At 39.0% G+C, this 288,358-nt stretch overlaps 9 protein-coding genes and 1 non-coding gene across 21 annotated transcripts; 6 read left to right on the forward strand and 4 right to left on the reverse strand.

Moving 5' to 3' along the window:
• Positions 1-4,377: 4,377 nt before the first annotated feature.
• Positions 4,378-53,591, forward strand: huwe1 (HECT, UBA and WWE domain containing E3 ubiquitin protein ligase 1). 10 transcript variants are annotated; one of them, XM_038282994.1, is made up of 82 exons: positions 4,378-4,433; positions 6,848-6,913; positions 14,714-14,763; positions 14,926-14,995; positions 16,229-16,327; positions 16,677-16,883; positions 16,995-17,147; positions 17,243-17,305; positions 17,465-17,542; positions 17,643-17,690; positions 17,785-17,953; positions 18,030-18,130; positions 18,323-18,473; positions 18,929-19,056; positions 19,141-19,281; positions 19,371-19,476; positions 20,220-20,324; positions 20,402-20,503; positions 20,627-20,707; positions 20,868-20,974; positions 21,224-21,401; positions 21,494-21,585; positions 21,667-21,887; positions 22,003-22,060; positions 22,353-22,529; positions 22,619-22,864; positions 22,961-23,094; positions 23,176-23,297; positions 23,383-23,562; positions 23,662-23,878; positions 23,953-24,075; positions 26,837-27,074; positions 27,686-28,033; positions 29,047-29,169; positions 29,278-29,373; positions 29,448-29,717; positions 29,816-29,983; positions 30,085-30,212; positions 30,318-30,399; positions 30,832-31,008; positions 31,096-31,632; positions 31,735-31,930; positions 32,076-32,243; positions 32,362-32,510; positions 32,603-32,669; positions 32,980-33,203; positions 33,288-33,499; positions 33,615-33,797; positions 35,788-35,960; positions 36,041-36,180; positions 36,288-36,363; positions 36,568-36,666; positions 36,938-37,062; positions 37,144-37,303; positions 37,471-37,699; positions 37,804-37,982; positions 38,826-38,915; positions 39,490-39,650; positions 40,093-40,135; positions 41,167-41,535; positions 41,672-41,882; positions 42,049-42,173; positions 42,694-42,914; positions 43,015-43,406; positions 43,573-44,209; positions 44,303-44,993; positions 45,099-45,187; positions 45,839-45,995; positions 46,101-46,233; positions 46,376-46,578; positions 46,669-46,895; positions 47,508-47,610; positions 48,678-48,827; positions 48,929-49,174; positions 49,270-49,387; positions 49,493-49,633; positions 49,709-49,996; positions 50,638-50,743; positions 50,842-50,959; positions 51,734-51,915; positions 52,496-52,686; positions 52,777-53,591. In XM_038282994.1, the coding sequence occupies exons 4-82, from the start codon at positions 14,951-14,953 to the stop codon at positions 52,877-52,879; spliced, it is 13,674 nt and encodes a 4,557-aa protein (XP_038138922.1). In that variant the 5' UTR covers positions 4,378-4,433; positions 6,848-6,913; positions 14,714-14,763; positions 14,926-14,950; the 3' UTR covers positions 52,880-53,591. The 10 variants fall into 10 exon arrangements, with proteins under 10 accessions (XP_038138922.1, XP_038138930.1, XP_038138929.1 ...); XM_038283002.1 differs by having other exon boundaries at positions 46,669-46,751; XM_038283001.1 differs by having other exon boundaries at positions 41,167-41,481.
• A 13,890-nt stretch (positions 53,592-67,481) lies between these two features.
• l1cama (L1 cell adhesion molecule, paralog a) lies at positions 67,482-120,630 on the forward strand. 2 transcript variants are annotated; one of them, XM_038283107.1, is made up of 29 exons: positions 67,482-67,633; positions 98,418-98,741; positions 102,937-102,942; positions 105,481-105,583; positions 106,544-106,749; positions 107,767-107,889; positions 108,226-108,396; positions 109,954-110,068; positions 110,367-110,551; positions 111,066-111,197; positions 111,283-111,426; positions 112,284-112,395; positions 112,678-112,835; positions 112,954-113,113; positions 114,117-114,241; positions 114,382-114,483; positions 114,761-114,958; positions 115,051-115,121; positions 115,216-115,441; positions 115,576-115,691; positions 115,837-116,053; positions 116,203-116,325; positions 116,511-116,687; positions 117,385-117,498; positions 117,589-117,738; positions 118,127-118,258; positions 118,692-118,764; positions 118,894-118,905; positions 119,175-120,630. In XM_038283107.1, exons 2-29 carry the CDS (start codon positions 98,612-98,614, stop codon positions 119,431-119,433), a joined length of 3,840 nt encoding a protein of 1,279 aa, XP_038139035.1. In that variant the 5' UTR covers positions 67,482-67,633; positions 98,418-98,611; the 3' UTR covers positions 119,434-120,630. The 2 variants fall into 2 exon arrangements, with proteins under 2 accessions (XP_038139035.1, XP_038139033.1); XM_038283105.1 differs by lacking the exons at positions 118,127-118,258; positions 118,692-118,764; positions 118,894-118,905; positions 119,175-120,630 and adding an exon at positions 77,827-77,938 and having other exon boundaries at positions 67,495-67,633; positions 117,589-118,040.
• A 4,051-nt stretch (positions 120,631-124,681) lies between these two features.
• ribc1 (RIB43A domain with coiled-coils 1) lies at positions 124,682-130,370 on the reverse strand. The gene is made up of 8 exons (XM_038283108.1): positions 130,151-130,370; positions 128,157-128,377; positions 127,860-128,065; positions 127,652-127,760; positions 127,315-127,433; positions 126,032-126,268; positions 125,210-125,376; positions 124,682-125,082 (listed from the first exon to the last, which is right to left on the reverse strand). The coding sequence occupies exons 2-8, from the start codon at positions 128,353-128,355 to the stop codon at positions 125,001-125,003; spliced, it is 1,119 nt and encodes a 372-aa protein (XP_038139036.1). The 5' UTR covers positions 128,356-128,377; positions 130,151-130,370; the 3' UTR covers positions 124,682-125,000.
• Positions 130,371-130,452: 82 nt separating this feature from the next.
• smc1a (structural maintenance of chromosomes 1A) lies at positions 130,453-146,920 on the forward strand. The gene is made up of 26 exons (XM_038283104.1): positions 130,453-130,863; positions 131,549-131,737; positions 131,861-131,973; positions 132,222-132,425; positions 133,111-133,349; positions 133,441-133,699; positions 134,704-134,844; positions 134,950-135,032; positions 135,130-135,229; positions 141,725-141,832; positions 141,960-142,145; positions 142,374-142,553; positions 142,638-142,784; positions 142,871-143,008; positions 143,102-143,218; positions 143,301-143,407; positions 143,496-143,637; positions 143,728-143,873; positions 143,949-144,102; positions 144,191-144,298; positions 144,424-144,580; positions 144,699-144,853; positions 145,004-145,155; positions 145,354-145,423; positions 145,502-145,612; positions 146,144-146,920. The coding sequence occupies exons 1-26, from the start codon at positions 130,755-130,757 to the stop codon at positions 146,222-146,224; spliced, it is 3,696 nt and encodes a 1,231-aa protein (XP_038139032.1). The 5' UTR covers positions 130,453-130,754; the 3' UTR covers positions 146,225-146,920.
• Positions 146,921-148,014: 1,094 nt separating this feature from the next.
• Positions 148,015-184,538, reverse strand: LOC119782227 (dihydropyridine-sensitive L-type skeletal muscle calcium channel subunit alpha-1-like). Its single transcript, XM_038283103.1, has 45 exons — positions 184,354-184,538; positions 183,038-183,143; positions 176,924-177,063; positions 176,610-176,743; positions 175,465-175,617; positions 175,173-175,378; positions 174,954-175,057; positions 174,723-174,868; positions 174,278-174,359; positions 174,025-174,185; positions 173,711-173,936; positions 173,420-173,627; positions 173,218-173,338; positions 173,004-173,118; positions 172,408-172,507; positions 172,264-172,333; positions 171,278-171,410; positions 171,038-171,167; positions 170,878-170,937; positions 170,475-170,581; positions 170,242-170,329; positions 169,242-169,349; positions 169,066-169,118; positions 168,836-168,982; positions 168,488-168,689; positions 167,108-167,266; positions 166,085-166,195; positions 165,920-166,003; positions 164,113-164,160; positions 161,367-161,393; positions 161,158-161,283; positions 161,001-161,066; positions 160,799-160,890; positions 160,552-160,711; positions 160,326-160,453; positions 160,142-160,238; positions 151,729-151,831; positions 151,553-151,654; positions 151,344-151,477; positions 151,135-151,260; positions 150,733-150,935; positions 150,586-150,650; positions 149,416-149,462; positions 149,252-149,326; positions 148,015-148,314 (listed from the first exon to the last, which is right to left on the reverse strand). The coding sequence occupies exons 1-45, from the start codon at positions 184,536-184,538 to the stop codon at positions 148,015-148,017; spliced, it is 5,538 nt and encodes a 1,845-aa protein (XP_038139031.1).
• A 2,494-nt stretch (positions 184,539-187,032) lies between these two features.
• tmem9 (transmembrane protein 9) lies at positions 187,033-191,091 on the reverse strand. The gene is made up of 5 exons (XM_038283158.1): positions 190,716-191,091; positions 190,118-190,209; positions 188,586-188,694; positions 188,250-188,381; positions 187,033-188,142 (listed from the first exon to the last, which is right to left on the reverse strand). The coding sequence occupies exons 1-5, from the start codon at positions 190,794-190,796 to the stop codon at positions 188,002-188,004; spliced, it is 555 nt and encodes a 184-aa protein (XP_038139086.1). The 5' UTR covers positions 190,797-191,091; the 3' UTR covers positions 187,033-188,001.
• A 42,150-nt stretch (positions 191,092-233,241) lies between these two features.
• On the forward strand, positions 233,242-249,533 carry c1ql4a (complement component 1, q subcomponent-like 4). The gene is made up of 2 exons (XM_038282984.1): positions 233,242-234,226; positions 247,513-249,533. Exons 1-2 carry the CDS (start codon positions 233,681-233,683, stop codon positions 247,690-247,692), a joined length of 726 nt encoding a protein of 241 aa, XP_038138912.1. The 5' UTR covers positions 233,242-233,680; the 3' UTR covers positions 247,693-249,533.
• Positions 249,534-253,537: 4,004 nt separating this feature from the next.
• On the reverse strand, positions 253,538-261,758 carry zgc:153867 (uncharacterized protein LOC337226 homolog). 2 transcript variants are annotated; one of them, XM_038283070.1, is made up of 7 exons: positions 261,631-261,758; positions 261,266-261,293; positions 257,390-257,533; positions 256,006-256,179; positions 255,808-255,885; positions 254,951-254,985; positions 253,538-253,982 (listed from the first exon to the last, which is right to left on the reverse strand). In XM_038283070.1, exons 1-6 carry the CDS (start codon positions 261,631-261,633, stop codon positions 254,957-254,959), a joined length of 456 nt encoding a protein of 151 aa, XP_038138998.1. In that variant the 5' UTR covers positions 261,634-261,758; the 3' UTR covers positions 253,538-253,982; positions 254,951-254,956. The 2 variants fall into 2 exon arrangements, with proteins under 2 accessions (XP_038138998.1, XP_038138999.1); XM_038283071.1 differs by lacking the exon at positions 254,951-254,985.
• A 7,177-nt stretch (positions 261,759-268,935) lies between these two features.
• On the forward strand, positions 268,936-269,007 carry trnaq-cug. The gene has a single exon. It is a non-coding gene; the product is annotated as a tRNA-Gln (tRNA).
• Positions 269,008-283,543: 14,536 nt separating this feature from the next.
• On the forward strand, positions 283,544-287,832 carry neurod4 (neuronal differentiation 4). Its single transcript, XM_038283145.1, has 2 exons — positions 283,544-283,706; positions 286,148-287,832. The coding sequence occupies exon 2, from the start codon at positions 286,154-286,156 to the stop codon at positions 287,222-287,224; it is 1,071 nt and encodes a 356-aa protein (XP_038139073.1). The 5' UTR covers positions 283,544-283,706; positions 286,148-286,153; the 3' UTR covers positions 287,225-287,832.
• The last annotated feature ends 526 nt before the right edge of the window (positions 287,833-288,358 follow it).

Below are 288,358 nucleotides of genomic sequence, written 5' to 3' on the forward strand. Positions count from 1 at the left end.
TACTGGATGGGCTTGAATCTGTGTAGCTTGTCAAAGGAGACTGCTTGAGTAGATCTCTAAATGTGAGGTTAGGGGAGCTCTGCAGTTTCTGCAAAGCAGCTGGCATACCAGACTACAACAGGTCAGGACAGGAGAGTGGTACAAGAACCATGTGTTATACTTCAATATTGAATTAAAATACAAACTTTTTGTTATTAAAGCATTAAGAGGTATTATTCTATATATTTTAAATCTGCTGCTGTCCAACTTTTTTTTGTTTTTCACAAAAATATGCAAAAGAAAAAAAGTTTGATAATTCTGAATGAAAATATTTGAATGAGTCGACTGATAACTGGTCAGGGTGCCACAATATAAACAAATAGATCATTTTAAGAGAAAACAAAACTTTTAAGTTCCCAAAAATCTGTTATGAGGTAAAAGATATTTCTATACAATAATCTATTGAAAACATTATGTAGAGTATTTGGACTATGCTGACAAAAGTTACTCCTAATATTATTAGGTCAACAAATTTTACCTTCTACCTGTATGTCTAAAGTTCAGGGAAAGCAGCATTTGGAGCGATTCAAAGAGGACCTGCAGCCTTAAGTCTACAAGCCTTGTTCTAATAACATAGAAGGTCCACATATCAGTCCATGATGAAGGATCTGTTGTAATGAGATCTCAATCAGGAAGGTCCTAGAGATACCCCTTTGGCTCACCTGAGTGGGCACACAAACAGATATTGGAACATCCTGCCTTTTTCTTAACCCTGTGAAGTTAAAAACATTATCGGCATGTTTTAATGACCCACTGTAATCTAGAGAAAAACATGAGGATCATGTAGTCTGCCTTCTTTGATATGTTCAACACAATTCTGCTTCATTCGCTAACAGGTGGGTGCCACCTAAATCAGATTTTGAGACAGAGAGGCTAACCAGGGCAGCATCACCACAGATGACTGTGCTCTCCTCATTTACAGGTGCTGGTCATAAAATTAGAATATCATGAAAAAGTAGATTGATTTCAGTAATTCCATTTAAAAAGTGAAACTTGTATATTATATTCATACATTACATACAAACTCATATATTTCAGATGTTTATTTTGTTTAATTTTGATGATTACAAATGACAACAAATGAAAATCTCAAATTCATCATATCAGAAAATTAGAATATTGTGAAAAGGTTCAAAATTGATGGCCCCTGGTGCCACACTCTAATCAGCTAATTAACTCAAACCACCTGCAAAAGCCTTTAAATGGTCTTTCAGTCTAGTTCTATAGGCTACACAATCATGGGGAAGACTGCTGACTTGACAGTTGTCCAAAAGACGACCATCGACACCTTGCACAAGGAGGGCAAGACACAAAAGGTCATCGCTAAAGAGGCTGGCTGTTCACAGAGCTCAGTGTCCAAGCACATTAATAGAGAGGCGAAGGGAAGGAAAAGATGTGGTCGAAAAAAGTGTACAAGCAAGAGAGATAACCGCACCCTGGAGAGGATTGTGAAACAAAACCCCTTCAAAAATGTGGGGGAGATTCACAAAGAGTGGACTGCAGCTGGAGTGAGTGCTTCAAGAACCACCACACACAGACGTATGAAAGACATGGGTTTCTGCTGTCGCATTCCTTGTGTCAAGCCACTCTTGAACCACAGACAGCGTCAGAAGCGTCTTGCCTGGGCTAAAGAGAAACAGGACTGGACTGCTGGTGAGTGGTCCAAAGTCATGTTCTCTGATGAAAGTAAATTTTGCATTTCCTTTGGAAATCAAGGTCCCAGAGTCTGGAGGAAAAGAAGAGAGGCACTTCATCCACGTTGCTTGAAGTCCAGTGTAAAGTTTCCACAGTCAGTGATGGTTTGGGGTGCCATGTCATCTGCTGGTGTTGGTCCATTGTGTTTTCTGAGGTCCAGGGTCAACGCAGCCACATACCAGGAAGTTTTAGAGCACTTCATGCTTCCTGCAGCTGACCAACTTTTTGGAGATGCAGATTTCATTTTCCAACAGGACTTGGCACCTGCACACAGTGCCAAAGCTACCAGTACCTGGTTGAAGGACCATGGTATCCCTGTTCTTAATTGGCCAGCAAACTCTCCTGACCTTAACCCCATAGAAAATCTATGGGGTATTGTGAAGAAGAAGATGCAATACACCAGACCCAACAATTCAGAAGAGCTAAAAGCCACTATTAGAGCAACCTGGGCTATCATAACACCTGAGCAGTGCCACAGACTGATCGACTCCATGCCACGCCGCATTGCTGCAGTAATACAGGCCAAAGGAGGCCCAACTAAATACTGAGTGCTGTACATGCTCATACTTTTCATGTTCATACTTTTCAGTTGGCCAACATTTCTATAAATCCTTTGTTTTTATTGGTCTTCAGTAATATTCTAATTTTCTGATATGATGAATTTGAGATTTTCATTTGTTGTCATTTGTAATCATCAAAATTAAACAAAATAAACATCTGAAATATATGAGTTTGTATGTAATGTATGAATATAATATACAAGTTTCACTTTTTAAATGGAATTACTGAAATCAATCTACTTTTTCATGATATTCTAATTTTATGACCAGCACCTGTATATACATTTAAGACTTCCTGTACAAGACAGCCCTTTCTTATAAATGCTAGGGCTACTTTTCTGCTTTTAGTTGTATCAGACACAGACAAGAAACTAAGCGGTGGTTCACCAAGATAATGATTTTAGAAGGCACAGGAATATGCCAAATATTTCCATAATTGGAAAGGAAGTTGATGTGGCAGAGAACTAAACAACTGTGTTCATCTAGACCTAGACTGGAAAAACCACAGCAGTGAAGCTGTATACCAGAAGAGATAGGCAATCTGTACCTTTTTTAGTAAGCTTAGATTCGACAGCTTTTTAGGGAAATGTTGATATTGAGCCAGCAGAATCAAAGCCAGTGACTTGAAAAGCCAACAAAGTGAACACTAAGGCTGGTTCTGTTTTGGATTTTGGAGAGAAGGATGCTTCATAAATGAGAAAGATACTGTAATATCTGTGCAACCCTTTCATTAGACTGTATCTCAGATTTGGATAGTACTAGTGTCATTTCCTCAGTTACATTTACTTGTGTAACTTAAAAAAAAACAACACCTTATTTTTACAGCATTGTACATTATACTTTCACTTGGGTAAAAATATAAAATCTCAACTCCTATTTGAGTAAAATTTCTGGCTACTTCATCCATTATGAGTAACTTTACTTAAGGAAAACAAACTTGTTTAAAAAAAAACAATGGACCACTGAGAGACACACTTTTTTTTGTGGTCAAGGTTATTTTCCATCCACTGAGTCTCCTGAGTTATTTGGAGGCTGAGTAAAAATACAGTTAACATTATACTGTAATTTCAGTAACTATTGATTTTGTATTTTTTTTTATCTACATCAATGTTTTATTGTGTAAATACTGTATGTTCTATACTTATTTTTACCTTATTATTTGAAATGCCAACATTTTTATATTAAACTGGGTTCATTTTTACAAAATTTTGTAAAAAAAAAAAAAAAAAAACATTAAATCAGTTGTGATCATGAGAAGTTAGTATAGTATCAGTTTGTATATCATACTTCACAGTATGCCCTCTGGGAAGAGACTTGGCAGCATCCGATTCAAGTCCAGCAGATTCCAGTTTCTTCCCCACTGCCATTAGACTGCTGAATGTTGTATAAAATGGGGTTATTAAAAAAAAAAAAAAAAAAAAAGAAAATATTTTGTAACTTGTATACAGTCGTATGTGTACATTTATCACTGCTGCACTTTAAAAAAATGTAAATGTCTTTAGAGCTGTACTGAACAAATTTTCTTTTTGTATACACTCTGTGTACAAATTGACAATAAAGTCTAAGTCTAATAAAAAGTTACTCACTGCTTAATGAGACTTTTTACCATTACTTTTTTACTCTTACTTAAGTAATTTCTTGGGCAACTCTTACAATTTTTGGGTACCGTACTCTACCCACCTCTTATCCCAATAACTTATTCAGTCTGGGGTGTCTTCCAATCACTTCAAGGTATGCCGTTCTCTACCCACAGCCATTGCACAATAACTATTCAAAGAAATCTAAACTATAATATCTAATTTTCATTTAGGATGATATAGTATTTTTGTACAGAATTGATTGACTTTCCTGATTTTGGTAGATTGAAGATTGATTCACATGTAATATATTTCTTTTTACTTAATTTCTCTTTTTTTTTCCTTTTTTTTTTACTGTACTTTCGGTTTTACAGATCTTGATTAGACTGTGACAGGTGGTAAATTAGTAACCCATTTCCTTCATCCCAATGAAAGATTGCCTTGTAACAACAATCACAAGGGAGTTCCCTGGTTTGCCAGCAGCAGGTATTCTCGCGAGAATCTAACTATCCTACCACATTCTAGTGCAAGATGGAGAAGTAGATGTAACACCGCATTTGAGGTAAGCAGAAAGGCTTATTCTGTGCTACCAGTGCCAGTCTGGGTTTCTGCTATGTTTAGGGACACATTTCTTCCAGTCTCTAGCAACAGTTGTTAATGAAACCCACTGCAGAAACTAGCATGTGCTAATGGGTAGAGTATAAATCATTAGCTATGTATACCGCCATGATCTGACGGATGGAGCATTCTGCGCAGCTCTTGGTGCTAGCCTGTTAGCTTTCCGACGCTCCCAAACATATACCCGTCGCACCAGCACTGGAGTTTACTCTCTATAGGTATGTGAGGGGCGGTAAAAGTCAACGACTGGACAATACTTTGGCCTAAACCTTCGCCTGTGTAGTTGGTTTGTGTGAAAATTAGTATATGTCCCGGTGTAACGTCCCGGAACTTGACTTTTCGCTATTGGCTAACGTTAGCTTTCAACGTTGAATGAAGCCAAAGGAACGTCGCGAGCCATTAACGTTAGCGCAAACATTGCTTGAACTGTATAGATAGCAGCCCTAAAAATGAGTAATTTTGTGAAAAAAATCGACTAAGGCAACTTGAATTGTTGTCATGTTGTTAATATTCTATATGTTTTCTCAACTTTTTAAGTTTTTGTTCTCATGAAGGACTTCTCTGACCTGGTCTGTGACGTATTGCTAATAACAAATTGTGCAACGGTTGTTGTTTTGAAATATTTACATTGAGAAGCGGAGGCCCACTATGTAAGATTTAGATCAGGTCGCGATAATCGTAAATGAGAGTAGTCAGACCCATTATAATGTAGCCTAGACAAACTTAGTTTAGTTACACCTGTTCACCTGCATGAAAAGGAAATATCTCACCGACCAATGACGTGACGGTGGCTGAGGGTTTGAGGCACGTGATAACAAGAGGAGATGCTGAATGACTAAACATATCGTTTGCATTGATTTTGAATGTTTTCCTCTTGTTTCGGTGTTTGCTATGCTAGGCGAAGCTGACAACTCGGGTTGCAAACATATGCCAAAATGAAACTCTTAATTTAAAATATCAAACTACACCACCTGCTCCTTGGATCTATTGACCAAAATTGACTGATCAATGTGTATAACTTTCAGGTGTAAGTCAGCAGATAGATGTAAAAGCATGACTCCAGTCTCCATTCCAGCCTAGTAGTTGACAACATTGATGTTTTTGACCCAATTTCTAATTTATTTTTGTTCCCTGAATGTTGCATTTCTACCAAGGCACATCTCACTAAAGTTGGTAAAAGTAGATTACCTAGATAAGATGTAATTGCAGATCTTGTGTAAAAAGTTCCCCAAAAATCTGACTGTCTCCAGTTGCATCCCTCATTGCATCTGTGTCAAAAATCTTCCTTAATTAGTAACTCAAGCTTACTTTAAATGTACTTCATTCATATTTCAGTTACGGTCATGAGAACTTTACCAGGTGGAAACCCATTTGTTAAATAGTTTACTCCTTTAGTCTTGTGTTTCTTCTTTGTTATAAAATCTTACATAATACATTTTAATTTAATTCCAGAAACATGCATATTTGGATTGAATTTTCACTTAAAGGTATTTATTGTAGTCACATAGGATTTTATGGGACTAGGTCGTGCAACAGTTGTTAGCTCTGTTGCATTGCATCTAGGAGGTGCTAGAATCAAATCTAAATTATGCCTTTCTGTCTGAATTGCATTTCTCCTTTACATTAGTGGGTTCCTTCTGAATACCTTGCACTGTCTGGGGAGAAAAAAAAATGCATAATTGGTTGATGGGCCAATATAAATTGCCCTTAGATGCAAGATGGTGCATTCAAGGTACATTTGGAATGTTTACACTAACTTTGACAATCAGCAGTCACCCAAGCAGCACAACATTTATTACATTTTTTTTTTATTCTGGTTTGCTGACCACATACGTTAAACTAGACCTGAAACCATTAATTCGATTAATTGTGATAAATCGATTAATTAAATTATCATGACCTAATATAGTAGTCAGTTAATCCTTAACTGGAGTATAAAGACTCTAAAACATGTATTTAGCTGACAAAGCATCCAATTATAGAAGTAACTATATCAAAATTCTAAAAAAAAAAAAGTATATTTTGCATTTATGTTAAAATCTTTTTCATCCCTTTATATGCTCTATCCAGAACTCCACAAGTCTAAAAGTTTTAGTTTTACCTGTTTTAATTCTGTAAAAATATTCTTTAAGGAACCTTTTGCTGTCTGATTATTTGATTAATCAAATAAATAATCAATATATCAGCTGATTAGCAAAATAATCTTTAGCTGCATCCGGTGCAGTTAACCGGGGCAATATTGCTTTAATTCATTTTGTGTTTTTTTTTTTTGTATATGCTTATTTCACTATATTATGCTTTGAGTTTATGTATCAGTGAGGGATTTGTTATCTGATTTACAAACATGTTATTTTTCAGATTGTGTTAAGAAACTTAAAAGCAGTCCAGTGGAATGTTGAAGCGGTTGAACCAAAGTGTTTTCTGGTGAGTACCTCAAACAGGCTTTTAGTTAGGAATATTTCATAGGGTATATACCTTGGCGTAACTTGACTTTAGGCTTATCTTATCGTAGGGGGGTCCGGGGGTATCCCTGAGTCTAAAATTTTGAAATTTAGACTCCCTGAAATGCAATTTCCTACATTTTAAGGTGGAATACAGTTAGCTTTTTGTCTTTGTTACAGAACTTCTTTTTTCCTGATTATGGGAAGTGGGTGTTCTTGACTAGAGGTGAAATTTCAGAAGGAAGACGTGAAATAATTTTTAGGTACAATATTATGTTTCATAGGTTTATTCAAACATTCAGAAGGTGCAATGCTATGTTCGCACTGCACGCCATTAAAAAAAGCATCTGCTACTTCATGTTTGATGCTGTACAAAGTTCAGATGTGTACAGATGCATCTGATGCTTATGCTACTCTTGTGTTCAATGGCAAAGAGTGGCTTTGCTATATTTGCTGTGATCCGTGGGTAAAAAGAAGGTTTATATATATATATATATATATATATATATATACACTCACCGGCCACTTTATTAGGTACACCTGTCCAACTGCTCGTTAACACTTAATTTCTAAGCAGCCAATCACATGGCGGCAACTCAGTGCATTTAGGCATGTAGACATGGTCAAGACAATCTCCTGCAGTTCAAAGCGAGCATCAGTATGGGGAAGAAAGGTGATTTGAGTGACTTTGAACGTGGCATGATTGTTGGTGCCAGAAGGGCTGGTCTGAGTATTTCAGAAACTGCTGATCTACTGGGATTTACACGCACAACCATCTCTAGGGTTTATAGAGAATGGTCCGAAAAAGAAAAAACATCCAGTGAGCGGCAGTTCTGTGGGCGGAAATGCCTTGTTGATACCAGAGGTCAGAGGAGAATGGCCAGACTGGTTTGAGCTGATAGAAGGGCAACAGTGACTCAAATAACCACCAGTTACAACCAAGGTGGGCAGAAGAGCATCTCTGAACGCACAGTACGTCGAACTTTGAGGCAGATGGGCTACAGCAGCAGAAGACCACACCGGGTGCCACTCCTTTCAGCTAAGAACAGAAAACTGAGGCTACAATTTGCACAAGCTCATCGAAATTGGACAATAGAAGATTGGAAAAACGTTGCCTGGTTTGATGAGTCTCGATTTCTGCTGCGACATTCGGATGGTAGGGTCAGAATTTGGCGTCTACAACATGAAAGCATGGATCCATCCTGCCTTGTATCAACGGTTCAGGCTGGTAGTGGTGGTGTCATGGTGTGGGGAATATTTTCTTGGCACTCTTTGGGCCCCTTGGTACCAATTGAGCATCGTTACAACGCCAAAGCCTACCTGAGTATTGTTGCTGACCATGTCCATCCCTTTATGACCACAATGTACCCAACTTCTGATGGCTACTTTCAGCAGGATAATGCGCCATGTCATAAAGCTGGAATCATCTCAGACTGGTTTCTTGAACATGACAATGAGTTCACTGTACTCAAATGGCCTCCACAGTCACCAGATCTCAATCCAATAGAGCATCTTTGGGATGTGGTGGAACGGGAGATTCGCATCATGGATGTGCAGCCGACAAATCTGCAGCAACTGTGTGATGCCATCATGTCAATATGGACCAAACTCCCTGAGGAATGCTTCCAGCACCTTGTTGAATCTATGCCACCAAGAATTGAGGCAGTTCTGAAGACAAAAGGGGGTGCAACCCGTTACTAGCATGGGGTACCTAGTAAAGTGGCCGGTGAGTGTATATATGTATATATATATATAATTTTTTTTTTTTTTTTTGAGTTCTTACTTCACCAGTGGGTCGTTTTATGAACAGTAGGCTCACAGGAAAGGGGGTATGAGAGAGGGGGAGAGACATGCGGGAAAGGACCACAGCGCGGATTCGAACTCTGTTCGCCCGCATCGAGGACTGAGGCCTACATACATGGGTTGTGCACGCTAACCACTGCACCACCAAATCACACCCAGGTTCAATATATTTTGATTTGAGAAATTCCACCTCAAAACATTGTCTGTGCAGTCTGGTCATCAAGTTTACAATTCTGCTTTAAATTATTTTGCTATTGGAGCTCCTCTGACCCCAAGATACGGAGGGTTTGCTATCATTGGGAAACCAGCCAACCGCTGCCTCAGGCCCCGTCACCTCTTGGGGGATTTTCCTCTACTGTTTGTGGCGGCTGGAAGTAGATGTTAAGAGTTTTTTTTTTTTTTTTAGGTATTTGGTACAAACTCCAGGCAGAAATCTTGTAGAATCAGATATCATGGTCTGAACACAGTCAGCAATAATATGCACTAATTATTTAGTAAATGTTATGACTAATATTTCAGAATAAACTCGTCGTCATCTTCATCTTTATCCGGGACCAGATCACAGGGGCAGCAGTTTCAGCAGACTTAACTCTCCCCAGTCACCTCCAGGTCTGCTTGGGGAAGCCCTGAGGCACTCCCAGACCAGCTGAGAGGCATAATCTCTCCAGCTTGTCCTGGTTCGTCCTTGAGGCCTCCTCCCGAGGCAGGCCTCGAGAGGGCATCTGAATAAGATGTCTGAACGTCCTCAGCTGACTTCTCTCGATGTGGAGAAGAAGTAGACCTACTCTGAGCTTCTCCCGAATGACAGAGCTCCTCACCCTATCTCTAAGGGAGAGCCCAGTCCCCCCTATGCCGAGAAAGCTCATTTTAGCCGCTTGTATCAGCATCTCGATCTTTTGGTCCTGATCCAGATCTCATGATCATAGGTGAGGGTAGGAACGTTGACCGACGTGTAAATCGAGAGCTTTGCCTGTTCACTCAGCTCTCTCTTTACCACGCAAGACCACTGCAGCGTCTCCATACCAGCAGCAGCCTCACCGATCCACCTGTCAGTCTCCCGCTTCGTTCTCCCCTTACTCGCGAACAGGACCCCAATATACAGGTGCTGGTCATAAAATTAGAATATCATGAAAAAGTAGATTGATTTCAGTAATTCCATTTAAAAAGTGAAACTTGTATATTATATTCATACATTACATACAAACTCATATATTTCAGATGTTTATTTTGTTTAATTTTGATGATTACAAATGACAACAAATGAAAATCTCAAATTCATCATATCAGAAAATTAGAATATTGTGAAAAGGTTCAAAATTGATGGCCCCTGGTGCCACACTCTAATCAGCTAATTAACTCAAACCACCCGCAAAAGCCTTTAAATGGTCTTTCAGTCTAGTTCTATAGGCTACACAATCATGGGGAAGACTGCTGACTTGACAGTTGTCCAAAAGACGACCATCGACACCTTGCACAAGGAGGGCAAGACACAAAAGGTCATCGCTAAAGAGGCTGGCTGTTCACAGAGCTCAGTGTCCAAGCACATTAATAGAGAGGCGAAGGGAAGGAAAAGATGTGGTCGAAAAAAGTGTACAAGCAAGAGAGATAACCGCACCCTGGAGAGGATTGTGAAACAAAACCCCTTCAAAAATGTGGGGGAGATTCACAAAGAGTGGACTGCAGCTGGAGTGAGTGCTTCAAGAACCACCACACACAGACGTATGAAAGACATGGGTTTCTGCTGTCGCATTCCTTGTGTCAAGCCACTCTTGAACCACAGACAGCGTCAGAAGCGTCTTGCCTGGGCTAAAGAGAAACAGGACTGGACTGCTGGTGAGTGGTCCAAAGTCATGTTCTCTGATGAAAGTAAATTTTGCATTTCCTTTGGAAATCAAGGTCCCAGAGTCTGGAGGAAAAGAAGAGAGGCACTTCATCCACGTTGCTTGAAGTCCAGTGTAAAGTTTCCACAGTCAGTGATGGTTTGGGGTGCCATGTCATCTGCTGGTGTTGGTCCATTGTGTTTTCTGAGGTCCAGGGTCAACGCAGCCACATACCAGGAAGTTTTAGAGCACTTCATGCTTCCTGCAGCTGACCAACTTTTTGGAGATGCAGATTTCATTTTCCAACAGGACTTGGCACCTGCACACAGTGCCAAAGCTACCAGTACCTGGTTGAAGGACCATGGTATCCCTGTTCTTAATTGGCCAGCAAACTCTCCTGACCTTAACCCCATAGAAAATCTATGGGGTATTGTGAAGAAGAAGATGCAATACACCAGACCCAACAATTCAGAAGAGCTAAAAGCCACTATTAGAGCAACCTGGGCTATCATAACACCTGAGCAGTGCCACAGACTGATCGACTCCATGCCACGCCGCATTGCTGCAGTAATACAGGCCAAAGGAGGCCCAACTAAATACTGAGTGCTGTACATGCTCATACTTTTCATGTTCATACTTTTCAGTTGGCCAACATTTCTATAAATCCTTTGTTTTTATTGGTCTTCAGTAATATTCTAATTTTCTGATATGATGAATTTGAGATTTTCATTTGTTGTCATTTGTAATCATCAAAATTAAACAAAATAAACATCTGAAATATATGAGTTTGTATGTAATGTATGAATATAATATACAAGTTTCACTTTTTAAATGGAATTACTGAAATCAATCTACTTTTTCATGATATTCTAATTTTATGACCAGCACCTGTACTTGAACTCATTTGAGGCAGGAGCTCTCCTCCAACCTGAAGGAGACAGGCCACCATTTTTTGGTCGAGAACCTTAGACTTGGACGAGCTGATTCTCATCCTGGCTACTTCACACTCAGCTGTGAACCTCCCCACTGGATGCTGTAGGTCTTGGCAGGAGGGAGCCAGTAGAACTAGTAGACATTGACCAGTCACGACTGCCCTGTCGAAGTTAAACACGCACTGGAAAAGAGTCTGACTTAATGCAAGCAACTCTTACTCCACTTTTACTGAGAGCATATGGTGCCTAGTAAAGGTCCCCAACTCTGTACTCCTGAACCCTCCCCACTAGGCACCATTATGGACACTGTTGAATGTCTTCTTCTGCAATAGGCTGCTGTTGAATGGGATTCCTGATGACAGCACACCGCCGGTATGTGGGTGTCTGAGCGGCTCCGACAGAAATAATATTGGAAGGCAGGATGGTAATCTGGATGAACTGACTGCACAGATTAAGTTTTCAGGTGGATTTTCCCACTTAAAAACATATTAAAACTACTTTATTCCTACTGATCAAAGCAAATATAGCTGCCAGGCAAATGAAGGATAGAGACGCGCAGCCAGAGCAGCAAAGCTGCTTCAGCCGCGCGTCAGAACTAAACTGGTACACTCTATTAAAATCCATCTCCCTACACAAATTTAATTCTATTAATTTAAGTTGTAGGAAATAGCCTTTTCACTTTAATACTGTTAATTTTTTACTCATTGTAAAGTAAGTGGAGCAAAAAATATTAGCAACGTTTAGAAAAAAAATTAATCTCACAAAACTGTTTAGTACCCATTAATTCCAGGTTCAAATGCATTTACTTTCTTGAATATTTTGTGGGGCAGAAATAGAAGTATCTTTGTTATTCTCGGTAAGTCCACTATTCGTTTTTTTTTTTTTGCTGCAGCGGCTAGGTCTGTGATTATACTACCAGACATGTGGCCCACATTAAAAACAGTTACGTGTTGGTAATTTAAGACTCGTTTTGTGGCCTTTCTGATTTGCAACAGTGTTCTGACTTGATGGTTAAATTGTCCTATTTCACATGAAGTTATATGATATTTTTGCCTAATATGGAAGGTTAATTGTATACTTCCTAACGACAGCTGATTGAATTTTTTTAACCCCCTGCTTTTTCTTTTATTTCTTTTTTTTTTTTTTTTTACCAATTTCCATAAAGGTTGAAACATAAATTACTGGCCTCAAAAAATAGTATTTTGAGGCCAACATACTTGGTTTTGATGTTTATGTAGACGCATTTGTGTTTTTTTTTTTTTTTTTTTTATATCAAAACCTTATCGATATACAATTCACATTTAGATAGCATCTCTTAGATTTATTTTCAGTGATTTGAAAATAATAAACAGCCTTGCACCTGACTTTAGAAGTTTGTCACTAAAATGTAAATGTGGATAAATTCTGAAGAGCAGTTCAATGGAGTTTTCATCTATACCATCCTACTCTGACCCACAAAGCTTTATTACTGAATGAGGCATTCCAGTTTTAATTGACATGCTATTAATATGTAGACATATAAATTGTAATATTTTTTTAGATCTAATTGTGTTTTTTTATTTATTTATTTATTTTTTTGAGCGGTCTTTAAAGGTAGTGGGATAAAACGCATTCTTGTAAAGGAGAGAGACATGGTGTTCTTGTTTATGTAGTTTAATGGGGCCAAATGAAAATGACACTGCTTATGTTTATTTAAATATTTAATTGTACTTATTTTCTCGTTTTTTGAATTCACTCTACATGTTGTTACTGGGACGCGTTATAAAGAGGGATGCTGGACCATATTCTTATGTGCTGGACCCAAAAAAAAAAAAAGCAGCGGCTACACACTCACAGCAGTGGTACCGTTATTCACTTTTTGCACACTACCCCGTCATGACAGTGCCAAGAGCTAATGGCTTTGAACTATGGAAACAGGCGCGGACACAGTAACCTACTGGACGGGTGAATATACTTTTTGTCAGTCTTAGTTTTCAGCCATCAGTTTGTTCGATCGCAAATAAAAATAAAAAACGCAGTGTCATCAGTCCCACAGTGATTCAGCGACTCATTTTGCATTTCGGGTCGGTGCTACTCCAACTGTCGCTAGCGTGCTAGCTGTAGCGCGTGCCGCGACGTTATAGCTGGTGAAAACCAGACAAACCGAATCCTAACGACGATTGTTCGAGCTGTTCAGGTATTTCACACATTACCGCGACAGTGTCGCGGTCTACAGAGGGGTTTTTGTTTCTCGGTTTCTTGCATGAGCCGGAACAGCCTAGCAGTGTGTACTAATGGGTCTTTTGTGGCCTGCAGATCCCCGATCTGTATTAGTGAGGAGTCCGGTCTTGAGAGCTTGGTGAACCTGTGTCATGCTATTTGACAGCTTTGGCTCCAAATGTCAAAACCGATCGAGTCCTGTTCCGATCATTTGGAATAGTTGGTAGTTTATTACAAAAAGGTATTAATGCGTGGTTTGTTTAGATTGTACGGCTAAAACGTTGGGATTTAAACAAGATAACGTTTAATAGTTTAACCGGTAGCTTGCTGTTAGCTTGTCAGTGGTTAACATAACCGTAGAAATGTTAATAGGGTTGGCCACTAACTAGCTCATATTTGGGTAGTTTTGCAAGAGTTGATGCTCGCTAATCGACTAACAAAATCTGTTTTGATTAATTGTTAATTTTTTACTGTTCAACACTGCATTTATAAGATTGGGCGAAGAACATTATGGCATGCTATGGTGAGGTTAGCTTGTTAGCAAGGAGGCTATAACTTTGAACAGCGTAATGTCGGAGTGTTAATGATGGTCAAATACGCAGTCGAGTTTATGTTTGTGGTATTTCACTCTGGTCTTTTAACGTTTTTAATATGTATTTGTTTAAACGATGGAACCCAATTTAATTTGATTAACTCTGTGTCGCATGATGGTTATTAGCTAACTGCTAATGTTCTGCATTGGTCTGCTTTGTGATGACCAGACGTCTCAATCTCGGATCAATTTTGCAATGATACCTTCATTGACTTAAATTAAGGAGCAATTTTGCAAAAATAAAAATTTGGCTAAGACACATTTTCACTTCCTTTAATTGTTCTTTATAGATTTTGAATCTAGAGCTAGTATTAAATCTTTTTTTTTTATTTGCTGGAAATGATGTCCCTTTAAAATAAATTAGACCATGTCAGTAGATTTTCATGACAACCTTTATCTGCTTTGGTTTCTGATTTGAGGCATAATGTTGTTTACAGGTAACCTGACTGGAACATGCTCTGAATTGGGTATTGCCAATTAACTTTCTGTAAGTATGTTTAACTTCTTACTCCAACAGTTCAGTTGAACTGTCCATATCCTATTCATTTTGTTCTTTTAAATAAGTGAATACTGTAATCTTCTTTATTTATAAGTCCTAAAACTTTTGTTGGATAAAGATCTTCTTCTTATATACTTAAATTCTTTATAGGAGCAGCAGGCAGAAAATCTCTACAATGAAGGTTGACAGAAGCAAGTTAAAGAAAACACCTACAGAAGCTGTGAGTATGCATAATATTATCTAAGATGGTCCTCCCAATGTTGTGCCCACCTGAATTGATCCCTAAAGATGAACAGTTGACTCTAGGGAGCTTTTTTTAGTCAAAATTGTTGCTTGCCATGTTTTGGGAAAGGCATGCATTGGCTTTTAGCTGTATTTCTTTCCCACTGTTCTTCATTCTTTAACAATGAAGAACTGAGGTAAATGAATAGATAATCAATGAATACTGCAGTGTCTTTTATGTTAGTTTTTAAATTGTTTCAATTTTTATACTCATCTGTGTAATTCATATTAATAACTTTGTAATGACAATGTTTTTTTTTTTTTTCAACAATTACTTTGGACTATTGTGGTTAGATTGGCTGGTGGGGTAAAATAATTAGGCCTTAGTTTGATCTTGTTCTGTTAATCAGAACTAACTCTTTGATGGTCAGCTGCAAAACAGAAAGAAGTTAATTGTGCTGAACACTGGTATTTCTTCTATTACATATGTTACTAAGTCCTTTAAATAGTTCTGAATAGGGTTGGGCAATTAAATGCTTTTGCAATTTATTCACAATTTAGCAAAACACAATTTTCAAATCTCAGAGGCACTCAATTTCAGTCACATTACATTTAAAAAGATTAAGATAAATTAGTTAAATAAATTTCTCCCTCCACCATTTAAGGTGGTGCTAATATGCTTAAAATTGTTTTTCCACTACACAGAATGGAAGAGACAGTTTCAGGAAGTATGAACTTTTTCACACAAAGTTTACAGTAAAGACCTGAAACAAGGTCATAAATAAACTGAAGCCCTAAAGTTAAACATCTACACGTTGTGCTCCGTGTAAAGGGGAATTACAATGAAATCGCTATATTGGTTGAAATTAATTTAGATTTTTGGCAAAATCGTTCAACTCTAGTTTTGAAGTGTATTTGGGGATTTTATCTTGTATTTGTAGGGGAGCCCATCATTTATTACTCTTAAGGAATAGTTGGAATAATGACCTTTGCTAAAGCATCTGACCTTTACTTAACATTCATATGTTTATTTATTACAAACAATTTTCTTCTATCATATTTGACTTTTAATGACTAAATATGGTAACATATTCTGTAGCTTAAAACATAAGAATCGTGATGTTATGTTTACTTATGTCTACTTTTAACGAGATACAGATTTGTAGAGCTATTCAAAAGTGTTTGATTCATTTCAAAGACTTTCCTTTTATTTTCTATTCGGAAACTACAGCCAGCTGACTGCAGGATCCTTATAGAGAAGCTAAAAGCATGTCATGATGAGCAGCTTCTGGTTGAACTGCAGCAAATCAAGACTTGGAACATTGGCAAGGTACTTTCAATCAAAACTGAAAATGAAGGAATCTTTTCATGTTTTCTGTCACGCATGCCTTTTTGACAACTGTCTTGTGGTTCTTGTGTGCCTACATTACAGTTTGATTTAAAATGCATATCTAGCTGTATCTACTTTTTTATATTTCTGTTGGTGTGTTTTTGTCTCTATTTTAAAAGCGAACATATTGTTACTGTATCATTTCTGTTTACTCTTGAGCATCCTTTCTAAAAATAAATCTAGTTTAAACCAGTTGTTTAAACAACTCTGCTCTCAGCAATAAAAAAAAAAAAAACATTTAGGCCAATGTTTTAAGGTTTTTTTGATCTGTTTTTGTTTTGGTCAACAGTGTGAGCTTTACCATTGGGTGGATCTGCTGGATCGTTTTGATGGCATTCTTTGCGATGCAGGCCAGACAGTGGAGAATATGTCATGGCTGCTGGTGTGTGACCGTCCAGACAATGGACAGCTCAAAGCTTTGCTTTTGGCAGTGCTCAACTTCACAGCTCTGCTCATTGAGTATAGCTTTTCTAGGCATCTCTACAGTTCCATAGAGGTGAGCTCATATTTTTTTTTCTACCGTTATGTTTTATTTATTTCTCATCTCAAAAGAAAAATTTAAAACATAGTATAACCATCTTTTATATCGGCTGTCACTCATTTGCAGCACTTAACCACCTTGTTAGCATCATGCGACATGCAAGTGGTCCTGTCTGTGCTGAACCTACTGTACGTGTTCAGCAAACGCTCCAATTATATCACAAGGCTTGGATCTGATAAAAGAACACCTCTCCTGGCTCGTCTACAACACCTGGCTGAGGTTAATTGAAGGCTACTCTTTTACTCTTCAGCACAAATCTAATTGTCATTTTCATGAAAACATTGTTTTAATTGGTCTTCTTCTGTTTTGCACAGAGTTGGGGTGGGAAGGAAAATGGCTTTGGTCTGGCTGAATGCTGCAGGGATTTGACCATGACGGTGGGAATTTTACTCTGGCATTTTTATACCCTGTTTTTTTTACTTATTTGCACTACTTCTATAATTCTGCTTGACCATTTGTATGTGTCTGTTTTTATTTTAACTTTAACAAATTTGCTTTTATTTTTATTTCCCCACTGTGTGTTGCTTTATGAACAGAAGTATCCTCCAAGTGCCACCACTCTGCACTTTGAGTTTTATGCTGAACCAGGCCCAGAGGTCAAAGTGGACAGAAAGGTAAAGGTCAAGCAATCATAGTTTGAATCATCAGACTTTTTATTTATTATAATGGTTCAGGTTTTACATAATTGTTTTTCAATTTTTATTCTTTTAACAGACATGTAGTAACACACTACACTATATTCACATCGAGCAGCTTGACAAGGTGATGTTCTAAGAGAATCAATGCTGGCTCTAATAGTTTTTGGGATTATACAGGACCTTGCATTTTAACCTAGCCCTTACTCTATGCCTGTTAGATCTCAGAAAGCCCATCTGAAATCATGGAGTCGCTGACCGTAATGTACAACATCCCTAAAGACAAGCAGACCCTTCTGTTCACGCACATTCGTCTGGCCCATGGCTTCTCAAATCACAAAAAAAGGTTGCAAGCAGTGCAGGCCCGACTACATGCCATCTCTATTCTTGGTGAGTAGAAGTGTTATTTTAGAGAAAGTGCTCATTTTTTCCTATTATGCTCTTATATTTTCCTGTTTGTTTTCAGTGTATTCAAATGCTCTGCAAGAGTCTGCCAACAGTATTCTGTATAATGGCTTGATAGAGGAGCTGGTGGATGTCTTGCAGATCACAGACAAACAGCTTGTGGTAAGAAAGGAGTTACTTGTTCTGCCAACTGCACAAAGTTTTGTTCCCCTCATAAATTGTATTTTTTAATCAGGAAGAGGTACCCAGGTTTTTTTTTGTTTTCAGATAATTTGATGTTTGTTAGTGGATTTTCTTATGCAATATTCTAAATGATAGTCTTTATCTTATGCATTATTGGCTTTTGCTTTTCAGGACATCAAAGCAGCATCTCTGCGCACATTGACATCAATAGTCCACCTGGAAAGGACACCCAAGCTTTCAAACATTATCGACTGCACTGGCACAGCGTCCTATCACGGCTTCTTGCCTGTATTGGTGCGCAACTGCATACAAGCAATGATTGGTGAGGCTCTCTGGTATTTTAAAATCTACTGACTTTAACAAATTCAACAAATAAGGTTGAATTAAATTTAACCAAATTGTTAAAAGCTATTTTAAATCTTATTCAGTTTATTCTTTTCATAAAACAAAAATTAGTCAATGTGTTATTTGAGTGTGTGGCCGCTCCCCTACTTTACCTGCCTTGTGTGTTGCAGCAGCAGATTGACCAATTCCACAATACTCCATCTTGAATTGAAGTTTGATTATCAAATTGTGTTTTCTGTACTATAGAAATGGTTTAAATTCATTTTTTTTTCTCTTTACCTTAGACATGGCTAATTTGTGCTTGGTTGTTTTAGAACTTAAATTTAATCCCTTTGGTTTTTTGCATCAGTTTACAGAAAAAGTGCAAACTGAAGGAAATGAGATGATTCCGATGAACATTTGGTTCTGAATTTTTCAACCTTTTTTTCTCAGATCCTTCTATGGAACCCTACCCACACCAATTTGCCACAGCGCTCTTCTCTTTCCTATACCACCTGGCTAGCTATGATGCTGGAGGGGAAGCCCTTGTTTCCTGTGGTATGATGGAAGCCCTTCTAAAGGTACATGTTGATCATCATAGTAGTATTCACAAATTAAAGTTTTTATTTTAAGAAAGTTGATCACTTATTTTCTATTATACCCAGGTGATTAAGTTCTTGGGCGATGAGCAGGACCAGATCACTTTTGTGACACGAGCAGTGCGGGTTGTGGACCTCATCACCAATCTCGACATGGCTGCCTTTCAGTCCCACAGCGGCCTTTCTATTTTCATTTGCAGACTAGAGGTGAGTTCTACAAATGGGGTTTTACTTCTGTTCTAATCCAGCTACACTTACGTTCAGTCATCACACACTTAGTTACTGTCTTTTCTTAGCACGAGGTGGACTTGTCGCGGAAAGAGTGCCCTTTTGTCATCAAGCCAAAGATACAGAGGCCGAGTGCAACTGTGGAGTCTGAGGATATGGACACAGACATGGAGAGTAAGTCGGAACACATGGACCTACCACATTTGCGCTTTCACAGTAGAATCTGAATCCTCTGAGCTATGTTCATCTGGCAGTGCGGCTGCAGTTAGATAGCCTGTCTGTTGAGCAAATAATAGAATGGAACCCACAGAAACATCCAAGTTACAGATGGTAAGGCAAATTGCGAAAGTACGGCTCAATCTGTTTTTTAGTTGTTTTTTCCAAATTTTGCATCACCAGCAGGCATTGATGAGCCCAGTATGTCCTGTGTAAATAGTACAAGCTTTACTCCCATTTTTTTATTAAAGAATTCATTTATTTTTTTATTTTTTTAGTTAGTTCGAACTTTTTCTTGGCTTGCAATGTGGAACTTAATATAAATCAGTCAAGTTTTTAGTCACTGCCTAGCAATATATTTTTTCGTCATGATGGCTACTTTTAGTGTTTTGGTTTGTTAAAAAACAGATATTGTTGCGAGAGTACTTTCATAAAAAGAAAGGCAGGGTTTGTGACCTTTACTTGCCTCCTTAATCACAAAATCTGAATCCATTGAAACACTTTTTATATAGGGATGACTAGCAGGACATCTGCAGTAATCATGAAATGCAGGCATGTTGATGCAAACTTAAGCATCACAGGAGCTTTTGACTGATGTGAAAAAGCTGCGTCGTTTTTATTGGAGATACATTTTCATGTCTTTTTTTTGTTTCGTTTTCTTTTAATGTCAGTATTTGATGTGAAATTATCTATTCTTGTAGTGTCAGAAGTTGCCATGGAAAGTAGCCCTGGACCATCAACATCTACTGGTTCTAGGCCAGAGGTCGACCACCGAGCGCAGAGCAGTTCTAACACGCCTCGTACAGGTATGGAGCATTAGCATAAAATGTTGTAAAACATAACTGTGGCTACCGTTTTCACCACAGTGATGATATTTCTGTAGGCATGCAGTGTATCCCCCAGAGGGCTGCTCTTTTGAAGTCGATGCTGAATTTCTTAAAGAAAGCCATCCAAGATCCTGCCTTTTCTGATGGCATTCGTCATGGTAAGTTACAGACATCATCTCATATGGCTTTTAAAGAAGTGTGCTTCATTTATTTGCCTTTTCAAAAGGTCTGTGGATTTTCATACACTACTACTATTAGTATTTGTTTTTCTCGTAATTTAGTAATGGACGGCTCCTTGCCTACCTCACTTAAACACATCATCAGTAATGCGGAGTACTATGGACCATCACTGTTTCTCTTGGGTAAGTGCACAGCAGCCTCTGAGTTGTGATCCTCCTTCATTACAGATGCATCTCCTATTTAGATTTATATGCAAGGAAATGTTATATTTTGGCTTACATATGATAAAGTTTTTGATGCCGATGTGAATAATGTTTTCTTTTTTCTCCCATGTGCCCTTAGCGACAGAGGTGGTGACGGTTTTTGTGTTCCAGGAGCCATCCCTGCTCTCCTCTCTGCAGGATAATGGTCTCACTGACGTCATGCTGCATGCCCTTCTTATCAAAGACGTGAGTTTCCATTCTCCTGCATATTTTCCACGATGGATTGATTTTATCCAGCTGTTGGTACTATTCCACTCCTTGATCTGCTTATTTTGTGTTGATATTAGGACAAAATAAATTGAGAAAAAATTTTTTAAGCTCTTCAGCAGATTTCATATAAATGTATCACCTTGTTCTTTAAAATAAACAGATAAAATAGCTTTGTTTAAAAACTGATGAAAAACAAAAGTTGACTATATCATACTGTTTACTCAGGTTCCTGCTACCCGTGAGGTGCTGGGTTCTCTCCCTAATGTGTTCAGTGCTCTCTGCCTGAATGCCAGAGGTCTGCACTCTTTTGTTCAGTGCCAGCCTTTTGAGCGCCTCTTCAAAGTGCTTTTGTCCCCAGACTACCTGCCTGCCATGCGACGGCGGCGTAGCTCTGACCCTTTGGGTGAGTTTCCTGACTCTGCTGTTTTTCACGTTCTCTTTTGGAAGACATTTGAATTCGTTAAATACTACCTTCTTTTTTTTTTTTTACTTTAGGTGACACTGCATCTAACCTGGGCAGTGCTGTGGATGAGCTCATGAGGCACCAGCCCACTTTAAAGACCGATGCCACCACTGCCATTATTAAGGTAGTTATTATTTTCATCTAAACACTTTAAGGTTACCAAATGAAATGGTGCACCGTTATTAAATCTGAATTACTGTTGCAGTTGCTGGAGGAGATCTGCAACTTGGGTCGAGCCCCTGAGTACATCTGTCAGAAACCATCTATCCAAAAAGCAGATGGCACTGTGGCGGTGCCACCTGCACGCTCCAGTCATGCTGCTGAGGAAGCATCTAGTGAAGATGAGGAGGAAGAAGAGGCCCTCCACACATTTAGCCAACAGCAGGGGGAACCAGAGAGCAACAGACAGTCAGTGCCACTTGAACTGTATGACTGACTTCATAACTAGATAGAGCAAAATGACTCTTTAAAGATGTTTGTCTGTATCTATTTTACTGAATTTTATTTGAGTGAAATTTTAATTGTGTGATGTTGTTTGTAGGGTTGTAGGGACTGAAGAACGGATACCCATTCCTCTTATGGACTATATTCTTAATGTGGTGAGTTTGTTGATTAAATTTGTTAGACTTTCTCCCTGCTAAAAGGCTTGGGCATTAGCTAGAATCTGTATAACTGGTAGTGATAACAATTTTACAGATATTCCTTCATTGTTAAGAAATTCAACTGAATAAAATACTTGAAATGCATAAAAATGTTGCAATTAAAAAAGAGGTATTGTTGCATAACTTAACCAAAATTTAAATATTTTTAAATGTAACATTTAGTTGGTTTAATTAATTTAGTTGGTTTCACTCCAGTAATTTCTTTACTGTGCACTTTCTGTTTTTTTAGATGAAGTTTGTGGAATCCATACTGAGCAACAACACCACAGATGACCATTGTCAAGAGTTTGTCAACCAGAAGGGGTTGCTGCCTTTAGTCTCCATTTTGGGCCTTCCCAACTTGCCCATAGATTTTCCGACCTCTGCAGCCTGCCAAGCTGTGGCTGGTGTCTGCAAGTCTATATTGGTGAGCTAATAAACAGTTATGATATATTGATCCATATGGGTTGTTCAAGGTGTAAAATAAGAAAATCCTCCTAATTTTTTAACCTCCAGACTCTCTCACATGAGCCGAAGGTCCTCCAGGAGGGCTTGTGCCAACTGGACAGTATTCTGACATCTCTAGAGCCACTTCATCGTCCAATAGAGATGCCTGGTGGGTCTGTGCTTCTGAGAGAATTGGCTAACGCAGGCCATGTTACTGATGCCACATTGTCAGCACGGGCTACACCACTCCTGCACGCCCTAACCGCAGCCCACGCCTACATCCTAATGTTTGTCCACACATGCAGAGTTGGACAGGTACATTTTAATTATATTATTTTTGGGTAAAATGTCTTTGGGGAATGTCTTGATTAAAGTCATTCAGTATTTCTAAGTGCGTTTGTTCTCCCTCAGAGTGAAATCCGAGCAATCTCAGTGAACCAGTGGGGCTCCCAGCTGGGGTTAAGTGTACTGAACAAGCTGAGTCAGCTCTACTGCTCCTTGGTTTGGGAAAGCACTGTTCTGTTGTCCCTTTGCACTCCAAATAGGTAAGTGGCACATTCATTAAATTCTTTATTTTACTCTTACTTGTTCTGTCAATTGCATCGCTTTGTATGTTTCCTCAACAGCCTGCCTCCAGGATGTGAGTTTGGCCAGGCTGACATGCAGAAACTGGTGCCCAAAGAGGAGAAGCCATCCGGTATGACAACAACAACAACAACAGCAGCAGCCTCAGGATCCAGGAGAACTGGTAATGTCACCCTTAATATATGTTTTTGTATTGCTGACATCTTCCCAAATCCTCTTTATCAGTCTTTTCTACCCTGATTAAACAGAAACAGACGCTGTGTCTGTAGATTCAGCTGCCGGTGGTCTACTGGAGGGCATGTGTCTAGATGGAGACACCCTGGCTCCTATGGAGACTGATGAACCCTCTGCCACAGATCCAAAGTCAAAGTCCAAACTTACTCCAGCCATGGCCACTCGCATCAAACAAATCAAACCTCTGCTCTCTGGTAAATCAACTGCTACTTATATTCCATGCTCATGTCATTAATCTAACCTTTCCTAAATGTCTCTTTAATGGTTGCGTAACTGTTTAACTTTGTTTGCAGCATCATCCAGGTTAGGCAGGGCTCTGGCTGAACTCTTCGGCCTGTTGGTGAAACTGTGTGTAGGCTCCCCGGTGCGTCAGAGACGTTCCCACCACGCCACAAGTACAGGCACCACTCCTACGCCTGCAGCACGAGCAACTGCCTCAGCCCTCACCAAGCTTCTCACCAAAGGCCTGAGCTGGCTGCCCCCTCCATACACGCCCACACCACGGTTCAGGCAAGAACCAACTAATGCTGCTACTTCGTTTGCCATTAACAGAAGGAGACTAACTCTTATGTTTATCTTTGCAGGCTGACCTTCTTCATCTGCTCCGTGGGTTTCACGTCTCCAATGCTGTTTGATGAAAGGAAATACCCCTACCATCTCATGCTGCAAAAGTTCTTTTGCTCTGGAGGACATGATGCTTTATTTGAGTAAGTCGTGTTAAATTACATATTTATGTAGGGATGCACGATATAATCGGCCACCTATCGGTACCGGCCTTAAAACTGATTATCGGACATCGGCCACCCCACCGATATTTAAGCTGATATTTGATCAGCTTCTGAGTTTTTAAAGTAAAAAAAAAAATAAATAAATAATACTTCTTCTTCTTCTTCCTAAAAAACTTATTTTTTACAGACCTAAAAACTTCTAAAGACGAGGGAAAAAATATTGATACATTAAAATATCACAATATCTTCATATGCTGATATATTGCCATTTAAAAACAACATATCAATCTCTTTTACTGATGAAATATTACTATATGTCATTGTTATGCTACGAAATCCCCCGAAAATTCACAAAATTTTGCCATATTTTCATAGGTTGATATATTGACGTGGTATTGATCTATTTTACTAACAAAATCTCACAAGAATTCGCAAAATATCACGAGAGTTTGTAACAGAACGATGAAATTTCATGAGATTTTGAAAGTAAAATAGATCGATACCGCGTTTTTAAAAATCAATTTGATATCAGCATATGAAAATATATCTGAGTATATTATTTTTCAAAGTGTCAGAAATGGATAACAAAACTGCTATTTTCAATGACTACTTATTTTTGTCCAGCTTTAACATCGGTATCGGTTATCGGCTACATGAGTTTTAAAATATCGGATATCGGCCAAAATCCCAATATTGTGCATCCCTATATTTATGTATATGTTGGTAAAGACAAGAGCAAATTGGGGCTTAGTGTACATGTACATTGTTTTCGTTGTCATTAAAAGTTGATGTATTTCAGTAACTTGATTCATTTGGCAAAATATAGATTAGTAGGTTAATATTTTCAAAATGAACATTTAATTTGACAAATGAGTTTCATTTGAACACTTTTTCCAATGAATGTGGCTGTAAGGCCGCGGTTCTCAAAGTGTGTGGCGCGACCCACTGGTGGGGAATTGAGACGTGACAGGTGGGGCGCGCCAAGTTCCGGTGTGTGTGTGTGTGTGTGTGTGTGTGTGTGTGACTATAAATGTAGAATGTGTGAGAGCAAACTGTCCTTATAGCTGTATGTTGCCGCTTTTTAGACCAATCAAACCCACAAAGTAATCATTACTAGCCTACATGCAGTCTAATTAAAAGAACATTAGATATGAGAAAAATTTCCCCTGGAACTGAAGTGCCAAAATAATGATTGACGTGACGTCGGCATATTATTTGTAACAGAATAAACTTTCGCGCCCCAGTGTTGCCAACTCAGCGACTTTGTCGCTATATTTCAGACCCCTCCAGCGACTCTTTTTCAAAAAAACAAATCTAGCGCCTTTTGGAGACTCTTACGTGAAAGCACGTATCGTTCCTTTTCTTGTCCTCCAGCGGCAGGTGCTGCCGTGGGGCGCCTCCCCCGTCCCAACCCCGTTCTCCCCCGCTATTGCAGGAGTCCCTATCAGCGCTGCAGTCAGAGCAGAGACACAGTATGTTTAACTTTTGCGTCCAGACTGCAAATAAAGCGCACATGCGCCGGGATTGACGGCGCAGGTTGATCATAAATAACTGAATTTGAAATATTTTATCTTAAATAAATAACGGCGTTTGATTCACACAGCCACATGTTCATGTTTCTGGTTAGGAGTGGAGAGCGAGTATCCACTCATCGGGCAGAGAGCTGTGTGCATTCTTCTTCCCTTTGCCACATCATATCTCTGTGAGATGGGCTTTTCAGCTGCTGCTTCAATGAAAACAAAATACAGATCTCAGCAGAACATTGAGCATGACTTGAGAGTGGCAGTATCAAGCCTGCAACCCCGTTTTGAGAAACTGTGCAATGCAAAACAGGCTCATTGCAGCCACTAATGCAGGGATAAATAGACCTGTATTGCCAGATGGATTTCACTTCTTTTCTTTTATTAACAGATTGCAGAGTGGCACTTTAATTTTTTCTATCTTTGAGCTTGATACAAATTTTGACACAGCTGCATTTTTATTTTCTTTATTTTTGAGCTTGCTGTTATTTGATGTAGATTTGTATTTAGATACTACTTGTTACTTCAATAAAATTGGAACATTTTAAGATTGTTGAATATTTCATTAGCATTGTGTTGGGGCGATGGGGACAGGCGGGGCTTGAAAATTCCCCCTTGTCCAAAGTGGGGAATGACAGAAAAAGTTTGAGAACCACTGCTGTAAGGGATCTTTAAAATTCACCCGAAAGAAGACTTTATGACGGCATCAGTATTACCTTGAAACAAGCACACAACCGACATAGTTACTGTCATCAGTAGAAAATAATTTTTAAGAAAGTGCTAATGGTTGGAAACTGTTAATCATATACCAGTATTATGTTTTAGATTTGATCACCATGTTTACATTTTATCACTTCTGCACTTTAGAAATAGGAATGTCATGAGAGCTGTTCTGAACAAAATTTCTTTTTCTATACACTCTATGTACAAAATGACAAAGTCTAAGTCTAAAAAAGGAGCAGCTGAAAGAGAGTGAACTGCAAGGAGCTTTTTTCTGTGCTACTGTACAGGCATAGATTTTATGCAACTCTGTTGTTAATATTTAATGTTACAGTGGCAGAGGAAATTCCTCGATCTGATTCCTCTTTCTAAGCACAGTTCAGCTGCACAGTTAACGAATTTTCAGACATTTATAACTTGGAGCTGAACTGAATGTAAGAGTTGTGACACAGTGAAAATATTTAACCATTTTGTTTTTCTGAATCGCCTCATAACTGCAGGACATTTAACTGGGCCCTGTCAATGGGTGGGAAAGTCCCTGTGGCCGAGGGGTTGGAACATGCAGATCTTCCAGATGGGACGGGGGAGTTCCTGGATGCCTGGTTGATGCTGGTGGAGAAGATGGTTAATCCAAGTACTGTGTTGGACTCGCCCCACTCCCTGCCTGCTAAAATGCCAGGAATCACTCCCACTATGCCCCAGTTTAGTGCCCTTCGCTTCCTCATAGTCACCCAGAAGGTCAGTATTTGAACACGAGCCACTTTTAATCAGTTTCTTTTTCATTTTTGGACATCAAGAATAATATTGTGCTGATCCCTCAAAATAATGATTCTCAAACATATTTTTCTTTTTTTTTTCTCAAAGAAAGCCACATTGGTGGTGCTAGGAAACTTAAAAATTAAATTCCTTCTCTACCATTTTCAGTTGAATGATCTTTGTGTTTTTCTTTGGATCAGTTAGAAAACAAGTTCCTCACACTTTGCTGTTTATAATTAAAAAATGTCCTTCCTAGACTGTTTTACGATTTGAGAGTTTTTTTTTCTCCTTTAAAAGTTGAACCATCAGTCACTTTTTCCTCAGTGTTGATTCAACAAGAGGAACTCTTGGAAAAACGGACTCCATAAGCACAACATTTTATTAGATTATTACATAAGGTCGATTAGATACATGCATTATGTACTATGTTTGCTCAAAATATCATCCTTTAAGCATAGATATACGTCTTATTATTTTTTTAATCCAATTAGAACAGGTCCTGAGTGCTGAAGTTGACTGCTTCATTTAAGTAGTTTGTTTCCCATTAACAGGAATTTCTCTAACCAAGTTCTTGTTTTGTTTTTTAAATTAAGGCTGCATTCAGCTGTATCCGCAGTCTGTGGAATAGGAAGCCTCTAAAGGTGTATGGAGGCAGAATGGCTGAATCTATGCTGGCCATTCTTTGCCACATACTGAGAGGGGAGCCTGTGATCCAGGAGCGTCTCGCTAAGGAAAGAGAGGGAACGACTCGCCCAGATGAAGAAGGGACATCTAGTAGCTCTTTGGCACCCAGTGTGGCTCCAGGAGGCTCCTCAACAACAGCAGAAACATCAGTAGCTATTGGAACAACGTCTGGAGCTCCAGCTGTAGGATCAGCTGATGATTCCACTAATTCCACTCCTCGACATGAGCCTCAAGTCAATCAGGCTCAACTAACACAGGTATTCCGTCTCAATCTTTTTTTTTTCTCATCTTGACTGAAGGTTTGTGCCATTTTAATGGATTTTAGTTAGATTTACCAGAAATTAGTGACAAGTTTCTATTTTTCATGAAGGCTCCCAGCTTTTGCTGTCATCACAAAACCTACTTTTCACAAAACAGTGTGAGCATTGTGAGTCATTGTAAAACAGGATTCTTCTCATAAAAAAAAAAGCATTTTGAGTTTACAGTTCAGCTTTAACTGTAGCCATCACCTTATTTATAGAAATTATCCACCATAGAATGTTGAGGGCTAAAGGTTTCTCCAGATTCACAGTATTCCAGGTTGAAAAGAGTCATATAATAAACTTGGTTTTCCTGATAGATTGAAATTATGTCCTGTAGTAGACAACATAACTGACAGAGTAAAAGGTCCCGCAGCCACTGAAGTATACAACTCTGTGGTAGGCAAGGCAGGTTTATTTTTGTAGCACATTTCAACAAACAAGATCATTTTAAATGACTGAACATACGGAAAGACAAACAAGAGTTGCACTTGCAATGATAAAGGACAAAGTTGGTTTATAAAATTAAGCTAAAAATGTCCTAGTTACCCTTTTAAATTGACCTAAGGTAACTCTAAACAATGGTTTCATAACCTTTATTCAAAGCATACAATGTTTTAAGCCTGGAATTTGTTCCAGATTATTGGAGAAAAAACTGAAAGCTACTTCGCAATGTTTAGTTCTTTGTATGTAGTGACTTGAGCCAGAAAACTTTAGAGGTCCAATTGATTTATACACTGATAACAGGTCAGGGTCAGGGTAGGGTAATTAAATCATTGGCTCACATTTTTTCCACATCAGAGACATTCACAGGTCATACCTGTGAAGCAGAGGATGACCCCTATACCAGAAGGTATAGGGGCCATCATCTACTTTCTGCTGTTTTTTTTATTTAATGGTTAATGGTACATTTTTTTTTTTATTACTTCTTTGTTGTATGAAAGTTAAATAACTAATATGTTGGGTTTTAGCTCATGGACATGGGTTTTTCAAGAGAGCATGCCATGGAGGCTCTACTCAACACCAGCACTATGGAGCAAGCCACAGAGTATCTGCTAACCCATCCTCCTCCACTTCTTGGTGGAGCGGTGAGGGTAAGGTTTCAGAAACCAAAAACGGGATACATTGAATTTTATTTTATTTTTTTCCTTATCTTCGTTTTAGATGATAAGATTTCTGATATGTGGCTTTCATTTCATTAGGATTTGACCATGTCTGAGGAGGATCAGATGATGAGGGCCATTGCCATGTCACTTGGGCAAGAGGTCAGCATGGAGCAGCGTTCTGACTCCCCTGAGGTTTGTCACTTTAACTGCTTAAAGCTGATGGGGAAAAAAATCAGTGTGGCCTCAAACACTTATTTGTTTTTCAGGAAGCGGCACGCAGGCGAGAGGAGGAGGACAGGCGAGCAAGGGAACGTGCAGAGGAAGAAGAGGCACGCTGTTTGGAGCGCTTCATGGAAGCAGAGCCTCTGGACCCACAGGAGCTTCACACCTTCACAGACTCCATGCTTCCTGGTTGCTTCCATCTTTTGGATGAGTTGCCTGACACAGTTTACCGACTCTGTGACCTCCTGATGACTGCAATCAAGCGGAGTGGACCCGAATACAGAGACCTCATTCTAGGTCAAGTAGTGCACCAGGTCAGTGAATCAATTTATGGTTCAGACATTTAAATAAATCCTGTTTTGATCTTGATAAAGCAGCTATGTACATCCTACTGATCTTATTACTATTATAGGTGTGGGAGGCTGCAGATGTGCTTATCAAGGCTGCTGAACCACTGACGACTAGTGACACAAAGACCGTGTCTGAGTGGACGCGGCAGATGGCAACACTCCCCCAGGCCTCGAAGCTGGCAACACGAATTCTCCTGCTCACGTTGCTCTTTGAGGTGCCAGAATTGAAGGTTTTAGTCATAAAATGTTATAAAGGGTCAAATTTTCATCTAATATTAGTTTATATCTGGCAACATTTTCCTTTATACCTTCCACATGTTTTTCTCTGTAGGAACTGAAATTGTTAGGAGCCAGAGTGGTGGAAAAAAGCGGCATTCTTGATTTGCTGATCAAACTCCTTGAGGTTGTGCAGCCCTGTCTGCAAGCAGCTAAAGAGCACAAAGAGATTCAGACACCCAAGTAGGTTTCTTTATTTTTTGTGGTGGGGTTGTGGATCTTTAAATGAAAGGACTATATTTTATAAACCATAAACATGCTCAAAAACCCAGTGTTTATTTTTCACAGATGGATTACGCCAGTGCTGCTGCTTATCGATTTTTATGAGAAGATGGCAGTATCCTCAAAACGAAGGGAGCAAATGAACAAGGTGGAAAACACTACATAAATGTATTAAATGTGAATGTTTAAATGGTTACTTTATTAGGGAATACACCTTAGCTCTAAATAATAACTTAGATTATTTAGAATCATCAAAGATAAAATGATTGCTGTAAGTTTATTTAAAGGTGAAACCCACATATGATAGACTCACTACACGCAGTTAGAATTCTCAGTTTCTACAAATTGTTACAATTATGAAAAGCAACTAATAAAAAGCCCAATCGCTGTTGCTCAAAAAGGTAAATATCCAATATCAATTATTGATAAAAAAAAATAACGTTTTGTTCTTGAAATGCTTCGATCTGACATGTTATGGCGTTTGACTGCTACTTCAATTGCAGTGAAAAGCTGAACAAAAACACTTGATAGATCATGTTGCAGTTCTTAAGTATTTGGCTGATTTTCTTTCCATCTTTAGTATATGCAGCCCAATGGAAATAACTGGCGATGGTTTGATGATCGCTCAGGACGTTGGTGCAGTTACAGTGCATCCAACAACAGCACCATCGACTCTGCATGGAGGGCTGGTGAGAGCAGTGTCCGCTTCACAGCTGGGCGGCGGAGATACACTGTGCAGTTTAACACTATGGTGCAGGTATGTATCTCTATTACTCTGTCTTTATAAAAAATTGATTGGTTGGTTGACCAGATTTAGCTGATTATAAACTCTCTAATCTGACAGGTAAATGAAGAGACTGGTAATAGAAGGCCAGTGATGTTGACTGTCCAGAAAGTGCCTCGCATTACCAAGCCGTCCAAGACTGGTAATGTTCCAGATTCTGAGAGAGAGGAGGGTGACAAGCCCAAAGTGGAGGAAAGCCAAACCAATGTAGACTCAGGAGTGGCTGTGGAGATGAGTGCTCCTAAAGAGGACTCCAGCCAGCTGAAGGAGACGCCACCTCTGGAGTCGGACTATGCTCAGGGAACTGACATTGTTGTTAAAGGCCTGTCTGATGATATGACCACTGTTCTTATCCGGGCCTGTGTGAGCATGATCAGCGTTCCTGTTGACCCTGACACCCTTCATGCCACTCTTCGTCTCTGTTTGCGCCTCACACGTAACCATCACTATGCAATGATGTTTGCTGAGCTAAAGAGTACGCGGATGATTCTGGGACTGACGCAGGGTTCCGGCTTCAATGGCTTCACTCCGCTGGTGACTCTGCTGTTCAGGCACATCATAGAAGATCCGGCTACGCTGCGGCACACCATGGAGAAGGTTGGTTTCCTTCCTCAGTATAATTTTAAGAATACTCCCAAAAATTCTATTTATTTTTTCTTTTAAATAACACTTTTATGCTTTTCACTTCCAATCTTCAAGGTGGTGAGGTCAGCTGTGACCAGTGGCGCAGGTAGCACCACATCAGGTGTGGTTTCTGGCAGCCTAGGTTCCAGAGAAATCAATTACATCCTCCGCGTCCTTGGCCCCGCTGCTTGTCGTAACCCTGAATGCTTCATTGAAACAGCCAGTAACTGCATCCGTATTGCTCTTCCTGCACCCCGTGGAGCTGGGACCAGTAAGTCATCAAACCTTTCAGTTGTCTAATCAAAAGCGTTTTCAATTTTGAAGTTAAATACTCATTTAATCTCCATGTATGTAAAAAAAAAAAATTTTCCCACACATTAGCTTTTACTGTTTCCAATTCATTTTTTCTTTTACAGCATCTGATGATGAATTTGAGAACCTTCGAATTAAGGGACCTAATGCTGTGCAGCTAGTGAAGACCACTCCTCTGAAGCTGTCTCCTTTGCCCCCTATCCCTGATACAATCAAGGAAGTCATCTATGACATGCTCAACGCCTTGGCCGCCTACCACGCTCCTGAAGAACGTAAGACATTTCCCTCACAGTAATTATTCTGGATGATCTGATATCAAGTGTTGATGGATTACCTGAATGTCTCACTCATGAACATTTGAATCAAGTGGCCTGTTTGTTTGCGTTTCAGCCGAGCGTCCAGAGGAACGTGCTGCAGCTGCACCTAGCACCCAAGATCTTTGCCAGATTTTACAGGATGTGGGGGATGATGTTTACCAGCAGTACCGGCTTACCCGACAGGGGAGTGACTTTGACTCCCAATCAGCATTCCATATCAATGTAAGGCTTGTAAAGAAGAAACAAAACACCTGCATAGTTTGGGCATTGCCATTTACATTAGACATTAACTGCTCTGCATCTCCTCCTTTCAGGCGCAAGTCTTTGCTGCTGACGGTGGTGCGGCAGAGTCTTCTCAGTCTGGGACCCCACAAGGTGAAGGTAATAATTTTGTTTTTCTTTTTGGGGGTAAAGATGTAAAATTTAGCTGCAAAGAGCACAAAGTAGATAGAACTAAACGATACAGCAAATACAGATCGTCTTATCAAAAGCTTTGAAATGCTCAGTCCTGTATTTATGAAAATCTAAAACAAATTGCATCTTGTTTTATACCACTAGCTTAAACAACTTGTATATATCTTTGTAAAGGTTACTGTCAGTAGGTTTTTTTTTTTTTTTTTTTTTTAGCTAATATATTTGTAAAATCGGGCCTTTTATTATTTCTGTTTCTTTGCGTTTAAAACTTTCTCAGCCTCCACCCCAGAGGAAATGCGGGAGGAAAAGAAGGAACAGGAAGGTGAGAAAGGTGTCAACTCGGATGAGAGCAAAGCTGCTAAAGTAAAGGCAAGCAAGCCTCTCATGCCAACCTCTACCATCCTGAGACTGCTAGCTGAACTTGTGCGCTCCTATGTGGGCATCGCCACTCTAATCGCCTCTTACTCGTACACCGCTGGACAATCTGAGCTCATAAAGGAGGTAAATAATTGAGCAGGATTAGATGAACTTCTGAAGATATATTTTTGTTTTACGTTTCTTGTTGATTTACTTTTCTCTTTACAGGATTGCAGTGTTCTAGCTTTTGTGCTCGACCATTTACTGCCTCACACACAGAATTCAGAGGACAAAGACACCCCAGCATTGGCACGCCTCTTTCTGGCCAGCTTAGCAGCGGCTGGGACGGGCACTGATGCCCAGGTGGCCTTGGTGAATGAAGTAAAAGCTGCTCTTAGTAGAGCGCTAGCAATGACAGAAGGTGCTGAAAAACATGCCAGGTAAATAAATATTAAATATTTCCCACAGCACGGTCAGCCGATTGTGTTGAATACGAGTTATACCTTGGATCTTTTTTAACATGATTGTTCTTGTCCTACTGTTTCTTTTTCATAGGCTCCAGGCAGTCATGTGCATCATCAGCACCATCATGGAGTCCTGTCCCTCCACATCCACTTTCTACAGCACAGCAGCTGCCAAGACTCAACATAATGGCATGAACAACATTATAAGACTCTTTCTCAAGAAAGGACTGGTCAATGACTTGGCACGTGTGCCTCACAGCTTGGATTTGTCCAGGTGAACCATTGACCTATTTTTATTTGATGAGAAAATGTAATTAGTCTAATAAAAAATAGATTTCTGTTGAAGTTTCAGGCTAATCTTAGCCTTTTTTTTTTTTTTTTTTTTTTTATAAAACTAAATTTACTAGTGTGATTTTTTTCTTTTTTACTTTGTGTTAATTGACATTGAAAACTTGACTTGAAACCTTCATCCTGATGCTCGGTCGTAGGCATCAAAATGTAGACTTCCAATTTTGCGACTATGATGACTGTGAACTTAAAGCAGAGATAACGGAAGTGGTTATGCAGAATATAGTTTCTAAAATCTGATTACCATTATACAGGTGCTGGTCATAAAATTAGAATATCATGAAAAAGTAGATTGATTTCAGTAATTCCATTTAAAAAGTGAAACTTGTATATTATATTCATACATTACATACAAACTCATATATTTCAGATGTTTATTTTGTTTAATTTTGATGATTACAAATGACAACAAATGAAAATCTCAAATTCATCATATCAGAAAATTAGAATATTGTGAAAAGGTTCAAAATTGATGGCCCCTGGTGCCACACTCTAATCAGCTAATTAACTCAAACCACCTGCAAAAGCCTTTAAATGGTCTTTCAGTCTAGTTCTATAGGCTACACAATCATGGGGAAGACTGCTGACTTGACAGTTGTCCAAAAGACGACCATCGACACCTTGCACAAGGAGGGCAAGACACAAAAGGTCATCGCTAAAGAGGCTGGCTGTTCACAGAGCTCAGTGTCCAAGCACATTAATAGAGAGGCGAAGGGAAGGAAAAGATGTGGTCGAAAAAAGTGTACAAGCTAGAGAGATAACCGCACCCTGGAGAGGATTGTGAAACAAAACCCATTCAAAAATGTGGGGGAGATTCACAAAGAGTGGACTGCAGCTGGAGTGAGTGCTTCAAGAACCACCACACACAGACGTATGAAAGACATGGGTTTCTGCTGTCGCATTCCTTGTGTCAAGCCACTCTTGAACCACAGACAGCGTCAGAAGCGTCTTGCCTGGGCTAAAGAGAAACAGGACTGGACTGCTGGTGAGTGGTCCAAAGTCATGTTCTCTGATGAAAGTAAATTTTGCATTTCCTTTGGAAATCAAGGTCCCAGAGTCTGGAGGAAAAGAAGAGAGGCACTTCATCCACGTTGCTTGAAGTCCAGTGTAAAGTTTCCACAGTCAGTGATGGTTTGGGGTGCCATGTCATCTGCTGGTGTTGGTCCATTGTGTTTTCTGAGGTCCAGGGTCAACGCAGCCACATACCAGGAAGTTTTAGAGCACTTCATGCTTCCTGCAGCTGACCAACTTTTTGGAGATGCAGATTTCATTTTCCAACAGGACTTGGCACCTGCACACAGTGCCAAAGCTACCAGTACCTGGTTGAAGGACCATGGTATCCCTGTTCTTAATTGGCCAGCAAACTCTCCTGACCTTAACCCCATAGAAAATCTATGGGGTATTGTGAAGAAGAAGATGCAATACACCAGACCCAACAATTCAGAAGAGCTAAAAGCCACTATTAGAGCAACCTGGGCTATCATAACACCTGAGCAGTGCCACAGACTGATCGACTCCATGCCACGCCGCATTGCTGCAGTAATACAGGCCAAAGGAGGCCCAACTAAATACTGAGTGCTGTACATGCTCATACTTTTCATGTTCATACTTTTCAGTTGGCCAACATTTCTATAAATCCTTTGTTTTTATTGGTCTTCAGTAATATTCTAATTTTCTGATATGATGAATTTGAGATTTTCATTTGTTGTCATTTGTAATCATCAAAATTAAACAAAATAAACATCTGAAATATATGAGTTTGTATGTAATGTATGAATATAATATACAAGTTTCACTTTTTAAATGGAATTACTGAAATCAATCTACTTTTTCATGATATTCTAATTTTATGACCAGCACCTGTATACCATTATAGAACGTCACTTAAATCCATTCTTTTATTTATTTATTTTTAGTCCTAACATGGCCAACACGGTGAATGCGGCTCTAAAACCTCTGGAGACTCTGTCACGCATTGTTAACCAACCCAGCAGTCTATTTGGAGGCAAAGGTGGATCCAGCAAGAGCAAGACGGAACATGAGACTGCTGGCACAACCAGGGATAGCAACAGCAACACGCAAGACCAAGGTACTACCTGAAAGTAATGATGTTGTCACCAGATGATTACCATGCACATGCTCAGTGTTCATGAGTAATATCTAATCCAGGAGAGTCTGGAGAAACTGAGCCAGTGGATGGCAGCCACAGGGTTCAGGGAGCAGACGCTGACCTCATGGATGGAGAAACAGAAGGGGACACGGTGGTCATTGCTGGGCAACCAGAGGTTCTGAGTACACAAGCCATGCAGGTAACCATGACAGCATCATGTGGTAATATGTTCAGTGTTTTACATATAGTCATGATTATTTCTTTTCTCTGTTAACTTGCTTTTTGTTGATCATTTTTGTTCATTAGGTTGAGAATGAGTTGGTGGACCTTATTGATGAGCTGCTGGAGAGAGATGTCAGTACTGCAAACAGTACAATTATAGGTAAACCAATCAGAAGAAAGCGACTCATTTTAAAGTTTCAAATTAATTGTAGTTTGGTAATGTTGCACTCCCCACGCTCCAGTAAGAAATGTTCTGGACAATATCATTTAATTAGGAATTCATAGTTAACATTTCATGATTTGAGATGTCTGGTATTATTTAATGGTTATGGAATCATCTCACATTGTCTTTAAACTTAATTAGTTGGCCGTAGTGGTGGGGACGAATCACAAGAGGATGTGCTGATGGATGAGGTCCCATCTAATATTAGCCAGGCATCTACACTTCAGGCTAACCGTGAAGGTATGTCATGGGCACATAAAGCTGTCTGATCATCAATTTGTCGTTCTACATTATAAGAAACCAAGCGTACAGATAAAAAATGCAACCTTTTGCATTTGCCAAAATAAAAAGGTTGAATAGCTTATCAATTTCTTTAAATTTGTTGGGTAAAAGCACTAGCACTTTAGATCATAATGTCCTGTGTTTACTGGAAAACTGATCATCAGAAGGATTTATGTGACTGTGGATGCCTTTGTCGATAAACAAACTTTGTGTATAATTTCCTTAATAGACTCCATGAACATCCTCGAACCGGAGGATGAGGAGCATACACAAGAGGAGGACTCGAGTGGCAGTAATGATGATGAGGACAGTCAGGATGAGGAAGAAGAGGAGGAGGAAGAAGAGGAGGACCAGGTATGCATCAATGTAGGAGAGTTTGTTTCCGTCTTACTGATGGATATGGCACATGTTCATCACTCCTGCTGTTTCTTTAAGGATGATGAAGAAGGAGATGAAGATGATGACGACGAAGGCTCTGAAATGGAGCTGGATGAAGATTTCCCTGATATCAACGCTGCACCCCACATCCGCTTCGAAAGGTTTGACAGGGATGATGACCTCATCATAGAGTTCGACAACATGTTTTCCAACAACGGTAGGTAGAAATATTGTTAAAAAAAAAGTTTGTTTTTCAAAGAGTTTATTTTTTTATGCAAAGCTTGGGATGCAATGTGCCATGTATTTTTTTAATAGATTTTTTCCAAATATTTAATGGGTGCTTTCCCCCTAATGCTTGCCTTTTGTATTCTGTTTCTCCAACAGCTGACATCCCTTCCTCCCCAGGGAACATCCCCAGTTCCCATCCTCTAATGGTGCGCCATGCTGATCACGGTTCACTCACCTTAGGCGTGGGCAGCTCCAGCAGCCGCCTGGCACAGGGCATGGGTCGCAGCCAGCGGACACTCCGTCAACTCACTGCCAACAGCGGGCACACCATCCATGTCCACTACCCTCATAACCGGCAGCCCAATCCTCCACTCATTTTGCAAAGGTAACACTACACTCTTGGAACTATTTAAGGCCTCTGGGTTCTGGGACCTTCTTTTCTTGTGTTTTATTACTAATTGGAATATTTGACCTCTTGTCCCTTTTCAGATTGCTGGGCCCAAGTGCTGCAGCAGACATTTTACAGCTGTCCAGCTCTCTGCCTCTGCAGTCCCGTGGTCGTGCCCGGCTTCTGGTTGGAAATGAGGATGTCCATATTATTGCTCGTTCTGATGACGAATTGCTGGATGATTTCTTTCATGAGCAAAGCAGCACAGGTGGACAAGCGGGTAAGGATTACAACACACTCCAGTCAATGTGTTTGTTTCCCTTTGCAAGTCCAGGAACCAAGCAGTTTTCATGAAAATAGTAAGGTTAAAAACTTGGTGCAGAAAAAGCTTTTGCTAACAAGTTAAGCATTTTGATTTGGTACTTTAGCTCTTTTAGTAGAAGGAGGGAGTAAATCCTCCAGGCAAATTCGGGCTTGAAGATTTTTCAAAATCTTATGTCCTGAATCACAAATTAAATGACAATCCACATTTTGTTATTTTACTTTGTTAAATCATCACAGCACTTAAGTGTGAAGGGGTCTATTCTCCTCTGTGACGTTTCTGTACTCAACTAGTCTACTAAAATCTGAGAATGAGTTTAGTTTATTTGGTTAAGTGTCAACCTGAGGTTTCAAAAGTTAGTTTGGTTGTTTCATGGAAAAACAGTTGCTAACAGAGCACTAAATTGCTACTGTTCTAGAGACTGTACCTTATTCGGAGCTAGAAGCATATTCTATCTTTCAAACGATCTCTACTGACTTAGTCCTCAGGCGGTGAAAAAAACCAACTAGTTCTTCTGCAGAACCAGTTGAGAATGGCATTGGCTCCCATCCTGATTATGAATTAGAACCCTTTTTGTCACATGCCTCATAACCAGCTGGATATGTCTGTTGACAATCCTGCTTTAGGAGTTGTTGCTCAGGAAAGTAGTTTTTTTGTGGAATGTTTAGAAACTCCAAAGGGTAAAAATGTAAATGTAAAAAGAGAAGGATCAGTAAATATAAGTCAAAGCAAGCCATATGTCAATATTTTATGTTTTTTTTTTTCCTGAAGTACTAATATGCGTGTGTTTTATCTCTTTAGGTACTCTGTCGAGTATTCCCACTGCCTTAACGAGATGGACAGACGAGTGCAAAGTGCTGGATGCTGAGAGTATGCACGACTGTGTAGCAGGTGAACTGATTTTAAACTTTTTCCAAAGCAGTTCCTGTTTATAATAGTCCCTTGAATAAGGAAATGTCTGATCCATTGTTAAATTATTTTTCTGTAGTTTGCAGGTCTGTTTTAAAAAATGGTTTGTTTAGGCAAAATAAACTTGAAATTCATTTTACATGTTTTGCACTACCTGCTACCTTTTTTAAGCTATTTTGACAGGGGTTCACTTACCTTGCTTTTGCTATTAAGGGAGGCAAATAGGATCTTATTAAACTTTGTGTTTCATCAAAATTGTTTTAATACTTGGATCCAAGTAGTGGAAACTCACCTGTTCTGTTCTGTACAAGTTGAGCCTCAGCCTTTTTATGACACTGTCCAACAGTTCAGGTTTTTTGTTTTACACTAAAAAGCAGTAAGTATTAATATCTAAATTTCATCAATATTCTAATATCCTTTTTCTGACTGAAACTGCCAGTGTGGATTAGTTTGCAGATTTATGGTCCAGTGAAAACGACACTGAGTTTCAATAAGAACAGAATTTGTATACCAACTTCTCTTTTTGGTCTGATTTATAATTTTTTTTTTATTTCAGTGGTTAAAGTTCCGATACTGCAGCATCTGGAGAGTCTAAGAGATGAGGAACTGGAAGAACGCAGGGAGAAGAGAAGAAGGCAGCTGGCTGAGGAGGAGGAGTCAAAACAGAATGAAAGGAGGGCATCTGGAGCAGAGCAAGTGAGGGAACAGAACCTACAGGTTTGCAGGACATTTTTCTCAGAGCACACTGATAAGTTTTTCTTCACCATAGCTTGAGTTACTAGATACAACTTTCTCAAACTTGTTCAGATGATTCGAGCTGTCATTTATTTTTTTGAATCCTTGTTTGAAAATTCCACCTTATAGTTACATTTTATTGCACTCTTAAGGACTGCTTGAAAGTGCTTTGAAAACCATTTGGAACTGCACAAATTCAAAATGCAGAAGAATGAGAGTCGACCAAGATTTAGCAATGATTAAACATTTTGAAAATAACAAAGATGGATGGATTTCTTCTTTCCTTTTGACTAATTTGTGACCAAACATTGAAAAGATGCCCACAACTAGGGATTAATGAAATTTAGTTTTTACACATTGGTGTTTAAAACAGTCTGTCAGTAGCAGGTAGTGACATTTTGTGTTGGATATTTTTTGTCCTCAGGGTTCTGGATTGGGAACAGTTAATGGTGCAGAGAACACTGCAGGTACTGATATTTATAATACTAAAAACATTTGTTTGTTGTTTTTTTTTGTTTTTTACAATTTCATAAGGACTACCAAGAAGCAAGCATCCAGCTTGCATTGCGTGCTGTGGGATGAGGTAGTAGTTTGTATAGTTTTAGGATCACACCAGATCTGGGAGATAACTATACAGTCTACTGTCTTTCTTATGGCCACGCTGTATCATCTGGACATCTTCGACATTAGTATTGTCTTCCTCCTTTTAATGCTCCTTGTTAAACATGTTTATCATGCTTACAAAATAAAATAAAAGATTTTGCACTGACAATAAGAGGATCTTTAGTTTCTATAATTCCTTAAAGAAATGTAAAGATGTTTTTTATCCATCCTTCTTCTTGAATGAAGGTCACTCCCAGTCATAAGGCTGATCTGGGAGATAATTTTAATCCTTTAATAAAATATTTTGATCCTGATTGTTTTAATTCTCTATTGGAAAGAATATTCCATCCTAAATGGTTCATCTGTGATTGAAAGTGTTGTAAACCATTAAAACTATGTTAATTTCATCAGACTTAGCTGTATGATTTATAGCCAACAGTTCATCTAAATCTCTAGATAAGGCTGCTGATCGACAACAACCATGGTTTATGCGATTGTTTTATTTTGTAGTCAATCATACATGTTTTCCTGCGACTGCCTACACTGTGGTGAGGTAGTAAGTTGTGTTGTTGGAGGGGATCAGGATTGTGCACCCCATATAGGAGATAACTATACAACTTACTTCCTTCCTTAGTAGAGGCTGATGACATCTAATGGGTGGCTTGGGCTTAGTGAGAAGACTAGATGCTTTATCTGAAAATTATGGCTTTGATTCTTCTCAGTATGTCTATTTATGTGGTTGAGGACTTAACCCCAGTTTGCCTGCCTATCTGCATATAGGTGTATGAATGTTTCGTAGATGTGCTTGTGCTCAGTCCACCAGCTGAAAGACTTTAATAAGTGTGTACAGTAACTCTGGACCTCGGTTTTAACACTCTCTCCAACTGGATCACAGAAGGTGAGCAGGCTCAGGAGGGTCAGATGGCATGCCTGGATGCACCCAGGGTCTCAGAGGGCTTCCTCACCGCTCCCCCATCTGGAGAGGTCACTCCCACCACCCCTGCTCCACACGAACAGGCCCTGGTCTCCCTGGAGACCGCCATTAGTCAGCAAGTCCACCAGCCAATTGCTGACCTGCTCCTGGCGGAATCGCATGCCAGCTCACTGGCTGCTCTGGCTGGGGCGGGCCTACCCACCCTGTCAGAAACCCAGAGACCAAACACGGAAGCAGAAGCATCCCAGATGGAAATGTCCCCGGCTCCCACAACTGGTGAGAGAGTTGGAGGAGGTGGTGGAGGAGGAGCATTGGATGAAGTCAGGGAAGGTAGACTAACTTTAAACAGACTATTTATACAGACGCCAACAACTAGGGCTCATAATGCATTTTTATTTGGAAAAAACACTTATTTGTTCTAAATCCAGTAATGGAGAATTTATCAGTACCCCCTATCTCTCCTCAGCCTCCCTAAGCCCGGATATTGTAGAAAACACTGAGCCTGCAGCGGCTGGTGTGTCTCAGTTGGAAGGATCCCCCATGGATACCAGCAGCCCTGCATCTGCTACTCAGGAAGAAGCTGCTCCCAATCCTCCTCAGACCACCCAGCTGTCCCAGGAGCTGTCTGGCAGCAGGGAGAGTGGGCTGACTGACAGGCAGACTGATGCTGAGACTGGGTGGGTAACATTTTCTGTGAGAAGAAATTGATTCATTCTTGGAATTGGAGCTGCTGATTTGCAGTCTTTATTTATTTATAGTATAACATTCAGTTTCATCATACAAGCTGGTTTTAATATGATTTAAGATATTAACATCAGCCAGTGGCTGTTTTCTTTCCATCAGGTCCACATCTGTTTCATCTCCCGGAGAGACGATGCCTCGGAGCGACAGCGCTGATAGCCAGTCCCAGGCCATCCAGGAGGAGCCTCTTCCATCCACCAGCAATGAGGACGAGGATCCGCTTGCTGGTAAAAAAAAAAAAAAAACATTTTATTATCCCTCTAGTGCAAGTTTTTTTTTGTTTGTAAAGTCTAAATTAAACATCAGGTTAAACATAAAATTAATGCAGTCGGGGTTTAGAATTAGAATACCATTTATTTGAAATTAATTGAAAGTTTTTCATTTTTTCAGTTAAAAATAAATTAATATACAGGTATACCCAACAATTTAAAAAAGATTTTTGTTGGGTCCAAAAACTGTGTTATGAGACGCAGCCATGCTGTATTTAACATTTCCCTTCTGGATCGATGAAAGATAATTGAATTATGTTTCAAAACATATTCAGTCATTTTGTATTATTCACTAGCTTAATTAACATTCCTGTATGCAACTCTTTTAGAGAAGCACAATATTTACTATTGGGTTTTATTTTTTCTCAAACTCTGGTTGTATGCAATTTTTTAATCATTGTTTTAATAAATTTCCACTATATCTCAACCTTCTCAGTTCACCTTTACAACTCGTTTTTTTTGTTTTTATCTTTTGCAGGTATAAGTTTGCCAGAGGGTGTGGATCCATCTTTTCTTGCAGCTCTTCCAGAAGACATCCGCAGAGAGGTTCTTCAAAATCAGCTTGGTATCAGACCACCTTCACGTCCTCCCGCTACCACAACCTTGCCCTCCTCTAATGCGCCTGTGCTTAGAGGACAAGGGGTTACAGAGGTCAGCCCTGAGTTCCTGGCGGCTTTGCCACCTACTATTCAGGAGGAGGTGAGGAAAATTACAATCTTTTATAACAGGAGATTAGATATTTACTTTATTAAGATGCATGGTTTTCCTGCCAATACAAGAGTCGGATTTGTCTTCTTAGGTTCTTGCCCAGCAAAGAGCTGAGCAGCAGAGAAGAGAGCTAGCGCAGCAGCCTCCAACGGGAGACACTCCCCTGGATCCAGTCACTTTCATCCAGACATTACCATCAGAGCTGCGGCGTAGTGTTCTTGAAGACATGGAAGATAGCGTGTTGGCTGTCATGCCTCCAGACATTGCTGCTGAGGCAGCTGCATTGCGAAGAGAGCAAGAGGCCCGTCAGAGACAGCTAATGCACGAGAGGTTGTTCGGCCATAGCTCATCTTCTGCACTTTCAGCCATCCTGCGCTCGCCTGCCTTTACCAGCCGGTTAGGAAGTAACCGAGGGGTCCAATACACCCGACTGGCTGTCCAGAGAGGAGGACCGTTTCAGATGGGTGGAGGAACAAACCATAGGTATGAAAATATGCCATATAGTAGTTTTGATTTTATTTCTTTGATCTTGGAGTAGCATAGTATATTTTTTTTAATACTTAGTTTTTGCACTTTTTAAAATGTCGAAGAAACAACGTGGTTATTCTATCATTTCAAATTCTATGATTATTTAATTTTATTCTCTCAGACCATCCAGCTCCAGTGTAGACTCATTGTTGCGTCTCCGTGGACGACTACTACTGGACCACGAGGCGTTGTCCTGCCTGTTGGTTTTGCTGTTTGTGGACGAACCGAAACTCAACACCAGTCGTCTGCACCGTGTGCTCAGGAACCTCTGCTACCACTCTCAGACTCGCGGGTGGGTCATTCGCAGCCTGTTGTCCATACTCCAACGCAGCAGTGAGAGCGAGGTCTGTGTGGAGACGTCACGTCTAGAAGATTGCAGGGGGAAACGAGGCAGCCAGGGGGGATGTGGAGGAAAAGGTTCAGCCGCCTCTTCCTTCTCCTCCTCATCGTCGTCATCCTTAGAGCTGCTAAACAGGGTGGAGTCACGAAGCTCCAGCCAGCTGTCTTGGCTCTCAGTCTCTATGGATGCTGCTTTGGGCTGCCGGACAAACATTTTTCAAATCCAGCGAGCGTCGGGTAGGAAACATGCTGATCGGCACGCAGCTGGCAGCTCCACAGGATCTGGAACACTAGGAGTATCGGGTGGAGCGACAGGAGTCTCGTGTGCTGGAGGCGGAGGCTCCACAGTTCACATCCACCCACAGGCTGCCCCAGTGGTCTGCCGTCATGTCTTGGACACACTTATCCAGCTAGCTAAGGTTAGATTTCCACTACTATATTAATAGTGCAAATATTAAACATAGCGGTTTACTGTGTAGTACTTATTTCTTCATGGTTGTCTGATTCTGCAGGTTTTCCCAAGTCACTTCACCCAGCAGCGATGCAAGGATGTGTCAGCAGCTGCTTCTGAGTTGGATTCCCGTCTTTGTTCAGGGTCCTCTGGAGGGGGAACTGGAGTTGGAAGCTCTAGGTCAGGGTCTAACCCCAATACTCAGAACTCCTTGGGCTCCTCTGTAGCTACTCCTCAGTCTTTAGGAATCTCAACAGATTTCTGGGATCTGCTTGTCAAACTCGACAACATGAACGTCAGCCGCAAGGGAAAAGCCTCTATGAAGACTGTGCCCCTTGGTGGCGGAGCAGAGGCTGAGGGAGCACAGTTCAGCTTAGAGACATCCCCCCTTGGCCAACTGATGAACATGCTATCTCATCCTGTAATCAGGCGAAGCTCCTTGCTCACTGAAAAACTGCTCCGCCTTCTCTCCCTCATATCTATTGCCCTGCCGGACAACAAGGCAACAGAGGTGCCTGCTGGACACCCGACCCCACAGGCTGCCAACCCTAACGCGGCTAGTTCAGGGCCCACAGTGTCGATCACAACACAGGGTGCAGCTTTGATGGTCTCTGCCCAGCCCACTGTGACGATACCGGGGGCCTCTGGAGGAGCTGCAACCCAGAGTACTGCCTCAGGAACAAACATAACGGTCTCACAGGCTTCTTCTACTACGATCTCAATACCCACGTCCACTGGAATAACCTCAGCAGGTAATTCATCAATTACTCAAGTTTGTTCACATGTGACTTTACAAACTGTTTGATCACATATTTATCTTGAGCACATTTGCTGTGATTCATATTTTTTCTACATAGGAAAACAGAGGGGTCAAATTTTAAGTACGGAGATCGACAAGATGGTGTCTACGGGACTCACTGAGAAACAGCTTCAACTTTCTGTGGAGGTATGCTGAGCTTATGGATTCACCAGGCTGTTGGTATTATGCCTTTTTAAGAAAACATACCGTGGACAATTTCTAACACTTTTACAGCAAAAATACTAATGAATGTACAGTTCTTAATAAAACCCTGACAGCCTTTAATTACTGTAATAACTTTGTTATAAATTCACATTAATTTAAAATACCATAAAAATCTAAATTTTACCTCATTCATACTCGTATATCAGATTAATGGATTGTGAACCAAAAAGATGTGGTAGATATTGGTTAAAATGAACAGAATGTATTTTAATTCTTATCAACTATTAATGCTCCAATACACTTTGAATTTTACAAATTTTGTAATTAATAATAATAAACTGTTTTAAAAAACTTGGGCCCATCAATGCCAAACACAAACGTTTCATTTTTATTCTTCTCTGATTCTAAGGTCAGCTTAAGCAAGGCAAAAATGGATTGGCTCTATTTATTACTTTCACAAAATCAGGGTTGAAGGAGGAAAATAAAAAAGAAAGACATGGAATTTAATTAAAAGCAGTCGCCAGCATGGCCTCCTAATAAGTTAGACCTGACAGTAGAGATACGTGGGTTCCTTTACTTCACTAATCTGTAAACTCTTTTCTTATCTGTTTAATAATGTTTCTTCTCTCCAAGGTGCTGACATCTCACTCATGTTCAGAGGAGGGTCTAGAGGATGCTGCTAACATTCTGCTGCAGTTATCTAGAGGCGACGGCTCCACCAGAGACACAGTGCTCAGGCTACTGCTTAGCGGAGCCAGGCATCTTGGATACACGCTATGCAAGCAGATTGGTGGGTTGTCAGAGGTTGTTCAGACGGGGTTTATCCTGTTCTCCTATACGAGCACTTTGTGTTTCTTCAAGACTTCTAACATTCAGGTTTTTTTTTTTCTTTCAGGCACATTGCTGGCAGAACTAAGAGAGTACAACTTAGAGCAGCAGAGGCAGGCACAGGCTGACTCCCATTCTCCAGATGGACCTCCAGAGGATCCCTCCCTATCTGCCAGGTTGAAGGGCAAGATGACCAGCAGGTGAGCAACTGATGTGTGTGAGCTGGTTGTCAATAGGCCAGGCGACTGTTTTAAAAGTCGAATTAAAAAAGCCCAGGTTATGTATATTTGTCAGCCACTGCTTTGCTGTTGGTAATCTGCCTTGTTGTTGGTTGCTTCACAGGTTTGACGGGTCAGAGAGTGTGGTGATTGTGGCTGCACAAAAACGCACACTTGGGGGGCGTGAGTTGCAGCTTCCATGCATGAGCTCCCTGACATCCAAAACATCAACACAGAAGTTTTTCCTGCGAGTGCTGCAAGTGATTATTCAGCTCCGTGAGGACACACGACGTGCCAACAAAAAAGCCAAACAAACGGGCCGGTTGGGTAAGACGATTTAACAAATAAGATCCTCCCAATGTGCGTAAATAATATTTTGTTAATGTGAAATAAAACTTGTCCTTTCTCAAACGCTAGGCTCCAGCAGCCTTGGCTCTGCCAGCAGCATCCAGGCTGCAGTGCGACAGCTTGAAGCTGAGGCCGACGCCATCATTCAGATGGTGAGAGAGGGGCAGCGTGCACGTCGGCTCCAACAGGCCCCCCCTCCTACCGCTCCTTCTGCATCCGCCGCCGGATCGTCAGTGGCTGCCCCCCATGCTCCCACTGGTGCTGCTCCCACTACTGGCACGGCTGCTGCTGCCACGGTTAGCATGGCTGCACTGACAGCAGGCATATTCCTACATGCATAACAGTACAGCAAAAGAAGCCTTTATGAAATAATATTCATTGGGTACATAGTGTGGCAGTATGATCATTGTAACAATCATTATCAAGGTAGATGCTTTAGAATGAAACTGGTGAAAAGTTTTCATTGCACTTAACTGACCACAGCTTTATCGACTGAAAGTTTTCTAAAATTATGTGAAACCATTTGATTTTCTCTCAGATCCTTATTTTATCTGCAGACATGTCATATGTTTTGATCCAATCGCCTTCATCTCTTTTGGTTTAGACATCATCTTAGAGGCATGGTGACATTGACAGCCTCATCAGTCAGTCAGATATGCTCGTTATTCGTTGCATTGTGTCTCGCCATTTTGGATGGACAGCTTTTTGTTTTGTAAATGATGAATGTTTTGCTTGCTCCACTGCTCATGTCTGTAGGCCGGCAAGTGGCTTAATGCTTTTTCCTCAACCTTCCCGCAAACCATGGAAATGTAATTTTGCATGGCAGCCTTTTAGAAGTTGCATATCTGTGTTTTAAAGAAAAGCTCTAGACGTTCCTGCTGCTGATCATTCATCTTTGTTGTCTTTAGTCTGAAGTGCAGTCGGCGCCGGAAGCTCAGTCAGCACAGAGGGATGAATCTCCAATGGATGTTGACCAACCGTCTCCTCTGGAGCAGGATGCTGCACCTCTGGGTATGATTTGAATGGAGCCATCTTATGACTTATGACAACACAATATTAATGTCACAGCTAGCGTTTTTACTTTTTTTTATTTAGATATTACCTAGTTTGTTACACATGTTAAGAAATGCAAAATAAATCAGCTATAAAATATGAATTTGTTTTTATTTTATTTTCACTATCACAGAAAATACAGTTTATTTGCTTTAACTGTAATTTGTATAAAAGGAAACCACATAATTATTTTTAAATATCGAAATAAATAAAAGAAAGGAAAAACTTGTAGACACTTGTTGATAAAAAATGATTTATTCGCAAACCTGACCCTCTGTAATCCAAAGGAAATCTTTGAGGTGAAAGTTGAGATGCATTAATTTACAATAAGTGACAAATTAGCTATTTAGCAGTAGGTTTGCACTATGTTTTTTCATATGATGTTTACTGTATAAACGCAAAGTATAATGCAGAAGGCATATTTTCTTGGACATCTTTCTGGTTTCAGTTTCCATTTTTCAGGATTTTAGATTATTTATTTTTTTTAACCTTAAATTCTATAATTTTCTCCATGGCTTTAAATGCCCTCTGATCACTTTTTGAATCAAATTATACTGTTTTCTAAGCTATTTCAGGAACCTGTTTAGAAAACCTTATATACAGTTTAAAGTCCAAAATGTAACCATATCTAAGAGTTAAGTCTTCTTATATATCTTATATTATATATCGTTTTTTTTTTTTTTTTCCTCCCTGTTAGTAGCTTTGGCGAACATGTCAATAATAATGTCTTTGTTGAACAATCAAAAAAATTGTTTCCAAACGTACTCGGGCTACCATCTAAAATTGTAGTCATTTAATTTAATAATTTGTTACCAAATGGCACAAATTTTAAATCAACAATAAATCGGTACAGTTAGTTGCACTATAGATGTGAAATGTACACATTTATGAACTTGTACACCATGTGTTTTAACAAACCAAAACCTGTTGACTGGAAAAACTCATCTTCACTCAAAGTTTTCAGTATCCAGGAACCAGAAAAGCAAAAAAAGAAGTCCATATTTATTTTATCTTGTTCCTTTCAGATGAAGAGGGGGCCGCTCAGTCAGAGAGTGAGGAGAAACTTCCAGACCTACCTCTGCTCAGTGAGCAGCTGCTGTTGGATGAACTGTGGGATATGCTTGGGGAGTGTCTGAAAGAGCTGGAGGAGTCTCATGACCAGCATGCTGTGCTCGGTAGGTGGAATAATTAATAAGAAAACACATTTATAGGTACTGTTATGTTAAAGAAGCTGTTTTTGTGATATCTTAGCATAACTGATGATTTGTTACTCCAGTGCTCCAGCCTGCGGTGGAGGCCTTCTTTCTGGTTCACGCTACAGAGCGAGAGAGCAAACCTCCTGTTAGGGACACGCGAGAGAGCCAGCTTTCACACATTAAAGATGAGCCGCCTCCACTCTCCCCGGCTCCCCTAACACCTGCCACACCTTCATCCTTGGACCCGTTCTTTTCCAGAGAGCCATCTTCCATGCACATCTCCTCTAACCTCCCACCAGACACCCAGAAATTCCTCCGCTTTGCTGGTGAGACTAGTTTTTATTTGTTTTCTATTAAAATGCCGCTTTTTTCATGTGTGGTGTAGTTCCTAACCATTGTTTGGGATTTTTTTTCCTTTTAGAAACTCACCGCACAGTACTTAATCAGATTCTACGACAGTCAACCACTCACCTGGCTGATGGGCCTTTTGCAGTATTAGTTGACTACATCCGAATCCTGGACTTTGATGTAAAGAGAAAGTAAGAGGCATTTCTCTCAAAGTTGTCATCTCTTGTTGTCGCTAGTGATGTCCTCACTTGAAAATGAGATACAATATAATTTATTCATTTTTTCTTCATTTGCAGGTACTTCCGCCAGGAGCTGGAAAGACTTGATGAAGGCCTGAGGAAGGAGGACATGGCTGTGCATGTGAGACGAGATCATGTGTTTGAAGACTCGTACAGGGAACTGCACCGCAAGAGCCCTGAAGATATGAAGAACAGACTGTAAGCTTTATTTTTCTTCTGTTTCATTCGCCCTAATTCAGAAGAGCTTAACCCAACCTTTACATTTTGTTACAGATACATTGTGTTTGAAGGGGAGGAAGGTCAGGATGCAGGTGGCCTGCTCAGGGAGTGGTACATGATTATTTCCCGGGAGATGTTTAACCCCATGTATGCCCTATTCCGGACATCCCCGGGCGACCGCGTCACCTACACCATAAACCCCTCCTCTCACTGCAACCCTAACCACCTAAGTTACTTCAAGTTTGTGGGTCGCGTTGTGGCCAAGGCGGTGTACGACAACCGGCTGCTGGAATGCTACTTCACCCGCAGCTTCTATAAACACATCCTTGGCAAGAGTGTCAGGTACCTGAGCCAGCTCCACTTTACTGCAAGCCTGTCTGTTACTGTGGTTCTTAAGATCCGTCTGTATAAAAAAAAATATTCTTAATTTTTTTTAATTTTTCCTTAAATACCAATTCTGAAGCCAGTCTTTTGTATGTTATCAACATAAAAATCAGTCATGGGGTAAATCTTAAGTAATTATTATTTATAAATGCCATCATTACTGTCAGTTCTCACCTAAGATATTCAGTATTCACAAACGTTATGTTAGGTTAATATCAGATCTAGTTAATAAAGGCTCTTTATGAAACAGTTGTTTTCTTTTTGGCAGTTGTACATTTTAATGACAAATTATCTTAGCCTGAGTTGTCAGAAACTAGGGTTCAGACTGTTAAACCTTTATTCACAGTCCAGAGTTGTTGACTTTTCAGAAAGTCAAGTTTTCTTTTACTTTTTAAATTCTATATATTACATTAGATGAAAGATATTTTAAATTTAGGAAAACAGATTTCTTTTCTTGGTTTAAAATCCATATATGAAGAGAAATTTTATACAATTTGCTCACACATAACCACAAATGAAATGTCAGTGGATCCAAGGATTTGATAGATTATGAAGACTCAGCCATGTTTACTCCACTCATCTGACTCTTGTTTCCACAGGTACACTGACATGGAGAGTGAGGACTACCCATTCTTCCAGGGTTTGGTGTACTTGTTGGAGAATGACGTGTCCACGCTGGGCTATGAGCTGACGTTCAGCACAGAGGTCTGATATTTTGAATTGCCTCCTGTATATCATAATATAGATATACTCTTATGTTTAAATTCTCCTAAAAGCTGTAATTTTTAACCATCTCTTTTTAGGTTCAAGAGTTTGGTGTGTGTGAAGTAAGAGACCTCAAGCCAAACGGGGCAAACATTCTTGTCACAGAGGAAAACAAAAAGGAGTATGTTCATTTGGTGTGCCAGATGAAGATGACAGGTGAGCTTCTGAATATTTCAAGACTTATTTAGCCAAACAATGTTTTTAGTCTCATCAGGGTCTGCGACACACTCAAATGTTTGAGTTTCATGTTAGGAAATATCTCCGCATGCTATTTGAATAGATGATGTAAAAAGGAAGCCAATAGGTGGCATCACAGTACCAGAGTTCTGGAACAAGACATCTACACCCTCTTTACACTTAGGATTGTTACACTCCAATTATTCAAACCTAATAGTTAAGTAATATTCTGTATAGAGCATCTTTGCCTGTTTGGCTCCAAGACCAGAATGTATCGAAAGAAGAGTTGAGACCAAACCCAGCGCCCACATGTCACAATAAAATATGAAGCCTGATCCTAAGTCCTTATTAAGATAAATATAAAATATCCAAATCAAAACATTAAGATTTAATTCTTACTACTGACATCTTCAGTTTTGTCCAGCTTTTATAAAATAATAAAATCTTCACAAATCAACAACAATCCTTGAAAAAAAAAATTGTAGCATTTCAAAAGCACGTTGCTTGATTGTGTAAAATGAAAAAAAATATAAAATCACTTAACTGAATCGTTGCATTTACATAAAAAATTCAAGAATATTTAGAAATAAATGTTTTAACAGCTTTGGTTTTTACCTGTCTTTAATAAAATCCAGGGACATGTCTGAGTTTTAGTCTGAGTCGAGACAGTGACTATGCTGTGACTACTAAGACAGGTTTCTAATACTACAACACTGGTTTTGACAAATATATTTCTTATTTTTTTTTATGTAGGTGCAATCCGCAAACAGCTTGCAGCATTCCTGGAGGGATTCTATGAGATTATCCCCAAGAGACTGATCTCCATCTTCACAGAGCAGGAGCTGGAGCTGCTAATCTCTGGCCTGCCTACCATTGACATCGATGACCTGAAGGCCAACACTGAATATCATAAATACCAATCCAGCTCTATTCAGGTATACTTGAGCGAAATGTCCCTGATTTGAAATATTGTTAAACAAAGGGGAAAGCTGTCAGATTTGGGATACAGGTAAATTGCACCAAACCCTAAATAAATCTTATAATGTGAAATATTAGTCATGAAGCTTGTTTTTTAGAACAGTGATTGTAAAATTTATCTTCAGTTGATTTCTTTTTACCTTGTAAAACACAAGGCCTGAGACCAGATGGTACATTGGAAAGGTTGTAAATATACCCTTTGTTTTCCCTCATTACTGCAACAAAGTGGGTAGATGTGACATAAAAGTAAAGGATGCATTTCTTTGGGGATCCTACCTGCTTTATGGATCTAGATATTCCTGTTTACCAACTCCTTCATCTTTACCAAATTTGTGGGAGAGCATCTCTAAAACCTAAAACAAAGTTATTTTTCTAAGGCTCATGCAAGTACTGAATTAAACCATGAGGGTCTTTAAAATAAGTCTCTAAATGTCTTAGATTTAATAAATAAAAAAAACTCCTGCTTTACAACATACAGGATGATTCAAAGTATAATAAATAAGTAAACACATGACTTCTCTATCTTTTACATTCTAGATCCAGTGGTTCTGGAGAGCCTTGCGATCCTTTGATCAGGCAGACCGGGCCAAGTTCCTGCAGTTTGTCACAGGCACATCCAAGGTTCCTCTTCAGGGTTTTGCTGCTCTAGAAGGCATGAACGGCATCCAGAAGTTCCAGATTCACCGTGATGATCGATCAACTGACCGTCTGCCATCTGCTCATACCTGGTAAGGAGCAAGCTACCTTATATTGCATCACTTGATAAACATCTGAATTAAAATGACTTATTTTTTTCTTTTTCTGCTGTGTATCCTCAGCTTTAACCAGCTAGACCTTCCAGCCTATGAGAGCTATGAGAAGCTGAGACACATGCTGCTGTTGGCCATTCAGGAATGCTCAGAGGGATTCGGACTGGCATGAGACCCAGAGACATGCATACACCTAATTAGTTTGCCTACTCCTGACACATTCACACTGATAACCTCTGAATGCACGCACACACTATCATAGACATTACTGGATTTCTCGTTGAATGGCTTAGTCTTGCTGGTTTCTATTCCATATAAAACAGGTAAAACCAGCAAGTAAAATAGACTGATATTGAGTACAACACAGAGAGCCTCATTCAGACACGCTTGTGTCTCCCTTCCCAATTTATCGCAAATACAAGCGAGGATCCATGGACTAATAAGAGATGTTTTCTTCATTTAGTTTGATTTTCCTGTACAAAAGGTTTGGGAGTTTATGTTCATTTTTTGTTCTCTGGCTGTGTAAAAAGAAAAAAAAAAGAATTGTTTGAATAGGATGGTTATAAAACCTTTGGGGAAAAAAAATGTTGTTGGTTTCCTGTTGCTAATTTGTGACATCACAAGCCTTGACAATGGGGAACATTTTTATGGGTGGGGGTGTATGAACAACACAAAGTTTTGGAGATATTCACCAAAATGCACTTTTCAAAGTTTTGTGGCATTTTTAAGGAAGGATGGTACAAACAATGAAGAGAAAACCTTAAAGTGATTTAAAAAATATTAACCATAAAATCTAGAGTATTTTTGGCTATTAAACCGCTGACCCAGCCTTGAGCCTTTGAACCAGAGTGGAATAACTACATGAATAAATGCATAAAATTTCATTCGTTGTGTCTTAAAAGTGTTTTAGCCATTATTTGCAGGTTTATATCTTTGGACTACTAAACTGCAGTCTTAGCTTGACTCTTCTCAGCAGAGTCTAAAGAGAGTGCTCTCAGTGAATTACTGAGGCTTAAAACTTTTCATAAAACTTTTTCAAACTCCCCCCCCCCCCCTCTTCTGAAAATGGAAATGGCCAATAGCCAAATCACTACATGACTAACTAACCAGAATATTTAGCAGCATCAAACTGTCCTGTTAAAGAGCAGCTAATCTGAAGAACTTGCTCAAACTCACACAAACGGTGCGTTTCCACTGTTTCTGATCATATCCAAACATCAGATATGTTGCTTTTTGCACTAGGGATTGTCACATGATGGATTATTTATAAGCTAAGCTAATGAGTAAAATATTAATTCAGAATTAGGATTAAACACTTGAAAATTATCCAATAAGCAGTTGAGTTCAGAGCAAGTGTAGTAATACGTGTAGTGGAAGTTTGAAATCCATGCTAATGAAAGAGCTTTAAGCAAAAGCTTCTCTGGAGATGTAGATCCCCTTTTCTTGCAGTTTTTGCCCACTCTGCGAGAAGTGACTGATATCCCTGCTGATTGGTTGGAAAATGGTCTGATGAAGCTAACAACGATTCAGATGAGCCAAAGACCACCGTTGACGCAGCAGATCTACAGGTTGATCTCCAGGTTGCAAAGTGCTGATGCAGTAATTTTTGTAAAAATGACATTCATCAAGTATCTAAACCTGTATTTAAGGTGTCTACCTCTTCAGCTGGAATGCAATTCATAGTCTTTAAAGACCAACTAAAAGCTTAGTCATTTTCAACAACGGATGATGCTTTTAGTCTGTTTAGTTTGTTGACCCATTCAAGATAATTTTAAGAACTTAATTTAGATCAAGGTTTACCACCTGTTATTTAAAGTTGACAGCACAACAGCAGGATCTCTGTTGTTCAGGGAGAAATCTTATTTTAGCAGGAGGGGGGAGGTTTTTCTAACCTGTTAAACCAAAGCATTGTTTTTCCTGCTTGGGGTTTCCTTCCACCTCAGCTCTTGCATGCCTGCACCTGTCGTTCCCGCTTTTCCTCTTGGTTGTCCCCTGTGTATTCACCTTCCTTTAACCGCTCTTGCGTGCTTATTTAGTTACGCTTGAGGAGCCCCTATAACTTAGGGAATCGAACATAGCCCACCCACCGACATTTCATAGCTGCTTATTGAACCCTCCCCCACCTCAGCTCCCTATGAAAACCCTGCACACTACCAGTGGTGGAATACGCAGCGTCCATGTCTGATTTGTTGCGTGCTGAGGCGTGATGAATTAAATTACAGTGCTGTCAAGCAGGACTTTCTTTTCAGCGATTCAGCCTGCCGCCTTACCTTATTTATGAAGTACTCATGGCTTCAATTGATCTCGGTTTTCTACAAACATCTGTTGCCGTCTTTGGGGTTTGATTTGAAAACAGGCAAATCCAGGCGCAGATTTCGAGATGAATTTCATGGCATCCCTTCTTTGAAATTCAACAACAATAATAACTAATTTCCTATCACAATTTCATTAGAAGGGCATAGAAAACTTTACTAACTGCATTAATTTCAGCCGATTCCACAGAGTATACTCACAATGAAAGACTACCGTTAAGGTCTATAATCAGTCATATATTGGCAGTGCCTAGATAATAGATATATGGTATAGATGTCTCAATCCCTGTGGCTAACATTGTTTAGCAAATCAATTAGTTTTGTGGATCAAGAGATTGAATGTGATTCATCTTCTATAGCCTCTGACCTGCTTACCAGACGAGAAGTATCCCCACAGCATACTGCAGCCACCATCATGTTTCATCCTGTGGTATTTCTTGTAAGTTATGGTTTACTGAATGTCTTTCAGATTGAAAAAATGATCAGCACAGCTTCCTGGGGTTCCAGATTTTCTTCCATAAGGAGCTTTCCACTTTTCTTCCATGTTTGTTAGGATTCCAATAGGTAGAGTGCACTTCACTTACCATAGGCCTGCTGACTTCGGATTAATTATCTTTATCTGGACTCTAACTAATTAGATGACTAGAAAGTGATTAAAGGCTCCGATATCCAAAGTTGAGGATGTGAGTAAAAAGAAAAAATATATTTCTTTGATACAACATTTTAAAGTTTAACAAATAGCCTTTTTGGCTTTTCCTTTTTAGGCAGAGCTCAGTTCAAACGTCAGTGTTTACCAACTTAGCTAATAAGAAATTCAAGTCTGGTTGAGGTAATGAGTAGACTACTTTGTATGTGAGCCAGGAATATGTTGGTCTAATATATTTTGCTGCTGTAGCTTTCAGTGACTGGGATAAATCACATGCTAGAGCAATCACTCAGTGAAATATTTTATAGTGTAGGACAGAAAATCTCTTCAGAAGACTAAATGCTTTCATTTTTTAAATCCACATCAGACACATTTATATTGAAACTGATTATATTGCTTTGACTTTTCAACCACTTCTCCAATCAGGTATTTCAGTATACAGCAAGCAAGTCCTGATGCAGACGAAATATCTGACTTTGGCTTAATTGCATTATGTTACATGAATAGTTATCTTGGATTTTTTAAAAGTATCCCAGGGGCCATTTAAAAATCTGACCAGGATTTCTCACATTTTTCTTCTTTTGTGAGCTTTTCCCTCCCAGCGACTGGATGAAGGGGAAGCCTGATATATCAAGGTGGATGGGAGCAGCCCCAGTTTTGACAGCAGTGTGACAACTTGGGGAGGGTGTTATGTTGTGTTGACGATGTGTCTGAATTGTCATCACCTCCTGCCATCTTTGCTCTGCCTGAGAGGAGGTCAAAGGAGGAGAGCGACAAAACAAAATCCAGTATCCAGCTTTTTCCTGGGGTAGACTGATTTGTTAGATTAGTGCGTATGGCCTTTGCTCTCAGACACGAGGACAGAAGCTGCACAGCCCATACTAAACTAGAGCCGACAGTGCTACCTACATTAAAGGTCATTGTCTTTATTACCTCCATGCCTGTGCGGTTCCTACCCATCTACCTCTTTGCATCAGCAGCCCCCCCTCCTCTGGCGGCCTTTAGTTCACCTCCCCTTAGGGGCACAGCGGTGGGCACCTTGTGGCATTTTAGAGAAGACAAGCCACTGCATGAAGCTCAGCCCTGTAACATTAGAGATCATATAATATGGTCAGCTCCTGAAGGCTGTCATTTAGAGACTAATAATTAGACACTGAGGGAGATATAGCTGTTGTAAAGTCAGTGTTTTCATAGCTCCATCATAAATATGCTGCCCATTTATCTGCAGATATAGCAAGATCATTGTGCAAAACAGATCCTCGGAGCATATCATCTAAAAACGAAAGGTATGCAGATACCACAGGCAGTGAGGTAAAAAAAAAAAATCAGTCAGTTGTTGATTGTTCAAGTTGTCCAAGGTCTGCAACTCATCAAAGATGCACCTCAACTATGTGTCAAAAAAAAAAACAAAGATCCATGAAATTACATTGTAGCATTTAAAAAAAATCTTTATGTAAAATATGTTGGAAAAATAAGTATTTTGTACCATTAAAAAAAACAAAAAATACGCTGTCCGGACAGCTTTAGGTGAGCTCACGTTTCATTTGCTTCTTGTTATCTTGATCTACTCAACGGTAAAACATGAAATGATCAAAAATCAGCAAAATTACAGATTGTTTAACGAAACTGTATTACTATCTTTGCAAGACATGCATCCTCTGTTGATCCCCATTTGGAAAGGCTAGTTTTCTGTGTGACTGGATAGCCTAACTAGGGATAGTGTCCTTTGGGATGCTCTGTGGTTCCAGGCTCTGCTATGTTATCCCTGTAAACTCGGAGGGAAATCTTGCAGAAAGTCTGTTTTGTAGAATCTGGTTCTGAGATATGCCACCAGATCCACTTAGTGCATGACAGTCTTTGGAGTCTGCTCATTCAGGAGAATGGGGTTCTGTAAGCAGAACTGTGGTGGGGGCAGCATTGGGTGTCCCTTTGATGTGTTTCTGGGAGTGTTTCGAGAGGGAGTAGTGAAGCTTCTATAGTTTTCAAAGGAAACTAGTGTGGACGTTGGTCCTGATTTCCAAAATTGATATCATGGTTACAGTAGCATAATATTTGTTGCAGTGACAGAGGTCAAACATTTCCTCCAAGTCTTCACTGGCTTTCAACACACTCGAGAAGTTAATAAACAAACCACTAGGCTTTGTTTCCAAGTTTGAAGATGTTTCAGCTCCCATCCTGGAAGCTTTTTCAATTCAAATGTCAGAAATAGCATTGAGTTGACATGCAAATTGAAACTGACGAACGAGTCCACCCCTTTGGAATTGGGGTCGTTTGATCCAATGAGAAACCAAACAACCTCTTCACAGAGACCAGAATGTTCAAATTTTTGATGAAGAAAATAGGTGGTTTGATAGCAGCATTAAGGAAGTCATCTATGTTAAGAATTAAAAACCAACCTTAAACAGGGGAACTGGACTCGGATTTCAGCTTTCAAAAACCTACAATGCAGCAATAGAGTTAATCCCTTCCCGCTATCATCACAACCCCAACCCCTTTACAGGGGAATAGAAGACCCCACTTATTCACCCAGGCCAACAATTCCCTTTAATGACCCCCCTTTTAGAGACATAGACGTGTATGGGGCATTGCAGGCTAACAAAAGAAGCCAAACAACCCCCATTCCAATGGGGTGGACCCTTTCGTCCTTTTCAATTTGCATGTTTAAGCAAAAACAAGACCTTGTTGGGCCACTGTATAAAACAACTCGCTATTTCTGACATTTTAAATAGAAAAAGCTTCCAGGATTGGAAGCAAAACATCTTCAAACTTGGAAACAAAGTCCAGCAGGTTTTTTTTTTTTCTTCTATTTTTTAACTTTTTTTGGAATGACTCAGAACTGGATGACTGAGAATCTTCACCAGCACCTTGAATACACCGTAGGTATTTTGGGCCATTACTCCATGCGGTAATGTTTTGGGTCTGTATCTGGGCAATGTTTACCTTTAATTCCCCCCACACATTTTTACCTTCTATCTTTAATGCTTTCACTAATGAAAGCAGGTTTAAAGTCTCTCTTTAATCTGACCATATTATATTTTTCCAGTCCTCCTCTGGATCATCCTTATGCTCTTTAGCAAACTTCAGACAGGCCTGGACGAGCACTGGCTTAAGCAGCGGGGTACATCAATGGTCTTGTATCTCTTCCATTTTCTTACAGTTACTCTAGAGTAACTAATTTCTTCACACCTGCCTTCTTGCCTATTGTAGATTTAGTTTAGAGTTTGGAGTCAGACTGATACAAATGGCATTAGTACAGTTAACGAGTGGAGGACAGAAGAGGTTATTGAAGAAGTCACAGGTCTGTTAGAGCCAGATATCTGGTGTTTTTGTGAATATATAGTCTCTAATACTTATTTTCCGTTTTGGCTCACAAATAGATTCTTTAAAAGTCCCACAATGTGATTTTCTGTCCCCCCCCTGGTTTTGTCAGTTAGACTTTACATGTACCTATAATGAAAGATGCTCTAATATATCTAAGTAGGAGAACTTGCACAATCAGTGGCCCAACTTGATTTATGCATAATTTAAAATATGAACATACGGGTAAAGGAGGGCATATTGTGTAGAGTACATAGAGTTTATGTTTGTTCATTGCTTTACATTACTTGTGGTTGTTTTGGCTGAAAAAGAACTCATAATTAAGTATTAAACACAAAAATGATGAAAGACCAATAATTAATTTTTCTTACAGAAAAGTACTGCTGAAGCAGCTGGCTGAAAGTTGAAAGTAACGTAGAAAAAGCAGCAGAAATGGCAGCGACCACCAACTCTGTCCATCTCAGTTGTCTCATTATCTTTTACCTTCAGCTTTATTTTAGTTGTGGAAAGCTGAAATAAAATGTTCAAAAAAGCCTCAGAGCTCAGATGCTTGACTTATTTTTTATTGAATTAGTTTATTATTAGTTTATAATCATCCTTTTATTACAGGACTCTCTCCTCTTGAAGGATAAGAAATGTATTTCCCTTGTTGGTTGTGTCTTTGATCTGATATCCTTATTACGACCACCTGTCTTAATCTTTTGATATTGCATGTGTCTGCTACTCCTCATTTCTTCTTCAATAGTGCTAAATATGAACTGAAGGCAATAATTAGGTTATCAGTTATTAAATATAAACCTTATTTTGCTAATTAAAATAAGAAACACTTATTGTACACTTGAATTAACATATAATTGAACACAGTCATGCCTGAAGGAATGTATTCTGTTTTCTGTTCTGATGATTAACTCATAGTTGAACTTTGAAATATTTTTTAGTTGATTACATTTTGTTTGGCTATTTGTTCTGGGGCTAACATAATTACCCAGTGTGAGGAAAGCTGTTTAAATTGAACATGCCTCAAGAAGCTCTATGCAGAAGCTCTATTTAAATATCAGTTGTAAAAATATATAACATACATTGATTCGCTCCGAGTAAAAAGAAATAGAAGAAAAATGCATACAGAGCAGAATATCTATGAAATCTGTATACATGTAGATCAAATGCATTGTGATGTGTGCTGCCCATGTTAAGCAGTAAGGCCACTGGAAGGATGGCAGGAAACTAAATCAAAGTCATTTCCCTTCAATTAGCAAGTGATTAACTCCAGGTCAGAAACGGCTGGCTGACCCTGTGCACACATAATGACTTTAAGCAGATCAATGCATCTCCAAAAGCCAGAGCCACATCAGCTACCAGGTAATCTAAAAGAAAAGGAGCTAATTTTACTATCTGTTTGTCCTTTTTATGACTCCTTTTCCATTTCAGATCAAAATGCTGTACTACTTTCCACTTTCCAAAAATGTATCTGGCTCACAGCTTTATTTTATTTTAAACCTGTGAACTACCAGACATAAGTTAAAATAAAATAACCACCTATTATCATTTTCAATACAATATTTTAATAGAATTTTGAGGACTCTGTAACTGGATATCTTAATGTCATCTCATGTACCTAAAACTCATATTTTGGGATTGCTATATAACTTATGCATGCACAAGACGAACATGCATACTGCCCATAGCTTAGCATGGATGGGCTGTTTTTGATACAAAAAAAAAAAAAATCTATTAAAGGTTGAATTTTTTCTTTACTTGATGTGATATATTTTTGTATTTTTACAAAACCTTAAAAAATGACTTAATGCATGACATAAAGACAGAAATTTTCAAATTCTTGATCTTCTCACTTAAAAATGATAAATACAAAATGCATGATTACATTTTCAGGCAATTTCACCAATATATGGACCTGTTGATATTTGGACCCAGGAGCTTCTTGCTTTGAAGTCTTGATGCAAACCAGGGAAAAGCACCTCTTATAAATATCACTAAATATTTAGAGTGAAATCAACATAAGCAGCACCTCTTCTTTCCTCAAAGCTATATGGACTCTCTCCTCACTTTTTAACAGGGCCACAGTGGAAACATCCTGGCTTCCATCACATTACAGGGTGGTACGGGAGCTGCACGACATAGGAAAGGAATGACTTTGTATGGATGAAGCCAGCAGAGTACTGTAGGATGCCATCTGCCAGATCTGGACTCGGTTTATGGTGCAGGGCTTCAGGTAGGACCAGACAGGTGGCCACAGATCCCACCCAACTAATTCAGGTTCATTACATCCAGAACAAATGGGCTGAGAAACAGATTCTCACCCAGAGCTGCTCGAAAATCAGCTACTCTTTTGTAAAAGCATTATTCTACATCCATTTTCGTACTTTTCATCAAGGAAGATTTTCAGGTGGTTTAATTGATCCACTTTTCTTCATGACGTGCCTTATAATTTCAATATTTCATTGAGGGTCCATAACTGAAATAAAATGTTTGATTATTGGTAATGTTTTAGCCAGGTGTGTTTTCTAACATTCTACACCTGTTAAATCATTCAAGTAGGACATTTCCCCTCTGATAGACTAATTTATTCACATTTAACCATTGAAAACATTAACTGAATAACCTAAGCTTTGACTTTGGAGTCTTTTCTTCTGTGCCAATTGTGAGCAATGTTGCATCTGGTTGCAGTGAAGGTGATTCACTGAAGCTTAGAACTAAAATCAGAAAGGCTGAGGAAGAAAAGGCAATTTAAGTTACTTTGCTCCTGGCATGGTCTTTAGTGCAAAACAGGCTTGTGTGAGTATTTCAAAAATCTGATTTCCACAAAAAAAAAAAAACTCCATAAAAGAAAAAACTCAGTGAATATCAGTAGCGTAAATGAAAATGCCCTATAGATGTTAGATTACAGAAGACACACTCATCCAGTATGGTAGAAAGGTTGCAATCGCTCAATTTCAATTCAGTTTATTCAGTAGCACCAAGTCACATGACATCATCTCAAGGCACTTTACAGAGATAATCCAATTGAGACTTGCAGACAGATTGGTTATAAGTTTTCTATCTGAAAATGTGGTCACAGGTAAGAAGACACTTTCAACTTAGCCAGTGTTAAATTCTAACAACACTAACTTATAACATGCACATAAGCTTTTGTCAGGAACGTTGTTTCTACAACATGACCTTAAAGGCGAACACTCAATTAAAGATTTCTATATTAATAATATATTTCCAAAATTTTGACAATTAAAGCATGGGTATAATATTGTCAATAAGGACTTAAAATATCTGCAAATTAGTGACTTTGTGAAGTCAGCACTTCCCTCTTTTCCCAGTCAACCATCTTCCTACATTTTGAACAATGTACTTTAAAATGAGCCAATCAAAAACAGGGTCCATTACCAGAGTGTTCAAAAACCTTGCGCAGATAGAACGTACAGCTACACTGGATCATCTAAGAAAACCAGTGGATTAAAGCTCAAGAACAGGTTAATTCCTCTAAAGTTTGGATTAGACATGGACTATTACAATTTAAAATTCTTCACTCTTTACGCCTGTCCAAACATAGACTGTCCAGGATGTTCTCGGGAGCAGACTTGCCTTGTGAACGTTGTGGTTATGTTCCTGCAACACTCTCACATACATTCTGTAACTGTCCCAATATCACCCTAAAGTTGACCAAAAGCATTTATTTATCTAACTTTATCTAAACTTTTTTTTAAATCAGTCTCACTATGGACCCGCTTATGTCATTATTCATTGTTTCCCCTCTAACACACATCTTAACAGTCTGCAAATCAATCTGTTATGTTTTATTTGTTTTCTATTAATAGCAAGACACATAATTTTGCTTAATTCGAAAAAGTCCTCCTACACGCCATAACTTTCTAAAATAGGTTATGCAGCCCTTACCATTGGAAAAGCATAAATATTCTCTAAAAGAGTAGAAACATATATGTTTTACTCTGCTTGGAAACCCTTAACTGACTACTATCATGAAAAGGATACTTAAAAAATAATTTTACTTGCACATCCCTCCTCCTAAATACTGTATAGTTTTGCATTTTGTTTTCTTTTATTGTAGTAAAGATTATTTATTACGATTTTTTATTTACATTTTTGGGTGGAGTCTTTACAGATGAATTATTTCTGTATGCTTTTGTTGGTTTATACATATACATATATGTGTGTGTGTATACATGCATATGTATGTGCACATTTATGTATTTATTGTTTTCCCCTTTAATAATTGCTATAACTTGACATCTATGTAAAATACACATGTTAAAATGATGGCTGTTAAAAAATGGGAAAACCTAATAAACAGTGTCACAGCCAAAAACAAGTGTCAGGCCACACAAAGCTACTATGATGAGAGAATAGTAAAAGTTAGTTAGTTTGAAGGTGATCAAACAAATCAAGCACAATTGCAGAGTAGACATAGAGTGAAGCACATTGATTAAAAGTGGTCCCTATGTCCTCCTGCAGTCTAACACTATAGCAGCATGATGATAGAGATAGATCAGGATAACCTGAGCCACTTTAACTATAAGCTATATCAAATAGGAACGTTTTAAGCCTACCCTTAAAAGTAAGCTAAAATATGTTTCCCATTCTACTTTTAGAAATTCTTGGAACAACTACTAAACATGCAGATAGACAGTCAAGTGCTCTCTTAGGAAAATAAGGAACAACTGGATCCTTGTTATTACTGGCTTAGTTAATGAGAAGCAGTCTTTAAAAATATTCTGGATTTAACTGAAACCAAATGACAGGAGCTAAAATAGGAGAGATGTGACTCTCTTGTTAATTTCCATCAGAACTCTGGAAAAATAAGAGTCTGCAGAGCTGCAGCATTTGAATCAGCTAAAAGCTTTTAACTCCACTAAGTGGACTTCTTGATAGTAAATAATTACAAATAACCACTTTTTAAAACAAACAAAATATATCGAGATCTGAACCACATTGGCTGCAGCAACAGAAGACCACGCCTGGCGCCAATGCAGTTAGCTAAGAACAGGAACATTTTACAGTACCCTCAGTCCCCTTACTGTATCAACATTTGAAAAGAACAAGTGGGATTCAGTGTTGATGAATCTGTTTCAGTGGCAACGTTTAGACAATGCAGTCAGAATCTGGTAAAACCAACATGAAGAAAGAGATCCATCCTTTGTTTCAACCCTTAACGCTAGTGGTGGTGTGCTGTCCAAAGTCCACAGCAATCTTAAGTATTGGACCTTACCATGTCTGTCCCCTTATGATTGTAACGTACCCAACATCTAATTGTTCCAGAAAATAATAATATACCAGAGCACAAAGTTTAAATCCTCTTGAACTGGTTAATTGAACATGGCAGTGAGTTTTCTATCCTCCAATGACCTTCACAGTTGGCAGATCTTAATTCAATAGAGTATTTCAGAGATGTGATGGATCAGGAGTCACAGCATGGATGTGCAGCTTATATATCTACAGGAACTATGTGATGTGATCATGATAACATGGACTAGAATTCATAAAGGTTTGAAACACCTTGTTGAGTCTATGCCATAAGGAATTTAAGCTTTAAGCAAACAGGCTCCGCTGCCCAACCTGGTAAAAGTGAAATAAACCTAATGAAGCAGACATGGAGCACGCTTTGTTACCAGTGCATTTAGTTTAATGATACCTTACTCTTTTTCTTTAATGAGTTGTGCTTTCCATCTCAGTTCTGATTCCTCTAGCTCTAAGCATCCCCATCCTCACTGCAGCCATTTGCTATATTGCTTTAGGCTTTTTAAGCTGATGGAACCACCTTCCCAATTGTCTCTTACATCTTTTGCTGACTGTATCTGTTTTCCCTCCATCTCCAGGCTTTCAGGTGGATCACTCATAGACTCTCTGCTGCTCTCATTTTGCACCTCTTTTACCGCTTCTCATATACATCCTCCTATATACATCCTTCCACTGCTCCTGTTAGTCTGCCATTGGGATGACAGTTCAAACCGCAGGAGGAAGTAGGATAGGTAGAGATCCTTTATTATGAGCAGGTAAAAGTCTTTCACAGATGAGTATCTGTGTAAAGTGGCAGGCTAAAGGTCTACTTATTAAGCCCTTGCCATAAGGAGATAAAACGCTCCAAGTGCTTTCACAACAGATCGATATGAGAGAGTAATTTTTCCCTTGATGAAAATGTCTCTCCGTTATAAACCTGACTACTGACTCAATTTTTGGTATTTTTGTTGAATATTTCTTAATATTCCTTAAGATAAATAAATATTTTACCTCATAGTCCCCCTTTTGTTTTTTCATCTCCTGGCAGCCAAGCAGAGACAGATTTGACCCTCCTTCCCCAGCTTCCCTTCAGCCACCAACCCTCTGCTGGGAACAACAGAGGAGGGTCTCACCTACCTCCCGCCATCCATCATTATTCCCATGCTGTCTACTGCTGTGCTAGATTTTGTCCAAATGCCTAGCAGCTCCTTGGACACCAAGGGCAGATGATCCTGCTGGCAAACCTCAGGCCGAGGAAACACAATGGAAAACCTGTAGCAGCTCAGCAGGAATAGGGAGCATTTCTAAATGGACATGGTTAATGTCCTAATTTCCGAGTTTTATTTTTAGGAGTAAATGTGGTTCATATGTGTGTGACTGGGCTAATTGTCTTTTTTTTTACTGCTCTCATTTAGAAAGTAAAGATAAAAGCGTTTCACTTAAATGCATCTCTATGTGTTGTTGTACTGGAAATATTTGGTCTGGATTACACAAAGGGATGTCTCATACTGAACATGTCACACGTCATACCCATCCTGAGGACATCCAATAACTGCTTTGAACAACAAAATAAAATAAATTGCTTGTAATTTTTGGGGGTGGCTCAAGGTGTATAATCAGAGTTCTACAAACGGGCATCAGAACCGTAGCTCATTGATACTGATGTTAATATAAATTATTTATACGGTTGTGTCTGCATAATCCTTTAAAAATATACCACCTAGGTAAATAAAATGTTGTGCAGATGGTTATGAACCGGTAGGTTTATGCGTTGGAAATGTAAGAAATGAGGAATAAAGAAACTTAAGAAGAGATAAGTTAACCTGCAGCCATTTAATGTCAGACTCCACTCTCATTATATGGAAAAAAGGTAGTAAGTCTGGTTGATTTCATCATGTAGCCCTTACACAATCTAAAGGCTCAGTTTCAGCATTCGGTCCAGAGAGCGACCCATTTTCCACAAATGTTAGCAGTCTCCATGCCAAGGAGTTCGATTTTAATTTGGTGCTTTCACCTGGAGTCTCCATCAAACATAATTTATAATTTTTTAGCTTAATCCGTCAAGGTGTTAATCCCACAAAGTTATTCCAAAAACAAAAAGCCACAGCTGTGTCCAGGCCAATAAACACGCCATGTGGATGTGGGTTTGTTCTTTCTGTGCCTGGTAAATTTCACAGTTTACTCACAGACATGCTCTAAGGGCTCAGACTAAAGTAATAAAACAACGAATCAAATCTAAAGTTGTCATAGGAGTAATCTCAGAAAAGAGAGGGGTAAACAGGTCAGCAGTCTGCAGGCAACAAATTAAACATTTCCTGGTAGCTTTGAGTTGAAGAAGTGTGAAATTGAGCAGGACAATTGTTTATTGGATATTGAAAGGGGGGGTACAGACATCAAGCACCTGTTTATACAGCTCGTTCAAAGGAAATGAAAGACCAACGAAAATATCAGACTCGCGGATAAGCTGCAGGGGATGCAGAGACACATGACTGAAACATAAATTAGTATTAATCAGGGAGCGGCAGATAAAAGCATGTTAAACAAAAGATCTTTATCAGTGTGCGCGCTGGATTAAAGCCACCCAATGACATTTAACAACTGTGTTATCTTCTTTCAGCAAGAATGAATAGAGCCAGGCGATCCCTGGACTGCATGGCTCTTTATTAGCTTGAAATCTGTGCATCAGCAGCCCTCAAACAGAAAGCAAAACTGATTTCTGAAGCATTTTTATTAATTCTCGTTATATAAAATTCACCCAAGAAATGGTTACAACCAGACTATTATGAAATGAAGCCTAGCTTAAGTTATAAATCCATTCAATTAAAAGTTAGGGCCAAGCATACTGTAGAGAGGAAATGTTTTAAACAACCATGTTGTTGCAGAACACAGGATCCTGGAATGAAGCAGCAGGAGAACAGATGAGAAATTAAAAGGGCCACAGGCAATGTTCTCAGTATGCATTATCATATCTGGTGGTGCTTGAACCAAAATACGGGAAGCTGTTGGATGTAATAACCCTGAACATGTTGAGAGAAACGGGTGCACAGGGGACAGGCGGGAGGAGAGAAGAGGAGCACAATAAAGGAATGGCTTTAGAGGCTGAGGTGAGGAGAGAGAGAGGTAAGCAGGGAGGGGATGGAGGAGGAGAAAGGCAGGCAGCAGGCAGAGAAGAAGGGTGATGTCACCCCTAACAGGCAACCAATGAGAGTCAGGGAGGAGAGGGAGAGAGTGAGTGCGGCCAAAGGAGGGTGTGTTTTTCTACCACTGCAGCATCAGCAGAGAGGAGAGAGGGGGCACACTCACTTCCATAGCAAGGAGGAAGAAAAGGCTCAAGCAGATCAGGAAGAGAGGGAGGGGAAAAAAAGGGCGCAAAGAACCACCAGCAGACAGGAGCATCACTCTGAGGGTAAGAGGATCTTCTTTAGATTGGAGGGAATAGATTGTCATTAAGGATACTCAGCAATGGGGACGTGTGGCGACAGGAGGAATGAGGTTGTCAGGTGGAGGTTGCTTGTGACATCTCACCTTTACCTCATCTTCTGTGGCTAACCTCCACCTGCTTCATGGAAATAACTCTAACAGCCTTTTCCTTTCGTTGTCACTGAAATTTTTACATTTTATGTGATTTAAAAGAGAACATTTTCATGTATGTTCATTAAAACTCAGTTAATTCAAATTTTATTTACTTGTAAATTTTTTTTTATAAAACTCTAACGGAAAAATCTACTTATGTCTGGAGCCACATTTTACTTTTATTTTGAATAAGCTGTATTGCAGTGTCTAAACATTGCATTCAAAATATCGCATGCAACAGGGTCTCATCTGACATTAATATTTAGCACTTTGCTGTGTTGTAAACTGTTGTAACAACAAGATAATATCTGTCTGTTTGTAATTTCTGTTTAAAGCCATCTCATATTCACTTCCTTGTCCACAATATGCTGAAAGTTAAGAAACGTGATAGTCAGAAAACTAGATGCAACATGATGCTGACAGGTTTCTGTATTGTTTGATGCATTGATCTGTTTCTAATCTGGTTCTATCAGTGTTGATTTATAACAGCATACAAGCTGTAAAAATATAAACATTTAGGATACTTGGAAAACTGGAAGTAATTCTTGAATTCTTAAAAAAATCCTTCTTTTTTTTGCAGTTTTAATGTAAATCAGTTTTTCTTCTCCCCTCCCCCAGCTAATAGCTGCATGGCTCAATGTTAAGTACAGCCCTTGATTGCAATGCGCTGTGAGGAATTTCACTGATGCAGAGGATAGTACTCTGCTATAAGCACAGCTGAATGTACATCCTATCTTCTGTGTAGGACCTAATTGTCAGGGCAACATTTCCTTAACGACAAGGTAGGGAGGCAACAGAAAAGCATAAACTAAAATCACTAAAAGGAAGCAAGAAAAGATTGAGATATCAACAGGAGAGGGTAAATAAGAGAGACATTCAGTCTGACAGAGCTACAGAAGGAAAAAAGGGTGGGGCACGGCACGCAGCAGACGGTGGAGGTGTTCCACAGCAAAAAGAGGAAGTCACCTGGCTGTATCCTTCATAGATACCTGCTGTCAGTTGCTACATCCCGTCAGATTTCTTTTTCACAGACATAAAAGAAGAATTACACCTGTTTTGTTAATAATGCAGATAGCTGTTTTGTCTGAAGCACTTGTTTTAAGCTGTGTGGGTTCATACCATGATAGCAGTTATCTCTCTGGTGTTTGGTGGGTAAATTGAGCACAAACTTGTCTAATTGTGTGATAATTAAAAAAACAGCAAACATCATGCCACTGCATGTTTGAGCTTGTGAGGAGCTCTTCCGCTCCCTGCATATGACGGTTGCCTGCAGCTTGTCCCAGATGAACCCCCCTCCAAAGGACTGGAGGAAACGGGAATGCCCTAAACCCGACAATGACTTGTTACCATCTGGGCAACATCCATAAACATGCAGGACACAATAGATGAAGATGCAGCTGCTCCTGCTGCTAAATGGCGCCTTATAGTCAGTGAGTCAGTTTTTATGGAGCCTCTGTGATGCCCCTGAGACCCGCTGCTGGTCACATTATCATACCATTTAATGCTGAGGTTTGTGTGGCAGTGGCAGCTAAATCTTTAGGCCGTCATGGGAAATGCTGGAGAAGCAGCGATTCTGTTGTTGGCACAGCGTGGTTTGGAGTGTATGATCACCCATGCTACAGTATGATGCAGAATGTAATCTCCACTCTGACACTGAAGTGTTCCATCAAAGAGATGGATGGAAACCAGGATTTATGTGAAGACAGAAAGAGAGGAGGAATTCAGCAAAGAACAGAATGAGGAGGAGGGCAAGGAATCATAAAAAAAAGATGGACAGCAATCGGCTTTATCAGTAAGCTAAACAAGCTGCTCTTTTAAAATGCTTGTAACAGAGATGTACAAATCAGAATATTGTGGCTGAGTACTAATCTTGGGTTTTTGCATTGCATTCACCTGCTAATAGGCTTAAAAACTGTTTCTTTCCCAGACATTCGACAGCAGGTCAGTTTCATGACCAATCATTGGCTGTTCTCTATGTAGCTGCATCATGCCACATCCCCATCCACATATATCTTTTAACAGCTATAAGTGATCCACTTTTTCCCATGACATGCTTTACAATTATTATTATTTTTTTTTTTTATCTATTCTGTCTGTGTTACATTTATATTCTGGGTCTAGACAAAATGTCATTATGGGTCTATAATCAAAATAAATATTCTTAACTCTAATACTGAATTTAGCCAGTTTAAATTTTTTATGAAGAGATGTATAATTTAATAATATATATGAAACAAGAATTTGTATAGTTATCCTACTGTTAGAGTCTGCGATAGTGCAGAAGACTCTACATTCTGACCGTAAATCTGAGATTTCCAAAAGGATGTCCTGAAATCTAGGAAATACAAAAGTTTAAAGCTTTAAAGGATACAATATTCCTTTATCTGTTTCTATTAATTCCATTATCTGCTTAAAGTCTCTGTTTCTCTCTCTCTTCCTGTCTCTCTTTTTTCTCTCTCACAGAATTAGGAGTGGACAGTAAACAAGCAGCCTGAAAAGAGTAAAACCTCTAAAAATATGCTGCAAATAAATAGTTATCTTACTAAAAGACCCAAACAAGGACTTCTCTTCTTCTTAAAATAAATGAAAAATATATATTCATGATAACCCCATGCAATGCTTGGATAAATCTTTGTATTTCTGCCTGAAACTGAAACTGGTTGTGAGAGTTGGTGTTACACTGGCAAATCTGGACCAATCTACTTCTAAAAGGTGCAGTTTGGGGTCAGGGCAGGTCAGGGAAGCGCTGGCTTCTCTGCCACCTGCTATAACTACGGGACATCTGTGTTAGCCATCCTGCTCATCAAACGCTTATACATGAAAACACACAGAAACAGAGCCAAGGCACACGATGTCAGCAACACAAACAAAAAACTCTCCAGAGATCCAGTGCACCAAATTATACATTCTGTGATATTTCTTCTCTGCCCTGATTACTTAGGCGTCTGTGAATGATCAAACCACACATTCAGCAGTAACAGGGGCATTCTGCTATTAAAGCAATAGTTGCATAACACAGGGTTATAGATGGAGAGCTTTCTCTGTCAACAATAATACTCTCATTACTATTTTTACTTTCTTCTTGATTTCCCTTTGAGGATGATAGCTGCAATTTCAAACTCTAAAGTGATGGCTCTGAAGTTAACTTTTTTCTGGAACCTGTCATTGTAATTAATCTCTAGGATCCATATGCATCTACAGGATGCTTTCAAACTAAGGACATAGCCCCCCCTCTGCACCTTGCAGCTAGGCTTTTTGATATAGATTTGTGCAGAAGGTAGTCAGCCCCTGGATGTCAAGCATGGGATCATGTCGACATGCTGTCAGGGTTTGGTGCAGAATACATTGTGGTGATTTAGGGAGCTAAGGGTCAGGTGGATTGACAGGCAAGCCTCAGTAAATGATTAGAGGGAATACAGGAGGAAGGAAGCCAGAAGGAGGGGTGATCGAAATGTGCAACAGTGACATGAGGAAATCCCTTAAAAAGAACATTTTAAACCTTAATAAAAAGCTGTTACAGCCTTATACTAATTTTAAATCCTAAATACCCTGATTTACATTTAGTTTATTCTAAAAAATAGATCAGTATTTATGCAGTGAGGAAAACATTGAGATCTTAATCAAAACAGTGACTCATATTAGCCAAACTAGAAGCAGGGCTGCAGACAAAGACTCATAAATTAAATCCTGTTTAACCTGTGATAGGATCCTCAAATAGAGGCATCATGTATGGAAACACATTTAATTAATCAGAGTGAACTACCTCATCAGCTTTAAAATTAGAAAACTGCAGCTGAGACATAGACACTGCTTAAAACCAGCTAAAAGATTAATTAATGTCAAATTATTAACAAAACCAGAGGCTTAAGACATTGGGAATGATTCTCAATGAAGGACTCTTTTGCAAAAATGCAGTTTCTTAAAAAAAGAAATTCATGCTGGGATGCAACAAAACAATAAAACTGCACATTCAATATAAATTTATGGATGACAGGGAATTCCATATGTGACATTCTGTTTCCCGCTTTGACAACAACCTCATTCTTTTTTCTGTGTCTGACAAAATTACATCTTTGTTTCAGTCACAGAGAGAATTCCCCTCAGTGTCATTTTCTCTGGTCAACCACAGTCAACTTTATCAAAGAGGCTTCATTGTCCAAAACAGTGACTATAATTAGACTGAACAGATTCTGTGTCTCCTAAGTGACTACGTCTGTTGTTGATAGTCATTTTATTTTCTGTATACAGTATTTGTCTAGAAAGGATCAATAACCATTCATACAGGCCAACAGCTGACTGAATGAAATATGCATCAATTAAAGCTTTTAGTTTGTGGAGTTCCTTTATAAATAATTGCTTCTGATGACTAAATAACATGAGCTAAATGGCCTTTGGATAGATTTGCTATTAAACTAGAGTTTTTAAACAAGTGTCACAGAGAATCATTAATTCTCCCTCTTCAACATCTGGGCATTAAAGTTTCTATCAAGTCACCAAAGCAGATTTATGAACCGAGTAAAAACTTATTATACTTTTGCATTAATAAAACCTTAAAATTACCACAGGCACATTTAAAACAACCAGTTGTTCACAATCTGCCAAAACACAAGTTAGAAGGCATGGCGTTTCATCCAGTTAAAAATATAAACTTTGTTCCTTGACTGAAGCTTCCAGAATGCTAATAAATCCTAAAACCAGCTTTTAAGTATACAAAATATTTATCATTGGTTTGAGAGACTAATTTGGAAATCTTATCTTTTTGGAAAAAAAGAAAAGAAAAAGAAAAACAAAATTGAATACCCCAATTAATTTAGAGCATAGGTTGGCTTTAGTAATACTCAGAAAAAAAATTGTTGGTGTCAACCACTAACAGGGAAGATTAACAGATCTAAAATATGAGTTTTCTAAATGCCATTGCTTGAAAAATACAGGAGAGAGAAGAGCCAGAGTTCCAATGTTGGGAACTTAAAACAGAAACTAAAGGTGCTGTGAGAGTCCAATGTTATAAGTTAATAGGGATTCTCTGATACCACTTTTTCATTTCAAATGCAATATCACTGTTGAAGATATAAGTATTGATAGATGCCCACACTGAATGATTTGAAGCAGTATCAGTGCAAATAATATATAGTTTTATACTTTTCATTTCTCAAAAAGAACTATAGACAAAAAATATTTTTGAAAGATTATGACCCATTTATTATCAACCAGTACAGGAGGTTACATTAATAGATAGAAGTATGGGTAAAAGTGCCTCTTTAACCATGTTGATATTGGAGATTTTAAATGCAGACTAAAATATACCAAGATTAGCTTTTTGCCTGATCTTACATCAATTTCCCATATCTATATCGGATATTGGCTAACATCTTCTGTGGTTTTAGTGTAGTGTTCTTTACTAAACAGAAAAAGGCTAAAAAACTGTGTGAAAATAAGTGTGTGGAAGTAAGTGTGTGAAAATTGAAGTGAAAAAATTGTTTATCATTGCATTTGTCAGTATGGTAAGGTATATTTGATTTGAAGTATTCTACGTTATTTTGAATGTTGAAAATATTGTGTTCATTCAGAAAATTGACATTCAACTTTTGTGTGTTATGAAACAAAACCTGACCAACTGAAACTCATCCACCTACCAACAAGCAATCTTTGTGGTTAAAGATAAAATATAACAGAAAATAAGTGCAAGCCATACCTTGATTATAAAGGTCTTTTTCTGTTTGGTCTTATTGGCAAACATTAAGGTTTTAGTTGTTGAAAAAGTTAGAGAATGGCTGTATAATCTTAAAGCACCTCTATGGAGAAGTAGGTTTATGGCTAATCCTGTTTGATCAGCCTTTATCCAAACCACATAGAATTGTAATCTTCTTCAAGGCAAAAAAAAAAATAATTTGAAAAAAATGTGTGTCTTAATATTTAATTTGTAATCAACAGTAGTATCAGGAAAAAGCTAATATATCATAATCTAATTTCATAGATCTATTAAACAGCATTGACAGAATCTTTGACACCATTGGGACTCCCTTGGGAAGTTACCTGTTATTACTCAGCTCTGATTTCCATCACTTTTCACAGGGTGTTTCATTATAGGGACATTGGTTTACTAATTTATTGATTTGTTTCTGAGAGCAGCTGCATTTTTAATGAAACCAAGGGTTTACTATATCACTGCAGCAGTGGTGCGTTGCTCTATGTTTTACAACACTGGTGAGATTTTGAGAAGGGCTTTCAGTTCTTTTGTAAGTCCTTATCTATCTGTATATAACAGTATATATAACAATATAACAGTATTATATAACAATATAAATCCTCCTTTGTGTCCTTGGAGACTTTTATGGCTCACTTTTTTGTGCCGAGTCTTAGATGTAAAAAACGGTTTTATTGGGACTATCGGCTAGCCTCCATCCAATAAAGTGCAGCAGCATTATGTGCAAATAAATGTGCTGATCACACACCATGGGTCATCGTGGAACATTTTAATGAAAAAGTGGAGAGCTGTTTCTGATCAAAGCTGATGGTGTTTATCTTAAAAATCCATTTATATTTTGGAATTAAACTCTTAGAGTCATAATATCTGGACGTGTTTTTTTTTTTATGTTCCCTTAAGGAATAAACTGGATTACTTAACGAAAGTATTTACAAAGTTGGGAAATTAGAATTTCAAAGAGTGAACTAGGCTGATCCAATCCCAGCCATGCAATAAACAACAAAAAAATAATCCAATATAATTCTGAAAACTACAGCACATTCTTCATGAGTAAAAACAACAGAAAACCTGTGTCCCCTGAGTGTTATGTATCCACCTTAATGGCTTTCTTATTAAGTGTGTTTGCATAGAAATGTATTGATTGTGGTTTTTCTTGGCACTTCCCCACTCTAGAATTAGACCAGCCATAACAAAAACAGATGGGGCACAATACTCACAGCCACAGTTACACTGACACAGCATCCTCTAGTTGGAGCTGTAAGAAAACAAGCTGTCTGGTTCTGTCTCCTTTCTGTGTCTCGATGTGCTGTTGTGACTGGAGGTTCTTGCCGGCAGTTTTTATCTGCTGTGTCAGCCATGATGTATTCATTAGCGATGGGATTATGGAGCGTGGGAATGGATCACGTTTGGAGTGGGTTGTAATCCCCATACACTAGCTTAATTTAATCTCACCTACTGTGCCATCCTATTATACAGTGCACCCACCACAGGCATGCATGTGCTGGCTAAGGGACTGCAGACTAGGGGGCAGACAAGGTTAAAACGAGGTAATGTCAGAGATGAGGACTGCAGGCAAAGATAGGAGTCAGCGAGGAAAGAACTTTAAACAAAACAATAAAAACTGCATTAGAATTAGAAACTCCATTAGTTTTATATGAAGGAGGACATACTGTATCTAGCCTGCATCTTAATGTAACTGCATCACATGATATGAATGCAGAACAATTGTATAAAAGCTTAGAAGATATCAAGCACTATCTTACTATCCCCACTTAGTCTAGCCTTAGTGCCTTTAACACTTTTTAATTTTTTCAACATTCACAAGCTTCTGTGTATTGCATAAATTTAAAAGAGAACATGATTGCTGAGAAGAGGAAAAATGATACATGATCCTCAAAAAGTGGGATGCAAATACTAACTTACAGGCATTGGAAGTTACTAAATCATTCAGATGTTACATGAAGTTTAAAAGTGTATGGGAGTGTCTGCATAGTGTTACTTCTGCAGTGTAATTTCTAAATGTTTTTTAAAGATGATCTATCATCCAGTCTTACATTCTAGAAGCATTTGTTTTCCTTGCTTGTACTGAAGGGAATCATGTCTGCACAACTATTCTTGCAAGCTTCCTCTGACTCTGTGTTTTCTAAATCAGGTCAGTGTTGGATTTGTTTGGGTTCTCTCTCTGAATTCATTAGACCTAATCGTGCATAAAATAACCCCACACAAACCCAACTGTATGAGACCATCGTCATATCTGACATGTTGTCGAACCGCAGTGCTGAGGTACCTGCACCTGTGTCTACGTAGCCTTTGTTATGTCCTTTTGACGTTGGGATGTGGCAGGGGGCACTAAGGAGGCATCTGGGGTGAGGTTTCTTGTCAATGGGAAGAGACGATGAATAGGGTAATCCCTCTGGGAGAAAACACAGGATCAACAAGAAGAAAGAAAACAGAGGGGTGCAGATGTCAGGAGAAGGCAGTGAGCAAAAACAAACCCCCAGGAGTTAAAGATGCTGGAGAAAACAGACAGAGGGGTCCGGACACCGCTAATGAGCTTAATGAGGTAATTATAAACAGTAGCAAATTCTTAATCCTCCAGGCCTCACAGAGAAAGGTTTGCTCCTGAGAGAATTAAAGTGCTTTTTTTTTTTTATCAGTAGCCATTTAACAGTCTTGATAGAAGCATTAAAGTTGATTCCTGCCCAGAGCCAGAGTTAGGAAGTATTAGAGAGCAGAGGGGGACAATGTGGGAAGATAAAGAGGTGATTAGGAGGGATGGGAGAGCAAAGATGTTGTGTTGATTATCACAGTATTAACTTCTGAGGCAGAGGCATGCCTCCAGTAGTCAGTGACAATCTTTTTCTACTTTAGTTGTTCATCTTTATACTAAGTGTTTTTCTCACACCCAACTACACCTGTCCCTTTAATGTTTGCCTAATGTCAGCACTGTTTTAACAGTTATTAAAGCACAGATGAAGAGCGTAGTAAAGTATAGTGACAAGGATTGTAGCTGTGCACTCTGTTCATAGCAGGATTTGATTCATTGGTCACAACAGATGTCAAAAATGCTTGCTTCACCTTTGAGTGCAAAAAAAAGTCTCTGATTTCCATTTGTTCTTCAATAATCTTCTGTTTATCTGAGAACAGGTCTAATTCCTAACATCTTCCACCAGATTTAAGATATTCCCTAGGTTCTTCTACCACTGGGACACTCCTAAAAAAACTGAAAGCGTTGGACATACTGTAGGAGGCATCCTGATGATGTACCCAAACTACATCAGCCTAGCCTATCTGGGATCTTTGGTCATAATCCATGACTCATAAATTCAACATTCTGCCAGCTGTTGTGGAAAGTAACAAAGTACATTTACTTCTTTACTGTACTTTTTTTGAGTGTTATAAAGTAGTTACTTGATTGATTCTTTGGGGGTACTTATAACTTTCACTCCTCTACCTTATATATATTATATATTGTTATATATTGTACTTTCTGCTTCATTAAATTTCAAGGAAGCTGCTGGTTCCTTCTTACTTTTAGCTGAGCTTAGCTTTGTAATCATCTGTTGCTGTTTTTCTTCTTGTAATGTCATTTCAGCATGTCAGATAGCCTTTAAGACTGAGTGTGGAAACCACTGTTTTAGAGATTTGCATGGCATTCCACAAATGTGAGAAGCTCAGGGCAGATATTATTAGAAGTTTATAGATTTTATTAAGGCCTTACTTGTTGCCATTTGGCCAAGTTGTTCAGTTGGATGAATTCTCAAAGCTGGTTGTTGTTTCCTTGTGGTAATAAATTTAACAGTAAACCTCTATTTAATAGTGAAAATGTGAGGAGAGTCAAGGCACTCCTTTTTTGTTTTTGATTTGCTTTTAAATAAGAAATGATATTCAAAATAGATGTCCTCATTTTTTTCATGCATTTTATGCTGAATTGGTAGCCGGTGGTTTTACACATCAAAACCTCAGTTGGTTTCTGAAAGTTACAAGATTTTGTAAAATTACTTAGAAATGTACAGGTATTGGAATTTTTTTTTTTGCATTTTTGAACACTTAAGTACTTTTAAATGCATGTACTTTGAATACTTAAGTATTTTCAAAAGTGAGTGCTTAAGTACTTTAACTTGAGTAGATGTTAAGTGGAGTAAGATTTGACTACTAGTATCTATACTTTCACCCGAGTTCTACTGTTGAGTACTCCGTTTACCACTGACCACCAGTAAATTAAGAGCTTTGCTTCTTGGTTTGGTCTTTCTTTACATCGGCATGGTAATGTGTTGAAGAGGTTTGTGTGCTTCTAACAGCCTGTTTGCTATGTTGTCCAGTGCCCAGGTCCCTGGTAGGGGCTTCAATTGGCTATTGGTGTACCTCACCCAAAACAGGAGACCAAGCAGAGCAGCAAGAGCCATAGGTTAACCCCTGGAATCTTGGGTTGAGGTAGGCTCAGCATTAAATACTTCAGTAATCCACAATGGTGAGCTAGAAACCGAGACTTGGATTTCATTTTTGTTACAGTCAAGGGGTTTTCACTATCTGACAGGATGGACTAATCTATGTATGTATTTCTTTGTTGCGTAGCTGGGACGAGTTGCTACAGTGCTTTTGTGGTGTCCTATATAGGAAGCAGTGGCATCAGCATGTTTTAAACTCAGCTATCATGGGATAGAGGATGATTTAGATATCTGCCACTGTAGCGGGGGATTTGGTGTGCCAGTGTACGGCACATAAAGGTGTGTATCTGTGTAAGTTAAGCTGCTTGTAAGCCTGACTGTGGGAGTACTCATAACTGCATTAACTGCAGTGCTTAAGTATTTTGTTTTATGTGATCAGTAAAACTAATAACATAAGTTGTCAAAGCTTGTTGGCTCAGTTCTCTGTGAAAATCTCATTTGGTTTTCCAGCCACAGGCAAAGGTCACGGTATTATTCCCCACTCTGCTATGGCTTACCTTTCTGCATCTGATTTTCCTCCAGTTTCTTACTAGAATTTGACACAAAGCCTTTCTGGCATATGAAAACACTGTAGAAACGTTTTAGGGGGAATAAGGTTTGACTAGAGCAGCTGGGCCTAACTTTGAGTTCTTGTTTAAGGAGTAGCTAAATATATACAGTATAAATACTTGAAATAAATGTATGTTTGCAAACAGTATTTTTACAGTATTTTGCAATTACTTATAAAGTTTGGAATTTTAAGGCAAGTTTAATTTATGACTAATGTCTCTAAGCTTTCTCATAGATCAAGTACCATGTCTTTTACTGCTATTCACACACGGAATGAATGCTTTTTATTTAGCCATAAATGCAAAACTGTTATAGGTTACAAAAAATATTCTTAAACTTAATTAACACAAGAGCATTTGATGTATCTTTGACAGATAAATAAAATCAAAACTGTTGTGGATTGTTTTGAAAAGCATTATCTTATTGTATGTACGGTACTCCAATAAAATAATTATGCAATTGTGTTTAAAGAAAACCACTAGAAATTTGTTAACTGTTTTTTTTTTTTGCTAAATTCTTTTATTTCTCTAACAGGAAGTGCTTTTATTTAGTGAGCCAAGAGAGCCTCTGAAATAAACCAAATTATGAGGAAGAGAATAACTATTATTAAGAGAGTGATGATTTAATGCAGAGTTCTGTTTGACCGTTTGTCCATTGTTAGGACGAACACCTAAAAGTCCATGATTTGAGAACCTCCTGGTTCAATAGAGAAGGCTAAGAATCTAATTCCAGAGTATGTGCACCCTTTACCTGGAAGTATTTACTTAATGGCGGCGTTGAATGAAAAACAAACTATGAAATCGCTGTACATTTCTTTTACTACTGATAAAACTTACAATCAAGCAAATACATTTTTCCTGGACATCAATATGACTGTAAATTGTACACACAGCACTAATAAGCTATTGTCATTTGTTTAACTTTACCTTTATTTGCACTGGATAAAGATTCAATAAGCCCAAAGCAACAAGTCCAAGGAGTCCCCAAAGCCATAAAATCATTGAAAATTGTCTCGGGTTTCTTGTCTCTTTTTTGTGTAGATAGACCTTTTTATAATTGATACGGTTTAAAAGAAATGTATTATTTGGCAAAACTACAATAGCAATACCATTAAAATGATGTGTACTCTATTATAATTTGGATGTGTAAATGAAGTATGTGTGTGTAGGGCACCAAAAGTAGCCTTTATTAAGGGGGGCCTACATCATCTTTAATCTAACATTGCAGATGTGTTGTTTTTAGTGTTTATATAAGACCCTATGAGGATGTACAGCTGAAGAAAAAGCAGAGCGAGGGAGTTGGTGAGCAATAAAGCTCCTTAAAACAATATAAATATAGAGGAGATGCAACAGCATCATAACTTTTTTTTAGATACACTGCTAGACTGTCTTCAGGGACAGAAAATATAAAGCTTGTCACTTTCTTTAAATGTCTGACTGAGGATGACGCACACTAAGACTGAAGCAAAAACAGTCTGGGTGGAACAGGTTGCCTATTTAGCCTCTTTCATATTGCGCCTTGCTGGGAAATTGGAATGCGTTGCGGAAAATGTCACGCCCTTGATCTCTTTGTACCTCAACAGAGTGCTGCTACGTGGATTTAGTTTGAGCTGCGTCGACACGTGGGGACGGTGCGGTGGGGTGGAGGGTGGCGGGAGATTTATAGAAATGGGGGGTCTGCTGCAGAAACAGGGCTGTAGGCCTCAGATAACACTACAGTCTTTGATGGTGCCTGGCCTTTCTCTGCTGGAGAACACAAGCTGCTCTTCCACAAACTCTTCCTCACCGCAGATCCTATTGGTCATGATTTGATTTCGTTACGGCGCAAAACTGGCTTCCTGATCATAATGATAACAGATGTGATGGGAGTTAGAGAGCCACTTAGGGCTGAGGGACCATATTGATGCACTGCCAGCTGGCAAGTTTCCCCTCGGATTGACCTCCCTCTCTCCAAATTCAGAGAGGTGGATTTTAGAGGTTGATAGAATGCTACCTGTAATTAAGTTGATTATTATCTTGGCCATAAATGAGGCGCAGTGTAGGGTTGATATGTTCTACAAGCTTTTCTTGAAAATAATCCTGCATCAGGAGAGAGAAAAGAGAGGGGAAAAGTGATGCTCCATACTAATAGTGAAAGACAATCAGCAGGGACCAAAGAATAGAGAGCACCAGTGAAAAGATAGACAGGAGTGCAAATAAAAGATAGAAGCTCGTCAAAGTCAGCAGTCAGAAAGGAGAAACTTTCAGCAGTGTGTAGACATAAGAGGAAAAAGAGAGCGATAGGGAGTGAGAAGGAGATGGAGGTGCAGGAGACAAGAGATGAAGGTAAAGTGTAGATCTATGACAGTGCCAGAGATGGAGATGGGGTGGAGGGGGGATATTTGCCGTGTGCGGCTGAGCTGGAGTCAGGAGGTTGTCATGGTGATTGGGAGGTGAGAAAGGAGAGGGGATGCGTACAAATCAACACACACATGGGCTGACACATGCTACCACCAACAAAATGAGTCATGCATAACAACACTAAATCGTCACACCCCAAGTAAACACTCACACACACTGGCTGTGTGTTCTGGGTAAATCCGAACCCAGGGGCCACATCACCATGCAAACTCTGTTTCCCTCGTCTCCCTTTTTCCTTTTATTTTCTTTGAGCAACATTTGAATGGCAGGCAAATCTTCTTAAATTTACTCCCCTGACTTGATTATTAACCCAAACCAGCAGTCTGCAGTTGTATGCACCTGTGTTTGTGTGTGAGTGTGTGTGGAGGGCTGCTGGTAAGTGTTTACATATCTGACATTTACAGTGGATTTGGTTGGCAAGCTGTTTAGGCAAGCTGCTTTTCATACCTGGTTTGATTTACAGTATACCTTAATTGGTGCTTCTGTAGAAGGTCGTGAGGATGGGTGGGGGCAGGTCGGCTCTCCTCATCCTCTGCAGGAAGTATATGCACTTTTGTGCCCTTTTAACCAGAGAGGCGGTGTTTACAGTCCAGGTGAGGTTGACTGTGATGTGAACCCCCAGGAATTTGGTGCTGCTGACCACTTCTACAGCTGTGCTGTTAATGAGCGTTGGAGCGTGGTTAGGCCAGTTCTTCCTGAAGTTGACGATGATCTCCTTCGTTTTTTCCACATTCAGGATCAGGCTGTTATCTCTGCACCACTTCAGCAGCCGCTCCACCTCCTCTCTGTAGTCCTGGTTGTTGTTGTCATCAGAGGTATTCTGTCCAACCCGGACTGATTGAGTTGAAACATACATTGTTGTTTCGTTAATTAATCACTGTGCTTTTAGCTCAGGTATTTACTTCATTACAACAAAAGAACTTATGATTTAATAACTTTTATTATTAAACACAATAACAAAACCCTCATCTGCCTCCTAACTCATGCTACCATCACCAGTAAACAAGACATTAAGATACCTCAAATTGTAGATCGGGGCAAAGACTGATCCCTTTACTGTAAAGAATAATCATCTTCTTGTAGTTTACTGAGAACCATAACTTCTGATGTAAAGGAAGGAACCCTCAACCAGGTATTCTCTGGTTTTGAATTTGGGAAATTCATATGTAAACATGAGAAATTGACTTCTTACAGGGTGAGATAAGCAGACAAAACAATAAAGAACTACAAAATGCAAACACAGCAGGAAAAAAAAGATTTCCATTTATTACAGAAGAATCAATATAACAGTTAATTGAGATTGTCAAGCCTCTTATCAAAAGTGGGTTTAATTAGAGACGTGCTAAGGCTAAGAATTTATTGCTCTGCACTTGATGAAATTCATTTAAACATGCCTACAAAAAAATCACTAAATCATGATCTGTTATTTATTTATTTATTTTTTTTTTCAGTATATCATTACTTTAGGGTTCTTTACGGTAACTTTTATTTGTTTGATGGAAGAAGCCTTTAACAATGTCATGTGTAACTCCTGCATGTGGCTACAAGCCCAATCCAGCAAGAAAAAAAAAATCTAGCCACTTTTCCAGAGTCGTTAAGCCACTGGAGCCCTCCCATGCAAATGTTTTACCAAAGAATTGATTGACCTTCCTCTTTAGCAGCTCATTTCCCTGAAGCTGTTGAAAAGATTGGATTACATTGAACCAAAGACAGCCTTCACAGAAGTATGCTCTTAAACTGTATCCAACAGTTTTATGGAAAAAGAAAGTTATCCAAGTAAACCTCCCAATGGTATGAAATCAGTTATAATTGACTTCCTGCATTTATGTCAAACGTTATATTAAACCTAACTACAGATACCTGAATTTTCAGCCATTTTCTGAGATCTTATTGTGTAAAGATTGAACCTGCTGGTGCAGAATTTGACCTTTTATGATGATTCTTTAAGAAACACCAGATTATAATGCTTTTTATTTTGTTGTGTGCAAATGTTGATGCCTGGTGCAGCAAGGCTGGTAATCCCAACGTATCTGTTTGTAGATAAAGGTGGCAATCATTTCTCAAGAGGTTTTTTGGAGGGGGAGTTCCAAAAACGAATTGCATGTCAACAGATGGTAAAATACAACCGAATTCCCAATTCAGAAATATCTGATTACTACAAGGGCTCATTTTGTTAAATAGTTGGGAAATTGTGTGTGCTTTATTCCACCATTTTTTTCTCTATTTGCAGTCAGTCAACTCTTCTGACTGCAAATAGAGAAAAAATCTATTATTTCGCTCCTCTCACTTTCATCTCACATACAACGAGGCACCAAAGTGTTTGCAATTGTTAATACCCTTCTCCCCTTTAAAGTCTTCTCAAAAACATAAGAATTAATAAAAGATAATTGGTAGGAGGGTTTAACGCTATAAAAATATTTGTTACTATCAACTAAAAACTCAAAATATGGCATTTTTTAATCTACATGGACTTAAATGGCACAGTTAGAGAAATGATGAGAGCATAAATCGGTCTGATATAAACTGTTTACGTTTCGTTCTGTTCAGATGGGGAAGTAAATAAAGTGTGACATGTTTTCTTTTTAGTACCTACTTACTGGAGATAGACAGAGCTTCTCATCCCCCTGGATGGCACTGCTGTGACTGATTGTGTTTTCTGTTGGTACAATTAACCAAACCAGTGTACCAACAATGGTGGGTTGGCAAGACACAAATACATCCTTTAGTAAAAATGAATGGAGGATTTTCTTTTTTGATACTGTTCCACATTGCTTTAAAAATACAGGTTCCACATGTGATTTATGAAGGACATACCTACGTTTATCTTCGATGTGGGGGGTGGGGGATTGGACTTCCCATTTCCTTGTGAACCTCGATTTGAAATGTGACTCATGAAACTTTGGCGTGTTATCCAATCAGGGCTCTACTTTCTCACTGCTTACCTCAATAGACAGAGGCTCAAACCTCATCAGGGATTTTTCATAGAGACTGAAAGGCAGCGTCCTGCTGCTCCAGAGTGGAGGTGCGATTGCGTCCGAGAGTGGCTCAACAACTGAATTCAGGCAGATCTTAGCACATATTTAATGCAGTTTAATGACTATATTAATGAAGTTTCACAATATATATTTTACCAATAATTTTATGAATTTTACAGGGGAGGTTTAGCCTCCCTAGTATGCATTGAGAAATCGACACTGTTTTAAGGTGCAGACTGAATAAAAAGCAGTCAACTTTCCTGTGTCTCATAACGTGTTCATCAAGATATATCAGCTGAATATATAACACCACATTATGGAAAGCCAGACACACTGTAGGGATTCAACAATGCATTGCTGACATCTTCCCTAATCGTTTTATCATTGCAGCCGTAGTTTTTCTATAAGACAAATTCTTTCAGTTGTTGATTTGTTGCTAAGGGGACCAAAGGTTACATCCACCCCGTGCCCTCCCCTTCAGGTTATGGCGTGCCTGTTTTCCCTATGGACGTGGCCACGTTTCCTTGCGTGTCACATGAGAGGCTGGCAGCTGTGTCCTGTAGCACTATATAGGCCACTTATCACCTGACCCGAGGGACCACTCCCTCCTCCTCTCTAAGGCTGAAGGACTGTCAGCACAGCCCCTCCCAAGACATTCCTACCTGCATCAGGCAGCACTAGCCTCCCCCACCTGCACACTTCACTTGATGCAACCCAGTCATGCAGACAAATGCACACATGTGCTCCCTTTTATACTTGAAGCTGATCCAACAACACAGTTCCTCTTATGTGCTGGTTTGCATTCAACTCATGCACAGCTGACTTGAATACCAAACTTATGCATAGAAAAAAGAAATCACTGTTGTTGTTTCTATGCTGGTGATTTCTGCTCTTATAAAAGCCTTGGTGTGAAAATGCATCCATCACAGTGGCCTAGTTCCCCCTAGTCCTGTTTCTGTGTTTGTTGATGCAGCTGATTTGTCATCTCCAGCTGTGTTAAGCTGCTTCAACTAGTTTCAGGGCAAACTCTGGCAGACACTACGCTGATGTTGGGTTCATTTTTTCTTTTTTTACTGGCTCTGCTTTGATCCCCAAAGGCTTTACTAGTTCACACATTTAAAATCGTTTTTCTTCCGTCTGATCTCCCTCTAATTTTTCTCTCTGGGGAGTAAATATCTGCGCTCAAACATGTTCACTGAAGTGGCTTCACTTAGCGCACTGTCACAAAGGCAGATGAAGAAAATGAAACTTCAGTGAAGGTCAAAATATTCGTCAATGAGAGAAGGAATACAAGGGGAGCTGTTTGTTTCAAAGGAGAGGGAGAAAAGAAGTGAGGCTGACTGTGAGAGATAAAGAGGGAGAAAGGAATGGCTGAGAGATGGTGCAGGGAGGATGAGTTGAAGCAGGGGGGGTGGAGAAGGTCACTTCTAATAGCTTCTTCCGCGTAATTTTATAACGTCATGATTGTCTTTCTTTGGTCGAGCTAACACCATTAACTACCTGCTGTATGGACACTAAACCATTCTGCTACAGTCAGTAGCTTATCTTCTAAGTTACACTCTGTTGGACTGCTTCGAATATCTGACATCATCTGTCTGAGACACAGCAAGTTCTTCCCCGTTCAGTAATTTTTTTGGTAGTAAGTGGGACCCTTGTGTATTGCATCTATCTTAGAGGATGTTTAGTGTGAGTGGGGGTGTTTGCATGGATGATATTGCTTTATGTTCTACATGACACTCAGAGAATGCCTGTAATTAGGGTACTTTGTGCTGCAGGCACAGAATCTGACTGATGCTGCTGCTAATGATGCAAATGACACCTACAAGCAAGAGAAGCGGCATTAAGAGAGGTTTGGTTCATGAGTGTTTATATGTGCACAAACATTCCTGCTTCTTATTGAGAAGCAGAAATGTTTGATTTCACCTATCATTATTGGTTTTGATGTTTTTGTTTTACTTTGTACAAACAGCCTTAGGTGCGGAACAAAACAAGTCTCAAAACACAACGCTAACTATGTAAGACGTGGAATCTGACAAAACACAGCAGAGATGAGCAAAAATAATGCATGGTGACACAAAAACAAGATTTGCTGTACACATTTTCAGAGTGCAGCATTCTCTGAATGTTTTCCTTTTCATTTATTTATGTATTCTTTTAATCTTCTAGACAAGATCATTGAAGTTTCACTGAAATTCATCTTTTCGACATCACAACTTTAAAATGCACATAAACATGTTTTTAATGGGCTGGTACTTGGCTAAGGCAAGGATGATGTCACTGTGGCTTTGGGCGAGGTATTTAACAAGTGAAAAATCAAAATTTAAAAACACATCATTTAAAAAAAAAACAAGGACTGGATTAACATAGAGAAAATAAAAATTTTATCATTTCAGATACGAGTGCCAAGATAAAGCTATTTCATTTCTTTGTGTGACATTCGTCCTGCTTTAACACTTTTGACACAGTTTCTCAGATTTTTGTCAGCTGTAATCCCATAATACTGCTATTAAACTCAGATAGTATCTATCTATCTATCTATCTATCTATCTATCTATCTATCTATCTATCTATCTATCTATCTATCTATCTATCTATCTATCTATCTATCTATCTATCTATCTATCTATCTATCTATCTATCTATCTATCTATCTGTCTGTCTGTCTGTCTGTCTGTCTGTCTGTCTGTCTGTCTGTCTGTCTGTCTGTCTGTCTGTCTGTCTGTCTGTCTGTCTGTCTGTCTGTCTGTCTGTCTGATCAGATGATTTCACAAAACTGTAAAACAACCAGGGTGGTATTATTCCCAGTTATCCATCCCAACAGTCTAACCAAATGCAAGAGCCTTTATTTCCAACAAATGAGTGACTGAGCCTACAAACATATTACCTTATCTGATGTTGACTGAAGTGAACAGCAGCAAACATGTTGGTAGCAGAGAGAGCTGGAGGCAGCACTCCATCTGCAAGACTGGCTCCATTAGCTGACAAGAGAGATTAGCTGACCTGCTGACACACATGCTGATCTTTACTGATACACCGAGTCACACACATATTGAGGGAACCTGATACACTATTACGTTGGTTTAACACCCTGATTTGACCATCACAGAGCTTTTACTGGTCACAGATCCCATATCTAACTCTCTTGTTTCATGTTGGTCATTGACCGTTCTTCCCTTTCCTTTTTTTTATTACAAACATTTCCTATCTGTTTTTCTAACCTTCTATGAATTTTTTAGAGGTTTTTGTCGGTTAACCCTCCTCTCTATGTCCCGCCGGTCTTGCCCTTCTTTTCTTTTGTGTGTCGTCTTTTTTTCCTCCTTCATCTCAATTCCTTTCAGGTATCTATGGAGTACATCCCTTTCTTGTTGGATCACCTATTTTTCACATTACCTACCTATTGTATCTCAAGGGGAAAACAATTGATAAATCCATCCAACCACAAGTAGTTGTACTTTTCTCTTTCTTTTTCTCAGCTCTCTGGGTTTATTTGTGTGGAGAGAAAATATGTGATCACTCCTTTGAATCTTGTATTTTAGTTTTGCAATTTAGATTTGAGTACTATAAGTGTGTAAATTATGCATGTTTAAGAATGTTTAAAAAACGTTTAGCTTTAAGTGCTTGCAAGATGGGTTAAGTAGGTGTAAACAGCCATAAAGGCTGTATTTGAAGTGATGCGTAAATGGGCATGAATGCTGCCTTCAAGGTGTTGGTGTGTCAGTCAGTTTGCAGCAGCACACAGCAGAATGCGTACGTGTGGGTGCATATGTAAGCGCTTCGCAAAACACTGTAAGTGACCATGTGTGAATAACTGAATTTATATGTACAAGGAGGGGGTGAATGCTGTGTGGAGACAGTGTTGTCATGGTAACCAGGATGGAAAAGGGAGTAGGTGATTGCCCTTACGGTTTCTTTGACAACCTTCATTTTCTCCATCTTTGAGCCACCCTGATATTAGCCCCTAACCGTTGTCCAAACAACAGGGACCATAGCTGCTCACTGGAGAGGGTGTGGGCTTTTGAAAATGTAGGTGCAACAATGTGAGGCGTGCTTTTACATGAGTGCATTTGGCCCTAGTGGGCGTAGCAAGCTGCTGAGCTTATGCTAATAGTGGGTATTGATAAATGTGCTGTCTATGTAGCCTGATTCCTGATAAGCTTTTGCTTCATACAGTTTTTTTCCTCCCTGCTTGTAAGTTAACATTTTTCTACTGACCGTGCATCAACTGTCTTGGATCACATTTTACTTGTCCTTTTAAAGAAAGAGTATCACCGTAAAGAGGGTGATGCTAAAATCCTGTTGTGTTTCTCTGCAAAGCCTCATTTCCATTAAAGTTGCAAATATTGAATTAAGCTGCCGGTGTTGTCTATTGACCAAGCTGGAGTGCTGCCGCAGCAGTTTATTAGAGTGATGGAGAGAAAAGAGGGCTGATGCAGGAAGGAGAGGAGGGGGTGTAAGTATGAGATTTATTGTTGTTGGGAAATGAAAAAAGCTCTTAGTATCAAATACTGTGAGGACTGAGAGACCCAGAAGCCGATAAAAAGGTGACAGGAAAATTGGTTTGTCATCTTCACAGACAGTTTGTATGGTAAGTTGTCTCATAGGAAGACTGACTAATGTATATGTATAAAAAATGTGTTTATATAAAAAACAGTCTTCTTGGTGTAGAGTTTAGAATATCTCCTCAACTTTGACCAGTTTAACTTTTCTCTTCTGAAGAAATGCATGTCAGCAAAGCTGCCACAGCCATGGTTCACTATGTTATTGGTACATTCAGAGTGCTTGCAAGCAGAAAAATGAGAAAAATGTACGTCTCTTTTTCTCAGGAGACAATCTATAACATGTTTACTATGTCCCTTTCATGTTTTTTTTTTTGTGTGTTTTTTTTTTTGTAAGAACCCTAAAATGAATGTTCTGGCTTGATTTGTGAATTTCACATAACTAATACAGGTCCTTCTCAAAATATTAGCATATTGTGATGAAGTTAATTTTTTTCCATAATGTAACGATACAATTTGAACACATATTTTAGATTTATTGCACACTAACTGAAATATTTCAGGTCTTTTATTTTCTTAATACGGATGATTTTTGACATACGACTCATGAAAACCCCAAATTCCTCCAAACAGGTTGTCCCACGTGAACAGTGGATCTCTGTAACTCCTGCTGAATTATGATCACCCTGTCCGGGCATTCAGTTGTCGTATTTTTGTATCATAGCTCAAAACTTGGCCCATCAGATGTTTAAAGGTTGTAATACTTTAAACTTCCCTACCACTTCCCAGGAACCACGCTTTCTCAGAGCTTGAGATATTTCTCCTCACATTTATAAACACTGTTTAATAAGGCCCAGTCTTCTATCAAAGCCTCAACTCTAGACTGCTCTGCCTGCAGCCATTTAAGAGGTACAATGTTCCACAAGAGTGACTGGCCATAATCTATATTGCCATCATTTAGTCTGCCATGGATTTATCCATTCCTGCATGGTTTGACTAATTTAAAACATAGCACAGGTGTAAAGTACAAAAAAACAAGTCTGCAAAGAATAGGGGTGGTGTCCTGCTTCCAGGACTTGCTAGGTCTAAGGTCAGGAAAATGGCAACTAAAATCTGCAGACATCAAACACCACACAAGCTGCAAAGACTTCTTCCCTTCAGAACACTGTTTGCTAAAACAGCCGCCACAGACAGTTGATTTCCCAAGCTGTTGCTCTGGCAAACAATGAACGGTCAGAGTAGCAGATCAATACCATACTTATTTGCTCTACGTCAATCATTGTCCTCTCTTTCATTAGAAAAAAGTATAGATAATTACAAAAAACCCATTTATTTCAGTTCCCCTTTATATTATATTTATATTTATATAATATTTTCATTTGAAAGGTTCTCATTGAGAAAAAGTTGAAATGACGTCAAATTATTTTTATATTTGGAAATCATGGTGATTAAAGCTATTTGGGAATTTTAGTCTGACCTGTCCTCTTTTAGGTCTTCATTTGTCACTTGCTCTCTTCTATTCCCTAACAAACCTGTGAAACCTTCCCAGCTGCAGTATTTATATAGTTTAAACTAAACACAAATTCACTCTAACTACTCATTAGGTATGATTAGAACTGAATTGGTTTTAATGTGCTTTATTCAGGGCTATCCAGGCAAAGAGTTGTTTTTCAAAATGCATGGCCTTTTTCAGATATTTATTTGCACAAAAATGTGAAAACCATTTGTGGCTTTCCTTCACTGTATATCTTTTTGTTAGTCCGTCATAAAATCCCAATATAATATAAAGAAGTTTGAGGTTAAAAGATGAAAAACTCTAAAAATGTCCAAGTAGTAAAAAGTTTTCTCTCTTATGACTGTAATGTAGAGGGAAAAATCTGAGTTTTATTTCACAGGAGGATGTGGGGTATTTTTCTTGATGACAAAGACTTGTCTCACTGCAACAGACTCATGCATTAAGGATGACTCTGCTAGGGAGAGGTAGAGGAGAGGGTGAATGTGAGAGAAACAGACAGCCACCCCAAAGACAGAGGTACGGACGGTCATCAGCTGCCATCTGAGGCCGAACCACATGAATGAAGGGAAGAAAATTCATTATGAATCTGGGTAAATTTAGGGCAAATAGGGCTGAAAGGAAGAGGATTTTTATGAATAATTCACTCTGCATGGTGCCTGTTAATGAACCTTCTATTGGCATGAGCTTGTATTGCAAAAGCACATCTCCTTACTTTGACTATCACTTCTTCTTATTGGTGAGCTCTATTCATTCAAAAATAAATAATCTCTATATTTCTCTTGCTTTGAATTACTTCATTTTCCAATGTCCCTCAACCCGTCTCCTTTTCATCTTACGTTCCTTATGACAGACTAACCCTGGGGGTACAAGTGGGGGTAAAGGGGGGCATGTGTTCATTTATTTTTCTCCCCCTCTCCCCTGTCCTGCATCCTCTCCTCCTAACACATCTTCACAGCTGGAGGTAGTTAATATTTAAAAGCGAGGCGTAACAGGACGCACAGGACCAGCACGCTCGTTTGAACACACATGCTCACCCTCAAATCCATTCACATTTGATCAGAAGTACACTGCTGAAGCCTGCATTTGCATAATCTGCAATGAGGAGAGAAAATATACAAGGCTACAAATACTGGCGTCCAAGATCCTTACGTGAGGATGTGTGCAGATATGAATCAAACAGTGAGTATGTGTAGGCGGTTGGCACAGAACGAATCAGATCATGTGTGAAACTCGGAACATGATAAGACTCTTGAGGTTCAATCTTGAGTTTCTACTCAAGCAAAAGAGCCGGTTAAAGACTTGGTGTGCTTGGCAACAGCAGACACATCAATTTCACATTAATTAAGACATTTTGTTAAGGAGAGACAGAGGCTAATGGATGTCAAAGGATTGTGCTCTTTGCAATGATGAATACCTTCAAACTATATGAACATCTTGTTCATCTTGTTCACATCTTGTGTTTTTCATATAAGAATATTTCATTTATTATATTGGTTTTTGTAAAGAATTAAATTCCTTATAAATAAATGCTACAAATATGCTAATGAATGAAGTATTGACATTTTTTGGATAAGTGAATGATAAAATTTAAAAAATGTAGCCACCTGATCTCAATAATCACAGCAGAGATGACAGTGTAATGCAGAATGTCAGGGATACACGAGTTTCTTTATGTGAAACACATCAATGACTGATTTCATAAATTATTGACACATTCGGGAAATTGACTTGGTCGATTTAGCTTGTGTGACACAGGGACCATTTGTAGTTAATTTTCTTTCACACAGGGTCTCTTGCAGAGAAAAAAAACAGCCCCGCCCTCACATCTCAACACGCCTGCCTTCACTCCACAATCTTCCAGTGGATAAGCGATTTTTGACCGTTTGACATTCCAGCGATGTTAATAGTTTTTAAAAGCACTGTCAGGTCACCTGAGCCCCATTTGCCAGCAGCCATCCCACGCCTGACTTCTGACCCACACCAATGAAGCAGGTAACAGTGCTGAGATTGGATCACTGATGGCAGTGCAGAATATGTAGAGGTCAGGCAGCTGTTGCTGTGTCGGTGTCATGTCGCCCCTGTGATAATGGAGCAACCTTCTGGCTTCATGCTGTGAAAGCAGCTTGGAAGTGGTTCATGTTTGTGTTTGTGAGTCTGAGGTCACATCGGTCTGGGCAATCAACATGTTTGGGTTGTCCTTGTTACATAGCAACGCTCTTTCACGTTGCAGTCATTTATTTCTTCCTCCTAGGCCATTATAGAGCTCTATTTTACTGCTCCTTCTCAGCACTGCAGGGATACTGTCTCAGGCAATGTCTGCCCCCCTGACTGAAGCCCACTGGACCAAGCTCTTTTATCTGTGTGATAGAGGTGTGTGTCTGCCTGCCCTCCTTTCTTTCTGTCTTAATTCGTGCAATGCAAGCTTCTTTGTTTGTGTCTGTCCCAAGTGATTGTGCCCATAGATCAAAGATGTGTTGCTTATTTTCCATCTCTTGTGTTTGCAAAGATATAACCTTCCTACATCCGTTTTTTTTGCCAATTCTGGGATATGATTAACAATTCTTAACTTGTCTATTCATCCTGCAGTGATCAGTAATTAATCATTTATGTTATAAGCGAAGGCAAAATTCCAATGACTCTGTCACAGAGCAATGGCTGTAATACAGACAAAATTATTATAAACCTGGCATTGTTAACAGATTTATGGGTCTTCTGAGCAAATTAGCATCAATAACTGTAAACACTAGTCTCTGTGTTTGTGTGAGAATGTGGATTCTTATCTTAATTAGGAATTCCTAAAAGGCTGGCATCCTTTCTAAAACCTAACCCCGAAGCTCAATTTAATAAAACATAACGAACTTCCCGCAATACCTCCAGACCTTCTATTATCTGTTAGAGTCAGGCCCTGACCTATTCGGTCCTTTAAATACAGACAATCCCTTCTGTAAACTAAAAAATGTTAGCCATAAAACAACCAAAACTGCAGTGACCAAGCAGGTTTAAACATTGTTTGATAAAACACAACCCCCGCCTCAAAAAAAACAAACAAAAACAAAAAAACCCCAAAGAAATTATTGATTTATATCATGATGCATTATCTATAAAAGATGAAGAAAGCTGAGATTTGGAAGGTGAAATTGTCCTATTATCATTGTGTGGACCTTGTATTTTTTGTGTACCCCTGTAATTCGGCCCCCCTCTTACATGAACAGATCTGTGATAGACTTGTTATATTGATCCAAGAGACTTGTGGTATTTTAGAAAATAATTCTACAAAACTGGTAGTTTGAAATGAGGTGAAACTGAAACATTTTCATATTGATCCAAAAAATGTGGTTCGTTTTCAAAAGAACTCATTGGTTATTTTAAAAAAAGCCTCTTTGTTTGCCGCTTGTACCCTTGTAAATTAAAAATGAAAATGTTCTACTCAGAATTTCTAGTTTGCAAGCAGAACATTTTGAACATTTTTAAACTTATGGTTCATTCAGAGATCTAGAAATGTAGGATTTATTTCTCTTTAACAAATGACTTTATTAGCCACCAATGAGACCTTATCAAACTGAAGAGGTTGATAGCTACCACCTGATATCTCTGTGTGTATTAAATTGTACAGTTGCCTCCTCAGGGAACTTTGACCTGCAGGATGACAGTGTTTTAGCCCCTAATCATTAATCAACATCTTACATTGCGCCACTCAGGATAACCTCACTGTCTCTTTAGAGTAGGCTAATAGGCGACTTCCCTTCTTAACCCTTATATTATGTTGAAAAAAAATTACATTCATTATGTTGCGGGTCATTTTGACCCGCACTGTCTAAATACAAGCAAAATAGTCAAGAAAACAGGTTAAACCAATAACCAATTTATTTTAGATTACTTAAACATTAAGTCAAGTGACAAACCATACAGTTTTATTTCACACGCTTTATTTAGGTTTAAAATGTTCCCTCTTCACAAATTTTGTTTTTTGAAATTTAGCTTTAAAATTCGCTAGTTACTAATATTTTGAACATTCAACAATTTTAAAGTTCTCCAAATGATGGGAAGAATGTAACTGCTTTTTGCAGATGGAATTCATACATTTCACACAAGATGTACTTGTTTTACTGTCCTCTCTGGAGGGACAGAGCTGTGATCTTTTCCTCTTCTATTCACCCGTCTCCACTTTATGTTGGTTGGGTAGCGGGCAGTCTTGCCTTGGCAGCTGTATATTGCTGTGACTTTGTCCAGATTGTCAACTCCTCCTCTGGTTGAGTTATAATCCAGGATCATTTGTGCCTTCAAGTCCTTTCTTGTGCTCAGAGATATATCAGCTTGCATTATATTCATGATAAGAACCTTCTGTTCCCAACATGGTCAGCTTTCTTTTCTGAAGTTCTTCTCCAAACAGGTAGGACATAGAGGCTGTCACAAGTGATGTTATGACTTGCAGCCCTTCACTCATATGCAGCATCACACACATCCCCTGATTCTTCTAAGCTTTTCCTCCAGATAGCTTTCCAGTATACAGTATACTTGCATATATCATGCATAGCTGGATTTTGCACCTCAGGTTGCCCATATTATGATATGGGCATTCTGAGCAATGCTGATTGAATCTCTTCAATTCATGTGATTGCAAATCTGGTAGGACCAGGAGTTTTTATCAAATTAGCTGATGATAGTCTGCATCAACTCTGGTGTTGTGATGTTGTCACTCTTGCAGAAGATGATTGCCTCATTCCTGGGCTTTCATCTGTTCGGGGGATAATAGAAGACTCTTCCTCTGAGTCCATCTCATAGTAGGAGAATTGATAATGTGGGTCAACAACTTTGTCTTCTGATTCTGGAATATCCTCTGCCTTAGAAAACTCTTGCTCTACATCACTATCCAAGTTTAAAATTTGTGAAAAAGACTACTCAGCTGTAATCCTTCAGGAGCTAAGTTTTTGATGAGTTTTTTCATATAGATGACGTGAGAGCAGTGACAAGAACTAGTGTAAGAAAGTTCCCTCCCTTACCACACCTGGGTCTGGGTCTCAGAGGCAAATGAAAAGAGTAAAGTACATCTAAGAGCCATTTTTATTTACCTGAATGGCTAAATACCCACATTAAAGTGTCCAGGTCAAAATGACCCGCAACATCATATTTGTATACATACTCTGCACAGACACTCCACTACACATCAGAGTGGCCAGATTTTACACACATGTTCATGACCCCAGATGAGGAAAAGTCACCAAATTTCATGAAGAAGAAAAAAAGATAACCAGTACTTTGATCAACACAAAAACTGAAATGGGTCAAATTGACCCTTAACATAATATAAGGGTTAAATCAGAATAATCCCCTGACTTACACCCCAATGAGCTCTTCTGCATTCATCTGCCTCTAAAGGCATTTGGAGATGCCGGTTAAAGACTAATTGGCTGCCTGTCTCCAAAGCACAACAACTAAAGAAGAGTTAGTGTGATAGGGAGACTGGGAGTGAAGAAGAGGACAAAGGGAAAAGTGAATGATGCACTCTAATTGTTGGATCTTGCAGATCATGCATATGTGTGTACACAAGTGGAAAGCTGGGATTAGTTTTGCAGTTGTTGCTTTGTGACATCCTTCTTCTGCTGTTGTTCTCCATCCTCAGCTTTACCTCTCCCTCTCATCTGTGCATCCCCTCAACAACCTCTATCTACTTATCTTTCCTAAAGTCCTCCTCCCACTCACCCCTCCATCTCCCTCTGCTTACAATTACTCTGAAAGGCAAACGAGTGAGAGTAATGCCTCATTTAATCCTGAAGCTGTTAGTTTAAATAGCCTTATTAGGGGTTTAGCTCCTGTTTGTTCTTTAATTTAATCTGATCTGAATTGTCTCTTCTGTTCTTATAGAAGAATCTAACATTTCCCCCTTGCTTTCTCCTTCTCCGTCACCCCCTGAGTGACAAAATATAAACAGTAATTACTGTGGCAGCCATTACCCACTCGATGAAAGAAAATGAGAGATAATCACCCCTCTTCACCTTCTTCCCACCCTCCATGCTCACTCATCATCTTCATCTCTTCTCCCTCACCTTCTCTCTGTCAAGGTCACCTTTCTTGGATGCTGTGCCTCTGCCAAAAATCAGTGGTAGTTTAAGCCAAAAATCTCCACTCAGCCTGCGTAGCTGTCAAACAGTCCCCTCCCAACCCTCCATGGGTCTATTATTGCCATTTTCTTTTGTCTCACATGCGCACGTCTTAATCATGGTGTGCCATAACAGCTCTTTGTGTGTGATACTGAGCAGTGTAAACAATCAGCAGGCTTGCTCCATGTGGTGCCGCAGGAAAGGATAGCCGGCTTGCAGCAGTGGGCACCGGCTCCAACCGTACAGATGGAATAGGGATAGACTCCGAGCGGGGCGGAGAGCCTCACTCCCCACCAGTGAAAGCATCTTTAGCACTATCTGTTTAGAAGCGCCACTTTAGGCATGTCATTTTTTTTCTGTATGACCAGAGATGCAGGATGTGGAATATCAGATTTGGTGTTTTTTTTCCCCTGCTTGTTTTGGCATTCGCACCATCTGCGTTTCTGGGTGACCTGTTTATATGGGGCGGTGGCCATGTAATGAGGAAATTAATGGAAGATGTTTTTCATGTGTGAGAACATGGGACAGTTTTTAGAACTTCGATTGCCAGGATGATTATCGAGATTTGCCAGTTTATCGATTTTTGAAGTAAAGTTCTCTAAATGAGTCGAAAGATGTAAATATACCACCCTCAGTGGGCAACTCTCTGGACAGCTAACAGCTAGTTCTAGAAAGGCCATAGTTGATCAATGCTTAATACTATTTAATGAAAATTTCAACACATTTGCATTTTATTTTATTTGGCTTCCAATTTTCTCAAATACTGCACAAACAGCCAGTTTTAAAACATTTTTGGTCCTTGGTATTTTATTAACAGTATACAGTACTATTAAAAGTATAATTTATAATAATATCTTTTTGGTCATAACCTGTCCCTATAGGAAAAAAAAGTTACTTACATATTTAATACGTAATACCAGACCTCTGTCTCAATCAATAATCCAAATAATCAGAACCCAACAACATAATTTACTATTAGATCTCACAAAGCATCATTAATGCCCTGATCTAAAAAAGTTTTAGAACGCACTGGAACAAAGTTGCAGACAGAAATTAAATTAACCCCAGATGGACTCCAGTGATCCTCAGTGAGAACCTTGATTCTCAAATTAAGGTTTTTCAGGTAGGGTCAAAATGGTTCAATTTTTTTACCATAACGAATGGGATTCCCATTTATTCTTTATCTGAAACCTTTAAATGAGACAAAAAACGTTTTTATATGGTCATCTAATTTTTCAGAACACAGTTGGTAGTATTTTATATAAAATATGCATAAGTTTTTTCCCCCTTTCCCCGATGAGTTAAATGATCTTCAAGCATTAAGTGTAAGAGTATACGTCAATGAAAAATAAACCTAAAATAATCCAAATCTACAAACCACATGGTAAAAACTAAGCATGTAAAACTATTCATCGTCTTGAGCTTATCCTGGACTCCAGCTGGAGAAGCTGTCCAAACAGCTACTCTAACTCCTCTGTGGGAAGCTTGAGGGTTCCAGGATCAGCTGAGAGACATCGTCCCTCCAGAGTATCTGGTGCCATTCCCAGGGCCTTTTCCAATGGATGTCTGACCCACCTCACACTGCAAATGTAAATCTAATTAAGTCATTGTTTTCATAAAATAAGTGCCTTTTTCTTGAATTGAGAGGGTAAGTGAGACATTTTGCCAATGAAACTAGACAATTTACACTTAAAATAAGAAAAAAGAACTGCATTGTCATATTTCAAGTGCATATTATCTAATTAAATTATTCTAAGAGTAAAAATACTCATTCCATTGGCAAATGATCTTATTTCCCTGCTTTAAATTAAGAGTAATTTAACTTACTTTAAGACATTTTCACTTATTTCTAGATCATTTTTGCAGTGCAGGTGTGTGCTCTTGATGTGAAGCTTATTTCAGCCGCTTGTTTTTGGGATTTCCTTCAGATGGTTGCAGCGTCCACAGGAGCTACACGGTCCATCGATCTCCTGCTCCATTCTCCTCTAACTTGTAAACAGAACCAAAAACCTCTATTTGTGATGCCAGTATTTATTAGCCTGTGTGTAAATAACCACCTATTACAAACATCTGAAGGTGCTTGGGTAAACTACTTAAATTTTATTTTTTAAACTGGAGTGTTTTTAGTGCATTGGTTTTTGTCAGCTATCAGACTGATTGTTAACTCTCGCCTCTGCAGTTAGCTTCCTTTCATAATCTATGAAGATACCGAGATAGTGTAAATTCGGGGAATATGAAAAATGGTTTTATAGCATTTTAGTAGAATCTTGTTTCAGAGATAATAGCTGTCTCTTCAGCTTTCTGTATCGGTCTTACCACATGTTAAAGGGTAATTTTCTCTCATTCTAACACAGGGTCTCCTCTCTGCCCCTCCCTTATTTCTCTTACCCTCCTCCCCAACCCCCACCTCTCCTTTCCATTTCATCTTATAGTTTCCTGAGAAAGGGCGTGGCACTGATTTAAAGGCCAAAAGGAGAGACAGAAGACCAGCAGGACCGGAGACATATGAACCTTGCATGTGAAGCACATCCTGACACCTGCTCACCTTCTGTGTGCGTGTGCTAGCCTCTGTGTGTATTGTACTGTGAGTCTTTGAGCAGGGGGGAATTTGATGGCACTGTGAGCAATGCCTCTCATGCAGCGACAGCAGGTTTACAGTAGGGGGCACAACTCCTTCCACCTCCTCCCCCTTGTACTAGCTCTCCTTTTCCTCGGAGTCCTGCCCAGCCAGGCAGCCATTGAAATGCCCTCCAACTGTGAGTACTGATTAATGTCCTAACATGCAACAATAGCTGAATGCTGCAATTAGATTGAAAATATCTATATTTTGTGTTAATTATTGACTATAGATTTATCAGCACACACCATAATGATTGTCAATCATGATAAATTAATGAAACTGAACTATGGTAACATGTTTTCTCCTTATTAACCAAAATGTTTAACAAAAGAAAGCTCTTTTATACTCTGAATACTACTTTCAGAGATATCCCTGCCTAGTGCTCATTTGGAGGCAGTGGTGTATCTAATTACTCTGTAACTGATCCCTTCATACTGCATTGATTAGTCCATCTATTGATCTAGTTTCCTCGGTGAAACCAGATTGAAGGGAATTAAATCAACAATTTGGTTACACAACAGACATTCTGTGAGCATTTTTCATCCCTAGTCTTTTTTCTTCCACCTCCTCGATGCAATATGTGAGCATTAAAAATACAGCTGAGCTTGAGGCCCGCAGGGAAATTGATCTTCATCTACTCTGCCGCCACCACTGCTGCTGCTTCTGGTTGGCCAAAAGATTATTGTTTCCTCTACTGTTCTTCATTTTTTTTTACTCTTTGTCACAATCCTTCACCACCTACACAAACTAAAAAAAAAAAGTAAAAGCACAAACAGCAGCACAAGCCCTCTTCTTAGCCCACGCACCCTTCAAAAATATGATGAAAGGCAGTGATTTTTTGCCATCTAACTCCCAAAGGGGCAAGGTGACACAGAGGTGAGAAGGCCAAGGAGGATGGAGGGATGACGATGATGATGCTAAGGAGAAAGGGGGATGGGGGGGAAAGGTCAAACCTTGAAATGGGAAAGGTCAAGGTGTCCTCTGCCTTTCAATTAAAGAGGCTCTAACATGTCGATTAGAGTTACTGAGACACCAATCATAATCAATAAAAGAGATTAATGAAATGTTTGTTAAGGGTCCTACATACCTAACCAACCAACCAACCAACCACCCAACCAACCAACACAAAGTAGTGCAAAGTTGTAAAAATATACATTGGTTTGAACATATACATGTAAACAAAAAACAAGAAAATCACTTTTAACTTCAATAATAGTTGCAAGAATTTTGGGCAGTAAGCAAATATTTGGAAAGTTGTTCTTAGCTAGCCTAGCCAGCTAGATGAACCATAGTGATCTACTTTTTCAGGGCTTCTTGGGCTTTTCCAAAAGTTGATGGTCTCCCTAAGCCAAATCAAAAGTTGTGCAGAGAGAACAATTTAGCAGCATGCTGTAATGCTACATTTCATGCTTTTATTGTGAAGTGCTGGCAGTGAGACCTTGACACGATATGCTATGGGGTTGCCAGGGGTAATCAGGTCCAAATTGAAGAATCTAGGAGGCTGATAAAGTACTGCGTATTGTGGCACAATAATTATACCCTCTAAATAAGGTAAACATACCCAGTGTTATATTCAATGCCAGCACAGGAATGCCATATCATATTAGGCAATAACTTGATATACTGAAACAGCTGCTCTAACATCTGCTGGGATGGCGACATCATCAGCCAAATTAAAATTATTCTATCTTAAAAATCAGATCAGGACAAACAGCAGTTTTACCTGCATAAATCAAGTAGCACTGAAAAAGTAGATCATTTTTATTCAATTCGGAGCTTAATGGGAGGATGCTGGACCTTAAAAATTAACCTTTGATATATCTATGTAAACACTGTGCATCTGAAATGCAGACCGTTGAACTACTTGCAGGGTTAGTGGAAATCACCGCGGACACTGCGTTCAGTCTCAATACAACATTAGATGTGGTTGCATAGACAGTGTAGGAACTCTGGGATTCTGCTGTATCTCTGAATACTAGAGATAATAATATATATATATATATTTTTTTTTTTTCTTCAAATACCTCATCGTTAGTCCTATTGATTGACAGCCATTGCCAGTACAGGTTATCAAATCTTCACAATTAGATTTAGCAGTAGGTTATCATGCTAACGATAAATTCATAGTTGTTCTTCTGGAAGGAAAATCTCCTGGGCTGCCCTGTTTTAGCCCAAAACATCCTCCCATAATCTTTAAACAACTTCGGTGTCCCTGCTAAAAAAAAGGATCTCCTAATAGCGTGATACTCTCGCCACTGTTTTCCATGATGTGGATGGTGTTCAAAATAATGGGCCTGGTTTGTTTACAACTGAACATAAAGCCTGATCTATCAAGATCCCAAAAAGGAGTGATAAATTGCATATATAAGCAAAGAAAAAAAATTGCTGTTGCAATAAGTGGTTGAGTTGCAGATGATAAAAATAAGATTCACAATTAGTTATGGGTGCAACCGTGGTGTCGATCACTCTATTAAAAGGAGGATTTTGCTTCTGCAAATGGCTTTCACCATGGATATTTTTTGAGAAATAAGTCCGTTTTTTATTTGCACATCAAAAAAGCAGCCACTCGGTGTGCAAGCGAACTGCTAATGGATTGCAGTTATAATTACAGACAGTGGAGGAAAAAAAAGACCTCTGCTGAGTTGAACAAACAAACAAAAATTCAGGACCAAATCACCTTACCAGGGAGGACAAAATCAATTTTTTTCATCAAATGGAGAATTTGTGTTTGTGTTTCTATTCTTTTATCAAAGATGATATTTCAGGGTTAAGTTTATTAAAGATGGAAAAAAAAGGTAGTCCAGCCCTCCAAAACAGATTTGTTTTGAGAAAACATGGTAAAATAGAAGACAAAACTCGTACTAGTCTTCCACTTTATCTTCAAAGGCGTTCAGGGAGCATCTGAAACAGATGTCAGAGCTACCTCAGCTGACTCATCTTGAAGGAACAGCTGTTCTACTTTGAGCCCTTCACCCTATCTCTGGCTGGGCTCTTCACCCTTTCCTATCACTTAGGAAGTGTCCAGCCACCATGCAGAAGAAGATCATTTTTGCATTATAATTCTTAATGCATGAGAGATAGGGGAAGGTATCTGCTGCAGACTGTAAGTTTTTTAGAACCACCCATGTGTGGACAGCGGCAATACCATGACAGCAAAAAAGGAGAAATTATTTATTACATAATATGATATAATAATACATTTTAGCACTAATAAACACAAAGAGCACACTTGTTTGATAAGAGTACTGTTAAATTTATGAGTGCTACAGTTTGTTACATATATAAAGATACACCCCTTTCAAAATACTTTTTACTTGATCATGATTTTTACTTGATAATTATAATTAAAGTGTAAACACCCCCATAGCTCTTCACCTTTGAAATATATATAAGTCCCCCTCCTCAGGAATGGTTTCTACTTGTGACTACCTTCAGGCCAGCCTTAGTTAATCCAGCAGCTCAAAAATAGCAATTTTTCATTAGATTTTTTTTTTATTCTGACAGGATATGTTTACAGGATATGTTGACATAATGATGAAAGATTTTTTCTCTCCATCATCTGTCATTGCACCTCTTCCCTCTTTACTTCTTGCTACAATTAGGGCAGACATCTTAGATGAAATCCGATTTGCACCTGGTTAATAGACCGGCCAAAACTTGACTGTGCAAGCAAAGAGTCGGGTTTGGGCATTTAATAACCATTGGTCAATCAGGTCCATTGTCTTTAACATTGAGGCCAAAAGTCAAGTTTTGGTCAACTGATTAGAGCACAGCTGTGAAAGGCTGTAGTTCTTCCAGATTTATCAGCAGTCTGACTTAATTTAATGGTCCTTGATCTTTATGATGCTGTTTATTCAGTGAGACCTTCAAAAAAAGAAGGCTTGGATTCATACAGACATGCTACTATTTCTTTGGGGGATTAACTGCATAACACTTTTTAGCAAGTAAAAATAAATGTATGCATGAATAAATGAATTCTTCTTATTTCAGACAGCCCTGTAAAACAAAACATTCAGCACATACAACCATCATGTATAATAATGATAAATATTTGTATATTCTCCTTCCTATAGTCTTCAAATCCAGCCATGTACCTCATTCCTACTTTACTGCTTAGTTCAAACTATGATGCAGTCCTTTGAGTGAGGAAATAAATCAAGTCGTGTACATATAAACATACATATACATGCCACTCACAATAAGATATATGACAAATATGAAATGATTGTTTGGGTGTAAATCGATATGTTTACTTGTCTGTGTGTCTGAAACATGTATCTTTTCTCATTTCCTTCCCTCTCGCTAACTTTGTGGACCAACAAATTACATAGGGGAACGTGAGTGCTTTTATCTTACTTTCTGTTGTTCCTTTACTAACAAATTTTCTTCTAAAACTCATTGTAAACACTTCCATTATGCCTGAGAGGCTATTCTCCATCCTGCTGACAGTGGTGCACTAAAATGAATATAGTATTGGACTGTGCCTTAGTTGGATTAGGCTCATATGCATGTCAATGCAAGTATAGCTTTGTGAACACGAGCCACTTTTTGTTTGTAATGGTTGGGTTTCGGTCTTATTGGCTCTCAGTAGATAATGTATCGGTAGGAACATATAGGATAAAGTTTGAGGAGCTGGCAGCACGGCTTTCAGATCAAAGACTTGAAGATATTAAGAGGAGTTAAGGCATAAGCAGCAACTTGTCTCCTTCTAGTGATGTAGTGCCTTCAGCCCTCCCTTCAATTTGATCAGCTGAGAAAATGGGATTATTTTCTGAGTGGGAATTCTTTCATTAAATTCACACACTCTTCTCATCTGTCTCTTCTTGAATTTAGCTTGTTTGATTTATTTGTTTATCTGCTCCACCATTTGTTCTTTATTTTATTTATCTTCCATTCACACTCAGCACTCCATCTTCAGTGCCTTTATCTCATCTACTGCATCTCTCTCTCCATTAACCTACTCCCTCCATTTACCTACATACGTATAATTAGAATAATCCCCAAATGTAAAAGTTTTCTATTTTCCTTTAAGTTAAAAAGGGGAACAATAAAGTTACCTTGAAGCAACCACTTTGGAAAAATCTAATATTTTGTGTCTTAATTTTTTTAAAACTTCACAGAGATATTAAGGTACTTTAAAATCATTGATATTCATATGGCAAAAAGTCTTAAAATAATTAAAAATGAATGTAATAACAGTTAAATAAATTTTAAGATTTTTTTGGAAACAAATAACTGCTAATGAAAAACAGTAATCACATACTTTACTATTCACACATAGACCTTAGAAAAAACACAAATAAAACAAAAAACAAAATCCAACAATCCTTATTCTACTCACAAACTAAATTGAATTTATGTTTAATAAAAGGAAATAGGTATTCAAAATATGAATCAAACTGATAAGGGATCAAAGTTTATCAAAGGTTATCTCTTTCTCAATATCTTTCCTATCTATTTTTGAGTTCAATACCTGCTTTTGTCTTGGGTAAAAATATATGTATTATCTGTACAGTAAAAAGATATTGGCCTTCTCCTAAAAAGATAAATAAAACATTCGATTTAGGCCCCAACATTGGGCTTGGAAATTTTTCAAAGTAGAGAAACCGACTAATGATTACAAAATATTTCAGAACTATCTCCATGCATTTAGATAGAGATTGTGTTTATAGACAGAACACTGAGGAATAAAACAATCAAATATGGCATTCCTTGGCAGCCTGTGATTTTAGGGAAGGGGAGTTCTACTTATTGATCATCCAATCAGACGAGGATTGGGTCTCGATCATCACATTATACAGCCAGTTAAAAGCAACTTTGTCTTTTTAATCATTATAATATCTTATAGCTGGACCATTTGTATATTTTTTTTTAAATCCAGATATTCCATTGAATAAAATACTTGTTTTCATATACAGTTATACTCCTTCAACAACCGACATATGAATTTACCATTTATAAATGCATAATTGTAAATCTTTCTGACTCTACATTTGGCTTTAACATATCTAAGCCAAATACAGGTTTGACAGGCATTTAACATAAAAAGGCAAGGAAACTTGTGATATAGTGCAGCCTGTTACTTGATAATAACAGTAGTTATAAGGAGCCAAGGTTTAAATGGACATTTTTAAGGGAAAAAATAAAACCTAGTCAGAATAGCTAGGATAATCAAATCATGCAAGGCTTGAAATTTTCTAGATAATATGAATTCCTGAAAATGTACTATTTTTTTTAACATGTTGTGACCCGCTTTATATTTCAAATCCAGTACATATTTTCTCTACATCCTGCATGCATTTCCAAGTGCAGCTAAATCAGATCACAAGCACACTTGCTAAAGCTAAACAAAAACTTTATTCAGGTTTATTTCTAGGCTTTTATCTAGCTAACAGATTCTAATGAACATGTTAATCTTGTTCCTTCTCCCCATAGACTCCCATATTCTCACAGGAAACATTGAGCCATATCTTTTTTCTACATTAACTATCCTCCAACATTGTCTCAATTTCCTCTCATTGAAAACACATTCTCTGTCCTTTCTCTTCATCCTACTATTTTTCTTGACCTATATTTAATTTCTTTCTCTGCAGAGCCTAGTCAAGTGATATTGATTAAGTATACTTCTTTATCTCTGGTCTGTCTTGGCTGTTTGTAAGCCTTTGAACAGATAGTGCAGATGTTTTGTGACACAGTCTTGAGGTTTGCAGTCGGTGCACACACCAGAACTAGAATTACAGCAGAAAGCACTGTGAAAGGACGCCATGAGAATTCAGCATTGTGTTCACATATCATTATTTCTGTGCATGTATTAACCGAATCGGTCGTTTGAATGTATTCTGTGCCTAAATGAATTCTTGTTTGGGTCCATGCAGACAAAAGGCCTCCTCAGATAACCAGGCACCCAGATTCAGTCACCATATTTAGCTTTGAGGACCTGAACATGACCTGTGAAGCATCTGGCGTCCCTCCACCCAGGTCAGTTAGCACACCCACATCCATGCAAACACATAATCACAATGGTTCTACGGCACTTTACAAAATAATTGATACCCATTGAACTTTCAAGACTTTTTGGCATTACAAACCAGCTGCATGTGACAGACTGAAACTAAGATTTTTAAGGGAATAGAAAATGATAGATAAAAATGAAGTACTTTCTAGTACAGCTACAGTCATTTATGTGTCGCTTTAAAGTCACTGTCCTGTTGAAAGGTAAACCTTGGATTGCTCCATATATATATATATAGATATAGATATATATCTATAGTCATATATATATATATATATATATATATATATATATATATATATATATATCTATAGTCATATATATATATATATATCTATAGTCATATATATATATATATATATATATATATAGTCATATATATATATATGTATATATATAGTCATATATATATATATATATATATATAGTCATATATATATATATATATAGTCATATATATATGACCTACAGTCATATATAATAACGATGTTCAAGTATTTTTCTGTATAATAGATGTTTTTTCACTCATTCTTTAGCCAACTGAGAATAGTGACCTTCCTTCTCCTTGTTCATCTGACATCTACATATTAACATTACACGAGAGCACAGCTTCTCCCAGTCAGAGTTCTTGTTTCAACAGAGGATAAATGTCATTAAGCCCTCAGGCAATCTTCCCTCAGAGTGTCTTAGCTGCTCTGAAGTGTAAAACTGCTCCTATTGCAGAGGAAAAAAGAAGAGCATCGCTATTACACACAGCATAAGCATCTGAGCCCCACTGGGGCATCCATGTACATTTTAAAGCAATCCATTTGTGCCCTCAATTCCAGTGACATCTTCTGTGCATAATTGACTGCTTTCAGAGACATGAAAATGACTATGCAACTGGTGCTTAAATGATCAGCTTCTCTCTCTTTTTTTTGCTTTAGTTTTAGCTGGACTAAGGATGGACTGCCATTTGACCCAAGCAGTAAAACAGAGCTTGAAGTTAAGAAAAATCCGTACTCGTTTGTTTTCCAAGCACTTCCAAGTAATACTAGGGACCCGCCAAAGTCATACGAAGGCAAATACGTCTGCTATGCTACCAATGAGCTTGGTACTGCAGTGTCAAAGGAAGCAATACTTCGAACCGATGGTAAGAGATGTATTTATCTTGAGTGATTGATAGCTTGTTTAATGTAAAATGCTCAAACCTGGCATCTGTTGACAAAAGTTCCTTCAGATCAGTGTTGATAATGTTGAAATTTAAGTTATTATCTTTGTTGTTATGTGCTTAAAAGAACAAGTCAGGGATTAGTCTTAGACACTGGATTTATATAATTGACTTACAAAAGGGGCTACACGGTGGCACAGATTGTAGCACCGTTGCCTTGCAGCAAGAAAATTTTAGGTTTGATTCCCAGCCTGGAGTCTTTCTGCAGGAGTTTGCGTGTTCTCCCAGTGCATGCCTGGATTCTCCCAGGGTGCTCTGTCTTGTTCCCAAAGTCCAAAAACATGAGCTGTTGGGTTAAAAAAACTAGATCTTTACCACAAGTGGCATAAAGATGCTGTCACTATTATGCTTGGGGAACTAAGAGGATGCTGAGTAAGGATAGGTAAAATAAACAAATACTTCATTTTAAATTAGCTCTCTTCTGTAACCTACACTTAATCAATTTGACTCTCTAAAAATAAAAGTAGCTCACTCCTGAGCTGCATCACAATTACATGATTATCATACAATTTCAGCATGATAATCATACACACATGCAGACAAACCCTGAGCCAACATCCATCCACCTGCCTGGCTGGCTCTCTCCTGGGCAACCTCCTTCCTTCACAGTTTCCCTGACAACGGTTTCCTGAGAAACACTTGAGTTGATGTCATGTGATGCTCTTTTCAATGGCTCCTGAGGGGTTATCAACACTGAGCGGAAAGCAGGGGGAGATTGAGAGCACACACTGAAGACTCACATATTCAACCATTCTACATCTTAAAAGTGGGGATTTTGTAATAGAAACCCAGAAATAAGGCTCCTCATCAGTGTGGGTTTTAGATGACATGTGTTGAGGACTGCCTCAGGAAATATTCTATACGGGTTGCTGTTTGTTTACCACCTGTTTCTACGCAAACTCACCTTTGCGTGTTTGTTCCTTGTTTACCCCTGTGCAGTCCCCCCTACCCTGCAGAGGGAGAATAGAGTTTCTGTGAAGTCAGATGAGGGAAGCAGCATCGTGCTGAAGTGTAACCCCCCTCAGAGCTCCATGGAGCCCAACATTCATTGGATGGATCAGAGTGAGTTCATTATCTCCACTTCTATTACATGCGCCTCTTACTGTGTATGCTCTTCCTTTTGTGCTTCACTTTGATCATATCTGAGAAAAAAGAGGAATGTATTTCAAAAAGCATTTCTAAATGAATTTTAGATATGTAGCAAAACTAGAGGGATAAGTTCTTAACTGCACTTTGTTATTCATCTTTTGCTTTTTTTTTCATCGTACTTTTACAGAACAATCCTTTTAAGTACACCGTCTTAGTTTTTAAGAATATTCAATACTGAATGGTTGGAATAAACTGAGATAGAAATATTTTCTCTGTTTAGCTCTTTAAAACTGTATTTTCTCTATTAAGATTTGCGCCATATTCAGCTGAGTAAGCGGATGGTGGTTGGATTGGATGGCAACCTGTACTTTGCCCATTTGACAATGGATGACAGTCGGGATGACTACACCTGTAATGTCCAATACCTGGCAACACGCATCATTCTGATAAAGGAGCCCATCACTCTGAAAGTCAACCCATGTGAGTACTAGCCTAGAGAATGACATCAGATGTGGATGCGAACCGAACCAAAGCAGAAGCAGAAGCATGTCTTGAAGTGTACGATGCATTATTAAAGAGATCCAACCAACAAGACCACAAGCTTTAAACATACCACAAGATCATCTTTGAGTGAATTCAAATGTAGAAATGTTTTTTATGAATGACAAAACTATAAGAAAAATTTTTTTTTTTTTCAGACGTACATAAATCAAATGCAGTCCCAAAAAAAAAAAAAAGAAAAAAAAAGGTAAATGATTAAGACACAAAAATGCATTAATCAGATGCATCTTTTTGGTTGGATTTGCAAGTATGCCCTTTTTCAGCATCTCAGTCAGATCCTGTTTTTAATAATTCTTTATTCTCAGCCAAACAGTTACTAAAGTTTTGCTATCTTATTTTAACTTTAATTAGGCTTCCTCACAGGTGGTTACTTAGCAGACCTGATACCTGTAGTTTACTGGTGGTAATTTCAAACAGCAATGGTGCAGAATAGTCCCACCCTAAAATGTTATGTTCACAAACATCCGCTTGCTGGTTGATGTGTTTACTCGGTAATTGGGCTGTCTGCTACGGCTAAACTGTGTTGTTTTAGTTAGAATAGAATAGAATAGAATAGAATAGAATAGAATAGAATAGAATAGAATAGAATAGAATAGAATAGAATAGAATAGAATAGAATAGAATAGAATAGAAAATCCCTTTATTGTTCCACAATGGGGAAATTCTGGTGTTTACAGTAGCAAAAAGATTATAGAAAAAATGGTCACACAATGTGGAGCTTAGAAAAATTTATAAGAATAACATAATAGTGAAGAGTTAAAAGATGAACAATAAAATACTGTACTGTACAGTGTTTTAACAACATAAAAAAAACTGTGCACCTGGAGAATAAATAATCAATATATGGCTATGTACATTTTTACAGTAATGTATATTTGAAAATAACAGCAACATTAGGGATGTGCAAAATCAGCATGAATGTAACAACTTATTGAGGTTGTTGGGAACAGTTTTCCTACACATTGAGTTGTTGACTTTGCTGCTTATTGCAATGGTTTCCCATATTTCATGCGCTGATGGTCTTTAGGTAAACCCTCTAGTCCTATATTTGTGTATTTCTAAATAAGTATCCAATAAAAACATTAAAATAAAGTTTTGCTTTTGTGTTTGGTGGGATGCACCCCTTACCAAAAGCTCTACTAAATCTCCTGCGTAACCTGTGGTCAGCAGGGAACTTCTTTGCCCAGTTCTAATAACATGCGGCTTACTCTGAGGGGCCACTGCAGACATCTGTGACTTGACTAGAGGTCAGAGAGATGAACATGTGTTAACATGGACCCCAGTGTTTAAGATTACATCTGTTGTTATTGAGGTAAACTTTTTCCAGCAATCTCTGAAGCCTACTTCTGGCTGCAAGGGCGTAGAAGCACAGCCTAAGAGGCTGCTGTGTCAGCAGCACAGCTATCTGCAAATTGGCCATCCATATGCATGAGCTTTTCTCTTTATCTAAATGCATTTTCGTTTCTCTTTGTCCAGCCAATTCGGTAGTGCGGAATCGGAGACCGCACATGATGAGGCCTACTGAAGGCGAAAGCACGTACCACGCCCTTAGGGGCCAGACTATAAAACTCGAGTGCATTGCTCAAGGCCTGTAAGTATGTTCATATACGCGTGCCAACCTATGCACCTATGCACGTTTTAAAGAGGAAAATAAAAGCCGCCCTTTTAAATCAATCACTACTGCCCCTAAGTTCTTTTTCCATCCCACTATGGACTCCATTTGCTCTAGCCTCATTGCCAATTCCTTCCCTTTCACTTAGCTCCTTCCCTTCCTATTTGCAAACTCCTCCATTTCTCTTTCCTTTGGACCAAATCTGCTTTTTTTTTTTACATATGCAATTTTACAGTGTGTACTTAACTTTGGCTGTTTTTACTCTTCTCCTTTAAAGTCCAACTCCTGAAATAACATGGCTGAAGAAGGAAGGGGAACTTGATGAATCTCGGACAACCAAATCAATGTTTGACCGACACTTGACAATCAAAAACATCTCTGAAAGTGACAGCGGAGAGTACCAGTGCATAGCCAAGAACACCCAAGGAAATGCCAAACACACCTATCATCTGAAAGTAGAAGGTGTGTTTCACTCTATCCTTTACAGAAACAAAGAACACTTGAGAGCCTGCAGAGCCAAATTATTATTCTTTGCCGCTTTGCTTTGATATTGTTAGGTGGAAGGTGTATCTCAATAAACTCAAACTAACAGAAAACTTTTTTTTTTAGTGATGCAATTTAAAAATGAAACAGATTCATTACACAGTCTGTCAAATGTGTAAATATGACTACAGAATTAGAATACAGGTTTTTTTTTTATTACCCAAAATCCCAATCATCATAGAAGTGAATGTAAGATATAGGATTCCATCAGATTAAACTGGTAATATAAACTGGTCTACAGGACATTTATTGATTCCATGCATCCATCCATCAGTCCACCTGTTTATTGTATTTATCCATTCATCAATCCATCCATACATCCATGCACCAACACCTAACTAAATTTTTATGTGACTAAAAAATCTCTAAGCAGGGAAATTATTTGATATATTGGGACTTTACTTTGTAAAATGCATTGTTTTATCTTTTACAGCTAAGCCATATTGGAAAGAGATTCCAGAGAGTCTGATCTATGCCCCAGGTGAGACTGTAAGACCAAACTGTGCAGCCGATGGCACCCCCACTCCTACTATCAGCTGGACAAAGAATGGGGAGAAAATCTCAGGTCAGAGCATCTACCATTGTAAACCAATTAGCAGTAAAGATCCTTCTACTTTTTAGAAATAGTAAGATGTGTAAAACCTTAACAGGAAGCAACTCTGGAAATGCTGTAATAGCAGAAAATGGTTCCCTGATCCTAAACCGTGTCAACTCTGGAGACACTGCTGTCTATCAGTGCCAGGCCTCCAACAAACATGGCACCATCCTCACCAATACCCATGTATATGTCATCGGTGAGTATTTAATCTTTCTTTTTGTCACTTCATCTGTATTTTCAGTGTGTGCATCTTTGTGCTTGCCACACATGCAAAAATAAAATGCAGTAGTTGAGAACTGACTTACCAGTGCAACTGTTAAAGCTGAAGTCTGTAAGTTTTTAAAAATCACTTTTTTGTCATATTGGCTAAAACTGTCCCTATGCCCAGACAGCAGTATATGTGATATGTAACCTGTGAAAAAAACTGCTTCAATTGGTACCACCTACTGCCTGTATTTCACTCTGGAAAGAATAATTCGGGACGAGTCAAAACAACCAATCACAGCCAGAGGAGCGTCTGATGGAGTGTCAATCACAGCTCACACACGCTGAATCCCCCCCCCCCCCCACTGCAGCTTTAAGTTTTCACTTTTTATCATCACAATAAAAGCTTTTAAATCACTAAACAATTTTAGTATTTGACATATCTAACTAAATTATACCCATTTAAAAAACAAGAAATCTGTTTCATTAGGTTGTTAAGGGGGAAAAAAAGCAAACAATCCAAAATAATTAACTATGTGTTTTATTCTAATAGGGTTTATTCATGAGCTCTTAGTACAATAGAAAATAAAGTAACAAAATGAAGTAAAACATAAGTGACCCTAAATAATGATAAAAACAACATACGGAAAAATAGTAAGAAAAGTAATAAATGAGATTGAGAGAATACTAAAATTTGAAATAAGAAGTATTACTTATATAAAGAGTTAACATTGGGCTTAAAAGCTTAACATATAGTTCAACAAATAAACTGACACACAATTGCTTTATTTGAAAACATGTTTATTTATGTACCTTTATAATTTGGCAAGTTTCTGTGTTTTCCTTCAGAAATCCCTCCACAGATTGTTACAGAGGACAGGAAACTGTACTCTGTTACTGAAGGCCAGAGTGTTTCCCTGGAGTGTGAGACCTTTGGCTCTCCTAAACCCACAGTCACATGGTAAGGCAAATTCCTACTGATTTATTTCAGCTTATTAGTGGGTTTTTATATCTCATTTCCACAAAGTTGATGCTATTGCTTAGGCAGCTCTTCATATGCATAAATTAACAGCCTAATGTTGTTACATCTGGGCTGTGACTGTGAAATCTGTTATCCAGGCACATATCCAACCTGGCTTTTTTTTTAAATGTAAAACAGGCAAAGTGGTGTATAAACTGGCGAATTAGAGAAGCTGAAAGGCCTAATTTTGTACTCAGCTTGGCAGTTTTCTGATGTGTTCAGGGAAAGAGGGGAACAGTACCTTCTTGCTGATCCCAGAGTTAACCGGCTCACCAATGGGGGGCTACAGATCTTTAATGTCAGCCACGACGATGAAGGTTCCTACACCTGCTCAGTTCAAAATGCCAACGTGTCAATCACAGCTGAACTGGAGGTGTTCAGTAAGTCAGACACACATTTACACAGCCACACACAGTCATCTCTCTGTTTTTCATGTCATTTCAACATCCTGCAGCTTGACTGGGCTTAATTTCTCTATTTCCTCACTTTCACTTCTAGACAGGACAGTGATCCTCACACCACCCAAGGACCTGAAGGTACAGCCAGGGACCAAAGCGATCTTCACATGTGTGGGCCTTTATGATACCAATCTGAGGCTTCCTCAAATTCAGTGGCGAAAGAACAACCAGAAGCTGATGGAATCCTTCAGTGATGAAAAGTGAGACTGGAAATCTACTTTTTAGAGATCTTGGCTAATGTCAACTAGGATTTGTCAACAAGACTAATAAAGAATCAAGAACTGTTTTCATCTTCAAAATCAAAACTCTTCTTAAACTCTGCTACTGATGCAATGGAAATAGTTTAGAAGAGATGCCTCACAGAAACTTTTATTAGGGTACAATTTTACTTTACTTTAGTTAGTAACAGCCATGAACTATGATTACTGATTGGGATTTGTGTGACCAAAGCCGATTAGTGTGTATGTAGAAAGAGAAAAGAATACCCATAAATAGCACAGTACAGGGCAATCTATTATATGAAAGTGAAAATAATATGTATAACACATCTGCAACATCTCAAAGGCACCTAAAGTGACTGTGGGTAAAAATAATATTGCATCCTTAATTTACTTAAGGTGGCCATCCTCAGTGGGAAATTTGGTAATGGTAATATCCTTCTTTGGGATTCTTCTTCAGCAGAAACAACCACTGGTGAGATGAGCTAAATATGAGGTTATTTTATAGAAAAGAAAGTTAGTGGCTGTAAAAGACTTCAGATTAGGAGGGTTTACCTTCCAGCAGAAGAAAAACCCTAACCATAGTTAGAGTTAAAACACAATGCTTTGAATTTAATTCAGAATCTGTGACAAGACTTGAAAATGTATATTAATAGAATTGCTCTGTCCCACCTGACTGAGCTGGAGCTATTTTAAAAATAAACAGTGGTCAAGGATTTCAGTCATTAGCAGAGTGCACAACTTTAGCTGCAGCCAAAAGGGGTTCTAAAGAGCATTTTCTCAGGGTTGGCTGTAGGGAGGTTTTTGTTTTGTTTTGTTAAGATGCTACGTTCTGTTTGTTTGTTACATGAAAATCCTAATAAAACCTTAAGATAGTTAAGATCATATGAATATGTCCAACAATACACCTTAAGATGTCATGATAATCAGTCAATTTTTAAGGGATATGGAGATAAGAATAACAATGATGGCTACATTTTGCCAGATACACATTTGATGGTGCAGACTTGATAATCGCTAACGTGGAACCAGATGATGAGGGCATTTATACCTGCCAGATCATCTCCTCCCTGGACCAGGCTGAAGCCAGCGCTACTCTGACTATATGTGGTGAGATCACAAAGCAGCAAGTTTGAAATCATACACAGACATAGGCCTACGAATAATAGATGTGCCCATATGTTAAGTTTAAATAAATTGATTTTATAGACAGGCAAACTGATAATAACATTACTGCTTTTTTTCTACAGACCGTCCAGACCCTCCAGGCCTCCTCCAGATCTCTGATCCCAAGCATCGTGCAGTCTCTCTCAGCTGGACTCCTGGAGACGACCACAAGAGCGCTGTTTTAGGTATAGTACCAACATAAAACATCAGCACTGTTTTCTGTCTTTCTTTCAGATAGGAATTCCTTTTGAGATCCAGTCCATGTGGGCAGCACTTTAAGCTTAATCTTTATCTTACAATATCCTGAATCTATTCGTAGGTCATCTTTCTACCAAGACTTCAGCCATTGTTTTAATGACTTGTCTCTGGAGGGCTTAGAAAACTGATGGAAAGTTTGCTTGTTTAGCCTGCTCAGATTCTCCAATTATTAAGAGTTTGCCCTGAAAGGCTGTATCTCCACAGAGTATATAATTGAGTTTGAAGACCAAGATTTAAAGGAGAGGGGCTGGGAAGAGCTGAAGAGAGTAGGAGGCAACCAGGAGCATGCCGTCCTCTCCCTCTGGCCGTACATGTCCTACCGTTTTCGGGTCACAGCCATTAATGAAGTAGGGAAAAGTGACCCTAGCAAGCCCTCTGAAATCCACAGCACACCAGCTGAAGGTGAGAAAAAACAAACTGTGTGAAAAAAAAAAAAGGTTTGGATTAAATTAAATATAAACTCCAGCTAATTATTGTTTTTAACCTCAACACAGCTCCGGAGAATAACCCAGAAGATGTCAGGAGCGACTCTATAGACCCAGACACCCTCCTCATCACCTGGGAGGTACATCTAATACCTGAGAGTGCTAACACTTAAAAACCATTATCAAACAAGGTTTTGTTTCTGTTTTCATTGCCTTCTATTTTCTTTCTTGTAGAAAATGGACAAACGTAACTTCAATGGACCTGATTTCAAGTACAAGGTACAGTGGAGGCGTGTACTGGGCAGCGGACCAAAGTGGCAGGAGAGAGAGACAACCGAGCCTCCAGTCATCGTTCCTGACGTTGGCAATTTTTCCGCTTTTGAGATAAAAGTTCAGGCCATTAATGCGAATGGTGATGGACCGGAGCCAGACCCTGTTATTGGCTACTCAGGGGAGGATGGTAAATTGATAAAAAGACACAACTCACTTAGAGTGCTCTGAAAAGGTCTTCATATTCCTTGAATATATTTGAATATTTCTTATGACGAACAGTAATGCTTATCTTGCAATGTTTTCCTTTCCACTTTCTCATAGTTCCCCTGGAAGCTCCAATGGATGTGGGAGTCGCAGTACTTAACAGCACTACGATCAGAGTGACCTGGGCAGCTATAGACAGAAACACAGTCAGAGGACACCTGCTGGGATATAAGGTGCTTCTACATCTTCTTCTGGGTTCCTAAATTTTTTATCCCCACTTAAAATCAGCAAAAATCTTCCTCATTCAGTGCTTTTCAAAATACTTTCTCTGAAAATAACCCATTCCTTGAATCTCTTTGATTAATTTTGTGGCACCAGGTACACCTCACCAGAAAGGGCTACAGGGGTCACCACCGTGGCCGGAGATCCAGGGAGGCTGAGAGCACTGTGGTAGAGGAGACTGGTCCTAATGAAGAAACAAAGCTGATCAGTAAACTTAGACCATACTCCCGCTACCTCCTGTCCGTCGCCGTTTTCAACAAAAGGGGGGAAGGACCCCACTCTGAGCCGCTGCCCTTCAACACTGAGGAGGGAGGTGAGCATAAGAGACAGTGGGTGGAGAGGGGATGGGCAACAAAGCTGTATTTAGAAGCAGATATGTGGCCTTAAAAAAAAATATATATAAAATAAATTAATCCTTTTAAAAAAGCACTTTGCAATCATGTGTCCTTCTGTGGCTGCCAGTACCCAGTCCTCCCACATCCCTGCTCCTTGACAGCCCATCAGAGACAGAAATGGCCCTTCACTGGACGCCTCCGGCCCACCCAAATGGTATACTGACAGGATACCTGCTGCAGTACCAGCGAAGTAAGCATATGTTATATTGCATCTGTTACAACCATGAACTCTTCTGTCCATAAAATGAAACATGCACAACTGCACAGTTCAAGATAAATCAATGAAACCCTTAAAATGCCACAACATCTCAAGCATGTGGATCAATCAGCCCTTTGTCACCGGTAATGAATAGTTTTGGAATCTGCTGCAATCAGTTACAGAGAGCGATGACAGCCCCTTACAGAAGGATGAGATAGACAACCCCACAGCCACCCACTATACCCTGAAAGGTCTGGACCGTCACAGCCAGTATCGCTTCTTTCTGAGGGGGCTCACTAAAGCTGGGAAGGGAGAGCCCATCATTATGACGGGCGCCACCACACTAGATGGAGGTAACACTCTACTTCCTGTTATTGCAATTACATGTTTATTACAGTCAATTTAGTAGACTTTTGTCAGTAATTTGATTCAAAAATTGAAACTCATATATCAGGATACAACAAAGAAACTTTAGAGGATTGCAGAGAAAAGACCATTGAAAAGTTTGGGATGGATTCACCAGATGTTTTCCTGGACTCAGAAATCAAAGAACAACCACACACAGAGATACTTGATGCATATCCTTTAATGCTTTTGTCTGCTGAGAGATTTTTGAGAGCCGGATTTAATTGTAGAAGAGAACTTAGATCTTAACAGCGGTGCTAAAGTGTATGTGAATGATTGGCCAGCCAGCATGCCTGACTCAAACCCCACAGAAAATCTATGAAGTATGGAGAAGATGAGGGACTCTAGACCAAACAATGAAGACAACCTAATGGTCGCTAATATAGCAACCTAGACTTCTTTGACTGATGTAGTAATTCATGCGAAAGGAAACCTGACCAAGTATTGAGTACTTAAACTCTAGAGTACATTGAAAAGCTTTTCACTTGATCAAATATACATAGTGACAAACATTTTATTGATGCAAGGATCAACAAATATAAAAGGAAGACAGGCTAGTTTTGAAATCAAATTACTCATTTATTATAAATTACATGCATGTAATCTATAATTCTAATACTAATCCTAATTTATCTTTTTCTGCAGTGCCTCCCTCGGATATAAGCCTATCTGTGGGAGAAAACTCTGTAAATGTGAGCTGGGAAGCCAAGAGGAGACACAGAAATGTGGGTTTCTACATCCACTACCTCAAAAAGAATGGTATGAAATAAACACACCTAACTTTACAACAATCAGGTCTTCATGTTCGGATCTTGAACAGCTACTTAGGCTCATGTTGTGCCTGTACAGGTGGTGTAAACTGGAAAAAGTCGGAGAAGGTGAACTCTTCTCAGACTTTTTACCAGCTTCGGGGCCTGAATCCTGGCTCTGATTATCTTCTGCGCTTCTTCTACGGAAACGCATCATTCTGGGAGACTGACATTAAGACAGAGGGAGAAGGTAGAGCCTTGCCTTCATTCAACTTCTCCTCTTTCATCTCCCAGCTTCACTCCTCTGGGCCTCACCACACTATAGATAAGACTGCCTCTATAAGCACCTTGCTGTTCTTTCAGTCTGCAAAGTGGTTTTAAAGACTTTTGTCAGAGGAGACTTGGTTAGCCGTTTACATTGATCCAATAATGTTTGTTTGGTGGGTGCCATGTTTCCCTGGTAAAATGCAACCTTGTTAGCATGCATAATGCTCCTCCTCGTGCGCACCAGATTCTGCTCCTTCGTTAATCATGCGTCTTTCTTGATTCCTTTTCTTCTTGACTTATTTGGTTTTGTAAAGAGAAATAAAAAACTTCTGTCTTGTTTTTCTCCCTCTTAATGTGCTTTCTTTAACTAGAAATGACAGAGGTGCAGGCGAGCATTGCAACGCAGGGCTGGTTTATTGGTGTTGTGAGTGCCCTTGTGTTGCTGTTGTTAATACTACTCATCCTCTGCTTCATCAAGAGGAGTAAAGGAGGGAAATACTCAGGCAAGTATAGCTTTAGACCATGTTGAACTGAAAAAGATGCTTGTAAATAACCTGATGATGACTGGAAAATTTTTTCTCATCGAAATTCTCAACGGGATATTTATTAAAAGAGTGGGATATTTCATTTTAAGAATACAACCTCCAAACATTTTTTTTTTAGCTTCATATAACAATATTATATAAAATATTTGGACTCTGAATAGAAATGTCAAAAATGGTGGGTGTTGTATCATAGAGAACCCAATAAAGGATCTAAGTTAAATGTTCATATAAAAGTTTCTGAAGATGATCCCAATCTTTGTTCTTTGAACACTTACTCAAAGCTATCTTGCACGTTTGACAGAATACTGCTATTGATGTCTAAAACAGAATCTTGACATAATTCATTAGAATTGTAATGGAAATAAAATCGAATGATCTGTCTCTTCCTCAGTGAAAGATAAAGAGGATGGTCCAATGGACTCAGAAGCAAGACCGATGAAAGAGGAAACATTTGGAGAGTACAGGTTTGTCATGTAAATTTCTCTTTGGGTTTTGCGGAATGTCAGATCACAGTCCTGAATCCCCTGCCTTGTTCTGTTTTGCTAACCCCCTTTGTTCCTTTATTCCCTCTATTGCCTGCCTCTGCTTTGCAGATCTCTGGAAAGGTATGGAGTTTTGTTTCACCTACCTAATTCTCATCCCTTGTTGCTTCCTAAGTTGTCTTCTTTGTGTACTTGTTTGGAAGGGAAATCTTAGAAATTAAGACTTAATAGAGGTTAATAATTTAGGGGTATGAAGTGAAGCATCGGCTTCTTTTATGGTTTTGTAAGGTTACCATTCTATGAAATCTTTCAGTGTTACTGATTGTCTTTCTTCACCAATGTTGTTTCATGCTTTTAGTGAATTTCTTTGTTTTATGTTGTCTTTGCATTAGTGATCTTGAAGAGAAGCAAACCGCCAGCCAGCCGTCTTTGTGTGAAGACAACAAGATGTGCAGCGAGGACACCCTGAACTTTGGCAGCAGTGCTCTCACCACAGAGCTCAACCTGGATGAATCTTTGGCTAGCCAGATCAGTCGTCCGAGTGAAGGTCCAGAAGGATTCCGTGGCGTGCCGGACAACTCCCCACTGAATCCCACTACCATGGCCCCAACCACTAATGGCATGCCCAATTCAATCACCATCCTTGATTAACTCCCACCAGAGACCATCAGACCAAAATGTCAACACGTATGTGCCCATACTGTCCTGTTCCCCTTCTGACTTGCTGATGTTTATTTTAAGGTCCAGTGCACAATCATATACAGACTTTTTATATGCCCTCTGGCAGTCATCCGAATGATTAGACATTTGTGACCAAAGGAGAGTCCAAAGTAGTGGACCATGTGACACCAATCGTTCCATCCAACTTTTTTGAATAGCTTACAGTTAATTCAAACAGCTTTTGTTTATTCGAACCCTTTTCCTCTTTTTACTTTAAACAACAGAAACATATAGACAGAATGTTGCATATCATGAAATATCAGGGGTTCGAGGTGTGGTCACAGAGATGCAGAAAAGTGCATTAAGTAAATGTGGAGGATAATGATGGAGCACAGCGTGGGGAAACAGACAGCATACAGTACCTTGTAAAAATATTTACAACCCTTGAATTTTTAAATCCATCCTGTTTTAATTACAAACATGTATTGTAAACAAACATTTTGTACAGAACAATATGTTCATCACATAATTATGGAGGGAAAGGACTTTTTGTATACAAAATCAGAAAAGCATGACTTGCATATCAACAGGCTATATGCCTAACTTCACTAGTTCCTAAACTTTCATCACTGGACATGCTACCTCGGTAACTATGACGCAGCTGGATTGATCAGTATGTCTAGTAATAAAAGACATGGAACAAAGGAGCTGGTCAAAGTTCAGAAAATAGTGAAGCTGGGTATATTGCCCATTAAGCCCTCATATAAAAATACTTTAAATAACCATCGCTGGCAACTACGGCTACAAGTTATTTGGGACTTTGTCAATTTTCAATAATTCTTTTTTAGTAGAATACCCCAAACTCGTTCTGATGCGGTGCAGAGCATTTCTGTTGACCCTTACACCTGGGTGCATTTTAAAAACCAATCCGACTAACAGTCATGCTGTTGGAGGAAACTGGAGTACCCAGAGAGAATTCATGCATGTGCAGGGAAAACATACAAACTTTATGAAGAAAGACCGTTGACAGGGTTCAAACCCACAACATCTTGCTTCAAGGCAACAGTGCTACAAAGTGGCACAATGCAGCCCACACTGAACACAGATTTTTTAATCTTATGTTATACTTTGATTTGATTTAGATCTGGACTTTGACTATCCCATTCTGAAAAAAAAAAAAAAGTTAATTGAAATTAACCATTCTATTGTAGTGGCAGTTTAGAGCATTGTCCTGTTTGAAGGGGAACATCTTACCAGGTCTTAACTATTTTGTAGCCTCCTACTGGTTTTATCTTTTCAGGTTTGTTCTCAATTTATTTCAATCCACCTTCCTATCAACTTTTTTCCCTGCTGAAAAAAACATCATCACAGCATGATGCTGCCCTCACATTGTGTCACAATGGGAATTGTGTGTTAATTTTCATGGGCATTAAAGGTTCCTCTTCATGCATAGAGTTTTGCAGATAGAAAAAAAAGTTACATTTGGTTTTCATCTCACCAGAGCACTTTGTTTCTACATGCTTGTTGTGTCCGGCACATAAATTGTGGCAAACTTCGGCTTTCCTTAATGGAGCATAGTCACATTATATGACATTTTAAAAACATTTTACTGGGGAAATCGGATTTTAATTATTTTAATTGGCATGCATTCCAATGACAAGGTTTTAGCTCATAACCTTATTTATTTGAGATATTTCTTACCTTGCTCTGTCTTTTCCGTTGCTGTTATAGTAGAAGGCTTAAGGAAGAATTCAGTAGTACATAAAGTTGCTGTACATCAGGTAATTTAATGAATATCTGTGCTTCTCTGACCACGCCAAGCTATTCTTTTACAGTGAGACATTGCAGGAGGGTTGGGCTCTATTACGCTGGGCTCACACTGGCAGCTGCGGTATAGCTGTGGTGCGGGTGGCGCAAGGAACCCAAATAATTCAAATTGATGCGCTGTTTACTTAAGTCACGGTACAGTCTGGGTGCGGTTACCAAAGCCGTGCAGATCAACAGTCTTTTTGCAAAAACGTAGCTTGGCCAGACATCCTAGGGGTCTCTTCATCAAGCTCCTGCATTGCATTTGAGTAGCCAAAACAAAAAAGGCGAAACAAAAAAAAGTTTTGCCCGAAAACTCCAAGAAACAGGGTACACCCATGAGTACCAGTTTCTGCAGCTGGAGCTGCAGCTGGGACAGCCTAGTTATAATGTGCAGTGTCAGTGACTTTCTGAGGCATACCAGCACCACAGCTATACTGCATTCAGTGTAAAAGCACGCTTTTAAGTAGTTGCGTCAATCACCACCTGCCTTTTTTATAGTTCACTGTGCTTCCCGGAAGATGCCGCACATATCTATATTTATTTCTAATCATCATGGCCAATGCTGGAACTCTATTTAAGCTAAAAAAGGACGCTCAAAACACTATCAGGATGGACTCTTGGCGTATATAATCATATTTTATCATGATCAAAAGTTTTTGGGTTTTTTATTGGCATATAATGTGACTATACCTCTTTGAACTACAGCTTACTGACTTCTAAAGGGGTCCGTTAGTGAAGTGTATGAAGGTTAGCCGTCATGTTTTAATACTTCTATCTGACCTGTGGATAAAACAGCTACTTCTGTTACGATTGGTTCATTAACTACATCCCTGACCTTTACGCTTCTTGCTCTGCACGAAAGTGTCTGTTTACTAATATTTGCCACAAACACAAGCAATAGGGTTTATTAATGAAGTTTATTCTATTGGGTTCATAGGAACAGAATAAGTAATCAGATCTGGAAAATAACTGATTGCAGTTAGAAAAAATACAAAAAGAATCAAGGGGTTTGAATACTTTTGCAAGTTACAGTAGATTTAAATCTAAATGTTTACATATTATTTTTTATGAAAGTGTATTTCCTGTGTTACCGAATGCATCAGATTGTCCTTTCTGATAATATTTGACATCTTTTATAACTGTGACGGAACACAAAATTGTTCTTTTCTTTGGTATTTTTATTTGTAATTATTTTCATATTCAGGTCCTGACCTGTCATGGCATTTTATGAGTTGTGTTTGTGTTTTTTTTTTAAATCAATGCATACAGTCAGGTTTCAGTGTAATACCTGCTGTGTAAAAATGTTGAGTAGCACCTGATGTACATAGCTGCATCTGCATTTATCTATTCAGCCATAATACAGTATTATAGATATGTAAATGCTTCATATAAGTTCCTGTGCCTGCTGGGTCTGCATAAAGCGCCAGATTGATGTCATCACAGTCTCGCCTTCCCACTAACAAGTGTAATGTCCTTTAATTTCATATTGAACAGTAACATTTTCTGTGTCGAGACCTATGTGTAGCTTTATGTAACTGTCTTTATCTCTTTCTACTCTGCATTAAAACATAGTTGAGTTTAATTGACATTTCCATACCTATCCATCTCATACAGTTCAATTTGATTGAGAAGCAGTATTTGTTACCTTTATCAGACCAAGCTGGATTTTGCAGACAGGCTTTATGACAGCCAGATAATGTATGATAAAGGCATATTTACATAAGAGAATGTATTCTTTTCTGGACGAGGTAAATATGGCATTTCTGTTTTTTCATTCTGAGCAACACGACTCTGAAAAGATAAGAAATGTTTTAAGTGATGTAGAAAGGACCATTTTTTCACCAAATGTAAATAGAACCCTTCAAAGGAACCACATTTGATAAAAAAAAATATAAGAAAAAAGCAGTTTTCTAGCACACCCGACTTTATTCTGAAATGTTCTGAGTTGATAATTTTCTTCTCTTGTACTGTTGTTATGAATTCAAACAGTGTGTTTTTGACAAACGACTGCAGTAAGTCTTGGGTGTAGCGAAATAGTTCATAGCTGAAGAACAAAAAAGATAAAAAAAAAAAAAAAAGCCCATTGTTCTGTAGATGTTTGCAAACATGTCATTTTTTAATATCAAGAAATGTGTACATTTCGTGTCATTTAGTGAAAGTAGATACACCACACTGAGAGCTAAGTTCCGAGTCATGCACCTGATCCTTCACCAATGTGTTGCAGTGCAGTGAATATCTGTGATGCAGTTATGTCAGGCAGGAATGCAGTAAGCCAACCAGTGCCCTACCAATTGAAATTGAATCTTTCCACTGGCCAAACATATCATGACAGCCTCTAAGGGAGTATAGGGGATATGTAAAAATGCCAGAGGCACCAAAAGGAGGTGATTAAACTCTCCTTGGTTTAGGTCAAACAGACACACTCAGGACAAATAAAACTCTATTTTCATACAGGAGCAGCAACCTACACAAAACTTGCCAATATCCTAACACAACAATGTGCTGCTGAACCTCTGTGTTTGTCAATGTTTGGGGCAAATGTTATCTTTGAATGTGGGATGAGTGTACACACACAGATACTCACTTGACTGCCACTCAGTCTTTGCTTTTCATGTTTCTAGAGATATCCAAATGGGATGCTGTCCAATGCTTTATCACTAGTCTTACTGATTTATTTTTTTCTTTTTATTGCAAAACAGTTTAATCGTTGAAAAAAAAAAAGAGCCGGTTGGTTTAAATTAGGCTTCTCTAAATTTAAAAACTGACAGATTAAAATAATGGCTGAGTGGAGATGAGAGAAAAAAAGGTGAGATGTGGAAGGGGATGTTGTGTGTGCCTCTTGTTGGTGTGTTGGTTTGAGCAGTGATGATGCCTACATGTACCTGGGGAGTTCGACAGTGGTTGAGAGGACAGGCACCGTGAGTGGGGCTGATGTAACTGTAACTGCTTACTTAATCTACCACTGTAACTGGATATATGGCTGACAAATAAAAAAACCTTGAACAATCTGTAATACAAATGATCTATTTTTTGTCCATATAATGTAAACTAAGTTTGTTTACATAGCATATTTTAGTGGCAAGGCAATTCAAAGCACTGCACATGAGAACATACATACATAAGGCTTGTTGAACCGCTTCCTATGAACCGTCTCCCACAGCCAGCTGGTACCTCTCCACCACATTTACTTTACGCAATTTAATTAAATTTGAAAATGGTTCAAACTCCTTTGAGCAAGTCTGCTGCTGTGCATATTAAAATTTGATTGATGATCTCAAATATTTATGTAAGACCAAAAATCGTATTTATAGTTAATCAATAAGGGAGGAAATGCATTTTTTACCGCACAGACGATCTATCAATTTGTAGAATATATAAAAGATAAGTGAAAAAATTCCAATTTCATTGGAATGGTGACAGAGCATAAAACTACACAAGAATCTATTCAGTAAAACATATAGATCTATTTTTAGAGGTTTCCTTTTTTATATTTCAAAAGTCAAATATAATTCTTTACTCATAAACTTTCTTCTTTTCGTTGCCATATTGAAGCCAACACCTTAAGGCAGCACCTCAGCTATCTTTGCAATATATAAAATAAAATGATTGCACTCCCGATTGTTGAATATTTTATTATTCGTAATATATAGCAGTAGGTGCATCAACAACAGCATAAACTTGTATGTTCAACACAATACAATTCTTTAATGATATAAGTACATTTTTGACAAGCCTGTGGTGGGAGTGGTTCAGCGGGAACTAGTGTTAAACTGGTAAAAGTAGTCCTTGGTGGGTTTGCTGGTGTAGAGCTCCTTTTCCAGATAATCCTGACTAGAATAGAGACAGATATGTATGCGGAATAAGTAAAAAACGTAAAGAAATGCCATATTAGAAATTTCACAGTATTAATTCATTTACAGGGAAATAAACTGATACTGTGTATGTGTGTGGGGCTTACTTTGCCTGCTGCTCCCTGGCCAGCAGCTTATTGTATTGGTCCAGTTGCATTCTCTTCTCCCTCCTTAATTCTACAATTTTCTGCTCCTTTTCCTCTGCTTCTTTGGCTAGTTTCAGGAGATGCAGGTCCCAGGTTTTATTTTTAATCTGCTCAGCCCCAAGTTTTCTCTGAAAACACAAAAAGGACAAATGTGGCATTCGTTGTACGTTATGCGTTTGAACTGTTGGTGTAATGCAGTGATTTTAAGCCTGATTTTTAAAAAAAATATTTGCATGTTCTCTCATTTGATTCATGTATTTTTTCAAGAGTTCCTGCTTCCACCACACTCCAAAGAAGAAGCCTGTTTTAATAACTGGATGCTCTAAAGTGCTCTCAGGTATAAGTGTGTGTCCATAGTTGTCTTTCATGTGTGTATCTGTCTTATCCTGTCATTTGTTATGAGTCATCTGTAAAAGCATATTTCTTTTATTTCTCTGTGGAAATGTATGAATAGACATCAGCATGTAATGTGCAGGGGAATGTCAGGTCTTAAGTCTTAATATTAATATTCTTACAGCATGACAGACAAAATGAGCTAGTATGTGCATATGGTGTCTGTGTTAATGATAGCTCAGTTGTACCAAACACATACATAAAAAGGGATGCAATTTCAAGCACTTCCTTTTTTAACTTGGTTTTCGAGTAAAACTTTTCAATTTAAACATAAGTTTTCAGTTCTGGCGATGTATCAAGTTTCTTACCTCCAGACATGCTGTGTGATGCCTGTACAAAGATTCAAGCATTTATGGAAGTGAAAACATAAAACCGGGACTCCAGCAGTACCTGTCTCTCAAGGCACTGTTGCTCTCTCTCTCTGTGGAAAAGGCTGAGGTGCTCTGGGCTCATCCCCTTCCACCTGTCTGGCAAAATCTGTGGTGGCCTCCCTCCTCCCACAAATCTCTCTGCTTGCTCTGGACACTCAGTCATCATGTCAGATGTTGCGGTGTGCCACATTTCTTCCAGGTTCTCTCTCTCCTCTCTCCTGTGCTGCTCCTTGAAGAACTCAGCTCGCTCTGCAGCCTGTGTGTGGAGCAACATATGGTGAGGTCTCAGCCCTGACTCAGAGGACTCTCATTTATAATAACCCCTTCTCTCCAAAAACAAACATGACAACCCCAACCTTTTAAAATGTACTTAATATAAGCATATAAGTGTTATTTTTAACTGTGTTTAATTATTTACCAAAATATTCACACACATATTAACCTGATTGCCAGAGCCACATGCAGCTCTTAACAGCTTCAGTGATATCATTTGTCACTCCAGAAAACACATATCCTCTGTGCTTTACATCCTTGTATCTAAAACATTGTATTGCACTTGGAGATGTAAGGCTTGCATGGTGCTGCTCAGCAATAGCAAACCCTTCCAAGAAGCTTTCTTCCCACTCTTCTTAAATTAATCTAAAGGACAAAGATTATGTTATTTATATAGGTCTGTAGCTACTGATTCAACAGAGAAAAGATGTCATATTTGTTCATCAGTATGGTTTTATAGCATATAGCATAGAATCGTCAGAATTTACCAGAATTTTCAATCTGGATGAAAATAAAAAATATGTTTCTCTTTGTAGGTTCAATTATTAAATCAATTGTTTTGATGATATTCCAATTTATTGACACACACCAGTATGATGCATTTCCTCCTGAGTGGTCTACTCAAGAGGTTCAATTTGCTTTTGCATGATCCACTTGGATGGTTATTAGGAAAACTACATAATTGTCATGAAAAATGCCATGACCTGAATTATTTACAAGAATTTCACTCAATGGGGAATGGGGACAAGAGTCCTCAGCCTAATGGGGGAAGAACTAAGAGGGGGCTTTCAAAGAACAACCAATTCCATGCATACATCATATTAGATTATCCCTCCATGTTGGTTGCTACCATACAATGCGACTGCCTCCCCCCTTTGTAAAGTGTGTGTGTATGCATCACTTAACATTCTTAGTTTGTAATTCTAACTTGAAAGTCCCAGCTGGGAACACTGTCACAGCTTAAAATTCCCACTGGCTTTGGCTTCATTCACTTTGAAGGAAGTGGGAGCATTAATGCTTTACACATACCAGGGCTTGATTGTAGTTGTCAAGCGCTATGCGGGCAGCTTTCTTACGATCCTCCTCCAGTGCAGCCTGCTGAAGCCCCCTTAAGTCTTGATGCACCAGGTCCTTGTTTACTAGTATCTCTGTGCAACATAGAAATGTGTGTATGTGTACAGCTGCATTAGTCAATACCCAGTGAACAACATTCTCCAGCCAGACACAGAGACTGCAGCATTTGGGGAGAAGAATTAATTTCACCTGGCAGAGAAGAATGTGTGTGGGAGGATATGATTGGGAAAACCATGAAGCATATGTTTCATTTATAGCAGCTGCGTGGAAGTGTTTGTATGCCTCTTCTCACCTTTGTGCTTTGCTCTCATCTCCCTTCGTTTATTTTCATCCATCTGGGCTTGCAAATCTCTTTCTGTTTTTCTTCTTTGCTCCCTCTGGTCCTCTCCGACACCTTCTCCCTGTAAATTACAAGAAAAAGAACAAAAGTCCTCACCTAAAATTCAACTTTTTCTGGATTTACCACTTTTGTTCCTTTATGGACACAGTTCCAGTCTTACCTTAAACGTTTGCATGCTGGCAGGTCCCAGCTCTGATTCTGGAATTGTAATGTTGAACGCCCCCTTCAGGTCGTCATCGCGACAGTGCTCTGCTTGCTGCTGTGATGCCCAGTGCTGGGTCAGGTCCCTGTGCAAAGCTTTTCGCTTCTCTTTCTCATTGCTGTCCTGCTGAATAAGTTCTTCATCTTGCCTCCTTCTCATTGCATCTATTTAAGTTAAAATTCATTATGATCGACATTTATTATTAACAAAATACTATTTATCATTGTAAAATATGAGAAATAACTCCTAAATTACCAAAAGCCTTGTCTCGTTGCTTCTCCAAGTTTTGTCTGTGTTTCTTTTCCTGGACTTGCTGGTTCAGGGCCTCCAGGTCGAGTCCCATCACACGCAGACGAGTGTTGTATATCCGGGCTTTGCGTGCTCTTTCTGCAGACCTTCGGGCCTCCAAAGTCTTCTCTTCTTGCTGATCCAAAGTCAAATCTGCTTTAAACATATTTACAGTTTCTAGCCAGGTTCTGTGGAGACAAAAACATTTTTAAGGCAATAATTGAGCTCCCATATGATTATGTCAGGAAATAACATAATGGAAGTCCCTGGAAATATTTTACAAAGGTATATTTCAGTTCTCAAGAATAAGAAAATGGCATTGAGAACACTATTTTCGGAGCATCCTGGTTTAATTAACTTCACAAACTCTAAAAACATGCAAATAAGAAACTGGTAAGCTGATATGACCGTCTGTGATACATACTATAATGCTACTTTGAGAAAATATTGTTGTATAATGGTTCTTATGTAAAAACAAAATATATACAAAAATATTTTAGCCCCATTTATTTCATACCATGACATTTTTAAAATAGCTTCAACAAGTTAAAGATGTGATATTTTTGATAAAAAGACAGTATAACAAGATTAATCTACTTGGGCTCATTATCTGAATGTTGACTTTACGCAGCTGTAGAACATTCCATCAAAAATCTCTGAATGTCATTTAACTTTGTTTAAAAAAATAAGTGCTATGCTTCTTGCAGTAAAGCAAGAATTTGTTTATTTGTTTATTTTATGTTGTGGTAGATTACAGTGAACATTATGGCAGTGAACCTCACCTGTTTTATTTTTTATAGTTTCAATGCACATTTTTACAAAACTTTACAAAAGGCTACTTTACAAAAAACTCTAAGTTTTGTGATAAAAAAAAAAGTTAAATATTAATTTTACATGTTTTCCAATTAGTCATGCTTTGACGTTATCATCTCGACCGCTTCCTAAGTTCAATTAATTTTTGGTATTATCTACTTTAGGCATGGATTTCATATAAGTGATATTAAACTAATAGAATCGGGGCTGAGGCTATCAATCATTTAAGTCATCATTAAACTAGCAATTTATTTTTATATATACCAATCCAAAAAGAGATACTCTAAGTATGTTCACATAAAAAGTCAAAATTGATTAGCTTTTTAGATTTTGTATTTTCTTTTAACTATTTTTCAAGGCTGCACTTTTAAAAAAGGTGAAATTGTCCAGAGAGCTGTTCCAAACGAAATTTCTTTTTGTTTAACACTTTGTAAACAAAATGACAAATAAATCTGTCTAAGTCTAGATGTATTTATAAATGGCTAAAACATGCACACAAAAAACCCCACACAAAAATAAATCTAAACAAAACATGAAAAAACACAAAACCCAACAATAATTCAATTTCAAAAATGCAACTTGAAGAATTCTGAGTAGAGTTTTACCAGCAAAGACTTTTTTTGATCTTAAATATGTTTGCTACAGATTTGGCTGAGCGGGTTGTTCTTACAGCAAACTGTGGCTATTTGCTAGTGAATGATTAATCAATTACTAAAATTAGTTCATGACTACTAAAAGACATTGTTTTGTAAAATTGTTTCAGATTAGGTCATATGAGATGTTTTTTTTTTTTTAATACAATGTTTTAGACTTTAGGTATTCGATTTTAACCTGAAACAGACAATCCAAGCACATTCACATCAGTATAAAGAACTAAAGCAGATATTATTAATTTAATCACTTGAACTATAAAAAGGGCTCAGAGTTAAGTTACCATTTAAATTCAAAATTTAGGGACACTAGGCAGTTAGAATGAAAGATACTCAATAAATTCAGAACACTTAGTAAACTAAAGAGCGGATTAAGAAGAAATTCCTTTCCTCCACTTATTTGGATTCTCTGTCTATAAACGCGCTGTTACAAAATGCTTTAAATAACATTAAAAAAATTAGACAGCTACAACTAATTAACACGTGCCAAACTCTTACCTGTTGGAAATATAATTCAGGTAATATCTATTTAAAAAAAATGTTACTTTTCGTGAAACGTTCTCTTTGCTGCTATCACCATGTTATGTTTGGTTGCCCTAGCAACCTCTTTAATAGTTACATGGGGGGGTAATAACGCCACTCGCTGAAAATAGTGTCCACACTAAAAAAAGATAAAGATTCTTTAGACTGTATCATAAACATTTTCAAGCAAACATACAAACATTTGTACATTTCAAATGTAACTGGCGACGGTTAAGACATGTCCAATTTTGTCTCGCGAGAAAATGCGTGATTTTTTGCTCTCGCGCGCTCAAGGTTTTCCTGTTACATTGTAAAATGGCGCTCCGTTGATACAAGCTTTCTGATTTTCTTTTGAAGATTCGTTTACGCTCTTTTTCTCAAGTAACTTTGCGCTGAACTCATAATGTAACCCACGTGCAAGTCAGCTACAGATTGAGTGGGAGCGTTATTTCATTTACGAGCGTAATTCGTCTTTGTATACCAGGGTTGCTCGCTGCAGACTGGCTGCTAGCATTTTAGCTAACTGTTTAACATTGTCTGTGCAGATTTTCCTTCAAACAGTTGCACATAAACAACGGAGATGGGCTATTTAAAGCTAATAGAGATAGAAAACTTCAAGTCATACAAGGGAAGACAAATCATCGGACCGTTTCACAAGTTTACGGCAATCATCGGACCCAATGGATCGGGTATGTTATGATTAAGAGGGCTAAGGCAAAATGCATACTGTTTGCTAGGATGGGCTAACGGTAAACAGTCGTTTTGCAGATTTTACTTTAGGCAGCTATGCACCTGGAATGTCAAATTTGTAATATATTGTAAGCGCATCATGTTTCAGCAAATGCATTGTTATTGCATCGCTATATATTGAGCCACTGTTCTCGTGGTTATTAATTACAAAATCAATGCATTGTGCTTGATCAGAGATAAAAATTTTCCATCTTTAGTTTAAGACTACACTTTTCTATATAGACATTTAAGTGTTGGATACCTCCGATTGTGATTTTTTAAGTTTGATTGGGTATATAATACAATTATTTTTTGTTAAATAATATCAAATGCTTGTCACACATTCAGTAATGTACGAAATGGACCGTTTTAACAATAGCAAGTCTAATGGCCTTTCACCAAGGCCTTTTTTTGTCTTAAGAAACCACTGCTCAGTAATTCTAGATAGAAACCTTTTTAAAAAACATGAATTTTTCTAAGTTTCAAACACAATTTCACGCACAAGAGTGTCATTTGAAGGGGGCAGCAGCTATTCAAGATTCTAACTTTTTATGTCCTAATATAAGATAAATAAAACGTATAATTAAAAGTTAATCCATGTATGATGTGGATACCTAACGGCTAATCTCATCTCCATTATTTTAGGCAAGTCCAACCTTATGGATGCCATCAGCTTTGTGTTGGCAGAAAAGACCAGTAACCTGCGTGTTAAGACTCTGAAGGATCTAATCCATGGAGCTCCAGTGGGGAAGCCAGCTGCCAACAGAGCTTTTGTCAGCATGGTGTACCAAGAAGATAATGGAGAGGAACGGTCCTTTACTAGGGTTATTATTGGTAGGAATTACCGTACTTGTCTATTCCTGATATTATAAGATATACTCTTTCTGCACGTACCTGTAAGATATGTACAAACAATAACGTTAGCTTTGTTATGAAATTACACTTAATTTGTCCCAGGGGCCTCATCTGAGTATCGCATCAACAATAAAGTGGTTGGACTTCCTGAATATAGTGAGGAGCTGGAAAAACTTGGAATTCTCATCAAGGCCAGGAACTTTCTTGTCTTTCAGGTAAGTGTTTAGTCAATCGCTTCATTCACAGTATTTTACATGAAAGGAATTAGTAGGCCTATAAAGCTAACATACCCCGTCTTTCATCATTGTTTGGTTATAAGTGGATTAGGGTTAGGGGTTCCATCTTTGGCAAACATGGTTGACCCCCACAATATTTATATGATGCAGAAACAATTATTGCTTCTGTTTTTTGGGCAGCTGCCTCTGTTTACCTGAGTCTTCATTATTTATTTATTACACTGTAGGGGGCTGTGGAGTCGATTGCTATGAAGAACCCCAAAGAGCGAACAGCACTGTTTGAGGAGATCTCACGTTCTGGAGAGCTGGCACAAGAGTATGACCGCCGAAAGAAGGAGATGGTGAAAGCAGAGGAAGACACACAGTTCAATTATCATCGCAAGAAAAACATTGCAGCAGAGCGCAAAGAGGCCAAGCAAGAGAAAGAGGAGGTAAGAACTTTGAAAAAAATCAACTCACTTTTTTAAATTTCATTTTGAACATTTTCAAGTTTCAAGATTCAAATATGTATTTCAATACACAACCCCATTTCTTCTAATATAACCGCATCTTAATAAAGTTGCCACCACCCATCCTTTGCTGATGTCGTGCCAAGGTAGTTATCCCCGCCAGAATTTGTATCCCCTTGCTGGGAGCAAGCATACGGTTGGAGCTGATTGAGTTCATGCCGCCTCAATTCCACTATGCTGGAGAACTTTAAGCTCAGCAGTTCCAAACAACAGATGATTTTATTTCTATTTTGAGAACAAACTTCTCATTCATCTTTAGTTATAATGTTGTTTGCTGTTTTGTGTGATGCTGTCGCTTGCCAAACTGCAACCTGAGAGCTACTGCAGCTACGGAAACTCCGGGAGCCAAAAATGCACCGTTGTTTTAAAGAAAAATCTATTTATCTTTTTTTTTTAAATGCCCACAAAAAAAAATTGAAATGAATCGAATCCATTTTTTTGGTCCAGGCTTAGTCTTATTGATGCATCTCATTGTTTCTAAAAACATCCCTTTATTTTTGTGTCGAAATTAAATTTGCCTTAAAGTTCAACTTAGTTATGTTTTTGAATGAAAAGTGGTTACAATACTAATTACGATTATTCTCTCCCTTGTGTTTGTCCCTGTCAGGCTGAGCGATACCAACGCCTCAAAGATGAGGTAGCCAGGGCAAGTGTACAGTTACAGCTCTTCAAGTTGTACCACAATGAGGAGGAGATTGAGAAGCTAAATAAAGAGCTGGGTCAGCGAAACAAAGAAATTGACAAGGACCGTAAGAAGATGGACCACGTGGAGGAGGAGCTGAAGGATAAGAAGAAGGAGTTGGGAAGGTTGATGAGGGAGCAGCAGACCATTGAGAAAGAAATAAAGTATGTCCTCACATGATTCAGATAATCTCTAGGTGTCCATACTCACATCCTGTCCCCTGAAATTCACTGATTGTTTTCATCCTGTTTGCAGAGAGAAGGACTCTGAGTTGAACCAAAAGAGGCCTCAGTACATCAAGGCCAAAGAGAACACATCGCACAAAATCAAGAAGCTTGAGGCTGCGAAAAAATCGCTCCAGAACGCCCAGAAGATGTACAAGAAGCGAAAAGCAGACATGGATGAGCTGGATAAGGAGATGAGGGCTGTGGAGTTGGCCAAGCAGGAGTTTGAGGAAAGAATGGAGGAGGAGGCACAGAGCCAGGGCCAGGACCTCACTCTGGAGGAAAATCAGGTCTGATGTGATGCATTCAAAGTAGGGATGCACGATATTGGGATTTTGGCCGATATCCGATATGCCGATATTTTAAAACTCATGTAGCCGATAACCGATACCGATGTTAAAGCTGGACAAAAATAAGTAGTCATTGAAAATAGCAGTTTTGTTATCCATTTCTGACACTTTGAAAAATAATATACTCAAATATATTTTCATATGCTGATATCAAATTGATTTTTAAAAACGCGGTATTGATCTATTTTACTTTCAAAATCTCGTTCTGTCATCATTCTGTTACAAACTCTCGTGATATTTTGCAAATTCTTGTGAGATTTTGTTAGTAAAATAGATCGATACCACGTCGATATATCAACATATAAAAATATGGCAAAATTTCGTGGATTTTCGGGGGATTTCGTAGCATAATGATGACTTATAGCAATATTTCATTAGTAAAAGAGATTGATATGGTGTTTTTAAATGGCAATATATCAGCATATGAAGATATTGTGATATTTTAATGTATCAATATTTTTTCCCTCGTCTTTAGAAGCTTTTAAGTCTGTAAAAAAGAAGTTTTTGAGGAAGAAGAAGAAGTAGTATTTTTTATTTTTTTTTTAGACTTTAGAAACTCAGAAGCTGATCAAATATCTGGTTAAATATCGGTGGGGTGGCCGATGTCCGATATTCAGTTTTAAGGCCGATACAGGCCGATACCGATAGGGGGCCGATTATATCGTGCATCCCTAATTCAAAGCTTCCATTGTCTATTAGTTAAATCGAGGTTCAATCAAACCAATAGAAGCCTTCAGGAAAAGAAAGGTTTAACATTTTGAAATCGATTAAATAATTGTAATAAAAAAAAAATCTCTGTCCTCCCTACCTTTTTAATTTCCATTATCATTTAATTCTCATCTTAAGTAATATTTTTGCTTTAGGTCATATTTTTGTTTAATGAGCTCCTAATTTAATTTCAATCAAAAAAATTAGTTTGACTTCTTTCCTCTCCTTGCCCTCAGGTTAAGCAGTACCATCGTCTCAAGGAGGAGGCTAGTAAGCGTGCCGCCACTCTGGCTCAGGAACTGGAGAAGTTCAACCGGGACCAGAAGGCTGACCAGGACCGCCTTGACCTGGAGGAGAGGAAGAAGGTGGAGACAGAGGTAAGGGAACAAAAGACTGTTTGTTTTTTTTGTTTTTCTTTCAGCACGGATTTAGAGATTTGAATTTGAGCTGATGCGCTTTTGCAAATCTCTTCTTCTCTTCAGGCCAAAATCAAGCAGAAGATTCGTGAAATTGAAGAAAACCAGAAACGTATTGAGAAGCTAGAGGATTACATTACCACTAGCAGGTAATGGTTCTCTATGACCAGATTTATGCTGTTTATTGATCTGATATTATGCTATAGATTACTCCTTCACTCACACATTTACATTATTGAACAACAGACAGTCACTTGATGAGCAGAAGCGCATGGAGGAGGAGTTGACGGAGGAAGTGGAGATGGCAAAGAGGAGGATTGATGAGATCAACATGGAACTTAATCAGGTAACGAAAACGGAAAGAAAAATTTTGGTCTTATATATGAACTGTATCAACGCTTTAAAAATTATGTCTGATATTTCTCTTTAGCTTGACTCCAGGTTTTCTCTTCAGCTCATTTGTTTCCTAAAATTGTCCATGACAAATAAAACATCTTTTTACCTGATATCATTGGGCGTGTCAGGTAAAAGAAAACATTGAAACTGTGAGGATAATTCTCACCTAATTTACAAAATACTTATTTGATATTTGTAGAAAATAAAAGGCTTTAGAACATTAACAACATTGTTTTTATTAAGCTACTGTAACATGTAATTAAGCTACTGTAATTATTAAAATGTATTTTTATTTTTACAATAAAAAACATGCTAACGTTTGGTTATCTAACATAACCCCAGTTCTTAGAATAATATGAGCGAGGTGTCTCGCTATGGGATGCAGCCTCCTGCAGCCCTGATAGAAGCATCTATCTCAATCTGCCAATCCTGATTGGCCGGTGGAAGTGCCCGTCATACGCCACGCCCCGTAGCTCCGACTACTAAAGCGTGTGCGGATCACGGCACTCCAATTCAACAAGCAAACCTCTTCTCGCCGCCCTGCAAGAAGGGTCGTCTGGCGAGACACCTCGCTCATATTATTCTAAGAACTGGGGTTATGTTAGATAACCAAACGTTCTTTTTCATAATATTCACTCGGTGTCTCGCTATGGGATATGGTAGCTCCCGTATTGTCAGATAGCTTATCGAACAAGAACCGGCCGATGGGGAAGGTCCACAAGGTCAGTTATGACTCTAGGACCGCACTGGCCACGCACGGTCCAGACACGTCAAGCATGTAGAACCGGACAAAAGTCAGAGGCGAAGACCAATTCGCCGCTGAACAAATGTCCTGAACGGACACTCCCCGAAATAAAGCCCAGGACGCAGCCATCCCGCGGGTAGAGTGTGCACGCAGACCCGCCGGGGGCTGCAGACCCCTGCTTCCATACGCCAAAGCTATAGCCTCCACCACCCAGTGGGCGAGGCGTTGCTTTGTGATCGGCTGCCCCTTACGGGGCTTCGCCCAGGAGACAAAGAGCTGATCACTCATCCTGAAGCTCTGCGTCCTGTCCATATAAGAGCGCACGGCTCGAACAGGGCACAGCGTGTGCGCTCGCCGTTCACCTGGGGGGGGCGGCGAACGCCGCTAGCTCGATCGGTGAACAAGAACCAACCACTTTAGGAACAAAGGCCGGGTTGGGCTTCAGAACCATACGCGTGTATTCCGGGTCGAACCGGGTACATGCGGGGCTCACGGAGAGCGCATGAATGTCGCTGACTCGTTTCGCAGAGGCCAGGGCCAGTAACAGCACTGTCTTGAGAGACAGATGTTTAAGACTGGACCCCAACAACGGTTCAAATGGGGGTCCCTTAAGCCCCTCCAGAACCACCGACAAATCCCACGGAGGCAGCAAAGGTCTGGAGACGGGGAGGAGCCTGCGGGCGCCCTTCATAAACCGACAAACCAAAGGGTGTTGGCTCGCCGTTTTGTCTCCAAATCCTATATGGCATGCTGCTATAGCTGCCAGATAAACCTTAACCGTGGAAAAAGCTTTTCCTTTATCAATCAGTTCCTGTAAAAACGACAGAATCGCTGGTACAGAACACTGAAAAGGAACGTAGTCCCGTTCAAGACACCACCGCTCAAACAGTCCCCACTTGGAGCCATATAGGTTCCTAGTGGAGGGAGCCCTGGCGTTTTGGATAGTATTAATTACACTCTGAGGGAGCCCGGCAGTGGTTAAATTAAGCCACTCACGGGCCAGGCCCACAGCTGCAGTCGCTCCGGGTGTGGGTGGTACACTGTCCCCGCACCCTGCGAGAGCAGGTCCCTGCGCAGCGGCAGCTCCCAAGGCTGGGCGCACAGCATCTGGAATATCTCCGCCAGCCAGTGTTGCGCTGGCCAGTGCGGAGCTATTAGGATCAGTCTGTGGTTGAATGCCCTCACTCTGGCGAGAGTGGGGGGTATCAGGGCCAGCGGTGGAAACGCGTATAGCAGCTCGTGCGGCCAGGCGTGCGCTAATGCGTCTACGCCCAGAGGGGCATTCAGAGTGCTCAGAGAGAAGAACAGCTCGCATCGAGCGTTTTCCCTGGACGCGAACAGATCTATCTGAGCGCGCCCATAGCGCGCCCATATCTGCTCCACGACCTGTGGGTGCAGCGTCCATTCCCCGTACACTGGCGCGCCTCTGGACAGCAGGTCCGCACCCGTGTTCAAGTCTCCCGGGACGTGCGTCGCTCTCAGGGAGAGAAAGTGGGTACTGCTCCAGAGAATCAGGTCGCGCGCCAGATTGTGCAACATGCGGGAGCGCAGGCCCCCTTGGCGGTTGATATACGCCACTGTTGTCGTGTTGTCCGTCCTCACCAGGACATGGTGACCCGAGAGGAATGGGAGGAAGTGTCTCAGAGAAAGAAACACCGCCGAAAGTTCGAGAAAGTTTATGTGAAGGCGCTGGAGGGCCTGGCTCCAGCGACCCCTCACAGACCTGCCCTCGTGAATGCCGCCCCAGCCTGATAGGCTGGCATCCGTGGTTACCACTTTCCTGGACGAGACGGTGCCCATAGGCACCCCTTGGGTCAGGAAGGACGGGGCTCGCCAACAGCGCAGAGCTGTTATACAGTCCGCTGTGACCGTTATCCGCCGTGCGCCATGACGCACGGGGTCCATTCGGAGCGAAGCGACCCAGCGCTGAAAGTCCCGCATGTGAAGGCGGCCGAGGCGAATCACGAGGATGGCTGAGGCCATCAGACCCAGCAACCGAAGGCACAGTCTGAACTGGACAGACCTGTGCAGACGGAATTGTGACAGGCACGTTCTGAAAACCGTCACTCTTTCCTCTGACAGGCGGGCTGTGAACGCAACAGAGCGCAGGGATAATCCCAGAAAGCATATCTCCTGCGTTGGAGATAGGTGGCTTTTTTCCATATTTATCACAAAACCTAAATCCATCAGGTGTTTTGTGACAATGTGTGTGTGAACCCTGGCTTCCTGTTCTGACTGCGCTAACAGGAGCCAGTCGTCTAAATACGTGGCCAGACGTATCCCCCGGCGTCTGAGCGGGGCTACCGCGGCCTCTGTGCACCGTATGAAAACCCTCGGACTGAGAGACAGACCGAATGGTAGAACACGGTATTCGTAACACACCCCTTGAAAGGCAAACCGGAGATATTGTCTGTGAGGGGGATAAATGGGAATGTGGAAATACGCGTCTTTCAGATCCACGGACGAAAACCAGTCGTTCGGTCTTACTAGACGCAACAGAGCTGCATGTGTCAGCATCCTGAACTTGTATTTCCGCAGGAATTTGTTCAGGGCTCTTAAGTCCAGAATAGGGCGGATTCCTCTCCCCCCCCGTTTGGGGACGAGGAAGTATCTGGAATAAAACCCTGACAGACTCTGTTCGGGAGATACGACAGAAACTGCTCGTTTGTCTATCAGAGAGAGAATTTCCTCCCGTAAAACTCGAGCTGATTCTCCCTGTGCATGTGAGTGTATTACACCGGAGAAGCGGGGAGGGACAGTGGCGAATTGAAGCCTGTATCCCCGGGAAATTGTGCGCAACACCCACGGTGGAGCTGCTGCTGCTCTCCAGCTTTCCCATCTGAGAGAGAGCGGGGGAACATATTGCGGCTCCTGCCCCGCGCCCCCCTGTGGTGGAACCGAGAAATGATTCTCGGGCACCACCGGAGGCACGGTGGAGCGCTCTGCTCTGCTCCGCGGGGACGGCGGTGCCCGTCCCGGGAGCAGAGCTGCAGGGGGCTGAGCGGCCACCCTGCTTATAGAGAGAGCATCGTCTGTTTTGGCTTTTTTTATTATCTGCACCCTCGGCTCGTGGCCTGGCTGTGACAGATTTATTTTTATTTTGACACCATTTTTTCTTTGAACAAGGGTGTGTGACTGTGCTTTTGGACATTCCGCTCGGGGCGCAACCGCGCAGACCTCCGGGGCGATGTCCTTCTCCTCGCAGACCGGCTCTGGGATGGGCAACGGTGGCGTGGGGTGCGCACAAACAAGCCAAAACGGTGGGCCTGCGCAACGGGGAACAGCAGGCTGCACCAACTGAGGAACTTTTTCTTCTTTTTCTTCCTCGCCTGTGGGACCGAGCTCGCGGCGGCTGTGGGCGGCGGCGGCGTAGCGGTCGTGGAGGCAGGTTTCCCCTGCCAGCCGGCTCCGCGCTCCTTCCTCATCGGAGGGGGCGGACCTGGCGGTGGTGGCCGTCTTGGTACCTTAAAACGCGGCGGCTGGGAGGCTGCATGCGCAAAGGTTTTGCGTTGCACCGGAGGTGAAGGCGCAGGGGCTTTCCGAGGGAGACAAAGTTTGAGGGCCTCGTTGTCCTTTTTCTTTGCCTCACATCTTTGCTGCATTGTGGCCAATGCAGAGCCGAAGATGCCTTCAGGGACGATCGGCATATCCAGGATGTCATCCCGCTCCCTGTCGGTCAGGTTAGCGAGACTGAGCCATCGCGCTCGCTCCTGGACGACGAGGGTTGCCATCACCTTCCCTGTGGCCTGGACCGCGACACGTTGGATACGGAGAGACAGGTCCGCGATGACCGCCATCTCCTCCCACGCATCCGGGTCTTGCTCCTCAGCAGACGCGCCAAACAACTCCGCTTGGTAGGCAGTGAGGATGGAGAGGGCGCTGAGGGCTCTGGCCGAGAGGGCTGCTGCTTTGTATGCCTTTTCGGTCAGCGCAGACTGGAACCGTTCGGGCTTAGCTGGCAGCGTCGGGCGTCTGGGGGAAGCTGCAGACAGCTGGCTCACGCTGCCTGGGCAGAGGTGCGCAGCTACCGGGACTTCCACCGGAGGCATGGAGAGGAGGCCGTGGGCGTCCATCGCCTCGCAGTCGAGGGATGCTGCGCCCGAAATAGGGCTCCTGTTGCTGTATGGGCAGCTAGTCCATGTTTTGGAGAGCTCCGTCAGCAACTCGGGGAAGACAGGGAGAAGCTGCTTCACCGCATTTCGTGCCAGGGGAAGCCGTTTGCCTTCGTAGCGGGACCGGGTGGGCTCCGCTATTGCGACCGGCCAGGGAATCTCCAGCTTCTCTGCCGCGCGTTTGCACACGTCGAGCAGGTCCACATGGAGGGAGGGAGCTGGTGAGCTCGCTCCCCTGTCTTCCATGGCGGAAGGGCACGGCGGTTTAGGCCTCTCAGGCTGTGCTGGGGCCATGAAGGTGTCATCCTCTTCCTCGTCCTCTGATATGAGGAACGAGGTGTCGTCATCCTCCTCCATGGGACTGACTTCCAGCACGTCTTCCTCGGGAAACAGGGGGGCATGGAGCTGCTCGCACTGGGCACCCCAGTCGTAGTCAGTCTCCGGGGCTTCCCCAGCTGTGTCCACGTCCTCCTCCGCGGCTGCACCTTGTGCGGCGGTGGGGAGGAATGGATCACGGTCCGAGATGCTAACCTGACGGGCTAGCCTGCGTCTGAGGCTCTTGACCGTGAACACTTTGCAGTGTCCACAGGAGCCGGGAATTTCTAGGGCCAACCTGGCGTGGTCGACTCCTAGACAGGTACCGCACACCGGGTGGGTGTCTTTCCCTGAAATTTTATTCCCGCAGCCACAAAGACGGTGGTCTCCCCTGGCGTGGGGGTTTTGGACGGCCGCCATTTCCCGACGAGCTGGAGTGCTGGTAGGGAAAGGAACCGTAGCTAGCTGGCGTGCTAGCGTGGCGGGGTCGAGGAAGTAGCTGGTGTGCTAAATGCTCGTCCGACTCGAGCGTACGTGGAGAGGAGCCGAGAGGGATTCCGCCGTGAAGAGAGACAAAAGGTTACCGGTCCGGTCTGGAGTGAGCGGACAGGGCAGAAGCCAGAGCACAGTGCTAGCGTCCGGCGACGGAAACTAGCAAGGTCCGTCTGTGGGCAGTTAAGCTAGCGAAGGCTCCGACGTGAGATAAGCTCTCAGGTGAGAAGAGGTTTTGAATTGGAGTGCCGTGATCCGCACACGCTTTAGTAGTCGGAGCTACGGGGCGTGGCGTATGACGGGCACTTCCACCGGCCAATCAGGATTGGCAGATTGAGATAGATGCTTCTATCAGGGCTGCAGGAGGCTGCATCCCATAGCGAGACACCGAGTGAATATTATGAAAAAGAACAGAGAAGTTGTAAGGCTTTTGAAAATGTCAACTGGTTTAAAACTGGAAAGTTTAGTAAAGCCATACAGAAGTGCTTTAAATCAAAAGTAAGAAGGAACATATATATATATATATATATATATATATATACATATATATATATATATATATATATATATTTTTTTTTTTTTTTCTTTTTTTTTCTGTTTTTTTTTTCTGTTTTTTATTTGTAACTACATTCCATCACAGCTTTTTGTATATGTGAGTAACCACCATAACAACCAGTATGATCTGATTCAGTTGCCAAGATTGTAGACTGTGCATGGTAATATGTGAGAAGGAAACCATGACAGGATTGACCTCTGCCTTTGTGACTGGTATGTTCTTCAGGTGATGGAGCAGCTGGGAGACGCCAGGATCGACAGACAGGAAAACAGTCGACAGCAGCGTAAGGCAGAGATCATGGAGAGCATCAAACGGCTCTATCCTGGATCTGTGGCAAGTCAACCCAAACTAATTAATACAACTAAATCAGTCCTTACCAGCTAACCTGTATGCAGTATATGGTAGAAGAACTGAGAACATGTTTGGATAAAACTATTTGCTGTTCTTTTCTACTTTACAGTATGGCCGCCTGATTGACTTGTGTCAGCCCACTCAAAAGAAATATCAGATTGCTGTCACTAAAGTATTAGGCAAGAACATGGACGCTATCATTGTTGACTCAGAGAAGACTGGTAGAGACTGCATCCAGTACATAAAGGAGCAGAGAGGAGAGCCAGAGACCTTCCTTCCTCTCGACTATTTAGAGGTAACTATTAAACTCCAGATAATATCTGTTGCAAGAGTCATTAGATTGGAAACATGACATGAAGGTTTTATTTTAAAACCTTCATGGGTTTTAGAGTCCTGAATTTAGAACAGACAGGTCTGCTGTAGCCAGGTGTTGCTCCAGGTTTTAAATAGTCCAGCAGCTGTCTTGCAGGTGATTTTCATAAATATTGATCACTAAGTGAGCAGAAAAACTGTTTTCCCTTAGGTTAAACCAACAGATGAAAAACTAAGAGAACTACGAGGGGCCAAGCTGGTGATTGATGTGATCCGATATGAGCCGCCGCACATTAAGAAAGCCCTTCAGTATGCCTGTGGTAATGCTCTGGTTTGTGAGAATGTGGAAGATGCGAGAAGGATTGCTTTTGGAGGCCCTTACAGACATAAGGTAATTAACTTGACTTAAGATTAGAATACTGTTTATTTATGTGTTTTTGATTTTTCTAATATGTCATTGTTTTCCTACGATCAGACTGTAGCCCTGGATGGTACATTATTCCAGAAGTCTGGAGTCATTTCTGGAGGAGCCAGCGACCTGAAGGCCAAGGCTAGGCGCTGGGACGAGAAGGCGGTAGACAAACTAAAGGAGAAGAAGGAAAAACTTACAGAAGAGTTAAAGGTAACATTCAAACAAAGTCAAGAATGGGACTGTATGTTTAGTGTATTTTGTTTTTTATATAAACCATTCCTGTATTTTCTTTGTAGGAGCAAATGAAGGCAAAAAGGAAGGAGGCAGAACTGCGTCAGGTGCAATCTCAGGCACACGGCCTGCAGATGAGACTCAAATACTCCCAGAGCGATCTGGAGCAGACCAAAACCAGGCATCTCTCCCTCAACATGCAGGTACACTCTGCTGCTCCTGATCTGTTCTCTCGTTGTTTTGTTTTTCTCAGTAATAGTGTTTTTTCTAAAAGTTCTGTGTTATCTTTAATGCAGGAGAAATCCAAACTGGAGAGCGAACTTGCAAATTTCGGCCCTCGCATCAATGACATCAAGAGGATTATCCAATCCCGCGAGCGAGAGATCACTGACCTCCGGGACCGCATGAACCTGGTGAGACTCCCTTCGCCTGTTGCTTGTTTACAATCATCCTTTTCTATAATTTAATGTACTTAACTGCTGTTTTGTCTTCTAGGTGGAGGATGAGGTCTTTGTTGAATTCTGTAAGGAGATTGGAGTAAGAAACATTCGAGAGTTTGAGGAGGAGAAAGTGAAGAGGCAGAATGAGATTGCTAAGAAACGGTCAGTCTAGAAATGGAAAATCAGATTCCTCCTTTAACTACAAAATACCTCTTTTCTTGCGATGTTTAACTTATGCTTTTGACTTCAGTCTTGAGTTTGAGACCCAGAAGACCCGTCTGGGAATCCAGGTGGACTATGAGAAGAACCAGCTGAAGGAGGACCAGGAGAAGGTCATGATGTGGGAACAAACTGTTAAGAAAGATGAGGCTGAGATAGAGCGCCTTAAGAAGGTAAATAATTCATTCAAATGAATGAATGAATTTATGGTTTATTTACTTTGATTTAATTTGAGGTGAATCTGACATGTGTTTTTTTTCTAGGAGGAACACAGACACATGAAAATCATTGATGAGACAATGGCTCAGCTTCAAGACTTGAAGAACCAGCATCTCACCAAGAAATCCGAAGTCAATGATAAAAATCATGAAATGGAGGAGATTCGCAAAAAACTTGGAGGCGCTAACAAGTCTGTACCAACTAATGCCCAGATTATACTTCGATTGAAACATGGATGAAATGTATGATTGTTTTATTATTCCAGAGAGCTAACCCAGCTACAGAAGGAGGTTACTGCCATTGAGACCAAATTGGAGCAGAAGCGCAGTGACCGCCACAACCTGCTGCAGGCCTGCAAGATGCAGGACATCAGGTTGCCACTTCGCTCTGGAACAATGGACGATATCAGCCAGGGAGAAGTATGAAAACATTGAGAAGATGTTCTCGTGTGTGGTGTTTTATTTACAAATGGGATCTGAAAAAAAAATAAATTCTTTCCTGTTGTAGGGGAGCTCACAAACGGATGACTCCAGCAGTCAGAGGACGTCCAGCAGCGTTTTGGCTAAAGAAGCTCTAATAGAAATCGACTACAGCAACCTGTCCGAAGATCTGAAGGTAGACCCAACAATTCAAGCATGAAAACTGTTTTTATCTGTTGGACTTTATTTTGCTCTCTACATTCTGACCATAGCACTGAGCAGTAAAAGTTAGGCTGATCAAATTTGCCTGATTTCCCACAGGATGCATTGTCGGAAGAGGAGATAAAAGCAGAAACAAACACACTGCAGCAACGTCTGAATGAGCAGCAGAGCATCCTGCAGAGGATCAGCGCACCCAACATGAAAGCCATGGAAAAACTTGAGAGTGTCAGAGACAAGTTTCAAGAAACCAGTGATGGTGCGACAATGGACTTTAGTTTGAAGATTTACAGATGAGATCAAAGGAAGAAATCTGTCTTTGCACGACATTAATGATTACTATCTGATGTGATGATATTTTTGCTGCTTTGTTTCAGAGTTTGAGGCCGCTCGTAAGAGAGCCAAGAAGGCAAAGCAAGCCTTTGAGCAGATCAAGAAAGAGAGATTTGATCGCTTTAATACCTGTTTTGAATCTGTGGCCACCAACATCGATGAAATCTACAAAGCTTTGTCACGTAACAGCAGTGCCCAGGTATGTTTCAGTTATTACCGTGCCCAATCAGAATACAAGGCAACCCAGCATTTAATGTTCTGCTTGATTAAATTCAAGTAACAATTTCAGCTTTGGTTAGTTGGTCTGACACCTGGTATTAGAGACTACATCACTTTGGTTCTTCTTCAGGCATTTCTGGGCCCAGAAAACCCAGAGGAGCCATACCTGGATGGCATTAACTATAACTGTGTGGCTCCTGGGAAAAGATTCCGACCCATGGACAACCTGTCTGGAGGAGAGAAGACGGTTGCTGCCCTGGCTCTGCTTTTTGCTATTCACAGGTCTGACAGTATATAGAATGAGGAGACATTTTACCTTTCTTTGATAAAATACACAGTACAATCTTTGAAGTGTTTTTAGGTCATATTGTAAAAGTTTAAAAACCTGATAAGATCATTTATGTTAAAATCCTACATTTGCCTTTTTGATTTCTAAATCTTTCCACACCTTAAATCTCTGCATCTTCTGCATCATTATAGCTACAAACCTGCACCCTTCTTTGTCCTGGATGAGATTGATGCTGCTCTGGATAACACAAACATTGGCAAGGTGTGTCCAGCTTTCTCTATTACTGGATTCATTTTAGCAGTGCTCTGGATTCAAAGATTCCTCTTCTTTCTTCTCAAGGTGGCCAACTACATCAAAGACCAGTCAGTGGAGAACTTTCAAGCTATTGTTATTTCTCTGAAAGAGGAGTTCTACACCAAAGCTGACTCTCTAATAGGCGTTTATCCAGAGGTAGGTTTCCCTTGTCATTAGCCAATGAACATCATTAATACCAAAAAACATTTTGTATGTTGCCGCAGATTTTAAGTTTCTAACCAGGGCTGGGGAAAGATGCCATAATGTCTGTAAATGTCACAATAATTGACCTTATGCAAACTACAAGGTCACTCCACCTATATAGAAAATCAATCTAGCTGCACAGTAAAACACATTAACTTGGGCATTCAGCCTGGTCAGCAAACATTAATGCAAACACAATGGGCAGATTTCTTTCCCAACATCAAGTCAGTCATTTATGCTTATGGCTTATTATGCTTATGGTATCTCATGCATCATTTTTCATTTTCGGCAGCAAGGACAAACAGGATTTGCAGATCTCATCAGTCTCCTGCTGAAAATTTTTGCCATCCATTTGTTATTAACATTTATGCAGGGCTGAAAACTCGCTTTAACAGATTATATTTGGTGCCAATCACAATGGAGTGATTTTTTTTTTCTTATATACCAAGATAATAATAAACTCATTCTTTTTTTTGTCCACAGCAAGGAGATTGTGTCATCAGCAAAGTGCTCACCTTTGACCTCTCACAGTATCCAGATGCCAACCCAAACCCAAATGAGTGACTTAAGATTGCTCAGTACCATGTTTCATATAGCTCAGAGTTACAGATCATATTTTCTGTAGGTCCTCTATTTTTCTTTTTCTCCGAACTGTTGTATTTTTATGTTGTAGATTAGCCCATAAACCTTCTGTTGCTGTGATAGGGGATGCTTTTTGTTGCTGCAGTAAAAGCTAAGATGTCTGTACATTTAATGAAAACAGACCTTTCTCAATTCGGACATTATCATTCATTATTTTAATAAAGTATATGTAGTAAAATGATAATGAAACTTTTTAACAAACTGTGGAATTTATACTTTGTGGTAAAATGTAATGCATTTAAAATAAGCAAGACCTTTTATACTGTTTATGCTTTTAATTGCTTTTTCCTTTTTTTGCTTAAAGCTTTTTTCTGTCCTCTGTTGTGTTTCCCCAAACATTAATTGCATTTTATTTCTGTACAACTTTTTTACTTAATCAGGAGCATTTAGTCGTTTTGTGCTGGGTACATTCCTTGGTGTGATGTCTGAATAAAAGCTGCAATTAAAAGTGCAGTCAGATAATTTGGAGCTTTTTGAAGGCAAACAAGTGTAATTATGTCAAAAGCACCCCATGATTTGGTCCTAAAGTAAGCATATTGTCTGAAATCACGTCTGCATAAATGACATGATTCTATCTGGTTGGTTGCCTTTGCTTTAATAAATCTAAGGTGAATTATTTGTGCTCATCTTTTTACTTTTTTTTAAATTCTGTGTTGTTGATTATCAGCTGCTGTCCTATTTTAAACACCTACTTCATATGTAAGAAACCCTCTCAGCTGTCCTCTGCCAACCTATTTGTAGAATCCATTTACACAGCCCCCCTTCAAAGATGACTACCAAAGCATCCACATGTCAGGGTTCTTTATTTATATTCAGGGGCAAAAACAGTTAAACAGGCTATTTTCTGTGGGTGTAATGGTGAAAACATAACCTTACTGGTACAGAATCGGTGAGTGAAGATGGGGGTAATTCACACTCAGACTAACTTTAAAACAGTGCATTACAGGCACACCACAGGACATTAAAATTAGAAGACCCCTTAAAAGTTTTAATTCCAACACAACATAAATATAAATTAATTGCAAAACCTGTGAATAAGGCTCTGAATTTTTAAGCTAAACCATTCATACTCCAGGTATGCTAAAGGATAAAAAAAGGATAACTTATAACTGTATGGTAAATTTACTGATTTATTATAAACTACATTTATTACAGCTTAGTTTATACAAAATGAACTTCAAAGGACGGTTTTAAATAGCAAACCTGATGAAATTGTATCCTTGAACCTACTTTAAAACTCCAGATCCTTTAAATGTGAGTCATAACTGGTGGAAAGGTAAAACTGTTTCCACCATACAGAGTCCTTTCCCACACTCATCAGTAAACTGCAGTGCATTAAAGGCTACTGACATTTTTTGTTTACAATGAGCCTCTGTCACAATCCTGCCTCCTTCAGGGAGGCTAGTGTAAGGCACAATCAAGGTCATCTTCCTTGCGGCTGTCCCCCTCTGTGGAATGGATATCCTCAGAAAATGATCAAATGAAAGAAATGCATCAATCTGCTTACTGTGTGATAATTTTCAGTTTTTATTAAATCCTAATCAGGAAGACGTCTGAGTATCAGATTTATTGATCATCAGTGTACCCAATCCAACCTGTTATTTGACCTGGATTCAGCCCAACAGATACAGATTATCAAAGGGGCGACAAGCTTGATAATACAACTCCCAACGAGCTGAAGTAACTGTCCACATAAGCCAACTAGAACACCTCTACACTTCAGAGTCTCCATGTTTGTTTCTGGCAGGAATAGTGGGAATTTGACGTCTCTTCTTTCTAACTGCTGGCTCAGGCTGACTGGGCTTTTGTCCACTGGGGACAGTGGGAGGTACAGGAACGGGACGACGCTTTTTGATAGAGGGGATGCTGTCAGAGCGTTCGTTGAGGATGCCCCTAGCCATGCCTTCCATCGCTGAAACGGGGATCCGCATGGCATCAGCCATCTCCGCCTTAGTCACAGAGACAAAATCAGGGTCTTTGGACAAGGCGACAAGACCTCCCCTTTCAAGAGCCTGAGGGGAAAAGAAACAAATGTTATTTTTACATGGTGAGGCATACTAAAATAATACAGATTTAATTTTTTTCCAAACGTTAGTATTTTATTTTTGTAAATTCTAAGTGTCAATAAAATTATGACCCTTTTAGGGGACACCTGTAGAAATAATTAATATGCAGCTTAGGAACTGTATCCCATTACTTAACCAACTATTTTTATTATTTGAGTGTAAATTAAAATTTGACATCTGCAAAAGGTTTGATGTGGTTAAAATTATTGCTCAACATCACACTTAACAAATCATTCGCATAGTGAAGCATGGCAGTGGCACCATCATGCTAAGGGTATTCTTGACGGAAAAAAAGGACAAAGTTACAAGTTAATTCCAGGGGAAAATAGGGAAAGGGGTTCACCTTCCTGCACAACATGAGCTTTCCTATCATGATTTGCTGTAACAGATATAATTTTGTGATATCAGAATAAATTTCCATCACATAGAAATTAGTAACTGGAAATGACGTAACAAGATACTCTGCAAATCACTATTACTTTTCAAACACAGAACATCTTTAATTTCTCAAATACTTTTAATGTCTCAAATCAGTATTTCTGTATTTGAGAAATTAAATACATATTTCTCAAATATGTATTTAATTTCTCAAATACATAAATACTGTTTTCCTGCTATAAGCCGTTTTTACATAAAGATTATACAAACTTCTCCGTAATTAGATGTGCAAAAAACTGTTAATCTACCATCCCTGCTGTTTTTCAGACCTGTCAGTATCAATGCCATTAGTTCCTAAACACAATAAAACAAAACAGCTGCTGTCAACTTCTTGTTTTTGTTCTTTTTCTTCTTTTAATTAGAAAAAGAACATAATGGCCTAAGACATAGAATCATAACAGGTGCTGACCTTTTTGTGTGAGGTCAAGTTAGGTTTCCCTCTTACCTCTTGGACGAGCTGATCAGCTGCAGACTTTGAGTTCCTGCTCTGATTGCCGCCATAGTCAGGCTCATAAGGATACTGCATAAGACATGTTATCAAGTATGAGCTGTCACACTCTGTTCACCATCATCCATATTAGATATCATGTCTAGTTTAGGAAAATATACCTGTGTTTCATTTGTTCTTACTGTAAAGTTCCTGGAGTGCCTTAGGTCTGGTAAATAAAACAGGAAAAAAGTACAATTTTAAAATGTATTCTTTAGTTAGATTTCATAAAGATAAGATAAAATCTCTTATCACTTATATGTTGTATAAGTGATAAGTTTTTTTTAAGAACTCAGTAAACTATTCAGACCAATCAAAAAAAAAAAAGAAAAATTATTTGATAAGGAACATGTAAAGAAACTGAGTTGGTTTAAATCCATTGCAGTAAAGTGTTTGCCAAAGTCTTTCTACCTGCAATGACTTTCACTGGAGTATTATGTGTCAAACCAATACAAAGAAAAATGGGAAACCTGAAGATTGATGACTGAATTCTACACTTCTGACTAAAACCAATAGGGAAGAAATTCAGCTGAACAAGCAGCAAAGGAACAACACAAAAATATACAAAGAAAAGACTAAATTTACAGTGAATGAAGATACTACTATATGTTAAGAAAAATAACTTAATCACTAAATAAGTGGGCAATTGAGAGGGGTGATTTTAAGGCAAGTGCAAAATGTCTTTTTATATATATATTTGTATAAAAACACAGACTATCAGAATGAGTAAAAAAAGACTATAAAAACAGCAAAGATTCAAATATGCATTGAGCTTGTTTGGAGCTTGGATGGTTATAAAGCTAATGGTCCGAGAAATTAAGATCTCTGTTTACATTTCTTTGTGCTCCAAGGCTACATTAATCTGTCACTGAAGGAGTTGGTCAGCTCTGCAGCAGCTTCATGCATGAACATGGAGGCATTGTGCAAGAGTCATATGGTTTCTCCTCCAGTTTTTCTGTCTCCCAACGTCTGCACTGTGTCAAGGAGCATCCTAGCACAGAGCTGCCCCTAAATTAACCACTTTCTTGCAGCTGTGGATAAGATGCTTCTCAACAAACTCAACACCATAAAAGATGGTCAATGTCAGAACAGCATTAGAAAAGGGTTGGCAGGAATGCATGTCCTGGTTCCATCATGTTCTCCCACCTTACAAATATATAATATTTTGCTTTGGCTTATGGCATAAAATCTTGATAAAATACAGTTATATGTGAGGATATGTTGCTACAAAAAATAAAAAATAAAAAAATAAAAACATTGTGTGCAAGTAGAGATATGTCACAGTGTCATACCTAGATCCTCATCCCCAGGGGGATTATAGAACTCCTCTGGACTTGCTTCTCTCTCAAAGAAAAATCTGATTGCGGCAAACATAACAGGTCAGACACACGACCAGCTTGTGTCACTCACATCCAACAGGAGTGTGTATGAATACTTACTCTGCGAAGGCATTGTTATTAGTGTTGCTTTTTGGTGCAGTTGTAGGGAAAAAGTCTGCACTGGCCACCAAGGCAGAGGAGTTGGGGGGAGACTCAGACTCAGAGAACTGAAGGGGCCGCTGGTGCGTCATCTGCGAGTTCTGAGCGTCACCATCTTCGGCAGGGAAGGACTCTCCTTGGTTACCAAACAGACCATGTGATCGCTGGAGATACCAACCAAAAGCAGGCAAACCTTTATTTATTGATTCATTATTGATGAAATAAATAACTTCTGATGATTTACGGAATGTGAAGATCAAGAAAATGAAATCCTAACTTGTCTCAAATGCAGTCATGAAATATAGATTAGAAAAAACAAACAGGTTTATATGTTAACAATCAGTGTATAAATTAGTTTCCTACCTGATAAATGGTTTCTTCTGCAGCCTCGCCCATAGCTCCATCCATTTCTTCCTCATTCTGTAAGTCTCCTGAAATTGCCCTGTGCATCTCTGGAGCTGCCTCTTCCTCTATGCTCCTCAAACCCGCCTAAAAGAAAATGGAAGATGACATGAAGATCCCTCATATTCTTAAAGATGGAAAGCTAAGAGATATCTAAATACAACTAGAACCTGAATCTCAGGACCCGAGGCGCTCTTCTTAGTGGGACGGTAGCCATAATACTCCTCCTGACGCTTCATGAACTTTCGGAAATGGTCTTGGAGCAGAAAGGTTGCATAGAATTTTCCCACAGTCACCTCGTCATCTGTAAGTCACAGGTCTGTGTGAGAAGTTTTGGTTTGGTGAGTCAAGAGAAAACTGTCTCAGGTCACAGACTGACCTCCAATAGGAGGGATGACCTGGTCCAACAGTTTCATGCTAGTGCGTTTCCAAATTTGCTTTATGATTGCTCTAAGCTCCTCGTTGGCCTGCTCAAAGTTTCCTGTAAGAAAAATCACAGTAATGTAAATTTTGAATGAGTGACTTTATTTTTATGATTTTTTGTATGTGCTTCACCTTCTGTTTTGATTTTAAGTGCAGTCCTGACCAATGCGAACAGGGTGGCATTGAAAGTGACAGTACCGTCACTGTTGAGAGGCATGTTCATCCCAACCAAACGCTAAAGAAAAAAAGACAAATTATTATTCTTTTTATATGTTTACAAAAATTTCTCTAAATAAATTACATTTTATTTTGGGCATTAAATTTTGCATTTAAACTGTTGGTTTTCCAAAGTAGATTTTTCAAGATTTGGTTCAAAGGTTCTATTTCAAGGCTCCAGGGTGGCGCAGTTCGGAGCACGGCAGTAAGAAGGTCCAGGGTTTGATTTTAATAAATAGAGTTTGCAAGTTCTTCTTGTGCATGATGATGATGTTCTCGTTGTGCATGATGATGATGATGATGTTCTGCTTGTGCACAATGATGATGTTCTCCTTGTGCATGATAATGATGATGATGTTCTGCTTGTGCACAATGATGATGTTCTCCTTGTGCATGATAATGATGATGATGTTCTGCTTGTGCACGATGATGATGTTTTCCTTGTGCATGATGATGATGATGTTCTCCTTGTGGATGATGATGATGATCTCCTTGTGCACGATGATGATGATGTTCTCCTTGTGCATGATGACGATGAAGTTCTTCTTGTGCTTGATCATGATGATGTTCTCCTTGTGCATGATGATGATGTTCTCCTTGAGCATGATAATGATGATATTCTCCTTGTGCACGATGATGATGATGTTCTCCTTGTGCATGATGATGATGATGTTCCCCTTGTGCATGATGATGATGATGTTCTCCTTGTGCATGATGATGATGATCTCCTTGTGCACAATGATGATGATGTTCTTCTTGTGCATGATGATGATGATGTTCACCTTGTGCATGATGATGATGATGTTCTTCTTGTGCATGATGATGCTGATGTTCTCCTTGTGCATGATGATAATGGTGTTCTTCTTGTGCTTGATCATGATGATGTTCTCCTTGTGCATGATGATGATGTTCTCCTTGTGCATGATAATGATGATATTCTCCTTGTGCACGATGATGATGATGTTCTCCTTGTGCATGATGATGATGATGTTCTGCTTGTGAACGATGATGATGTTCTCCTTATGCATGATGATGATGATGTTCTCCTTGTGCACAATGATGATGATGTTCTCCTTGTGCATGATGATGATGTTCTGCTTGTGCACGATGATGATGTTCTCCTTGTTCATGATGATGACGATGTTCTCCTTGTGCATGATGATGATGATGTTCTGCTTGTGCATGATGATGATATCCTCCTTGTGCATGATGATGATGTTCTCCTTGTGCATAATGACGATGAAGTTCTTCTTGTGCATAATGATGATGATGTTCTCCTTGTGCATGATGATGATGTTCTCATGTGCATGACAATGATGATGTTCTTCTTGTGCATTAGGGCGATGATGTTCTCCTTGTGCATGATGATGATGATGTTTTCCTTGTGCATGATGATGTTCTTCTTGTGCATGATGATGATGATGTTCTCCTTGTGCACGATGATGATGTTCTCCTTGTGCATGATGATTTTGTTCTTGTGCATGATGATGATGATGTTCTCCTTGTGCATGATGATGATGATGTTCTCCTTGTGCATGATACACCTCATACTTTATCTTTCTCCTTGTGCACGATGATGATGATGATGATGTTCTCCTTGTGCATGATGATGATTTTGTTCTTGTGCATGAGGACGATGATGTCCTTCTTGTGCATGATGATGATGATGTTCTCCTTGTGCATGATGATGTTCTCCTTGTGCATGATGATGATGTTCTTTTTGTGTATGATGATGATGTTCTTCTTGTGCATGATGATGATGATGTTCTCCTTGTGCATGATGAAGATGATGATGATGTTCTATTTCATCCCTACTGACCGCCAGAGGCGGTGCTTCAAGCACTGAATGATCATTCTTGCGCATGCGCAGGTCGAGTATTAATGACAACAAAGTCAGCTGTGACCTGCCGGGGACCCACGTGACTCTATATAGTCACGTGGCACCCGGCAATCAATCCCTTTTGTTCTTCTCGCGCGCAGGTGTGTTGAGTACAGGAGTGTGGTCGTGTGAAGCTGGTTGCTTCTGTGTATACCACTAGTTTCCTGGCTGCTTGTTGCTGGTAGCCCCGTGACCGGGTTTGGTCGGAGCTGCGGGTAAGTCTCGCCCTCCAGGGGCTGCACAAGCTGCTTTCACCTTACCAGATCTGCGGTGACTGGTAAGTTTTCGTTCTTTTCTCAGCAGTAGTTTACTGTTCACTTTGATTTGCCACGTTAATTTTGTGGCTCTTTTTGACTCACGGTAGCGTTTCTGCTCGCGCTGAGTTGTTTTCAGTTTGTTTGCCTAAGCCCACCAGTAGCGTTTCTGCTCGCTTTGGGTTCTTCTATAGTTTGTTTATCTACACTCACCAGTGGCGTTTCTGCTCGCGCTGAGTTGTTTTCAGTTTGTTTACCTAAGCCCACCAGTAGCGTTTCTGCTCGCGTTGGGTTCTTCTATAGTTTGTTTGCCTAAACTCACCAGTGGCGTCTCTGCTCGTGCTGAGTTCATCTTTAGTTAATAATCGATTTGCTAGTGGCGTTTCTGCTCACGCTGAGTTTGGAATCTCTGCGGGGGTTTTCCTACAACGAGTCGCCAGTAGCGTTTCCTGCTCGTGTTGACTTGTCCTTGGTAGCAGGCTGATCACGCCTTTCAGCAGTATGCTGGATAATTTATGTTGCTCGACCTGTCTGGCTCCACTTCAGCCGGATGACGGGCATGACTTGTGTCCCTCCTGCCTCGGTGTGGAACATCTCCGGGAGGCGCTGTCAGATGACGCTTGCCCCAACTGTCGCGTCATGCCCCGGTCGGTCAGACTGGATCGGTTGGCTGCACTGGAGCAGCCTACCGACTGGGCGAGCGCTTCGCCGCGTGCTCGTTTGCCGATGGAGAAAGCGGTGTGCAAACGGTCTACTGTGGCTGCACCTTCGGTACCGACAAAGCGTGCTAGACGGACCGATGCAGGGAGGTTGTCCACCAGAGTGGATCATCTCACTACTGAGCTGGCCCAAATGAAAGCCCTCCTCCAGTCCTTTCAGACTGCTGGTGATCGCGGCACGGCTCTCCCTACCGAGCAGGATGAAACGTCAGTCAATGACGACGATGCTGTTTCTGTGGCGGCCTCTGGCACCCATTTCTGTGAGGACCTTCCGGAGCTGGGCTCCGGGGCCTCTGGGTCGGACTCCATTGCCTCCCAGGAGGATACGGGGGAGTCTGTGACATCCGCTATTCGAACGGCTCTTGCCCGTTTACAGATTAGTGTTCCTCAGGCCCAGCCTGCGGCTTCCAGCGCCTTCTTTAGGCGCAGTAGGTCAGAGACTGCCTTTGTGGTTCCTCCCTCGGCGGAGTATGTGCGGGAACTGCATGCTTGCTGGTCAGACACCAAGGCGTTTTCACGTCTGACGACGGATGGCAGGGTCCTGGCAGCTATGCAGGAGGCACCCAAGGTTGGCTTGGGGCAGATGCCAGCGGTGGAACCGGGCATTGCCTCTCTTATAATCCCGCCTGATGAGGCCTTGCGGCCCAATGCCCGTTGTCCGCGTCCTCAGTGCCGTATTACCGACGACCTTCTCTGTAAGGCCTATGACTCTGGGGCCCGCATGGGCCGGATTGGGAACTCTCTCTCCCATCTTATGCTGGCCCTGTCTTCCTCCTTGGAATCTGTTCCGCTGGATCATGCCACGCAAGGCCTGGTTGATGCATCTCTGCAGGCCTTTGCTCTTATGACGAGGGACCTTGGACGCACACTCTCCACACTGGTTCATGCTCGCCGCCAGGTCTGGTTGGCGCAGTCACCACTAACTGAGCCTTGTAGGAGGACCCTCCGGGCCCTGCCTGTGGTCCCGGGGGAGCTTTTTGGTTCAGCGGCACTGGACGCCTTGGACCGTACGGCTCAGGCCTCTAGAACGAGGCAACAGCTGGCGGGGCTTCACAGACGTGATCGCCAGCCAGTAAGCACCTGGGCAGCTGCGGGTCCTTCACGGAGGTCCTTAGTGCCTTCTCCTTCTCCCACTGAGCCCCAGGGTCTGTTACCAGGTCAGAGATCGGTCCGGGGACCTGCTCTAGATCGGAGGAACAGAGCTCGAGACCAGGCTGGGACGAGGTCCTTTCATCCCTTTCGAGCCGCGCAGTCTGGCCGGCGTCCTCCCGGGCCTTCGAAGGGCCGGGGGACCCGCAGATGATGCCTTAGGGCCGGCGGTCGGTTATTTTTCCCCGGGACAGCTCAGCTTCTGGGCTGCCTACACCCCGGACTTGTGGGTGTTGTCCACCCTGTCCCGGGGGTACCGTCTTCAATTCCGCCGCCGGCCACCTATCCCTGGCCGGGTCAGGATGACTGTGATCCACGACCCAGTGAAGGCACAGGCACTGAACCAAGAAATCTGCACCTTGCTGGCCAAGGGTGCTGTAGTGCCTGTGGACCCCCTGCTGGATCCAGGGGGCTTTTATTCCACGTATTTTCTGGTTCCGAAGAAGACCGGGGGCCTGCGTCCAGTCTTGGACCTCAGAGGCCTGAATGTGTTCTTGAAGGCCATGCCCTTTCATATGCTGACCACCAGGGAAGTGTTGCAGGCGATTTCCCCGGGCGATTGGTTCACTTCCATAGATCTCAGGGATGCTTATTTTCACGTTCCGATCGCTCCGCCCCATTGGCGGTTTCTTCGTTTTGCTTTTCAAGGGAGGCATTTCCAGTTCAGGGTCCTCCCGTTCGGACTTTCACTGTCCCCCAGGGTGTTCACCCGATGTGTTGCAGCGGCCCTCTCTCCTCTGCAGGCACAGGGATTGAGGATCCTCCCATATCTGGACGACTGGCTCATTTGTGCCGCGACGTGGGACCAGGCGGTTCGAGATACTCGGTTAGTGCTCCGTCATGTGGGATGCTTGGGCTTGCAGGTGAACATGGAGAAAAGCAGTCTGACCCCCTCACAGGATACTGTCTTCCTGGGCATTGCCATGGATTCCATCTCAATGACTGCTTGCCCGTCACCCCAGCGGGTGGACAGTATATTGAGCGTGCTCCCGGAATTCAGGCGCGGCATGGCGCTGCCTCTTGTGCGGTATCTTCGACTCTTGGGCATGCTTACAGCTGCGTCCGCCGTAGTGCCCTTGGGGCTGCTGTCATTGCGGCCCCTCCAGATGTGGTTGAACAGCTTGAATCTGGATCCCACACGGAACACTCATCGTCTCCGAAGACTTCGGGTGGGGCCTCAGTGTCTTCAGTCTCTGTCCCGATGGAGGGTGAGGTTGTTTATGACCACAGGGGTCCCGCTCGGTTCCCTCCCGTGTCGTCGGGAAGTTGTGTTTACAGATGCATCCTCCACGGGCTGGGGTGCAACCTGGCGGGGTCAAATGGCACAGGGGACATGGTCCCAGCGGCAGGGCAGGGAACACATCAATGTCCTGGAGTTACAGGCTGTGCTTCTGGCTCTTCAGAGCTTTCTTCCAGGCTTGCGGGGGGAAGCACGTGCTGGTGAGGTCAGACAACACCACAGTGGTCTTTCACATCAACCACCAGGGGGGAACGAGGTCAAGGAAACTGTTGTGCTTGACTCGACGGCTTCTGACCTGGGCAGCTCCACGCATAGCCAGCCTCAGAGCAGCCTACATCCCAGGGCCGGAGAACGTGCCAGCAGATTTTCTATCCCGTCAGAAGCCGCTTCCAGGGGAGTGGAAGCTTCACCAAGAGGTGGTGGAGTGCATCTGGAAGGTCTTTGGCAGGGCGGACGTGGACCTCTTTGCCTCAAGGGACGCATTTCACTGTCCCCTTTGGTTCTCGTTGGACAACAGCAGCCCTCTGGGCCACGATGCTCTGGCACACGACTGGCCCAGGACCCTCCTTTATGCCTTTCCGCCATTCAGCCTACTTTTTCAGACTCTCCTCAGGGTACGTCAGGAGGGGCACAGGGTCCTGCTGGTGGCCCCCTACTGGCCAGCGAGGACTTGGTTTCCTCTACTGTGCGAGCTCAGCTCCGGCTCGCCAATGCGTCTCCCCTCCAGGAGAGACCTTCTTTCCCAGATGGGGGGTCAGATCTTGCACCCCGAACCGGACCGGCTCCAGCTCTGGATTTGGCCCCTGCAAGGCCGGGGTCCACCTTCTCAAGATACACTGGGTCCATAGGGCATACAATGGCTAATGCATGGGCGCCGTCCACGCGAGCTGTCTATGCTAACAAGTGGACGGTCTTTGCGACCTGGTGCCGTGATAGAGGGCAGGACCCGGTGCAGTGCTCAGTTTCTGACATACTGACCTTCCTGCAGGCATTGCTGGATCAAGGACGGTCCCCATCTACCTTAAAGGTGTATGTGGCTGCCATTTCCTGTTGGCATGTTGGGCTGAATGGTTGTTCTGTGGGCCGAGACAAGGATGTTGTACTGTTTTTAAGAGGTGCTCGGCGTTTGCACCCACCCAACCGCCCTGTGGCACCGGCGTGGGACCTTTCTCTTGTGCTTGAGGCTCTTCGGTCCCTCCCATTCGAGCCCCTGGCGTCGGCGGACCTCAAATGGCTCTCACTGAAGACTGCGTTCCTTTTAGCTATGGTTTCCGCAAAACGTGTGGGGAGTTACAGGCTCTCTCGATAGCCGAACCCTGCTGCCGGTGGAATCCTGATGGCTCAGGCGTTACACTGTGGGCTGACGTAGCATTTATTCCTAAGGTATCACTGCCAGCAGGCAGCACCCAGCCTCTCCATCTTGCCCGGTTTGACTCCGGAAGTCCCTCTGAACCACTGTGTCCTGTCCGTGCCCTTGAGACATACATCAATGCCACGGCATCCTTCCGAAAGACAAATAGCCTTTTTGTTTGCTACGCTGGCTCACGGAAGGGTCAGGCACTTTCTAAGCAGCGACTTGCACACTGGGTTGTGGATTTGATCTCCAAGGCTTATGCCTTGCAGGACCGGCCACTGCCGGCGGGAGTGAAATGCCACTCTACAAGGGGCATGTCGACATCGTTTGCTGCTATGACTGGGGTGCCATTGGATGTTATATGCCGTGCGGCCTCCTGGAAGTCACCTAGTACCTTTACTCGGTTTCTACAGGGTGAATGTGGCTGCGCCCCATCCGCTTCAGGGAATCCTCGAGCAGCATGCCTCTACATCACATTAGGTGGGTGGTGTAGTCGTTCCTTGAATGTTGCTGATTCCTCGTGACCTTGTTGATATGAGTCATCCAGTGCTTGAAGCACCGCCTCTGGCGGTCAGTAGGGATGAAATAGAACGAAAGTTACTACCGTAACTACGGTTCTATGAATCCCGGATGACCGCCAGAGTGCTTGGTCCCTCGGAATCTCTGCTTTCGCGAGAAGATTGAGGGATTGATTGCCGGGTGCCACGTGACTATATAGAGTCACGTGGGTCCCCGGCAGGTCACAGCTGACTTTGTTGTCATTAATACTCGACCTGCGCATGCGCAAGAATGATCATTCAGTGCTTGAAGCACCGCCTCTGGCGGTCATCCGGGATTCATAGAACCGTAGTTACGGTAGTAACTTTCGTTTTCCTTGTGCATGATGATGATGATGTTCTCCTTGTTCATGAGGACGATGATGCCCGTCTTGTGCATGATGATGATGATGTTCTCCTTGTGCATGATGATGATGTTCTCATGTGCATGACGATGATGATGTTCTTCTTGTGCATGAGGGCGATGATGTTCTTCTTGTGCATGATGATGATGATGTTCTCCTTGTGCATGATGATAATGGTGATGATGTTCTTCTTGTGCATGATGATGATGATGATGTTCTCTTTGTGCATGATGATGATGTTCTTTTTGTGCAGGATGATGATGATGTTCTCCTTGTTCATGATGACGTTCTCCTTGTGCATGATGATGATGTTCTCCTTGTGCATGATGATGATGATGATAATGTTTTCCTTGTGCATGATGATGATTATGTTCTCCTTGTGCATGATGATGATGATGTTCTCCTTGTGCATGATACACCTCATACTTTATCTTTCTCCCACAGTCCAAAAATATGACTGTTAGGTTAATTTGTGAGTTTGTCTCTATGATAGACTGGTGACCAGTCCAGGGTGTACCCTGCTTTCTTGCCCATAGACTGCTGGAGATAGGCCCCAGCCCCCTAATGAACAAGCGGTAGGGGATAGATGGATGGAGATTCTATTTTACATAAAAGTCATGTTAACAGTTGCAAGAGAGAGTTAGGGAGAAAGGTTTTATAACATAGATTTATAACATAGATAACATAGTCTTTTATATAACAAAGACTATGTTATCTCAAGGCTATTCCAACTGCATGATATTAACTGTGTGGGGGTTTCCACAAACTTCCCAATGAATGTTAAGTTGTCTAAATTGTTAAATTAACCTCAGGAGACTCCTGGCAAAGTGTACCTTGCAAGCAGCACGATGAGGACAGAACTTGCCAAAGCCCAGTGGAGGCTGGATCCGGCGCAGCAGCGTCACCACATCCAGGTGCTTAATTCTCCCCCTGCGAATAAGAGACATTTCATTTCTTGTTTCTTCTTTTTAGTAACTGTATATAATATGCCAAGTTTCAAATGTTATTTAGACCCACGTGGCTTCAGGATCATATTCTGCCCAGATTTTCTTGAACTCATCCAGGTGGTGGGGACCAAGGAGAGACCAATCACGGGTCAGATAGTCAAAGTTGTCCATGATGACAGCGACAAACAGGTTGAGGATCTGGATTCGGATGGAGACAAGATAACTACTTCTACCCCAAATTCATTTTTCATTCCTTATGCAATGTGAGGAGTGCTGAACATAAACCTGCTTCTGACCAGAAAGGCACAAAGACAGTAGAAGCTGAGGAAGTAGAAGACAGCAAAGTTGGACCCACAGGTATTCTCCTCTCCAGGCAGGAAGTCAGACTTGGGGTCACACTTCTTCCCGTACATTGAAGCCATCATGACCTCCTGCCAAGCCTCTCCAGTAGCACATCTGAATACATAAACACTCTTTGAACAATGAGACTAATAATCGTATTAAAAACATCTCTGGGTCCCACATTTCAGAGGAGTTACCCACCGGAATAGCATCAGCACAGCCTGAGGGAATGTCTGGAAGTTGTTGTTGCGGTTAATCTGGGTGCCGTCCACCAAGGCTACCTTTCCAAAGATCTGTAGGTTGTTGCAATGGAATTCTTGAATTAAATTTCAGTTGTATTGACTACCCTGAACCAGACACATGATAACAATTGTCTTTGGAGAAATGAAACTGACGGATGTACCTGCATCCCGATCACAGCATAAATGAAGAAAAGCATCACTATGAGCAGAGCTACATGAGGGAGAGCCTGCAGACAGAAAACAAGGGAGCTCATAAACACTGCATTAATGGACGTTTAATAATAATGATAAAAATAACTTGAAGAGAACAATGAAAACCTGGAAAGACTTGATGAAGGTCCATAGCAAGTTACGGATGCCCTCTGAACGATTCAGCAGTTTGACTAGACGCATAACACGGAAGAGTCGGAAGAAGGTGATGGAAACGGAGGCGTTTTCAGCTGACTGTGGACAAAAGAGGCCAGATGCTTCAAAAGACGCAAACCACAACAACACGACTGTTTATCAATAAGAATATTGAGACCTACTGCAATTTCTTCCATGGGATCTGTCTCCTGCAGAAAGAGATAGTAGTGTGTAAATTAGTTCTTGTTTACTATAGTGCCTCACAAAGCATTCATAGCCCTTTAATTTTTTTACATTTTGTCTAATTGACATTATAAGTTAAATGTGTTTTTGGGGTTTTGTTATGTATGGAGCTGTAAAAAGGGGCACATGTATATCAAGCTATAGGAAAAGAATACATGGTTTTCAAAATATTTTATTTATTCTGAAAAAGCATTGCAAATGTTTGTATTTAGCCCCCATTCAACTGCAAAACCAAATAAGATAAAGTACCGTGAACAAAGTAAATTTATTACAGATGTGTGTAATTTAATCTCAGTAATATTCTAGATTAGCTTAATCCATCATCCAAAATAGTAAGAATTTAATAAAATAGATGATTATGCTTTAAATATTTTAACAAAGAAGAATTTGCAACGTTTCAGATTTTTTATGTGCAAAATTTAAGCTGTGATTTCAGCAAAAGCTTTTTTTTTTTTTAAAGGAATTCAGGGAGCTGAATACACCAAACCTTTCATCTGTATTCAAAATCCATGTATCATGTTTTGTCCACATTGCAGTGTCTCCCTGCTATGCACTGGTGTACTACAAGACGTCCAAAAATACAAGCAAGTATGTGGCTTTAAAAAGAGGCATCGAGTAATTCAAGGCGCATTAATATATTTGTGAGGCTAAACATTTAAAAGGGAGCCTGACAAGGTTAGTGTATTTAAAAAGGGTCTCAGTGTTATGTATCCAACTTTAATTCAATATTTAGCTTGTAAATCAGACAAAGTGAAGACTTTGAACATATAACCCATGCAAAAGTAATGAATAGTAAACTGGTTATGAGCGCTGAACATGTCAATGCAAATTGAAAAAATAACCACCAGCATTACATATTAGCTTGACTAAGGCATTTCTTACATTTGCACTTTAACATAATGTTATGGCTGCAGTGGGTCTCTGCCTTGTTTTCTCGTAGGTTTCGGGAGGTAGGCCCGCTGCAGGTGTTATGTCTTCCCCTGATTGGTGCTCTGCTGCTTAAAAGCTGCTCTGCATGCAGCAGATGAGCAGGCTTTTTCCTCTTCCTCCTCAGAACCCCATTTAGTTTGGTTTGTATGTTATTGTTTGGTTTTGCTAGGTTTGTTTTGCTTTTGCTTAAAGTTGACATAGAATGCAAAACCAAGTTTACATTGTCATAGATAAATAAGGATAGTTCATCAGGTGAAATGAACGTACAGAGAAGTTCAAACCCCATCGACACCTCCTTCCTCTACAAATCTCAAAATTCTAAACTTCCACAATAAAACGGGTGAATTTAAACGAAGCACCGAGTTGACGTCAACTCTGGGATGTTGCCTTATTTGGTTCTGGCCTGCACTTTTTTCACGCACCGAAATTGACACACAGACCAGCCCAGGTTCACTGGCCAAAGAACATGAATATAGGTAGATGTAAGACACCAGTTTAGCTGTTTAGCCTACAATTGGGTTTACTTCTACAAGTATTAAAAAGCAGGCAGTTTCTCTATTTAAAATGAGCCAGAACCGCGGGTGTAAATGCAGTGTTCCAGGCTGCATGGAAAAAGGGGAAATTTCAGTCTTCCCAAGGATCCGAAGACTCGACAGGCATGGATTATTGTTGTGTCTCAGAAGATCCCTGCAAAGTTTGATGCTCAGCTGTTCATTTGCTCTAAGCAATTTGCCAAAAACAACTTTCAAAATCTTGGACAGTTCACAACAGGATTTGCTAAACTTCTTTTACTGAAACGAGGGGCTGTTCTGACTTTAAGGCCATCATAACCGCAAGCTGAGTATTATTTTGTCGCTAAGATGTTGATAGCAATGCTATCATATCTAGGGTGACCAGATTTGGGTTTTTGAAAAGGAGGACACTTTTTTTTTTTGCTGCTGGGCCTCTGACTGGACCAGACCGAGCCATCAGCTCCGAAGCTGACGGCCTAGTGCCCAGTGTGCTGTGACTATTTGTTGCAGTGTAGTAAACCAAAATCGCCGGATGATTTTGAAATTCACTCCGGACATTTTTTAGGTATGAAAAGTAGGGCATGTCCGAAAGAGAGGACGTCTGGTCACGCTACCTCACTACAATTTTGTTGTTTCAATCAGTGAGTGCTTGTTGCTATGAGCTTCCCTGGAGCTTTGCTCATTGTAAACCAACCAATCAGCGCACAGCTCATCTAAAAATTCATGAGCATACCATAAAATGAAGAAAACATGTGGTTTCATTCTAGGGCTTTTAACCAGGCTTGCATTAGGGCCCATAGAACAGCAAATATGCTATTTTCAGCCCAACCAATGTTACAAACCCTATTCAGAAGCCTTAAGGAGCAGCACCAAATACCCTATATAATTTTTCTACGACCCCTTTAATTCTGGTTAGTTATGGCTTTTGCATTAATCTATTTTGGTTTCTTATTTCAGGTATTATCTATTCAGGTTTTGTTTCTTATAAAACCTGAATAGGTTTCTTATATAATTTGATAAATTAAATTTTAATTTAATCAGAAAATCCTTGTGTGGTCTCCTTTAATTTATTACCCCACCAAACAAGCCTAGTAGACGTAACAATAATCAAACTGAAATGAAGCAGCAACACACAACTCATTAGACTAAAGAGAGAGTGTGAAGGTAAAAGAGTGCATAGTTTAGTTGAGAACATAGCACAGTGCTCACACAGCAAGGCTCATGCAGCGGTGCAGATATTTACAGCACAGCCATGAAGACAGTATAGTCCTCCACTGGAGTCCAGGGCGGCCTGTGGAGGATAGACATATGAGGAATGAGGTGGATGAAGGTCAGAGGGAGGAGTGATGGGGTGGGGGGATTATGGGGACGATGACCAGGAGGAATGGGAGAAATTGAAAAAAAAAAAGGATGATTTGTGGCAAATTTGTGCATTGAGATAGCATAATGTAACAAAGGCGTCAAGTGCAAGAAGAAGATGGTGAAAAACTGACACAATATTTGTGCAACAGAATAATTCCTTCCATTCTTTGCTGGAACTGTGCTCTTTTTAGGTGCTCACAACACAAAATCATTGTCAAGAGTGAAATGAGTGACAGCATAAATGATTGTGCCTTTGTGATGAAAGTGAATCAGTAGTTGCATGACGGTGCTCCAGAAACAGAGAAGCAAAGTGCAAAAGGACTGTGTGAAAAACCTCATTTGAACAAACATAAAATCTCTCGTTCCAAACTCCTGGATAAGAATACCACATTTTGAAACTCCAGGGCACCTTTGCAAAAAGCTCCTGCAGCATCAATAAAAAATACACTCACCGGCCACTTTATTAGGTACACCTGTCCAACTGCTCGTTAACACTTAATTTCTAAGCAGCCAATCACATGGCGGCAACTCAGTGCATTTAGGCATGTAGACATGGTCAAGACAATCTCCTGCAGTTCAAACCTAGCATCAGTATGGGGAAGAAAGGTGATTTGAGTGACTTTGAACATGGCATGATTGTTGGTGCCAGAAGGGCTGGTCTGAGTATTTCAGAAACTGCTGATCTACTGGGATTTTCACGCACAACCATCTCTAGGGTTTACAGAGAATGGTCCGGAAAAGAAAAAACATCCAGTGAGCGGCAGTTCTGTGGGCGGAAATGCCTTGTTGATGCCAGAGGTCAGAGGAGAATGGCCAGACTGGTTGGAGCTGATAGAAGGGCAACAGTGACTCAAATAACCACCCGTTACAACCAAGGTGGGCAGAAGAGCATCTCTAAAAGCACAGTACGTCGAACTTTGAGGCAGATGGGCTACAGCAGCAGAAGACCACACCGGGTGCCAATCCTTTCAGCTAAGAACAGGAAACTGAGGCTACAATTTGCACAAGCTCATGGAAATTGGACAATAGAAGATTGGAAAAACGTTGCCTGGTCTGATGAGTCTCGATTTCTGCTGCGACATTCGGATGGTAGGGTCAGAATTTGGCGTCTACAACATGAAAGCATGGATCCATCCTGCCTTGTATCAACGGTTCAAGCTGGTGGTGGTGGTGTCATGGTGTGGGGAATATTTTCTTGGCACTCTTTGGGCCCCTTGGTACCAATTGAGCATCGTTGCAACGCCACAGCCTACCTGAGTATTGTTGCTGACCATGTCCATCCCTTTATGACCACAATGTACCCAACTTCTGATGGCTACTTTCAGCAGGATAATGCGCCATGTCATAAAGCTGGAATCATCTCAGACTGGTTTCTCGAACATGACAATGAGTTCACTGTACTCAAATGGCCTCCACAGTCACCAGATCTCAATCCAATAGAGCATCTTTGGGATGTGGAGCCGACAAATCTGCGGCAACTGTGTGATGCCATCATGTCAATATGGACCAAACTCCCTGAGGAATGCTTCCAGCACCTTGTTGAATCTATGCCACCAAGAATTGAGGCAGTTCTGAAGGCAAAAGGGGGTCCAACCCGTTACTAGCATGGGGTACCTAATAAAGTGGCAGGTGAGTGTATATATTGTGTGCTTTAAGATTACCATCAAAAGTCGACCAGATGTACTCACATCGATTTCACTGAGGATGACGTCCACAACGCTACCGATGACTATGATGAAGTCAAAGACGTTCCAAGGATCCCCAAAGTAGCCCTGCACAGAGAGACACAGCATTCTGACTCACAAAATCAATATTGGGAAACTCTTAATAGGAGCAAATATTAGAGTACTTACCCTCACTTTGAAGGCCATGAGCTTAAGGATCATCTCCACTGTGAAGAGCACAGTGAAGATCAGGTTCAGGGTGTCTGACAGCTTGGTAACGTAATTTGACTGGTTGCAGTGCTGTTAAGGTGAAAAACAGAATCAACTTATTAAACTGTTAAATTAATTCAACAGATCTGATTTTGTAAGATGTGTGAAACACTTTTGGAAATAATATGATACAACAAAAACACACACGTCAAATTCCCTAAACTGTAGCCAATATGTAAAGCATTTTTATACCATATTCCACATTATAGAAGCTTATTAATGCTGCAAAAAAACATGATTGTGATGATTTTGCTAAATAATAAGATCACGATACTGACTACAATTAACATGTTTTCCTGACTTTAATTTCCTTATTTTCTTGTTCTCTTTTTCTGTAAGCTTTCAGGTATAGTGGAGAATTTTCAAGAATTTGTGAAAAGACCCACCCTCTCCACTTAAAAAAAAAAATGCATATGCACAACCGTGTACCCGCTCCTGATAAGGAACGCCTATTAAACACGTTCAAGAGCCACTAGCCACTTTCTCCTCGTGCACTCTCTGTTTAAAAGTTGGGGTTTGTATCGCTCATACAAGATTACTTTCCAAAAGAAGATTTGCAATTTTTCCACTATGTCATACTCAGAAAAATAACACCCTCCACTAAACCTTTAAGCATTTTAGCCAGTATGTGTGTATACATGTTCATGACATTGCAGGCAGCTTGAGTCCATTTAAACGGACATACATATTATGGGCAGGCAGAATTTGAAATATAGTATTCTACCAAATTTTCTATTCATGCAGTCCATAGCCACTGATAATTCAGTAAATTGTGCAGGTCTAATTGTTATATTTCAGTGAATAAGATTTTTCATGTTCAAGCTCAGGCTAGTTTTCTAGTTTGCAGGGCGATAATTCTGGTACATCAATATGTCTGATGTTAGATCGTTTCTAATCTTCATAATGATTGGTTGTGGTTTCAGCCTCATTGCTTTTACTTACCTGCATCCCCAGACACAATGTGTTCAGCATAATTAGGAAGAACATCAGGTACTCAAAGTAGCAGGAGGTTACGATGTACCAAACTCTGTACTGGTATGGGTTTTTGGGGATGTAGCACCTGAGAGGACGAGCCTTCAGGGCGTACTGCACACACTGACGCTGAGGAGGGATAAAACAGACAGGAAATGTGTGTTAGGAATAAAATAATCAGTCAGTTATTTGAAAGCTACAGGTTGCAACCAAAAAAATACAGACACTAAATGATGCATAACTTTGAGAAATAAGAATCTGAAATCTTAGTGCAACTGGTATTCAGTCCCCTTCAGCCCTGATAAATTCCAGTCTACTAGATTGCCCTCAGAGAACAACCAACTAGGAACCAGTTTACCTTTTAACATAATATTACCTTATATGGAACAGAGAAGTGCCACTGTTGAAAGAAAACTAACAGAAATCCTGTATAAAGTATGCCAAAAAGAAGAATAAAAAGAATCTTGAATACGGTAATTGATTATTGAAATAATCATCAACTAATTGAGTAATCGATTAATCGTTAACTGGAGTATAGAGACTTTAAAATATGCCTTTAGCTGACAGAGAAACCCAATTAGTAATTGTTAAAAAAATGTGTACATATTTTGCATTTAAGATAAAAACCTTTTTTGTCCATCAATATGCTCTATCCAGAACTCCTCAAGTAGAAGCATTTTAGTTTCACCTGGTTTAATTCTGTAAAAAAAAACTTCTTTAAGGAACCTTTGGGTATCCGATTATCGATCGATTAATTAAAAAAATAATCGACAGATTATTTGATTTTAAATAATCTTTGTTGCAGCCCTAAAATAATGCTTAAAAACAGTCAACAGGATAAAACATAGTTGCAGTATCAAAGTCTGGGAATTCTTTCCCTCTGTAGGGAAAGGTGACAAGGTCAGAGTTGATTTGATGTTAGGTGGGATGTTAGAAGCTGAAAAGGACTAGAAACTCATGTGAATCTTCAGCAAAAAAAAGGCCTAAACATATCAAATATTTCAACTATAAAAATGTGGATCTATTTGAACGTTCCAGTCAAAGTCCAGACCTAAATCCAATCATGAATCTGTAGCAGGGCTATTTGTTCATCAGGGGACTGCACACCACAATATTCATATTATCGTTTGTAAAACGGTTTTCAAAGAAGGCTCTTTTTCTTTCAACTCATATGCACATCTCACTGATACTCTTTAAAATAACATTCCAGTCAAATACACCGAAGTTTGAGGTTTCTACCCGCCAGGTTTGACAGTGTCCATACTTTTAAAAGGCAGTGTATACTGTCTTTTTTTATTCTAAATGAAAAAACCCCAAAACAAAACATTTCTTAGCTTCATCCTAACAAACCTGATTCTTGTCCAGCTCACAGTTCTTATACTCCTGTTCACCCTGCTCCTGGAAGGTGACTATGACAAAACCCACAAAAATATTCATCATGAAGAAAGCGATGAGAATGATATAGATTATGAAGAAGATGGACACGTCCACACGGTTGTTATAGACTGGACCCAAGTCTTCTTCTGCTGAATCTATGGCTCTGTACAGGAGTCTAGAAGCAGAGAAAAAGAATAGGAGAAAGATAAAAGATGGAGGCTCTAGGCAACATAATTACTTTAAAATCCCTCAATTTAACTTCCTAAAATGGAAATCAGACAATTGCACAACTTATCAAATAAGAATATATACTGAGCTCACTTTGGCCATCCCTCGAATGTTGATACAGTGAAAAGAGCCAGCATCCCGTTGAGCACGTTGTCAAAATTAAAGTCACTGTTGATCCACTCTCTTTTAGCTAGAACAGTGTCCTGTAGTGAGTTTTCCACGTGCTTTAAGTAGTATCCCCTAAAAACATGAAAAGAGAGTCATGACTCCATGTTAACATTATAGGTCTGATAAACATTGTAGTTCTGTGTTGTCTGCCTTACCGGCATTCCTCCGCCGTCACTTTGGTTGAGTCTGTGCAGCTGTAGAATTTACCCTGGCAAAGAAGAGTAGTGACTAAATGAATCCACAAGCAGATAGGCTTCCATGCCATGGATCAGTTTAGAAATCTGACCTTCGCTGAGGCCTTTCAAGTAAGCACTATTTTAAAATAAACTACCTTGAAGAGTTGCACTCCGATGCAGGCAAACATGAAATTCAGCAGCATGGTGACCAGAACAATGTTGCCAATTGTTTTGATGGCCACAAACACACACTGGACCACATGCTGTAAAAAAGGGGGAAAAAAAGCAAAAAATACAGAGATTAGGTAAAAATATAAATGTAATTTTAAACCAATTATCAAAACTTAAAGGGAAAATGTTAGATTTTTCCTTTAGAAATGCAGTAGCATAAAATGCTTTAAAATCAGCATTTATAGAGATTTCAAAATGAATAAAACTAAAAGAAAATTATAAATCAAAATAAAAATCGAGTAAATGTTTATTATGAATAAAACCTAGTTGATAGGTCAGCATTAGTACCCCTTCCTATGACTCAGTACCCATGAAGTACCCCTCAGGTTGGTGACCCCTGTTTTATCCTCTTTATCAAACCAATAAAAAACTTTCTCCAAAATTTTTTTTCCTGCATGTTTACACACACTAACTAGAAGCATCTCCATTATGCCGTCTCTCAGTAGAAAGATTGATTGCAAATCAAAATTGTGCTTTCAACCATCACATTAACAACATTTTGTAAAAAGATGACATCAGAAAAAAAAAAAAACTGCAGCGGGACCTTTATGGTTATATCATCATACCAATAAATCATACGGCCCTGTAGCTTGTTACTTTTTAGCCGCTTTGATTTGTTACTACTAAGTTTTGGCAAACAGCCGTTTAGATACTTGTACTTAATATTCTGGTAGCACATTTTTGGGGAAAAACTAAATTTTGACTATGTTCTTTCTGTCGTTCAAGTCCTCTAAATCTGATCTCATTAAAGCTGAGAAAATTCTTAAATTACTAATAAAAGCGCCTGATTTGATTTAAAGTTGTAACAGATTTGTACCAAGAAGAGGAAGAAGAAGAAAATTACACAGAAATGCATGAATATAATTGCAGGTTTACTGTGAGATAGTGCCGACAAGTTTTATGTAATGTTGGTACTTTATTTACCTTTAAGCCTTTTGCCCTGTTGATGGCTCTGAGAGGCCTCAATACCCTCAACACCCTGAGAATCTTCACCACAGAGATGGCACTGGATCTGCAAACAACACCCGAAAACAGTTTCAATCCGTGTGTTTTAGTATTTTAAATTGCTGTCAGTATTTGTCAAATAATATGCTACACATGTTAAGAGTGAAAACAGCAGCTTTCTCTTCTTGACTGATTATTAAATGTTAACTCACTCCATTCCCATGGACAGCAGAGACACCGTGACCACAATCAGATCCAGGATGTTGAAAGAGTTACGACAGAAAGAACCTTCATGCATGAACGCTCCATACACAGTCATCTGCCACAAAAAAACAACAACAATGAACTTATATGCAGGATCAAATCAGCAAGTGTTAAAGCTTTAAAAAACATATTGAGCATTTTTATTGTTGTTGATTTAGTTAAATACAACTTTTTGTAATCAAGTTTTTTTGTCATTCTATCAGCAGAAATGTTGACCTTTGCATTATTTGACATTGCATCTGAATTTTAAAACATTATTGTGAGCTTAATCTTTATTATTGTAATACCTCACTATGAACTGTTTTTTGTTTTGCCTTAATGATTGTACAACAAATTAAATGTTAGCTCTACCTTCAACACGATCTCAATAGTGAACACAGTTGTGAAGACAATGTCAGCATAGGCCAAAATCTGAAAAAAGCACACAAGACAAAAACAAAAGCTGTTATATTGTCACCTCCATCATACCTACAACCAATTTCCAACATGTTTTATTAGAGCTGAATGTCACCTGGTTTCTATAAGATTTTGGATCGATGGGGTCTTCAGCTGCCAGTGAGATGGATGACAGAAGGATGAAGAGGAGGATGAGGTTGGTGAAGGACGAAGCATTGATGATCTTGTAGCACAGCTTACGGAACCTGGAAACCAAATAGGAAATTGTATACATCCATAGAAAGATACCTAAAAGTGATTTTAATGAGAATACCACGTGTCTTTTACTTAATAAGGTGCAGGTTTGCATACATACTTGTTTTGAGGGCCAAATATGAAAAAGGAGCTGGCTTCTGGCAAAGGAACAGCTTCTTCCTTGAGCTGCAGATCAGCCATCGGTCGGGGTCGAGGACTAATTGGGATTTCAGGTTCTTCCTCCTCGTCATCACCTACAAAAAATGTATGTTATAGTTCACTGACAAAAAATAAAAATTTCTAAATCTTCTGATAACACAATATTAACCACATCCTTATCCAATCTCAAATCAGGATCCTAATAACACATAATGAAATGATTTGCATGATTAGTTTTTAACTAAAGTCTCACTAAAGGAGATTTATAAGTTTATTCATTGGTTCCAGCAGCTTATATAGAGTAAAAAGGCCAGACTTAAAGCAAGTACACGAAAGCATAAAAAGTTGTAATGTCCTGGAATATGTTTCCTTTAGATATAAAAATATCTGCACAATATAGAGCTAAAGAAAGACAACACAGTAGTTGACTTGGATTATTGCACATGCACTGTCGAAATGTACTGACCATATAAATAAGAAAAAATTAAAGTAAAATTATTGACTTGGATATACAGCCATTCAGCAAAACACCTCTATATGAGATTTGACCAATTAGATCAGACATTAAATGATCTGTTACCTACTGTAAATAAAGTTGAAAAAAGTTAAGTGAAAAAGTTTAAAGTTAATTCAAAAGTTAATAAACAAGCTAAAAGTAAAATAATGTAAGTGCCTATATCAGCATTTATGTTCAAAGGTTATGTTTTAAATTTTTGTTTCATGAATTTCTTATAGAAGTGCTTTTTTAACATCTTACAGTAAGGTAAGATTTTGATTTTCGCCAATAAAATATATTGATTTTTGATTTGAAAATATTTTACCGATTGCCCTATTGAGGGGCTGACACCAAACGACATGTAAAGTGATCCAAGTTTCTGCCGTTAGTATTTAACCTTGTAAAACAAGCTGGTATATAGATCAGCAAATCATTAGTACATTTTGTTTTACCTGGGAAATCAGCAGGTGGAAATGGATCCTTTACTTCATTGACATTTGACTCAAACTCATCAATTTTGAGCTGCAACAAAAAGATCAAAGTTGACTAAATATATACTCCCTACTATATAACATGATATCAGAGAGAATATCAACCTTGGCTGTAGTGGGCATTCCCTCAATTTTTGCCCTCTGCTCAGCCAGCTTCTTTGCAATCCTCTCCCTCTCTTCATCAGTCTTCTCAGGCATTTTTGATCTGTGTGTAAAAGTGAAAAGAAAAGTAAATAAAATATGGCAACGTGCAAACACACATCTCCCCACCAACAAGGTAACAGTGGAGTATTGAATAAGTATACTAGAATTTTCGGGAGTCAGTTAAACAGGGGCCTTTACAAATATGTATTAAACCTTTTTTGCTTTATGTAGAATAGAAAAATCCTTTATTTTTCCACAGTGGAAGAATTAAGGCATCATAAGCAGCAAGGGAAAAGTTTACAACAAAAGAAAAAATACAATAGTGTCATCAAAACTGCATCCTAAAAAACACTGTGCACGAAAAACAGCAACAGGCTGGTTAAAATGAAATGGAAAGAAAACTTTGCAATCAATGACAAATAACTAATTGAACTTGTCAGGAGCACTTCATTCATTTCCAGGATTTAAAAACCTCACACTTTTTTATTAGTTAATCTAGCTGTGGCCCTGGCCCCATCTTTTGACCTAGTATTTGTCTAAACTGTGATTTCATTCACCTAAGCAGCTTCTTCCTCATCTTCTCCTCTGCCTTTTCCTTTTGAGCTGAAGTCAGACTCTCAGCCTCTGCCAGGTTGTCAACCGCAATGGCCAAGAAGACATTGAGGAGGATATCTGGTTGTTAAAGAGGTCAGGAAAACAATAAAAACTTTCAGTTGGTGTATTGTATGTTTTTAAGATAAAGGAGATATTCCTTTGCAACTTCAAGGATACAGTTTCCACAGACGAAAAGGACAATAAAATATATGGAAACCAAGATGCCAGGGATCTCTGGCCCTCCGTACGCCATTATGCCATTGTACATGATGTTTGTCCATTCCTCTCCTGTGAGGATCTAGGTGAAAAACAATTACTACCAAACGTCTGCATCTTGCACCGAAGCTGCTTAACATTATGTCATCTTGATGAGCCCTACCTGAAACACGCTAATCAAGGCCTGAGGAAAGTTGTCAAAGTTACTGCGTCTGGCACGGTGGTCATCAAAGTTGAACTTCCCACCAAACACCTGCATTCCCAAGAGTGAGAAGATGACAATGAAGAGGAAGAGAAGGAGCAGCAGAGAAGCGATGGAGCGAACAGAGTTGAGAAGAGAGGCCACCAGGTTGCTCAGAGAGGTCCAGTACCTATAAAAGCAGTTCAGACATGGCAGATTACACTCAAATGGTCCACATCCTCATGGCAGAGGAGTAAAACAATATAAACATACTTTGTCACTTTAAAGATCCTCAGCAGCCGAATACACCTGAGCACAGAGAAGCCCAGGGGAGCCACAGCTCCTGCCGACAACATGATCATCTCCAAAATACCACAAAGCACCACAAAGAAGTCGAAACGGTTAAAGAGCGACATAAAATATGCTCTGGGTCCCAAAGCGTACATCTTCACAAACATCTCAATGACAAACAGCACCAGTAGGACCCGACTCGCCACATCTGAGGAAATGAAAGAAAATAATAGAGTGCAGCTTAATCAAGATATTAACAACAAATCTTAGGGTAACGCATTAAATAATCTGCTAACCTTGCAGAGCTGTAAGCGAGTCAGGCTGATGGTGGAACTCAGTGGCTATGGTCAAAGTGTTGAGAAAGACAAGGAACATCACACCCCAGTAAAAGCTCTTGGTTTTCACATAAATCAGACACTTCATCCTGAAGAAACGGTTCCAGCGACGAGCCAAACGGCTAAACATGAAAAAATAATCCTTCAGCACTGTGCCAAACAGCTGTAAATACACCATGCCAGCAGAGATCCATTTACTTGGTGACTGACTCACTAGTAATAGATGATACGACTCTTTCCTTCCAAGTCATACAGGCTGTCTGTGTCAGAGTCTCCACTGGTAAGAGGCAGAAGACCTGAGAAAAAACAAGCAATAATTCTAAGTAAAATTTTTTTTTTATTGTTTGACAAAATTCAATATTGTTATCAATACGTCTTTTTTAAAAACACCTCTCAAAAAAGCTAATTTATTCAGTTCAAAAATATTCAAAAACATGAATATGCTTTGATGTATCCTTTTAAATTTGATAGAACTGTTTACTTTATAGCTCTGGCTTTATATTTAGGATTTGTGTGATTTGTGTGTGTGAAAATCAATCCTCCACAATAACTTTTATACAGTTATTACATAAGTCCAGTAAAATGCACTGAAGAGTATGACTAACAAATCTTGAGGGATATATTTTATCAAGGCTCTGTAGGAGGCTTAGAGAGCTTACCTTTGCCTTCTCTGTCAGCATCAAGGACTTCTGCATGAGTGATCCACTCCATGTAGCCATGGAGGTCTTCATCCAGCTGCTGACGTTCCCTCAACTTCTGAAACTCTCCTCGTGACCTGGCCTTCTCTCGCTCTTTGGTAAACTCTCTATTTAGGACCAAATAAAGAAATGGTAAATTGTCTGAAAAGGTAGAACATGCACAGTGGTTAGCAGAAACAACAGGTATCTTACCCACTGAGCACGCCAAGGACGAGATTAAGCACAAAGAAGGAGCCGATCAAAATGAGAGGAACAAAATAGAGCCATGGCCATTCATATCCAATGGCGTCATTCACCTGAGAGACAAGGCAAGACTTTTAGTCAAAAAAACAACAGGTCACTCTTTATTTAAAATGTAAAGTATGAACCCTACAGGTTGTTGTAAAGGATGTGGGGTAATAGGTTACTGACCCAGTAAAGCACTTTGGTCCACCCCTCCATGGTGATGCACTGATACACTGTTAGCATGGCAAAGCCAATGTTATCAAAGTGAGTGATACCATTGTTGGGACCTTCCCAGCCAGGCCTGCACTCCGAGCCATTGATCGTGCAGCGGCGTCCATTCCCAGCCTGAGCACATGGAGCAGGTAGCTCGCCTTCTGCTGCTGCATAGATATCTGAGGATAAAAAAAAAAGACATTAGTAAGGAAAGCAAACACCCAGACTTCTAGGTAATATTTTTAATGGTATCCTTGGTAAATACTTGTTCCAGTGTAGTAACAGGTCTTATGCATTTTGCATTTAAATAGCTCCAGTCCCATAATGGCGTAGATGGTGACCAGTAAGAACACCAACAGGGCAATGTGCAGCAGAGGCAGCATGGCTTTCAGGATGGAGTTCATTACTACCTGAAGGCCTGAGGGTGAAAGTATAACAAAACAAGAGCTAAGTGATGTTTCCAGAAACAGAGTAAACCAAGTTTACTATTTTTCCAAAGTACAGCTGGAAAATATATAATTCAATAACTGCTATCATAACATCAATGTAAATAAAATTGCAATTGTAAAGGACTGCTTGGGTGCAGAATTTGGATAGTTAAAGTGCTCTGCATTCATGCTCTGCATGTCAATAATAGCAGCCTTTGATGATTATGTTTAGTAACAGAAATGCCAAAGCCTATCGACAGTCGATGGGTCATTATGATAGAGGAAATAAAATGAGGAATCAGGAATTATTTACAATAGCATCACAATTAATTGTTCACTGATTCTGTTCTTCAAAATATGGATGGCTGGACTTCACAGCAAGATTTTATTTGTATTTCTATGTGTGATTTTTCTGTCTTCTGCAGCTCCTGTGAGATATATACGGGCAATATGCAAGGCCAGTTTTTCTGGTGGAAATATCCTCAATGCGAGCAAGAGGAGAAATCACTGAATACTGTTGGCGCATGGATGATGTCAAATATAAAACTCAAACTAGATTTACACTGCTTGTGTAAAAAAAACTTTTTTTTACCCTTAGAAAAATCCGACTAACTTTAAATAAGTTACAATTAACATTATGGTAATTTTTTCTAAATGCAAGAGTCCTAAAAGAACGATGTTTTCTGTGTTCGACTGAAGTCAAACTCCATTCCTCAACTTTGCTTTTATCTTGTACATAAATTATATATTTTTCTCCTTGTTTTTAGATGCCATGGTAGCATTGCAGCCTTAAATATTTAAAATTTGCTTGAACTGTATTTCTATGTTTTGTGCTTTACATTTATGTTTTTGCTTTATTTGTTTTTTTTTGTATCTGTACCTTGCAGGTAAGACTGCAACTGATTACATTTCAGATATTAAGGAAAAAAAGAGGATCTGTCTTGTTATGCAGTGTAAATGTCTTGTCTCCACAGGCTCTTACTAGGCACTCCTGAAACAAGCCGAAGGGGCCGCAACACTCTAAACGCTCTCAGTGCCTTCATGTCAAACCCCCCACCCTTCTCCATTGGCACTCCTGCGATCATGTTAATGGTATCCAAACCAAAGGTGAAGAGTCTGTAAGAGAAGATAATTAAACTATAAATACCTAAAACTTCAAGAAATATTGTGTTGAAATACTAAACACACAAGCAATACAATGAAGGAACATTGTTAACATTAGCTTTCTGTGACAAGGAAAGGGAATATGCTCTTTGGCAAAACATGTATCAAGCTGCAGCACAGAGCTCAACTTACCCCATGAAAACGATGACAAAGTCTAATATGTTCCAACAGTTCCGTAAATAGGCCCCTTCATGGAATACAAGCCCATACGCTATGATCTTCATAAAGCACTCAAACGTGAAAATGATCAGGAAGATATATTCCAGACTTTCCTGCAATAAGATTAAAAAAAGGATGATTTGAAACTGTCTAAACAGCAGATTTCATTAACGAAATTCTCTCAGAACTCGGGTAAAGATTGAATCTGAGTGTCTCGTAGACCATGCCTACGTATCTAACATTAGTAACGTGAAGGTAAACCAAAGATCAGAGGTGCCTATAGACCATCTGAAGCGTCTTCAAGAATTTATTGTACAAAATGTTTCCCTAAGTCGACTCAAGCATTGGATATAATAAAAAAAAAAAAAAATTTAATTGTTGCTAAATGAAAGCATGTCTGTTTCTATGTTCAGCATTGAAATAGACAAATTCAGAACAGAGTAAAATTAAACATGAATGATTCATTTGACATTTAGTGTAAATGTTAGTCTTCTGCTTCATTCAATCATACTCATGCAGAACCAGGCGTTGATTAAAAATGAGAGGTTCTAAAACAACCTTATACAGAGTTCCCACAATTAACACATGTTCTAAACATGGGTAGTGAAATGTCTGTATGCTTTTGATGAAAAAAGAAAAAAATGTTTCTGGACTACATCTTGCATGACCTACTTCTTACAGCATGGTGGGGGTGGGGGGTGGGGGGGGTAACTTAGATCTTCTTACAAGTTCTCCCCCAGAAAATGGCAGTAAGGAGTAAGATTTGACAGGAGGCTTATTGAGCCAAAGCACAGCAGGGAAGAAACTCAGAATCAAACTGTTAATTTGTCAAATTATTGCTATTCATCAAGGCTGGTGATGTTTAAGTAGGAGTGTATTGATTTGATGATATAAGCAGTTCAAATAAGACTCAATTTGAAAATGTTGAAAAAATATACCACATACATGTTTACTGACATTTATTTATATAATCTTTGTTGCTGAAACTTACAAATATTATTGTCCGCTGCTTTATTATGTGTTGTAGTTAATCTTTTTTCATATGGTGGATATTAGCTGCAACCTCAGATTTTGGTCTAAATTTACAGCCACCATTACCCTGAAAGTCAAACTCTCCTTGATTTTGACTCCTCCTCTCATGAACTGCCTTAATTCTTCTTGTCGTGTGTTTGACGTTGTCAGAGACATTGTTCCACAAGTTTTAGGGTATAGAAGTTGTAGATTTTTCATCTGCATATTCATGATGCAAATTTGACAATTACTCCATATGTCAAAGGAACTCGATTACACAGAGATCTGTTGACTATGGAGGTCATTGAAGTACAGGGACTCATTATTGTGTTCATAAAGTTTTGGTATTCAAACAAACATCAGTTGATACATATAGTTTGCCACCAGCCAGAAATACTAATAAAAGCTTGATGGATACATGATTTCATGAACTTTTCACCAAATTCTAACCTTACCAAACAAATTCTGGAGCAAAAACCAAGACTAACTGAATCAGGCAATGCTTTTTAGTTAATATCGATATTTTGAAAGCCTGCACAAACTGTGGGCACATCTTCTAGTTCTTAGATAACAGGAGTTGCAAATAGATGTTTTTGGTTTTAACATGAAGTTGCTGGTGAAGATTCAGCAACTCCTGTTATCTAAGAACTAGAACATGTGACCACAGGTTCTTCTCATTTAAGTTTCCGAGTTTAAAGACGCTTCGCCTCCCATCCAGGAAGCTTTTTCAATTCAAATGTCAGAAACAGCGTTGAGTTGCTTTATACAATAGCCCAACAAGGCCTCGTTTTTGCTTAGACATGCAAATTGAAACGAAGGAATGGATCCACTCCTTGGGAATGGTGGTTGTTTGGCTTCTATTGTTAGCCTGCAATGCGTCATACATGTCTGTCTCTGAAAGAGGGTTGTTAAAGGGAATGGTTGGCCTGGCTAAACACGCAGGGTCTTCGCTTCCCCTGTGAAGGGGTTGGGGTTGCGATAAAAGCGGGAAGGGATTAACACAATTGCTGCATTGTAGGTTTTTAAAAGCTGAAATCTGAGTCCACCCCCTCTGTTTAAGGTTGGTTTTTATTTCTTAACATAGGTGGTTTCCTTCATGCCCGTCTAAAACCACCTATTTACTTTGACCAAAATGTAAACATTCTGGTGTAGATGTACTGCATAGTCTTGGCTCGAGGAGGTAGCTCTTCTGGGTTTGGCCATGCATCTGTGGAGAGGTTGTTTGGTTTCTCCAATATAAAGATCAGAGCTTTCTTCACTGCATTGAACTGCATACACCACTCTGCTCATATTTGGTCTGGGGGTTTTGTCCTTAGGATGCACTAGTCTCTTTTTAAGGGTTTGGTTTGGTTTGAAACCAAGCAAAAACAAGGCCTTGTTGGGCTACTGTATAAAGCAACTCAACGCTAATTTTGACTTGAAAAAGCTTCCTGGATGGGAAGCGAAAAGTCTTCAAACTTGGAAACAAAGTCCTGTGTCTTTTGTTTTTTTTTTTAAACTTTTTTTCTAACCTTTCTATCATCTCAGCCACATCTGTTTGTGCCACTGTAACATCAGCAAAGTATTTTCCTCCCAATGAACTTGCTCAACATTCACCAATCTTTGTAAACATAAAAGGCTGTTTAGGAAAATCAAGTGGATCATCAGTTTCTTCAGTCAAGTTCCTGTCAACAACCATGTCACAGCAAGACGTGCCCAATATAGGGCCAAGAGGGTGATGGACATTTTTCACCTGTAAAGTAGGTGAAACATGGTTCTTTTGTTAAAGCTCATTTAAGCATTTTTCTACTTATGATATAGAAGATGCAGTTAAAACAGCCTCTTTCTGAAAAATGCTTTAGGACGTAGACATATTCTTCCTCCAAACCCTAATCCTCATAGATGGTTTCCTTGGAAACTAGTCATATTTTCAAACAACTTATTGCACATCTTTTTAAGATGTTGTCAGGTGTTCAGTAGATAGTGACGGCTATAAAAGTAGAAGTCACTTTTATAAACCCCAGTGCTTTACAAACATTCAGCTTTTTGTGGCAAAAGATATGCTGCTTTGAGCAAAGATCTTCATTACCTTTATTAATGTCCCAATGGGCGATTAGTTTAACAGTAAGTTTAGATATGTTAATAAATATTAACATATCTAAATGAAAAAATATAACCACAGATGCAACCATTTCACCTTTCATATTTAAAAAAACAAAATATATCTCTTAAAAAGCATATTAAGTACTGGTATGAAAACATGAACAATGAATATTCAATAAATAAATTATGCTTAGCCTTTAAAATTCATTAAGAAAAAAAGCTGATGATATACTGCATTAATGTCATGACCAAAGGCTGCATCTTATGGATAATGAGTCTACAAAAGCAATCAGCACTTTCAGCTTACAAAATTCCCTGTTATGAGGTGAACATACGTTTGGCAAAGTTTTGGCACAGTTAGGTAGATTCTGCCAAACTTCTGCCTCCGACTCGCACAATGACCACTATGACCAGTGCGTATCAAATATGCTTGAACTAATTCAGTCCTAATTTGCTGGAGCTACAGCATAGATATTGCTAAAAGAGTGATCATATCTCTCCTATCCTGGCTTCTCTTCATTGGCCTCCTGTTAAATCCAGAATAGAATTTAAAATCCTCCTAGTTCTCACATATAAAGCCTTAAATGGCCAAGCTCCATCTTATATCAGAGTTATAATTGTCCCTTATGTTTCTAACAGAACATTTTGCTCTGAATCTGCAGGTTTACTAGTGGTTCCTAGAATTTCTTAAAGTAGAATCGGAGACAAATATTTTAGTTATCCTCTCCTGTGGAACCAACTACCAGTTTTAGTCCGTGAGGCAGACACCCTGTCTACGTTTAAGGGTAGGCTTAAAACTTTCCTTTTTGATAAAGCTTATAGTTAGAGTGGTTCAGGTTATCCATTGCTATCTCTATAGTTATGCTGCTAGAGGCTTAGACTGCTGGAGGACATAGGGACTCATTTTTCATCATTCTACTTTATTCTATCTCTATTCTCCCACTCTGCAGAATGTGTTAGTTCAATCTCTAATGATATAGTATCTCTTATTTTCTCATAGTGGCTTCAACTGGTCTGGAGATAAATATCAGATGTGTTGCTGCCATCAACAACTTTGCCTATAGATGTTCGAGCTTGGCCTATTTTTCAGTGTAGTCCTGTTTCTCTGGCTGTGACTGGCTGGATGTGCTCTCTTCTTCCTCTGACATGGGAGCTGGCTCGGAGTTCCTCTGCCTGGCTGTGTGTTTCCTGGAACGGGCTGCCTTTGGAGCTGGTTGACAGTTGCTTTTTGTATCTCTACTTCTGTCTCCATGAACCTCAGTCGGCCTCGGCAGATGGCCACTCACACTGAGCCTGATTCTGCTGGAGGTTTCTTTCTGTTAAAAGGGAGGTTTTCCTCTCCACTGTCGTTACAGTACTTAGCATGAGGGATTGCCTTCCAGTCAAGGAGTCGATGCAATTAACTAGTTTTCCTCAGATAGAAAACTTGAGGTGTCTCCTCATTTTTTATTAAGACCTTCTTTGTGGCTTTTCTTACAGTTAATTTTGAAAAAGTTTCAGTTTGATTACAAACAAATAAGAAACTCACAGTTATGATGATGGTTCCAGGAGAAAAATATTCCTTTTTATGGTTTACCTTTAAAAAATTGTAATTGCTTCTGAGACCTGCTTGGCTAAAAATCCTTCTTTCCTAATTGGATTTTGGGCTGAACGTCAGGAAGTGGTCTTAACCATGCCTAGATGCCTAAATGTACTGAATTACTGCTTTGTGATTGGCTGATTTACTATTTCTGTTAACAAGACATAAACACTAATTATAATCTCAAGACTGTTACTACACTCAAAAGGCCTCCGTGATTTTGTCATTTTACTACACTGGTAATATATCTAATATACAGCCAAGCAGAACAATCTGACATTAATGTTAAATGAAGTTGCTTTATGTCCACAACTTGTTTTAAACAAATTTGACCAAATATATATAAAAGCTGTAACATAAATACAGTGAATACTATGGTAAATAAAAACTGGAATATTGGAATAATGATAAAAAAGCTCAAATTAGGACAACTGCCAAATAAGAGACCTGATGGGATTGAAAAGGAACTTAATTCAAAATTGTGTAAAAAAAAGTGAGTTTTCTATGTGCTTTCAGCCTTAAGCCCTGTGAGTTTCAAAATAAAGATACATCTTAAAGATGACTATTTGAATAGTATAGAATTCAACTTTATTGTTATTACACTGCCAAAAGTACAAAGCAACGAAATTCACTCTCTGCATTTAACCAATCCCCTTGGGGAGCAGTGGGCTGCCATTGTGTGGCGACAGGGGAGCAGTGTGGGGTTAAGGGTCTTGCTCATAGAGAGCCAGAGTGGCATTCTGTGTGGGGCTCGAACTCAGAACCTCAGCAATTCCAAGCGCAATGTCCTAACCACTTGGCCGCCACTCTCCCCTCCAAAATCATGTTTCAAAATATGTAGCCGCTGACACATGACCCACAGCATCACTACAGTAAAACCATTCCTGTCTGAAGCTGAAATATATTTTTTTCCCCCTTTTCCAATACCAGCTATAGTTATATTGAAAGCTAATAGTTGTGAGGGCTGGTTGGTTTTGGACTTAAAGTCTGCATGCAAATCATGTGAATGTTTCTTGTATATATATTATATGGTAATAAAAGTTTAATAAGAGTTGTATTATCTGCTTATCATATTTCATGACATGTCCTGATCCATAAATAAAAAGATAATCATGGAAGGATGAACAAAAAGCACATTCAAACATTGACCCTACAGAAACAGATGGGAGTCCAAATAAAGAACTGAGTTGTATTTGGAAGCATTAGAAATGGAGCTTGGCACTCACACCAAGGAGCAGCTGAAGCAACTCAGCATCATTCTTTGATTGCTCATAGACATAACCGTCCTGTAAAATATAACAACTACAACAAACAGCCTCTACAGGGCAAGAATCTCGCTCTACATATAACCAAAGAGCAGCTTGGATATGTTGTACTTAATTGAAACCATTTTGTTATTTTTTTATTCAGCTTACCAAATTAGCGTTGGTGTTATTACTGTCTTCTTCAGGCATGGGCAGGAACACAGCCAGAGCAATACAGTTGGCAAAGATGGTCAACAGAATGATTATTTCAAAGGTTCTGGATGATGAAGGCTTAGGATCATAACATGAATCACTGTCTCCTGTGTCATATGGGGAATAACTCAATAACAAAGTGACTCTATTGTGTTAAAGGTAACTCTCTTTTGAGTAATGGTTTGATCTTAGTTATATATATATATAGAATATTAAAAGACATATCATTTGTATGAGCTGGAGTGATCTCTGGTTTTAAAACCTCTCTGGCATAGCTGTTGAACTGAATGCAATCATGTCTACTGTGCTGCCTAATTCCCATCCATAGGGGGCTCTCCAAGAAAATTCCCCTGCCAGCTCAGCATCATGTCTCTCTGTGATGTTGAGGGACAGCTGCAGAGCCCAAGAATATGACAGGCCATTTAAACCAGGCCTGCTCGTCAGGGGAAAAATACCTTTGCTCACACTGTAAGAAGTTTTCTTTACAAATGCATGTATAGCGACTCATTTTTAACTGCTAGATGATCATTTTCAGCCATTCATCTTATTTTGAACTGTTTGTTTGGATGTATTACATTCACCTGCAAGCAGCACACCTAAATAATGCATGTAACCAACTAATCTTAGAATATTTACATGTTATGAACTACAGGAAAATTCAATAAATTTGTTTTCCGTCCACTGGAGTGGTTCAGATTGAAAAAAACCTTTTGTAATGTACCATTTTTTTGTGTTGGTCTTGTACAGTACTTTAAACTTAAAGTTGTTTTTATTTGCTGCAAGCTAAAAAGTAAGGTAAATTTTGCCAATACGCAAGATTAGCGGCAATTAAAGGTTAAAAAATGTATATGATTAAAGTTAAATGCAGAGAAGGGGGTTTAACTCATCTTCCCTTCAGTTAGCGGACTGGTTTTGGTTCCCAAATCTCAACAGAGTGACTGAAGTCTAGAAATGTTTTCCAAATAAACCAGCAGAATGTGGGGTAGTCAGGTCATTAAATGGGTAGTCGATTAATTTCATTCGATTGATGGGAACAGATTGTAATCAATCAGCTTCAGTTGAAAGATCAGAGTTATAAAAACACTGAGCCAGCCACAAGCATTACAGAAATGTTCATAATTAAAATGATCACCTGTTTCCAGATTTAAAAATAACGTCATTCAGTTCCCTGCCAGGGTTAAAATAACTCAATGATATAATGAATAGTTTAGATGCTGTGTATTCAGAAGAAGTGTATGCAGAATGTGCCTGTTAAAGTTAAGACAAAAGGATACTTCCACTCCACGATGTTGATGCAGGCCTTTCGGAAAGGGTTTTTCAGGGTGAAGAGGAACAGAGATCTGGCAGGACGAGGGTTGCCCCCTGTGGCCTGAAGCCTCTTCAGCTTCTCCCTCTGCTTCTTCTTCAGTTCCTCTTCATTCATGATGACTGGCTTGGCTGCATCCGCGTTGGTCGCCATCCTGATGCCTTCACCTTACACGGCCTTTCCACGAAATTTACTAAACAATTAATTAAATCCCAGATTGTGGCACAGTGTAGATCTTCCTCTGTGAAGGCCTCCAGAGCAACCTATCTTGTTTGCGGGTAACCCCCGCCGCCCTCTCCTGTAGCTCCCCTCCTTCTCCCTTGGTCAGACCCACGGACCTCTCCTCCTGACTAGAGACCTCTGAAAGAAAAAGCTCACCTCTGTAGAGACATTTAAAAGAGGCTCTGAGACTGGAGGAGCAGTTGCCTCTGCGTCAGTTTAAATTTAGACTGTGAAATACTGGCAAACCATGCTTGGGGATGATTGGGAGGGCAGAAGGGGAAAATGGTGGTAGAAGGGGCAGGGCAACTGTGAATGATGTGAGAAAGAGATATACAAAGTGGAGAGGCACCTGCAGCTGAGGCTGCACCTTAAACTGTAAAAAATAATAGTAAAAAAGAAAGTAGCCAGAAAATGTGCAAAGAAACAGAGTACTTTTAATGATAGTGCATTATTCTGCAGGATGGAAAAAACTTAAAAAAAAAACTTTTTGCAACATGTTTGAAATTCTTTTGGGGTAAAAAATTTCTCTCACTGTAAAATATGCAGAAAATCCTTTATGTTAAGAACTTGGGCAGGGATTGGAAAGCTAACTACAGTCCCTGCAAGAATGTTAGTATATTATCAATATTTTGGCAGATTTAATGGATAAACCCAAAGCAATGCAAATGTACAAAATCAAATGGAAATAGTTGTGTCACCGTTTAATAAAAAGAAAATGTAATACAGCATGCAGTACATAATGCACTATGTTTATACTGGAGCTACAACTGTTTTGGAAAGTATTTCTCAGCAAGCTTTGAAAAACTTCATGTTAAAACCTTCACCGGGTCTTTGAAGGTGAGACTTATTTTTAGAATTTTACTGAGCAATTCTTTAAATAAATATACTTCAAACTGAACACTGTATTACTAAGGTATGGATCTGGCTTCATGTTTGGAATGATGCCTTGCTTGAATAACACAGTCTCTAGAGTTTTTAAAGCCTATAACATCCATCTTCCAATTATTTCCTCAGGCTTCTCTCTTCATGCTGAATAAAATGGTAGCAACCATCCTTACTTAATGACTATGCCACCATCATGCATTAATCACCATCAATTCTGGGTCCTTTAAAATACAGATGTCAGAATCCAGCTTTCAAAAGTTGGTGTTCTGCAACCTTTAAATGACTCTCTGCTTTAATACACATAAATCATTTTATTAGATCCTTTGCAGAATTCTGGAAGACCTTTCCTCAACTGAGGATGTTGGACGAGGTAGTTATCTAAAAGTTACAGGATAAGAGAAAGCTATAAAAGCATCACTTAAAAATGTATTATAAATGTGTTAAAAATCCATCCGTCATCGTCTCCTGCTTATTCCCTCATGGTGGGGCCGGTGCCTATCTCCAGCAGTCTATAGGTGCAACAGTCGTCGCAGGGCAGGGAATATCCAATTATGAATACTTTTTTATTTTATTTTTTATTAAAAAATACAAAATATGAAAAAAATAGTCAAACTATCTGGTTCAAATTGTTTTTCATTCAGGAAACTATAACGGTCTTAAAATCATAATTAAATTAAATCCAAATTTTCTAAATCCGGTGAGTTAGTTAAATATAATATAAAATGACCGACTTTAAAAATAAGATTCAATTTGATAAATGAATTTGATCTAACACGAAGCTCACTTGTTTGCTGCTGTCGCCCCCTACTGCCCGTAAATGTGAACCAAGAAGAGAAATAAATGAAAATCTGAGTATCAGGCTTTTTTTTTCTTCTTTTATTTAAGTCAAAGCTGCTTAAAGTTAAGAGACAGTGAGAGCAATCAACGCAAAAGAGAATAGACATAAAAGTATAGACAGGTGACAAAATCTAGGGAAAAATACAACAGACCAACATGAGATGTACGTTCTACCACCATATGTCACAAAAACAACTTTAATGAATTTATCTTTTCATTATTTTGTAGAGCTTAACTGAAAGAGAGGAAGGAATATATCAGCATTTCCCATAAGAGTAAAACAGAATTTGACAGCAGTAATCCTAAGTTAGATGTCTTTTTCCAAGTACTAAAATATCATAACTTCTTCTGCTCATAAATAAAAAGCAACAACACTCGTATGAGATGATAGTGAATTCAACTCCATTTCAAGTAATTAATGAAAACTAAACAACAAGAAAGTACAAAACACCAGCAGATCACACTATGCAAAATCAAATGAGAAAACCTGGCATTCATTTATGTGTGAATTGCTTGAAAACTTGAGAGGAACCTGAAAGCACTATGCAAGAAGTCCAGTCTTTATTCACCACAGCACTGATTCACCATTAATGATGACAATTTTTAATTTATTCATTAAACTAAAATATGGTCCATCAATGTTATTTCGAGGAATACCTTAAAATGTGCTCACCCAAAAAAAAAAAGTTTTTTCCTTGACATGCAGAGGCGGTCTGAAATGGAATGGGCAGGAACAGGTAGGAGGGGAGGAGGTGGAATCACAGGGTAAGCAGACCCATCCATCCTTCTATCTATTTCACTGGAAAGAGCTTCTGTTCTGAATCAAACAGTTTCGTTTTAACAATCAGTAGGCATGGTAAGGTGTGGTTCTTAAAATTTGTTTTAACATTTTTTGTTTTTCTTTTTATTTACTTTTCTCATTAAAAAAAACATTAAAAAGCTGATTGGCATTTCCATATATTAAGTGCTCTTAAGAATAATTTATTTTCCCTTTTTGGATCTAAAATTTCTTCAAGCTTTATGATATTTACTATTTGAACGAATGGCAACATTGCAGAAGAATGAATTCATAACTGTAAAGCTACTAATTATAAGTAGTAGAGGTTCACTTGGCTGACAGGAATCTATATTATATTAAAAAAGTGGTTCATTGTGAACATTTTAAAACAAATCATCTTGTTGGTTTGATGAAATTGTGCCAAACAGTAAATGAATAAACCAGAACATATGGATTATTTGGTAATTGAGTATTGTTATCAAAACAAACCTCAATGTGTTTTTTTCTTTAAAGCTCATGAAACTGGAGATCCACAACAGTCTTTCTTTTTAAAATAACAAAAGGGAAAGCTCCTAATAGCAATAGTGGAAAAAAAAAAAAAAATTTAATAAATTATCTCATCCTTTAAAGCAGCTTAAAATAACTGTTAATATATTTATGAATGTGCAAATATTTTTTTCTTTTCACTAAGTTCACATTAAATGATGATAAGAGAAATACAATGTTAAAAATGCTCTGCCTGTTAGATCAGTGTCTAAAGCCTTTAAGTTATACAGGCCTTGCATTTCACATGAAATCTGAGGTTGAAACAGTGCAGCTGATGAGGGTGTAATAATACGAGTCCTGGGTGTTTTTGTTTTTCACTCTGAAGATGTTGACATTCAGTTGTGAGGTTTAACTCAGCAGCTTATGGCGATCAAAAACAGTCTTGCGCTGTTCCTGCACCTGCTTCTTCCAGCGTTGCTGTGCACCCTCAACTCGCTCCAACACTGTGTTTCCTCTGGCCAGCCCAGTGTCTGGACGAGGACGCATTTCCTGAAAACACAAAGGAAAGACACCTTAAAGACAAGCAGCAGCCAAAAACCCAAAACTTCCATCTCCCCTGAATTGCAGCCTTCTTTTACATAAGTCCTACGTGTTACCTCAGAGTCTTCCTCGTTGTGCAGAGGTTGGATGTAGGGGTCGTGTTTGCGGATAAGAGGATCCACAAGCAGCAGAAACAGCATATAGAGAAGCAGAGCCCCGACAACAGACAGGTACATGATGATGGTCACCTGGGGCATGTTGTTAGAACTTTGTTAGCCTAAACAAACTTTGTATGGAAATACATTTATCACATACTATGATTTTTTCTTTAACACAACACAAACCTATTCCTGTTATTTTAACAAAGCTCTAAGATGTACAAAATAAGCATTCCACTGATGATTTTTCAGATAGATGAATAAAACAGGAACCTGAATAATTACACTTGGTACCTTTATAGTGTTGCTGCTTCGCTCTTCATACTTGCACTCACACAACAGACAGTAAGCTTCCACATCATGGCCAGGAACTGGCATGGGATCCACCACATGGAGGCAGTTGCTGGAAATGATTGAAATTATGTTTTCATATTAAAAATCTGACAATGGTAACAAATTCAAACAATATTTATTTATACATAAATTCTACAAGTGCCAGTTAAATCAATCTTGAAGGCCAATATGAGAGCCACCTCTTGAGCTGGTGTTTCAGGGGCTCTAGTAGGGAACCTAACTTCAGATTCATTCAAATAAGACTACAGATCAGCACTGCAACAACAACATAGAGACACTGCTGGTTATAGTAATTCATATAGACAATAAATTGTGAAAGCTGGAGTCTAAAGCTTGAGTCCACTGGTAGGGTGAAAAAGGCAGCTATGAAAAAAAGATAAATAAATAAAACAACTATTTCTCTTTTTACTTTAACCTAGTACATAACTTTAAATAATTGTGTACTAGGTTATAAAAAAAAAAATCAACAACTAAAAACCAAATAGCCTCTTTAAGAGGGAAACAATAATAAAAAAAAATAAAAGCTGTTATTACCAAATTCAAATATGGGAAATATTGAACTAATACGATGCTAAAGCATCATTAGATTCCCTTCTCCAGTCCGTTCTGGCACACACCAACTGGTTAAAGGGAATCTGATTCAATGTAGGTAAAGATAAGATATTCTTGTAGGGCTCTTCAGATAATTGCTCATTCATATTGTTTAGCAAAAGCTGTTTGTTTTTTATCATTATTATTATACAAGATTAAAAGAATCCAGTTAATAAAGACAACAACAACTGGAGCAACAGGGACTCTAATAAAGATGCACATATCCCCATTATTGAGAAAATAAAAGACCAGAGAGAATATAGTCTGGGAGGCTGACATGAGGCCAACAGCAACACTGGAAGAGCAGCATTATTTTCTGACTGTTAATGGTAATGCTTTACACATGACAACAACCTGCTGTGTTCTCTGTATATGAATTAACTAAAGAGTGGGACTAAAAAACTAAAAATCTGTCAAAGGCTCATGGAAGATTGGGTTGTTTTAATGAAAAAAATCTTCAATTTGATGGTCAAAATTTAAAGATGACAATTTAGCAAAATAAACCCAACCATTACTATTATACATTATGTCCAGTGAGACACGGTGGTGGCAGTGGCATGCTGTGGTGTTATAATTCTTAATTAGATAGAAATAAAGGAAATAAGCATGAAAAAAAGGATAAAATGCTGCCTTCTCAAAAATTATTTAAACAAATCCCAGTTAGGATTGTCAAGAATAATTCTAACTATGATTGATAATTAATAAGATATGTGGGATGGAACTTTTCTTCCTGCCATAAAAAGATTCTCTAAAGTTTCTTAATCTAACTCAGATAATGTCAAGAAATATCAAAGCTTTCCTCCCAAGAACTAACCAAGAGAATCTGACTGGACACTATGTGAATACTCCCTATGTAAGTGCAAATAAAAGGCTCCTCTTACCAATCTTTCTGGGTGACGTTTATATTATAAATGTGTCCAGAGATGTTCCTGTATGGTGGGCAGATGCATTTGCAGCGGACATCCTCAAAGTTCTACAAAAAAACAAAAAACAAAAAAAAACAACAAAGAATTTATTTAATGCTTTTTAAAACTGTTTTTTTACTTATTCCACCACATGTTTCCCTGTTGAGTAAAACTCAGTCACAAACCAATGGAAAACCAAGACTGAATGAATGAAATTGATCATTAAGCTACAATAAGATACTGTATGAGGAGTGATGAGCAGCATAAAACATAACAGTACAAAACACTTTTTTTAAACTAATAACTAATTTATGAATAAATACAAATATTAGAATCACCAGAAAATTATTAACTTGCCAACCTGCAATTATTATAAATCCCTGGTAAGTCAACAAACACCTATGCAAGTTATTAATCCGATAATAACAGATTATAAACTGTAACTCCAGAACATTGTTTAAAAATAGTTGGGCCTACATCTTAAATGTACTTAAAACTAAGCTAATATTGTGAAGAGCATAATCAGACATCTCAGTTTTTAACACTTCTGCTACATACTGCAATCTTTGTTTACCTTCGCTTCTGTAAAGTCAGCCGCATCCAACAGAAACACTGTGGCTGCAACCAACATCCAGGATCCTGCTCTATAAGACATTTCTCAACAATAAAGCCTATTCTTGCTGAAAAATTACCATCGATATTCTGCTACAATGATCGACTAAACTGGTTATCGAGCGTAGCAGCTAGTTAGCAAGTTAAAGCACCAATGAAACAAATATTAAATCAGAAGCCGAAGCGGCTCTTAAGCTGTCTGTAGCTATCGGTCCGAAAATTCAAGTTGCAACAGCTGTTAAATTTCTTTTTTAATAACATTCAGGGCTGTATTCCGTTAGGGCCCCGAAGCTGCGGCTAAAGTGACTTTGCCCTTCCTGGTTACGTCACACATGACGTACCTTGAAAAACAACACCGAAGATTGAGCGATGGTGCCATCTGCTGGTCAAACACGGTAGCTACGATTGGAGAATTTACTAAACAATTGGTTCGGATTATCGGCTAAATTAAAATGACGTTAAACAGGTTAGGAGCAAGAATCTATAACCTATGGAGAACATACTCTGCCATATCTAAAAAGAAATAGAGAAATGAATAAATGCTCAATAAATAAATAAGCATTCAATTAATTGCACCCTAAAATACAATAAACAATAATTGTACATAGACATTTAAGTAATAATTACCTTATTTATTTATTGTCCGTTTTAATCTTCAACTTTATTTATTTATTACTTATTTTTTTAAGTATTTATTTATGTGCTTGATATATTTTTGTCTGTTTTATTCTTCCTTTGTATTTTTTTACCCTATTTATTTCTTCAACATTATTTATTTCTGCTTGTCGTTTTTACATTTCTGTATGCATTTCTGTCTCATTATGTAAATGAGGAAGGATGTGTGTTGAGGGGGCAATTAATTGTACGCTTATTTATTTATTGAGCATTTATTTATTTATGTATTTATTTTTAAATATGGCAAAGTTGGTCCTCTATAATAAGCATAACTGTGGAGTAACATTTTGCTTATAGTGTACCTAAGCAAGCCTTCATTTGCTTCTAGAACACAAAAACATAATAAATCAAAATTAAGTCTTGATTTCATAACATTTTGTAAGAAATATAATAGCAACTACAGAAACAATAGTAATTTATCTGGTGGATAAATACAGCAACTATGATTAGAGAAGTTACAAAACAATTAAGAATATGTCTATTGTTTTTTCTTCTTGATTTGTTTTGATTAATATTGTATGTATCAAAAGTCCTAATGGTTCGGGTTATCAGGCAAATTATAATGTAAATCTGACCTTAAACAGGTTAGGAACAAGAACCTTAGTTATTATGCATAACCATGCAGTAAGATGTTAAACATTGTGCATCTGGTGTGCCTAACCAAGCCTTCATTTAGTCCAGGAACACAAAAGCATAACTAAATAAAGTCTTTATTTCGATAACCTTTTGGAAGAAAATAATTAACATAATCAATAGTAATTTATTTTAATCTACCTAAGAGAGTGCTGCATGGCAACACAGTTCATAGCTCTGCTGCTTAAAAGCATAAGGTCCTGGGTTTTTTTTTTTTCATGTTTTCCCTGTACATATTTGGGTTCTTCCTGGGTGATCCGGCTTCCTTCCACAGTCCAAAAACATGATTGTTTGGTAAATTATCTACATTGTATGTACGTGTGAGTCTGTATGGTCATGGCTGAGTGTCTCTGTGTTGTCCTGCTACAAACTGGTGACCTCTCCAGGTTGTTCCCAGTCTTACGCCAACAGACTGATGGAGATAGGCACCAGCCCCATCATGACCTGGATGGGTAAATGGAATAAGATGAATGGATAAGAGATCATCTTTTGGAAAAAGGAGTGATGTTTTAATTTCTTGAAAAAAAAAATAAAATAAAATAAATCAACCAATATTTATACCCAATATGAAGGATGACATCTGCTGCTCTGTGAATTTTAACCATTACTGAAAGCTTGTATTAAATGGACAACAGTTATTCATTGAACTGGAATCAATATCATATTCTAACTCTTGATTACAAATCTACATTTGAAATCAAATGAATACTTTGTTCTTGGTAGAGGCAATAAATGCATCTTCTAGAATTGAATGACGTGCCAGACTTTTCAGGAAATGTTCCTATACCTAACAGTACACATTCTTTTACTTCAATCTTGGCCTTCTTTAGGAATTTAAAATGTAAGCCTCTTTGCCTTGATCTGATCAATACCCCAATTTCCCAGCAATTCTGCATTCACATGTTCCTCTATAGCAAGGCACTCCTACCTTGTACAAGCTGCAGCAATCAATAAGTCACAAATTCAGCCTTAACCACTCGAGTGTGTGTCATAAAGATCAGACAAGAGCATCGCTATTTCACTAATGAGCTATGATATCAGGGCAAACATTGGATACCATCTAACATTTACCTGCAGGTCTTTTTTCATGACCCTGGATCTAACTAGAGGTAAGAAATCTGAACAAAACTCTGTTGTTGGGAGCTTTCTTTTTTGTTTTAAATAGGTAAAAAGAAGTAATTTTAAAAAAAGCATACAGAAGAATGAAATTAGATGTATTTACATAGCGCCAATTCACAACACAAATAATCTCAAGGCACTTTACAGAGACAATTCAACCAGATCATACAGTTAAATTGATTCAAAGTTTTCTATCTAAGGAAAAGCAGTTTATTGCATCGACTCATTGACTCAAAGGCAATCCCTCACAACAAACATGATTATAGTGACAGTGGAGAGGAAAAACTCCCTTTTAACAGGAAGAAACCTCCAGCAGAACCAGGCTCAATGTGAGCGGTCATCTGCTGAGGCCGACTGGGGTTCAAGGAGACAGAGGCAGACCTACAGAAAGAAGCAGAGATACAAAGGAACTTGTCAACCAGCTCCTCTGGCGGCCCCGCCCAGGAAACACACAGCCAGGCAAACGAGCTCTGAGTCTGCTCCCAGTTTAGAGGACAGAGAGAGCACATCCCCGTTTACAGTCAGGGAAACAGGACTACAGTGAAAAACAGGCTAAGCTCAAAAATCTATTAACAAAGGTGTTGAAGGGAGCAGCACAGCTCATATTTCTTTCCAGGATGGTGTCACAGCCAAACAGGAAAAAGCCAGATGAAGCTACTATGAGAAAAAGACGAGAGAACATAACGCCAGAGATTGAACTAACAAATTCTGCAGTCGGGGAATAGAGATAGAATGAAGCATGATGAAAAGGGGATCCCTATGTCCTTCAGCAATCTAAGCCTAAAGCAGCATGACAATAGAGATAGCACTTGATAACCTGAGTTAAGCTTTATCTAAAAGGAAAGTTTTAAGTCTAGCCTTAAAAGTAGTCAGGGTGTCTGTTGGATTAAAACTGGTAGTTGGTTCCACAGGAGAGGAGCCTGATAACTAAAAGATCTGCCTCCCATTCTACTTTTAGAAATTCTAGGAACCACTAGTAAACCTGCAGATTGAGAGTGAAGTGCTCTGTTAGGGACATAGGGAACAATCATATCTTTGATAAAAGATGGAGCTTGGCCAGTTAAGGCTTTATATGTGAGAAGAAGGATTTTAAATTCTATTCTGGATTTAACAGGAAGCCAATAAAGATAAGCTAGGATAGGAGAGATATGATGAGATTTCAAATTTTTACAATATTCCGCAGATGAAAGGAAATTCTAGAAACCTTTTTGATATGGGATTTAAATTACAGATCCTGATCAAAAATAATACCAAGACTTTTTACTTGGATTACCATCCAAATTAAGTGACTGACTTATCAGCTTTTTTTTTTCAAAGACTCTGGTGCAAAGATTAAAACTTCTGTTTTGTCTGCATTCAGGAGCAGGAAGTTAAGAGTTCTCCAGGTTTTTATGTCTTCAAGACATGCCTGTATTCTATGTATATAGCTGAGTAGGAATTAATCCCATGCTAACAATTCAACCAATTGACATGTGTAGTAAAGAGAATTGGTGCTAGCACTGATCCTTGTGGTACTCCACATGTAACCCTGGATCAGGAGGAGGATTTATCATTAATGTAGACAAACCAAAATCAATCAAATAGATATGATTTAACTCAGTCTAGTGTTGTTCCTTTAATTCTTAAAATATATTCAAGTCTTTCTAAAAGAATATTATGATCAACTGTGTCAAATGCAGCACTGAGATCTTACAGGACAAGTAAGATACAAGTCCATTATCTGAGGCCATGAGGATATCATTAGTGACTTTCACTAGAGCTGTTTCAGTGCTATGATGAGTTTTGCTAACTCTTAAAGTTCAACTGAATCAAAGCACCTCGCTATTCCAGCTGGTCCAAGAGCGGATGTAGCTTTGACCAATCGGAGGCCTCCTGTCTGCGGTCACCTACAATATGGAAGAGGTGCAGCAGATTGTCTGTGGAGGGGAAGGGGATGTCTCTGCATTCACTGCAACATCTACGCAAATGTCCTGGTTTCAAAGTATAAATCAGACTTTAGAGTTACTTAGATACAGAGATATCAAAGGAAAAAAATAACTTATTTCAGACAGAGATAGCCTGAATAGCAACGCAGCTCAACAGTCAAAACAGGAAGTGAACACGATCTGTCTCACCAGCAGCAGTAACACCCTCTATTGGCAACAAGAGAATAGATTTAATAAAATGAATGATTGGCGACTCTGTGCCTAGAAACAGCCCTCTATCTTAAGAAAAATTAAATACAACTATTTATGCCTATAAATATCTAAACCAAGGTAAATAAATGTTCCATATCTTTTTCTTCCACTGAATTGGGGAGAGGTGGCCTAGTGGTTAGGACATTGAGCTTGGATCCCAGAGGTTCTGAATTTGAGCCCCACTCCCACAGACTGCCACTCTGGCTGTCTGAGCAAGACTCTTAACCCCACACCGATGGGTTAAATGCAGAGAGTGAATTTAATTGCTTTGTACTTGTGACAATGTAATGACAATAAAGCTGAATTCTTCTATTCTATTACGTTTGGGTGTTGAACAACCAAAAACAAAATCATCATTCATCTTGTTTCAACTCATAAAAAGTTAAATTAAATTAAAGCAATTATTGCAGAATAAACATCCATATTGAATCTCTCTTCATTCCAGGCTTCAGACATGTTCTTGTTCTGGACAATAAAAACAGAACATTCAGAGGTTAACATAATGCATTAATCCCTTTTAAAGGATAACTAATCATAAATATTATATTAAAAAGCTGTTCTTAAATTTTTAAATGAGTTAAATAAAATCCCTCTTATAGCAATTACAGGATATTTTGCTTAACCTTAAACCATTTGGTTAGCTAACAACGATTGTTACGCTGAGTTTGCCCTCTTTCCATCGTCCTGAAAAAACAGAATGGAGAATATACGTACATTTTCAGTTTAACTTTGGTTAATAATGCACTAAATGTTGTCCATAGTGTGAATACAGAGTGTTTATAATATCTGAACCACATAAACACATAGTTTGTTGTCAAGTTCGATGCATTTAAACAAAAGATGAAGAAGCATGGCGGTTCGCCTTCTTCCTTTGAATTGTATTTTCTCACCTCTGTCACTGTAAGCCACTTAGTTCTGAGAGCTCTTGATGCAAGACTGCCCTTTACACCTTCTGGCCAATTACAGCCTAAATGACACTGACCAGAGCTCATCGCTACTCTCCAGCTCTCATTATCAGTTCAGAGATCCAGCGAAAGAAGTAAAAGGTGATCAGCCCCTTTATAATAGGCAGAGCAAGCCTGTTAAAATGGGAGAAATGAAAAATGCTATTTGGAAGAAAAATATGAGTCCAAGTAAACCAGAAACAATACTGTATGCATATATTTCCTGTCCAGACTTTGTGCGCCCACTCCGACTGTAATTTAGCAGCAACAAATGGTCCATAAAGTGTTTATGCGTTCTTATTTTAATTATCTGTCATCATATTTCACAGAACCTCCCGGATGTCTTATCGCACCTAATGTAAATATGTGAACAACCCCAAAATATTTTAGGTTCATTCCCTGGTTAAAAGCAGCATATTTAAACAACTTGTTTTCAATAAAATCTCAGGTGCTTCACTTAATATTTTGTACTACCAAGGAAGTTGATTTTGTGTTTGGTAATTTCAGTTTGATTAGATCATGATTTTAGGTTTAAATGTTTGATTTTAATTATTTCATAAATCCAACAAATTTTCAAAATTTTCTAAATGTGTCTATTGAACATTTATTTGGGATTATCTTAGCTATTGAAATATTTCAGAGATGGCACTGTATGTGAGATGTACAACTCAGGTTGTACAAATGTTTTTAAAGAGAAATAATAAAAATAAAAAAGGTCAGCATTTATCCACTAGGAGATGCTGTATGGTCCAGTTTGAAATAAACGGAATTCCTTTCAACATTTGTATCCAAAGTTACTTTGGAAGTAGATGCTAAAAATGTGGGAGATGTGATATGAAACAAAAGTAAACAATTCACATAGAAATAAAACTTCAACATTAGCCTAGATATATATTCTGAAAGAAACATTTTTAAAGTTATATTTGAAATTGGTGCAATAAATATTTGATTGTCTGAATAAACATTAAATCTCTTTGAGGATTTTTATTAGATTTGCTTTCTCTGAATCAATCTTGATGCATCACCAGCTGCAGCTGGAGGTTTGGATCTTAAAAAGCGGTTTTAAGTACACCCAACCCCTCTGCATGTTTCCTTTTTGACCTTTATCTAATTATCTGTGTTCTCTTTCTGCTCTTCTGTTGTTTTTGGAGAGAACACAGTTTGAATACCAAAGCTTTCTTAAGAGGAGTTGATTCTTCCCCTCCTCTCCTCACAGCTGAGCTGATACATTGTGGGCAGCAAGACTATTCTAATAGACACAGGTTGTAATTACAGTGGTGGGAGGCAGCAGACAGCGGCGGTCCAGGGACCACACAAAACTATAAATCACAACTTCAGCTTTCTGCCCTCCTGAGTGAGGCCGATTCACGCTCAACCAAAAAGCAATTCTGCCAACATGTGTTTACACATTTGTCTTCATCAGCCACTGGCTTGTTCTGGATCCCCGCAACTGAAATGTTCTTTCCCACAGCCGACTATTTTTCAAGTGTTTGAGTCAAAGTCATCTGTATTAAAGCTCAGCAATGGAATCTCCTTAAATGGTGCTAATTCCACATAGTCAATAAATGCCATTTATTTACATACACTATTTAAATATATAGAAACCTTTTTGTTCAATGTCTGGCATTGAATCTGTCTATATATTTCTGTTTTAGTCAGTTAGGGTTGCAAAATTATTTGTGGACTTAATTCCAGAATACTGTGAGAGACAATTTTATTGTTTTTATGCAGCGTACTTTCTTCAAATTCTAAACATTTTATTTAGCAAATACAAATTTATTTGATAATCTTTGCTGGCCTAAAACAAAAGGTTTAATTGAATTAATAAGAAAACAATCAAGTTAAAAAGATAATGTTTATATTTTATAATGCATGTGTTAAAAGTATGTAAGGCATTTTCTTGGAACATAGTTTCTACAAGAAAAAAATAAAAGTATAAGGGTTGTTTTTTACGTGAAAACAAACCAAAGGAGGTGGCAGTAGGAAAGGTGTTAAAATCAAAGTGATGGTGACTTGCCGTACAGTGTGTGTCCCACTCTGTCTTATCTGGATAGACAGCTGCCACTCAGCCAGCTGAACCCATGTGAGGAATGTTGTCTGCTGTGGAGTTCATGTCACCAAGGTGCAAGAAGATTCCACCAACACCGAGCCTAGAAGAGGGATGCAGACTCTCAGTCAGGAAACGAACACTGCTGCATCAGAAGAGTCTCCTGGGGAGAAGATGAAAAACAAGAGCGGCTATAACCCATGATGGATACAAATGCAGAATGATTCCCATTTTCATCTTCTGAAACAAGAAACAGGAACTCATGAGAAAAAGGAGAAGGCATAAGAAGGAAGAAGAAATAAAACTGCAAAAGACCGCTCTAAATTTAAATGCCTCTTTTAGAAGTCCACCAGAGGTCGAACACTAATATGAAAAGAGAACAACAGCATGAAATGAAAAGTGAGAAAGAAGTTTTATTGGTGTTATAAAAAGATGCAAATGTTTTTGGTTCGGGTTTAACAAGACTTAGCAGGCCAGTTTATAGACAACCATTAACATCTACGTCAGAGTGACTTCAGCGTTTGATTTATGCTTTGGGTAGATTGATATATGCACTGAAAACACAAGGATAAAAACATGTAGACACCCGGGGAAGCAGCGGAGTTAAACAGAACACTCAAATCTGTCATGTATGGGCTAGGTCTAAAAAAATAAAACTAATTTGGAAATCAAACAGTGCAAAGGTCTTTTTCATTTATACTAATGAAAACCTAAAGGCGAGCCTGCTTTTATTTTTATTATTTTGTCCATTGTAGAAATTAGCTTAGGCCCAGTCAGATTAGATAAAGAGCATCCTTAAACACCAGTTTTAAAGACTTTACAAATATTCTCAAATTTCTTTAAATTAAATTGGAAGGGTGTGCAATGGTGACCTTACAATAAGAGCCCTTTTTTGCCTCTTTAATCAGTTGTCTTCAAGAAATACCCTGTATTTTGCTCTACCCATCTTCCCATCAACTTTGACCAGCTTCCCAGTTAATCCTAAAGATGCCATGATACTGCTACCAATATGCAATACTATGCATTGTGTGTGACACTTTTCATTTACACAAAGTTTTTTATTATGTAGACCAGGGGATGGAAACCCAAACTGCTCAAAGAACCATATTGGAACAATATGCTGATGAAGATTCTCAGTCATCCAGGTCATAGTCATTCCGTAAAAGTAAAAAAAAAAAATCCATGGACTTGGTTTCCAAGATTTGAAGACGTTTCGCCACCTCTCCAGGAAGCTTTCTCAATTCAAATGTCTGGATCCGCAGTGAATTTGAGTTTTTATATAGACAAGGCCTTGTATTGCTTGGAAACATGCAATATGCATCGGTTTCCATTTGCATGTTTCCAAGCAATACAAGGCCTTGTCTATATAAAAACTCAAATTCACTGCGGATCCAGACATTTGAATTGAGAAAGATTCCCGGAGAGGTGGCGAAACGTCTTCAAATCTTGGAAACCAAGTCCAGTGGATTTTTTTTTTTTTTTTTTTTTTACTTTTACGGAATCATATTGGAACAAAAAAACAAAAAAACTAATCTGTCTGGAGTCGCAAAAATGTAAAAGTCTCATATAAGCTTTGTATGGCAACACCGGTTCTTAGTGTATTAGCCCACTATAAAAAGGACTATGTGGGCTTAAATCCATATTATAAGCATTCTTGTTAAAATGTTTATCCTGAAGAAACTGTCACATCATGTGACTAGTCTGGTGTACGATATTTGTTGCTTTAAGTTTAAAATCCATTACAATATTAATGTATTGTAAGTTCACATGCCTTCATGAGCATGCTACCTGTTCAATCTGTGAATAGTTTTACATGCTTGCAACACAACTAGGAGCAGTAGTGGAGTTTGGAGATGCTCCTGCTTTTCTAATTAATCCAGAACTACTGCAATCACACTTTACCTCTCACTCCCAACTTGGTGGTCGGCTGCAAATTTGCCTTCCCTGGAAATGCCTTAAGAAATTACTCCTTTTATTACTTGACAACTTCTCATTACAAATCATTCCTTCCGTATTGGTATTGACAAAAGATTCCGTTCATTCTTCTCTGAATACTCTGTACTCATCCGCTATCTTCTTTTTCTTTTTTCCTTTGGGATCCATGACCCAAGACAAATCCGCCATTTTTTTAGAACATCCACCTGCCTGGCACTGCGCTGCCCTGAAAGGTGTGTTGCAGCCTACGAAGCAACTTTGTTGACAGAAATTTAAAAATTTATTGTTTAAATGTATACATTATACCATTTTTTAGAGCATTGGAAACATAATGAATGTTTATTTGACTTCCTGCACACCATGTTAATATATTGAATACATTTAAGAAAAAGCATCCCAACTGATTCTATCATCTTAGGTTGTTTTCAGACTTGGTTTGCGGGAGACGGGGATCAGTTGGGGACTAAAACTGCAACATTGCTACTATTTCCATCTGGTGTGGTTTGCATTCACATGGCACTTTGTCAATCAAGATTCAATGTATAAAGACAGTTGGTAAACAATACGATACTACTACCTTGTCTGCGAGAAGTAATACATCATGGAATGACAACAGATTTCAGTTGTGCTTTTTTCTATGTAGGCTTTTGGCAAGTTTGTCAGATAAGTATATTTCAACAATTGGCCCAGTATAAAAAAAAAACAGGGCAAACAACTGTTTTTTATATACTCAAGGCAAGTGAGTTGGCTTTAAATTAGGCGGCAGCGTGTGAGAACTGGCACTTTCGACTTAAGTGCACTGTCAAGAGTGCACAGACTCTAGTTTAAAGGTATTTTAAAGATATGAATAGTTTTATTGATATTATTAAGCAATTACAGTACGATTACAACTTTTGGAGCGGTCTCCAGTCTGCTTGGCATTCATATCTCTAGTTCATTTCAACCGAGCTGAGACCTAGGTTTTGAGGTGGACACAAGTTTGCTTTTTTGGTCCGCATTGGAGTTCAATTTCGAATTCCCTAAACAAACTAAGCTTTTGGCCAAAAAAGGACTAAGGAGGACTAAATAGGGCTGGTGTGAATACACCATAAATTTGTGATCTCTTTAACTCCCTCTAAGTTAAGATTTTCTGATTAATCCCCCATTGCAGGCCAATCAATTTCTTACGATACCTATATCTTGTTAGCTTTGCTGCTGTGTCACACCCTTTCTATTAACATTCAATATCTTTAATGACTTTCACAGATCACAAAAACTTGATATGTTTTTCAACCTAACCATAATAGCATCTCCACAACCTCATTCTTGATCTTCCTGCTGTGTTCATTGTTTTTCCTGATTGTGTTTGTTCAGTATTTTTTTTCTAACAAAGGCTTAGAGAGCTATCAGAGCAGCTGTGTTTATTCTTCACTTAATTTACACACAGAAGGACTGTTTACTAATTTGGCAAGCTCTGAATGCCATATTTAGGGATTGTTAAGTGAAAGAGGTGGAGTGCAAAATTATTCTATAGTGTTTAATTTTGGGGGAGGAAAGAATTATGAGCATGCATTTGACTTACAATTGTAGACTACCTTGTTTTGATCCATCACATACTGTACATTTCAATTGGTTGAACCACAAGTCTGAGGTTGTAAGCCAACAAAATGTGAAAAGTATATAAGGAACTGTGGGAGGAGGAGGTCAAAAGTCAGATTAAAAGAGTAAATATCTGATCTAAAGCAGAGATGACTACAAGTCTGCAATCCTGTGGTATAAGGAAACAGCGTTTTGGGTGATTTCATGTCTTCAGTGTCAGAGTCACTCGTTTTCTCCATCTTAAGTTCTTCCCTTGTTGTGGCAGTTTGTGATCCACCTGCCCCAGCTACAGGCCACATCTGCAGGCATGATGGACTACATCCGCAGGGGGCCACATTCACAGAGTGCCAATGTGACTCAACCTCTTCTTGTATTGGCGTTTCCTGTAATCTGACATGGCAGGTTTGCTGTGTGCTCTGATGGACTGCCTTGGGCATCTCAACTAAAGCAAACCTAAACAAAAGTATTCCTGAGAAATGAAATGAATTGAGTGGAATGTGTGAGCCCATACAAAAAGACGATATGCTGAACAAAATGCTATGTTTTTCTGTCTTTATTGCTTTGTGTGGCTTGTAACAAATTGGATGTATACAGGATAAAATGAGTCTAAACTTGTCATCTCACTGTGTCAGAAATCAATAGAAATCCCACATTCTACCACTAATATCAGCACACATGTGGAGCAAGCTTGAGCTGAGTGATGATGAAAACGGAGGCAGGGGCTGAAAAAGAGGAAGAGAGAAGTGTGGAAGAGAGATGAAGATGGAGGATAGGGACATCTGTCAGAAGAAACATTACTGCTGGAGTTGATCTATGGTACAAATTTAAGGTATAAAATGATAAATCCTCCAGATTCACTCTTGAATGGGACCAGATGAATTGTCTTTATTCTTTAAATTCTTCTTCTTCTTCTTTGTCAAACCCTGATACCTTCATGATAAAACTAATACCTTAGATCTATTTAATTTCAAACTGGTGTATTTTAGACAAACAATTGTCGATTCAGGAGTCAGAAACACAAAAAAGCAGTAGATAACCATTGGATACTTCTGATCTGATATTTTGCCCTGTTTACAGCGTTTTGAACTTATCCTTTTATAAGAATATAAAAATTATCTTTATTGTAAAAGGATTCATATGCTTTCCCAGTTTTATAGATTGTTTAAAATTATGAATCAGAAACCTGTAATAAAAATACATTAAGACTTCTTAGTAAATACGGTGTGGATCCATCTTTTAGAGTAGTTACAGCTGATATCTTAATGGGATACATAATCTAACCTTTGTGTCAACTTTTCTCTCTTTTTCTGAATTATAAAGGATTACACATTTTCTACAGCTCACTGATACTTGAACTATTAGAAAAACGTCTGGGGTAACACCTACAGGACATCACTCAAACTGCTATTCACACTGCAGAAAAGAGCCATGAAGATAATGCAAAAGGAAGGCTATTATGACCACACAAACTCATTAAGATTCCTGCTTGTTTAAATTCTGATCTGGTATAATTTCAAACCTCACAATTAACATTTAGAGCCAGAAATGAACAGCTACCAGACAGCAAACAAGAACATTTTGTGTAGAGAGAATGTTTCTGTGACTACATGAAAAATCTAAGTTTCAAAATCTTATATGCGCAAATCAACATTAAAATGATAAATGTTGCGAAACAAACTCAGTCTTGAGTTAAAGCAGTGTGTAAACACCAGAATGTTCAGAAAGAAGGCAAAAATTAAACAATTATACATCGGTTTTAAAGTTGTATCATAAATCTTCAGTTAAAGAACTGTTGTGCCAGTTAACCAGAAGATTATAAATATATAAAATAAGTAAAACTAGAAGTTATAGTTAATTAATAGGACATTTTAAATGGATGATTAAAACAATTAATGATCATTAGTTACATGATTATAACTGTAATTTGCTTACTTAACAGGGTTCTTAGTCTTTAACATAAAGACCACCATCATTTTACCTTTATTAGCTAATAATCCCTAACAAAGTATTATTATGTCTAATGACTACACAGACTCTATACACTACTAAGATAAGCACAAGTAAATGAAACAAATGAAAAAAATGGGTTTAAAAGTCAGTTCAATAGTCTCTGAGGAAGGTTTGATTATTAAGACTTAATGCATTTCAGGTGTCCTTTAAAATAGTAGCGGATAAATGTGAATAAACCCTGATGCAAATATATGAAGTGCAGTCAAAAATGTGAAGTTTCATTAAATTTACAGTGAAAAATAAACAATAACTCAGGAATGTATTAACTGTAATAGTGTTAAAAGAGAATGGGTTAGATTAGCTGGCCCCAGGGGGTCTGTTCGGGTGGATCCACCTGAAACACAGGAGAAGTTAGAGCTCACAACATGGCCGACCACAAGGTAGCCAGACTTTAGGTAGCTGGGGCTAACGATGCTAGCCAGTCCACTGTAGCAAGCTCTCTGGAGCTGCTGCCTTCGTGAAGCAGGAAAAACACAAATACAAAGTGAATCCAGTAGAACTTTTTATTGCCTACCTGGAATAGGTGAAAATAGTTCGATAAACTTTTGGCTCTCAAAATAGTATTGGTGTCCCATTTGTCGGTACTTGCCGATACCCCCATTTTAGTGCAGTTTCGTGGCCCTGCCCAATACTGGTATCGGTATCGGTGCAACACTAATTACAACAGTCAATAACATCTCTATAGGGTTAAAGGAAGGGGGGTTTGCTGTCCAATCAACATAACCATGAAATCTGAAGCAGCTATTGGTACTTTTGGGGCCTTAGTAGTTGCCAAGCCCTGCTGGAAAAAAAAAAAAATAACATCTTCATGCAGTTTATCAACAGATAAGAGCACAAAATACTCTAGGATGTCTGGGTACATGGCTTCATTGCCTGTGATCTACAGAATACAAAGTGGACCAACACCAGCAGATATTGACTGCCGCAACTTCATATCTGACTTCAAGCAAAGTTAAGTTGATTATTGTCTCCCCCCTAATGGTCTACAGCAGATTTTGTGTTCACAGCCATTCTTTTTTTCTGATTGCAGCTTTTCTCCTCGAAGCATTTTTAAATTTTTGCTTTAGTCTTATTGTTGTGTTTAGTCACATTTTTTTATTTGCCATTGAGTTTGAACTTGTTGCAAAATCACGTATTAACACTGTAATCACTCCCCAGCCACCATACCGTTGTGCTTAACATTATTAAGTTAACAGCTTAACTTTGCACTAATTTCTTTATCAATCATTCATCATTACTTTTTGAATCATCCTATTTTAATTGTTCAATTTTAATTTCCACAATGATTTGTGTTTATTAAATATTCATTATTTAATATTGGTACTTTAGACTGTCTGAACACTTTTCCTTCCTTCAATTAAATTTGAGCATTTGAATCAATGACGTCCACTATTTTAGAATAAAAGTTATCTCATCTACACAGCTACAGGACAAAATAATGGTAGAATGGAGAACAGTTTAGACAAAATACTACTCCAGAACTACAGGCCCATATCAAACCTCCCATTTATCAGTAAGATTATTGAAAAAGCTGTGTTTCAACAATTAAACACTTTCTTAGATATGACCAGCCACTTTGACGTGTTCCAGTCAGGTTTCCGTGCTCACCACAGTACAGAGACCGCCCTTATCAAGGTGTTTAATGACATCCGTATAAATACAGACTGCGAAAGAACCACAGTGCTGGTACTATTGAACCTCAGTGCAGCATTCGATACTGTAGATCACTCCATCTGTAATGGATTACTGTAGTGGAGATGGATGGACCCAAAGACAACCCGCAAACAGGTCAGTGAAACGTTAACAGTCTTTATTTAAGAGAGAGGGCGGCACGGACTCCCGGGAAGAACGATCAGGCTCAGCGACAGGCAGCTCCTATAGACAGAGTGGTGGTTAGTGACCAGTGGGGGCAGGCAGATGTTTGAGTAAGGAACTTGGTCACTAACCTGGCTACAAGAAGGCTCGGTTGGGCTCAGTCCGGTTTCAGGAGAGGAGAGAGTCCGTGCTGGGGAAATCCTAGGTTCGGTCCGGGTCTTGACGAGGGGGGAGTCCGTAAATCCAGCAAAGGTATCCAAGGGGGAATCCAGGGAAGTTCCGAGTCCAAATCCAGTTCAACATCCACAGAAGCAAACACAGTTCAAAGGGGCAGGCAATCTCGGTAACTCACAGGCAGGCTGGGTCAGAAACACGGTTTGGCAGTCCAGATCTCTGAGGCTGACGAGCAGGGCTCAGGCGGGCAGACAAAAATCCAGAAAGGGGGTAAGGCAGGCTCAAAAAACTGGGACAAAAACAGGTCGAGGTTCAGACAGGCAGATGCACGTAAAGAATAGGCTGGAAGTTCTCACCAAGAGGCTTGAGACGTTCTGGCACTGGAGGCAGGAGGGACAGAGCTTTTAAGCAGGAGGGGAGGAGAGAGAACAGGTGCACTGATTGCAATTAGCAGCTCCAGAGCCAGGAACATTACAGAGCCCCACCCTCAAGGGCGGATTCCAGACGCCCTAGGCTGGTCCGGGTGGGCCCTGTGGAAATCCCTAATAAGGGATTTGTCCAAGATGTGGCGGGCAGGAACCCACTGACGCTCTTCGGGCCCATAGCCCTCCCAATCAACGAGGTACTGGGTACCACGACCCCACTTACGGGACTTCAGGAGCCTCCTAACAGAGTAAACCGGGGAGCCATCAACCAGGCGGGCGGGCGGTGGGGGCGTGGAGGAGGGAACCAAACTGGAGGTTTTGACAGGTTTGACCCGGGAGACATGAAAAGTGGGATGGACCTTCATGGTGGGAGGGAGGCGGAGGCGTACTGCCACCGGGTTGACCACCTTGGAGACGGTGAACGGTCCGACGAACCGCGGAGCCAACTTCCTATTGTCGACCTTCAGGGGAAGGTCCCTGGTGGAAAGCCAGACCCTGTCTCCCACCTGGTACTGCGGGGCTGGAACTCGCCGGAGGTTAGCTGCACGGACCTGATTTTGGGAGGCCGCGTGTATGGCTCTCTTGGCCCGCCTCCAGGCACGCCGGCACCTCATGGCAGAAAGGCGGGCAGAGGGGACCCTGGACTCTACCTCCTCAGTAGTGAACACCGGCGGCTGGAACCCGAAAACGACGTAGAAGGGGGAGAGACCTGTAGAGCTGGAAGGGGTGGCGTTAATCGCGTGCTCGACCCAGGGCAAATTCAGAGCCCATTTAGAGGGATCAGACTGGCAAAAGAGGCGAATCTTGGTCTCGACCTCCTGATTCATCCTTTCAGATTGGCCGTCAGTTTGGGGGTGGAAGCCGGAGGAGAGGTTAACGGAGATGCCGAGCATGGCACAAAACTCCTGCCAATAACGGGCCACAAACTGGGGACCCCGATCTGACACAATGTCAGAAGGCAGGCCATGTAACCTAAACACCTCCTTGGCCAGGATCAACCCCATCTCTTTGGCTGAGGGGAGCTTGGGTAAAGGGACCAAATGGACCATTTTGGAGAAACGGTCCACAATTGTGAGGATAACTGAGAAGCCGTCGGAGGAGGGGAGACCAGTGATGAAGTCCATAGAAAGGCTGGACCAAGGCCGAGAAGGGATGGGCAGAGGTCGAAGCAGACCTGACGGAGGGCGACGGGAAGCCTTAGCCTGATTGCAGGGGGAACAGGCAGAGACGAACTCACCGACGTCTTTGGCCAGAGAAGGCCACCAAAACTGAGATCGGATGAGCCGAATGGTTTTGTTGATGCCAGGATGACCATAAAGGCGAGAGCTGTGACAGAGATCAACGACTTTGGGTCTGAGGTGGAGAGGGACAAAGAGCCTGTCCTTGGGACAGGCCTCGGGTATCTGTACAGACCCTAGAGAGTCCCTTACCTCCTTCTCGAGCCCGAGGCGGGAAACAGCACACCTTACTGTGTCTGGCAGGATGAACCCCCGTTCTTGGTCGTCGTCTACCTCCTCTGCCTCGAAGAGCCTGGACAAGGCGTCGGGCTTGATGTTCTTAGGACCCGGCCTGTAGGAAAGGGTGAAGTTGAAACGACTGAAAAACAAAGCCCACCTGGCCTGTCTGGGGTTTAGTCTCCTAGCAGTCTTGAGATATTCCAGGTTGCGGTGGTCAGTCCAGACCAAGAATGGAAGCTTGGAGCCCTCGAGCCAGTGCCTCCACTCCTCGAGAGCCAACTTAACCGCCAAGAGCTCCCGGTTGCCCACATCATAATTCTGCTCTGATTTTGACAACTTCCTGGAAAAGAAAGCACAAGGGTGAATGCGGCCATCACCGGACTCTTGGCTAAGTACAGCCCCTACCCCAGAACTAGAGGCATCTACCTCCACGATGAATTGCCTCTCCGGGTCGGGGGAAACGAGGATAGGTGCGGAGGTGAACCGTTCCTTAAGGCGTTTGAAGGCGATTTCTGCCTGCTCGTTCCAAACAAATTTGGCCTTGCTAGAGGTGAGAGCGTGGAGTGGAGAAGCGACCTGACTGTAGTTGGTAATAAACCTCCTGTAGAAATTAGCGAACCCCAGAAACCTCTGGAGCTGCTTACGGTCAACCGGGGTGGGCCACTCGGTGACCGCTCGAACCTTAACTGGGTCCATGGCAATTTGTCCAGGGGACAAAACAAAGCCGAGGAAGGAGGTTGATTCTGTGTGGAAAGCACATTTCTCTGCTTTGACGTATAGCTGATTCTGTAGGAGGCGGAGAAGGACGGAACGGACGTGTTGTTTGTGAAGGGTGAGGTTCTTGGAATAGATGAGGATGTCGTCCAGATAAACAAACACGAAGCGGCCAATCATGTCCCTGAGAACCTCGTTAACCAGATTTTGGAAAACTGCTGGGGCGTTGGTAAGACCAAAGGGCATGACCAAATACTCATAATGGCCGGTAGGAGTATTGAAAGCGGTCTTCCATTCATCACCCTCCCTAATACGGACCAAATGGTAGGCATTACGAAGGTCCAACTTAGTGAAAACTTTAGCCCCTTGGACCTGATCAAACGCCGTGTTCATTAGGGGGATAGGGTAACGGTTCTTCACCGAAATGTTATTAAGCCCCCTATAATCAATGCAGGGACGAAGGGAGCCATCCTTCTTCCCGACAAAGAAAAACCCTGCCCCTGCAGGGGAGGAAGAGGGGCGGATGATGCCCGCACTTAGGGAGTCATTAATGTAGTCCTGCATGGCTTGGGTCTCAGGAGGGGAAAGAGAATAGAGGCGACCTCTAGGTGGGGTGGTGCCTGGTAACAGATCAATCGCACAGTCAAAAGGACGATGAGGAGGGAGACTCGTGGCCTTGGATTTGTTAAAAACCTCCCTCAAGTCATGGTAAACAGATGGGACCTTGGACAAATCTGGGTAATAATCATTAGTCTTACCCTCAGCGGAGTGAAGAGGCTGGGCGGAGAACAGACATAATTCAGAACAGGAAGGAGCCCATCCCGTCACCTCGACCCGTCGCCAGTCAATCTGGGGATTGTGTTTACGGAGCCAGGTGGCGCCCAAGATAACAGGAACCTGCGGGGAGTCAATTATCATAAAAGTCAGCATCTCCTTATGATTACCTCCCATCGTTAGCTCCACAGGTTCAGAGACGAGGCGTGACTGGTTGAGTTCGTGACCATCCAGGGCGAGCACACTGCGGGGGGATGAGCCAGGGTGGAGTGGGATACTCAATCTTCTGGCCAAACCTTCATCCATGAACTCAGTGTCGGCTCCTGAGTCGATGAAAACTGACAAACTATGGGATTCAGAGGAGAAGGTTAGAGTGGCTGGAAGTAAACGATCAGAGGAGACGGCCAGTTTGGTGTAGCTCAGTAGGGATCCCCCACCCCCTACTGAGCTTTGTCTTTTGCTGGACAAGACCGAGCTCGATGGCCATCCCCCCCGCAATAGAGACAGAGTCCCTGCTGCTGTCTGCGCTGGTACTCATCTCTTGACAGGCCCACCTTGCCCAGCTGCATAGGTTCAGGTTCAGAGGGCTTAAGAGAAACCGGAGATGAAACAGGGGGGGGAGCCGAGAACCGAGGATGGGTTGTGGGGTTAGAGCGACGTTCCCTTCTTCGCTCCATTAGACGGAGGTCTACCCTAGTGGCAAGCTCCTCGAGCTGACTTAGGGTCTTAGGGTAATCCCGGGTGGCCAGCTCATCCTTAATCTTGTCATTAAGACCATGAATAAAAACATCCATGAGGGCATATTCATTCCATAAACTCTCTGCAGCCAGTAAATGGAAATCAATAATATAATCAGCCACTGATCTATCCCCCTGTCTAAGAGATAAGAGCCCCCTAGAGGACTCCCGGCAGGGGAGCACGGGACTGAACACCCTCACAAGCTCTTTGGAGAAGTCATCATACGAGTGGCAGATGTGTGTATCATTCTGCCACTCGGAGGTTCCCCACAGTCTGGCTTTACCAGCCAACAGGGAAATAACATAGGCGACCCTAGACCGGTCAGTGGGGAAGGAGGATGGCTGCAGCTCGAAATGTATCTCACACTGTGTGAGAAAAGCCCGACAATGCTCCGGATCGCCACTAAAAAGCCCAGGCGGAGAGAGACGGGGCTCTGACGGAAATGACGTCACCGGAAGTGACGGGGGACTCGGAGGAGCTGCTTGCGGAAGTGGAGGCTGTGGGGTAGCCTGGTTTCGGAGATGATTGAGGATCTCCGAAACGCCGGCTTCTAAGTCAGAAATAGACTTTTCTACCCCCGCGCGCCACTGATCCCCGGGTGCCGGGTCCATGTTTTCCATTCCTTTTGGCCAGAACGTACTGTAATGGATTACTGTAGTGGAGATGGATGGACCCAAAGACAACCCGCAAACAGGTCAGTGAAACGTTAACAGTCTTTATTTAAGAGAGAGGGCGGCACGGACTCCCGGGAAGAACGATCAGGCTCAGCGACAGGCAGCTCCTATAGACAGAGTGGTGGTTAGTGACCAGTGGGGGCAGGCAGATGTTTGAGTAAGGAACTTGGTCACTAACCTGGCTACAAGAAGGCTCGGTTGGGCTCAGTCCGGTTTCAGGAGAGGAGAGAGTCCGTGCTGGGGAAATCCTAGGTTCGGTCCGGGTCTTGACGAGGGGGGAGTCCGTAAATCCAGCAAAGGTATCCAAGGGGGAATCCAGGGGAAGTTCCGAGTCCAAATCCAGTTCAACATCCACAGAAGCAAACACAGTTCAAAGGGGCAGGCAATCTCGGTAACTCACAGGCAGGCTGGGTCAGAAACACGGTTTGGCAGTCCAGATCTCTGAGGCTGACGAGCAGGGCTCAGGCGGGCAGACAAAAATCCAGAAAGGGGGTAAGGCAGGCTCAAAAAACTGGGACAAAAACAGGTCGAGGTTCAGACAGGCAGATGCACGTAAAGAATAGGCTGGAAGTTCTCACCAAGAGGCTTGAGACGTTCTGGCACTGGAGGCAGGAGGGACAGAGCTTTTAAGCAGGAGGGGAGGAGAGAGAACAGGTGCACTGATTGCAATTAGCAGCTCCAGAGCCAGGAACATTACACCATCCTGTTAGAGCGCCTGGAAAACTGGGTCGGCCTCTCTAGTACAGCTCTCAACTGGTTTAAATCATACTTAAAGGACAGGGACTTTTTTGTGTCAGTCGGCAACTTTACATCAGAGATGACAAAAATCACATGTGGGGGTTCCCCAAGGGTCCATCCTGGGTCCCCTCCTTTATCTATGGGATATCCATGTGTGGATACCAGCTGCTTTTAATGATTTTTTAAAAATGTTTACTTTGGTTGTCTGTTGGCTTCTTTTTGCTGTTTTGCTCCGTTTTGTGTTTCTCTCGTCTCATACAGGTATGGAAGTAGAGTTCTAGTTACTGTTTGTCTTCTTTGTTTTCTATTTCTGCTGTTTTGTTTTATTTTATCTCTTTTCATGAACTCTTTCCTTTCTCTATCTATATCTCTCGCCTTAGTTCTTATCCCCTTTCTCACCTCCCTTTCTGTGTCCATATCTGTTGCATACGATTTTACTCCCTTAACAATTTTCAATAAAATTTAATACAAGTATCAAGCTGAACCAAAACAGGACACACAAAAACATGAAAAAAAGTAACAACATTATGTCAGAGTTGTCTTCCTTGTTTCTTGGTGATGCTGTTTGTTTAACAAAGTAAATAAAAAAGATCCCAGAGACTTAGAGCAGCTGTATTTATTCTCTTACTCTCCAAAGGTGGACAAAATAATTTTGAAAAAATTCTATTTAGGTCACCACAGGAACTTTTCCGATTTTTATTTCTCCATAATTTTTAAAACCAATTATCATTTTTTTGTTTCAACTTACCACTGTGCATTATTTTGAGTTGTTCCAAATTGCAAGTATGTATAATACAGTAAAGTTTGTAGTTGTGAAAAATTTTAATGTGTATATGTTTATGAGTTAATATGTTTAGATGATAAAGTTATCTTTTACAGAAGATTTAATCTGTGATTTCTTTAGTAAATATAGCACAGTTACAGTGACCAGCAGTAAAACATGTATCCGAATCTGGTTCTTATCCTTTATAACTTTTAATAAGCTCAGTAAATACATTTGAGATTATGCTTTGCTTGTAGTGAGAGATCAAACCTCAGCAGCTTCTATCATATTTAAGTCTTTCTGGCATTTTTTGATTTATTTTACAGGAAATCAATTAGAAAGATAAGAGAGAAGCTGTTTTTTTAAGACTTGAGATAGAAAAAAAACAAAAACAAGGATTGTTCCTTAAAAATAGAGCAAGAGAGATGCGGATGTTCAGAGAGAGCAAGAAGAGAGAAAGAAAAAGGAAACAAGGAAGAAGGTGAAAGGATAAAGAAATGGGAGGAAGAAGGGTTAGAGGGAGACGCTCCACTGCCTAGCTGACAAACAGAGGGTCCCTCCAGAGCCAAGGAGAGGAAGAGGGGGAGAGAAAAAGAGGGAGTGAAAGAATGGGAGGGGAGTTTGATGTGGGCAGTCAAGCCCACCACCCTCCTACAGCCGTCTTTCTACCGACTCCCCCCCAAGCATGCACACAAACACACACACACACACACCCTCCTGTAGAAAATCTATGCCTGCTCTCTTAGTATTCCACCCAACTCTTGAGAAGGCTCTGCGGAGGGGAGAGCAGACAAGCGGACTGTTGGTGAGGCCCTGGCCAGCCGTGTGTGATGCTATCAGGGAGTTTTTTCCCTTCCCTCTTCCTTTTTAGTACAGGGTGTTTGCTCAGAGCTGACAGGACAGAAAGAGAGAGCCCAGCCAGTTGAAAATCTTCACCAGGGATCAGAACTAGACATATCCTCCTAGTAAACCACCATTATTTCCTCTTCTATTTCACCACTTTTAAAAAAAACCTGCAGACAGGGCACTGAAGGACTTTGTGGTGGTGAAACCCAATGCCCAATGTCTGTTTATTCTTGATTCAAGCTTTTTTTTTTTTTTTTTACATTTGGCCCTTGATTTAACATTATTCCATCATGTTCTACTCACCCATATGAGTTTTGTGTCATTTGGAGCTGTTCTGAAGATATTCCGTTTGGTTATATCCAAGTAACGTCTTCCTATGGGCAAACGACTTGAAGGCACAAAAGTAAAACTGTTCATAATTCATCTTTTATGGTACGCCAGCATTCATAACATGCAGGCGAACCACTGTCCCCCAGACATCCGTGGTTATATTTTTTATATCTATATTTTTTTAAAACATGCGAAGTGTGTATGACGTCATCCGCGCGCCGGACTGGAGTTGTGACAGGCAGCCCGGGCCACAGTCGGCTACGCTCTACCCCTTCTATTCATTCGGTTAGCTAATCTGAATCGTTCAATTCCATTTCGAGAGCAAGATCATCTGTGGTAGTAGCACTAGACATCTTCCAGCCATGTGAGTAAAACTAGCAGCAGTTCAGCGGACAGGATGAATGAATGGTAGCCGGGGCGCACTCTGCTTCTCTCTGACAACCACTTATCCTGGTGCCTGCAGTTTGGATCACGTACATGAAAAACACCTTCCAACTGGTTGCCTCTGCCGCGGCAAACTGTGAGGAGGCAACAGGGCCATAGGCTGCTGTTGAATTGCATTCCTAGTGAAAGTCGACCTATGGTGTACCAGGGTCTGAGCGGCTCTGACAGAAATAATATTTTAAGGCAGGATGTTAATCTGGATGAGCTGACTGCACTGGCAATGTTTTCAGGTGGACTTTCTCACTTTAAACTAGATTCAAACTACTTTTTTACCCACTAATCATAGCAAACATTGTTACCAGCAAAGAAAGGATAGGGTAGCACTGCCTCCACCCAACGTGCATCAGACTCACTTTTTCCAACGTGCAGCCAGAGAAGCAAAGATAGGGTGACCAGACGTCCTCTCTCTCCCTGACATGTCCTACTTTTCAGACCTAAAAAAAAATCTGGGGGGAATTAAAAAATCGTCCGGGATTTTGGTCAACTACAGTGCATGCATGTAGTTGAAACAGGGAGCAAGCAGGGGACGGAGCGACCGAACATGACCCGGTAACGGTAGCCTGGACAACGGCGGCCCAGTACTTCCCCAAGCCTGCCTTTTGTTCTATATTCCATCCATAAATATTTATCTCATGGTGGTGAGGTACAACAAGCCACTGGAGAGTTTTCTATTAGATTCAATGTTGGATATTGGGTAGGTATTTCTGTTTGAGCTATTAAGTCATATTCTTGCCATGCATTTCGACTATATTGTACTGATGCATAACTCTCTTATGACTTGTCAGGATATATTCCCAAGCACAAGGCATCCTCTTCTTCAAAACTTACACTATTGCCTTTTTAGTAAATTTACCAAAAACATACATAGCAGAGGTTGCAATGTGACCTTCTAATATTTTTGCAGGACAATATAACTTTCCAACAGGCATCTATATTCCAAAAATATTGAGCAAAACTCTTACTCGTCATCTGGGGAAGGGTTGCAGGGGCAGCAGTTTCAGTAAAGACTTCCAGACTTCTCATCTCCACAGACACCTTCTCCAGCTCTGCTGGGGGAATCCCAAGGCGTTCTCACACTAGCTGAGAAACATGGTTTTTCCAGCATGTTCTGGGTCATCCCCTGGGCCTCTTCCCAGTGGGATGGAAGTAACTCTTCTCCAAGCCCCTCCAGAATGACGAGCTACTCATTCTCTCTCTAAGCGAGAGCCCAGCCACCTTCTGGCTACAGCTATCACAGGAGTGGATCGAAGGCAAGTGTTAAGCAGCCGGGATGAGAATCAGTGCCTCCAAATCTGAGACCATGGCAGGAAAAGGGTCAATCTATATTCCTACCCTCATCGTGAATTTTGGGTTATGACCGAAAGAACAAGATCCCTGACACAAGCGATGGAAATTAGTTTTCTCTGCAGGATGTTGGGGCTCTCCCTTAGAGGTAGGGTGAGAAGCTAAGTCATCCAGAGCAGATTGAGGGTAAAGCCGCTGCTTTTCCACATCAAGAGGGGCAATTGCAGGGAGCTTGGGCATCTGATCAGGATGCTCAGACCAGGAAGATCTGTAAAGATTCATTTAACCTCTTAACATCCACCTCAGTTTGGGTAATCCTTGCCTATTTTGCATACCCAAACGGAAAAGCAAATAACTTAGGAACTGTAAGCCCAAATTACATATGCAATACATTATTGGAAAGCTAACACCCTCTAGTTTCCTAAAATATTGGGTAACTAGAAAACAGACCAACACAGACAAGACAGAGCAACCTGCATCAATTCAAACACGACTCAAAGTTGTTGTTTTTTTATTCTCGGAAATGATAGGTCTTTTTTGAACAGCAGTAATAAAGACATTCTTGAGAAAAGGCAGGTTTTATGGTATTATATTTGTTCTACATCATGTTAACCACACATGGAGAACATTTCAGACCTCTAGCTATAACAGTTCCAGAGCTGTGGGGTTTGGAACCTTTGGTGTCAGCTTGGAGCGGCTCGCAATGGCTTCACCTGCTGGTAAAAATTTTACCGGTGACATTTTATGCATTCTGAATTATTTCCCCCACTTAAGGGTTTAAAGGGGTTAATCACTAACAGGAGGTATTTGAGGATGTTTCCTCAGAGAGGGGGCAGCCAGTGGCACAGCTTCAAAACAGCGGCACAGTTCGGTGCTTGGCAGCGGCACTTCGGCAACACAGTCCGGCCAGAACTGTTCTGTAGGCTGCAAACAAGAGTTGACCAGGTAACCAGGTGATACTACATTTAGTTCTCTCTGAATCATAGACAGAATGCAGTCTGGTTCGCCAGCAAAAACCAGACATATCCAGAGGACAGGGGACCATGTAACGTGGCTTTAGCTGAACACTGGAGTGTCTTGGCTATCAGACCCATGGGTCACAGGGCAAACAGGTGGAAGAAGGGGAGTCGGCTGCTTAAACAATCTCTGTTGCAGGGATGTGACGTCAGGGGAGAGTTGCTCTTGCTTTATCATTGACATTTAATCTTTAACACGTGTGCATACGACGAGAAAAGAGAGGGAGAAACAGGGAGAGAGATAGAGGGAGAGAGAGGAGAGAGAGAGAGAAAAACAGAGAGAGAGAGAAAAGCCAGCTTTTACTCAAGTAAGAGTAGCAGTACCTAATAATAATATTTCTAAAGTGAAAATATCTAGTGAGCCTGCTTTTCCACTTGCCATGTAAATGGAACATACACTAAAAATCAAATATTTTCTTTCGAAACACAGTTCCCTGTTCCAGCATTTACACTCTACACCCTGTAAAACATAGTTTCTGAAGTTTAATTAATAGAAAATATTTGATTTAGGAAAGTTTATGTCTGACAATTATTTATATCGTAAGTATAAATTATTTTACTTAGAAGCCAGAATTTACATACACCCATATTTTGTCACATTACATCATTTTGTTCAAACTAAATCATCGTTAATGACTGAGTATCTTTTTACCAAAAACATTGTTTCTCTTACCTGAGTATTATTGAGGATGACTACTTTTTAATTTTACATGGGTGAAAATATGTAAAGGATGTGCTACACGTAATGAGGGAAATCTTTTTGGCATTTCTACCCTTCCCTAGAAATGTTGTTTCTCTCTTTTTTAAACTTTAAATGTGTCTACATGGTTCTGACATGATTCTGTGGTTAAAATTACAGGGTTATTGATCACACATGTACCTCTAATCTCCATTACCACTGCTACCCCATGACTCCTAAACCACAGACACGCAGAGCTTTGTTATCCCTTAACAACCTCCTCCACAGGCAGGCAGTTTCTCTGTCACCTTAAGCCTGGCTCGTCATGCTTGTGTGGTTGCTCTAAAGGTCACAACTTGTAGCTTCTGTCATTAGCTGTCAGTCTCTGCCACTGCCTCCAGTTCCCTGCTTCTCCCCTCCTTCAAGTCGCTCTCTGTCATGCATTTTTTTCTCTGGTTCTGTAGCGTAGATCAAAGTGGCATCCTCAGGTGTGCTTTGAAGGTTAAGAAAATTAAGAAACAGTCAAAATGTAATTCACTCTATGTATGTGAATGTTATCAAAAAGGCAGTCCACTGATTAAACGAAGATCTGCTCAGAGTGCAGTATCCATAATTGTTACACGGCATTTGACAGAATGCCTATAGCAATTAACAAATTCTGTGAGGGGAAAGATTCTGAGAGTCTGAGGAGGAAAGAAGGAGAAAATATGTGTTTTTTCTGCACTTCAATAACAGAAATAAGTAAATTTAAGAAGGAGCACTTTGAATTCATTAAGTAATTTTTTTTATTTTAAATTCTTTTTGCTTCAGGGAACTGGAGTAACTGAACCCAGTGATATTTTGTATTACATAGAGAGAGCCTGCAGGGCACCAACCTGCTCTTATTCATAAGGAAAGGGAAATATTAGATACAGGAAAAAGAGACAGATTTTATAGGATTCCTTCACACACAATGTAGGGGGGGTAAATGAAAAGGGTTTGACGGAGAGGAGGGCGGGAATGAGGAGATTTACTAAAGAGACAGCAAACACAGGTGTGGCGCTTCATCTGTTGGGGAGGTGAGGGGTAATCATGGCAAACTTTAATCAGTTTGGATCAATTATTCATGGTCAGAGCCCTAGCAGACTGATTTCTCAAATGCCCCCTTCTCTCTCGCTCTGACAGCCAAGTATGAATTATTCAAACAGCATTTACACAAAGAAGTCTATCTCTGATACCTGATCAGTCAGTTAGAAACATTATGCAAGAGGGAATGCCAATTAGATACCCATAAAATTGGTCTCCTGGTATGTTCACCAAAAAAATAAATAAATAAATAAACAAAAGCCAAAATAAAAACCCCAAAATATTATTAAATCATTAAAAATAATTGTTTAGTTGTCATGTAAATAGCAACATGTTTTTTTTTTGTATTTCAGCAGGAGCAGCAGTTGGTATTAGTATTTCAGCAATTATTCCCCTGTACATCGGCACCTTGTTCCTAATAAAAAAATAAAAAAAAACCCTTCACCTTTTAATTGATCAGATCCATGTGGCAGCTGCTTTTCGTTTTTGCCTCTTTAATTTTGCTGTTCTCAGACAGGGTGCCACAGGCAATTTGCAGTGAAATCTAAACCCCCGTAGTAGAGAAAAAAAAACAGCAACTCAGTCCTTGCCTCAAGGCTATTGTGTGCTCCTTTGTACAGTACCACTGCCCATTTAATAGTCTCTATTATTTTTTCACATAGTTTAATATGGAGCTTCTGCCCAGGAAAAAAAAAAAAAAAATCAGAAAAAATTTATTTTGAAATGTGACATACTGCTTTTCCATTTGGGTAATGTTTGTATAATAAATCAAGTTAACAAAAGAAGTTCACATTCCTGCACAACCATGATAAATTATTATGCAATTGTTAAAAAAGATAATGTTAGAACAGTATTTTTAGTTATTAGTTTATAGAACATATTAGGTTAAAAAAAATACTATCAAATGATTTGGTGTAACCTTTGCACAACTTTGCCTTTTGTACAAATATATATCAGTAAGTGTCTGACAGTATTATATGTGACAACACAACCCATTTGATTGCAGTTCAGATGGTTTAGCTTGTATCCATGGAGTTGCCCTGCCTCTTCGGTTGATTAATAAGGAATGCAATCAGTTTAGTGCCATTATTCCTCATGTACATCCCCAAATGTTTTTACATTCTTTTCTAATTGTGATGTTGGTATTACAACAGTACCCAGACTACACAATAGCAGTAAAACCTGTCTGAGGCTCAGTACAAGCTTGAAATGGAAATTAATCAGTTCTATTTTCTTCTTCACTGTCGTTATTTAATTACTTTGCGTGGTAAATGTATGTTTCAGTCACTAAAATGTATCCCTCATTTTAAGAACTAAACATAATCTAAAAGCAAGGTATGCAGCTTCTACCTGGGTCCCATTGTCTACCTGACAGTGCTGCTCTGATGGGAAAAATACAAAAAAAAATGGTGATATCAAAATGCATCTTACAATTTTAACAGGGCTTTTAAGAACATTGTCTTAATGTGAGTGTGGAAATAATTCCGCGTAACAATAGAAAAGAAAGCAGGAAATGTACCAAATAGAAAAAAGGAATTGAGATGCAGAGAAAGTTACATAAATAGACAGCGCAGAATTGAGAATGTCTCATTCTTGCCTTCACAATTTATTACAAGGCACTTGACAGCTTCCATCCATAAGTCAGCAAATGATCACTCACAATAATTCAAAAGTGATCTCTCGTGTCCTCCCATCCAATCTGCTTGCCCTTGAAATGTTTTTTATAAGACATTAGGTCAAATTGAAAACCGAGGGAAGGATTCAAAGTTTTCACAAACCCAGTTTGACCAAAGCCTATTTGACTTGACAGATTTGACTGCTGCAGTGAATGACTACAAATGAACGGATACCTCTAATTATTCCCTGTTTCTTAACAGTCCTACTTCTAACCAGCTTAACTAATAAGCTTTTAGAGCTAATACTGCCTTGGGAGGTGCTGCAAATCCAACACTAATCCACATTCTTTTACTTTTAAAACATCCGCCGTCTATTTTTTGGTCATAATCAAGTTTTCTTGCAATATTTACCATTAAACATCTATAATGATTAAAGATATTGAAATTATTTCTGCTGACAGATTCTTTCATCTTAGCCCTGGATCCCTGCAGCTTTTCCAGAGGGATAAAATGGGTCACTTAGGCTACGTTCACACTGCAGGCCTTGATGCTCAATTCCCATTTTTTTGTTACATCAGTTTTTTTTGTATTGCTGTAAACATTTCCAAATATATGTGACCTGTATGTGATCTCCTGTTTGAACTGGGTTCATACAACTTAAGTGTCCCGCATGCACAGTAGAGGACTCAATGATGTCACAAGCAAGCGTGCTCTGTGTTTACGTAAGATGGATGGTAGTGCTGGAGAACATCTAGCGATCTTTCCCAACCTTAAAAATACAATCTTTTCAAGATGGTTAAACATAAATACTGCTCTCCGCATCATCGTCCACCACTTTTGTTGTTATTCTTTTGCCACTTCTGTGTAACAAGAAGCAGAAGAGTGACCAATTAATGACATACAGGTCGGATGGATGCAACCTGGCTGTTAAGACACAGGTCGCATTTGAAAAGATCATATTTGTATCAGATTCAGGACCACATAGCCAAGTGGCCTGGATCGCATTGGAAAAAATCTGATCTGTGTTGTTCAGACTGGTCATAAAAAGATCAGATCGAGGTCGCATAAAGGCAAAAAAAAAATCGGATTTGGGTCACTTCAGGCTGCGGTGTGAACGTAGCCTTAATTGTTATTTGTCAGTTTAGTTAGACCTTTCTTAATAACTTGTTGGCAATTTCCAATTTTAGAGACTGGACTGAACAAAGTTGTGTGAGTTTGTATCAATCTTTTGAGCCATTTTTTTAATAAACTGTCTGCTGTTTATAAGTCTTCATGATGCTGTCCATTCCTTAATATTCTCTAACAATCCTTTTGAGACCTTCATCTGAACATTACAGAGATTACATTACACTGAAGTGCACTCAAATAACCGATTAGACAACTTGCAAAAACAATTTGTTCTGCTTTACTTAGAAGCGTCAGAATAAACAGGGCTGAATACAAATACCCTGTTGACCTTCAGATTTTATCTTGTGATAACATGAAAACAGTATTATTGATTTTTTTTATTTTTTATGAGGCACTCCTATTCTTTGTCTATCAAACAAAATCCCAGTAAAACATGCTCCAGCTCTTTCATGTAAAAAGAAAACATCACATCGGGGTTGTGAATATATTTTCTAAGCGTCTCAAGAACAATACAAATTGTGGCTACTTCTGGGATAAAAAGAACACAATACAAAAAAGGAAGGAAGACAGCTTAAGGGAGAAAGCTTAAGCATAGTTGAATTCAGAATAAGAAAGGACTAAAATGACTGAAAACATGAGTCAGACAAACTTGATTTTTTTCAGTTGCATGTGTTTTGGTTAGGATGAGCAGACAGTCCATTCATCCTCGTCATGTTTCTGTCAAATCCCACACCACAGATGATTGATGACCACCATTGTCAAACTGAGAGCAGTCCATCTCTCTCTGAATGATAGAAATGAACGGAAGATCGGATCAATTTCACCTACTATGTCCTCTACCTCTCAGTTCTTTCCCCTGTCATGGAGTGAAAATCACTGTAATCTCTCCTTCTCTGAGAGAGAGGAGTTTGGTTGGGTTCTAGCGATCACTATCCGAATCTTAATCCACACCTTTACATCGGTAAGGACTTGAGTCTGACATCTGTCTCCACTTTGTCTCTTTTCTCGACCTTTTCTCTCTCTATGTGTCCGTCATTTCTTTTGTCTGCTGCTTTGGGCTTGAGTGATCACGAGTGCCACATGTGGTTCCTTCGTAGCGTAGCACAGGTGGGAATTGCCTCTGATATGGGGGATACTCTAAAAATGCCATTGTTTGGCTGTGCTCTGGTTTATGACACAGTTTATCTTGTGCCAATGATTTCTCCTCCCCAGTGTGGCCGTCTGCTTTGTCTGCATGGAATCATGATCGGTAAATAAGTGGTAATGGGAGTGAATGGGAGGGGGAAGTCAGCAAGCGTCTTTCTGTCATCACTTTAGAAGGTTGCGACCCCAAAGCACGCTGGCACAGCCCTGCTAAATTATTCAGGCGGTGTCTCGAGCCTCAATCTCTGGAGAAGACGGGGCCTGTGATTGCTGCAAACGGACTGACTGACATTTGCACATGAAAATCGCCTCTGTTTCCCCCAAACACCAGTTCTGCTCAAAGAAAACAGTGGAGAAACTAGTAATGGGGAAGGAAGTCTATGGGAAGCTAACTGGACATCAGTGAAGGCATCTTTCCTTTTAATGCAAAACAAATTGTTTTCACATGAAGAAACAAACATGTAAAAAAAATTATAAAGGGCATATATCATATGACAACTTTTCATTGTTTGTAACTGCTCTGTTAACTTATATATACTTACATATATTTAACAAGTATGTAAAAGAGGAAAGGTAGCGTTAATTTGTATCACACTGAGAAAAACTGCCTTTTTTGTGATAATTAAACAAAAGTCCCATTTTAAAAAGTGTGACCTGCTTCAGGATCTGCCTGATCTCCCTGCTTGCCCACATTATTTTACTCTTAACTTTTTTAATTTTAAGCGTAAATTATTGAAAACTTAGAGTAAAACTACTTTACACCACTGACTCCTAATGAGTATTGTTATTATTAAAGGATTTCACAGTGATTTGTTTTTTTTTTTCGAACTTGAAAGAAGGACAAGATGACACCAGCTAATCAAAACACTCATAGCTTCACCACAAAGAATGTTGACAAATTTTTACAGAAAATAGTTTTTTTGGAGATGAAAATCCATCCAATAGAAGTTAACATGGTGATTAGTGCAAGATTAGCCAAAGACGCTGCAACTAAACCCACAACTGTTCCCCCTGACATATTTTAGGGTTCAAGGACAAAAAATCAATAAAGACAGTGGCAGATCTTGGCAGTTAAATAAATCAGAATTGCCAGAATTACAGAAAAGCACCCCTGTTTCCTATGAGAAAGGGAGACTTTGACTGACAATTGCCATCAAAGCAACTGATAGCAGTGAACCAGCAGGAAACAGTGGAATAGTCGAGCAAAACACAAGTTCCATACAGTCCACAGTTTTGTTAGCTCCACACATATCATAGTGATAGTTTAACTATGCTGAACCTTCACCTAGCAGCACAGATGTGCTGCCAATAAAACAGTCTTATCTGGTGGGAAGACCAGAAAGCAAAATGGAGGAGAAACTAGTTTTTATGAGTTTCTGAATTCCCCAAATCTTCTGCCAAAACTTCAAGACTATACAGGATTCTCAACCAAAGCAGTGTTTGGATTGGTCCATTCCGGATGCAGATATCCTCATTATGTCTTGCGGCGCATCAGATCATCAAGCTTGCTTTACTCTTCCATTCAACCCTACTCCCATCCAGCCATTAAATCTTCTCCCCCTGCAACCAAAATCTGGACCACCATGGAAGGCCCATCCAACAATTTAATGCTAAACCCATTTGGAATCATTTTAATGAAAGTATCTGCTCCTGGCTTTTCCTGTTTTTTCCATATTTGAAGCCTGTGCAAAGAAGCCCATCTCAACTCAGTTTGCTGCTGGCATGCTTCCTTCAACATCTGTCATGACTCAAGGAACTGATTTTCCTTAATATAGTTTCAGTTAACTTTAGATTTACTTTAGATAAGGGTTGGCATTCTGATCATGATTTCAGGTCCAGCTAGTTCTCAAACTGAAATGGAATCTCCATATTTTAAAATTATATGGTTTACTCCTCTTTAATCTCTTTGCTTAATCTCTTCTGTTTAGCATGTTTCTTTTGGCCTTTTATCGATTTACAGGAAAGGTGAATTTACATCTTCAAATCTGGCAAAAAAAACGTATCTAATTTATGTCAATAAAATCTTTCTAATTGCAACTGTTTCTCCATGTCATTCTCTCCAGGTTGTAAATGAAGCTTAAGCAAAAATTTAATCTGGAAGAGTCTTACCAGCCTCACCTGAATCACCTGCTGCTATGCCATATACAAAAGTCTAGCCACTGAAGTCATGACCCCACCCCCTCTGAAGCCAATCCTCACACATGATCCCTCTCACTCCAGAGTTTCACTGAATGAGTAAGTGCCTCCATACCCCCTTTTCTACCAGGACTATTTCAGAGCAATAAAGTGGCCAGTACAACCTGTGTCTCACGTGCCTTCTCTTTAACTGGTCACCTTACATTTCAGCCCATTCTTTTTCCTTTCCGGTGTCATCTTTATAAAACAGATGAGGTGTGTGATATAAAATGCTGTGGTTTTTCACCTCCAAAACAAACATTTCATGGTCTATGGTGTCCTACAAAACGAGGTTCTCCGAGTGGCTTTGTGCTGAAGCTGCAGGTCATGGTTCCATGTTCAATTGTGAAATGCAACCCACAGTCTTCACATGTACTGTTGAACTTTAAACTCCACTGGATCCATATTGCTTTTTAACAACTGACTTCCTGTCTGAAAGATGGACTTGAGTACTTGAAGCATCAAGCGAAAAATAACCCAGCTCCAGATTTTAGGGAAGTGTCCAGAAGCTGATGCTTCTACAACGCTCTACTCTGATTGACTAGAGTCGCTACGATCAACCGCTGCAATGGACGTGGATGCTCCGTATTAACACGTTTGCTGGAACCCCAGGGTCATAGAGCCTCTTTCAGCATTCCTTCTGCATACCAGCTTATCTTTTACCCATCTAGAGCTCATCTTCTCCCTTTCTCGCAGGCTCTTCTTGGACTAATTTGTCCTTTGGTCTATTCCACCAACAGTGTCCGAGCCCTTTGGGTGAGATTACTCTAATCATTTTTCATGAGCTATTATCCAAGTGCATATCAATTTATCACATCAAAGTATTTTCCAAGGTCTACACACCAAACATCTTATTTTATTAATTTCAATTAAATCTTTTCAATTGCAACTTTGACCCTGAGCAAGTCTCGGCTGAATTATGTCATGATCTTTGCACTGATGTCTGGTCCGATTACTCATTTCATTCACCTGTCTATCCCCGTCCAGTTCTCATTCCACCTGTTCCACCTGCTTCAGCCTCTCTTTAACCAGCCTTTAGACCAGCCATCAGCACTAGCTGTTCTCCGCCCTCCGGGACAGCAGCGTCTGGGACTCTCTGTGCGTTGCATGCTCTGCCGTGTTTGCAGTCAACAGGCTGGAACCAACCTCACCCTCTGGGCACAGACTGAACTTTAAGGCCAGAGGTTCCTTTTTAGATGTCCTCGCTGTTCACTGCAGAACCATTTCAAATAAACGTTTTGAGAAATCTGTCTGTCTGCCTCGAATACTGGGTCCTACTAATTTGATCATGAAAGAATTACATTTCTTAAACTGAAATACATCTTTCTATGGGCTGTCATTGTACAGTTAAGAAGTAAAAAATTTGCAAAGTTTTGCAAAAACAACTTGCAACTTAAATGTGCTATATAAATAAACTTGTCTTGACTTGTTATCATCTCATTTGTAATCCAATGGACATACTGACTGCTTTTTAGGTGTACACTATCATACTACTAAGATTTAGCTGTTTTATGTCTAGTAATATTTAGTATAAGAAAAGCGAAAAAACTATTGATATGTTTAGAATCTTTGATTTTACTAACATGGATCGTTTTATTAGAATTAATATTCGAAATTTGGAGAGGCCAAGCCAGGGTGTCAACTTCAATTTAATAGAGGATATCCAGAGGCAGATAAAGATTATCAGCAATTATAAGAAGGCTTTAATGTTTTTAATGCTTTCAAAGTTTTTTTTTTTTTTTATTGTCTGGTGAGAATAATGTAAAAATTTCCATTTGCCTTTTTTATTAAACTGTAAATAAAAATAAAATTGTCTTAAAATCGTTTGGGTGATGCCTTTTTCCCTCACTGTCATAAACAAAATTCCAGTCTTGGTTGATTAGACATTAATTAAAATCAACCAAAATTCTTAATAATTTTAGGCTTTATTTTATATAACGTTACATATGAGTAAATTTTGACTCAGTTTAAATATACATATAAAAAAACTCTTGAAATTGGACTGTCTAGAGAAAATCAAAGGTGTCTCATAAATCATCTTTCATAGTGGGGTTAGAGGCTAAATGAATAAGACACGAGCAGAAATTTGATCTGTCTTATAAGGATATTTTCTCATAAATAGAATGATACATTGTGCATATCGCAGCATTCATATTGATTATATGCCAGCATTTGTGCACATCGAAACTCCAGATGGCTGGGATTAATAGTGGAAGGAATCAATGTGTTCCAAAAGGCCATTGAATGCTATCTAAGTTTGTGGCTGTGCATGCTTATAATGATGCATTGCACTGGACAATGCTTGAGATGCTGTATAAGGCATTACAGCTCTTCTGCAATTGCAAGTTGAGGTGTTTTTTGAGCCATTTATTAAGAGTGTCAAACTGTTATCAAAGCAGTCAACACAATCTAAGTCATTAACAGTTACTTTTGCCAATTAGAGCTGCAAAGATTTTGATTAATCTGTCTCCTTGCAGGATGCAGTTTTAAGTGAGTGGGTGAGTGGCACATGTGAGTGTGGAGAGCAAGAACATTTCTCTGTATGCCGGTCCATGTCTTGGGGCTGAGGCAAGCAGAGCTTGTGTTGAGGGTAGGAGGAGGAGGTGGTGAGGGTGGTGAGGTGCATGGGATAACTGGTCCTGCTGGGAGAGAGTAAGGGAGATGTGAGAAAAAAAAAACACCAGGAGGGGTGAGAGTAGAGGAGGAGAGGGTAAGGCGTGGACAGATGACAAATTGTGATTAATAAATGTGGTTCAGCACAGGAGTGTGGAGGGTTGTTATTAATAGAGAGAATTAGAGCGGCTGTGCAACTCAATCTGCACGCTGTCATTCAGCATCAGGCCCCATAATCGGAGCCTAATGAAACAGCACACCACCAGGATGTAGACACATCTACCCATGTATCCTTAACTAGTCAGCAACGAGCACACAGGCACAGGTAAGCAAGAGGATTTCTGCTTGCTAAATAGTGAACAGAAAACTACAGATGCATACTAATAAAGAATGTTTTTGGAAAAAAAAAACACATTCTTTAAGTTGTTTTGCTCATTTGTTTGTAAATCATTACATACTTAAGATAATATCTGAACATACCTTTCACTTCTGCCTCTGTAGAGCCAATCAAAGCTCTACTTTTATGTTTTATGTTTGTATTTATCTTTCTCTCTCTATGTATGTGTTTTTAAAGATGATTTTTATGTCCTCAAAATGTTTCTTGTATTATCAATCTCCTTCACTAAAAATTAGCAACATGAGGAAAGCGTTAGGCCAGTACCAGTTAAACTGTGCATTCTGCTAGAAGTCTATCTCTTTACTATTTAACCTGAAACCACAAAAAGGAAGAAAGAAACCCAGTTCTGTAAACCAGTGGTTAGAAATAGCGAAGTACAGAAACCTCTCTAGAAGCTAAAATAGCTTTAGTTGAAAATGCTTGTTGTGCAGCTGTACTTGCAAAGCATGTAACATTTTAATGCCATCAAAAAGTAGAATTTAGGTGCATATTTGAAAGGAGGACAATCACACTACAATAAGAATATCACCAAAACTCTGCCTCAAAATGAAAGGTTGCAGCCTGGCTCTGATATTACATTGTTGAGATCTATAGTCATACAGTACACCCAAAATGCTGGTTAATAACCAGAAATGACTGGTTAAACTGATTAACACCTTTACAGCAGGAGTCTTGTCAATGCTGTCTGTGAGGAATGGGCTCTCACAGGGAGTGACAGTCTGCCAGAAGCAATGTGTTGTTGTTTTTTTGTGGCAAAGTGTCATCCATTTTGAACTGCTGCCCTGTGTGTTTTTTAAACTGTAAATTACAGTATACCATATCATAGTATTTACCTTTTAAAGCTTAATGAGATAATTCAAGATTTTTCAAGTATTGTCCTGTTCAAATGTTACAAGCAGCTATGATATTTGCAGTAGATATCTTCTTTGGTATTAATATATCCACTTTATTCCTGGTGGTATAGCTGTTGGACTGAGTATTGGAACAACTTTAAAATTAATCTTAAGCAGTCTTATCGAGGTGGATTTTTCAATTGGTTTTCAGTTAAGCAATGTTGTTTTTTTTTTTTAGCTTATTCCCCTTTAATGATCATGTATTCATACTGTTATACTTTGCAGCAGAGCCAATACTAACTTAAAGCCCAATTTGTGGCTTTAAAAGCATTGTAAGAAAAGCTGCATCCAACCACCAGAGAAGAAATTCTTTCTGAAAATGGTTCCCTTTGCAGAGCCAAGATAAGGTATGATTTTACATTTTGAAAAGTAACATGTGTAATTTCAATTTATAATAATCACTCAGTGCATGACTTTTGACTCTTTACTTACTTTAACACGTTCTAAAATGACAGAAAATTTCTGCTTAAAATGTATCCTTGCATGTCCTTCTAAAAAAACTCTAAAGCAAAGAAAATATTAAGTCAATATTATACTAAATAAAATGTTTTTGCTGTCACTGTATGTCTATTATTCTGAAACAGGACAACTTACTATTTGTATTTCTCTGTTATATGACATTTGAACCCAAGCTCAAAGGTGTGTGGTGCTGAGGCTGGAACTAGGTCTTATAAGCGCTTTCAGACAGTTTTTACCTTATCTGAGTCTGTTTTTTGGAGCGGATTACATCAATGTGAACCCAAAACAGACCAGAGAACCATATAGCACAATTACAACTGCTGGTCTCACCTCGGTTTTCCAAAAACATTGAACCTTTGCAGTATGAATGCCTGCTGTCCCTGTCAGTGTCCCAAAGTCTGAGAGAGACTGTGATAAAACAAGGCTTTCCTTTTCTAGCTACTGTGTTAGCAAAAGTGCAATCTTTATGAATATAATTTGATAAACCTTTACAACTTTTAAAATGTTTTGATATAGTTCGGGGAATATCTAAACAGGAAGGAGTGGTAGTAGTGCATATCACCAGTTTATAAATTACCACACTTTGTTTTTCTTTCAGAGTCTTTGACCAGAGATGGTTTTGAATGTTGGGTTCTCAGGAAGCTCTTAACAAAAAGGAATACCGTTTAGATAAACCTCTCAGGTTTTTGAGACTGAAGTTGTTTTTAGATGGTCTTCTTGAGCTTGCTTGGCCATTTATGTGTGCAAACTCAGAGGACAATTTCTGGATTCCTTTATCACTAAATACTGCCTATCCTTTTAATTGAGACCCAAAAACTGATTCTCTGCCCTCTCCTAAGATTTGGTTTAGCCAAAAGGTTGGTTAAAAGCTGCTCTGGGTGGGTAAACTGAACTGGTATGACATTAAGGAACCATGGATGCAAAATAGTCAAAGCAGCAGAGATGTATCCCATGAGTAATGTGGCCATAAATAGGTTCTCTTGTCTTTTTTGTTTACACAAAGGCGAGAGGGGGGAAGAGAGTGGAGGTTAAATCTTGCAGGTGTTTGCACAAAACTAAGAGATGTAGTCTTTGTGTGTCATAATTCATAAAATTATTTATTAAACAAACTAATAACTCAAAAACTGAGAAGTAATTCTACTCATTCGCTGTCTTAACAGCACAGTCACAGTGAAAACAGACATGATAGAGCACAGTATAAGAAATAAATACATTTCATCACTATATTGCAGGATATTGAAATTTAGGTGAGTGTTCAACAGGGAACAAATCAAGAACAGGACAGAGAGGAAAAGAGAGGGAGACAGACAGCTGAAAGACATACGCATATTTCAATATTAATCACCTCAGTAATATTTTAACAGCTTCTAAAAATCCAATCCTGAGTATATTGCTTCTGACTATTAAAAATGATTGTCTGCACCCCGCTTCTTGTCTTCAGAGAACTGAGTTAGTGACCCAAGCTAACTTAATTGCACTAATTTACTCCAAAAGACCCTGCTCAGCTACTTTTTACCTCCTTCTAAAAATTTATATATATATTTTCCCAGCCCTGAGCCACATTCAATTTCCCACCAAATCCAAGACATCCTTTAGTAACCATCTTGAAATGGGTTTATTGTTGACCTTCTCCGGGCTGGAAGGATCAGGTTGCATGATCCCCACATTACTAGACTGGTGGCGGAGAGAGAGGTTGAGGAGAAGGTGATTGATGAAAAGGGATTCATCAATACTGTATGGACACCTCTTCCTATTGCCATCACCATGTCACCAATTAAATTTTCTGCCTGTCAGACAGGTGACAAATAGCTCAAATATAATATTTACAAAAACTGAACCATATAGATGTTTCTGAAAAGATATGTGATCACAGATTACCAATAAACTGAGAGAAATCAAAGATGCCTCTGTAGCAGTGTTTACCTTATACACAGCTTCCTGGGATTTGATGCATAAATGAATCTATATGGTGTCAAAATTTTCTGATGCTCAGTCGTAATAGATTTTATTACAATGATTAGTTTTAGGGGTAATACCCATCTATTTTCTAGATTTGTTTTTTGTGGGTGATGCTGATTCCTCTAGCTACCATCAGCAGACAAAATTCATGGGTAAAACCTGGACAGGTAATCACATCATAACAGGGCAACACAGAAACCTACAAGATAAGTAACCTTGCATGTACCTACCCCTATCCTCCGAAAACTAGCTTCGCATAAGCAAGAAATATGTTTTCCAAATATAATCATAGATATAATTTTGCATTTTTAAGCTGGTAAGATGTTAGGCTGTTTTAAATTTTATTTAGATCTAAGACCCTAAATATTAAAATGTCTCTAATACTGTAGTAAACAACTCTTCTGACAACTCTAGGTTAAATATATATTTACTGACCTACATGGGGGCTTGTCGCTGACCTTTAGCACAACTTAAACTGTTTGTTCTTGCACCATGAGTCAATATCTACTGTTTTTAATTGTGTATGATAGATGAACTCAATTGGATAGCACTGGATTTGACCTACAACTTTGCTTTTATTCCTAACTTTAACAGCTACACTAACCCATGTGCCTCATAGTAAGTACAGCCAAGTCTAGTAAGCTATGGATATGCATTGTCTTATACAGTAGGGGCTTGCATTAAATACATAACAAGGAAATATTGATTTTAGTTGCTTCTGGAGTAATTCAGCTTCAGTATAGTGATTTTTTTTGGTACATTACTAGTAAAAGTTAAATATTTTGAAATAAATTCTTTTGATTAGCTAAACCACTGGGTGAACAAATGCACATTTGAGACTCAGCAAAATACAATTTATGACCAGATGATGAGTCTGTGTGAGACTTTATAAGAACTACAATCAAAGTTAATACTCTTAAATAAACAGAATCAATAATTATATTTAAAACATTTTATAACTTTTTGAAATGAAAAAAAAAAAATCCCAAAAAACAATAATTTTTTGGAGAGTATTAAGTGTTGCTGTACCAGAAGATGATTCTCTATATCTCTTTGAGTACATGGAACTATCTAAGTAAATTTTTCCTTTAGCTTTGCTACGTTTTAGTAACTTATGTAACTATTTCTTAGCTATAAACCCAGATGTCTACCCAACTAATATCTGTACATATTGTCAAACTACCAAACTACTCTCCAACTTCTTACCATGGATAGATGGGAGGACAAATATGTTTTTCTATCTGTGATTTATTTCCCATTATATATTATAGATTATTATTAAATGCATTTTAATTCTGAAACCCTAGATAAAAATCTGGATTACTTAAGTATAGCCATGTTTAACTCAATAGAAAGTGCAGCTAAGTATTATAGATGTTTTGTTTAGATGCTTTTGGTGAATATCAGCTGCAAAAAATAAATAAAACAAAAATTGACTTAAAATCACTGGAGAGTAATTTTCCTTTTATTTATTTATCACCAGGTATAACAGAAAAATATCTGATAACCACATACAGATGTTGGTCACACCATAATGTTTTACAACTCCACCTTAGTTAGTGAACCTTTTTGGTTTTGCTTTATTTTAACATTGGTCATCTCGTTATTAAATGTTGCCCTAAAAACTGCAGGAAAAGATTCCGCATTAAAATAAAATAAAAAAAAACCTTTGACGACTAATGGTGTAAATACTCTTTGGTCTGCAGTCCACACATAGTATGTGAGCAGAGATGTTTGTTTACTCCAGTGTTCAGGCACCAGTTTAAGATTTTAGCTGAGAGGGTACATTGTCTGGGGCAGGGTGTCTCACTAATGAGGCTGTATAGCTGTGGGATGCGAGTCACACACAGACAATGGTCTAGGGACCATTTAGCGTCTCCTCTCCATTCCTCACACATCACGCAGAGGCAGCTTTGACTCAGTCACCACCATCCCATGTCCTCTCTTTGCCTGGTACACAAAAGATGAGAACATTCTCCTCTGTCTGGCAGAACAGTATCAAACATTTGTTGCTTGCAGAGACATTTTCCTCTGACAGGTAAATATTGAGCAAACAATATCAGCTCATAGGATGATTATTTAATAGAGATATTCATATTGGCTTAAAATAATAATATCAACATACATATGACAGGATATTTTATATACTCAATGTTTTGAATGATAAATAAAGTTTTTTAATGTTAAATAACTCCTGATAGGAAAGGAAAATCTAGATAGTGATACAACAGAGAGAGACAGAGACAGGGGAGGGGTGAGGAGGAGAGATCTAACAGGTGTAGAGAAGGACTGCTGCTGGACCAAACGCCTCGATCAGCGCTACAGTGGACAGACAGCGTGGAGGGGAGCGTCTGGATGCACAGCGCTTCTCATTTGGAAAAAAAAAAATCTGAAAGTTTTCCCGTGGATCATTTCTCACCTTAATTATCATAGAAGTCGCTGAAGTTTGGACTTTATTTAAAAAATAAAAAAGCGGGGAGAACTCCGCTCTGATTAGGAAACTGTTAATTACCCGGAAACTCCTGCGCGCCTTGGTTTATCAGCCTATCATTGGACGCGCCAGAGATCATTTTGCTGAAACAGGTGAGAAAAAGCTTATATCTTACCTCCAATTTCGATATATTTAACTATTTATTTTACACTACAGAGATGCATCTAAATAATACGCTCACCTTATAAAAAATATTTGTAGTTCTCTTTTTAAATTACGCATATATTTGATTTAAGTAATTTACAGGGAATAACGGTAAAATTAATAAGTTTATTCATTCTTTTTTATTATCCTTTTCAGATCCATACAAAGACGCAGGAGGAATCAACTTTAAAAGAATCTGTTGATTCAAGGCACCAACTTCATTATTTCTGGCAGAAAACAGAGCTGTCCACGGATCATCCTGCCTGGAGAGATATCTGGTGACCTTTTTCTGTCTCAGCTATGGCATTAAATGAGACATCTACATGAAGTGCTCTGGTATCTAGGAGAAACCTTAAAGGACATCTTTGTACTTTATCTGAGAAAGTCATTTTGTCCCCCCCCCCCCCCCCCCCCCCCCCCCCCCTCTCCTTTTGTGGTGTGGACTTTCATGACAAACTGTTGAGACTTTGATCCATCAGAAGAATACCAAATTTTTTAGTTTTTGTTTTGTTGTAATGGTGAGACAGCAGGACAAAAAAATAAATAAATATTAAGATAGATATATTGATGTGAGATAACTGGACAATTCTTAAAAGGGAATCTTAATCTCCCTAAATGATTTTCCGTTCTTGGCTAACATTTTTTCTTGTAATATTTGAACAACCAATGCTCTAATACCTCCTACATCTCCCCCCCTCAACGTCTCTTCTCCATTTTTCCTTCCAAACTGTTACCTGGAGAGGCTTCATCGTGGCCGGCACTATTCCAGCCAAGGGGGAGGAGGACTTCCTCACACTGGCCGCCTCTCGGCTTAGCCGCAGGAAACGTGTGATTATAGCTGCTGTTGGCGTGGCCATGGTTCTGATTCTGTTGGTTGCTATTCCCCTTCTTGTTCACACAACCAAAGGTGGCAGCGCTGGGGGAACAGGGAACCATTATGAAATGCTTGGAAGCTGCAGGATGGTGTGTGATCCTTACGCTACTTCTCAACCTGGTCAGGAATTGATAGCTGTGTCTTCGCCCCCCCAGGAATACTCTGGAAAGAAGATAAGGTCTGGGCTTCGAGGGCCTCCTGGGAACCCAGGTCCTCCAGGAGAACGCGGGCCCCCGGGGGAGCCAGGGAAACCGGGGCCGCAGGGGCCCCCCGGTCCTGGTCCGGGGGGTTATTCTCCCTCCATCTACACCCCTAAAATTGCCTTTTATGCAGGGCTACGCAAGCAGCACGAGGGCAGCGAAATACTGAAATTTGATGACGTGGTCACCAATGTTGGTAATTACTATGAGCCCAGCACCGGAAAGTTCACCTGCCCTCTGCCTGGCATCTATTTTTTCACCTACCATGTACTAATGAGGGGTGGTGATGGCACTAGCATGTGGGCAGACCTGAAGAAGAATGGACTGGTTAGTAGAAATGTGTGTGTGTGCATGTGTGTGTTAAATAGAGAGTCTGTATGTAAATGCAACACAAGAATGCACCACAGATACTTTTTGTTTTGTTGGCTATCCTGTCTCATATTCATCCCCACAACATTGAGCTCTTTAGATTCAGAGCACAATCCACTTAGCAAGTGGCAACATGACAAGCAAAGAATGAAAAGGCAACCCTTCTCCTCATTAAAGAAGTGGACATGCTATATAGTCTTAAAATCTCAGCCTTCACATATTTGCATTCCCACATGTATTTTGGTTAAATGACAAGTGGCAGGATGCAGGCGAAAATACCAGACTAATTATTAGGATTCCCACACATAGCTTGATTATCGCCTAAAGAGAAGTGCAAAAGAGCACAGGAGACATGTCTGTTAGAATGTGAACAGTTAGGTTTGCACCTCAGCTTAAGAAATAATGAATTTAAAATCGACAGTCCACTCATCCACTTCCTCATTCCCCAGACTCTAATTAAATGTAGGGGTAGTGTTAGGAAGGAGACATGGAGATCATAGGGATTTCATCAGAGAAGTCCAGGTTCTGAGAACATTCTTCCCATTGCTTTGTTTCATTCAATCATTATTTCACTGATTCATTCATTCATTTGTGAAGGACTATAAACGTAAATGGGTTTCTGCTCAAACCTTACTTCGCAGACATGAGGTGTATTAAGCATAACTTCACAGCGTCATATGAAGCAAAACGTAAAAGTTGATTCTGGATTGAAAATCCATTTGATCACAAACATGAAGGTGTGTTTAATTCTAATGCTCCGCATTGTCATTCAAGTCATTTTAGCCTGTTAAATAATTAATTCATCTTGGATTAGATCCCCCTCCCTCGAACCACGGCTGTACCTTCCTTTCCTAACCTCATCCTGACTTGTTCATTGATTCTCCATTAATTATCTTTCACTCACCTCAATTATTTAACCTCACCCAGGTCCCTGTGACACCCGTCAGGTGGCTTCTTTAAACATTTCTGGCAAACTAAGTGCACGCATAACAGGTATGGGTCCAAGAAGAACTGCAGGTGGATGGATATAGAGAACTAACACAATTCTGCAGAATTCATGATCATGTTTGAAGTTATTAAAGCCTGGAGGCAGTTGGGTGCCATGCTCGAGGCCAGTCGGTGGCTTGGGTTAAGTAAATCAGGGGTGTGCTTGACAGGTTGCATTCCTGACTGTGGAATCAAAGAGGCATGTTTTAACCATTGCCGTAGGTGCTCCTGCTTTATTGGATATTGTCTCTTGCTGTTTCTTTCAAAATATTACCACAGGCATAATTTTGCTGTTTGCCTTTTCATCCCCTGCTGTAAAATATTTGCGCCTTCACAAGTTAGGTCATTTTATTTCAGCTCTAATTTAAGTTCCCAAATTGAATCCAAATAGCTTCTGCTACAATAATGACATGCCAAGGTGTCTATCTGACGGTACTGAAAGGGAGAATAGGAGAAGAAGAGTGAGCTGATGGCCCTGGGTGGGGCAGGAGACGATAGATGACTTAATGGAGGTTTGGAGACAATGGGCTGGTAGACGAGGCATCTGGGAGGCTGGGTTTGAAGGCCAGTATGAGATCAGGCAGGATGACCGATGTACACCCACTCAACACACAGCTGCTTGACAAGTGATCAAGGTTGACTAAAAAAAGGAGTAGAGGAAAGTTATATTCTAAGGTGTTTACAAGAAGAACAAGTATAAGATGCAGTAAAAGCAGCGTAAGCCTTTTTCTGATCAAATCAAATAAAAAAAATCCCATGTTCAGTCTAAATACTAAACAATGTTCAACATTTTTTTGCTCTTTGATCAGAGATTAATGTACAAAAAATCAATACATAGTGGAAAAATCAAATGAGTTAAAAAATAAAAATAAAAATTGACAGCTCCCAACTAAAATTCGAGATTTGCAGAAAAATTCTCCCCCACTTGGGACAAGCATGTAAAGAAAATGGATGGATGGACATTTATTTTTCTTTTATTATTTGTATTTTGTCCTTTAAAGCAATAAGTGCTCATGAAAATAATCCAGTCAAGGTAAGACTGGGTTTAGATGTAATCTAAACTTTCATTTTATGCTTTCTTATAGAAATTGTTCTCAAATTTTGCCCTAACAAATCTTTAGGCAGGTTTTTCAATGCAGAGGTCTGCCATGTCTAAATTATGTAAATTTTAAAACAATAGTAGGTAAAAAACAGCCCTGACTTGTAACTTGTACTCCAGCTTTAGATGGACCACAGTAAGGTTAGGTTAGATCTCTGCACTCCATGGAGGGGGCGGGGTCCCATTGGCTGTATACAAAAATAAGCATAGGAACACAGTGTTCCTGGCAAAAGAAAGATGACATAACATGTTTTTATGCGTACTGTAAGCCCCCCACCCCCAAGTGTTCACCACATCACGTATCATATTGATAACATTTAGGTTGCTATTTCGCGCAGGTTCTGCAATTGTTACAGAGTTTGGCACAAAGTTTGTAGATTCAATATCTATCACTTGCATGCTTTAAATCCCAGCTTCTCGATGTAACTTCCACAAATCACTGCACCATAACATTGCATCTGAGCAAGGGGGATTTCTTATCGAAGGGGGAAATCTTCAGCCGCCTCAGTGTCTGTAATTGACCTGTGAGTATCTGATTGACAGAAACATCCTGTTCTTCTTGGGCAGATTAACAACCCTGTACGTTCTCTGCTCAGCTAAGAACAAGAGGCAGTAGTTGATGGATGAATGTATTTCATTAGGACACCTAATGAGTCCATATGGATTTCACCTTTCTCAAAATAAATAGTTCTAAACATTTCTCATTTCCATAACTGATGGTATAAATGCATTTAATTACTCTGCCCCTAATGTCCTGTCAGAGATACATGACTTGTAAATGACTTAATATTCCAGGTTTTACCAGATGTTATTAAGACAGTGTGTGATGGTGTTGACATGCTTCTCAAGCTATGAAGAGTGGTAATGCGTCACATTTACCTTCTCAACTGCACATCCCACACTCTCCTCATTAGCAGAGCTGCTAATCCAGTTATTTATAATAATAAAATTCGCCTTTGAATATCTATATTAAACATTCTCAAGACAAGATGCTATGTAGACAAATAGATACTGGCTCTGCTCATTTAATCTGGTCCATGTGTTTTTCTTTCTTTTTTTTTTTTTTTACCTGTCACAGGTCTCTTTTAATAGCCATGCTAAAGGTCAAGTTATTTCACACAGTAATGTTAAAATGTCATCACTTGCTGTAATGACCAGTGCCAGGATTAACTTTCCCAGTATAGTTAGGCTGCAGGTGGAAATTAGTCTCAAAACGGATAAAATACACAGAGAACTGTAAGAAAGAAAATTATAATCTTTTGAATGTAACTACATGTACATCTGTGACTTTTAACTTCCCAAAAAGTTATTTCAGTTAGATCCATATACACAGGGAAGCATATTTCTAGTATTTTCTTTTTCATTTTCATCGTAAAATTATGGCTTCAAGTCAATGAAAGCATCAAATTAGAGCTGTGCAGTAAATCAATCCACAATCATGCCTGCACAACATATTAGCTTGTGCAAAATTGTAAAGTCCTAAACCAGACACCATTAGAAAGATTTTATCTGGGTTAAAACAAAGGACTGGAATGTGATATACATGTATATGGTTTTCTTTTTACATAATTGCAAATTATTGCATTTATTTGAAATTTGCGGTCCAGAGTTCTGAAACAGAGCAGAGAGGGAAATAATCCAAGCTGCTTGAACTCCAGTGTGAAATTTTAGTTAGTGATTTGGGAAGCCAAGTCATATGCTGCTGTTTTTCACTCTTTTTTATTGAGGCTAAAGTCAGGGAGCACTTCTACAAACAAATTTTAAAGCATGTCATGCCTCGTAAGGAGATGCTGAGTTATTTCTAATGCCAAAAGTACATATTTCTATCTCCATCATTTTCACTGGACAAGGAGTTGGCTAGACCCTATAGGGAATCTATGTAGTATTTTCAAAAGGGAAATAAGCACACATCCCATCAAACATGTAGAATAACTGAGGCTCAATGCATTCTGGGTTTCCTTAAAACCTTAGTAGTAGTACCAGTGGATTTGACCACCTTTTTGCATCCATCCATTGATCCAATAAACAATGCAAAAGTAATATATACTACATGAACCACTTTTAGTCGGTTCTCATTTCTGTAGATCATTATTTGCTGGTCTTATATAATATTTATTTAGCTTTCATCAGCTAAATAATAAGCTAAATACATATTGGACCTGGTATGACAAATACCATTATAGTTTTCCGCTTTATTATAAGAAATGACTAAAATAATAACTTGTTGAAATTATAGTTTAGTTCATTTAGACACATCACCTTTATATATAGTAAAATGGATAATATTCCTAAGTTGAACATGAGTTAAAAATCACAAATGCGTTGTCACTGAATGGCAGGTAATAGCTGTCTAAGGCATGGTTCGGTGCCTAAATCGCTTGTCACCTTGTAATCCCAGAGCTCCCAGTGGAGAGGAAAAGCCTATTTAATAAATATTCTATTTCCACAACATCACCTCATCCTCATCCCAAACCTCCTGCTATGTGCTTTGGTCCCTTAGGTAAGTTTAACGGCTACTTTTCTATTGTCTCCGCTTTAAGAGGTCAGTATATCACTGGGAATGAATCCTGTCAGTTTTATTACCAGTAGAGCCCAGCACTACGGATAACAACAATAACAACACTTCATACACCCCCACATCTCCCCGGTCTCACAAAACAGCTTTGCTTGACCAGGCTGTTACTCCAGGCCCCCCTTTATCAACTTTTTGGCCAATATTTTTCCCTCTGCCCTCCTCTAACACTTTGTTTTGTCTGTCCATGTCTGGGTTTTGTGCAGCAACTCTATTTTCGGTAGAAACAACCCGGCAGCTGCTCCTCATTCCTCCAACCTCCTCCTTTTCCCTTTCCTTTAGTCCGTGGTACTCTCCTCCCAGGCATGTTTACAGGAGGCCCAGTAATGAAAGGGCTAGGAGGATACAAAGGCAGCCAGAGGCAAGCCCTGGGGCCCCTTGCCTCATGGCTCACAGCCCCTCCAGCTCCTGGATCAGCGCTGCATGTTGCCTGGTTCACATGGATCAGTCTGTCTTCCAGCCATATCCTTCTCCTCTCCTGGCTTCCTGTCCTAATCCTACCATGTCTCCCACATGACTTTCTGTCTGAAAACTGCATTAATTGATAGTCAGCATTGTTCCTTCACACATAGGAACCTCGGCTACAGCACCAGCTCATTTAACATGGGCTCAGAAAAGCAAAACATCTTTATTGATGAACATTATATTGATCAATGGAATTAAAAAAGCAGCTCTGAAATCATTAAAAGCTGAAAGACCTGGTGAGGGCAAAGATATTCCCACATCTACTTTGAGTTGGGTTAAAATAATGAGCGTGGTGACATATGCCTGCTGTCGATAAAAAGTCACAACAAGAGAATTGCTGTCAGAAGCAGGCAAAGATGCAAATTTGATATTGGCTGTCACTACTTGTGCCAAGGAGAACAATTTAGCCTTTACAGATGAATATGTAGTAGATTTATTATTTGGGAGATGTTCACTGCAAGAAATTACAATCTCACTAAAAAAAGAACCATCTACCTAATTTCTAATTACAGTTTGTTAAAACTGTAAGTCAGGGTTACTTAAATTGCAATCCAAATTAATAAATTGTCCAGCCCTCAATCACAGATCAACATCACATATTGTAGGGACATGTTTTTTCATTTAAAAAGATAATAAAATGACAAAAAATATATATTTTTAATTCTAATTTCAATGTAAATATTAGCACAAAAACACCTTCCTTAAGTCACACGCAGATTTGGATGCACCCTTTTATAAACTTGACTAAATGCAGTGAAAGCTTTCTCAGACAGAGTGACACATGTCGCCTGGCTGTAGCTGAACTAAAAGGAGTTTTTAACTGAGGAAAATAAAGAATATTTAAGACAAACTCATTTTAAGACATCATATTCTATCATTTTAATACGGTAAATCTGCTTCAGATAGTTTTAAATATTGATTTTCTTCATGAATATTTTCCTAACTTTCATTGCTTAGATTATTGTTCAGCAAGTGAAACTCAGAGGTGTAAAAGTAGAAGTATAAATCCTACTGTTTAAAAGCACTTCTGTGGAAGTTGGAGTATCACCTTAAGATTTTTAATCAAGTAAAAATGTAAAAGTACAATTTTCAAAACTATTTAAAGTATTAAGTAAAAGTAATTCAGGAAAAAAATGTTAAAGACTGATGCTTTGCTGGGTTGGAGGTTTTGAGGACCCAAATGCAGAGGTTGACGAGGCAGAGGTGAGTTTTGTAGATTTAATTAACTGAGGAAAAAATGCAAAACCCAAAGTACAATATACAAGGAACTAATGATGTTATGAGATGAGCCGAGGCTTCGAGGCATGTGTCGAGTAATGGACGTTTTTTTTTTTTTCCACAAAGGGCGTGCAAAAGTATGATCAATTTAGTGGAGGGGCCAATTTTATGATGTCCAAAGCCTTGCTACTCTGATACCACATAACCGCTTCTGGAAGTGGTTCAGAAAGTTTAAAAACTTCAACGGTATTTAAACAGCCAGTATTCAGTCAAGATGTGGAAGCTTGTAGTAGAGTTTCGTTCAGTTGGATAGAGTTTAGATAGACTGGTTGTTTTTCTAACAATCTAGTTGGTCAAAACTATTTTAGTTTGATCAAATAATGTAATGATCAAAATCTAAGCAATCTAGTAGTATTGTTGTCTGGGGAGTAGTTACTAGTGTTAGTTACGTCAGCTGTAAGACATTGACTTCCATTCCTGAGGTTGATGGTTCCAGACCTGCTTTAGACTTTTGAAAGTTGTGTATATACTTAACAAGAATTTTGGCTAATGTTACTAATTTGTATTGGTTTGCCCTAGTAAAAATATAGATTGGGTAAAACACTGACAAATTAGATTGGTTGGTTTAGCCAAAAGGTTGGTTGAACGCATACCTTCCAACCCGATTAAAACCAGTAACCGTGGAAAAACTATTATGTTTGAATTAAAATGACCAAAACCTTTTATTTTGCTCATCGTTGCCCATTTTGCACTAACACTTTCTCTGTCTGCTTGAGCTTATTTCACTAAAATAGCAGAAACAGTGTAACTTAAACAACTCTTCTAAGACGTTTTACACGAAAAAAAAGAAACGTACAAAAGATTATTATACACACAGTTTCAAAGGAACCTAAATGGGAAAAGAAAATCAAGAAAAACAATTGCAAAAAAAAAATCACACATTATATTACTAACTGTAGTTCTGCACTCCACCAGTAAGTGTTGACATGTTCCCATGGAGCGTCATGAACTGTGGAGATTGTTGAAGCAATTTGGCCAAACAGTTCAATGACTCATGAGGCTTCATCTCACCATCACTACAAGGAAGCAAAAACCAGATACCTTCAGGGGAACGATCACATGAGCAGCCAGGAAAAGATGAGGAACCAGCACTGAGGAACAGTACTGGGAGAGTATATATAGGAGAGAGAACAGACTGGAATAATGAGCTGACAAGGAACAGGTGTGGATGCAAGCAACTAGAAGGAAGCCAAGGGGAAAAGAACCAAACACAAGGGGGAAGCAGAGAGCAACTCAAGATGAAAAAACACTGCTAGAAAACTACAAATACAAAGAAACTAAAAATAAACAATAAAATCCTTTACTTAATTTTCTTAGTTTTATAACTAATGGTAACATTGTCAAATTTGACTTGCATGATCTTGACAACCATTTATTTTGGTATGTGGCGAACAACAAGTTGGTGCAGCACTGAGTCCAACCACAACTAAATCAGTAGTCTGGATGAAACTAATTATTTTGATGGTTTTTATTTTTTCAAAATACCAACAGGCCATAATGAAAATAAGCTTAAATGAAACAAAACAATGTAGTATATTTTTAAAATGTAAGACCTACAAAGTAGAGATAATTGCAAAAAATGTAAGGAGTAGAAGTAGAAAAACTGTCTAAAGAATTATTACTTAAATTTCTACTTAAGTAAGATAAAAATGTATTTCTGCTTTTGTTACTTGACACCTCTGGCAAAACTACATCAATAATAAATAGACACAACTGCTATTAATTGCACTTACTGTAAATGCATTTCGCTTGGCGGTTAAAAGTACATTTTATTTTTGTAGACTCCAGTGTAATCGATTTTGCAGGAATGGTTCAAAAGTTTTCTTTTGTTTTGTTTAGAAGCTATTTAAAGTTAAATTCTGATCAGGTCAGCAAAAGACAGAAAAAACTGTGGTTAATCTTGGAGGAACCACAATCAAAGATTACCTTTAATGTCTTAAAGCAACTCTATCCTCAAAAAACATTCTAGTTTTGTATAAAATCTCTTTCACAAATCTTTAAACCAGCATTGGACACATTACAGAGTTAAAGCAATTATTATTTATATAGAGACAGTGAATCCTGCGAATTATGTCAAAAAAAGCATAAAGATTTTTAAGCCAAATATTAAAAAAATCAAGTTATAAAAAAAGGTAGATATTCAAGTGATTTAAGTGAACCCCAACGCTGCAAAACAATCTTTACTTTGACTGAAAACCCTATTATTGCTTTTTTTTCAATAGATGTTTCCTTCTTGAATTTTATTGGGGACACACCACCAAATACTTTGTAAATAATCATGTTTTAATACAAATATAACGAATACTTAAAGACACCTAAACTTCCATTCATGAAACCTATATGATAATTATTTCACTGTACATGTTTTATCATAATGAGCTCTACTTTAATCTTTAACCTTTCAGGTCACCAGTTAGATACAGCCTCCAGGGCCAAACAAACTTGATTATTACAAAAAGAAGACAGAAAAGACAACTATGTATAGGAGTTAGCACATCAACTGCTTAATGGACAGTGTGTGATACAGTCAATATGGATTTCTACCCATGCTAACATGTCCTAGAGGCCCCACAAAGTTAGAAAATAATACTTTGCAATTTGCATCTTTTTTGATATTATTAGAAGGTATTTGCATGTGGTGATTAGGAATTTTAAGCTGCATTTTAGGGTATATGGTTTACCAGTTGAATTAACTTTATTGCTAAGAGGTGGTTAATGATTTTTGATGTGGCATTTGATTCACAGCCTATAATTTGGTGTTAAATCCAAGGGCTGTTTTATAGACTTAGACTCAACTTTATTTATCCCTTGGGATTACTCCTTCAAGGTAATTCTGGTTCTAGTAGCTTATATAGAGTACAAAGGGCAGAGTTAAAACAAGATACCATTAAAGATCAAAATATAATAAGAGTGTATATACAGTAGTACAAAAGAGCATAGGAAAAGTTGTAATGTCCTGGAAAAATGTATTGGACGCTATTCAAGAGTTTTATTTAAAAATTATAATATATCTCTTTAGATGTGATATCACATTCATATTCATATGTTAGCCTAAAATACAGGCATCTCTTTTCTTTTCAGTTGTCAGCACCAAAACAGTCTTCTGGACTGGATTAAGCTTATAGAAAAATTAAATATATATATATATATATATATATATATATATATATATATATATATATATATATATATATGTGTTTATATATATATGAAATAGAGTCAAAGTACATTTGGAACCACGTACAGCCCGCTAAGTTACCTGGCAATGTTTAAGACTAAATATTAACCTATTAATCTAAATATTTGGATTTCAATGTATACATAATAAAACATTGATTCTTCAAAAATAAATGGATTCCAATTTAGATGTAGTATATTTCCAAATAAAACACAGAATACTAGAGTAGACATATGTAAGATAAATGTGGACATATATACAAACCAGGAATGCTGTTTACTTCTTAATATGTGATGTCAGGGATTTCTCCTTTGTTCTGGTTCATTATGGATGGCAGACCTGTCATGCTGTTTGTTGAACGAGGCATCCAGAGCCCATATCTTATTTCATGATGATGTCAGATTGTGTTTAACCAATAAAGCATAACATCACAATTGATAAATGTCCAGATAGGAGCAAAATGAATTGTTGCAGTGGTTAAAAGAGCATGTATATATTTTTAGTTTAAGTAATGGAGGCTGTGCTGCTCCGTGAATGACTAGTTTCAAATTGATATGTACTCGTTAGGATGGGGTCCGAGTGATGGGAGTGACATGGTAGCAGTTGAATTGCAGATCATATTCTGTGGCTGTCATGGAGATATGCGTAGCTTGTCGGGCTGCTGACATAGATTGAGTGCTCCCTGCCCAGAAAGCTAGACACAAGGCCACTGATGTCTGTCATATGTCTGATGATTGGGATAGCAACAACGCAATTATTAATACTTGCAATTTATGTTTTTTTTTTGTTTACTTACAGATTTGTACTTAACTTTTTTAAGTTTTAAAGAATGCTGTAAAACCTTACATTGTATATATATATATATATATATATATATATATATATATATATATATATATATATATATATATTTATATATATATATATATATATATATATATATATATATATATATATATATATATATATATATATATATATATATATATATATATATATATATATATATATATATATATATATATATATATATATATATCATAACTAAAAAAAATTATCTTCTCACCCCTTGTGGGGTGGTATGTGTCATCCTCAAGCTCGGGTCCTCTACCAGAGGCCTGGGAGTTTGAGGGTTCTGTGCAGTATCTTAGCTGTTCCTAGGACTGCATTCTTCTGGACAGAGACCTCTGATGTTTTACCTGGAATCTGCTGTAGCCCCTCTCCCAGTTTGGGGGTCACAGCCCCCAGTGCTCCAACTACCACTGCCACCACTGCTGCTCTTACTTACCACATCTTTTCTAGCTCCTCTTTCAGCCCTTGGTATTTCTCAAGCTTCTCAAGTTCCTTCTTCTTGATGTTGCTGTCGCTTGGGATTGCCACATCTATCACTACTGCCTTCTTCTGCTGTTTGTCGATCAGCGCGATGTCTGGTTGGTTAGCCTTCACCTGTTTGTCAGTCTGGATCTTGAAGTCCCATAGGATCTTAGCTCGGTCAATCTCAACTACCTTAGGAGGTGTCTTCCATTTTGGCCTTGGGACTTCCAGCCGATATTCATGTCAGATATTCCTCTACACTATGACAGCTACCTGGTTATGGCGTTCCATGTATGCACTTCCTGCCTACATTTTACACCCTGCTGTTATGTACTGTATATATATATATATACATATAGGCAAGTAACTTTACTCTACTACTACTACTACTTTTTACCTACTTTATTAAAAGTAGCTGAAATTGTATAAAGCTCAAGATTTTCTTTTACTTATGCAGGAGTCAGGTATGTATGGTAAACTAGTAAGACAACTGTCCATGTAAAATTTGATGTTTAAATATCACAAAAAGTTACAAACGAATAAAAGAACAAATAGTCTTTAGATCTGACTGAAAGAAGCCGAAAGAAATGCACTAGTAATTATTAAAACAGTGAAGATTTATAATTATATCACAACTGTCTGCTTGAAAGATATATGATTACTGTAGATGGTTTTGCATCAAGGTCATTTGTCCTGATGAAGGTATCCAGTACAGGCTGTAATTTGATCCAATTTAGTAGGAATGGAAAAATGATTTTTATATTATTCTTTTTCTTGGAATGCTTTTTTTATTCTAATTTAAGATTGTGTGCTTTACTGTTTTTTTTTTTTTTTTAACTAGTCACATCATCCTGTTTCAGCCCAGACTTGGATGAGTCCAAACCAATACATTCATTTGGGGATTTTTATTTGTCACTTCAGACATTTAGAAAATTACTTTCTAGTGTACTTAGGACAAATATTTGAATGCATAGTCACAGAATTTTATTTTTAAATACTTTTATTATAAAGCTGTATGTCTGACGATAGGAATGTGACTTTGTGTTCTTTTTAGAATAGAATAGAAAATCCCTTTATTTTCCCACAATTGGGAAATTGTGGGTAGTTTTGGCTTTGAAACTCACACACAGATGTCATTATAAACCAGCCTCTTTCCTACTGTTGATTCGTGAAAGGTTCTCTTTGTTGAGTTCTTGTTTATATTTTTGCTAAGGTCCCATATGAGTTGTTGATTGTTTCCTTCTAGTGCTCTGGAGCACTTCCCTTATATAGAGCTAGTATGTGGCTCTTTTTAACTTACAGTTTCCACTGCTACTTAGAGCATTTTCTCTTTTCCTGTATTCTGTGTGTTACTTTGTGTGTGTCTGCAGCAGGTTTTGTGTTTGCTGCATGCTTACCATTTGCTGCTCTCTATTTTCTGTGACTGCAACAAGTCTCCATTGCGGCATTTTCCCTTGCATGTTTTTCTGTGTATTGATCTAATTTTTGTATAATTTTTTATTTGCATTATAATGAAATATGTGTTTGCATCGTGTTAGCACCCTTCAGCCACCATACTGTTTACCTTTTCCTTTGAAAATACTTTTGCATTTACTTGAGTTCTCCTTGTCTGATATAATAATTGTTTTGAAGAGCTAAAATATTTAAGTTTGGCAAATAAACTAAGCATAATTATTGCTGGGGTATCTATATTTTAAGAGCTGCACATTATTTTCATGCATTTAAAAATATGACAGAGCAAAGATGTTGGACTAGCTTCTTTAATGAATAAAGATTAAATAACATGTTTAAAATATTTTTCTTGCTAAACAGAAATTAAATTCAAGTTATGTGTGTCCACACTGAGTGAACCCAATTAAATGTGTTAACAAACAAGCAAAGTTCCACTGCTACATGGTCAATAAGACCCATCCTTTGCAGAGCATGCAAATGAGAAACTGTCCACCACATTCAATATCGTGCACATCGAACTGGTCCAGCATCATAAGCAACAGGTCAATAATTGATGTGTTAGTGATGCTGTTTATTGGCTTGTTTCCCAAAAGACAACCTGTTGTCCGTCAGTGAGCAACAGTATGTCAAAAGCCAATCACATGTCTATCCACAGGTCTTATCCTACCCAAATTCAATCAATACACAATTCAGGATTTGTGGGTCGCTGGTCAAAGTACAATCAATCCATTCAGTTGTCAGCAATGTAAGTGATGTTAGACAACTTCTGCCTTTCATTTAATGGTTGCAGTAACTGGTTGTAAGTCAGTTCAAAATGAAATAGGTGAAGTAACCCTTGTGTTAAAAGAGCTACAGTTGGTTATTTTGCTCTAACTGCCAGTGTGCATGTCCTTTACCAGGTAAGAGCAAGCGCCATTGCACAAGATGCTGATCAGAACTACGACTACGCATCCAACAGCGTGATCCTGCATCTGGACGTCGGTGATGAGATTTGCGTGCAGCTGGATGGCGGAAAAGTCCACGGAGGAAATCAAAATAAGTACAGCACTTTCTCTGGATTCCTTATCTACCCGGACTGAAGCTAAATTAACAGCCAGAGAGGAGAAAGGAAAGGAAGCAACGGACAAGGGTTGACACACATCTACATTATGGATGCAAATAAATGCACATAAGACAAAATCCACACACATACATGCATGCATGTAATCACATGTGCACACACCTACATAAACATCTGATGGCATTACGATGGATTGCATTGAATTAAAGTAAGAATTAAATTAAAGTGTAAGATACCGAGCCAATCATCAGCAGCAACAGTATTTATATGAACCTTATTGTGCAAATAGAAATATCAGGATACTATATGGTACAGCTTAAATAAACTATTTAACACCAAGGCTCAGAAATATCTTAAGTATTACATTGTAATCTATAATAACTGACATGGTAAGAACACAGGTAAAACAAACACCATAGGTTGGATAATTAACATTCTGTAATGGTGTTATGGAGAGGAAATTGAGGCAAAATCATGTTTATTGTTTATGTTGAAATATTGTCTTTCAGTATGTAATTTCCATTCCAATAATCTTTGCAGCTCCTTTGGAGTACACACAGAAGAATATTTACACAACAGTTTAGATGATATTTGATCTGAGATAAGGCATAGAACTGATTAAAAAAAAAAAGATTTTTCCTCCTTGTCTTCATTGTCATACATGTTGCAACATACAGTGTTTTTTTTTTACATTTGCTTGAGCTGCTGTTAAAGATGCAAAAAGCTTCAGAGTATAACAATATATATTGCAGAAGCACTACTTTCATACTGAAAAAAATGCACAACAAACCCAACCATAAATGTGAGTACATTTAATTAGTGGAACAAATAATTGATATCTATTAATTAAATGTGTCTATTTTTTTAATGTACTTTTATGTTTTTTAAATTGCAACGGCCCGTTATTAGTAATCCACAAATTCCTGTTCACCTGAAGGTTAAATAAGACAGAATGCAGACAAGGAAACAGGCCATTCAAGAGATCTCGCCAGCAGCAAAGTTTTCAGTTTGAAATTTTGTCAATGCATATAGTTGCTATATAGCTGAAAGCAAATCTCTATATTTGCTGCAGTTTATAAAAATACACTAAAACCTATTTTTCTCAGTGTCTGACTTTAAATCAGAATAAGCTTTTTCTTTTTATCGTTTTTGCTCAGTTACAATAATCAAAACTATGTTTTCTTACTAAAGGCCAGAATAACTGGGTAACAGTATTTAGCTTCATATATACTAAAATTATTATGCATTTAAGCGGTTTTTGAAAAGTCAAATGATGATATCATGACTTCATAAGCCTCTGACAGATAAATTCCAAACATTGGAGTTGAATGGAGGGGGTAACACCCTCCTTCATTTTTACATAATAGAAAAATTCAGGCCCCATGTCTGGTTCATCCTTAAGTATTTACTACTGTTTTTTTTTTGTTTTTTTTATAGTGACCTGTATACACATTTCATATGCCATATATTGTAGCCTGTGTAGATGTTGCTCATTTTAACGCATGATTGAAACACATCCAGCAAAAGGCACAAAATCATTTAATAATGAATTAGTTATAAGTAAAAGACTCGACTCACTTATTTCGAAAAACGTTCCTTTTGAGTTTCTAAAATCTTAAGATGCCTGAAGGTGCAACATTATTCTGCTAGATAGCTAGAGCTGAAACAATTAATCAGATTAATCATGATTAATCAATTATTGGAATTAAGCGTCAGCTAATTTAGTAATCGATTAATTGTTAAATGGAGTAAAGAGACTCAAAAATAAGTCTTTAGCTGACCCGCCTAGAGCAGCATTAAGATAAAAAATGTTTTTTGTCTGTCAGTATGCTCTGTTCTTTGCTCCTCAAGTGGAAAAGCTTTATTTTCACTTAAGGAATCTTTTGCTATCCGATTATTAATCTAAAAAATCATTGAGAGATTAATCGATTTGCAAAATAATCGTTAATTGCACCCCCACAGCTATGTGTTAAATATCCAGCAAACATACTGTTTGCCCAGTTTTCCAAGAGATAATTGTGTTTTGAAGTAAATGTGCAAATAAACAGTTCCTAAACCGCAGAATAAGACTTTGTAAGGATGTCGGCTGAGGCTAGGAAGATGGTGTCATTATACAGAGTGAAATCAGTCTATTATCTATTTCAACAAAAAGACCCTTAAAAAAAGCCATTACTCTAATAGAAGTATAAAGAAAATTAATTTTGCATATACCGGTATATAAACCTTAATCATTTGGTTCAAATCGGAGGCCTGATGTTATGTTGTTTTATTTTGGTTTGATCATTTTGTTAGAACACCAGACGAACTGAAAAGTACAGGAGTGGCAGCATCATGTTGTGTTACTACAGGGAACTTACAACTCCTAGGCATTTCACCATAAAAGATAACATCGTAAGGAAACACTATGCAAAATTATTAAAGAAGCATGTAAAATAATTGGCTTAGAAATTAAGGTGTTAGCAGAAATAGGTCTTCCAGGTAGACAATAACTCCAAAGACAACAAAGTTAACTGGGTGGTCATCACAAAGCCCTGATTTCAATCCCACAGAAAATCTGTTGGCAAAGCTGATGTGTGTGAGCAAAAATAGTAAAAATCATATAATCTCATTAAGTATTCAGGTATTTATCACATCAAAATAAATGTATTAATCCTATCTGAGCTAAAATAGGGAAAGCTTAGTCTGATTTAATGTTTGATATTGACAAAACAAATGTCTGTTAAGTGTATATAAACATTTGGTTTCAACTATATCTTCATTTTTATTTTGAGTGCTAAATCCTTTAGAGGGTATGGTAAATGAACACATGTTGGAGAAACATATCACAATGTATTTTACACTTGAAATCTGCGTGTACATGTATTTTTTGAAATTCATTACAGAGAAAATGGGCAAGAATGTATGAGTGAATAAAAGTCACAGATTTTGTGTTTTAAATGGTGTATAAGACATTACATTAATTTTACTATAACCTAAAACCCCAGTGACTGTTTTCCGTTCATTACATGGGAACAAAACAACTTTGGGATGAACAGTCTGGGTTATTAAAGAGGTTGAGTGACCAATTGCAATTAAAACATCTGACCAACTTTGTCTGTGTCTTTGAGTGTTATTTTGGACCCAGTGAAAGCCAGCGTAGAATACAGATATGCATATTCACCATGGCCGCACAACTCTACTAACATCATGCTCAGTTTTATTTAAGGTGACCACTCTGACTTAGTTGTGTCAGTTGGCATGGTTGTATGAACCCAGAGCAAAGATCGAAGCTGAAGCAGCCTCTGCCTGTTGCAAAATGGATTTTCAATATAAGACCCAAATATCACTCCTGCTTTATAGGCCTCAGCTTATCAGGCACCCTGGATCAACAAGGCCCAGACATTTGATACGTTTTAAAGTAACACGACAGAGATCTATGTTACAGCGTTAAAGCAATAAATCTGGAAATCAATCAGAAATATAGTAAACAAAAAAGCAAAAATAAAACCCAGAAACTTGTGCTATATGTCTTCAAAGATTTTTGTTTATTGATAATTCTGTTTAGACTTTGTAGATCTTGTGTCTGATTTGTCTCACTGTTTTATTGCAAACAAAAAAAACAGGTTTTCACTGAGAGACTAAATCCCTGTAGATACATTTTAGAAAACAATTTTTAGCCCTGCTGCAGAATAAAAAGGCGTATAAAAGAATGTATCTTATAAACTTTAAACTTGAAATGCACAAATCCCTTGTGATCATTTTACCACATACTGCTGCAATGAAAAAATATGAACCCTAAATACAAAATCCAAAACATTTCAGAGATTCATCTGTATGCTTATAAGCCAATGGAGCCACTTCATCTTTTTTAAACCTAAAAAAAACCCCTCAAATATCCAGTTCATGATAAAGGAAATTCTTCTGAAAAAGTATCTAATTAGAGCAGAGTTGGTGTCATTCCTGAAGTGAAGGATTTGGAGAATCTGTTGCTTCTGAGCAGGAGGGAAAAAAAAGAGGGCTGAAGGCGCAGTGTGTCTGGGCCCAGCCCACGTCTTTCTCTCCCAGCAGATTCCAGTTGAAAGTTAATTGGACGGGGAGAGGTCTGAGACGGGCTGTGCCGAGGCCCATTAGTGATTCCCCTGTCGAATGCAGAGCCATGAAGATCACAGACTCACAAATAGGAGGATTAAAATAATCAATAGCCTTGACTTCTATCGACCACACACACATACACAAAGAGTAATTAGTAGAGAGCCTATTCAGTGGTGGACTATGACATCCTCCTGAACCTTAAACCCCTCACACACACATAGGGATCACTATCTGTTACCTGTGGTGCCTAATGAGGGGGAATAGTTGACTGCTTAAGAAGGAAATGCAGAAAAAGGTCATGAAAGTACTGAACAGCATATTAAGGTAAAGACTTTTTTTCCTTCTCAAAAATGCAAAGTGTTAGTAAATAGTTGTAAGATTTAATGTAAAAACATAACATTAGACAACAATGTCCACGTGTGACGTTTATTTTTTGTCTAGCTCAACAATGCCAAATGAGGATAGAGACCATTGACACTATTAGTTTATAATTGGCCATGCTTTAACAGCAACACTGCCTCCCAGTGTTCAATAAAAAAAATGCATTTCTTTCAAATAGTTTTACAATGGATGGGATTTCTCCAGATTGGACTCTCTTCTACCTTCTGAAATGCATAATATTTTGCATTGGCATCGACACAATTTTAATCCATATTGGATTGAGATGTGGTGACCCTGGGTACAATTGGAGGTCACTGAACTCCCATCTTCTCCTGCTTTTTCCATCAGTGTCACGGTGGAGCTGGTGCCCATCTCCAGCAGTCTGTAGGCGAAAGATCGGTTCCACCCTGAATAAGACGCCAGTCTGTTGCAAGGCAACACAAAGACATACAACCACATACACAATTACACCTACTGACAATTTACAGACACCAGTTAATCTAACAGTCAGGTGTTTGGACAGTGGGAGAAACCAGGGTACCAGCAGGGAACCCATGCTCACACAGGGAGAATGTGCATATAGAAAAACGGTAGACTAGGAATCCAACCCAGGACTTTGTTGCTGCAAGGCAGTGCGACAAACTGCACAGCCCATCAGTGAATTCATGTTCAAGATTAGTGACAGCCTTTTTCTGGAGGAACCGAGCTACAGAAGACACTTTGGTCATAAAGGGATTTTCAGTTTATCCTCTCAGGTTGTAGGATGTTTGTTATTAGAAATAATTAGTGGTGGTGAAAGAAAATATTTTCCTAAATCATACCATCCGTCTTGGATACCAACCTGGATGGATCCATAATTAAACCAACATTTTGATGCTCCAAGCTAAAGTTGGAGCTGAAATCATCCCATAAGACTTGAGCATATTTGTTCCCAACTTAAATTTTTTCCCCCAAATTTGGTAATCCATAGTTTTCTTGTTCTTAGTTTACAGGAGTTTCTCGTTTGTGCTGCTACAGGCTGTTTGACCAAAGGGGTTACTCCTCATTCTTTGCTATTCATAAGTAGTTATTTAAGCTACTGTTGCTTTTCTACAATTTTAAACCGGTCTGTATATTAGTCCCAACATTATAGGGCACGTTATCCATAAAACTGCAGACATATATCTAGAAAAATCACAATGCAAGAAAGTCACTTACTTACTCTCCCCCTTTTGACCCAATTCCAGTGCCTTTTCCATTTCAGCCATAACTTTTGACACTTCTGGAAAAATTGTGTGAAATTTCCCCCATAAGATGGGCTGATGTCTTTTTATTTGCAATTTACCACACAAACAGGTTTATCTTTTAAAGTGGCCACTGTGTAACTTATATTAATCCAGTTTAAAAAATAATCCACCAAGACAGCATTTCAGGAAAACATTTATTCAAATGCAGCAGCAAATCCTAAGCCAAATTCGAAAAATGAGAGCTTCTTTGAAATGTTTTCAACTATAGCCTTTGATATTTCTTTTGATAAAACCAGGACATTTCAGTCATAGCAAGTCTTAGAAACACATATATGCACGATATATTATTGTATTGTCCCGTTTAAGTGATATTGTTACAGTTCATTTGGAGTTGTTATAAACTATGCAAGCTCAAATATTTCTCAATGGATACAAATAAACAGGACTAAAAATTGGGCTTTATGGTCTTTGCTAGGGAATGTAAAGGCACTTCTTAAAAGAAACTTATGGAAATCGTTGGGGTGAACTGACAAAGCTATATGGAAATATATAGGAATGTGATTCTGATGAAAAAAGAAAAAGAAAAGTGACGCTGTTCATCTTCATCCATTCATAACCATCCGGACCAGTTCTGAAAGAAAAATGAAGAAAAATTAATTTTTTCACAAAAAATGTGAAGATCTGCTCCAATTACAGCATGCTGGGCCAAGACCTGCTTTAATCTAAGATGCTGCATTTGGAGGCAGATCTTCCATATTCTCCTCTAGAGCCAGGAAAAATGGGTCAATTGAAGAAGGCAGAAAGGAAAAAGGGGGTCATTATAATCTTTTATTCAGCCAAAGCTATCGGTCCTCTAAGATCCACAGAAGGTTGGTTAGAGTAGCTGTCCTCAACGTTTGCCTTCCTCTAGCTGAGAAGCACAGAAAAGGGGAGGAGATCAGGGTAGCTACAGTCAAGTCAGAGCAGCCAGCTTAAAAAATAAGTTTCCATCAGTACAAAGAGAACAGTCAGCATAAGAGCAACTCTATAACATTATTTGGTTAGTAGAAAAAGGGACTGGTCCACTCCTGCATCTGGTGGCAATACTGTACATATATTGTACAATGACAGCATCTAGACACCTTTAAAACCATTGAAGGAAAAGACCAACTTAAAAAAAGCCCCGCCAACATGCAAATAAAATCTAAAAACACCACACTCAAAACTGACCACCAGGCTTCCACTAAAAGAGACCAGTCTCTTCCCATTCTGTCCACCATATCTCCATACAACCTGTGGAGGAGCCATAGATACATGCAGAGACTCATGCAGACTGCTGCAGCCAAGGGGCCAAGCCAGAGGGCTGCAGGAGTAAAACAGAGCGGCAGGAGGCTACATATGGTTTACAGCCTCACGTCTGCAGGGGAGGGAGACTACCAGGCTTTCTCATGCACCCTACAGGTCATGTTTAATCCAAAACAGACAATTTATTTTTGCCAAGATGAACATTTCAACTATAACAGCATCAGTGTTTGAATAAGCTGGGGTGAAAGGATTGTTTAAAACTAAGGGGCAGGAGAGCCTGGCGGTGTCCTCCCCTGATTTAGACAATGCCCGTACCGGCCCTCAGCCTGACATGATGTGACGAACAAATGCTGTGAACGAAGAACATGTAACAGATTGTCAGAAATCAACTTAGAATGATAGCTTCTTGAAGAGACTGATTAAAAAAACAAAAAACAAATAATTGAAATGCATCCACCAGAAATGCAGTTTTATATACTGCTTGTTTACAGCAAAAAAAAAGAAACATTTATTTAAATTTCCTTTGATCCACTTTATTATCTAGGATATTCAATAAAAAGATTATCAAAAGATAAAGATATCAAAACCTGAGTTTTCTCTTCCCTCTGATCATTTATATAATGTATGTAACGTGCTGATCAGGCTTCTATGGAAACCAGCTGCCCGTTTACCTGATGCACTGATCACACTTTGACTGCAATTTCTTTGGCAATACACTAATTTGTAAATAAAAACAATTTGAACAAATGCTAATTAGAAAAGTAAAAAAAAGTAACAAATATGAAGATGTAAATCTGAGAAAAATGCAAACAGTTATTTAAAGAGTCTTTGGCTTTGATGTATTTAGAGAAAAGGAAGAAAACAGGTTTGAACACTGGCCAAATGACTTGTACATCACAGCTCTCAATCATACAATTACATAAGTGTTCCCTGTGGATCAGAGGAAATATGGAATGACTTTAATAATAGAAGGACTTCTAGTTATTCAGTTTATTAATCTTTCTCTTAAATTGATAACCACAGGTTTTGAAGTTTAAAATAAACACTTTACCAAAGCATCAATGTGCATCAAAGACATTTGAATATCCTCATTAGACGTCTAGATTAAAAGTAACAGTTCCTCCTTAGATTCTTCATAAACACTTTTCACATTTCTTTTGTTTTGTTCTCACCTTCATAATTGATGCAACCATTTGCATCTTCATGCCCAGCCAACAGTGTCTCAACTTCTTCCTCTGACATTTTCTCACCTAAAAAAACAAACAAAAAATACAAACGGACAAACATTGAGAAAACATAAATTTAACTGTTAAAGCTCTTATCAGGCATCTCTCTCTCTCATATACATTTTAAAAATCAAAACGGCTTGCCTAGCGTGGTGAGCACATGACGTAGTTCAGCTCCCATTACTGTGCCGTTGCCCTCCTTGTCAAAGACACGAAGTCCTTCCACGAAATCCTCCATGGACCCCTGATCTTTGTTTTTGGCGATGGCCTGGAACATTGGCAGGAACTGCTCAAAGTCCAGCATCTTGGTATTCATCTCTGCAAAATAAGAAAAAGCTAATAAATTATACATTTTAGGCTATGATGAGGAGTGCCGCATTAAACTAACATAAATATAATCATTTAAATTAGTCAGTAATTCATTAAAACTACAAATTAACATAGAATTTATATTTATCTATAATTTATATAATATATAATTAATTATACAGGCTATAGTTAAATATATATTTTTTTAATATAAAATGAATTATTTCATGATTTGATAAATAATTTAATGCTCATGTACTGAAAGTGAAAGGGGTGGGATTAGGGCAGCTTTCATAGAAACCCTGATGTCTGATTGGCTGTTTCTCATTGAGTGAGACATGACCAACTTCGTCCTGGTTTTCTTTTAATCTAAAGTCAACATTGTTTTATCATAAATTAATGACATATTGGAATCCTTATTTCATTAGGTATTTATGTATTAAGTTTTGGCACTCATTGCCTTCCAAACTGGGCCAGTAGCTGGATGTTAATAATTACTATTTATTTACAATTAAACATTGTAATTGCAAAAAAAAAAGGGGGGTTAAATAATGATGAAGACCACTTAAAAGAAATTGCAAAAAGAAGAAAAAAAAATCAGAACTTTAAAAGGGAAATGAGAAGTAGCCAAAAGGGGAAAATCTTGATTCCCCCTAAAAAGATTAAATTAAGTTTAACAGAAAGGTTTTCTTGTTCAAATAAAAAAGGTTAAGATAGATTACAGCTTTATCTGACTTTCCTTGTGCAGCTTATATCCTGTCATTTGTTGACCTTTATGAAATTTTTAGGTGTGAAATTTGTGATCAAGCAAGGCCCTTCCATTGTCCAACATCCCCTTTTTCAAGCTTCTCTACCAAATAGCTGAATAGGAATGAGATTGATCTTTTATTTTGAAAAAATAAACTGTTATAGGGCATTAGAATTTCACGAACCGCTGCCTAGAAAACAAATGGAGATATATGGCCTAATGTGATCAGACAAACAAAATAAAACTGCATTATACTGTAAAACCATTTTCTCACACATGGGACAGATTACCCTTTTTTTCCACGTAAAATATCATAGTTGGTGCAAAGCAGCATTTTAATGCAACCCCAATGTGAGTTAATAACAAACTCTCCTTTTCAAACCAAGTCTGCAGCAAGAAACATAAGTACCCCAAACAAAAGGGAAACGGGTTCATATCCCTGTAAATCCACGTTTGTGGTTTGTTTCTTACCCTCAGATTTGGGGTTGCCCAGTACTTTTAGCACCTCAGCATTTACAGGGTTCTGTCCCAGGGCCCGCATCACATCCCCGCACTGGCTGTAGCTGATCTTCCCATCTCCTGTCCTGTCAAACAGGAGGAAGGCCTCCTTAAATTCTGCAAAACATGCAAACATGAGACCAGTTAGGGATAGATCAACATAATAAACTAGGAGATGCTCATTGAAAGGTGATACAGAGAGAATGTGGACAATAATCAAGAAAAGGCCAATAAAAAAATAAAAAAAGAGAGGAAACAAGCAGACTTCAAAAATGTTGGGTTAAATCCAAAATCATTGTAATTCATCTTCATATTTGCATCTGCAGTAGTTATAACAAATGATCGACGAACAAACATCCTGTTCTCTGAGCTCAGCCTGGTGACACCACAAACTAGCTTTAGCTTCCTCAATTCATAATACTTCTACTAGTAATATAGTCACTCATTACACACAAGCATTCACAAGCTCGGCTTTATTGTTAGGATGCTTCTCCATCTTTTAAATATGCAGGCCTCAATAGATTAACAAATGAATCCAACATGCTTATCAACAATTATCTAAAAGCTAAGATTTTTCCAAACTTGTACCTGAGTGGGCCATACAGAAGTACTTAAATTCCTTCAAATGCATTTAGTTGCGATACAGCTACAAACTTAAACACAAAGTAGTGCAGTTATGTAGCGGGTTTTAAAAGAGTATGGCCTCGGTTTACATTAACCCCTCTCATGGCGGTACTACCTGTAGAAACCGTTTTCTCCTCCAGTTAAAAGGTGAACATATTTTGTGTTATATCTCCACCACTTTATAACATCTTTGTCAATTTATTCAGCAAAAGAGCTCAAGCTTGGTCATATTGTTAAGTCTTGTTATAAATTCTCATTTGGATTCAAGTCTTGGCCATCTTAAACACATAACCTTTGGTCGAACAAATTCCATTGTAGCTCAGGCTGCATGCTCAATTGAACGTCTGGCCCAGACTCAAGTCTTAGCAGCGTCTTACATGCTTTCTTCCATGACTGTTCAACATCACCCGTTTCCCTTTGACAACCTTCCAGAAAAGGACACATTTGAAGAGTAACTACTATAGATGCAGAGACAACAGATTGTGTGCATAGGGTTGGCCATTTGAATTTGATTCCAGTTTTGAACGATTCCATTTCTGATTTTGATACCTTGTTTTGATTCTAGTTATCAATTACGATTCTTTTAAAAAGGAGAATCCTAAGTTTACATGTTATACATGAGTATGTTAACCAGACTTATGTCTGGATGAAATGATATGAACTTCTCTATAACATTTAAATCATTGAACTTCTTTGTGTAAACGTTACTATAAATTATTATATTATTTTCAATCAGTAAATAAATATTGAAACTTTGAACTGTAATATAATTATCTTTTACAGTAACAGTTTCACATGAGCTTCCTTTTTCCATTTATATACAACCAAGGTAGTATGCCGTTTAAGACCATTTTATTTACTCAATTCTGACTCTAGTGCCATGTTAGGCTGAGTGTTGGAAATGAAGGAGAAAGCTCAGCTGTGTGATACTCTGAGATTCACTATGTATATCCTCAGCATTGTTTAATGCACCCTGAATACACTCAACCACACATGTAGGAATTTGTTTTACTGGTGTAGACGGAGGAAAGATGTTTTAAACTTTGTCTTTCAGTTAGTCTGTTTGTAGTCGTAACCAGATTCTAAATGAATATAAACAATGAATTAAGTCGTGTTTAAAATTATTCCCATCGTCAGTTTGATATTGGATATCAGAGAGCCAATCCAGTGCACTTTACATGTTACTGCTTGTTAATAAATAATCTAAAGTACATTTATATTGGTGTTAATTTGTTACCCTATTTTTTAAGTGTTTATGTCAAGGCTAAAACCTCCGCTCACACGGCAAGATATGTAGTTCATTCAACAGTGGAATCACATCTGTATCAAACACGAATACGCTCAGCCCAGGTATCGAATTGATTGGAAAAAACTGGATAAGTGTACATTAAAGTGCTTGTCTTTCTATCCAGAATGCATAGGAAGAAAGGCGGGTATCTGTTAAGCTGTAAAGAGGAAAAAAAGTATTAAAAAAGGCATCGCCCTCTCTTGCAAACAAACTGCTGCAGATTCTTCTTCGCTAGACAGCTTCTATTCCTGGTCGGCAGACTGGGCAACAAAACTAGGAATTGAAAATAAAAATTGATCGACTTCAGGAGGATTTAAAGTTTGAAAATGATTCAACGTGACTAACCCTAGCTGTGGATCTCTGCAGCTCCTCCCGAGTTCCCTCACTAACTCAAGATCATCTGACCATCCTGTTTTTTTGTAGGTGAAAAGCAACATCTCTGTAGGTTTATAGCTCTGTTGCTTCTTTTTTGATTTCAGGATGGCGGATTGAACAATGTTATATTCAAGGCTTAATTTGACGTATGTTCACCAATGTTCTAAACAGAACAGCTGTCTTTATGCGAGATGAAATGACAGGGTTGATAATTTTACCAGTTAGGTTACTTCTGAAGGCATTTGGTTCCAATGTCACCAAGTAAAATAGCAGGACATAAATGCATGACAATGTTTAAAAACTGTACTGGTTTCTAACAAGTCCCTAATTTTCTTGGTTTGGCCTTGAAAATAACTGCCGATAAAGAAAAACACAGAGTACGTAGCCGTAACATACTATGAAAATGATAAAGCAATGTGAATACTTTCAGATTTGTATCTTAGGTTAAATGTAAAGATTTAGAAATATAATTCTGTATAAACACATACAAACAGGTAAGTTGGCAATAAAAGGAACTATTAAAAACTGACCCAAAACTACTATGTAACTTTGAATATCAATATTTTAAAACCCCATAGAATTGTTAATAACTTTTTAAACAGGTTTTCTAAAGCCTTTAGATTATGCATTTACTGGGAGTTGGTGGTTTGTGTTTTACAACTGAACTGCTCTGCTCTAACATCTGTAGTTCTTGATAAAAGTGATAACAAGGATTATTCACATCAGCAATCAAGAAAACACACGGTCTAATTGCACAATATCCTCAGAGGAGAGAGTTCCTAAAGTTAAAAAGCAAAATATTCACCAAAAGAGCAGTGGGACTGTTATGGAATTCTTTTCCTGTTCTCAGGAATGCATCTCTTTCCTTCTGGCCTGTTAGCACAATTCCCAGCACCATATTTGGTATTAGAGGAGTGGAGCAAAGGAGGTGGAGTGAGTGTAGCTATGGCCTACTATGTCAAGGGAGATTAAACAAACCAGTGTCGGGACAAGAACCAGCTATTGCTTTTATCTCACACCAAACATGGACACACTGGAGATGAGCAACTTAAAGCATTTCAGCCAAAACAAAGTTAATGGCGAATGAAGAAATTAAGACTAATAGATGAGAGTCTATGTTTGCATTTAACAATACAAAACAAATACATCAAACCAGTACAACACATGTTATTGCTGTAAGGACTCCAACAGTCTGTTCATTCTTTAGAAGCTGGACAACAATGCAGAACACCTTTAGATGTCATGCAGCTTACACCCTAAAAACTCTGAACAGCCACTGCATTTTGAGCAAGGCGGAGGCTCTTCAACCACTTACCATGAATCTGATCCAGGTTAAACTCAATCTGGAAACGACAAGCAGTTGCAAGGGGGAAAAGAGTGATGAAATAGTTGGTATACAGAGAGAGAAAAACCTAAAGCCTAGATTGCTGCAGCAGGCGGATACAGAGCAGACTGGCAGCAATGATGCAGGAGTCCAGGAATAAAGCGCCAAAACGAGTCGGAGAAAAATGGAAATGTCCCCACAGACAAATATACACACACACACGAGTATAAGTACTTACCAAGGATTTGATCTTCAGAGAAGTCAGACTGTTCAGGAAGAAAATAGGCGAGAGAAAACGGTTTAAGTTGTTCTGGTTACAGGAAATATTCAACGTGTGCTGCAATTCAAAACGCCTTTCTCTGACAATAGAAAATGGTAGGAGTCGCAGATAAAGGTGGTTAAGTAATAAAATGAGATAATTGTTAACATAGCTAAAGCTAGCTCAACAAAAGTTGTACTTCCGCTTAGGAGAGGCTTACAATTCGCGTCTCAAACTTCACCGTTAACCGCGCTGCGAAGCTAAACACTGTTTAATTTAATTTCTCTATTTACAAGCACGAGTCCGGTACAGTCAAAAAGCCAAGTGTAACAAAAAAGACCCACCATTGCTTTGCTGGCCTAGGTGTGTCCGAACTGACGGAAACCCAAAGAATGTGACGGCTCGATTAGAAGCGCAGAGGGAGAAAAACCTGCGGTGCGTAATGATGCAGAGTAGCGACGGGATGACGTCACAGCCCAACTGCACCGCTCCATATATAGAAACAAACTGAACAGAGATTTAATCTATGGCTCTAGCGAGATCTTTCTTTTATTTATCCGGCTCTTGCTCTTGATCTTCCCAAACAGATCAGTACCAACATTAATAAAATAAACTTTATATGGAAAAAGAAATGTCATCTCATCAAGAAAAAATATTCTGATGAATAAAATTGAAAAAGGAGGAATTTAAGCCCTTGACTTCACATCTTTAAACAATTCATTCAAAATTAAATATTTAAATTTTTTTTTTTTTAAAGAACCCAAACTAGTAGACTTGGTTGCTCCTTAAAGATACTCAATAAATAATAAAATTACTCATAATGTTTATCCTGTTAAAGCATTTTTGATAAAAAGATATAAATGGGATTTGGACTCAATGTGTATAGTTTTTGAAAAAATTATGAAAAAAAAGCTTATTAATCTTTTGTGGGATTCTAATTATACCAAAATATTCTGCAGAGATATGTCCATTTTTTTTCAACAAAAAAATCTTAACATTACTTTAACAGATAAGGATGTTTTGTTTGGGATGGAGAAATGTGAACTTGTCAAAGCATACTTTTATATGTTATTAATTTTTATTTATGGTAAATATCAAATTTACACCTCCAAAATATTTACAACAAAAACCTAATTTCCAGATTGTATTATCTTATATTAATATCTATATAGAATCTTTAAAATGAAAAGAAAAACGGAAAAAAGGAAACCATATTGGACTATGTGCTGAAATTCATGTCTAAATAGTGAATTATTTGCTAGAACACTACCTGTGTTTCTTGATTTAAACTAAACAGGGAGTTAATCAGCAAAATACATGTTTAAGATCATTCTGCTTTTGAAGTCTAAAGCAGAACTAGAAGTGTTGGGTGAATGTACATTATTATTTAGTTTTAATGACTTTGATACCTTTTTAAAACCCAGTACAACACTTACTTTGTGTCAAAAGTACACACATTTGTTACTCAAGTAGAAGTATAGATACTGCAGTTTAAAAACATTCTGGTAAAAGTTGAAGTATCAACTTGACCTCTTTACTCAAGTAGAAGTGAAAAAGTATGTGCTCCAAAAACTACTTAAAGGCACACTATGCAACATTTTTCTGTTAATTAATGTGTTCCATAACGTTTTGGATGATTAAATGAGTCATTTCAGGTTGAACAAAGGTATTCTCGGCCGCCCTGGTGGTCTGTGGGGGAAATACCGCACTTGCAATTGCAGGAGCACCGACCCGCACCCACAGGCTCAGAAGTCTCGCGAGAGTCAGTCTTGCTTTACGGCGAGAACTGCTACACGCCCCCAGTTAAAAGCATGCTCGTTGCTAGCACAGTGGCGATCTTTGTGCAGTTATGCTACGTTCACATCGGACGCAGCAAAATCGCGTCTGCTGCTTCAGTTTTGCTGCTTGTACCAGTTAGTTCTGACGCGCGGCTGAAGCAGCTTTGCTGCTCTGGCTGCGCGGTGCAAAAGTGTGTCTGACACGCGTTGGGCGGAGCTTCACTATCCTTTCTCTGCCTTGCAGCTATATTTGGTGTGATCAGTGGGAATAAAGTAGTTTTAATATGTGTTTAAGTGAGAAAATACACCTGAAAACGTAATCAGTGCAGTCAGTTCATTCAGATTATCATCCTGCCTTCAATATTTTTCCTGTCGGAGCCGCTCAGACCCCCACATACCAGCGGTGCGCCGACAGTAGGAATCCCTTCATCAGCATCCTCTGGCCGGGTCGCCTCCTCGAACCGCGGCAGCTGGTTGGTGTTTTTCATCTAAATTATCCAAACTGCAGGCAGCAGGATAATAAAAGCCAACATATTCTGCCGGCAGATTTCTGCATTTTAAGTTAATTTAGGCGTCAATAATCTGTTTAAGAGGAGTGATCATCAGCGCTGTGTCTCTCTCCCTGCGTCAGATGATTAAACGCGCCCGACGCGCTGCTTCAGCTGCTCAGACGCTCTGCGCCTGCTGCTCAAAACGCGCCGCGGGACCTTATGCTGCGCCTTGACGCGCGTCAACCATTGACTTTGCATGTAAACTCGCTGCTTCTGTCGCGACATTTCTGAATCGACATTGTAGCATGGCATAGAGAATTCGCGTTTTCAGTGTTGAAGAACACCTGCATGCTTTTGATGATTTCCTTTAGCTAACCAATGAGTGTTTGCGTTATATAACTCATCCAATTACACTAGTTTTCACTAGATGTGTCCAATGATCTGCAGGATATGACGTTAAATAAATATTTACAAACATTAAATCAAAGCCAAGAGTAATGACTAACGTTTGTTTTAAACATGTAAGGAATAGAAAGTACAGATACTTGTGTGAAAATGTCAAGAGTAGAAGTCAGAAATAGAAAGAAAAATAAGTAATGGAGTAAAGTATAGATACCTAAAAGGTTTACTTAGTACAGTAACAAAGTATTTGTACTTCGTTCCTGTTCCTTGACACCTCTGCTTTTGTACCCTTGCAGGCTATTCATTGGACTTTAACAACTAAAATTGCAATGAATATCTGGAAAAATTGAGGTGTTCTGAAACTTTTGACTGAGTGCATTTTGTAAATTCATGACACAAGGTATGTAATAAGATTCCAGCATTTATCAGGTTTCTTTTAGCTAATGAAAATGCGAATTAATATCCTCAGAGAATTTGAGTATTACATAAGATCAATAAACAAACGAACAGAGAAATTATTTTATTGGCTGCATTTGAACAGGGTAATATGCTGACCTGACAGCAAAAACAGAAAACAGTTCCTGATGGATGAAGGATCAAGTTACAAATAATTATGACAAAAGTATCCGGCTGTTGACAGACTGTTTTTATTCAGGCATATTCATGGAATGTGAAAAAAGTATGACAGAGCCACCTTTAACATTGTCAGGCTTTACCTGGACTGTTGCTTATTGGTCCAAAGTTATCTGTCAGAGAGAAATTTATTTTAAAATTTTAAAATCAAGGTCGTCTCAAGTCCCCTCAACAATGATTGACAGTGCGGTGTCATCTTGAACGAGTCCAGGTTAAAAATGCACACACTTTTTTCTAATAAAATCCTGTCTATTTCCAGTTAACAGATTAGAAAGGGGTCCTTTATTTATTGTATTGAACTGGCTTCACGTAAGAGAATATACTTCTCCCCCACCGCTAAAGACATTCCCCTTTTTAGGAGCTGCCTCTACGAAAAATACATGCCATTAATCAGCTGACTAGATGAGCAGAAGCGACCTAAAGACGGTTTTAAAACCTGTGTGCACAACCCCCCCACCATTATAATGATATCAATGGATGTTAAATTTTTTTTTGTTTTCCAGTGTTGCATTCATTTTTTAGCTTTTAATCATCAAGCGGAAAGATATATAACCATTTCAGAAAAGATTAAAACAGCTTTATAAACCCCATTATTTTACCTTTTTCCTCTAACTGAGGAATAAGAAAAAAATTATCATAATAACTTTTTATAATGATAATTGCAATTATTAATATTATATTATATTTTTGTAAATCCTTGTTTTTCCCCCGAAATGGTTAGTTTGATCACAAATAAGTACCAGGGTGACTTTGGTTTGGCTTTTAGCGTTATGAATGTGTATGGAGAAGCATGAATGATGAACCTGAGCTCAGACAAATCATAAAATGAGGCTCTACCTTCTAAAAGCCAGCCAGTCCAGTCCCCTTTCCTGCTATCTGTGATCACACTGTGTACATAGCTTACATATTATAACACTAAATGAGACATTCACTTCATTAAAACACGTGACACAGCTTCTCATAAAGGAGGCGGAGCGAAAGCATTAAGCAAACTCAGCCATTATACTACAAGAAAAATATCAGAAAAACATCATTTCTACTTTCTGGAAAAGTATGCAAAGGGCTGTGTTAGCGTTCTATGATGCATAACACATTCCTACAGTGGCCCTAAGGTGCAAACCACATAAACAAATATCTAAAGACAACTATAAATTAGGGTCACTGTACATTTCTTAGTTTAACTCTTACAAAATGGGAACTAATAAAAAAGTACATTTTACAACCTACATACAGACTGCAAGACAGTCTGTACCCTGAGGTTACCTTAACCCCACCCCTAAGTTTTAATAGATCGGATAGATTTGTAAGTAATTGATTAAGGTGTGTTGAAGTAATCAATCTGATTTGAGTGAACCTAATATTGTAGATTTCTGCCAATGAAAAAATTTGATGTGCAGCTTATGTCCACCATTGAATTAAGTAGATCCAACACAGTGTTGCTATGTTTCAAAAGCCTCACCTCACCTCCTCTATATGTCCAAGCATTACCAATGGCTTGAGTCTTGGTGGTTAAATGGTTTTGATGGCTCCTTTTTGTTGTTGCTTTTTTTTTTTTTTTTTTTTTTGTTTCCTAATGTAAAAAAATACCTTTATGGAAAGTATTTTCTTGAAATACTTTGAGTTTCAATGCATACCTGCTTTAAAGAATTATAAGAGACAATATAGAATTGTCTTCAACATATTCTATTTTAAGATTAAGTTTTTTTATTTGTTTCAAAAGCTGCACAAATTTCCTTAAAAATAATTGCTACTCACACATTTTGATTATAGATATTTTTTTATTTGGTTTTAAACAACTAACCCATGAATCCTCTACCGTTTATGTTGTTAAATATTTAAACTATTATATTTTTGATTGCTCTTGCTCCAGGAAGTAGGCCACTGAACGTAAGAAGAAAATAGCTCACACTGTAGCAGGGAATTCACTCTTTATCCCTAAGGAGCTGATTTACTGGCAGTGAGCACTCAGTGCCCCATTTTGTTTCTCAAGTTAGAATATTTATAAATCTGCTCTGATATAAAAGGTGATTTTTACCAAAGAATTAAATGCATTTAAATTTAGCTATTTCATTCTTTAATGCTATTTTACATTACATTACATATCATGGTATTGAGCAATCACTCACCTCCAAAGTACTGGGGTCGAATGGTGAATCAGAAGGACGCAGCATCCTTGGCTTCTGCTCTGGAATTGGTTTAGAGGCTGCAGGCGAAGTAGGCAAACTGGGGTAAGGTGGACCCAGACGCGGTTCAGCCACTGGTGAAGGAGAATTCTTAGTGGAGGGTTCTCTTTTAGGAGCCATTACCAGCATCCAAAACAATTTTAAGTTAGTGAGAGATTACAGCAAAAGCGACTGGTGTGGCGACTGCAAATGTGAATATAGAGCAGGGAAGTTACGTGTCCCAACTGTGTGAATACCATTGAGCAGATAAGGAGGAGGAGGAGGGAAGCAGAGGAAGAGGAGGAGGAGAGCAGTGGTGTGATGCTGACAATAGAAAAAAAACTGGCAGCAGGTGGATGATGCAGAGGTGGATGTACAGTATGAAGAAACAAAAATGGAAATAAAAAGTCAAAGGTAGGAGAGGTGGGGTGAAAGTAAGTGAAAAAAATAAAAAGGGGACGTATATAGACAAATCTGGCTATGCTGATTGGAACAAAATGCTCTTATTTGACTTAGAAATGTAGATATCTGGAGCAGAACTTTCATTTTCAGTGCAGTAAGGGGTATGGTTGCAATGAGAACATTATGTTTTTATTTTTATCCTATCTTAACTAATACCAATGCCCAGATTTTAGAAGAATTTATCAGTAAATAACAACCTTATACAAATATAAATACTATTAGTGTATTTCTGAATTTAATGGTTCACACACAACAATTACAATCCGCTGGACTTAGTTACCAGGTTTGAAGATGTTTTGCTTCCCATCTAGGAAGCTTTTCAATTCAAAATGTCAGCTTTAGCATTGAGCTTGAAACTCTCTGGTCTATGCCTCTGAAAGGGGGTAATTAGGGGCAATAGTTAGCTTGGCTGTCCAGGCGAGATGTTTTGTGCCCTGCATGGTGGGTTGAAATGATAGTAGTGTTGTTGTTACCGGTATCGGGTAGGGCCCCGACACTGCACTAAAATGGTGATATCTGTGAGTACCGACAAATAGGGCACCGATACCATTTTGAGAGCGAAAAGTTTATTTAAATATTATCACCCATTCCACATAGGCAATAAAAAGTTCAACTGGATTCACTTTGTGTTAGCCTTTTTCCTGCTTTACAAAGGTAGGCAGCAGCTTGACAAAGCCATGATGGCAATTATTTCACATCCAAGCAGTGTGCAGCTCTTCATATACACACACAAACACACACATCAAATTCAAACAGATTGTATTGGTATGGTATCAGTATCAGAAGATACTGCACAACCAAATGTCGGTATCGGGCTAAAAAAATGGCATCGGCGCAACACTAAATGATAGTGGGAAGGAATAAAGTTGCTGCATTGTAGGTTTTTGAGAGCTGAAGCCTGAGTAACATAAATGGCTTCCTTCACACCCCTTTCAAACCACCTGTCTTCTTTGTCCAAACTGTGAACATTCTGGTCCTTACATGAGAGTCCCTTGTCCTTAAGGTACAGGTGGACAGAGTCTTGTCCGGAGGTGTTAGATCTTCTATATTGAGTCATGTAACTGTTGAGAGGTTGTTTGGTTTCTCCAATATGAAGATCAGAGCATTCCTCAATGCATTGAAATGCATACACCATTCTGTTCATATTTGGTGTGGTGGTTTCGTCTTTAGGATGCACTAGTCTTTATTTAAGGGTCATGTTTGAAATGTACTGGGACCTTGTGTTTGGAGAAAATCCTCTTGAGTTTTTTAGAGACTCCAGCAACATATGTGATTGCAATGTTTTTGCACTTCATTTTCTCACTGTTATGTTCTGCTGCGTGCATCTTTTGGATTTCCTTGCTGATTTGGAAAACGCCCAGTTTGGGTATCCAAAGCTTTGGAGAGCGTCTTTGATGTGTTTCTGCTCTTTGAGCTTCCCTTCTGTTTTTGTAGGAACATGTTCGGCCCGGTGTTGTAAGGTTCTGATGACACAAAGTTTGAGTTCCAGTGGGTGGTGTGGGTCAAAAAGAAGATATTGGTCTTTGCAAGTGGATTTCCTTCCACTTCTTTAAGCTGGATGTTGACAAATGTGTCATCCACATATTTAAACCAGTGACTTGGTGATGATCATCTGAAAGTGTACAAAGTGCTCTTTTCCATTTCTTCTATGTAAAGATTGGCCAAAATCATTGAAATATTTATTTATTAAACCAAACCCTGAAGGCATCAACCACTCAACAGGTTCTATGGTGTAATGGTTAGCACTCTGGACTCTGAATCCAGCGATCTGAGTTCAAATCTTAGTAGAACCTTCTGTTTATCAGGTGTATACAGACTACTTAATTGAAAGTGTCATAAACTTTATTACTCAAACTAAATGACATGATTAGCTGATAACCCTTAAACAGAATAAATATCCAAGAGTACTACCACATTGTGGATGATAATTGTTACATGTGAGGTTTTACAGATTCAGGTAGGCCAACAAAGCCTACTTGCTATCCTCCATTCTTATAATGGGTCTCTATCATACCTACAACACTTCTGTCTGTTCTGATGCTGATTTTGACCAATGTCAATGGAAAAACTAAGAGTAGGATGGTTTGGAGCTTGTTTATCAACAGTTTATTGCAGACTGCATGAAGAACAGGCCTTAAAAAATACCCTGCCCAGCAAGGCCCTGTGGTATTCCACATTACTTCACATTTAATGGCAAAGTATGGTAATGAATGTCAAAATGTTTGAAGATATTTTCACTGTACCGGCTAGAAAAAAGAAAAACCATTGGAAAAAACCAGAAGAGTCCTAATGCTTTCTAGGTTTAATGGGTTGTACTATGGAGTTTGATTCAAAAATACTTACTATTTGAAAGCTTCATGAACTTTATTACTCAAATTAAATCACATGATTAGCGCTTCACCCTTAATCATATGAAAATGTCCAGGAATACATCTACATTGCAGACAATAATTGTTACATGTTTTCTAAGCCAAAACAAGGCATTGTTTTGGTCCACTCTATAAAGCCTCAAACTCAACACTAATTGTGACATTTTGAATTGAAAAAGCTTTCTGGATAGGAAGCAAAACATCTTCAAACTCAGAAACAAAGTCCAGTGGATTGTTTTTTTACTTTTTTGGAATGACTATGACCTGATCACTAGCACAACAAGGAATTGAATTATGTTTTATGCATTACATAGACATTGTTAACCATTTTTTGGGGGGGCCATGCAAGTAGTTAGTTGTTTTTTTTTTGAATCAGCGAATTTTAAAATAATAAAACGAATTAAATTTGGTGCTTTTATTTCATATTGTGATATTACCAATACGTTTTTTTTTGACAGACTGTGGTAACTATATTTCACAACTCTGCCGCTCCAAAGCGTTAATGTATTCATGCATTCACTGTCTATAAAAGCAACTTATTAACCCAACTTTGGATGTTTTCCCCTTTTATTGCTTTTATAAATTCAAATACTACCAATATTTATTTTTTTAACTACAAAATATTTTTTTCCCAAAAATAAACAAAAAACGCTATGTCATGTTAAAGTCAAACAGATTTTTACAAAGTATTGTCAAAAGGAATGTTGTAGTAACATGATTAGATAAATATTTACCATCTTTGAGTTTATATATAGTAGATGCACCTTTGTCCACTATCACAGCTCTGGATCTGTGTGGATACTTGCCAATACGATTTGTATACTTTTTATGACAGTGTAACTGTCATTCTGGTCCCAACTTCTCATATATATAGATATAGACAGATAGACAGACAGACAGACAGACAGACAGACAGACAGACAGACAGACAGACAGATAGATAGATAGATAGATAGATAGATAGATAGATAGATAGATAGATAGATAGATAGATACATAGATAGATAGATAGATAGATAGATAGATAGATAGATAGATAGATAGATAGATAGATAGATAGATAGATAGATAGATAGATAGATAGATAGATAGATAGATAGATAGATAGATATGCTGCTTTTAGATATAATTCTTGATGGAGAATGCACTCATGATGATTGCTCCACAAATGTTTCACAAATTCACATCCTGGAGAATAAGGAAGTTGTGTAATAGATTCTAAAGCCCATTTTGAACTATTGAAGACAGCAGTCTAGAGAAGTAACGATAGATGTCGCTATAATACAAGCTAATACGACTTTAAGATGTATGTAGATGTATTTAGATTTAATCCAAAACTACCATAAGTGAAAAAAATACATCTGCCTGTCTGTTTGTCTACCTGTCTGTTAGCCTAGTCATGTGCAAATTAGAAAGCAGATTAACAACACATAAACGTCGTTTATTTATTTATCTCTGCTCTCGGGATCATCACTGCTGTCTCCTCTGTTCATCTCAATGGGCCTTAGAATCACCGTTTATGCGTCTCCTGCATCAAAACAATGGGTTTTAAGACCCTCACTTTTTTATGTAGCTCAGCCTAAAATAAAACTGAAGCTGAATGTTTTTTTTTTATTTCTTTTTATTTATGTTTCACGGAGTTGCTATTTAGTGTAACAGTTGTTTTTGTCCACTAGAGGGTGCTCCTGCGATTGGTACAATAATCTCAATGTATTTATTCTTCATTTAATGGTATTAATAACCATACGGTTTTATAAAGGTAATGTTGAAAATAATAAATATATATCGATAATCGACTGTTTCTGTCACGGATAAAAGGGGTGTAATGATTTAAGATACACAATGATTCATTGTAAATAAATAAGGAAAAGCAATAAAAGCAACATATCATTTGAGTTAGTGATAATATAACAGCATATTTCAAAACAGTTTTTATGAAGGTGGCCAGGAATTAACCAATGAACACTGACCGAAAGTGGATAGGCTCCAGAACCTCAGGGTCAGGCCAAAGATAAGACTAACTATACTTTCCTACAGCCTTTGCTAACAAATAGACCCATATATTTAAACATCTGTGCTTTCTGGATAAAAGGTATAGTGGATAACAATTCTTTCAGGTTTGGGTTCTGGGGCAAACATATTTTCCATTGTCATTCCTTATCTACTTTTATTGATAATCATCCTGCATAAAATTTATAAAATTGAGTAATTTACAAGTACAAATATATACATAAATTTATCATTTAATGCGTTTTTATTGAAATAGTTATCTATGATTTCACTGCAGACTCCTAGATGATTTGCAGAGACACATAATTTTCTCTTTACCCCATGAAACACACAATCTAGTTCTGAAAAGAGCATGAATTCTGTACTTATCATCTTTAATGTTACTATATTGATGTGTATAATTAACCACAGTGTTTTTGCTGTCAAGAAAATATGAATACATGAAAAAATAGTAAGTAATACATGAAAAAATTAAAATGAATATTGCACTTGAGAGCATTACTGCTGCCACCATCTGTTTTAGAGGGAAAAAAATGGTAGGGGTGGCCACAGGGGTGGATAATGATTGGCTAAGGGTGGCCATGGCCACCTCTGGTCCCCCATCTAGCTCCACCCCTGCAAAACAGTTTTACAAAAGTCGAGTAATGTATACATATAATATTAAAGCTGTTGGCAAAGATTTTTTTAAAAAAAGTGAAGGAATCATAATATAATTTCTGCTTTAATTGAGAGACTTTATTGCCCCGTTGACTTTATCATTTTGTTTCCCATGCTCTCTGGTACTTTTATCATTTACAAGCATTAACTAAGTAAAGGCAACCCTAAGGGAATATGGTAGATTGACTATATTAAATGCATCTATGGGATATGACAGAAGAAGTACTGTCCACTATCTTAGCCCACTAAAATGTCATTAGTGACCTTCACCAGTGCTGTTTCAGAGTCATGATGCGCTTTTTGAGGCACAGCATTACCGTGTAAATTCACTAACTTATTTAAGTGCTTTTTATTAGAATATTGTTCTTGTCACAGTTACTGGTATATTTTTCCATGATACCATCAATGTTTTCTATGACCACTTCTTTGAAAATAGAATGTTCACTCTTCCTGTAAAATCTAATTTGTAGCTTTTCTTTTGTTTTTTAATTATTCAGATCTAAAGACTTGTTTGACCAAAGAAGAAGTTTGGTTTATGTGGATTTCTTCAAATATTTTTGGATCATTATTGTTATAAAACCCCAGCAATGAATTAAGTGCTCTTATGATTCGTGTTATTTCTTCCATTATTAACATTGATGTAAACATTTAAAAACAAAAAAATATTAAAGCTATTATACTAAAAATTTTGCTCTGAACAGTGCAACACAGATAGGAAGCTATCAAAATATACCTTGAATCTTGAAGAGGATGAATTACTCTTCCTCCTTTGCGTGTTTTCCTCCTCAATTGTTTCATCTTCTTCTAAATCCATAGGTCTAACATTCAGATGAGAATAAAATCAAATAAATCTTGTTAAAAGTTCGACCTTTATAATAGTACAGCAAATCATATAGGACATCTAAAAATTCCACATAAGATTTTGACCTTTGTTGTCCCTGAAATGTCCTGTGAATACATCTTGAAAATCTTCCTGTTTTTTGTGTAAGAATAACCTGTTTGGTCGTTATTTATTACAAACTTGATATTAATCAAGTAATTTTATATTTTTTACCATCAAAAAAGTTTTCTTGCATGCCTTTCATTTGCATACAGAAAGGCAGTGGTGGATATAGTGCCTAAAATTGCTCTTGAGTAAGAATAGCACTACTTTGACATTTAGTAACAGTGAAAGTAAAAAGTTACCATCCTAAAAAGTACTCAGGAGTAAAAACATGTATTGTTTAATAAAAATAACTGATTTCATATTTAATAATGATATAATCATAAAGATGAAAATACATACACCAGTAAATATTTTGGCATATAAAACAAAAACTTGCACTATGGAACCTGTTCACAGCTTTTGGGAGGCAAGAAGTGGCTTTAACAAACCAGTTTATAGTGGTGCATAATACCATATAGGCTGACATGTCTACCTTTAATACTTTAATCTTTTGCTTTAATCCTATTTTATGAGTGAAATAAACCTCCTATCAGAAAATGTATTTCTTCTAGGTGTGAGGACCAAACCTCCCAGATTAGAAAGCTCCTCCACAGGACAACTTGATGGGCTTGGAGTGTTTGAGAATTGATGCAGAATTTGAAGGTCATAGGCTGACCTCAGGTAGTACACGACTTCCTGTTTTGCAGAGTATGTCTCCTCTGGCTCTTCCTCAAAAGTGAAAAAGTCCATCACTAGTAGGCTAGCAGTTAAAGTGGGGCGCAGTCTTACACTTACTCAACCCTATCTGTGTCTCTTAGCCATTTGAATTTATGATTACAAGGAGCTGCAAGGAGGGTATCTTTGTCATCCAACCCAACAGCAAACAAGTAAAATAATAAAAGCATTTTCCAAATAAACAGAATTAATTGATAACTAAATTAGGCTCCAAAGTTCCTTTCAGTCAGATAAGAAAGCCCTGGAACCCAACCATGTAAGCATTTAACAGTTTGTGATTTGACATTAAAAGGTAATAATAGGAGGAAAAGCGAAGTGACTTGTTTATGTTGCACAGGGGAAAATATGATTGTGTTTTTCTTTTAGATTTTTTTTTTTGTTTATGCTTTGCATGTTTGGATTTTTTTGACAATCCAAACGCACTGGAAAGTTGGTTGTCTCACCCCGAAATCCTCTGTAACTGCCTGCGCAAGGCAAAGCTACAGGCTCCATTGTTGCTCCTGTCCTGCTCTGCTCCGACTTCCTCGGGGCTCGAGGAGAGCATGCGCGATAAACTCATAGGAGCAAAACATGCGGAAATGAACGCTTAATTTAATATGACATATTAAAAAAATCCCCATCAGAATCCAGCATATGTGCAGTTTCTACCTAAATATATTCTTATTGTTGAGAATTTTTCTAACAAGGACAACTAGGATCATGCATGGTTTTTATGAGCTATATTTGTTCTCTACTTCCAAAATCAGCATCTTTTCATCCATGCCTGCGATAAGAAGTTTCTTTTGAAGTTATTATTCGCTCTTGGAAGTTGCTGTGACTGGATGAAACTTTGATGAAATTCGATTAAACTTTTAAGCCTCTCGAATTAAATAAATATTTTGATTGAGATGAGAAATTTGCTTCCTGATATGTTGAAGTACCAATAGTTTGCATCCAATCATTTAATTAAACAAGCTAAATTTCTTTGGAAATATATAAGAATTATGCTCTAATTTATAGTTACTGATCTGTCATTACTATATTTCAATTTGACAACCCTGATCTTCTCGATGTTCTTTTTCCTGTTTTGTGTGATAGCCGGACCGGAGAGGAGCAAAAAATAGCTTGGCTCTGTATTTTGATGGTGAAGGGCGATATTGGTCACATTGGTCACATTAACTCAACTTTAAATGCTAAACACTTCACCAATGTTCTTCCCATGTAGAAGTTACTCATATTTATTATCATTATTTTCTTTTATTATGGAAAGACATATTCCTGGCCAAATGGGAAAGCATTGTCAGATGTAAAACATCTTACAAACAGACTAAAAAAAACTTTTCATTATACCTGTCCTACTTTAAAGAATGAGATCTTTCATGTCCTCGTGTTTTTGTAAAAAGAGTCTTATTTCTTACGAAACAGTCAGACATTCAAAAGTAACAAAGAAAAGCTGATCAATTGCCCTATTTTCTACCTCTAGAAAAGGGCTGTGAAAGCAGATTCAATTACTATACCTTAAAGGAAATGTTTTAACAGATTCTCCTGGGTGCCTCAACTGTCTAATGAAATCATTGCAATGCTTCCTGCTAATGTCATTCAAAGTTCCTCCCTGGATCAGCAAATCTCCACACCACCTGATTTATTTTTAATGATATTACTCCCTCGGTCGGCTGTGTCATGGTAATAATCAGGGTGCTACAGCTGCCTCTAGATCACATTAGCCAGGCTTAATATTGACAGTGCTAGGCCCAAACAACAATGAGGCTACAGGCATAGAGAGCTTAAGAAAAGCTAGCCAGTGGGCAAAGGAGGTGCAGACCAGGGATGGTTGAGTTCCCTGTGCCCTGGAGGACTAGTACAATCATTAAGTATTATTTTTTTAAATATATTTTTCTGTTGTGCTTTGAATTCACAAATACCAAATCCAAATCCCACCTGATCTTAAGACATCAAATACTAACTGTTGGGGTAATAGGAGGGGCTATGAAACTTGTGACAGCCTTATTTTTTTCTCTAGATGCTGAGACCTGCCAAGACAGCTGCACCTTGTGTATCTCCTCTGTGGAGACACATTTGGCTCTGAGGTAACTGGTCTGCAGGGATATCTTTGCAGCCAGATTGTAAAAGAGCCCATGGAGGAAAAAATATCTATTAAAAAATTAGTATATAGATATTTTTTTCTTTTTCGTTTTTATCATTGTGTTAATGAATTGGTTTTATTGTTTGGGAAATCTGTTGATTTTTCAAAATGTTTTGATATAAATTTTATATTTTTATATACACATGCTGTAAAACAAAATCAGTTGATGTTAATTACTGTAGGATGTTTGTTCCATTCAACAAATGTATTTTTTTTAGGCTTCTCGCTTTGGTCTATTTGCATAATGGTCACAGTGGGATTCAGATTAGGCCACTTGTGGGATGCTTGCACCTGATCACAGATACACTGTTGTTCACTGCCAGTCAAACCTTTAATGTTTATTGTCCTCTCAGTACTGATAACCTGCATTTGTCCTGTATAGATTGTTCATACTCAGCAAGATGTCTCAGAGTTGTAAAGTTATCCCCTCAACCCAAATTTTCTTTTAGGACATAAGTAGGTTTGTGTGAGGGGGCCCTCAGATTAGCGTCGTTGATTAGTGGTTGGGTGTAATCCTTTCAGACCCTCTCTTTCCAAAACACCCCAGGGATATATCTGTGTCCCACAGGACCAGTAGCGTGGCAGATGGATCCTCCTCCCTCCCCCCTTCCTTTGCCCCCTTCAGCCGCAAACCAAAAAAAACTGTGTTGATGTCCTGGGATGGAGGTTGTAAAGTATCCTGAATATGAAACCACAGGCACCTTTGTTTAATGGCTCTCTCCCCACTTAGTGAGAATTGCCCCTGGGCCTGCTTCCCATTCTACAGCCAGATTTCTGCTCAACTGGAATGTTTTCCAAACCCATTAGCTCGAACAGAGAAGAATAAATGTCAAGCAATCTACTCTTATTGGGGAGATGAAATGCTGCTAGATCTTATCAAAATTCACTATGGGATCCATGAGAGTTATTCTATTGACATAACAGTTTAACAGACATGAAATAACACACATATAATAGGATGGTCTTGGATCAAACAGCACAATGAGACTGGTCTGATATCAGATATAGGAAACAAGACACTTCTCTGTAAAGTGTCACAGAAGTGTATGATTCTATTCTGTAGCTTAACCCACTGATCAAAGTATCATTCAATATGTATTTTGCCTATGGCTTATATGTTCATGGTTTGCAGCACTATGTTGCAGCTGGTTGTTTTAATAAATGTTACAAATGTAGAGCTGTATCTTTAATGCTCTTTAAAGAGGCTTTTTAATTTAAAATATTTTTAAAATAGCCTTTTTATTTGACCGCTTACAACTAAAGTATCGATTGATGAGCAGACCGACACCTCAATAGTTTAGCACCGATGCATCTATAAGCCTGTTGCATATTTTTCTGAATTTATTTTGTGTCAGAATTTCCCCCATTGTTCAGCGGATGTAACATCAATGGGTCTAAGCAAACAATCAAAGGGGTTCATTTAACATGGTTTTTGTGGCGACCCGCATCCAGCTCTACTTAGACACTACTGGCAACATGAGGTAAGGTCAAAAAACATTTAAAAAACAAAAAAACGTTGTCAACTACGAGCCCAAGAACAAGCAGAAGAGTGCTGCACTTCTATGTTTTGGTCACAGGTGGTAGTATCCTTAGAACACTCTGTAATGCTTCTTTAAGCTCATATTGAATGCACTGTGAGGTGCAAGATTAGCGATATGCATCTGGAACTAGTGGTGGATGGATGAATCCGAAATATGGATAAGCAAGTCGGTATCAGCATCAGGATTGATATTGATACTAAATGCCGTCGGAATCGATGCCTTAGTTTCAGATTTACTGTTGTTCACTGCTGGTCTTTGGTCTAAAGGTAACTGCCAGGTCACTACTGTCAGACTTGCAATTCTGCTTCAGAGAGAAACCGGGGACAGGCCCCAAGTTAGGCTTTTTAGTATTATTAGAATTACTGACACTATATTATTTTATTGTTTTTCAACATTTTATCACAAAATATATTTTGATAGAATTTCCTTTCAAGATCAAATGTTTTGCATGTAAGAAAAATGTGCATTAAGTGTGACAAAGTAGTCAGATAAACATTGTCCAGCATCTGTCCACAGTTTTATAATAATTCCAGAAAAGCTCAAAAATATCAAAAAGGTTAAAAATATTTTGATATAGGCCTACTGTATAATTCTTAAACTTTAAAAAAGTAATTATTGATGTTTTCACTTTTGTTACATGAAAAAATCAAAACAAAAAAACAAAGAAAGTTCTTCTCAAATTGTTATAATTCTATAGTGGTATGGCGTGATTTGTTCAATACTAATCTTATTAATCTTATTTTCTTAATTTAAAATATAGGTCCCTAGAAGTTGGAATTTTACAAAAAAAGTTTTATTGATCTATTTTTAGGTTCCTCCAGAAGCATGAACATAAAGCATTCATAATTTAGGTTGGTGTAAAAATCCCAGATCCAAGTCATCACTGCATAAACTGATGTATTGATTTGTGTTCAGTTTGTCATCTAGTACTGCTTTAGCTTACATGAATAATTGCAAAGACTTGCTTGCCATCAAAATTTTAATTTAAGAATAAAATATTACAAGTATTAGTTTGCTGTGTGAAAATGCGCATGCACAAGTCATCAGACCTTTCAGCCTCTGACTTTTGTTCCTCACATACTAACATGTAAGTAAAGTAATAAAATAACTTGAAAACCATGTGTTCAGATTATGTGACAAAAACATCTGGTTTACAAAGAGAACATTTATTTGGCAATGATACAATTTTATCACTGCAGCCTCGCCCATGCACCCCCCCAATGTCTTAGCACGCCAACTCCTCACACAAATCCAGGGTCCTTTTATGATCATTGCAGGGGGCTCAGCTTTCAGGAGCAGGCCAAAGTGCATGTGTGCAGACCAGAGCTTTAATTCCTATTGTGTTGTCTTGATGTGAGTGTGTCTGTGCTTTGGCAAAAGAGACAGGGGGAGACAGAGATGAAGAAAAGGGACAGAAACAAGGACCCATCTGTCAGCATAGTGCATGAATCCCTCCCAATCCGCTCTTAGTCCCCGGGGACACGAGTGCGACACAACTCACTTGTGGCAGTTTTTTTCTTTGTCAAGGATAATGTTTATTCCTATAAGGAGCAACTATATCAGTAAATTGCGTTTGAAAAACTTGTTTCATCGTGCAAACCTTCACAGAAAATGACAAACAATAAAATCATGTGGATTCTTATCTACTTTTTATTCTGGCCAGAAATGTATAAATCCTTAGGTATGGCAAAACTCATACAAGCCTGTTTGACTCGTCATATTCATCTCTTCTGGTTATCTGTGTTACCCACTAAATTTAGAGCAGGCTGCTTTCCCTTTTTCATCACTTAATTATTTGGGAAACCGGTGGGGAATGTGGGGAGGCACTGATTCCACATGCAGGCTGCAGGTGCGTGGAGGCAGTTCTGACGCTCATATAAACTGGGGACCCCAGAGCTCAGATTATTAGTTGGAACTACACTCCCTAATACGCTCCTCTCTCTGTCAATCCACGTGCCTCCATGACCAGTGCTCTGTCCAGAGACCGTTGGGTGGATAAATCCTGTATCAGCACCAGCTTTAATCAGAGGCGGGTGACGCCAGCGCATCTAGGCAGAAATGATGCTAAGATGCGCGCTCTCTGCATTCTACCATCTGCTAGAGCCTGTTTAATCAATGTTTTGATGTCATTAAGTCACCTAACCATATTTTAGGTATCCGTGAAAACTTTTTGGACGCTCAAAAACAAGTTTTTCCTCCTCTGAAGTTCAGTCCTGAGCGCAGCTGTGCGCAGTCGCGCGCACAATGGGATCAATGGGGGCCTGAGGTTGTGGGGTGGGGTGGGGGGAGCACGTGCAGCTCGCGAGACTCCGGTTGTCAGTGGCCAGATATGACAATGGCCTCCTACTGCGCGGCGGGTCGCCACGCACGAGACTGGCGGGCTTTTATTATCTCCGGCATTTGTGGTCCGAACTGTGCAAAGGCTTTGTTTGTGCTTTTGTTTTGCTCATTTTTTATAAGTGTTTGTTTGGATTTTGTCTTTTTTTAAGCTTGACAAAAAAAAAAGAATGATGTAAAACTAATTAAGATACAACTATCAAACTCAGTATAAACATAAAACTATGTAAAACCAGGTAATTTAAACATGACTAAATAAAAGTACTGATAGAAGTGAGCTGTATCCACATCCCAGCCTTCGTGTGAGGGCCAAATATGAATTTTGTTTACACTCCATGGACACTGACAATCTGGTGTTTGCATTGCATTTTCTAAATACAACCAATGTCAGAAAGTCAACTTAGGTTCCCCAATGCAGGTTTTGGCTGGGTAATGGGGGTTCCAAGAAAAAATGTCTGAATTGCACAACAAAACTGACAATATGGGTCAGGGTTGGCAATTTAAATGGTGGTATTATGTAACCAGTGGACCATCCCATTGGGGCCCATTTTTCAGCCCATTTCCTCTCCATATAGATGCCATATGCTGGCAGGGATCTGTTATAATTCCTTTGGTCAATTTTTGCACCAGAACCTTTAGGATAATAATTTGTGCTTATGTATTTATATCTGACATTTAAGTTAAGTTTTAATTGAAATTAATATTTCGATAAATATTGAGGAAAAGAGTTGTCACCTCTTAGAAAACTGTGTTCCCATCTATTCTGGTTCTGCTTTCATTTTGGGAATACTTATATACTTATATAATATCACATATGATATTTGAATAAACAGAACAGAAATCAAGAATATGTTGGATACATACAAACATCACTTCAAATTAATTCAGAGGCCCTTTCACAAAGCAGGTTTAACAAACTCAGACTCAAATCCTTAACTCTGAATTGTAGACTAAGGATGCAAAATGAGTTTTCGGTTTTACAAAGGCTTCCATGAGTTTGTTTAATCGACTCTCAGTAGGTTCACACAGAGTTGAACAAGTGCGTAACATGTATGAAAAGCCATTATCAGTGGAACACTGATTCGACAAGTCCCCATGAATACAGGCAACAGGAAGTACCTATTTCACACCACTGGACCTAGAGATTTTAATGCAGAAATAAAAAAAGAAATACTGTAGGAGAATGTGTTTCAAAGACAGACATCAGCGTTATAGCTGCAAAGGAGAGAGAGATAGCGTTGGAGAAGATTGCTGCTCGAGTTAATACTAGGTTTATATGAAGTCCATTATAACAGGCCATATTAACATTTATTAAAAGCCCTCTCCTCTCTGTTGTTCTATTTGTATAGCACTAAAATATAAAAGTTAGAATTCAAAAAGAAAAAACTAGAAAACTTTACACATTTTAAGTGGCTATTTCGACATCTATCATATCGACTGGAAATGTATTTATGAAATCTGAAATACATTTCTTTCTGATAAAAATAATGCAAATTATGACCAGTAATAATAGAAATATAGAGATCTGCAAGTGTGAGGACAGATGCAGTTGTGTATGTATATGATGGACTTTTGGGTAAAATGGTAGCGCTCATACAGAAAATCTTCTAAATATGACAGGACATCCATCTGTGGTCTGAGAACCCTCTTCCTATAAATATTTAAAGTTAATAATGTCCATGTTCTCAAGAGAAGGCAGAAAAAATGAAAAAGACGAAGGCAAAGATGATTTGTTAACTAGTAGCAAAATGTAATTTTGCAGTATTGATTTTAGTTTGATATAGTTAAGATATATGTAATAAATAGTATTTTAATATTAGTCCAAAATATTGTGCAGTGGTCTACTGGACAGCCTTGTGGAAAAAAACAAACAAAAAACAATTGTTTAAGTCTGCTTAACCAGAGGAAAGCATGATACTAACAGTGATCTGAATGGCCTGGGTTGTTCCGGATGTCCATGGCCCATTCTAGAAGAGAAGGCTCAGGTAGATCTCCTCTAAGTGGGGGAGTATGCGACGAATGATGCAGATGTTTCTTCTTTGATGCAGTGAAGCTGGCACATCAAAGTGTATCAGACTGATCTCTGTTGTGCAGTGGTTTAAGTATTTCTGCAGAGTTGGAGGGAGTTTGTTCCTCCTCCTGTTTCTCAGACAGAGAAAAAGTGGCTGGGCTTTTTTAATTATGCAGATGGTGTTCAGATCCAACTCAACTTAGAGTTTGTGACCCGCTCCTTTACTTTTAGATGCTAAAGCCTGAGAAGAGCATGGTCCTAAACTTGATAAAGTCAATCATATAAGCAAAAAAAAAAAAAACTTTTTCATGTTGAACTTGAAGCAATTGTCACTGTACCATCTGTCTGTCTCTCTGTCCATCCCTAACTTTCTGAACAGCTTTTTGTTTAACTACTGCTGTCTTTTTTTTCCTTCTTCAGAAAAGATTTTTTTAGAATCTGTATATTCCAGGCAAAGATTAGTATCAGTTTATTATAGTATCCCCAAAATTCGATGGGATCTGCAGCCTTTATGAAGTACCTGCATCTCTATTATTAAGTTAATTGATTCAATAATCTGATTGTCCTCCAGGGCAGAATGTGACGCCAACAATGGAAGAAAACAATTGAAATACACACACACCTGCTCATCACGCACCAAGCTGTCATAATCACTTAAATGTGCAGAGAAGAAGGAGCGTCTCACAACAGTGAGTTTAACAAAGTGGAAAATTCCTAATCCAACCGACTAATGACAAGACGAACAGTCAATTAGGATGACGCAGTTTAATCACAGTATAACAAAACCGAAAAGCTGAGCAGTTGTTCATATTCTGAATAAAAAAATCTTTTGAGAATCCAACACAATTCAACATAGAGACCTATCCCTACTGAATTGGTAAATAATGAGGAAATTATGAAGTTAAGCAATTAGCTCGAATTAAAGTCACCTATGTTAAAAAATAAAAAGTTGATAAGTGCATGTGGTATAATTAGCAAGATTTGCAGATGGACAGGTTTATTTTACACATGTGTGTAAAACTGCAGAAATGTGGAGATATGCCACAGTTATTTTGTTCTCGACAGGAATTAGTTTAGCTCAGTTTATTTAGCACAAAACTGTTTAAGAAAAAACAAGTACTTTATTTAATTCTCTAATAAATAATAATAAAAAATAATAAAGAAATGTATTTTAGAACGAAGGAAAGCAAGCAAGAAACACTTTAAGAAGATATCTGTAGATGCACAGGAAAACATTTTGAGTGAGGAAACACACTGCCATTCTGCTGACATATTATGTGTTGTATTTGTGTCAGGTGGTGGATTCTAAACTTCTATCAATTAAAGCTTGTATTAGACATGCATCAATCAAAATCTATTTCTAACCTGAAAGGCGCGTCAAAGACAATCTTTGCAAAATACGCCATCGGATTAATTTGTTATTCTAGAAACTGTCACCCCCTGACTGTTTTGGGACCCCTTGATTTATAAATAAAGGGCTACAAATGCGTCCAGGAGCGCGCCCCTCCTTGTTCTCCAAACACCCAGTCACGAGAGCGCCACGCGCTTCTGGGATGAGATTGTTGGTGGGTGGGACAGAAGAGGGTGGGGCGAACTCAGCTAAAGCCAAAATACATCAGCCTCAACGTGTCATTTTGAGTTGAAAGTTACAAGCATGTTCATAGCTGTTTGACTTTGGGACACTGGCGGATGAGCGTGGAGAAAAAAAATCCACAACTACTCTGGATTTATTACCCGAATTTCTGAAAGATTCTTGCTTATTTCTTCATTGCTACATCCAAACAGGTGAGTGACATTTGTTTAAGGTTATAAAGCATAAGGTTTAAATAATAGATATTGATTTTTCTTTCTATTTGCCAAATTTGATCCGCGAGATAAATATTTATAAATGTATTGTATTTAAAAATCAACTTAAAAGCCAAAAAGAATAAAATGGAAGATTCAATTTACATTTTATAACCTTAATTCATATCAAATACCCCGCATTACAAGACAAAATATCAATTTAGTTTGCAGAAAGGTATAGTTAAAAACATGGGCGTAGGTTTGCATAGGGACCATAGGGACATGTCCCTACCAAAATTTTGAACCGACCTAATTGTCCCTACCAATAATTGGATGTGAGCAACATGTTTATAATTTACAGCTGTAGTTATAGCAGCAGATGCTTCTTTTCCTCTCGCTGCTCCTCTGCCTGGTCTCTCCTGTCCTTTTCAATTAGCAGCGCTTGGAACTGTGCTGCGCTGTTTAACTCCACTCTCATTGGTTGTTCTGCCTTAAGTTCCGCCTTCTCTCTCTCTGATTGGCTGTTTTCTAGTCCGCGTGTGCGTGGAGCACAAAATAGAAAATGTATTCACACTAGAATGCAGCGGTTACTACAATTAATATTAGGCTACAAAACTAGTCCCAATAAAAAAAAAAAATGAATATCATGTACACTAAAAAACAAAAACCTTTTTTTTTTCTTTTATAAAACGAAATATTCTGAGTCAGCCAGGAGTTCTGAAGACTGCTGGAAAAATGGGCAAATAAAGGCTGTAAGCCATCAACATTTCTGATTCTTAGCCACAGCCAACTAAAAAAGAAAATGTGAGGGTTTCCTTTTTACCGATATTTAGTTGATATTACTGTTTTCATTTTTTTGTTTTTTTGTTTTTATTTTTACAATTTTGATATAATAACTGATCTAAGTGGGTTGCTCTGTGGGGAAAGGCACATTTTACATTTATATTAATGTATGTTTTAAAGTCTCTATTCTCCAGTTAATGATCAATCACTTACTAAATTAGTTGATGATAATTGAAATAATCAATTAATACGATTCATTTTTTTCAGCCCCAGATGAAATACATGAAATGTGCTACACAGAGTAACTACAGCCCAGATGTTCAATTTTTATAGTGAAGTTAATATTTTAATGAATGTATTATTTTGCTTGATACAGAGAGAGAATAGTAGGTACAAATATTAGAGTGGGGTTTAACTCTGCACAATTCTATATCTTCAAAAGAAAATACTGTATTTACCTTCTCTCTTAGTCGTTCAAATGAAACCATTTTCAAAGTGGAAAACAGTCCTAATTCCACATTCATCAGAGCCGGTGATACTTCAAACATTGATAAACAGCATCTAATGAGTGTAGAGCTTATAACATTTTTATTAATGGAGCAAAATGTTGCTTTTCTCTTTTAACAATGAATTCCTCTTATCAGTACGGATGCTCACATCGAGCATAAAAAAGGGCATGCATATTGCATAGCACCAATGACACCAGACCAATAGTGTCCCTACCAAAGTTCAAATCAAACCTACGCCCTTGGTTAAAAATCCTGTCGTTTAACAAAACCAACATTTCTTTCCGACAGAGTCGGGACAAAGTCACAAACGGGAGGGTAATCTGCCCCAGTTTCGGGCATTAATGCGCAGTAATTAGGGCAGTTTGCTGCAAAAACAACATTTTCTGTCCTTAATCTTTATGCCCGAATTAATAACAAGGCCTCAATCTAAATATAAATATTTAATGAGCATGAACAGTTTAGTGTGAAAGTTTTTTTTCTTTTAATGATAACACGTGTAAACCTACAATCGAAGAGAATATATGTTGTTTGCCTTATTATAAAGCCTGAGTATCTGCATTTTTTGTTGAGTTGTATGCTCCCAATTTAATCTTTGAGCTCTAAGTAAATCCCGTTGTGTCCCAGTTTGATTGCGTCTCTGGAGAGAGCAAAGCAGTGGGAATAACAAATAAAAAACAAAACAAAAAAAGCAATATACCGGTAGACCTATATATATATTCAAATATACTGAATGACATGTAGCATTTTAACAGTAGAATGATTTTTTTAAATGCAAATGACAAAAGCAAAGTCCATTATTGAACACTGTGAGCTGTCCACACAGCGGTGCTGAAAATACACGCAGCCCCAGAATGTGTTGGCCAGAAGAGGGCCACTGATAGTGACTGGGGTCTAAGGGGGGCTACCAAAACTTTTTTGTTATTTTTTATATAGATGTCACACTACAAAAATAACACCAAGATAAATATTGCAACTGAAACATTTAAACATATTAACATCTAAAGCCTTTTCATTCTTCACCGTATACTGCAGAGCACCTATATGCGACATATTATACACATTAACCTTATGCAAATTTGTTAAGAGTTTTTACATTTACATATATCAAACAGCTGCACAGGTAGTAACCTATTCTCTCTACTTTTTCAGATAAGGATGATGAATAAACACTTTGGGAAAAGTGGGAATGTGAGTGAGCTGGTCAGCTCCCTCAGCTGGCTTGAGGAGGATGGCAGCTCCCAGGATGGAGATGAAAGTCCAGAGATGAAGAGTCATCACCACGGCCTGGCTCTGGGAGGTCAGATTCACTCCTGCGGAGAACTGGGCAGTGAGGATATGGAGGAAGAAGAGGAGGAGGATGATGAAGAGGAGATGGGGCTTAATGGAGAAAATTGCCCCAAAAGGAGAGGTCCCAAGAAGAAGAAGATGACCAAAGCTAGGCAGGAGAGGTTTCGTGCCCGAAGGATCAAAGCCAATGCAAGGGAGCGCTCTCGAATGCATGGGCTCAACAACGCTTTGGATAACCTGCGCAGAGTGATGCCCTGCTACTCCAAAACTCAGAAACTATCAAAGATTGAGACTCTGCGGCTAGCACGCAACTACATCTGGGCTCTTTCTGAGGTGCTCGAGAATGGTCAGTCCACAGAGAGCCATGGGTTTGTGGAGATGTTGTGCAAAGGTCTGTCTCAGCCCACAAGTAACCTCGTAGCTGGCTGCCTGCAGCTTTGGCCCACCCCTCTTAATATGAGCAAGCTTGAGGACAAATGTGGAAGTCAAGTAGTAGGTGACCGAGTGGCTGGACATCCACTCAGCTACCCATCCCCAGGACTTCCCAGCCCACCATATGGCTCCCTTGAAGCATCCCACCTTCTTCAAATGAAGGGGTTCAAAGTGCCTGTATATGACAACCCCTCCCCTAACGAGTGCAGCAGTAGCACCCCTCCATACGACGGGCCTCTCACTCCCCCCCTCAGCATCAGTAGTAACTTTGCCTTGAAGCAGGAGCCATCTCCACAGGAATCAGAAAGGAACTACACATCCCACCCTGGTCACCATGCCCACTACCTCTCAGCTCACCATTTCCCCACTACCACAGCTGGCAGTCTATCAGGGGGAGTCCAAGCTCACCCAAACTTTCAGGCTTCACGTTATGAGCTGCCCCTGGATTTGGCCTTTGAGTCTTTCACTCCCTCTCACTTGGTCACCTCTCAGATGGGAACGATCTAGGATCAAATAAAACCAGGAAGTGACTGGTCAGAAACTGACCACAGAAGTGGAGCTGCCAATCTAAGCTGAGAGGGAAAGACTTTTCATTTCAACTCAATCTACCTGATGCAAACATGCACCCATATTTTTTCCTTTTATTTATTCTTTTGTCTGATTGATGCTTAAATTCTAATTTCTGAATGTTAACTCTGTAGTTAGGAAAGAGTAAAACTGGCCAAAACTTTACTCAGGCAATAGTAAAGTACAATTAGAGCTTAAGTTTGAACTCAAGACCTCTGAGAACAAATTGATCCAATATTTATCCAGTTAAATTCATGCACTAAAAACTACAGTCTTGAGTTTTAAGAAAACAACTATTTATATGTATTTATTATTTATTTTGATAGCATCTTGTCCTTTTTTTATATTTCTCTCTGCACAGTTTATGTGTCACTGTCTTCATGGTTTGTTGCCATCCACTGGTAGCTGTACTGTGCTTAAGATATTTAATTTAAGTTCTTTCAGGTACTTAACCATTTTTATGTTGCCATTTCTGTCATATGTGATGTTAATATTTTGCTGTTTCGCACTTACTGAAATAAATATTCTTATATTATATGCTAATTCCATAGTAACACTGTGTGATATGAATTTTTGATGCCTATAATTGTCCAAAAATGCTTTTTTCCAGAAACATCAGTTTCTGTTACAGTGAGTTTTCAACAGTAGCAGAATTTTATCATTTTCACACTGAAAATGTCAAACAAATAGGTTTTAGAAATGTGTTTACCTTTAGACCCTATTTAGCAGGTTCTTAAGAAAACATACCCTTGCAAATTATTTGTACACCACATTGAGTCTCTGATGTTACAGTAAAAATCCTAAACCACTTTTAAAAATGTTATTTGATAGACTAAGTAGACGTGAAGGAGTTCATGACTGTTACAACAAAAACATGTTAAACTATGTTTTCATTGTTTTTATAAAATTCTAATTACAATTACAAATTACAATTCTAAGAGGTGTAAAATGCCTTTGTATCCTATTTCACTGAATCAACACTGCCGAAGGAGGATGTTTTGCTGCAGCTATAGCTTTAGGCCTTGTGGGTTAATTTTCTGTTAGCTTCAATCATTCGGAGACAAAACTTTCTGC

Source organism: Cyprinodon tularosa, unplaced genomic scaffold (genome assembly GCF_016077235.1).
Source record: "Cyprinodon tularosa strain WSP-4 unplaced genomic scaffold, ASM1607723v1 ctg19, whole genome shotgun sequence".
Taxonomy (NCBI): Eukaryota; Metazoa; Chordata; class Actinopteri; order Cyprinodontiformes; family Cyprinodontidae; genus Cyprinodon; species Cyprinodon tularosa.

Excerpts from the sequence above, each read along its gene's own strand:
- LOC119782227 (XM_038283103.1), bottom strand. The coding sequence starts at position 184,538 with ATGGCGACCAACGCGGATGCAGCCAAGCCAGTCATCATGAATGAAGAG. Across the intron at positions 175,058-175,172 it reads GGACCAAAGTGCTTTACTGG|GTGAATGACGCCATTGGATA; the intron begins GTCAGTAACCTA and ends CTTGTCTCTCAG. Across the intron at positions 173,937-174,024 it reads CTCGCTTACAGCTCTGCAAG|ATGTGGCGAGTCGGGTCCTA; the intron begins GTTAGCAGATTA and ends TCATTTCCTCAG.
- ribc1 (XM_038283108.1), bottom strand. The coding sequence starts at position 128,355 with ATGTTTAAAGCAGATTTGACTTTGGATCAGCAAGAAGAGAAGACTTTG. Across the intron at positions 127,761-127,859 it reads CCAGCATGCAAACGTTTAAG|GGAGAAGGTGTCGGAGAGGA; the intron begins GTAAGACTGGAA and ends TGTAATTTACAG. Across the intron at positions 127,434-127,651 it reads GATGAGAGCAAAGCACAAAG|AGATACTAGTAAACAAGGAC; the intron begins GTGAGAAGAGGC and ends TATGTTGCACAG.
- l1cama (XM_038283107.1), top strand. The coding sequence starts at position 98,612 with ATGCCTCTCATGCAGCGACAGCAGGTTTACAGTAGGGGGCACAACTCC. Across the intron at positions 106,750-107,766 it reads AGCAATACTTCGAACCGATG|TCCCCCCTACCCTGCAGAGG; the intron begins GTAAGAGATGTA and ends ACCCCTGTGCAG. Across the intron at positions 117,739-118,126 it reads CATTAAGACAGAGGGAGAAG|AAATGACAGAGGTGCAGGCG; the intron begins GTAGAGCCTTGC and ends TTCTTTAACTAG.
- huwe1 (XM_038282994.1), top strand. The coding sequence starts at position 14,951 with ATGAAGGTTGACAGAAGCAAGTTAAAGAAAACACCTACAGAAGCT. Across the intron at positions 49,634-49,708 it reads GAAGATATGAAGAACAGACT|ATACATTGTGTTTGAAGGGG; the intron begins GTAAGCTTTATT and ends ATTTTGTTACAG. Across the intron at positions 50,960-51,733 it reads GTGCCAGATGAAGATGACAG|GTGCAATCCGCAAACAGCTT; the intron begins GTGAGCTTCTGA and ends TTTTTTATGTAG.
- zgc:153867 (XM_038283071.1), bottom strand. Across the intron at positions 256,180-257,389 it reads GGGCAACCCCAAATCTGAGG|AGATGAATACCAAGATGCTG; the intron begins GTAAGAAACAAA and ends CTTATTTTGCAG. Across the intron at positions 255,886-256,005 it reads TCATGTGCTCACCACGCTAG|GTGAGAAAATGTCAGAGGAA; the intron begins GCAAGCCGTTTT and ends TTGTTTTTTTAG.
- smc1a (XM_038283104.1), top strand. The coding sequence starts at position 130,755 with ATGGGCTATTTAAAGCTAATAGAGATAGAAAACTTCAAGTCATACAAG. Across the intron at positions 144,103-144,190 it reads ACGATATCAGCCAGGGAGAA|GGGAGCTCACAAACGGATGA; the intron begins GTATGAAAACAT and ends TTCCTGTTGTAG. Across the intron at positions 144,299-144,423 it reads ACCTGTCCGAAGATCTGAAG|GATGCATTGTCGGAAGAGGA; the intron begins GTAGACCCAACA and ends GATTTCCCACAG.
- c1ql4a (XM_038282984.1), top strand. The coding sequence starts at position 233,681 with ATGGTTCTGATTCTGTTGGTTGCTATTCCCCTTCTTGTTCACACAACC. Across the intron at positions 234,227-247,512 it reads ACCTGAAGAAGAATGGACTG|GTAAGAGCAAGCGCCATTGC; the intron begins GTTAGTAGAAAT and ends GTCCTTTACCAG.
- neurod4 (XM_038283145.1), top strand. The coding sequence starts at position 286,154 with ATGATGAATAAACACTTTGGGAAAAGTGGGAATGTGAGTGAGCTGGTC.
- tmem9 (XM_038283158.1), bottom strand. The coding sequence starts at position 190,796 with ATGTCTTATAGAGCAGGATCCTGGATGTTGGTTGCAGCCACAGTGTTT. Across the intron at positions 190,210-190,715 it reads CTGACTTTACAGAAGCGAAG|AACTTTGAGGATGTCCGCTG; the intron begins GTAAACAAAGAT and ends GTTTTTTTGTAG. Across the intron at positions 188,695-190,117 it reads AACGTCACCCAGAAAGATTG|CAACTGCCTCCATGTGGTGG; the intron begins GTAAGAGGAGCC and ends AATCATTTCCAG.